The sequence below is a fragment of the Momordica charantia genome (assembly GCF_013281855.1).
Source record: "Momordica charantia cultivar OHB3-1 chromosome 9 unlocalized genomic scaffold, Mcharantia_2.0 BLBB01000009.1, whole genome shotgun sequence".
Lineage (NCBI taxonomy): Eukaryota > Viridiplantae > Streptophyta > Magnoliopsida > Cucurbitales > Cucurbitaceae > Momordica > Momordica charantia.
The window spans coordinates 4,765,825-5,029,394 of record NW_028275167.1 but is presented as its reverse complement, the minus strand read 5'-3'; the positions used below and the strand labels follow the sequence as shown (position 1 = coordinate 5,029,394).

The 263,570-nt window shown below is 33.6% G+C and overlaps 29 protein-coding genes, 2 long non-coding RNA genes, 2 other non-coding genes and 1 pseudogene across 42 annotated transcripts; 14 read left to right on the top strand and 20 right to left on the bottom strand.

Moving 5' to 3' along the window:
* Nucleotides 1-4,123: 4,123 nt before the first annotated feature.
* Nucleotides 4,124-9,190, bottom strand: LOC111020205 (Late embryogenesis abundant protein (LEA) family protein). The gene is made up of 3 exons (XM_022296799.2): nucleotides 8,848-9,190; nucleotides 8,158-8,377; nucleotides 4,124-4,532 (listed from the first exon to the last, which is right to left on the bottom strand). The coding sequence occupies exons 1-3, from the start codon at nucleotides 9,051-9,053 to the stop codon at nucleotides 4,317-4,319; spliced, it is 642 nt and encodes a 213-aa protein (XP_022152491.1). The 5' UTR covers nucleotides 9,054-9,190; the 3' UTR covers nucleotides 4,124-4,316.
* Nucleotides 9,191-13,515: 4,325 nt separating this feature from the next.
* Nucleotides 13,516-20,266, top strand: LOC111018374 (transcription coactivator). 2 transcript variants are annotated; one of them, XM_022294430.2, is made up of 10 exons: nucleotides 13,516-13,874; nucleotides 13,958-14,053; nucleotides 14,197-14,301; nucleotides 14,690-14,791; nucleotides 14,886-14,970; nucleotides 15,823-15,892; nucleotides 16,021-16,065; nucleotides 16,742-19,009; nucleotides 19,197-19,413; nucleotides 19,545-20,266. In XM_022294430.2, exons 1-10 carry the CDS (start codon nucleotides 13,794-13,796, stop codon nucleotides 20,109-20,111), a joined length of 3,636 nt encoding a protein of 1,211 aa, XP_022150122.1. In that variant the 5' UTR covers nucleotides 13,516-13,793; the 3' UTR covers nucleotides 20,112-20,266. The 2 variants fall into 2 exon arrangements, with proteins under 2 accessions (XP_022150122.1, XP_022150128.1); XM_022294436.2 differs by lacking the exons at nucleotides 13,516-13,874; nucleotides 13,958-14,053 and having other exon boundaries at nucleotides 14,679-14,791.
* Nucleotides 20,267-30,314: 10,048 nt separating this feature from the next.
* LOC111021372 (uncharacterized) lies at nucleotides 30,315-33,307 on the bottom strand. Its single transcript, XM_088128362.1, has 3 exons — nucleotides 32,914-33,307; nucleotides 32,393-32,790; nucleotides 30,315-31,872 (listed from the first exon to the last, which is right to left on the bottom strand). Exons 1-3 carry the CDS (start codon nucleotides 32,977-32,979, stop codon nucleotides 30,603-30,605), a joined length of 1,734 nt encoding a protein of 577 aa, XP_087984488.1. The 5' UTR covers nucleotides 32,980-33,307; the 3' UTR covers nucleotides 30,315-30,602.
* An 8,135-nt stretch (nucleotides 33,308-41,442) lies between these two features.
* On the top strand, nucleotides 41,443-42,379 carry LOC148208864 (uncharacterized). Its single transcript, XR_015787360.1, has 2 exons — nucleotides 41,443-41,940; nucleotides 42,072-42,379. It is a non-coding gene; the product is annotated as an uncharacterized LOC148208864 (long non-coding RNA).
* A 7,130-nt stretch (nucleotides 42,380-49,509) lies between these two features.
* On the top strand, nucleotides 49,510-50,842 carry LOC111019977 (multidrug resistance protein ABC transporter family protein). Its single transcript, XM_022296513.2, has 2 exons — nucleotides 49,510-49,895; nucleotides 50,353-50,842. The coding sequence occupies exons 1-2, from the start codon at nucleotides 49,698-49,700 to the stop codon at nucleotides 50,728-50,730; spliced, it is 576 nt and encodes a 191-aa protein (XP_022152205.1). The 5' UTR covers nucleotides 49,510-49,697; the 3' UTR covers nucleotides 50,731-50,842.
* A 5,009-nt stretch (nucleotides 50,843-55,851) lies between these two features.
* BXL2 (beta-xylosidase 2) lies at nucleotides 55,852-63,704 on the top strand. The gene is made up of 6 exons (XM_088117021.1): nucleotides 55,852-56,307; nucleotides 57,975-58,253; nucleotides 58,326-58,495; nucleotides 59,035-59,486; nucleotides 61,743-62,156; nucleotides 62,754-63,704. Exons 1-6 carry the CDS (start codon nucleotides 55,885-55,887, stop codon nucleotides 63,359-63,361), a joined length of 2,346 nt encoding a protein of 781 aa, XP_087973147.1. The 5' UTR covers nucleotides 55,852-55,884; the 3' UTR covers nucleotides 63,362-63,704.
* Nucleotides 63,705-63,869: 165 nt separating this feature from the next.
* On the bottom strand, nucleotides 63,870-65,738 carry LOC111014866 (uncharacterized). The gene is made up of 2 exons (XM_022289729.2): nucleotides 64,620-65,738; nucleotides 63,870-64,533 (listed from the first exon to the last, which is right to left on the bottom strand). The coding sequence occupies exon 1, from the start codon at nucleotides 65,544-65,546 to the stop codon at nucleotides 65,052-65,054; it is 495 nt and encodes a 164-aa protein (XP_022145421.1). The 5' UTR covers nucleotides 65,547-65,738; the 3' UTR covers nucleotides 63,870-64,533; nucleotides 64,620-65,051.
* Nucleotides 65,739-67,075: 1,337 nt separating this feature from the next.
* LOC111017479 (small COPII coat GTPase SAR1A) lies at nucleotides 67,076-71,350 on the bottom strand. Its single transcript, XM_022293243.2, has 3 exons — nucleotides 71,084-71,350; nucleotides 70,623-70,754; nucleotides 67,076-67,733 (listed from the first exon to the last, which is right to left on the bottom strand). The coding sequence occupies exons 1-3, from the start codon at nucleotides 71,210-71,212 to the stop codon at nucleotides 67,413-67,415; spliced, it is 582 nt and encodes a 193-aa protein (XP_022148935.1). The 5' UTR covers nucleotides 71,213-71,350; the 3' UTR covers nucleotides 67,076-67,412.
* A 719-nt stretch (nucleotides 71,351-72,069) lies between these two features.
* Nucleotides 72,070-81,810, bottom strand: MSH6 (MUTS homolog 6). 2 transcript variants are annotated; one of them, XM_088117795.1, is made up of 21 exons: nucleotides 80,769-81,810; nucleotides 80,126-80,219; nucleotides 79,800-79,905; nucleotides 79,646-79,699; nucleotides 79,487-79,561; nucleotides 79,200-79,268; nucleotides 78,989-79,076; nucleotides 78,614-78,801; nucleotides 77,655-78,199; nucleotides 77,436-77,565; nucleotides 77,194-77,285; nucleotides 76,932-77,110; nucleotides 76,646-76,848; nucleotides 76,441-76,542; nucleotides 75,657-75,819; nucleotides 74,970-75,256; nucleotides 74,724-74,861; nucleotides 74,351-74,430; nucleotides 74,142-74,241; nucleotides 73,477-73,606; nucleotides 72,070-72,797 (listed from the first exon to the last, which is right to left on the bottom strand). In XM_088117795.1, the coding sequence occupies exons 1-21, from the start codon at nucleotides 81,592-81,594 to the stop codon at nucleotides 72,556-72,558; spliced, it is 3,891 nt and encodes a 1,296-aa protein (XP_087973921.1). In that variant the 5' UTR covers nucleotides 81,595-81,810; the 3' UTR covers nucleotides 72,070-72,555. The 2 variants fall into 2 exon arrangements, with proteins under 2 accessions (XP_087973921.1, XP_087973922.1); XM_088117796.1 differs by having other exon boundaries at nucleotides 79,800-79,902.
* Nucleotides 81,811-86,256: 4,446 nt separating this feature from the next.
* Nucleotides 86,257-92,474, bottom strand: PRL (Minichromosome maintenance (MCM2/3/5) family protein). The gene is made up of 15 exons (XM_022296038.2): nucleotides 92,305-92,474; nucleotides 92,161-92,228; nucleotides 91,915-91,974; nucleotides 91,598-91,821; nucleotides 90,916-91,093; nucleotides 90,503-90,625; nucleotides 90,322-90,411; nucleotides 89,729-89,871; nucleotides 89,348-89,525; nucleotides 88,920-89,111; nucleotides 88,606-88,778; nucleotides 88,265-88,468; nucleotides 87,642-87,807; nucleotides 87,110-87,331; nucleotides 86,257-86,565 (listed from the first exon to the last, which is right to left on the bottom strand). The coding sequence occupies exons 1-15, from the start codon at nucleotides 92,342-92,344 to the stop codon at nucleotides 86,461-86,463; spliced, it is 2,166 nt and encodes a 721-aa protein (XP_022151730.1). The 5' UTR covers nucleotides 92,345-92,474; the 3' UTR covers nucleotides 86,257-86,460.
* A 77-nt stretch (nucleotides 92,475-92,551) lies between these two features.
* On the bottom strand, nucleotides 92,552-92,623 carry TRNAH-GUG (transfer RNA histidin (anticodon GUG)). The gene has a single exon. It is a non-coding gene; the product is annotated as a tRNA-His (tRNA).
* A 1,187-nt stretch (nucleotides 92,624-93,810) lies between these two features.
* On the bottom strand, nucleotides 93,811-93,882 carry TRNAH-GUG (transfer RNA histidin (anticodon GUG)). The gene has a single exon. It is a non-coding gene; the product is annotated as a tRNA-His (tRNA).
* Nucleotides 93,883-95,357: 1,475 nt separating this feature from the next.
* Nucleotides 95,358-96,085, bottom strand: LOC148208863 (calvin cycle protein CP12-1, chloroplastic pseudogene; annotated as a pseudogene).
* A 1,647-nt stretch (nucleotides 96,086-97,732) lies between these two features.
* Nucleotides 97,733-101,509, bottom strand: LOC111015866 (putative cyclic nucleotide-gated ion channel 16). 2 transcript variants are annotated; one of them, XM_022291042.2, is made up of 6 exons: nucleotides 101,066-101,509; nucleotides 100,395-100,607; nucleotides 99,991-100,304; nucleotides 99,203-99,314; nucleotides 98,852-99,088; nucleotides 97,733-98,707 (listed from the first exon to the last, which is right to left on the bottom strand). In XM_022291042.2, the coding sequence occupies exons 1-6, from the start codon at nucleotides 101,492-101,494 to the stop codon at nucleotides 97,937-97,939; spliced, it is 2,076 nt and encodes a 691-aa protein (XP_022146734.1). In that variant the 5' UTR covers nucleotides 101,495-101,509; the 3' UTR covers nucleotides 97,733-97,936. The 2 variants fall into 2 exon arrangements, with proteins under 2 accessions (XP_022146734.1, XP_022146740.1); XM_022291048.2 differs by lacking the exon at nucleotides 100,395-100,607.
* Nucleotides 101,510-104,902: 3,393 nt separating this feature from the next.
* Nucleotides 104,903-111,753, top strand: LOC111015856 (Prolyl oligopeptidase family protein). 2 transcript variants are annotated; one of them, XM_022291033.2, is made up of 11 exons: nucleotides 104,904-105,277; nucleotides 105,942-106,929; nucleotides 107,123-107,251; nucleotides 107,771-108,070; nucleotides 108,154-108,612; nucleotides 108,702-108,767; nucleotides 109,596-109,656; nucleotides 109,735-109,884; nucleotides 110,050-110,187; nucleotides 110,383-110,693; nucleotides 111,371-111,753. In XM_022291033.2, coding segments are annotated over exons 1-11 (2,907 nt in total). In that variant the 5' UTR covers nucleotides 104,904-104,973; the 3' UTR covers nucleotides 111,372-111,753. The 2 variants fall into 2 exon arrangements, with proteins under 2 accessions (XP_087973447.1, XP_022146725.1); XM_088117321.1 differs by lacking the exon at nucleotides 111,371-111,753 and having other exon boundaries at nucleotides 104,903-105,277; nucleotides 110,383-110,842.
* A 1,026-nt stretch (nucleotides 111,754-112,779) lies between these two features.
* LOC111015881 (cytochrome C oxidase subunit) lies at nucleotides 112,780-114,249 on the bottom strand. Its single transcript, XM_022291060.2, has 2 exons — nucleotides 114,090-114,249; nucleotides 112,780-113,188 (listed from the first exon to the last, which is right to left on the bottom strand). The coding sequence occupies exon 2, from the start codon at nucleotides 113,155-113,157 to the stop codon at nucleotides 112,963-112,965; it is 195 nt and encodes a 64-aa protein (XP_022146752.1). The 5' UTR covers nucleotides 113,158-113,188; nucleotides 114,090-114,249; the 3' UTR covers nucleotides 112,780-112,962.
* A 1,776-nt stretch (nucleotides 114,250-116,025) lies between these two features.
* On the bottom strand, nucleotides 116,026-118,675 carry LOC111014683 (DELLA protein RGL2-like). Of its 2 annotated transcripts, XM_088116849.1 has the most exons (2): nucleotides 118,544-118,675; nucleotides 116,026-117,915 (listed from the first exon to the last, which is right to left on the bottom strand). In XM_088116849.1, exons 1-2 carry the CDS (start codon nucleotides 118,562-118,564, stop codon nucleotides 116,236-116,238), a joined length of 1,701 nt encoding a protein of 566 aa, XP_087972975.1. In that variant the 5' UTR covers nucleotides 118,565-118,675; the 3' UTR covers nucleotides 116,026-116,235. The 2 variants fall into 2 exon arrangements, with proteins under 2 accessions (XP_087972975.1, XP_022145180.1); XM_022289488.2 differs by having other exon boundaries at nucleotides 116,026-118,601.
* LOC111014692 (uncharacterized) lies at nucleotides 118,599-119,574 on the bottom strand. Its single transcript, XM_022289498.2, has one exon. The coding sequence runs from the start codon at nucleotides 119,388-119,390 to the stop codon at nucleotides 118,599-118,601; it is 792 nt and encodes a 263-aa protein (XP_022145190.1). The 5' UTR covers nucleotides 119,391-119,574.
* A 2,245-nt stretch (nucleotides 119,575-121,819) lies between these two features.
* Nucleotides 121,820-122,710, bottom strand: LOC111021423 (mitogen-activated protein kinase kinase kinase 20-like). Its single transcript, XM_022298388.1, has one exon. The coding sequence runs from the start codon at nucleotides 122,708-122,710 to the stop codon at nucleotides 121,820-121,822; it is 891 nt and encodes a 296-aa protein (XP_022154080.1).
* Nucleotides 122,711-124,154: 1,444 nt separating this feature from the next.
* On the top strand, nucleotides 124,155-125,057 carry LOC111021457 (mitogen-activated protein kinase kinase kinase 20-like). The gene has a single exon (XM_022298440.1). The coding sequence runs from the start codon at nucleotides 124,155-124,157 to the stop codon at nucleotides 125,055-125,057; it is 903 nt and encodes a 300-aa protein (XP_022154132.1).
* A 1,181-nt stretch (nucleotides 125,058-126,238) lies between these two features.
* LOC111018998 (HIT zinc finger and PAPA-1-like domain-containing protein) lies at nucleotides 126,239-130,068 on the bottom strand. The gene is made up of 7 exons (XM_022295286.2): nucleotides 129,632-130,068; nucleotides 128,267-129,030; nucleotides 127,330-127,918; nucleotides 127,090-127,190; nucleotides 126,901-126,990; nucleotides 126,677-126,804; nucleotides 126,239-126,572 (listed from the first exon to the last, which is right to left on the bottom strand). Exons 2-7 carry the CDS (start codon nucleotides 128,936-128,938, stop codon nucleotides 126,431-126,433), a joined length of 1,722 nt encoding a protein of 573 aa, XP_022150978.1. The 5' UTR covers nucleotides 128,939-129,030; nucleotides 129,632-130,068; the 3' UTR covers nucleotides 126,239-126,430.
* Nucleotides 130,069-131,257: 1,189 nt separating this feature from the next.
* On the bottom strand, nucleotides 131,258-134,001 carry LOC111022359 (beta-carotene isomerase D27). Its single transcript, XM_022299526.2, has 8 exons — nucleotides 133,809-134,001; nucleotides 133,617-133,709; nucleotides 133,364-133,468; nucleotides 133,118-133,217; nucleotides 132,890-132,981; nucleotides 132,672-132,752; nucleotides 132,234-132,302; nucleotides 131,258-131,783 (listed from the first exon to the last, which is right to left on the bottom strand). Exons 1-8 carry the CDS (start codon nucleotides 133,995-133,997, stop codon nucleotides 131,646-131,648), a joined length of 867 nt encoding a protein of 288 aa, XP_022155218.2. The 5' UTR covers nucleotides 133,998-134,001; the 3' UTR covers nucleotides 131,258-131,645.
* A 1,427-nt stretch (nucleotides 134,002-135,428) lies between these two features.
* Nucleotides 135,429-138,595, bottom strand: LOC111020696 (peptidyl-prolyl cis-trans isomerase CYP21-4). Of its 3 annotated transcripts, none has more exons than XM_088128372.1 (9): nucleotides 138,454-138,590; nucleotides 137,933-138,053; nucleotides 137,623-137,810; nucleotides 137,370-137,409; nucleotides 137,072-137,122; nucleotides 136,848-136,933; nucleotides 136,375-136,512; nucleotides 136,129-136,279; nucleotides 135,429-135,827 (listed from the first exon to the last, which is right to left on the bottom strand). In XM_088128372.1, the coding sequence occupies exons 3-9, from the start codon at nucleotides 137,772-137,774 to the stop codon at nucleotides 135,741-135,743; spliced, it is 705 nt and encodes a 234-aa protein (XP_087984498.1). In that variant the 5' UTR covers nucleotides 137,775-137,810; nucleotides 137,933-138,053; nucleotides 138,454-138,590; the 3' UTR covers nucleotides 135,429-135,740. The 3 variants fall into 3 exon arrangements, with proteins under 3 accessions (XP_087984498.1, XP_022153130.1, XP_022153122.1); XM_022297438.1 differs by having other exon boundaries at nucleotides 137,947-138,053; XM_022297430.2 differs by lacking the exon at nucleotides 137,933-138,053 and having other exon boundaries at nucleotides 138,454-138,595.
* Nucleotides 138,596-140,187: 1,592 nt separating this feature from the next.
* On the bottom strand, nucleotides 140,188-144,929 carry LOC111020848 (heme binding protein). The gene is made up of 8 exons (XM_022297637.2): nucleotides 144,546-144,929; nucleotides 144,372-144,439; nucleotides 143,979-144,045; nucleotides 143,726-143,874; nucleotides 143,530-143,600; nucleotides 142,430-142,498; nucleotides 141,522-141,622; nucleotides 140,188-140,712 (listed from the first exon to the last, which is right to left on the bottom strand). Exons 1-8 carry the CDS (start codon nucleotides 144,804-144,806, stop codon nucleotides 140,371-140,373), a joined length of 1,128 nt encoding a protein of 375 aa, XP_022153329.1. The 5' UTR covers nucleotides 144,807-144,929; the 3' UTR covers nucleotides 140,188-140,370.
* A 3,520-nt stretch (nucleotides 144,930-148,449) lies between these two features.
* LOC111021673 (Carbohydrate-binding-like fold) lies at nucleotides 148,450-174,683 on the top strand. Its single transcript, XM_022298706.2, has 27 exons — nucleotides 148,450-148,728; nucleotides 149,038-149,103; nucleotides 149,325-149,411; nucleotides 150,214-150,270; nucleotides 150,406-150,470; nucleotides 150,577-150,746; nucleotides 152,237-152,298; nucleotides 152,488-152,571; nucleotides 152,765-152,924; nucleotides 153,200-153,315; nucleotides 154,564-154,692; nucleotides 156,324-156,395; nucleotides 156,632-156,727; nucleotides 156,814-156,891; nucleotides 160,382-160,510; nucleotides 160,799-160,975; nucleotides 161,428-161,631; nucleotides 161,715-161,828; nucleotides 161,915-162,162; nucleotides 163,509-163,551; nucleotides 163,640-163,888; nucleotides 171,293-171,523; nucleotides 172,568-172,659; nucleotides 173,196-173,424; nucleotides 173,538-173,894; nucleotides 174,031-174,104; nucleotides 174,198-174,683. Exons 1-27 carry the CDS (start codon nucleotides 148,630-148,632, stop codon nucleotides 174,301-174,303), a joined length of 3,594 nt encoding a protein of 1,197 aa, XP_022154398.1. The 5' UTR covers nucleotides 148,450-148,629; the 3' UTR covers nucleotides 174,304-174,683.
* A 2,701-nt stretch (nucleotides 174,684-177,384) lies between these two features.
* GUN1 (s uncoupled 1) lies at nucleotides 177,385-183,177 on the top strand. 2 transcript variants are annotated; one of them, XM_022292296.2, is made up of 4 exons: nucleotides 177,393-179,555; nucleotides 180,128-180,344; nucleotides 180,505-180,689; nucleotides 182,840-183,177. In XM_022292296.2, the coding sequence occupies exons 1-4, from the start codon at nucleotides 177,604-177,606 to the stop codon at nucleotides 183,102-183,104; spliced, it is 2,619 nt and encodes an 872-aa protein (XP_022147988.1). In that variant the 5' UTR covers nucleotides 177,393-177,603; the 3' UTR covers nucleotides 183,105-183,177. The 2 variants fall into 2 exon arrangements, with proteins under 2 accessions (XP_087973726.1, XP_022147988.1); XM_088117600.1 differs by lacking the exon at nucleotides 182,840-183,177 and having other exon boundaries at nucleotides 177,385-179,555; nucleotides 180,128-180,405; nucleotides 180,505-180,682.
* Nucleotides 183,178-185,292: 2,115 nt separating this feature from the next.
* Nucleotides 185,293-188,886, top strand: LOC111016788 (stachyose synthase). The gene is made up of 4 exons (XM_022292309.2): nucleotides 185,293-187,183; nucleotides 187,283-187,460; nucleotides 187,599-187,966; nucleotides 188,209-188,886. Exons 1-4 carry the CDS (start codon nucleotides 185,702-185,704, stop codon nucleotides 188,770-188,772), a joined length of 2,592 nt encoding a protein of 863 aa, XP_022148001.1. The 5' UTR covers nucleotides 185,293-185,701; the 3' UTR covers nucleotides 188,773-188,886.
* A 6,230-nt stretch (nucleotides 188,887-195,116) lies between these two features.
* On the top strand, nucleotides 195,117-198,082 carry LOC111021488 (stachyose synthase-like). 2 transcript variants are annotated; one of them, XM_088117598.1, is made up of 4 exons: nucleotides 195,117-196,370; nucleotides 196,447-196,675; nucleotides 196,820-197,187; nucleotides 197,355-198,082. In XM_088117598.1, the coding sequence occupies exons 1-4, from the start codon at nucleotides 195,228-195,230 to the stop codon at nucleotides 197,916-197,918; spliced, it is 2,304 nt and encodes a 767-aa protein (XP_087973724.1). In that variant the 5' UTR covers nucleotides 195,117-195,227; the 3' UTR covers nucleotides 197,919-198,082. The 2 variants fall into 2 exon arrangements, with proteins under 2 accessions (XP_087973724.1, XP_087973725.1); XM_088117599.1 differs by having other exon boundaries at nucleotides 195,118-196,370; nucleotides 196,447-196,624.
* A 4,069-nt stretch (nucleotides 198,083-202,151) lies between these two features.
* LOC111016796 (stachyose synthase-like) lies at nucleotides 202,152-205,650 on the top strand. Its single transcript, XM_022292321.2, has 4 exons — nucleotides 202,152-203,898; nucleotides 203,998-204,175; nucleotides 204,313-204,680; nucleotides 204,876-205,650. The coding sequence occupies exons 1-4, from the start codon at nucleotides 202,417-202,419 to the stop codon at nucleotides 205,437-205,439; spliced, it is 2,592 nt and encodes an 863-aa protein (XP_022148013.1). The 5' UTR covers nucleotides 202,152-202,416; the 3' UTR covers nucleotides 205,440-205,650.
* Nucleotides 204,622-205,198, bottom strand: LOC111016807 (uncharacterized). The gene is made up of 2 exons (XR_002602223.2): nucleotides 205,059-205,198; nucleotides 204,622-204,958 (listed from the first exon to the last, which is right to left on the bottom strand). It is a non-coding gene; the product is annotated as an uncharacterized LOC111016807 (long non-coding RNA).
* Nucleotides 205,651-212,205: 6,555 nt separating the features above from the next.
* LOC111020515 (stachyose synthase) lies at nucleotides 212,206-216,206 on the bottom strand. Its single transcript, XM_022297204.2, has 4 exons — nucleotides 214,719-216,206; nucleotides 214,000-214,177; nucleotides 213,455-213,822; nucleotides 212,206-213,007 (listed from the first exon to the last, which is right to left on the bottom strand). The coding sequence occupies exons 1-4, from the start codon at nucleotides 216,204-216,206 to the stop codon at nucleotides 212,444-212,446; spliced, it is 2,598 nt and encodes an 865-aa protein (XP_022152896.1). The 3' UTR covers nucleotides 212,206-212,443.
* Nucleotides 216,207-239,582: 23,376 nt separating this feature from the next.
* LOC111019108 (WRKY transcription factor 71) lies at nucleotides 239,583-241,508 on the top strand. Its single transcript, XM_022295396.2, has 3 exons — nucleotides 239,583-239,980; nucleotides 240,536-240,682; nucleotides 240,827-241,508. The coding sequence occupies exons 1-3, from the start codon at nucleotides 239,664-239,666 to the stop codon at nucleotides 241,224-241,226; spliced, it is 864 nt and encodes a 287-aa protein (XP_022151088.1). The 5' UTR covers nucleotides 239,583-239,663; the 3' UTR covers nucleotides 241,227-241,508.
* A 5,143-nt stretch (nucleotides 241,509-246,651) lies between these two features.
* On the top strand, nucleotides 246,652-248,993 carry LOC111020642 (uncharacterized). The gene is made up of 5 exons (XM_022297357.2): nucleotides 246,652-246,898; nucleotides 246,984-247,053; nucleotides 247,588-248,274; nucleotides 248,495-248,639; nucleotides 248,726-248,993. Exons 3-5 carry the CDS (start codon nucleotides 247,740-247,742, stop codon nucleotides 248,736-248,738), a joined length of 693 nt encoding a protein of 230 aa, XP_022153049.1. The 5' UTR covers nucleotides 246,652-246,898; nucleotides 246,984-247,053; nucleotides 247,588-247,739; the 3' UTR covers nucleotides 248,739-248,993.
* A 9,939-nt stretch (nucleotides 248,994-258,932) lies between these two features.
* Nucleotides 258,933-263,174, top strand: GPAT3 (glycerol-3-phosphate acyltransferase 3). The gene is made up of 2 exons (XM_022289954.2): nucleotides 258,933-259,737; nucleotides 262,022-263,174. The coding sequence occupies exons 1-2, from the start codon at nucleotides 258,970-258,972 to the stop codon at nucleotides 262,880-262,882; spliced, it is 1,629 nt and encodes a 542-aa protein (XP_022145646.1). The 5' UTR covers nucleotides 258,933-258,969; the 3' UTR covers nucleotides 262,883-263,174.
* The last annotated feature ends 396 nt before the right edge of the window (nucleotides 263,175-263,570 follow it).

Sequence of the window (263,570 nt, the reverse complement as noted above, 5' to 3'; positions counted from 1 at the left end):
GGCACCCTCAATTTCCAATCTAATTTTAACATTTAAAATTTTATTTCTTGGCTTAATTTATTTTTATTTTAATATAATAGTTCATATCAAAATTTGATGCGTTCAAAATTTTGTTATGGTTTTATTCTTAAAATTAGGTTTGTTAATTAGTAGGGCGTAATCTAATTGGAAAGTATTAATTACTTCTTTTAAAAAAATAAGATAATTAAGATAATAGGATTTTTTTAGGGGAAAAAATATGGATTTTTTAATAATTATTTTTTAAAAACAAATTACAAAATTAGAGTAGATTTCAAAATAATTACAAAACTAGTGTAGATAAATCGCAGGGATAGACTGCGATTTCAACGAAATCGCAGCCATCACCCGCGAATCAGAACGAAATCGCAGTTGATGACCTCGATTTATTTCAGTGCGACTTCTCCTTGATGTGGCTCCTCTCCTGTCGAAAGTCGCAGTCATTTCTAACGCGTACAATGTTGAAGTCTCATACATTGTAAAAACTAAAATAAAAAAATAAAAAGGTGGAAGTCGTGTACATTGTACGTGACTTCCAATGTAAAAAGATAAAAATGTGGAAGTCGCGTACGTTCGACTTCCGTTTAGTCACCTGTCACATCAAATATACACGTTTACACGAAAATCACAGGACTATACGCGAGTTTTGAGTTTTACTTTGAGCAAACCTATTTTTATCGATAGTTTTGAAAAGTTACATTACTTTTGAGTTTATTTATTTAAATTACATTTATTTTGTTATTATTTTTAAACTACCATTATTTTTTAATTTATTTTTAAAACTTTTCCTAAAAAAATATAGGTTTGAAAATAGCAAATTTTAAATTCGTTGAATAAAAATTGCTTTTTTTTTTTGGAAACAAAATAAAAATTGCTTTTGAATGAAAGGCATCACTGATTCGTGGGAGCCTCCCGACAATAACTGCAAGTGCGGCCAAGCTCCGCCGTACGCGCAGTTCAAGGCGCGTCGAGAGCGTGTGGATTGTTGTCAAAAAGCTGTCTTTTCTTTTTCGAGACAGATAATAATAATAAATAAATTCAATTTTTAGTAAAGTTGTAAACTCGAATTTTAAAATTTTGTTTCCAAAAGTAAAAGGGAAAACGGAGAAAATAACTTTATCGTTATTATTATTTATTTATTTTGACTTTTGATATAAAATTCTTAACAATTAAGTTATACTCAACTCCGCTAGTAAATTCTTTTGATTACTTCTTATAAAAAAAATATAATCTTTTTGATTACTTGAATACTTTTACGTCAATTTAATTTTGTGATGGATATTTATGTAACTTAATTTTGAGTATTTTCGAATTAAGTACACTATAAAAATAAATTATCCTAAAAAATAAAACTACAAATCATAACCTTAAACATTTGGGTATTGTTATAACACCATCTTTAAAAAAAAATTAATTATCTCTGTTGGATTTGTAAGGAAATGCAAATAAAGTCTTACGAAGGGAAGAGAATGATCTATGGTATATAAGAGATGACAGTTATCTCAATTGATTTGAGCCTTTTTTGGTGAAACCAAAAACAAATCCGTGAAGACTATGTCCAAAATGGATAATATCATACAATTATGGAGATACTTAAGTATCGTTGTCCTTAGCAATGCCCCTATACATTGCATTATGTTTACTTTTAGTCTTTGGTTATTAACACGAATCAACACTTAGACATGAGCATAGCTCAATTTATCAAATAATTATTTATCTTCCCAAAGGTCGTAGAATTAAATTGCCTTTAACTGTAATTGAACTTTTAAAAAAATGATTGACGGGATGTTAACATGACACTTTGTTAGATAAAATTTAGATGAAGTGATTGACATATTACAAATGAATGAATGCACAGGTGACAACTACGATCTCAGTTAATAAATTTTTGTTTTATATTTTTAAAAATTAAGTTCAGAAACATTACTTTCATCGTTCATTTATTTTGTTATAGGTTTTTATAAATATTTTTAAAGTTTAGGATAAAATTTAAAAATATATACATAAAAATAGTTTTAAAATTAAATTTTTTGTTTTTTTTTTTTTTTTTTTGTTTTTCAATCAAAATTTGACCTAAAATTTACAACTTTATTAAGAAATCTCAAAGAATTGAAATTTACCGAACAGCAGTCCCATCACTCGGGGAAATTGGGGAATGCTGAATTTGGTTGTCGCCCAATTTGACGGCGGAGCCATGAAAGTCGTCAATAATAGCACCACTAATTCCGTTGGAAATTTTGAAGAAGAAAAGTCCGTCAAGCAACTGTAAAACTGCCAGCCGACACTGTAGGCTGTAATACTGTCCGTTTCCTAACACTTTCGTTTGCTGTTTATTTTTTTTATTATTTTAATAAAGAAAAATAGAAGTAACATATTTGATAAGAGGAGTAATATTGTCTTCGCCATCGTTATTAAATGTTTGACTAGGAGAGAAAAATGAAAAAATATATTCTTTTATAAGAATAATGAGTTGTTAATTTTTTAATGGTTGTAAGAATAAGATTTGGTCATCACGATTAATCGGTCAAGTATTTTGCATGGTTTCAACACTTATGGATTTAAGAATGATAAAATAATATTATTTATATCTTGGAACAAATTGAAAACATGAATAAGTATTTAGCAACTATTTATGTTTCTTATTTTTCATTTTTTTAGAAACATTATCAAGAGTATATAAAAATTTTGGAAATAACAAAAATAAGTTTTTTTCTTTTTTTCTTTCAATTTCCAGTTTGTTTCAAAACATAAATAGAAGCCTTGCTTTTCTTGAATATGTAGGTAGGTGAGTCATGCAATTATATATTTTTTTTATTAAAAAGAAATAAATAGAAACGAGAAACGAGAAGTTACCAAACAAGTTTATATTTTTGTTGTTTCCAAAATTTCTATACAATTTGAGAATGTTTCTAAAAAAATGAGAAACAATAACATAAATAGTTGTCAAATTCTTAGGTTTTTTAATAAAATTGAAAACAATAAATTGGAACGTTACCAAACAAACTCGTAACATTTTTGTTTCCTTTTGTTGAATAAAAAAAACATAATTGCATTTTAAAAATAAAAATATAATTACATTTGGTAACCGTTTCTTAATCTTCATTTTTTTATGGAAAAAAAAAACTTGATTTTGTTGAAAACGAGAACAATAAAGAAGAAAATTGTTATTTTTGTTTCCAAAATTAAATATACGTGGGGTGAGAAACTTACAATCTCTTAATCTTTTAATTAGAGATATGTACTAATTACCGCTAAGCTATGTTTGGACTACTTTGACATGAATTTCGTTTAAAAAAATAGAAACAACAAATAATTACAAATGAGAAATTTATTACCCACCAGATCCTTAGCCACTGTCAAAATTTATTTATTGTGAAAAGTGGTTTTAATTCTTCTCGAATTAAAGAAAATGCATTCAACAATTAAGATGTTAAATTTTTTTGTGTGTGTCGTTGCGTCCTTAATTTTTAAAATTAAAATATAAAAAAGTTGGAAGGTTAAAAGTTTACTTCTTGGAAAAAAAAATTGACTCTGCCCTCAGTTAAATCCCATCGTTACTATTTATGACGTGTCAAAATAAAATAACCTTTCATATCAATGAACTGACACGAGAGGGTCAAATTTTATATTTAAGACTTTTTTGTAAATGAGTGAATTTTGTTAGAAATATAAACATATATAAATATATATAGAGAGAGAGTAAGACTTTTTTTATAAGTATAATAAATTGGAAGTACAAGAATGAGTAAGATTATAATCGATCATAAAAATATATATATATATATATATGTGGATAAAGTTGTCGACAAATTCAAATTCAATTACAGCTCTAGAATGAAAATCTTGTGAAAATGGAATTAAGATTCAAGCAACTGGTGCAGAATATGTGAAAATCTGGGAGATGACTTTTAGGATAAACAAAGAAGATCAAAATTCCTTTTGCAGCACGCAATAATAAGTGTCTATTTGTTTCATCTTTTTCGATCAATAAAAAAATAACTATTTTTAGTAATTATTATTTCTTTTTATCTTTTTATTGAAAAAAGACACTTTCCTTAAGCTTGATAGTTCCATCTCTAACCTTCCACAACTTCGGACCTATTCATTAGATGATCAGACAGATCAATACAGCACTTTTATTTCCCACATTTTTTTTTATCAAGCCATCCAAACAGGCAATTGTACTACAATAATTATATGCCAGTCTAACATAGAAAGCACTAGGGAAATTGCTTCATGGATGGAAACTACAGTCATACACTCCCCCCTCCCATAAAAGAGGAAGGACAATTTTTGAGTTACAGATTGATTTTACCTGCCAAATACCAGGAGTGCATAGCAAGACTACCAAATGCTAGGATATTTGCAAGGGATGACAAGCCATGGATCATTCCAAATTTCTTGTTCATTGCTGCAAGTTTTGGGTTCACCTTTGCAACTTCGACGTTTTTTGACCACCCGACTTCCTCGCCAATGTTACTTTCCCTCTCCACCTTGTGCCTTTGTTTCATCAACTGAACAGCAATGAGGAGGAAACAAAAGAGATGGAGTTGAATTGTCTAGTAAATATATTGAGTTACAAGAAAACACTATCGAGCTGAAGCACTGTGATGGCACATTTTTAATGTTTATGATAACTCTTTCGAAAGCAATACATACTATAGTTATTTCCACATCAGTCATCAGCTGTCTAATAGGAATATTATTATGATAAAATTACAAATATTATTAGGGTATTAAAGGTATATTAGTAATTGTAATAGGAGGTTTTGTTATAAATATAGTGAGGGGGAAAGGATGGATGAAGGTAGGCAATTGTTAGTATGGTCTAGGCTGGTCTAGGCTTGACTAAAAATATTCAAGAGAGGGAAACGTCCAAGTACCTCGAATTACCTAAGAGTTATTGTGTTGTTCTTGTTTGGATTCTATCCCTAAAATATCAAAGTCTACTCTTATCAGAATACACTATTTAATCATATTAGCGCTAAACAAGATTTTTATTTTTTGATATACTACGTGATTTTTCATCTGGGATTTACTTCAAAGCATTTTTAAAAATGATGTTGAACAGTTAAAGCTAAATATACGTGATGTTTTACATCATCTGATGAATCACTTTCCCCATCTCTTAATTAACAATGACTGTCTCATATAAAGTTTCAGTATTTTCAAGTTTTCTTCTTATTTTGTTGTCGAGGTTAATTTTTCACATTCTCTTATATACACAGTATCCCCACTCACTTGCCAATGCCACCATGATGGTACTCAATTAGGATACCCTTTAATTTTCTTTACTATTTTACTTTTCTCCAATTTTCTCCTTTCTTACTTTTCCTCTTAGAGTGCAAGCAACCAATTTTCTCTGATTTCATTAAACTATAAATATCTTAGGTGGGGCTATAATGAATTTTCTAATTGTTCACCATCGACCTCAAAACTATGTTATCATGTTGAGTCTAAAAATCAAAAGTATGCAATATGAATGTACAATCACCAGTAAATAACAAGATTAAAAATAAAGCAAAGGAGGGGGCTTGTTGGGAATTCCTTATGCTGAGGCTTTGAGGTAGATGGAGGAGAAGTTGGGGAACGAGTTATCTTCAGTCCTCTGACCTCTTCATTGACAAGCCAAGGATCAGAGTTGGGGTCGAGGGATTAGATGAGACGACCTCTTTCTCCTTCCCAACCATGAAAGAAACCTTACTGAGGGCTTTAGAATGTTAGGGACTCGTTTCCTGACTCCACAATATGCTGCTGCCACAACCTTTTTTCTCTCTGAGGAGGAATGACTTGATCCCATCAAGACTCTTTCCACATTTTATAAGCTTCAAGTACTAAGATTAATAAGGACTAAAATGTCATCTTGCATATTCATTACCATGATATAAAGCCCTGTAGGTGGGTTGTTCAATTCCCTCGCTCCCTACAAATGTTCATGTTATCTTTAAGGCAAAGATTTCTCCTGTTGGGACCGTGTGGTCGAGAAAGTTTCTAACAGATTATCAGGTTAAAAGAGGGCAGGCCCTTCTACTTGTTGTCCATATCCAAGGTTTCAAAGCCTACTGCGAAGAGGATTCCAGACATCATGAAAGGCTTACTGTGGGAGCATGTAGAATCTAGTCATGGAGTCTCGTATCTTTGTGCATCAGATGGGTGGGTCAGGGATTAGTAATTTGGTGATCTACAATCTCGCCCTTATGGATAAGTACCTTTGTTTACTCTAGAAGTGTTAGACTTCATAGCAGAAGATTATTATCAAGAAGTTTGGGGAATTGTCCTAAAGGATGATGTTTCAACCAGGCTTTCTTAGTGTATCGTTTGTAACTGTACAACTGATTTCTAAAACGGCCTTTATAAACCGGACATGTGGGACCCACCGCCTAGCTCATTTCCGAACGCAAGTATGCAATTCTGATTCCTCGTCTTGAGAGCTATTGGTCAAAAAGCATCTTCTATGGCTCAAGTAGTGACTACTCTACAGGAAGATCCATAGATTTAGAAATTCATTTCAGATAATTGAACATTTTTTACCGGTCTGTTAAGAGGTCTCAGCTGCATACATCACTGCACTTTCACCTGACATAAACAGCTCATCTTGTCATGTCCTTCTCTTAAATTCTCAAAACTTTTGTCGCTCCATAGGTCGGATTCTTATTGATTTTGACTTGAATGTTGAGCTGTTTGTTCTCTTGCAGATCTTTCCTTGCATACCTCGCACCAAATAGCTTGGTCTTGTCCACTTCGCACGTGCTCTCAATGTGATTTCGGCATAAACAAGGCCCATTACATGTGGTTTATACAAGCTCTTACATTTTTGTTCCTTTTCTCAGAAACAAAGAACATATCCAAACTCGGAGAGTATACATGTTGGCTTTACCCCTTATGTTGTTGCCCACGCTTCATAATCTTTCTAGGTCCAAGTCTACTTCTAGTATATTTACGTTATTTCCACCTATCTCATCTTTAAAGATCTAACTTTATTTGTTATTGTGGATAATTGGGGTATACTTCTAATGGGATTGTCCTCTATAGGCCTCAGTAATCAGTATGGCTATGTATATCCTATATCTGGAGTTTGATGTCTAAGCATCTTATTGTTGGAAATCTTAGATTTTGTTTGACATGATAATGTTGTGAGAGTATATGAATTCCTATATTTGTTTGGGAGGAATTGTATAAGAAAATACGGTATTATTATGTCATTTTCCCAGTATTGCTTCTTTTTATGATAAACTTACATTAAAGTTAAAAGACGTGTCCTATCTACTTGTCCTATCTACTATTTGACTACTTGTTTCGCAAAATTTCAGCAAGCTTGCAAAAATAATATAATTGTGGAAACTTCATGAAGTAAATAAAATAGTCATTATATCATACAGAATTAATACCAATTTTAGGTCAAATAAACCAACTATATTTGACCTTGACTCCTTACTAAACTAATATGAATATATCAACCATGTTTTATTTTTTTCCGAGTACTTAATATAACAAAAATATCAACAAATGGTAATAAAACATATATATGAGATATATTTAAAGAATGCTATTTAAGGCATAAAAATAAAAAATCATTAATCTATGAATGTATTACATGATAATCCTTAATTATCACCGGTTTTGGAGGTAGTTTTCCTCAAACTCAAATTTGGATACCCAAAGATTTTGGCCATCTCAAATTCACAGACTACCATTAAAAGATCATGGGAATCCATGATAATTTAGGATTATCATGTCAAATGCATCAAAATAACACCAAACAAATAGAAGCCAAGTATTTAAGTAAGGATCCTTCCTATACAATTGCCAGATTTTGCCCTCTTATATTTTTTGTTATCCTAAAAAAAACGTGTCTTTCTTATTTATTCAAGAAAAAGTTAAAATGCGGCAATAGAAATTACAAAAACTAGACAAAGACTACTAAAAGTTCATGAGATCATTTTCAAAGGAATGAATTTTCCATTAAAAATTAAAACTCAGTACACTTTCAACTGCAAGCATATGATACATCTTGTATCTAGCAGGGGAAGAAACATACACGCACGCACAAGACCACAACAAACATTTTCGCAACGTATAGCATTTATGTATAAATCTTAAACAGAGTAATAATAACATTCCAAATAGTTGAGAAATTACCTCAATAGTCATGGGTGTGAAGACAAACAGGTTGGCCAAATTAAAAGCAAACGCCGATATCAAAAACCCAAGCTGGTACCTCTCAGCAGTTGCTGCGGACTTCCATGGATGAAGATAACCAAAAGCTGCAACGGATGTGGCACAACAAATCCCAACCATCGAGAAATAGGCAGGGAACATCTTGCTTTGAAGATTACCAAATTGGTGCCTCGGCAGATTCCTAAGATTTATATGAGATTAAAGCAATCACTAAGCAGTCTGAAACATCACTTCTCGCACGAATATAAGATGTTAGTATTAATATTTCAGTCAGAGGTAAAAATTTATAGAAACTTCCAATTCCATCTTGAGATATCCATTTCGAATGTTGTCTATCCTATTAAAGCAAAGTTTCACAATAGATCTATAATTACAATAACATCTTAAAATCACAACAATTATTAAAGATAAGTATCTTCGCCACAGATAATATCCAAGACATATTAAGTATATCGTCCAAAAAAATTAAAATACACAAATTAGAGATGTTCAAACAAACAGTCATTCTCCACTCGGTTAAATTGAGTGACGACACAACAAGCAGTCAAACAGCAGTATAGTTGCACAATCAGCTTGAAAGATGAATTCATCGAAAAACACAAATGGAAATGGTGTTAAATTTGTATGAATTAAGTGGAAGAGAGGCGTTACTTGAACATGATGATGCCGCCGATGAAGGTGACCCAGAGAGAGGCGCCCCAAGCGGTGGAGTAGCTGAGGAGATGAGCCAGTTTGAGCAACGCCGAAAGCTTCGGCGCATTGGAGCCGTCTGAATTGGATCCGAAGGTCCCCGGCGAAAATACAACTCCGATGGCCAGAAAAGCCACCGCCGTGAGGAATCGCGTGAGCCAGACCATCTCTCTGCGTGCTGTGGACTGTGGTCAGCTTCAGGAAGGAAAATGGATATAAGGAACTGATAGAATGGGCGAAACAAGGAGGTACGCGGTAGGTAAGCCAAGGCTTTGACGAACGGATTTTTTTTTTTTTTCCGCCCTTTCTAGATTTCTATAAAGAATGAATGATTAAAATGGAAATATATAATTAGTTTCTTACCTTACCTGTACACAAAAACAACCAAAACCTAAAATTATAAAATATAAAAAACAAACAAACAAAAATTAGTTCCTTACCACTAAATGTTGGTCACATGTTTAGCTCCCCGAATCCAAATAGGAATGAATCAAAATAAACTCCATTTGAATGGTAATATGATTTTTTCCATGTTGTTTATTATAAATTTGTTGAAATCGAAACCATAATTTGTTCGATATTGTTTACTAAAATCGGAATCATATATATAAAAATTACTAGTATACATATTTCTTTTTTGTGGCTAATTATTGAATATTAATTAAAATAATAATAAATTTTAATTTGTTTTATAATTATATTATCAATGGTAAATAAATAATTTATTTAATATTAATAAATAACGAATAATTAAAATAAAATTACATCAATTAAATTATTTGTTATTAGAACAACCATCGTTTAATATAAAATATTATTACATTTTTTAATTATAATATTTAATACAATTAATTATATTTTCAAATTTTTATTGATATTAATTAATAATAAAAAATAAAATTTAAATTTAAATATTATATAATAAAATCATACCCACCAACAAAAGTTGTATACTTTTTTATTAAAGACAAATGATTAGTAATATAAACCAAAAATAAATAATCAAAATATAAAATAATTAGTTACAACATTTATTGTCAAAGTGAGTATACTTCAGTGGTAGTTATTATATGCTTCTAATCAAGATATTGTGAATTTGAATTCCCTCCCCAACATGTTTTACTTAAAAAAATAAAATTACAAAAATTATTGAGATTAGTGGTATTATTAAGTAATTCTAATAAATGTGCCAGACACACAAAATAGAGAACGCGAATAGAATTGATAGGGATGTGTAGTAGATGAATGAGATTATGAATTAGATTACCAAGTTTTGTTAAGCAATCAATTTTTATTATTATTGTTATATTTTTTATTTTTCTTTCTTCATTATCAAACATTAAATGATGATATCCACGGTATGGGTCTTCATGACTTTAATTATTTTCCATTCATATATCAACGCTAACTTGAAAAGTGCTTATTACGTTATAGTTTGATCATCTCGAATCTATAATTATTCAACGGCCAAAAATTAGATAGTATATAATTCGACTTCAAGTGTTAAATTAAAAGTCGTGAAAGTCCCAACATTCAATTATGTTCAATTATTTAGAAAACAATAATAGTGGAATTATGTTAAATTATTCAACAAACAAAAATTAGTTAATATATAATTTTAGATAATTTAGGCATAGTTCAACTGATTAATACAATATATTATTGTTTGAAATATTGTAGGTTCGAATATTCATCCACACATATCATACATGTGGTACTAACAAAAAAAATATAAATATAATTCAATATCGATACTAAATTTAAAGTCGTGAAATCCTACCATTCAATTATGTTCAATTCAAGTTCTTTTTTTTTAAAGTACAACATGTAGAAGAGGAGAACCGAACTCCCAACCTCTTAATTGGAGATTTATGTCGATTATCGCTCTCTTCCCTTATTTGATAACTTAGAATCATATCTTGGTAATTTTTTGTATGAAGCTCGTCTAAATATTTGAACACAATACTCCGTATGTTTTCTCCCTTCGTTACTGTTCTTTAACTATTGATTTCGTGATTATAACAAATGTCTTATCTATTAAATTACGTTCGTATTGATTTGATCTATAAAAGTGACATATTGATTTTACTATCAAACCAAACATAATTAAAAGTATAATTTATTAACACAACGCTTAAATGAAATTCATAATATTTTTAAATGGTAAAAACTAAATAAACATGGTCATGAAAAACATTTGCCTTTTGTTAATTTTTTTTCAAACAACGCGAACAGAAATTACCTGACCCCACCCAGTAAATTCATGTCCAAACTTATAACTTGACATTTATTTATTAAAATGTTGACCGTGGTACAAATTTGTAAGTTTAATCATAATAACCATCCAAAAAATATTTGACTTTGATTTATTCCAACCCCTTCGTTCAATTTCTTTTAGTTAAATCAAAATATTAAGTTGACTGTTAATTGCTTCGATTATTTGTATGTATTATAAAAACTAGTTGATCCCGTCATTTTAAAATTTACAATATCATTTGCATTTTTTTATTTAATAATCACGTTGATTGGAAACTATTTTATTAATTATATTGGTTCAAACGATCTATTATCGTGAGTTTATATATTTTTATTTGAACAAATTTCCAAATTAATACCAATTTCTAATGTTTTGACTAGTCAGAGTTCAATTCAAATTATAGACAGATGAAAATTTAAGTTTTAATTAAACGACTTTATGTATTGTAAAAATACTAACTTATTATATACAGACTGTTAAACAAATACTGATATGCTTGAATTGAAATGTTCTAAGTTTTCATATAATTTAATTGCTAGAACGAGATTGACTTGCTATATATAATTACATATACACATATTGTATCTTTTTTTAGTACGAATATGGGGTAACCTTTTAGTTGAAAATAGATGTCTTAATCAATTTAGCTATGCTTGATTTGGCTGATTATATTGTATCTAATTGTCAATAAAATTTGAAAAATATAAATAATCAAATTATAGGTAAGTGCTCAAAATATGTTGATGCATAATTTGGGCTGCTCAAGACTCCGACAAATTCGCACCAATTATTAATAACGAAATTGAGAACAGACGTTAACCTGCAAAACAAACAGCACTGAACACTAGTGTGGTGCTGTCACACAGACTTTGATGCCTAAGTTAGAACCGAAGGTTTGTCGAGTATTGAGAATAGGATTTTCAACGTACTTTTAGGTTAAACTTATTGTTGTATTTACAGAGGTTGAATCCTGATGTCCTTAGGAAACATACATTATTGAGCTGTGGACATCTTGTGGGCCAAATATTGAACCAAATGACTTGTAGCAGTAGACTTTCTAATAGTTGAATCTGGTCGGCCAGGACCTTGCGAGGCCCTCAACCTTGATTTCTCATATATAACATATACACACGTATACGTAACTGACTATATTGTATCTTTTTTTAGTACAACATGTGGGATGAAGATTCAGACTTACAACCTTTTAGTTGAAAATAGGTGTCTTAACCAATTTAGCTATGCTCGATTTGGTTGATCATATTATATCTAGTCGTCAATAAAATTCAAAAAATATAAATAATCAAATTATAGGTAAGTGCTCATCATTATTTGAATACGTTGATGCATAATTTAGGCTCCTCAATATTCCGTCAAATTCGCATCAATAATTAATAATGAAATCAGGAATAGGAAAAAACAAACAACACTGAACACCGGCATGGTCCTAGCCATACAAACTTCGATGCCTAATTTAGAACCGAAGGTTTGTCGAGTATTGAGAATAGGGTTTTCAGCATACCATTAGGGTTCAACTTATTGTTGTATTTATAGAGGTTGAATCCTAATGTCTTTAGGAAACATGGCTGTGGACATCTTGTGGGCAAATTTGGCCTACAATAGACTTTCTAGTAGTCGAATATGGTCGGCCGAGATCTGGTCGGTCGGGACCTTGCGGGGCTATGGACTTGATCATGCCTTAGACCTGGTCATGCTTTGGGTTATGTACCTGTGAAGCTCGTCTGTCGGGTCTAGTTTTTGTCTTCCCATAACAAAATCTATTCAAAGTTTTTTTTAGTACAATGTGGAAGTTTAAACTTAAGATCTTTTAATCGTATATTTGGTGTCTGAACTAGTTGATGCTCGGGTTGACTCACTCAAAATTCTTTAATATATATATATATATATATATTTTCACGGACCTACCTCTATACTAGCAATTAATACATATAATTTAGTTGAATCCAAAATAATATGTTAATCTTAAAGCCAATAGAAACAATTTGATTTAAATATAATTCACAAATGCGAACATAACTCGACGATAATTAACATATATATTTAATTAAGAGGTTATGAGTTGGATCCCTTACCCCCACCAAAGTTGAATAAGGAATCTCATGGGTTTGATTGGTAACGTTACAAAAGAAAAACAAATGGAAAAAGGCAAAACGCTCATCATATCTTACTCAATTATTAAATACGAGAGCCGGTCGGTAGATCACGGTTCAAACAGGCCGGTTCAATGAGTTAGTTTTAGTTACAGGTTCAAGTAGAAACACGTGTCGATATCAGGCATGACCACGTGTTGCAACCTCACAAAATCAGAAATTCCAATCCTCCCGCCACTGACACAGAAATCAAAAAAGAAAAAAATTTGCCCCAATTTCCAATTTCCCAATTCCCTCGCTCCAACTTCTCTCCCTCGTTTTCTATTTCCCTCTCGTGTCGCCAATTTTCAGGCTTCCTCTGCAAGATTCAGCGCTCAATCAACGAAGCCACTCACTTCTCCATTTTTTACGCTTCTAAAGATCTTGCTAGATTCTCGCTCACTATCTAGTTCCACGTACTTTTTTCACAGTAGGAATTGCACTTCCACATTCTACTCTCTCTCCTTCTCTTTAGCTTCATTCACTTCTGTTCCGTCGATCTTATGGAAATTGGTCATCCTTGCGAAGCGTTTTTAGGCGTTCAGTTTGTTCTATTTGGATTCAGTCATGTCGATGAGAAACGGGTATCGCATCTTTTTGCTCACTGTTGATTGTAGTAAAAGAATCGATTTGGAGCATGATTTTGTTGTTTTTGTCTTTCTTTCAGGTTCGGTCTAAGCTAATCAGTGGCGGCGGGGTTGACGCTGGTCAGTATGGCCCGAGTTGCACTCATGTGATCGTGGATAAGGATAAGATTGTTTATGTACGTCCTACTTTGTTTCCAAGTCAATTCGAAAATTAGCTTTCTAATTTCACGATTATTGTGTACCTATTTGGGATCTTACACTGGGATAGTGCCTTGTGAGTTGTGAATTTAGTTTCACCGTTACTATGTATGTATTACAGGATGATCCTGTTTGTGTTGCTGCTCGAAATGATGGCAAGTTGCTTGTCACGGACTTATGGGTTGATCATAGATTCGATTCTGGGTTGCTCGCGGATGCTACGTCGGTGGGTTTTCTACTAATTATCTATGTCATCTTGTTTTTGTTTAAATTGGAAACGATTTTTATTCGTCTCAATGGTTCTTGAACATGGGTCACACTATGGCAGATAACATAAGTAAAGGTCTCCTAGCTTTCTCATGCCAATGCTATTGGGTGTAAGCTTTTAAGTTTGGAATATTGTGACTTCGAAGTCCAAAATGCATGGCTATTAATTGAATGCGATATGAATGCAATTGCCGTAGACGATTATAGTTATGAGCAATACAATTGGGTTTATGGGGGAACAAGAAGTTGCTTGCATAAAATGTCTCTTGATAGTTAAGAGCGTGTCTTTTAGTCTCAACTTTTGTTATCAGCATACTTATAGGTCTTTATTGTTAGCCTTTTAACAGGTATTGTACAGACCCTTAAGAGATCTGAATGGTATCCCGGGTGCTAAAAATTTGACCATGTGCTTGACTGGATATCAGCGACAAGACAGAGATGATGTTATGGTACTAACTATGCACAGTTCTCTTTTCTCTTTTCTTGACCACCGGTTAATTTTTTCATGTTACAATTTTACAATTTGTGTCATGTACTTCGTAGACAATGGTTGGATTGATGGGTGCACAATTCTCCAAGCCATTGGTGGCGCACAAGGTCACCCATCTCATATGTTACAAATTTGAGGGTATGTCTATCTTGATTCTATGTGCTTTGATACCCATCCTTGTTAAGTGTTTATGTGGTACTTATTAATTATTTTTCAAGTGGAGCAAAGATTTGATGTTAGTGGAATTTTGCTGAATATTAGTATGATTTATAATGTTTAGTTCGTTCATATTCCATTCAATAAATGATATCCTTTCTTTTTTACCATTGATTCTTCTGATGCATACTATTAATATAACTGAATTTAATTAAAATCTGAAGTTGATGGTTGTGAATTATTTGATACTTTGGGGAATGTGGGAATGCAGTGCTAGGCTTCCTATCTATGCATGACTTTTATTCAACCATATAAATGACTATGGCTTGTTTTATGTCGAGTTCATGCTAGTTTGTTCAAATAGTTTGCTAGATTATCTAGTTAGCCATAGGCCCATAGCTTATGTGCATTTGTCCATATTTGTTTGTTCCAAAATCTTAGGGGAAAAATTATGGCTGGGAAGGCTAGTTATACGTAATCAATATTTGGATTATGCAAGTAAATGAGTTATAAAAATATGGTTTTGTGTAACGTGTTTGATTGGTAGGTTCATGATTTCAAGAAGTTATCACATAGTATAGATTATAGAAAGTGGATTTTATAAGCCTTGATTTAACATAGGTTTATAGAGCCCATGAGATTAGTAAGCTTGTAACGTGCAGTAAGAAAACTTCAATACTAAATATGGGTTCAACTTCTTAACATTGAATTACACAAATTTTTTAGCGAGACAAACACCTCTTAGAAGATTGTTGCTGCATCCTTGTGTTTTTTTGGCTATTTCATTATTCAATTTCTCAAAGAGAGAAGAATAATGGTAAATACCATGTACAGGGGACAAATATGATCTTGCTAAAAGGCTGAGGACCATGAAGCTTGTCAACCATCGTTGGCTGGAAGACAGGTACTTTTTATTTATATTATTGTGTTGTTGGATCCTATAATATCAACTGATTTTCATCTGCTCTATGAACATTAAGGTCTCTCTCTCTCTCTTTTTTTTTCTTTGACTCGTATCTTATTTCTCCTCAGCTTGAGGGAATGGACGCTACTTCCGGAATCTAATTACAACATGAGGTATGTGGGTTCACTGTCTTGCCATAACGCATGAGAATCTTGTGAACACTGCATTGAACTTGTTGTGCCTTTCACAATTGTGCTACAACCTACAGTCTATACTCTATTATGGTAGACTGTAATGATCAAAATTAGTTGTCTCCATGTCTGCCAACCAGGGAGTGTTCTCTTATAAAACCTTGGGGCATAGTTGGTGCGGCCCGTTGCCGTTTGTTCTGTAGTCAACGGTACCCGTTGTGTGGAATTTTCTACCTCTGTTTAAACAGTCAGGGATCTGAATTCTATGATGTCATTTCATATTCATGTTTTTGGGGAATACCAATTGGGTTTCTGTAATCTTTTATGAAATTACCTTCACCTAGTAGGAGAGAGGATACCACCTTTTTTTTTTTGAAAATTGCAGACTTTATTGTTAGGTTTAGCTTATTGGGATGCTAACTGAAGTATGCTTCCGTTTGTTTATGGTTTGTCTATTGAGGCATCGCTTTTTTGATAAGTTAGTGAGATATAACAGCATATGGAAATGCAATCTCTGTTCTGACATTTTTGAATTATGAATTCCGGGCGTCTCTCCAAATATTTGTACTATGTTCTTCTGCATGTTAGCCTGCTGATTAAATGATGTTCACTGAATCTAATCCATCTATGTTCTCAATTCTCTCTCATTTCTCCACAGTGGATATGACATGGAGACGTTTGAAGCTGAAGCTAAGGATTCTGAAGACGAATCTGACAGTGGCATCACAAAACATTTTGCAAGGAGAAACACAAAGAGTCCTAACACCATGAAATTTGGTTTGCATTCAACCAGTGAACTATCTAATACATCGCCAGCTGCAAAAACATTGGATGATCGTGCAAACATTGTTGATCCCAAGAGCATGTCGACGGTTCCTACTACTTATAGTAAATTTATTCCTTCCGGAAAATTTGATAAGCATGATGCCATTGGGGTGCCTACTTGTCAGGAAGCTGACGTCTTTAGTAATTCTTGGTGTTCTGTGCCGTCTGATATGAATATTAAAACTTCTGAATCTGAGAAGCAGAAAGTGAAAAATGAGGCAGTGTCACCTCAATTAAATGCAGCTAAGTCCCCAAAGCTATGTGCAACAAGTTACTCTAGGAAAACCCCATTGAAGTCGCCACTTCCACTGTTTTCAGGAGAAAAATTGGACAAAGCAGTTGTCTCCTCTAAAATGGCTGTAGGTGAAATAAAAGACAATATTGGTGTTGATGCAGCTTTTACAAAGATAGAGCAAGTGAAGGATGCAACATTTTCTGGCTACGAGCAAAATTCGTTGAGGGGAACTGATTTATTTGGTACAGGAGATTCAAATGCTAGATTGCCTCTGAACATGATTTCAGATGTGTCTTATGATGTCTCTCCATCTCATAAAATGAGTGTGGATACAAAATCATGCACCGTGAATAATCTCTTCATAGATGAAAATATTTTAGGATTGGAAATGAAAAGTGTTTCCTTAGACAACGACAAGTCAAGTGAGTGTCATGCTACAAACTTGCAGAATAGTAGGGTTATTACCGACACCTTTAATACTATGAAGAAACCATTGACATGCGACTCCCCTTACAGCAAGAGCATTCTCTCTCCAACTGAGGATGTGGCTGAAGACGGCAAGAAGACCCCTCGAACATCATTCCAGGTATCAGAAAAAGACATTTCACCTGACAAGCCTGACAAGCTAAATCATTATTATGAGATTGCTGGAGATGTGGTTGGAAAACCTGAAGAAACAGATAAGCAGCAGAATGGTGTTTTGGCTACATCTGAAAGTGATAGAGGTACAAAGGCGAATAAATCAGCTTCTCCAACTCATTTAAAAATTTCTACTGTTCAAAAGAATGACTCACAATCCAAACAACATAGAATCAAGATGTTTGCCAAAAAGAGTTTAGGTTCTAGACCTAAGTTGGGCAGTGCCAATCGCAAGGGTTCTATTCTCTCGAATAAAACCAGTTCCTTAAATGATTCTGTTTCTTCATCATGTGGGAATGATGAAAAATTCTTCAGCTCATCTCCTAAAACTGTCAATACCGGAGTAAAAAAGGTTGCGGAGGCAACAGATATGGGGGATATTTTTCATAAGTATGAAGCCATGGACGAGGATGATAAAACTGTAGATCAAGAAAATAAAGAAGCAGATTTTGAGCAAATGATTGACGATGAGAACTATAAGGAGGTTCGGTTAACAAGTGATGTGGACAAGCTAGCTAAAGAGACTGCATCTGGTGTGAAATCTAACAGTAAGAGTAGTGTGCTTGATGATACGATTCCCTCAGGTATAATAAAAGAAGTGATTGAACCAGGGGAACCAGTTTCCATCAGGAATATACAACTGGATGAATTAAGAGTAGAAGATGATGAAAAATCAAAATTGGATGCAGGGGATAGAGGTCCCATGGAAGAAACAACGTTGATAGACCCTTCTAAAATGAAATCGAAACATGGTAAGGTTGGTAAAGCACCCCGTAAGAAAGTTGAGACGAAAGGGAAAAAGAAATCTCAGTTGGTTGCTGCAGGGCCTAATACTGAAGTCCATACTACACCTGATTATAAGTCAGAGAAGGAAAATGAACCATGTGATGAAGGTGATAAAACTGGTGATCTTGTCAATCACTGTTTGGATAAACCTACTGTCAAGTCTAATACAAAGCAAAGAAAGACCACTAAAAAATCTCGAGAGATCAGTGCTAATTCTTCCATGGCAGTTGAAGAAGTTTTGAGAGAAGTAAAACCTGAACCTGTATGTTTTATCTTGAGTGGACATCGTCTAGAAAGGAAGGAGCTTCAGAAAGTAATCAAGCATTTGAAAGGAAGGGTTTGCAGAGATTCTCATCAGTGGTCATATCAGGCAACACATTTCATAACCCCTGATCCAGTCCGTAGAACTGAAAAGTTTTTTGCAGCTGCAGCATCTGGAAGGTAACATGTTACTTCCGTCAATTGTCCTCTTTTAGATGCATGAATTTCAAAGATTAGGGAAAGCAGTGATGGAAGTACTATCTATTTTGTGTTTTCATGCAAGAAATTTAAAAGTCACTTGCTGTATATTACTTTCTAACGACTTAGTATACGTAAAAGATCTGAAGCACAGGGTGTTACGGTGCAGGTGGATTCTCAAATCTGATTACCTAACAGATAGTAGTCAGGCTGGAAAACTCTTGAAGGAGGAGCCTTACGAATGGTACAAGAACGGCCTCACCGAAGATGGTGCAATCAATTTGGAAGCTCCAAGGAAGTGGCGGCTGTTGAGGGAGAAGACAGGTCATGGTGCCTTTTATGGAATGCATATCATCATATACGGGGAATGCATTGCTCCACGTCTGGTACGTCAGTTTGGAAGTTTCAAAATTTGCTACATTACAACCACTTAATCTGTAATGCTCCTTTCAGATATTTCTAGTGAAAATAAGTGGTTTTTTTGGACATATAACATCATCTGCTAACCATGGAACAGGATACTCTCAAGCGTGCTGTTAAGGCTGGAGACGGGACAATACTAGCCACATCTCCACCTTATACCAGATTCCTAAAGTCTAGAGTTGATTTCGCTGTTGTCAGCCCTGGCATGCCACGTGCTGATATGTGGGTCCAAGAGTTCTTAAATGATGAGATACCCTGTGTAGCGGCTGATTACTTAGTGGAGTATGTCTGCAAACCTGGTTACCCTCTTGATAAACATGTACTTTACAATACTCATGCGTGGGCGGAACAATCTTTTAGCAACCTCCAGAGGAGAGCAGAAGAAGTTTCCGTAGACTTGAGCCCACGGGATGATTGTAGTAGTGATAACGATATAGCCTGCCAAGAGTGTGGATCCCGAGATAGAGGAGAGGTGATGCTCATTTGTGGCAACGAAGATGGTTCAAATGGTTGTGGAATTGGCATGCATATAGATTGCTGCAATCCTCCATTGCTGGATATTCCAGAGGGTGATTGGTTTTGTTCAGACTGTATTAGTAGTAGAAACAGCAACAACTCTCCAAATAAAAGGAAAAAGGGAGTCTCGGCAAAGAGGAAGTGACTTTAGATTTTGCATAATAATTTTAATTATCAGGAAAGTTTTTGATCTAAATCTTGTATATTTCCATCTTGCTTGAACGAATGAAGCTGATTGTGTTCTTCCAGGTCTTTTAGTCTGGAGAATTTCCTCAATTGATGATCGTGCTGCCGTTTGAATCTCTTTCTCCAATCACTCAGGTTTGGAACTTATTTACTCTGCACGCAGTAAATTTTCATATTCCATTTGACAATGAGTTTAGTATAGAAAACAATATGGCGTGGCTTAACCAATTTGAGTATAGTCAACTGGTCAAGACACTTATCTTTGATTTAAAAGTTTTTAGTTTGAATCTCTACTCTCACCTTATACTAAAAAAGAATAAAGAATGACGTGACTTAAGATTTATGTTAAATATATCGTGAAAAGAATCAAAATGAAATAGATAAACTTACCATTAGAACTTTTGAGGATTGACATAAGATTTAGTTTTATGTTTGCAGTGAAATAATAATTTGATATCTACATGGGGAAGTTACTTAGATTTTGCAAAATAATTTTAATAATGTTTTGTTCTCAATGAAGTTGTTGTTCTATTGTTATGTGGAAATTGTTTCTTGGATTAACTAGGGTTTATTTGAAAGAATGTGTGAATAGTGAATGGTGCTTTTTTGCACATTTTCCTGTACTTTTGTATCATCTGCTTGCAATTTCTTGAAATGGCCATGGCTAGACTAGCACAGAAAAGACAATAGGCTTTTCCAGGATTGCTATATGGAAACTTCTTGGGCCCCATTACCCTTTAACTCTTTCATCATATCTTGCAGACCCTCTCTCAATTAAAGCAAATTAAAATAGGTTTGTTGTCACAACTTGATGTTAAATGTATGTGAAGTGACCTCATTTTTTTCTAAAGTTAAAATATGAAAGTCTTGCAGTGCAATATTTAAAATGAAAATTAGATGGTTATGGTGAAGGGATCAACTTTTTTTTTTTTTTTTTCCTTTCAATAATTATATTAAAGTATGGGTAGCTGTCAATTTGAGACATTTGCACTGATTTTCATTGTACTGAGTTGCTTCTCCTCTAAATGAGGGTTTTTACCATGATTATTTTTATGTAAAATGTGGGTTTTAAAACTGTTTTAATTTTTTTTTTGTCATCATTTATCTCACATTTGCTTGTTACATTTGAAATCCATTATCAATTAAATGAAAAAAAATTAACGCTTCCAATGAGATTATTATTTGAATGCTAACTTTATCGATGTTCATTTTTATTGAGATATTTTTTGAGTTCAATATGTAAGTGGGAATTGGATGATGTTTTAACTAGTTTAGTTATATTCAAGTATTGAATTATTTATGTTATATATTTTTTAGTACGAATTCAAGCTTTTGAACATTTGATCAAGGATGTTTACTTTAACCAATTGAGTACATGCAATTTGTGTTTATTTATGTTATACATGAATAAGTAAATGTGATTATTATTTTCGACCTAGAGCTTCTGCTTATTCATACGTAACTGAATATTTCTATTAAAAAATTAATTTTAGTTGCATTTGGCTTTTGAGTTATGAAATATGAAAATAAGATACAAATATATCGATGATTCGAATTTTTGTCTTTTAATTTAACCAATCTTTTTAATGTAACATAAAAATCAAATATAACTAAAGAATAGTATTACCATTGCAACATGTTAAAAAATACATATTTTCTGCCAACAACTACGGTTTTCCAACATTCTGAGCCAAAAAGGATGCTCATTTTTTTAAAACCTTTCCCCCTGTTTAAAGCTGCGAGGAAAGGAGGGGTAAAAAGTAAAAGTGAAAAAACAAATCCATCACTAGTGATGGGAAAAGAGGGGTAAAAACTTTTACCCGCCTCATTCATTCATCTACTCGGAGTTCCAAGTACAATTCAGACATGCTCAGTTTTCTTTTCGACAGTCATGGAAGACCATCCTTGTTCTTGTGTTCCTTTGAGCAACATTAAAATTACAAACATTTTGAAACATTTCTTTATTATTTTTTACAATGTTTTGCAAATAATAATGTTGTTTCAGGGCATTCGATACTCCTATTCCATATCAAGATCAGGATCTAACTTTGAATATAACAAATTTAAAAAAGTAATTATAAGTATTACACTGAGAAACGATTATTATGATTTATCCTAATCAACAACTTAGGGTTCCTTTGATAACTATTTTAGTTTTTTATTTTTGGTTTTTCTTGTTTTTAGTTTTTGGTTTTTTGTTTTTTAAAAACAAAAATCATATATGTTTGATAATCATTTTTAGTTTTGTGTTTTTAAAAAGTTAGAAAATTGAAAATACATATTAGAGGGAGAAAATTTTATGTAGAGTAGAGATGATATGAGTGCAAGTGAGGATGTTCTCTCTCATTCTCGGGCTCGTGAAAATTTTTAGTCTGTCTCCATCTCGTTCTTGGTTTCAAGAGATGTACTCAAGAAAAATTATTGGTTTTATAAATGTTTTTATTTATTTTTAGAATTTAAATATAAAAAAGTGTAATATATATATTAATTATTTAAAAAATGGAATCGGGGACGAGGTCGAGACATGCATTTTATATGTTTGGGACCCCGACCCTATAGAAATTTTTGTCTTCCCCTAACGTAGAGACATGAAAATAGAGATGCAAATAAACTTTTGGAAGATAAATTTTAGAGAGATAAATAAAAATATTTAGAAAAAAATTAGTGAAAGAAAATTTAAATACAAAAAGAGAAAAATTATAGAGAAAAAAATAAAGTCAGAGGAAAAGATATGTTAAAGAAAAAAAAATTATAAAGAAAGAAAAAAAATTATAGTGGAAACAAATTTAGAGATAAAAACAAGATTCAAAATATAATTTTTATATAAAATAAATAAATACAAAGATAAATAAAAGTTACTTAAACAAGAAAATAAAATATAATTTTTAGAACAAAAAATAGATTATGGAGAGACATAAAAATTATAAAATATTAAATTTTAGGAAAAATATTAAATTTTTAGAGAGATAAATGAAACTGACCTGTTAGAAAAAAAACAAAAATACAGAAAAGTAGAGACAAATAATAATAAATATTGAAGATATGAAAATTTTAGAGAGATAAAAATAAAGTTTGGAGAGAGATTTAGAAATAAAAAAATTTTAGAATGAAAAATACATTTTTTTTAAGATAAATACGAGAAAGAAAAAAAAGTTAGAGTATTAGGAGAAGAAATGAGATTTTGAAAAACAAAAACTTGTTTTTGAAAACTAGTTTGAAAAATAAAAAAACAGAAAATTGAATTAATTATCAAACAGCCCAGGTTTTTAAAAATTAAAAACAAAAAAAGAAATGGTTATCAAACGGACCTTAATTATAATTCAGACATTGGTGCAAATAATCACAATAATCCGTGATTATTTTGATGAATGTTAAATTACAAATGACTATTTTGATTTATGCTAAATTATAAGTTTTATTCATGAAGTTTGATGGTTATATGTATTTAGTCTCTTAATTTTGATGATATTGTCTGTGACTAATCATAAATTTTCATTATAATTTAAAATCGTATACGTTGTTCTTATTAAAATTGTTATTTAAATATCAATGTGACACGTAACGAGTGATAATTTAAAGAGTCAACTAAGTAGATGAAATATGAATGAAGATGAGAATGAGTAATTCCATTTATACCAAAACTTTACCGAGGTAATCATTTACTCAAAGACTATGCTCATATCATCTTTTAAAGAAATCATATACCTAAAAACCACTTTAATGTTTACAATTACTTCAAAACCAACTTCTCTTCAATATTTCTTTTTTTTTTTTTTAAATTTATTTCCAAAACCCATTTATATATTTATATATGTTTAAAAAGCCCCTTCAGATCTCATACAATTCAAACAACCTTAAAAAAATACACAAAGAAATGAATTTAAAAACCCACACACATTCTTTATATAGTTTGAATGAAAGTCTCTCTCTTTTTTTTTTTGGAATGATTTGAATTTCTGCAATGTGAAAGGAATTTGTCGGATCTTCCCATTAAACCAACCAGCTCTGTTTTTGACCAAAACCCACAATAAACCCCTCAAAAACCCATTATTATTATTTTTTTTCAGAGGGAAAAACGTCTGAAGAGAGAAATAGAATATATATATTTTGTTAAAATACAAACTTAGTTCCGTATTTTCTAAATTTCTCAAAACTTTAAAAATTTATAAATTTGCATAGTACTCAATAAATCTCCAAATTATCAGTTTATTAACATAAAATTAAAAGTTCAAAGACATAATAAACATTTATTATATATATATATATATATTTTGAAAGTAGATATTAATTAAATATGAATACAATTTAAAGAGAGAACGAATAATTAATTAAAGTAATATTTTGTTTAAGAGAGAGAAAGAGAGGAGAGAGAAGCACATGAGATGATAGCATCCACATGGTGCGACTGACATCATCATATCTGGCCACGACCTCCAATATTCGTAACATTCAAACATCACGTGTTTGTTTTCCCCAATTCCATAAAAACTTAATTTATTAAAATTAGAAAAAAGAAAAAAAAAACCCTCACTCTTTTGTCTCAATGTTAAATTTCTCTCGACATTTTCACCTTCGGTTTGATATCGACGTGATGGATGAAACAACGTTTTCATAGTTAAAAAAAAAAATAGACAAGATATAAAAGATATCATCAAAATATCTCTAATACAAATATCATATTAATACTAATAATTTCTAACTTATTTAATTATTTAAAAATTGTGAAAGGTTTGAAAATCGATTTTATGGTATAGACGCTTATGACTTCTCATTCTAGGCCCTTTCGCATCAACGACCTTTAGCACAAGATGCTGTCTATAAATCAAATTATATTGTGGATTGAATTTTACTTGAATGTCTATGGCTCCATTGCGTGGACTCGAGTTATTTGTTAATTTAAATATTTGTTTTAAATTTTTTTATTTTATAATTTTTTAGAAGTGCTTATCAATATCAACATTTTATGAGATAATCGACATTTAAAACTTTATCATCCCCTCGTGAGAAACAATGCTTCGCCGCAAGAAAAATACAATATGCTTTCTAGGGAGGAAATTTTGTAGGTTTAATGTTTAATAAGTTGTTAATTAGCAAAATTAACTATTTTTCTTTGAGATAAGTATATTTGAATTTGAATGGACATTTATCCCAAAAGCTGATAAATTTGTGAGATTAGCAGATTTAAATAAGGCAAAATAAGCAAATTTGTATACCAAAGGAAAATTTATATTTAAAATTTGTGGGAATTAACAAAAAGAAAACAAATGAAAAATGTCAGAGAAGTGGTTGTTTTAATAATTACAAAAAATTAATTCTAGTGGCTCTCTTATTTGGAAGATTTCAAAACTTTGAAGTTTGTGATTGCAATGTGCAACCCATATTTTTCCCCTCTCTCTCTCTCTCTCTAGACTCAAGATTTTGACATTTTAAGACCAACATTTTGGCAGCATTTAGCAGCATAGCTGTGCCCAATTCCTTCAACCATTTCCACAAAAAATGAAGAAAAAAAAAAAAAAAAAATGAAAACTTTATTCTGCCAATCCAAACAGCACCACAATTTAATGTCTTTTTTTATTTATTTTCCATAAAATTTAATGGAAGTGGGTAATGGCAGAACCAGAAACAGTCCAAATGCAGCAAAGCAATAAGCACATCTACATATAAAATACAAAGTTTTTGGCTATGGATAATCATTACAACATGTTATATTTTTTTTGTGTAAAAAAATGAAAAAAAGGGAGAAAAAGAAAAAGAAAAAGAAGGAAAGAAAAAAGAAAAAGAAAAGAAAACCCATTATATATATATATATACAAGTTATTCTAAAGGGAATTTGGTTGAGAAAAAAACTTTGCTTAAAGTTGATGTGTAGAGAGATGAGATGAGATGGATAAGAAGAAGACATGTGCAATAGAGTCAATTTAAAGGATAAAAATTCAAATCCAACTCTTAAAGACTATTAGATCTCTCTTGCAAGTAAAGATAAGACTTGACTTAAAGAAGATCAAAAGATGCTATAATTTATTTCTTTGTATCAATTTTTTTTTTGGGTTAGAGAGGGTATTTGCAAAAGCGAGTAATTAGATTTTCGTCCTTGAACTTTTGTGTATGTATTTGTTTTGATCGTTAAGTTAAACTTAAAATTATCTTAGTTTGGTTCTTACATGATGTGAGAGCGTTCGTTTTTAAGTTATGTATCAGCTTATTCGATGTATATGACTTAATACATTGTCCAGTTTAACATATTATAAGATGTTATGATAGAGGACATGTAATTTATATAAATAGGGGTGTTATAATTGACAAGATCACTGTATTAATTTAGGAGTTTCCCTCGACGTCATTGAATGAGGTTGAAGATGTTGTGACTTGGCTAAAATTTATTCATCTTCCTAGTTATTTGAACAAGACAAGCTGTTTTATTGGCCAAGCGTGTAATTTCTGATTGTTTCTCTGTCCTTTGGGATAATTGTTTTCCTTTGTGGATTCCGAATGTGATGGGTGGTTGACTGGGCGTTTATGCTGAACGCACGCACTAAGCGTGGTAACAATTATATAGATGCAAGCGCACACCTGTCAGAGTAATATAAAATGGATGGAGTATCCAAGTATCGATCCTCAAGGACTTCTAAATAATTTCCAAACTCTAAAGTTTTAAAGAATAGTGAATGTTGAAATGAGTGATTCTTGTAAAATGGGAAGTGGTCACAAATAATGGTTTTGGATTTGAGATTTGGACTTATAATGATAAAACCTAGCCCGAATTACTTCCAAGTTAGCCAACAAAGAATCAAGGATATGCTAAGGACGATATGCATTTTACTTTAGGAACCAACGACTACGCTTTTCACTTGACTTATGTCTAAGCAAGTTCAAAGTCCAAAGACATTCCCTAATATGTCTATTATGAGAGATATCTTAGTTTTAGGATGGAAATAGTCGCAACCTCGGGTTAAGGTCCTATGTCTAGGCTACTTAAGCGGAACCCTTATGTCTAAGACGCTCCTCTCCTTGGTTTAACCACTCAACAATGCAAATAAGCAACCTTTTCAGTATTGACTTGTTAAGACTTACAGTGACCTTCTCTAAATCCTAACTTTTTGGGAAAACATGTTGAGCAATGAATGGAAAGCAAAAACACTACTTCTTAGCAACCCTTTTTAGAAATAAAAGGCTAACTATCCATAACCGGGCTAGAGACGGGAATTTAGAAAGACATTTTGAAGAAAATACAGCAAGTAAAATGGTTGAAATTGGAATGCATGTGTGAAAAACAAAAGTTAACTAACGGAGAGTTTTTATCGGGATTGAGAGCTTCGCCCTTCTCTTTCAAGCAAGGGGGAGTGTCACGTGCTCTTTCCTCCAAAAACACAACTCTCTTAACTAAAAATAAAGTAAAGGCAAAGGGAAGATAAGCAAAGTGCTGGATTTTTATATATTTGAATAAGTAGAAAATAACTAAGTACAAATGGAAACAAAACAAAGCTCAATAAAGGAATGTAAAGTGCTCGGGATTTAAAAACCAAAAGCAACTAATGAAAGCAACTCAAAAGTACTTAGAAAGCAACAAAGAAACACTAAAAATGATCAAAAGAAGGAAGCAAGGCTTGATGCATTTGGTGGAGAAGCTGCTGGAATTTATAGCTGTGCAGAATTGGTTAGGTAGGTCCTAAAACGATGGTGAATCACCCATTTCCAACTCTTTTGACTGACCAAATCGTGCTCAAACTGATAGTGGAACACTTCTTCTACACGTATGCATCGGTTGGAACCACCAAAACGCATTGGAAGACGCGTTTCATTAAGGGCAAAGTTGGAAAAAAAAACTGTTTTTCTGCAGGCTTCCCAGGCGCCTGGCGCCTCCCATGTAGGTATTTCCGACTTTTTGCTTCTTTTGATTAATTTGCACTCCCAAATGGTCCTAAAATGTCATAAATACAATATAAGCCAACCACAAACCATAATATATGAATTTTGCATGAAATGGAACTCAAACGACCGAGGAAAATCCGAAACAAAGCTGAAACATAGTAAAAACAGCATCTAAAACCTTCTTTTTACGCATGTAAACAAGCGTAATCAGTGGTCACCACTTTTGTAATGCCTATTTCTTTTTAAATACAATATTTCTTTGATAAAAAGAAAAATTTCTCCCATTGGATATTAATAATTTACAGACCTGAGTTTGGTAAACCAAATTAATATTCGAGTCCAAAACGTGAGAGGGGTAGTTTTACATTAAAAAGAAGATGCTAAAACTCATTATATCAGTAGGATCTTTTTTGGTTGGGTCAGAGAGCTTTTAGAAAAGGGGGAGAGGAAGAACATTAGCAATAAATGTTGCATTAAAAACAACTTCTGGGTTTGAGAAAGAATCTCAAGAAGAACAAAATATTAAAATTAAAAAGAAAAAAAAAAGTGAAGAAAAAGAAAAGATGTCCTTGGGGGAAGGCAATCAATTGATCCAATGCTTGTGTTAAAGTGACAAAAACAAGAATCAATTCCATATAATGATGCTCTTACACAATTACCCTTTTTCATAGGCCACTCCCTAAATCATTGAAATTACTCAACACTTTGAGGTTAAAAAGGTGAAAAGTAATTGATTGCCCAACAACAACCCTCTCTAAATGTAATTGGATTTTTTTAACCAAAGCCCTCCCCTTTTACCTTTAATGGGTTAAAAAATATGTGCAAACCCTTTCTACCCTCTTTCTCTAACTCTATTTTAGGGTATTTTTGGTGCATGGTTACTCGAACTAGAAGCTCCAACGTAAAGTCATTGAGTATGAAGTGTTTGTGCTCACCGCACGTACATTAGAGTAAAGGAAATTTTAATTAAAATAGCTAGAATTACTGATGGACCAATTTGGTCAGACATTAGTGTGCCTCTTATAAATTAAAAACTTTTCTCTCAGATCTGTTATATTTAGTTCAACAATTATAGGAGTGGGGATAAAACCCTTAATTTTAAGATGATAATATGTACTTTATCCACTAAACTGTGTTTGAATTGACCATATAATCTAAATTTGATTTTTAAAGTTTATGATACGTAAAATATCTAGCTTGAGAGTCGAGTATAAGTAACCATGAAAAAACCCATAATTCAATATAAGTAAATTCGCATATCAAATATAATCCCGACTTTACAACTCCACCTCATGGTTATAAAAAGAAATAAATCACATGTTATTGTGAGAAATTAAAGAGGGTGAATAATTAGAGAGAGAATAAAATTGCATGTAGAAGGTGAAGGAGAGCGCATGAAGTAGAAAAAAATAAACTGCACAACAACCACCTACCTAAGAACTAAGTGTCTATGTATTTTTTCGGTAACCAAATATAATAGAGTCTAGCGATTATCCGATAAAATTAGTCGAAATATGCACAAATTATCCTGAAAAATCAAAAGAAAAAGAAGAAGAAAACAGTGAATGATTCAGAGACAGACAAAGGGCCAAAGTGAAAGGCTGATGAAATGACAATTCCTTTCCAAACAATAATAATTAATTTTATTATTTATAATTTATAAAAAAAAGAGAAAAAAATCCATTGGTTTTCTCGTATTGAGTGTTTGGATTAGACCCTACCAAACTCATAAACTCAGCAGCTTTCTTCTGCCACTCCCTTTTACTCTACGGATGACTTCATTTTTCTTTTTCAATTTATTCCATTTTTCTCCACAAAATTTATTGATTTCCCATTTCCCACCCACCCACTATGGTGGATTCTGCAAATATTTGAAATTTGGTGGACCTCTCTCACTTCTCAGCATGATACAACTACAAGCCAATCAAACAACAGAAAAATAATTTTTGTTCATTTTAGTATTTATATTTTTAAAAAGTTGAATTTTTAAACCTATTAGTAAAAAGTTGTACTTAATGAGTTGAGTGTTTAGAAATCTGTTTAACATTAATCTAAAACTTGTAAATGAAAAAGAAAAAGAAAAAGAAAACGATAATAAGACAAATTAGAGAATCCAAACATGGGCTCTCTCTGTTTCTCTGAAGCAGCCACTGCCATGGCCAGTTCGAAGATTAGCATTGCCAATTTTCAATGCAAGAAATTTAATGCCACCAAACTTCATTTACCAGAGAAGAGATTGAAAGAGACTTCACTCAGAAATTCAAAGCAAAAGGAGAGAGAGAGAAGAGAGAGATAATGAAATATTGAAGCTGATGAGCTGATGCTTCTCTGTACATCGAATTCTAGAGAGAAATGGAAATGAAGAACAAGGGAAGAACAACAGTGACAAAATTTTTTCCGGCAGTAATTTCGAGTTTTTTTCTTTTTAGACATTCTTTTGTTTTGTACAAAAATAAGAGAGATTTCCCTGCCGTATCAACCAAAAACTTCAAGACTTTTTTCCCCAAATCCCATGGTTTTACAGATTTTGATTTGATTCCAACTGTGTTTTGTTGTAGAACTAGTAGTAGTAGTAGTTTGATCAGCAGCTCAATGCCTCGTACTTCACTGGGATGGGTCGGTTCAACCCGACCTGCGATAGCAAATTACCGACGACGGCGAGGTCACGGCAGAATACTCCTTGGAATGTGGATTTGTCGCTCGATGACTTGTTGTCTGATGCTGGGATTTGTTCGGTTTTCGCGGTTTTGGATGATGCTGTGTTTGCAGCTTTGATGAGTTCCATTTCCAGTAGGCATTCCTGGGCAGCTTGATGTTGTTGTTGTTGGACTTGAATTGCAGCAGCTTGTGCTGCTTGTAATGCAGCTGCAGCTTTCTTCCTCTGTTTCTCGGCCGCTTCCTCGTCCAAGATCGTCGACATTATGCTCGAATACCCCTTCTGCAGCATTCTATACAGCAATAATGCTGACATTTTCGCCTTGTCTCGAACGGAATCGAGATCACGGTCGTCTGCAAGCTCGCACCGCTCAATGAAGTTTGTAGCTTTATCGGGTTTGTGTCGTAGACATAGCAGCAGATGCGCTCTCTCCAATTCGGACCTTGAACACCCACGTCGCAGCCCAATTAACGAATAGTAATCCACATTCCCAGTCTCTCCTGAAGCAACTCTCTGCTTCAGTTCTTGAATTTTGACAGTCAATGCACAGAGCTTCCCGGGAATCTCTCGGTATCGCATGTTCTGTCGCTTCCAAGCCGGACCAGGTAGCTTTCTGTCCCTTAATATGGTGTTATACAGAAGCTTCAAATGCTCAAGGTCGTGCAAACAATCCGGTAAGCATCGAATTGATTCAAACAGTGCAGCTCGGGTCTCCAAAGCTTGAATGCAGCTGGGATCGAGTGACAGAGTTCGGTTGCAATCAGCAATTGACTCTGCAATTCGACCAGCTGATCGGTAAGCAGAGGCTCGGTACATATAACATTCAGCAAGGAAGCCTTGAGGGGCGCCTCGGCGCCCATCAACAATCTTGGTGAAATGGCGGATAGCCTCAGCGTAGAGGCCAGCATCAAGGGCAGCAAGAGCAGCAGTCCTCCGACGAATTAGAAGCTTAATGTGGCTGAGGAGATTGGTGATCGTTTCGGAATCGGAGAGAGCACGAGGGGGTGTGTTCGGAGGATTCGTGGGCGATATCTCGCTGGAGAAAGGGAAATCAGAGAGCGAGAAGCTATCTTCAGACCGGCATATACTTTCCCGGCGAAATGCCGCCGTAGCGAGGCGCTTGCCGGTTTGAAGAAGAACCATGGCATCTTCCATCAGCCCCAAATGACAACAAGCTTGACCCAAGATCAAATATCTAACAAACAAAACAAAAAAAAAACAAAGCTTTAACAAAAAAGATCACAGTAAAAAGATAAATCTAAGATTCAAAACAAACTGTACTGTACACCATTAGAATCCAATCCAAACAGGGTAAAATTTTCATTGATTATTCCCTAATCTTTTCTATCCAGTCCTTATCAAGCTGTCAAAAAATAAAAAGGTAAAAAAAAAAATTCACAGTTCTTTTTCCAACCCATCAACCCAAGTTTCAGATTTTCACCATTAGCACAATAAAGTTGAAGAAAAATCCATCAAAATGAGAAAGTTGCAGACTGGTAAAATCCACAGAGAAACCTTGCATAAAAAGGAGGTCCAAGAAAAAAAATAAAAAATAAAAAATAAAAATTGAATAATGGGGTTTTCAGTTTGCTGAGCATTTACTCAAAAACCAACAGAAACATGTCGACTGAATCATAACAATAAATAACAATAATAAACACCACATAAAAAGCCGAACCCGGAAAAATTAATGAAACAGAGCATTGCAAAATTACCTCCATTGCCCTTCTTTGTCGCAGTTTTTACACAGCCCTGCCATCACCTTCTTCTTCAACTCAGAAACAGAGAAGCATTTAAACGACGAGTCACAACCCGGCGACTCGGACGATCCGAGGAGCTTGACCCGGTCCTTGGACAGCTGCTGCGAGGACCCGTCGGAGCCGGAGGAGTCGTCGCCGGCGATTTTGAGGCTGGGAATGTAATCCTGCAGCATATCGGCGACATCCTTGAAGCGGCGGAGGCAGAGCAGAGCCCGAGCCTTGAGCTCGAGGGCTTGCTCGAGCCGAGGGGACAGAGCCAGAGCCGCGTCGATCAGATTCAGAGCCGCCGAAACCTCTCTGTGCTCTTGGGTCGCGATTAGGGTTCGTGCATCCTTAATGTACTTCTCCACAATCTGAAATTGGGGGAGAAATCGAAAACCCCATTAGAAAATAAACGAAACCCATCAAAATTTATGGAAGAAATTTGAGGAAAAAAGTTTTCTTTCTTTCTTTTTTTTTTTTTTTTTTTATATTACCTTTCTGTTGGTGAGCCACCAGTTCTTCTTCTCAGTTCCACTGCTACATTGGGAAGAAACAGCCATTTTTTTGAATCAAAGAATCAGCCCCCACACCATAAACCAAATGAATGGGAAATGGGGAATGGGGAATGCCCCTCTCTCTCCCTCTCTCAATGGGCTCTGTTTTTTGTTTGCTCAGAGCAACATTTCGAGGTTGAATCAGTGGGGGAAGAACATGAGAGAGAGAGAGAGAGAGAGAGAGAGAGAGAGAGAGAGAGAGATTTAAAATGTGAGGGAGATTTGAGGAGTAAATAAGGGGAAGAAGGTGATGAAGTAGAAGGAGAGGAGAGAGAGAGGAGAGAGAGAGGGAGGATAAAAGAAAGGAAAAAATGCCAGCTTTGACCTCAAGGAAAGCTTTGATCCTTCAGCTTCATAGCTGGCAACACACCATAGATTCTCTCTCTCACAGTGGGAGGGCTAGGTGTCCTATAAGTCTAGTAGGGCAGTGGGGACCAGATGGCCACGCCATCCATGTCATACAATACAAGTAAGTAAACTTAAAAAATAAAAAATTGATAAAATATATTTTTGATCTCTAAGAGTTGAGGTAGATCTCTATTTGACAGAGGTAGATATCTACTTGGCACGTGAAGTTTGAGAAGATGTGCTAAATGATCCCTAAGGTTTTAGAAGATACTTCTGCACGTAGAATTTAAACATTTTAAATTATTAAGAATACTTTCTCAAACTTCAGAGACTAAAAAAACCTTAGAAGACAAAAAATGTAATTTGCCTAATAAAAAACTAAACAATATTACATTTTACTATGTTTATTCTAAACTGTGTATATTTAAGAATAATGTGGGGTTGCTAATACGAGCATAGCTTAGTGATAATTGACATCTATTAATTCTTTTGAGATTGGAAGTTCAAACTCCGTATCCCTAATCTGTTGTATTAAAAAGAAAAATTTGATGTGTGGTTTGAGAAATTAAGAGATATTTATAAAAAAATATATATCTAGTGTGAATTGAGATGGTAGGTAATATAAGCTAACGTGAATGTACTTTTTTTTTATAGTACAAAAAGTAGGGTGGGGGATTCGAACTTATGACTTTTTGGTAAGGGATATGTGTCAATTATCGCTGAGCTAAACTCATATTTAATATGACATACTTTAGAAATTAAGTCGTTGAAGTTGAAAGTTAAAATAATAATTCTCACATTCTTTTTAAGTTTTATGATAGTAATAAGTGCTTTTACCGTTTATCCATTCAACTAGGCTCGAATTGGTTCATTATCCTCACAGGTATTACAACGCTCAAGAGCGTTAAGAAATTTCTCATCTAATACATGACTATATAAGTAGTTTAATATAAATATTCGAAATCAAAGTCAATTAATATGCATATTCGAAGTTGTTAAACAATTAAGAGTGGGAAGATTGAAGTAAATATTTAAAAAATGTAGGAATTGAAATATAATGATTTAAAATTGTAAAGGGACAAAAGCTAGAAAAATAGAGGCTTGATCTGTGACCGGGTACAGCCGGTGAGGTGATGGGAAAGTGACCGGATATTGCGGGTGGTTTTTCATCTTCACGGGTCGTCGGATTCAACCACCGGTTTGAAAAAGATTTAAAAACGCCATCAAATTGCCTGAAAAGTAAGCAAAGGGCGTGTGGAAAAGATCTCGGGTTATTTATTTCCGATCGGGTCAATAATTTACCGTTTTAACCATCATTATCATTAATAATAATAATTATTAAATTCATCATTTTTCATTCTTTAAATAAATAAATAAATAAATAAAAACTCTCAATGATTTTTCTTTTTTTAACCAATAATCCTCCCCTACATCATTAATCTGAACAACTCTTTTATTGCAATAGGGACTGTTGCCAAAAGGGTTGATGCCCATGTTACAATTATTACAAATTAGATTCACACCAGAAAAAAAAAGAAAAAGAAAAATCCAAACTCACCTGATTAATTTTTTTAAACAAAAATTTATATATATATTCTACTCCAAAGTCAAGATTTAACCTTAAATTTTAGTTTCATCCTTATTTTATTTTATTCGAGACACATTTGTACATTTGAACTTTTATGTATCTACGTCGAGACTTCATTTTGATTAAATTCTAGAATTTTGTTGCAAAATTGAGAGTTTTTATAGTTGGATTAGATATTTGGATGTATTTTAGATAATTTTTAACATATTTTTTTTTAAATTAAATTTATACTACAAGTCTACGAGTGAGGATGTACAACCTATAAAAAAAGATACTAACACCGTACCAAACAACTTAAAGTTATGCTCACATTTATTGATACTCTTCTAACTTAATTTTAAAAAATGTATCAATTTCATCCATTAGTCTTAGATTCAATTCGATACAAGCTAAAATTAAAAAATCCCATTAAGTAATTAAACAAAAAAACTAGATAGTTTTCCTAATTAGAAGGATATGAACATACTTTTTATAGTAAAACAATTGAATCTCGTTATACTCATGCTGATAAAGACAGGAACATAACTCAACGATCAAAATACATTTACGAAAGTAGCGATTTAGGGAGATTGGGGATATAAAAAAAAAAAAAAAGAGAGGGAGGAGTGTTGTAAGGCACAAGAATCATGGCTTTTTCTTTTGGGAGTTTGCTTTTGATTTCATTTTCATGCCCTCCCTCTCTCTCTCTCTCTATCTCTATCTCTTTCTCTCTTTGATTTAATGAATGCACATGTATATGGCTATCCCCATATGGCCTTTGTCTTCCCACCATCATCTTCTCATCTCTCTCTTATTATGCCTTTTTTTTCTCTTTGGTTTTCCTTTTTCCCTATCATTTCCCATTTTGCCCTCGTTCCCCCCCAACCCTGCATTGCCATTTCTTATATATATATTTTTAATTTTTTTGCCTTTTTTGTGTGTTTTCTGTTATGCCCTTCCCCACTTCTGCCACCTCACCTTATATACATCCCCTACTTTGCCATGTCATTGGCCTTATTTGGCTATGGAGAATATTCTTTTTAATTGCATACTTGGATACCTATTTTGTATGTGAAAATAGTTTTTTTTCCCTCTTGAGTACGTATGGGAAATATGTACATATATATATGAAGTTTGTACTTTGCATGGAAAAGGAATAAGGATTGGTTTGTATTTGACTAAGTTGAAATTAAATGTTGTCCATGTTTAATCTTATAGTTTTGATTTAATTGGGTGGAAGTCTGAACTCAAATAAGTGTGAAAATAATTAAACAATTTGATCAATCGACTTGTTATTTTTAGAAATTTTATGCTAGATTGGGTTATTATTTTTTGGCAGATATTTGTATACAAACCTTCACATGCTACTTTTAGTTTGTTTGTTTGTTTTTTTTTTACATTTTCTTTTTGTTGTTTGGCTTTAAGAGTAATCTTAATATCTTTGAAGGGTTTTTTTTTTTTTATTGAATTTTGATTGATTCATAGTCTGATTTTCAGACCATTATTTAACTTAATTTTAAAAATTAGGGGTTTTTTTCCCTGAAAGAGAATTATGATATTTATTTTGAACCACTAATTTGATATTCAATAATATTAAAATTTTAAAAGTTGCCCTAAAAAGAAACAAGTTCAACGGGTCAAGGCATTGTTTATCTAAGTTGGAGGTTCAAATCCCCATTATTTATCGAGCTTAGAAAAATAAATAAAGGAAAAAAACTTGAAGGTTCAAAATTGACACATTCAATTAATTACAAAGGTAAAAAGTTAATTATTCCCAAAATGAAATAGTTACTAACGTGTTCCAAAATTAATTAATAAAATCTATCATGGCTCAAGTAATTTTTTTTGACAAAAAAAAAAATCAAATCTAGAGCCTTTTTTTATAACTAACAATAATGTTGAATTATTTAATTATAATTTATATTAATAATTGTCAATAATAACCCTTCAACATTTCATATTAAAATAAAACTTTCAGATAATTAAACACTAAAAAATTAAAATAAAATATTACAAAACTTCAGGCATAAATAATTGCAATACCTAAAATCAGTTTCAACCATAACTTAAATATAATTCCTCCACGTGTCATCTCATGATTTGGAATCATTACAAGGATGACTGTGCCAAATTGCCAGCTCAGCATGAATTTTGTTTTCTTTTTTTCTTGGTTTTCATTATTGCATTGTTGGCTATTATAGGAACAATGATTTGAAATACAGAACTAAGGTACCAAAACGACAGCGTTTTAGCTTGTTTTATATTCTACTAATTCATTCTTTGTGATGGAAGTTGGGAAAAATACCAGTAGGAGGGGGAAAAAAACTAACTAACTAATATTCTTTTATAATTAATAAATGGCTTTTTGAAAATATAAATTTATGCAATTAGTTGAATGTTAAGTACTCTCAATCAATGATCTAAAATTAAAAAAAAAAAATTTAATGGGTGTTAGTCAACTTAATATTGAAATATTTTCCCTTTACATATATTTATGAAAAAAACTAGAAAGATACATTAAAAATTCCATTATTTTTATATTTCTTATTTAATTTCATTATTATTTTTAATTGGAATTTATTTTTTAAGTTCTAAATTCAAACTCAAACCCTTTTTAGAAGGTAATTAATAAAGATGTTAAAATTATTATGTAATTGAAAAGTATGAAATTGATAATGTTAATATATATTTGATATTTTCAATATATTATCAACATTTTGATGCTCGTGGGGTTAGAAATTAACAAGAGGATGACGTGAAATCTTAGGTTCAGACTCTGACCTGATTATAGTGTTGCTTAGTCCAGACAATGAACTTTGATTACAGAGATGAATATACAACAACTTATTATAACTACGAGCCAAACACCAACCCGCTAAAGGAACAAACACAATTACAAAAGGCATTACTAGAATTCTATTTTTATGAGCACAATATATACAACCCGAGATTTTATCTATTTTTCTAAAAAAGGTAATTATTTTGGTACAATTATTAGAATTACTTTATGAATCCCAACTCATACACAATGCACATCACTCTACAATCAAATTCGAAAAGGAATAATACATAAAAAAAGAGAAATATAAAAAATAAAAAACCATAGAATGATTAATTTAGCGTGGGCGAAGTTATCCAAAATGTAAATGATTGTTGCACTTGTAAGTGAGAATTATGATAGGATAGGACAGGGGACCCTACGGAAGGGCGCTATGTCCCTGAGATAGGGTAAGGTTTTAGGGACCAGTGGGGGCTTTCAGCTTTGGACCAAATGCCCATATACGATCACGGTCACGGTCACGGTCACCCCTCCAATAAGCTGCATGCTTGGTTTTTCTCATAGACATGGCTGCTCTGTCACAGCTCACCACATCCTGGCTGTCATCCACGTATACATCGCACTCTCCATGTACACCCACATCATTATTGCTATTATTCTATATATATATTTATATTTATATTTATATTTATACCTTCCTTCCCATTAAAATATTAACCATATATTATATTTTTGTTCCTACAATAAATTTAGTCACGTCAGCAGTTTTGTTCATGCTCTAAAAAGTATTTAATAAATCCGCCCTCGAATTTCTAATTTTGTATGGAATAGATATCTCTTATTTATAAGACAATTTTTAAAGTTATTAAGACTTTTGACAAAAAAAAAAAAAAGAAGTTGAGTATGTACTTGATATTTTTTTAAAAAAATTCGACTAATTTATTGGACACCATTCTAGAAATTTACGAACAAACTAAAATTTTTAATTTAACTTTTATTATCTAGAAAAAAAATGTAATCATCAATATATATCTCTAGATGAATTAAGCTTTTAGGCTTCACGTGTTATTTTCTGATCTCTTAATTAAACACGTCATGCCAATGAAGATGTTGATCATTTTTATTAAGCCTAAAAAATCTTCCCCATTAGTAATCGACGTGAGACTATATTCATATTCGTAGCCCTATTTTTGAGCTCGATTTTATATGAAAACCTACTTTTAGGATGGGTCGAAGCTAAGAAATTGGAGGAAGGAAAACAACAATAATGGAATGCACAAGACATCTAATTAGGACATGAGCCTTGTCCATTGCCACAAATAATTTTCCACTTATGTTGGCATTAGGGGGCCACTCTCACTTGGCTCAATTTGAAACTAAGGGGTCCTCCATTTTCCTTGGTATCTTCTTCAAATATATGTGAAATGAATCTTCTCCTCCAATTGTATACAATAGATAGGCGAAAGAAAAAACAAACCACAACCCCATTTGAAAATTATAAGTCTAAAGATCATTTTTTTCTTCAAAATACATACACATTTTTGTACTATATGGAAGAAGTTGTGTCCCTCCTCCTAGAAAGTAAGTGTTTGTTTTGCATATGAAATGAGCCAATAACCTTATACTTTAAGGACAAGAAGCCTAAATATAAAGGAAAGAAGAAGGGAAAAAACTCTAATTATTTTTTTTTATATAGGTGAGTGTTTAAAACAGTTTGGGTGTGCATCAGCTCCTAGGTATAGCTGACTTTCATGGGATTTGAACAAATTTCCTATAAATCATTTTGATTTACTTTGGACCAAGATTATAAACCAACCCATGATTGTTTTTCTAGTCGTGATTATAAAACCTTCAATCGTTTTTCTATTTGTATATACGAAGAAAAACGTTAGCTAACCTAATCATAAACCTTCTTAATATATGCATATTAAAAGGAAAAAGAAAAACACATGTGATGTCTCAATGAGAAGAAAAATAACCATATGAATATATTTTCATAAATGGGGACATTTGCATTTGCTTTCAATTAAATTGTTTTCTCAATTCCATCTCTTTCTTTTTTTTCTCTTGTCATTTCATTGGGAGTTTTTGTGATGGGAGTTTCTTGATCCTTCTCTCTCTCTTTTACTCATATTCATGCATGAGGGGTAGATGGTGTAATAATAATGAAAGGGGAAGCCATTTGAGACAACTATTTTTGCTTGAAATTATTGGTGGCCAACATGTGTCATGTTGAATTGTTTTGGTTTTCTTCAAGTTTTATTTTCTTGTTTTTTTATGGTTTGACTTTTGAAGTGGAGCTCTAAATTAAAGTTGGGAGGGCAAAACAACCCCATATGAGTCAAGCTTATGCTTGAAGATTGTATGGGAATTATACTTATTCACAAATTATTGGCTCAATGATTTGGACTCAAAATTAACAATTTTTTAAAAACAAAAAGAAAGAGATCAATAATGTTATGTAAAAAAAGTTTAAATATTTTTACAAGTGATATGTTTTTGTTTATGAAATTTGTATAGTGATTTTTTTTAATCTTCAACGTATTTTTTTTAATAACAGGGGGGTGGGGATAGAATTCACAACCTCTTGGTTGGAGATATAAGTCAATTACTGTCAAGCCACGCTCGCTTTGGTTAAAAAGTTGTTAATTGTTATCAAAACCACAACGATAATTGTATATTTACATTTAGCACTAACTATTTTGATAAATAAGGACTATATTGAATTTAATAAAATTTAGGTTAAAAAATACTTTGTCCTCGTACATTTATTGAAGTAACAATTTAGTCTTGGTAATAATTTAGTCCATGAATTTTAGTACGTAACAATTTAATCTCCGAAGCTTAAAGTTTGTAACAATTAAGTCCATATCGTGAAATTTTTTGTTAAGTTTTTATATATGTAGATCGATAAACCAATGAAGGACCAAATGTGTGTTTATAAATTAAAAAGATTAAATCGTTATTATATATGATAAAAATCGACACTTCATTTTCATCTTAATCCTTATTTCAAAAATCATCCATTCAATGGTCACCACATTGCCTAGGAATGCATTTAATTTCAAAAGAAAAAAAAATCATCCATTCAAAATTTCTACTTTAGAAGATTTAGAAACTTTATGCTTTGTCTTTTCTAATAAGCCACCATATATCAAGTCTACTTAATATCTCAAATTCTATTTTTTCCAAGTACAGCACGAGTGGAGTTGGGATCGAATTCACAGCCTCTTGACTGAAGATGTATATTCATTACCGGTAAACTATGTTCACTTTGGCTAATATCTCAAATTCTATAATATATAGGCATTGTGACGACCTAAAACTTTGATATTAAAACCAATAAGAATATGATACAAATTACTTAGCTTATAAAACTTTTAGGGACTAAACCGAGTAGGTACATATTAACATCATAGATCAAAATCTCATAAAAATTTAGAGACTATTCGGATTTCAGTGGTCACCCAATTTAGTATTACTTTCGTCGAAACACGCTTAACTACGGAGCTTTGATGAGATCCAGTACATCATCTCTCTCTCGAAAACTTACCGAATAACTATCTTTTCCTCTAATTAGCATCATCAAAAACTAAACCAATAGTAATTAACAATCTCTCTCTCTCAAGTAGAAGTAGACATGTTTGTAAGGGAGGGGGCAGGGATGAAGTCCTAAAGATTCTCTCATGAAACCACACCCCATTTTGGATAAGGTTCTCTCTCGCATTCATCACATAATGTGGCCTCCTTCACTCTGCACGATGCCCTAAATTAAGCCCTCTCTCTCTCTCTCTCTATATATTATTTCATTTTCACGTCATCTCTCTCTATGCCTCTATAAACCAATCATAGAGCTCTCATAAAATTCCCTCCCTCAGCTCCTCGAAATGCTTCATCAATGGCAGCTCCCTCTGATGCCTTTCTGATCCATGCCACGTGCTCCCCGATCATCCCTCACGTGGCCAATGGATATTCCACAACTTCCCACTTCCATCTCCTTCGCCATGTGCCCACCCTTTTTTCTGCAAACTTCATCAAAAATAATTAACCCCATTTGCCTTCCAATATAATCTCACCCCTCCCTAATTACCCTTCTTCTCTCTCTCTCTCTCTCTCTCTCTCTCTCTCTCTCTCTCTCTCTCTCTCTCTCTCTCTCTCTCTCTCTCTCTCTCTCTCTCATAATTAAAATTTCTTTCTTTTTTTATTCATCTTTATCAAAAACCTCCGATTTGCTTTTAAAACGCTAAACGACCGTTGGGTTTCTAAAAAGATTGTAAATTTCCCTCTTTATTTTGATGTTTTTTTTCCTTGGATAATATGATGATGTCAGCCACAAATCTCTCTCTAATCTTTTTAATTTGTATATACATATTAATTTATATTTATGACTTGAAATGGATGCAGGTGACTTTTGCAGTTGAATTCTTATAATCCGAGTATCGACAGCTACCCATCATTGTAATTGATGCTGCGAGATTTGTCTTCGAATGGGAGGAGGAGGAAAAAGTCCCAGCTAAGAGCTTCGTGAGGCTCGAACTAACCTCATATGGGAGGAAGGTATCCCATTCAATCACAAATCTACTGTATGCTACAACTTGCTCGTAATAATTAAATTAGGCTAGCTCTTAATACGTTACCTTTTCAGTTTTTTTTTCAAACATTATTCTTGCTTTTTTTTTAATTGTAATTTTTTGGGTATGTTATTTACTTAATTTTTTTTAACCAACTTTAAAATCAATTTTTTTTTTAGTTTTAAAAATTTAACGTAGATTTCAACTTTTTTCTTTAAATGGATGACCAAGTAAATAAATACGTAAGTACCATAGTACCAACGTTTATGAACTTAATTTTAAAAAACGTAAAAATTAAAATAACATAATTATTAAACAGAGTCTTAGTAATTACTAACAGAGGAAAGAGAATTTCTATGATCCATTTAATTGAATAAATATAAGATGTAAAGAATAAAAACCTAGGGGGAAATAAGAGTTTGATAAATGAAAAGGACCTGAGAGAGACAAAAAAAAATAATAATAAATAAATAAATAAATAGTAGAAATGCAACCCACAACTAATTGAGGTAGTTGTATTTATAATTAAATAAGTATAGCGATGAAGGGACCAAAATTTAATTGTCACCTTGAAACTGACGAAGATTGTACTCTACCAAAATTAATGTAGTTATTTCCAAAGATAAAGAATATTTAAGATAATGTTTTTTTTTTAATGATATACTTTATAATAGCAACTATAAAAATGGTAATTAGAAAATAAAGAAGATTTAAACGAGATATATAGGACCTAATTTTCTTCCTTTGAAGCTTTCTTAAGTTATTTTATCAAATAATCAAGTTGTTGGATTTGCATCCTTGTCCTTTATATAATAATATTTTGATTGTCAAAATGTACTAAATTTTATTTTTCAATGTATTGGCACTTTAATTTTAATAGTTTGAAAAGGTCATTGTCATAACATTGATTTCTTGTTAAAAAAAAAAGAAGAAAGAAAGAAAGACCGAAATGTTAAATTCTAAAATAAGTGTCTTGGGACAATATATATTAAAAAATTTAAATACAGCTTGAATCATGCATTATGATTCATCTATTTTCAAAAAATCTATTTTGACCCTCAAAGATCATTTTCATTGTTATCTTATTTTGTTCGACATTTCATCTACTAAAATTTTGAAATGTAGCAATAAATTTGTATTAAAGAGTTTCCCTCGTGAACTTGATGTTAAATTTTTTTAAATAAATACCAAAATATTCCATTTTCAAAAATACAAGTATCAAAACAAACGTTTTAAAGGTACACGAATTAAAATGAAAGAAGTAAACGGATCAAAATGAATCAATGTCAAATATATCGAGACCAGAATAGTTTTTGCTAAAAAATAATACTTAAACTATATTAAAAACTACCTATAACAAAATGACACGTAGGATGATTAGGTGGATCATACATTAGAAAGACCAATGTTATTTATATAATAAAAACTCCACGAGATGAGGATTATTATTTTATAAAATTAAAAAAAAAGGAGTGATTCATGAATCATAATAGTGAAAATGTCCAATTTGTACTCCAACTAAAAAGAAAGTTAAAATGTCCAATTCTCTCTCCCCTCTGCCTATGAGAGAGAAACCACACACCTTATTAATAACTTAATCCAATGCCTTGGTTTAATTTATTAAGATTAATTTAATATTTGATTATTTTGTCTTTATTGATTAGGAAAAGATAACTACTTTTCTTGAACCTAATCTCTTTGGAAATTTTACATTTTTAAATTATGATTTTGTAACCTGCAATCCTCTTGAAAACGATGCTACATCAGCAGTAAGATTAAAATTGAAGCATTTCAAAAGAATTAATTGAAAAAGAAAATAGCATTTAATTAAAATTAAGAAAAATGGGAAGGATTCATGTACTGTCTCTGTCTCGTATCTGCACACAAGGGAATCATTAATTTTAATTAATATATTTTGATCAAATAAATTTATATTTATTAGTGAGTTTTATTTTTTTTTCTCTGACGTGGATTGATTCCACGTGTCTAGTCTATCAATGGATGACGGATCCACTCCTTCCAATGAGATGGGACGGATCCAACTAAGCTAAAAAAATGTTTTGAGCAAAATATATATAATCATTTGTACAACCGACATCGGTCAAAATCAAATTCGGTGAAAGTAAATTCATTAGAAATAGCTTCCGTGTCGCTTGACGAGAAAGGATCTATACAAGAGAAACAAACACTCCTGACACTTATGTCAATTTAAGTTCGACTTCAATCTCGAGACTAAACTAAAATGTGATATCTGATGTGGGAGTGCAGTGCTCCATTTATAGGTTGGAATATTCACAAGGGATATGACTGTTGGTTTGGAATATTTTACCGAAGGTCAGACTATCGGACATGCATGTTTTGGATAGAAAGATCTTCATCCTACTTAGAGGTCTTCCCATCTATAATTTAGCCAAATATGGAATGTCGTTCTTTACTTTTTAATATTTTTCAGAGAAGACCTTATCAATTGAGCGTTTTCTTGGGTGAAAAAGTTGATCCAACTATTTGTTACAAGTTGAATTTGAAAAAATAATAACATTAGCCCCACTAAAATCAATTAAATCGATTTAAACAACAAATTTATCAACAAGTTAAGTTTCATAAACTATAAAATTTAAAAGATAATTATATATTAACTGATCCTGCCTGGATGCAAGTTTTATCAGTCAAAATAACTTTTTTTTAAAATTTCAAATTAATTTGTCCATTTTTCTTATATAGATAGGTTAAAATTATCATTGGTTTGGCCAAAAACGAAAGTCCAACCGACCACCTTACACCTATGACAAAACCATTCCATAAAAATTAATTCTATTTGCAACATAATAATATTAATTACAAAAATACCCATTTCCTTTTTCTGAAATAATATTTATTTCCAATTAAATCAATGGATTTTGTATACTATAATAAATAATTTAAATTTTGATTTATGTACTCTCGATTTTGATTCATTTTAATTGCTGTAATTTTGAAACATCCACTTTAGTTTTTATATTTTTAATTTCGATTTGTCTGAGTATTTATACTTCAAAAAAATGACATTTTGGTCAATTCAATTTCATTTTTATCTTATTTTTAATTATAATTCTAACCCCACATTTAACTGGCTGAACTTTTTAAAATATAGTCTTAAATTTGTATTAAAAGATTTTTTGTAGTGTATAAAATTTGTCCTAAAATTTAACAAATAATGATCGAAATAGTCAAATTTTAAAATCAAAACAGACATCTTGAAAATATAGAGACTAAAATAAATAAAATTAAAAGTAGGGAACCAAAATAAATAATTTGAAAACATGAACGCTGAAATAAACAAAAATTAAAAATACATTTGCTTTAATTTTATACCCGCGTTTTTAATAGGCCAGCAGGCAAACCGGCAGTGGTAGGCTAATCGAACGACCTAAATCTTTGAAGTTTGACCACAAACAATCATTTTCCAAAAAGTCAACTCGAAATTTCACGATCCAATGGTTGTCCGACCACCGCTATTTTGGACCTTCGGATCCGTGTTCACATTTATAGTACAATGGACCCGAGTGCAGGCGATTCCGCCCCGAGACCCGGGGCGGAAGCGTAATTAGCAAAAAAGTGAGGGGAGAAAAAAAAAAGGATAAAAAAACGTGTGAATATAAGCAGGCTTTTTGCAAAGCCTATGGCTGCTCTGATCCGATCATTTTTATTATTTATTTAATTATTTAATTTTAATTTTGTTGAGAATATTTTTCGAGCCCACCCCTCTAAGTCAGCCTTATTGCGAAAGGCATGCATTTTCATTTTCCAAATAAATTAATAATTAGTTAATTATTTGGGGCATTATTATAATTATTTTATATTTATGCCCATTTAGGACGGGAAAGTTTTAGGTAAATGTTACTACTTCCGTCAACGCTGTTGCTTGTAAGGAAAGTTTCGTGTTCCAATAGTATGATGACACGTAGCATTACATGGGATTAAAATATATTTGCACAGCTCTTATCAATGATTATGTTTAATTTAATCAAATTCAATCTTAAAATTGTATAACTGGTAAAATGAAGAGAGAGAGAGAGAGAGAGAGAGAGAGAGAGAGAGAAAAAAAAGAATAATTTTTGCTCTTATATTTGACTTAGTGGGGTAATTTTACCCTATTCAATTTCATCACATTTTAAATATTAAATTTGAATAAATCTATTAGTTAAATTCTCAGTCTTTTTGAAGATTCGTGACTTCGCTATATAAGCATTTTTGTAGCGGGACAAAATTATTTGTATGAATTTTGATGTTTTTTAACTTGTTAGTGAGTCTAAACATTTTATTTTTGAATTTGAATATTGTTTTTGTTGTAAACAAAATTGAAAAATGAACCACCTATTTATAGACTGTTTTTGACAATTCAAATAATCATATCTTTAGCATCGTTTCCTTCAAGAGATGACATATATTTTTATTTAAGTTTATGTCATTTAGGAAAAACATAGCCTCTCATGAAAATAGGCTGTGGTTAAAAAAAATTTTTATTCAATAAATTCCAAAGCCCATCTAGGTCTAGACATTTTCATAGTTGAATTATATTTCATTTATCAGTTGGTTCGTGGGTAGTTTTCTAAACTAGTTTTGAGGGAGACATTTAGTTTCCTTTAATTTCAACATTTGTCTATGTTTACTGTTGAATTTGATGACCATTCGAATTAGTGTGAGAGTAAAAATGAAAACTTTTTTAAAAATTAAAATATCAATATCATACTGTAGAGAGATCCTTGCTGATAAGACACACAAACCCATCTAAATTCTTTCTCTCTTCAAGTTCCATGGCCACTTACCTAAGATAAAGTAGGAGCATTTCTCCCTACACTCATATGTTGTAGAATATTGCAGCCCATTCTATGAGATTAGTTAATGTACACATAAGCCAACTCAAATACACACGGTAAACATACACCATCGATCTCTCACGTGATCCTCAAATCGAATGGTAAAGAATTGGGGCAACCCGACCTGACCCATAACGAACAAATGATGGGTTTAGAGATGGTGATGGGATGCACATGGCAGCTCCCAGGTGATGAGTGAAGGGCACATGGGGAGGCTAGACAGCCAGGGGGTTTGCCAATTATTGATGCCCTTCCTATTTTTGGATATAGTTTCCACTTTAGGAACTGTTTTTATTATTATTATTGATTGTACTTTTGGAATCCCCATGGCTATTTTGCTTCTTTCTTTCACTTCTTTTGCTGTTCATCAAACACACCATCTTCTTCCACCTATCAATGGCCTAATTTTTAGGTTCTTTTTTTTCCTAAGTTTGGGCCTTCAACCTCTCACCTTATAAGTATGGAATCAAAAAGTATTTTTGTCTATGTTTTTCTGATACAACAGTTGTTTGTAACTGATTGAGGATTACCCTATTTGCCCAAAATCATATCTTTTAATGGTGATGTGAAACCTATAATCTATTATAGGTTAGAAGTGGAGAATCTTCTGATTATATTATCTTGATTAATATGAAAGAAAAGTAGGTGGGATTAAGTTAAAAGTTGATAATATTGTGTATTGCTTGGAAAATATAGAGATATTTAGTTTTCATTTTGTCTACTTGAAAGTTCTTCTCAAATTAAGAGGAATGATGATCGAAGCACCGAAAGATTAAAGATGACGTGCTTGATTGATGTCGTGGCCAGTTAGGCCCCTGCCTTAGTTTGGTACGGACTCTCTCGAACAAAGGAGAATGAAATGGCCCTTCTCTAACAAAGTAAGGGATTGAGTTGCACAACGATTAACGACACTTCTTTATGATTTGAGTTGTTGGGTTGGGAATGAATTGAGTTGGGAAGTAGGTCTCCTTCTTAGATTTTTTCAATCAAAATAGAACCTTAATCGAATGGCCAAAATTGTTGGAATTGATCTGCTACAGGACTTACATTATATGCAATAATTCTGAAACTGAAACACTATTAGAAAACAAAGAACTTTTGTTTTATTGAAAGCACACAGAAGATATTATTAATTGATGTAATCAAGTACTGCAGAGGAAGTTTGTTGTAATCTCAAACTTTCCATTAGGTAGTGTGCATTTGAATGGAAGATCACTATTTTATCTTTTATCTTTTATTCTTTTAGAAGTAAGGATTCGAACTCCCGATCTTCTTGGTTGGAGATAGGTATCTTAATCGGTTGAACTATACTATATTTTATCCGTTTAATTGTATGAAATATGCAAAAGAAAAAAAAAATGATTTATTTATATATTTTTTAAAAATTTTCCTTTTGAAGTTTTATTATGTTTTTTTGGGAAATTTAGAAATTTCCCAATCGCAGCTGGATTTGGCCTTCTATAAGGAAGGTACAAGTGAATGCTTACCTTCTTAATGGGTTTCTACCCTGTAGCCTGCTTTATGTGGGCCGGATTTTGTTGAGATATGGGCTCCCATGAAATTTCCTTATACTTTCCAATATCAAGTTTAGAAAATTTTAACATAAATTTTTTATTTTTTATTTTAAATTATTAATTGTAAAAATATTTGGCACTTTTATAATAAAATAATTCAGAGGTTACGGTAGGACCATGGATTTATTCTCTAACCCTATCCAAAATGGGAATTTTCTAAATTCTACCCGAATTTGAATCACCAACCACTAAATCTATTAATCTTTTTCAATATTTACCTAGACTCAACATCCTGGAGACTTTTACCGTTCCTAATTCTATGGCACTATAGTTCAAGAGATACTTCAAATGCTAGTTGATTTTGACACACAACATAACACGACAAGTGACCGAAAAAAAAACCAGCTCATACACTATAAGAAATCAAGTTTTTTCCCAAAGAAAAAAACGTAGGGCAAAGTTTTCCAATGCTTTTTTGTTCATCAAGAAATTTGTTGAGAAAGGGCGGAGAACTCGTGCTAACCAAAAATACTTTCCTACACACTCATCATTAAAAACTACTTTTCAATAAAAAAAAAACTACTTTAATTTGTCTACCACACTAAAAAAATACTTACCTACACACTCGTCACTAAAAACTCTTACATACGGTTGAATGTAGTAGTAAGTTAAGAACGATCGTGATAATATCAGCCAATCATAACTTACCTAAACATTTTTCAATATACCGTTTTGAGAAGATCATTTTTGTTGGTTAGATGGAAGATAGATAATGATTTGGTTAATATCAGTTATTGTACTAGTTGAACCATCTCTTGACTTTGATCCTCCACCAAATCCTTCTTGTTGATCAGATTTCAAAGGAAGCCGACATGAATGATGATGATCATCATCATATTTTTCCCTCTCTGCAGCCAAAAACTTGGTTTAAACTCAAACCCCAACCACTCGATCATCGCCAAAAAAAAAGCTCCCTCAATTATAATTAATGGAGCCGTTCAACAAACTCTCCCTTCCCCTCTTCATAATTCACTCTTCCTTCTCCTTCTCCTTTCCCAATTCCCTACTTTCACTTCCCATCCTTCTCCCATGGGCAACGCCACCTCCTTCTCCGGTGCCGGAAAAGTCGTTCTCTCAGACGGTTCCGTTCAGGAGCTCAACGAGCAGTTGACCGCGGCCGAGCTGATGCTCGAACACCCACGACAGGTTGTCGTTGAGATATGCTCGACTATCGCTGGAAAACGACCGACTTCGTTGCCGGCCGATGAGAAGCTTGATTTGAAGAAGGTGTGTTAAATCACCGCTAAACTTTAAAGATTCGTATTTAGATTAAGAATTGTCAATTTATAATATTGTTGGAACTTAGGTGGGTTGGTCAATTTTAATCCTATAATTTTTTAAGTAGTATTGGAATTTGTATATATACTCAATTAACTGAAGTACTCTTTTTGTTTTCTTTTCTAATTTTAATTAGTGACTAACTTAGATATTATTGACAACATGATCAAATTGTCATCTACTTTTATTGAAGCAGATTTGAGAGGTTTGACCTCATGCCCCAATAAATGGTATTAAAAGAAAAACTATGAGCCTCTCCATCATAGTTGATGATACTATTATTTTTGCCGATATTAATTTTTATAATTGGACTCTATCCGTCAAATTAATTAATACATTAATTAATACATGAGAGGAGGATGATAGAGTATGACATATTTAATCATTTATTCATATTCTTAACTAGGTTTATGTAATGCTTCCGATAAGAGGAGGCAAGCCAGCGTCATTGTCGTCAGAGGAAATCCGCCGCATTCTTCTGTGCACCAACTCGACTTTACGGTTGCATTCTCTCTTTCGATCTTCTTCCAAAGTTCTTCCATGGTTTGCGAGAGTATGCACGACAACAACGGCGACGACGATCGGGACGGCCGGAGTGAAGATGAAAAAGGGAGATAATATGGAGACGGGAGAGGAAAATAGGTGGGAAACGGAGATGGCGGCGGAGGGGAGGCCGGAGTATTTGAGCAGGCAATTTTCCGGCAGAGGGTGGAAGCCGAGCTTGGACACGATTAAGGAGAAGAAATTTGAGAAGAAAATTTCACATTGGTTGTTCAAATTTTGAAGGCATTATGAAGCCATTGCATATATTTGTGTATTATTATTAAGAATATGTCCAATATCATGAAAATATTTGGAAAAAATATTAGAGTTAATATTTAAAGTTTTTTACTTTTTAGTATTCTAATTATGTTTATTGTTTCTGGAAAAATCAATCCAACGTGACATAAACTTGGGAACATATAATTATAAAAATACATTGGGGTAAAATCATGTTTTAAATTAAGTTTAAAACATCTCTTAAAATTACAATTTTAAGTACACTTTTAGATTTATGTCTAATAGGTATTTTAAAAAGTGTCTAATAAATTTCTAAACGTTTCATTTTGTATCTAATAGGTCGTTAAACTATCTATCAAGTTTTTGAACTTTCAATTTTATGTATAATATATAGGTTGTTGACTTATTTGACATTTTTTTTAATTAAAGAATCTATTTGATATATAATTAAATTTTGTGTCTAAAATAAATCATAAATTTTTACCTTTATTTCTAATAGCTAGGTCTATAGACATTTAAAAGAAATATTGAATAATTAAATAATTATTAAACTCAAAATTGAGATCAGTTAAATATAAAATTTGATACAAAATTCTAAGTTAATAAATTTATTAGATACTTTTAAAGTTTCAAGAAATTACCTATTCAGACGATATAATTTTCGTATTTTTTTTTTTTTTTTGGTATTCATCCTTTTGCTTGCTTTTATGGGTTGGATTAATATTGATTTTTTCATCTCTAGTTAACATGAATTTATATACATATACTTCTGAGAGATATTAATTTGAAAATTTGAAAATTAATTAAATTTCCCTTTCTCTCTCTAACTAATCAAATAGTTACTATTGTGACACCAAGATGTCACCAACTTCACCAACATGATCATAATAACAATATCAACAACCATTTCACTTTCTCTCTCAAGAATGCTACTCACCAACTAATGAAATCATGAGGCTGTTGGGACAAAATTTATTATTAAATTCTCTCTCTACATTTCTTGGGTTTGAAAACTTCTTTTCCAAAGATTTTTAAATATATATATCTATATATCTATATATATCTATATATATATATATCTATATATGTATCTATATATATCTAAATATATATATATATATATATATATTTTTTTTTGACTTCTAACTTTCATTTTAGATATTAGATTTTCTATAATTTAATCAGAATTATCTATTAATTTACTTTTATTATTTATTTGATACTTATTATTATTCAAAAAAAAAATTTCTTACCTCATGACTTATATTGTTTATTGTTTTTATTATTTATTGGTACTTATTAGATGTTTTAAGCCATGTATGTCAAGATTGATATTAAATTTAAAATTTGGTAAAATGTGAAAATGGTTTAAATACTATTTTAATTCCTATACTTTTAACTTTATTCACTTTAATCTTGTACTTTTAAAATATTTTAAAAATTTTAATCTCTATTTGCAAATTTTTAACACATATACACATAACAGAAAGCTTTTCGTACAAAGTTTAGTTACATTTTAAGAAATTGATTTGAGGTTATCATCAAGGTATTAAATTTTCGTCGACATGTCGACATTTTTATATATGTTTCTATGAGTTCAACATCAACATTAAAGATAAATCAACATTTTCATAATATTGAAAAAAAATCTACAAAATTTAACTAATATAAACATAATATTAGTATTAATCAATTATAGCTTATTTAGTAATGGTGAAATGTCTATTTGTTAATTTAAATATTTTTTACTATTTTTTATTTGTGTAACATTTTATTGATGTTTTCATCGACATATTCATGTAATTGAGACTTCGACATTTCCATCGATATCGACAATTAAAACCTTGATTATAATATAAAAATGAAATTAAAAAAATAAAGTCAATGGACTAAAATGATCACATTTTGAAAATACAATGACTAAAATTCACGTTTTGAAAGTATAAGGAATTAGCAATCAAATTTACACACTCAATATAATTATTTTGTATTAGAAAATGACTTCTTAACAAAAATTCATATTATTCCATCTTCATTCTCACTTCACATTATTATTCTTTTAGCATCTAAGATTACTCCTCCCTCTATAATAGGTGATTGATCTGATTTAATTTGGTAAATAATGCCTGAAAATGACATGCAAATGGGAATCCAAAACCATTATTATTTCACCCAAATTTTATTGTCCCTTGACTTATAGACAAAAAATTATCTCTTGGTAGAAAATTTTGGTATTAATGAGACCTCCTTTCCAATTTCGTGCCTGATTGTTAAAAAGAAATTAAATAGACTTAAGAATTTATTAGACATAATTTAATTAATATAAACTTTTTAAAATTTAAAATTAATTAGACACAAACTTAAAAGTTGGAACATTATTAAATTGTAATATAAAAAGAAAGGTTTATAAAAGGTAATCACGGTATTAAATTTCCATAGACATTTTATATGTCTATAGATTCAACATCCATATAACGAGTGTAAGTTGACATTTCTATGTATTACAATAAAATAAATTGATAAGATATAGAAAATATCAACAAAATTTTGAAGGTAATTTTTAGTGGTGGAACCCACTAATTAAGCACGCAACCCAAGACAGATAATGGAAATGGAACGAGACAAAATCATGTCATATGAAATGGCTAGGCCAATCCCTTATGGGCACATCCCTTAAATAAAGATGTACACTTTCTAAGAAGAATATTCCACACCTTCGTTATATAAAATAATTATTTCCAAAACTAAAAAAAATTTAAATAATAAAAGACTACTTTATAAATTGATGGGACGTCTTTTTATTTTCTAGATTTTACAAGTTTAAACTGCGTACGTAGTCGTACTTTCCATTATTATTCTACGTAATTCTTGTAGTTAATATCGTTAACTAAATATAAGTGTTATAGCTCATTTAACATAAACCTACAATTAGATAAATGATAGAAAAAGTTGACGGCTAGATTGGATTGTGGCACGGGTGCGTTGAAATAATTTCATATGTTTGTTTCGAAAAAATCAAGATATGCCGTACGTGTCACTTTGTTTTATTTTTCTAATGTTAAACCTTTAACTACATTAGATATGTCAACATGATCTTTGGTTATGCCATGAATGACATTAATTTCGTTTTTTAAGATTGAAGGTTCAAATTCTCGTACTCTCATTAGACATGTAGTCTATAATCTTAAATTACCTAGAGGGTATTTGACTCACAAGTTATTGTGTAACTCAAGGTCTAAAAACTAAGCCTATGATTGGTATATAATATTTAACTAGGCTCAATTTTATTTATTTATGTTAGTTCAACGAATGTAGGATCAAATACAAAACCTTCAACTTTAAATTTTTGAGCTATAAACTTATAAAACTTACCTTTTATAATATATATCTATTAAACATAAAACAAAAGTTTATAATATATATAGACGGTTCTTTTTATTGGTACATGAAATATTTTATGAGAAAAAAAAAATTAGAACCTTCCAATCTCAGGCTTCATATATAAACCTAATTCTTCGTTAGTTTTGTCGCGAATTAATGGGGAAAACTTTTGATTTTTGGTAAGTATTTAAAAATTTTGTTTATTTTTTGGGTGGTGAATGATGGGAAATGGAGCAATATGGCATGGGCATCTCAATATTGATGTTGAAATGTGCATTATTATTGACAGCATGGGCCTTCCTTACATCACTTATCAGCAGAGAAAAGAAAAAAAAAGTTAGAAAATTTTAAAAATTTTAAAAAATATTTAAATTAACAGATAAACATTTTTCTATTTCTAAATAAGTTAAAAATAATTAATATTAATATTATGTATATATGAGTGACATTTTGTTTGATATTTTTTATATTTTGTCGATTTTTTTGTGCTATCATGGAAATGTCAATTTACTCTTCATGTCGATGTCGTCAAACCCATAGAAACATGAATATGTCGATGAAAATGTCGACGTGTCAATGAATATTTAGAACCATGGTTATAATTAATGTCTATCTCATACTAAAAAGTTGTGAGTTTGAATTCTCATTTCCACTCTTAAAATTTCCCTATATCATATTTTCTTTAAATTTGATTATTTATGGTTTAGAGATTTTAATTCCATCCCTACAAATTGAGTAACACTGCGCTATCCAATCCGTGTACACATTTTCAATTTATCTACATTACAATATTATTTATTTTTTTGAATTATGTTAAAAGTGTTTTGCCAAAACTGGATAATTTTAAACTCCAAATTTATCAAAACGGTTAGTCAAACATCAATTCAGTCAAGAATAATTATTTCGTGATAAACAAGGGTGGAACAGTTTAGGGCAAAGGCTCATGTGTACGGAAAAAAAAACCCAGGATGCCAAAAGTCCATCAGATCAGATGATCAAATCTAACCACAAAGGTGGGACCACTCAGCTCTATTGCTACGCGTCATGTTAAAAATGACGTGGAATTTAGCCGTGCTAAAAGTTATTATAAAGATAAAATCATAGAATGAACAAACGGTATTAGATACTCCCATAGTATTGAAAATTTTCCCGACTCTTCCCATCCTTCTTTTACTTACCACTTCAAACTCCATCTGTTGTAGATCCTACATTGAAAAGATAAGCGACCTAATAAAAAATATAAGTGGACTGCTATCTCTCCTGATTAATTGATTTTGAGATGAAACCTCATGAATATTGATATGACTGGTGTATTCGACGATTCCTTATTCAGGTATCTGATTCACCGCTTTGATTTGCACAGTAACGAGTCAATTCTTTTCATTTGGTTGATTGCCTTAGTTGATTTAGTTATAATTTAAGATTAAGTAAAAAAAAAATAAAGGAAAATATATGTGGGTAAAAATGATTTAGGAGACGAGTAGTCACATTAAATTAAAATTAATTAACCGACCAAGTTATAATTTTAACCTAATAAAATAAATGATTTTTTTCTTTTAATCTCTGTTTGGTAATGTTGGTTTCCAGTACTCAACCAAATTTTTTCTCCCATTCACCAAATCAACTTGATCGAAAGAAAATCTCACCCTCCAAAAAGGAAAATAAAATTTTAAAAAAAAAACCTTTCTTTTTCTTGTTTTTTTCCTTCCAATTTGTGCATTATATAAACACTTGGTTTGGCTTTGGCCTTAGCCACTTTCCATAACCATCCAACATTATGGCTTCCGCCGCCGCTCCCTCCGCCTCCGGCCACCTGAAAATTCTGGCACTCATCGTTATTCTCGGAGCATTAATCCGGCACGGCGGCGGGGCTCGCGAGCCGTTTGCTTGCGACCCGAATGACACGGCGGCGCGTGGGTTGCCGTTCTGCAAGGCGAGGCTGCCGATACCGGAGAGGGTAAGGGATTTGATCGGACGCTTGAGATTGGACGAGAAGGTACGGCTGCTGGTGAACAATGCGGCGGCGGTGCCGAGGCTGGGGATCAAAGGTTACGAGTGGTGGTCGGAGGCGCTTCACGGCGTCTCCAATGTGGGCCCCGGAACTAAGTTCGGCGGCGAGTTACCCGGCGCCACCAGTTTTCCTCAGGTCATCACCACCGCCGCTTCTTTCAATTCATCCCTCTGGGAAGCTATTGGACGGGTATTTCTCTCTCTCTCTTGGATTTTTACATGTTGGACTTGAAATTTCACTTTTGGTCGACGATATATTACCTAACCAACTAAACTATGTTTGTTCGGTCGCTATATTAATTTTGAACTTTGAATTTTTGTTTGCTAATATGAATTTTAGACGCTATTTTAAATCTTAAAATATGGAGGGAGAGATGAAGTTTAGAAATTAAATTTATAATTGGCTAAACTTTAGTCTCTAAATTTTTAATGTTATACCTATATATATAATTTTTTTATAAAGATTCTTAAATTTTTAAAGTATTGGATTTCCTTTGTACTTTGCTTTTTAAGAAGTTTCTATAAATTCGAGACACTTTCAATTTTGTATATATTATGTTAAAGAGCAACAATATTGCTTTGAAAATTTTTTTATTTTAAAAGCGGGGGCATATTAGAGAATAATTTTTAAAACTTAATATTTTTATATAATTTTCTTAATTCAAGACCAAAGGGGAGTTTTTATGCTTCATTCCTTCCTTCTTCACTTTACCCCTTATTACTAAGGCCTAAACCTGCCTAAAATCAGCCTGTATATTTAACATTTACCAGGTTATAAAAATATTAAATTAATGAAGTTAGCGATAAAGGTTTATTGGATTTAAAATTGAAGGTTGAAGAATTTATTAAGAAAAAAATTCTTTTAAATACGACGCCATGTTAAATTTTTTTTTTTTTTAAGAAAAAAACCTGAGAGATATGTTAAAAGTTTGCAAGTAAAAGAACTAAATAAATATAAATAAATTACTAGATTTATAATTAAGTCTTTATAATATAACAAAGTGCTTTTTGTAAAGTAAGAAATAAAAAAGATTATAATGAACAAGTGCTTTTACTCAAAAGGGTAAGGATTTATTTCATTGATTATGTGGTGTTAGTATGGTGTTGGGATTAAAATAAACTTTTTGCCCATAGGAAATGACACTTTCAAAGCTACTTTTGGAATGCAAATATGCCTTGTCCAATGATGGAAGAATCAACCTTAATAATTAATTATTGCATAATATAATCCATCTCTCTCTCAACAGCTTTTCTTTCAAGTACTCCAACTTTATACCTTCCTTTAAAGCTAATTCAATCCAATTAATTATTTTCAAATTTGTTTTCTGTATTTATTTAAGTGTATTTATCCATTAAATTTATAATTTAAAATTTAAATTATAGCTTTCTTTACCCTAATTTAAAATTTTCAATTTTATCTCATAGTTTGAGTTTAATTTTAATTTAGTTTATAACTTTTTAGTTAGAGACAAGTGTTCATTTTAGTTTTAAATATTTCAGTTTAGACTTTTTTATTAGTCATGCTTAACAATAATTTGTCCTTCTCATTACCTATCCCTACCAAATTTGGATATGTAGTATATTTTCTATTTGCTTGACAATAAACTAGTGCATTATATTTGACTAATAGTAATTAGAGTTCAAGGTCAAATACTAAAAATAAGAGAATAAAAACCAAATTAGAACTAAGCAAAAAATATAAAGATAAAATTGAAATTAAATTCAAACTATAAACTTTAATTATTTTTAAAATTTCAGCTTAAATTATAAGTTCTTAACTGTCAAAGGTGTGTAAATAGATACTTAAACATCAAAAAGTGTCTAATAGACTCATAAATTTTGGGAGTTGCATTACAGGTCGTGTCGGACGAAGCAAGAGCGATGTACAACGGCGGCGCCGCGGGGCTGACGTACTGGAGCCCAAACGTGAACATATTCCGAGATCCGCGGTGGGGGCGGGGCCAGGAGACGCCCGGCGAGGATCCGGTGGTGGCCGGCGAGTACGCGGCCAGCTACGTGAGAGGGCTGCAGGGGAACGACGGCGAGCGGCTGAAGGTGGCGGCATGCTGCAAGCACTTCACGGCCTACGATCTCGACAACTGGAACGGCACCGACCGGTTTCACTTCAACGCCAAGGTAAAAGGGAAAAAGGATAGGGTACGTGCGGGTGTACTGTAGCGTTTGATCTGTGACCGTTGATTGTTACAGGTCAGCAGACAAGACATGGTGGATACTTTTGATGTGCCGTTTAGGAAGTGTGTGAAGGAAGGGAGAGTGGCGAGCGTGATGTGTTCGTACAATCAGGTCAACGGTGTCCCCACCTGCGCTGACCCCAATCTCCTGCGGGGGACTCTACGCAATCAATGGGGTCTCAATGGGTGAGTTTTTTTTTTCTCTTTCGCTCACGGTTCCTAATCTATTAGGTGATAGGTTCTTAAGTTTAGAAAACCCTACATTTTTCAAAAAATAATATTAATATTTTCTTTTCTTATTTTGAAGATATAAGAGATTGAACCTTGGACCTTAAAAGAATGAATAAATATCAATTACTATTAAATTATGTTCATGGTATTAAATATTTTATTCATTGAATTATACTAAATTTACATGTATAAGACATGTATTAAAATGAATATTAGACGATTACCAGATTGGATGGGTATGTTGGATTTTTAAGTACAATCTCGTTGTTACTCTAAAAATAAGGGATTCTACTATATCATTAATTAAGATGAGGATTGATTTTATATAAACAACACAAGAAAAGAAAAGAATGTAAGAAAAAATTGTAAATTCAATTAAATAAATTTTTAATAACATGATGATACAATGATCCCAACCGTCCAATTCAAAATTAATTTCCTTTAATAAACTTACGCCGTTGGATATTGACCTTTCTTTTTGGGTCCTTCCGAAGGTACATCGTGTCGGACTGCGACTCGGTGGGAGTATTCTACGACAACCAACACTACACATCGACGGCGGAGGAGGCGGCGGCGGACGCCATTAAAGCCGGCTTAGATTTAGACTGTGGCCCATTTCTCGCCGTCCACACAGAAGATGCCGTCAAAAAGGGATTACTGACCGAGTCCCACATTAACAACGCTCTGATCAACACAATTACCGTTCAGATGAGGCTCGGAATGTTCGACGGAGCGCCGTCGCCGTCGCAGCCGTACGGCAGATTGGGCCCAAAGGACGTGTGCTCGCCGGCCCACCAACAACTCGCCCTCGACGCCGCCCGACAGGGCATTGTGTTGCTCGAGAACCGCCGCTCTGCTCTGCCGCTGTCGGCAACTCGCCACCGCACCGTCGCCGTCATCGGCCCCAACTCCGATGCCAACGTCACCATGATCGGGAATTACGCTGGTAAGCTTGTTTTTGACCGTTGGATCTTATTTGAATATCTTGATCGCCCCTCTTATTTGATTTTAGCGTTGAACTACCACCAAGGAAAACGTGTTTTTTTACCCATTAAAATATTTTTTTTCTGTTGGTCCATGAACTTATTATAACATAATTGATTTTTTAACTTTAATAACTGTCTCATTATTTTGATAACTTTTCCATTTTTTTCTTCTTTTCTGTTTATTAAGAAATTTAAGCTCTTTATTTTATAAATATTCTCAAAATTGTATAAAATTTGAGAAATGAAAACATAAATGCTTGTTTGATGATTATTTTTATTTAAAAACTACTCTTTTTGTTTTTATATTTATGTAGAATTTCAAAATGTTTTTTAAACGATAAAAATTTGAAAATTGAATTAGTTAATCAAACAATTCTACTCCTTTAAAACTAAAAATAAAAAATAAAAAACAAAAAACAAAATAGATATCAAAACACATTCTAAATTTCTTGTTTTTTTTCAACAAAATCAAGTTTACTTCTTCCTTCAATAAAAAATACAAAAAACAAGCAACAGTTACCCAAATATTTTTCTTTATTAAAAAATATGAAAAATGAAAACATTACCAAACAAATCAAGAATAATTAAGTCTAAATCGTCTATTAGATATATTTTAAAAATTTAACAATTGATTATACCTTTTTTAAAATTTAAGCAACTATTAGATATTCAAATTTTAATTTACGTGATGTTTTAATTTAATGTCTAATAAATCTAGGTCTAATATTCAAAATTTTAATTTTTAAAATTTAAAATTTAACAACCTATGAGTCTTTTTCCTCTACTAGTGTATTACCACGTACAATGCACGTATAAATTTTTTTTAATTATAAGGTAACTTAAATTTTATATAATTTCACGTAAAATATTTGAAGTATAATTATTTTAAAAAATAATTAAGATTAATTTTTATATATATTTATTATTATTGAAAGCTAATTACTAATAATAAAATGTACTATTTATAATTATTTTTAAAATAGACTATTATAGTTAATTGTTAATGATATATTTTGTAAATAAATAAATTAAAAGTAAAGGAAAAAATTATATATTAATAAAACAGTAAATAGGTATTTTAATATTTTTATTTTTAAATTATTTCAACCTAATATGGGTCCCTTATTTTATTTTTTTAATATTTTGTTTGTTTATTAAATATTTGTTTAGGATTGACGTTTCGTTGTATATGTTGAATTTTTTAACTAAAACTAAATTATTTTATTGATTTAATTTTATATTATAATTAAAATTATTAAAGAAAAATTCTTCAAATTATATTATTAGAAAATAAAATGACCAAAAGTTTTATATTCCACCTTTTACGATTCTATACAAATTATTGTTTATAATTAATTTATTAATTAAACATTTTTTTATATGCTGACTTCTGTGATTGTTTTTTTCAACAATAAGAACATGAACTTGTAATTATCTATATTTTAAATAAATATTCTAAATAAAATTGCTAAAAAAAATACACTAAACAATAAAAAACATTAGTAACAAAAAAAAAGTTCAAATCCTAAACTAAATAAAATTGCTAAAAAAAGAAACATTCCAAATAAAAAACACACTAATTAGAAAAATAACAATAGTAACAAAAAAAATCCAAGTACTCACTATACACTTATCTTTTAGAGTAAATATGTTCATTCTTGAAGATTGCTTCACAGATACTATTATTCAACTTTGTAAAATTGTGGAATGGTAATGTTACAAACCTAGTATTCGAGATATGTAGATTCAACATATGCCTCTCTTGCAACTTGATGAATATGTCACAAATATCTCGAGATGTTTTCAAGATTGAATCATCTTTGAGAGATGTTTCAAGGAACTAAGAATAAAAAAATATTGAAACTTCTGAAAAACATGTAGAAGAAAACCTATTTTTATAGTAGTAGAGGATAAAACGTTACAAAAGCTTTTCAAATTCTAAAACTCTTTGAAATTCTAGTATGAATTTTAATTAAAGAAAAAATTAATTTTATGTTGTTAGAAAACTTATTGTATTCTAACCTTTTATATTCCATGCATTTATAGTATTGATCATTAATAATTAATAATTAATTTAATATTTGTAATAATATATTAATGACATAATTTGTAAATTTGTAAATTTAGTAGAGGGTTAAAAATGTTTTTCTACCTCCTGCCTTCTTAATATAGTATAGATATATTGAATGATGAATTTGTTTTGTTTCACCTTGTAGGCGTGGCATGTGGGTACGTGACGCCGGTGGAAGGAATAGCGAGGTACGCGGCGGTGGTCCACCGGAAAGGGTGCGACGACGTGGCGTGCGCGACGGAGGATTCGTTCGGCGAGGCGATGGCCGCCGCGGGCGCCGCCGATGCGACGGTCGTAGTGGTTGGGCTGGACCAGTCGATTGAGGCGGAGACGAGAGACAGAGAGGGGCTTCTGCTACCTGGACGGCAGCAGGAACTGATTTCGAAGGCGGCGGCGGCTTCACGTGGGCCGACGGTGGTGGTTTTGATGTCGGGAGGGCCGATCGACATGTCGTTTGCCAAAAATGACCCACGAATTTCAGCGATTGTGTGGGTGGGGTACCCTGGCCAGGCCGGTGGAGCCGCCATTGCTGATGTTCTCTTCGGAACAACTAACCCAGGTCTTCAAAACTTCTTCTTCTTCCCTCTTTTTTTTCTCTTAAATTTGGATAAATGTTACTAACCCTACTATGAAATGTTTGAATATTAGGAGGGAGGAATATAAGAATAGAGATTTTTTTTTTTAGTAGGTAATTTTTCAATAATCGTCGGGTGATAGAACCAGATATTTTCTAATTGAAAATGTGTGAAATCTTATTTTAGCCTATGAAGTTTAAGAAACAATCTTTTAGTTTTGGTCTTTAGTTTTATCTTTTAATCGTTTAACAAATAGATAACTTAACTTCAAATTGACATGAACATGTATTTTAGTCGCACATGTTGATTGACATGTATCTTCAATCGATAAATATTAGGTATACTGACAAGAATCAAAATGATTATTTTTTAAAAGTAAAATAAAATTAAAATAGACATACCTTAAAAGTTTTAAGATAAACCAAACAACAAAAATGGTATTATGGTATTATGTATGATGAAAAATTTAAGAGGTCAATTGTTTGCATATTACCCTGCCGAAAAAGTACACTTTAACTGGTTAATTGGCATACATTTTCAATTTAAAAAATAGAAGATTCAAATTTTTTGTGATTTTACAGGTGGGAAGCTGCCAATGACATGGTATCCACAATCCTACCTCTCAAACTTAGCAATGACAAACATGGCGATGAGATCAAGTTCATCATATCCCGGAAGAACCTACCGCTTCTACTCTGGTCCAGTTGTCTATCCATTTGGCTATGGATTAAGCTACTCAAACTTCATCCACACAATCGTCAAAGCACACACCACCGTCGCGGTCCCTCTCGCCGGCCACCGTCGCACCCCAACCTCTACTGCCGCCCTCTCCGGCAAGGCCATTCGGGTGACGCATGCCAAGTGTCGAAAGCTCTCTCTAGTAATTCACGTCGACGTCGCAAACAAAGGCGACAGAGACGGATCCCACACGTTGCTTGTGTTCTCAACCCCACCCATCGGAGGTGGCTCCTGGGCGCCGCGCAAGCAACTGGTGGCCTTCGAGAAAGTGCATCTTGCCGCTGGGGCTCAGCAGCGCGTGCCAGTCCACATTCACGTTTGCAAATATTTGAGTGTGGTGGATAAATCAGGAGTAAGGAGAATTCCGATGGGGGAACACCTTATTCATATTGGTGATGTTAAGCATACGGTATCGCTTCAAGCTATCACATTAGGTGTGATCAAGACATAAGAAAGGAGAAATTGTACGAGGGACTAGAACAATGTGGTTGGTAATTCTATATGTTGTTATTATTTCAAACCGTTCGTTATTAGGAGACAACCATATTGTAACGGTCAGTTAAATAACTTTTCTCGTACCATTTATTGTATTGAGTATAGGATGTGTATTGTTCTTATAGCCAAAAATTAGAGGAGATGATGCCTAATGGTTTGGCCCTCTAAAGAGAGGGGTTAAACTTAGGCATGAAAAAGGTAACTTTACCGAATGCCATTAAGATTGGGCATTTGGGTGGGAGAAATTTGAATGAACCTTTTCTTATTCTAATATACATGCCCTTGACCAAGATTTGTAACATGTGGATTAACTGCAAAATCATACCATCAAAGATTAACCATGTCAAAATGAGTATATCTCGAGATTGTGAGTTCGATCCTCTACCCCTATATATTGTAATAAAGAAAAAAAAAAGATAATTTGGTACGTTTTAAAATTACAAGATCAGAAATTGGATCGGGGATATGAAATTCACTTATTTATAAATTTCGACGTGTATAAATATATTTTACAACACACCAATACACCAGAAAATAAAATAGCCCTTCAGTCCCAACGTGATCGTCCGCCTTACAGCACACATCAGTACCATTGCTAATCTCATCCTCGTTGGGAAAATGTTTGTATATATGGAAGTCTCACGAGGCAGCAAAATGACTTCTACTCAAGATTACAAGGATCAAGACCTTCAACTCATCCATTATGGATGAAAAATCGAGTGGGGACGTTGGCGAATCATGCGACCCCATGTGGCAACAGGGACCAACCTCATTGTAGTAGATCAGTCAATAAAGAAGGCAATGCGCTTTCCTGACAAGGAATGTACTGGTGAGCCCATAGCGCTCCTAACAATAGTAGAGAAATCGAGCGTAGACGTTGGCGAATCATGCGACCCTATGTGGCAGCAGGGACCAACCTCATTGTAGTAGTTCAGTCAACGAAGAAGACAATGCACTTACCTGACAAGGAATGTACCGATGAGCCCAAGCTCCTAACAGTAGTAGAGTCCGAGGGACACATTGTAGGCGGCAGCCTGCTCTCGGAATATCCCCTAATGACCTGTCAGAAGACACAGAGGAAGCCCACCACGTCCTATGCCAAACGGCCTCTTCGGATGGCACTGCTGCCTATATAAAGGAAAGAATACCCCATCAATGTGGTAAATGCAGATCACTATGCAAAATACATTAAAGCCCTCCATATTTTCCTCTACCTCTAAGTCTCTAACTCAAGCGTGGGAAGATATTTCAAGGCACCTCGATGTCCATTCTTATAGGAGAATCTTGTTCGACGAACATTACGTTGGACACATCAGCAGATCAAATTTCAACATAACTGACTTCTCCTCGAATATCTTAAACTAAATCAAAAAGATGGGTGTGAGAAATTATTTGGAGTTTATTTTCACCACCACTTAAAGAATTGGTGGGAATAATCAGAGTTGCTCCTTTTGCTGTATTTCCTTTCCTTATAAGTATTCCAATTTAGTCTTTAATTTGCTCAAACAAAACGGTAAAGCAACTAAAAACGCAAGCTTTCTGAGAATCAAAAGGTATAATTTGCCATAAATTCTATGATACAATTCGTCTAAACTGCCAATAATCCTCTACATAATTAAACCAACACCTAAAAATCTTCTAAATCTCTAATGTCTATCTCTAAAGGAGTGTGAAAAATCCTCACAAATCGACTCCAAATTGGGATTCCACCGCTTGTTAATCACACGACAGTAACCCCCCAATTGATCAGAACCACATACAATCCCTCCTCCGATCTCCTCCTTCTCCTCCGCCGTCCCCGCCGCCTCCGGCAGCACCTTTGAACCATTTTTCTTCCCCCTGTTCTTGCAGGCCAACTCTATGTTCTCCAATTCCGCCATAGAAAATTTCGACCCAACTCTGCCCACAGCCACCACCATGTATACTTTACCACCCACAAGCTCGTCGTCGGCTCTCAGGGCCGAAATCCGGCTAGTCCGCCGGAGCTCCTCCACCGGAGAAATGACGTGGCCGGGCTTCTCCAGCATCAGCTCCGCCGCTTTCACCGGAAGCTTCACCTTTCCGATAAGACTTCCATCAGAGTCCAAAAGCTTTGCTGTCTCAGTAGATTTGAAGCAGAAACAAGCAGAAAAACACCCCATTTCAATGGTTTCTAGAGAGAGATTAAGATGTTTGTGGATTTGGGTTTGCTGAGAATATACCAGAAATGAAGTTTAGATCTGAATATATAGTTTTAGAGAGAGAAAGAGTAGTGTGGGAAACGCGGCTGACTACTGTAAGATGGGTGTAAAGAAGAGGTCTTTAGTTTAAGAGTGTGGAAAGTTTTTGGCTTTTGTATGTGCTAAGTAAAGGCGTCATCTTGGTTGGATCTTTGTGGCCACAGAATGAGAAAGTGGAGCCGACCTAACTTCCTTCTGCTACACAACTTGAAAGTGGGAAGTTTGATGATGACATTGACTTCCATTTGGAGTCTCCACTCCAACAATTATACACCTATTTGACCTTCCAATCAACACGTCTTGGTTTCGAAAAAATAGAAAAATACTCTGGTACAAAAGTATTATACTCCCTCCATTCTTTATTTACCACGTCAGCATTGTATTTAGAATGACGTGGAACTCATTTCTTTCCTTTTATTGTGTGAGCAAAGGGAGTGACTATTTATTTTCTTTTTTTATAATCCAGAATCAATGTGATATGCTTACACTAGAGGTTCTTTAGATGGTGTCGATGGCCATCCATTACTGTAATTGACGTTGCAGGACTAGTTCTCGAAAGAGGGAAGGGAAATCCTAGCTATGCGTTTTACGAGCTCAAACTGAGGAGGGGTATCCTCATTTGATCACAAATTCACTATGCCACCACCCGCTGATGGTAAAGGGAGTATGACTATAGTCTCATAAATTTTTCCACCTCATTTTCATCTGCACAATATTAAAAATGATGTATAGTCAACAATATTAAAAAATTATTTATAAAAACAAAATCACAGTGAGAACAAATAGAGGTCAAGATTTTCTGTCGGTGGAACCTGGTTTTTTGGTGAGAAAAAACGTTTTTGGTGTTGAAGTTATTGGAAAATGGGATAATTTTGAGCGAATGGGTTGAAATTTTGTATACTTGGCTGACTTCAATGAACCAATGGAGGGAGAGTTTTTAATGCCCTTCTCAACTTCAAAATGTATTATATAGAATTTTCAGTATTCTCTGAACTTCCATCTTCTCTCCCTCATTTCGCAGAAGTAGAACTAACAGTTGGACCAGAAATAGTGCAAGGGATATACATGTAAACTTGGAAAGTGCTTCATCATTCCGCCGCTTCACTAATACAACGGATCAAAATAGTGATTGGTTAAGATGAAACTAGTGTGAGATGGGATGCCAAAGAGATGGTAGGATTTCGAATTATGCACTCATATAAGTTATCACAACATCGATCAATTGGTTCCGTTTCACTCCACTAATAGAAGGTATCACAATAGTGATTCAGTTATAAGATGAAACCAGGACGAGACAGGATAACAAAGAGATGGTAGATTCCACACATTGCACTAATATAAGGTATCAAAATATCGATCAATCCATTAAAGATGAAACCGAGATGTGACAAGACCAGACGAAAAAGAGATGATAGGATAGCATTACAAACATTTCTTCAGATCCTCCTGGCTTCACATTAACAAACCAAACATTTTTTACTCAAAACAAACCACAATAGGCTGCATCGCTTCAAGTCTTACACTCAAGAAAAGGAAAGAAAATCCTGCTGGCTGAATCTAGAAAAAGAAATCCATACATACCAAGGGATGGCAATGGCATAGCCAATAAACCAAACTATTGCTACACAAATCTATGGCGGCTAGACAAATTTTACAGACCAGTCACAGAAGTATCTACGTCCATCCACATGGAAAACCAACAGTATATGTACCTAATGCCATCTTTTTGCCTAGTGTGAGAGTGTGTCTTGGCATTCATGAGCCGTAATGCATTAGCTGCCTATTCACCTACTTGATATATTGAGAAAGCCATTTGAAGCCATCACCATACCCCATTTTACGGACGATGCTGCACATGAACACCTCCAATGGGCGAACGTTCGTGTCTGCTAGGTTTACCTTTCCTTTTCCAGTGGTAAAGTTGGTCAGGCCGAGGTGGTATCGCAATTCATCTTCTGAGGCAGCGTAGGGTATGTCGATCTTGTTCCCCAACACAAGAAATGGGACATTTGCAAGTGACTCGTCAGAAAGGAGGGCGTCGAGTTCCTTTTTCGATTCTGCAAATCTCTCCTTATCGAAGGCATCCACCAAGTATACCACGGCATCGACCTGCAATGCAACGTTCAAATGACATGGTATTCTAGCAGCTAGGTTACAAAAAAGAATTCTGTAGGTCCCAAATAAGATGGATGCTAATACATATCAAGGCAAAAAAGGTAATCCAGCCTAAATAATGAGCTTTGAGTGCATATGGTGGGGCATGCTCCTTTTCTTTTCCTTTTTTTTTTACCTTTATCCATGATTTATGGTGGTATATGCTGAGAGCACCTTCAAAGTCGGCTGATAAGAAAAGAAAAAGTAACTATTTCTAATTTTTAAAAATTAGTGGATTAGCACCAGAACCCTTGATGTGTTATCCACTCAAATTCTCCAATTCTCTCTGGAGCTCCATTCTACAACTATTATTCAGCGGACCATAAATGTTCGAGATCCATGTTCTCTCCATCCCCTAGCTCATATTTTATTAGAAAAAAGTTCCTATTTCTAATTCTAAAAAATTAGTGGACTGAAACCACCACTTTCTTTTGAACCCACAAGGTTAAGATCCCTCCTAATCGTCCGCACGCCTGTACCTTTGACCACCCAACATTCATTGAGGTCAAAGTGATTTCATAATTCCTCTGTCAATTTTCCCGCTTCTTTTTAGCGTTTCCTAGAGAAACGCAACCTGTGGATGAATCTTTTTTACCTTCTCCTTAACCATAGTCTTTTTACTATGATCCCTTACACCCTTTATAATCCAACTTCATAAAGACACAACCACCCTTTTCCGTTAGTCTGACGTCTCTCCTTTCTCGTGCTTGACCAAAGAAATCCAAGTATGGCTATTTATAGCCAAACAAAATTTTAAAAAAAATGTATAAACTATCAATGAAATAAACCAAATTAATTAAAAGTACTCTAAGCTATTTTTGAAACAGTAGCTTTATTGTACCATGGTTTGCTCCTTTCTATTATCAATTCTTTTTAAATGTTCCATTTTGCCTAGATCTTTTGCCCATCCCAATCTTGCAGCATCAATCGGACAAGGGCACTCATTGGAATCATGCAACCTGACCGCAGCTTCCCTCAGAAAACCATTGTGAACTTCCAGCAGCCTCCTTGCCAGCAGCAACCTAGATGAAAGAGGCACCACTGGGGAACATTAAGAACACAACTACTATCAGTCTATCACCTATTACCTAGCACCTTAATTTCTGCAAGAACGAATTCAAAATGGTTCCCCCAAGCTTCATTGCAAGCCTCCCAAGTATTGAACCCAAACGTTTATTTCCCATCATTTCCACGTTCCAGGAAAGAACAAACAACTTTTCCCTACTATGTTTACCATCATTCCGCCACTTTCAATTGACAAAAACAACTTGCTCACCCTTGACCACCCTTTGATGCTGCACAAAGCTCTTGCTTCATCTACACTAGCACACCAAAGTGAGGCCTAGCCTGCCAGTATGGATTTAGCAAACAATTCAACTCCCATCGATAATTTTCTTCAACACTTCCCAAATGTCCCACCAATTATCGTGGAAACATAACTTGGTAAGAATAATTGCTCTCTCCCAGGTCACCACATTATCAAACATCCTACTCCAGACAATCTCTTTACTCTATCCCTTCTCTTCCATCACATCAGCATATGATTTGATCTCTTTGTTTTTAATCCCCTTTCTTTCACCTTCAAACAAAGATAGGAACTCATCCATTAATTTCAAAAAGACTTTCACCTTCCATGTTTTTTCCAGCCAGAATGATCAAACTTCTCCTCTCATGTTCATTTGACAAAGTCAAAATTTCTAACCTCCAACCTCTTTTATTAGAAAGCTTCTGAAACCAGATTGATCTCCATCCCCATCTTGTCTTCTTGAAACTTTTTAGATTTCAAGGGGTCCCAATCACTTCTGCAGTTGCTATCCTAAGCCATTTCAGCCGTGTGACCATTCCCAAAAATTATAGAAGTTCGTCTCCATCTTCTCTCCTCTATTCTAACCGATCTGCCACCTTGAAAACGGAAACTGTATAACACTAAAAGAAATTCAGTCTGCTTGGTCCTACAGGAATGATTCGTCATTCTTGGTTTAGCTGTTATGGTTTGCCATCATTATTGTTTTGTTTAAATTTTTCTGTATAGACTTAGATTGTTTTGAACTTACCAATTATTACTTTATAAAAGTTCATACAACTGAAATTTAACATAACACTATATTGTTTACTTAACAATCTTGCATTCTTCATTGAAGGGCAAATGGCAGATACAAAATATAGTAGAGGCATCTTAGTATGAAGTACAAAACAGTTGGAAAGAGTTCAAATTGGTATGGCTGTGGTCCAAAGACAGGAGACTCCTAGGTGAAAAAACTTCTGCGAGAACCTCATGTTTAAATCTTGGACATAGGAAAATATACTTCCATGCTTCCTGTTTCGAGGTTCACATAAATTCTAAAACTTAAGAATTAAAAGTAAATTATAAATACATTTTTACCAAAAATAATATCAATTAAGTTTTTATCTTTCTTGATACTCATGTTGTTTAAGAAACAACAAATGAGAAACAAAAATAATTATCAAACAATGTTCTTATCTTCATCTTTGAACTTAAAGAAAAAAAAATGAAACAATAACTCATTACCATGAATGATTTTTTCTTACTTGATCAACACAGAAAAGGATTCTCAAATTGTGCCTATAATGCCAAAACATAACTAGATACTGCATATCTTCCAAAAATATCCACTACTGACTCATACTAGAGGACCCCATGGTCTTTACCAGCCGGGTCAGCAAATTTTCGTCTCACTTTATATCTAATTCATGGGAAAATCGTATAAAGAAGTCTTAGAGACAAGAAAACGGAAATGGATACTGAAATGAATATGATTTTATTTTCCTTCAAAACATAAACCATTAACAAAGAGAAAGATAAAATATACGGAATTAACTTGCCTTAGCGTAGTAGTCTTTCCAAACTCTACGAGCAATCTGATGGCCTCCTAAATCAAACGCCTTGAACTTTATCTTCCCGATGCTCAACTCCTCCGACGTAGGATACTGCGTTGGCTGATGCTGTACTAACCTCTGAAGCAAATAAGAAACGGCGCCATTACCAACAGACCAAATCAACAATAAATAATTAAACAGATAATCGCCAACGATAAACAAGATCCAAATTAGTAATCGGGCAATCGAATTGTTCTGCCTCCACCTACCAGCAGAAACATACAACTTCTAAGAAATTCCACAACCAAACAAAATTCTTAAATCTCTCGGAACAACAGGGCGCACCTCCGCCGAGCAACAAATTTCAGAAAAAAGGGAAACAAAGCAATTCAAGGCAATTGGAAGCTCCATGCGTCAAATTACAATCGAAAATGATGATGGTAGAGTGAAGGAGAGAGAGAAGAGACCTCATCTTTCAACATGTGAAGCAGGGTGGTCTTTCCGGCATTATCGAGGCCAAGAAAGAGGATCTTGGCCTCTTTCTGCCAGAGACCAAGGGAGGCCAAGACGCCATAGAACCAGTCGACAAGGAACATAATCGAAGCAGATCGGATCTCGAGCAGAGGAAGAAGGTGAAGGAAACCGTCAGCACCAATGGCGAGCCCACCGATTGTGTGCTGTTGTCACTCCATAGAAGAGGTAGAGAAACTGGTTGGAAATTGGAATCGAATTTTCCTATTTGATTTTTTTAATATATATTTTTCAAAAAGGAATTAAAAACAAAAACCATGGTAATGAAACAACATCGTTTTATTCTTCTTTTTTTTAATTACGTCAACACAAAATTTGAACCCTGACCCTGCAAGAAGCTTAATCAGTTTAGGTTCGTGACATATATTTATTGTTAGTAATGTTATATTCAAAAACTTTTGATTAAGTGGTTATAATAAATTTAATATTTCTTATATTTTTAATCTCTCGTAGTGAAATTATGAGTTCAAATCTCACGCTCTCACAATAAAAGCTGGGAAGTCGGAATATGATAGTTAAAATTTCGACAAGTGTGTATTTATTTCCAATCCTCTCTCTTTTAGGTGCAGGAATGTAGAAATTTGAACATCTACCCTCAAAATGAGTCACAGTGATAGTTCATTTTAACTACAAATATATTATTTTGGTCCATAACAAACTAATTTTCAATGATATAATATTGGTGAATGTTGTGAATCTTGATCAATTTACTAATAAAATTTAATTAGCTTCACATAGAAACCAATTTTTGTTGAGAAATTATTGAAGCAAATTTTTATTTTTTAAGTTGAAAAAACAAATCCATGAAGATGCCCACAGTTTCAAATTTAAGTCAATTTCCAAATTGCCATGCAACCTCACCAGCAATATCACTTTATGGCAAATTTCACCTAATAAACTTTCTCAGCACTGCTCAAGAAAATGAGTTGAAAATAAAATGACACAAATAACCCTCCAAGTTACCAATATTAATTCTCTACATAGAATTACTGATTGCCATTCATTTTAAGGGGAAAAAAAGCTATACCAACTTTGATATGGCAACCAAACCCCTCAGGCCTAATTCAATAATAGTTTACAGAACTTGTAATGACCGTCAGCTATTAACTATTTACACCAAAAAAGCGATTTCTTCACTAATCGGAAAAATTGGGATGACCGATGAGTAACTGTCCTCCGAAATCGCTCGTCAAGAAAAGTCGGTCGCAGGCTTGAGTTCATTCGTTTAGAATTCTTGTCGAGCTTGTTGTGGGATGCAGGATCTTGTATGTTACACGTTTGTTATGATAGAATCTTGCTCCCAGTTACAGATGCTTCTGGTGAAAGCAATGGCAAAATGGAATGAACTGCAGTGATCCGAGGTATACTTCAAAATGTCAGCCTCCAATGACTGTTCCCGAGTATCGACTCAACCTTGCTGCACAAGTATTCTTGCTTGTTGCTGAAGCTGTTTCAAGGAACTGATACCATTCTTCCCAGTTTCATCATTGCATCCCATCAGGCTGATCAACTTTTGGATCAAAGTTACTGTATGCTCCACCCAAGCATGATTGGGCAAGTTATCTTCAGATTCTTCTCCAGCCATGCCATATGTAGCCTCAAATTCCCTCGATTTAGATGCAGCCTCAGTCAATACGCGATCCGGGAGTCCTAAAAATAACGGTTAATTTATATCCCAGAACTCTATATGCAAGTAAAAAAGAAAACTACAATCCATGGTGAGAAAGTCATCCATGCCAATTACATAAATACACATGATGCTTAAAAATAATACCGTACTATGAAATTTAGGATGCAAGAATTCACATCAGTTTTCATTTTTCTCGAATCTTGATTTATTGTTCCTGGTTAAATCCAAATAGCATTCTTGATAAACAAGAGGGCCGGCTAGAACTGAGGTTACATAAATTTACGTTTCTTGTAACTCATTCTTGTGTACCATCCAAACAGAGGCCAATAAACACAGAGTTCCAATCCCATTCCGAACTTATTTAACCAATGAATCAAACATCTCCTACCAACTTGAAATCAAAATGAAGGATTTTTTTTTATTTTTTTTTTTTGACAATTGGAAGTCGGAACTTTGCTCCCCTATACCTAGGGGCACCTGCACCCGCCCTAGGGGCTGGACCCAGGAGACATCAAGGGACTTTTGGTATTAAGCTCACTGAAAGATTCGAACTTGAGACCTCTAAGTCAATATGACCAACATACTCCCTTTCCAACCACACTGCCTCCTTCGAAGCTAAAATAAAGGCATATTCTAGCACCCAAATAAGGGGTAAACTATATGCATTTCAAGTGGAAACAAAAAATCAATGAGGCTTACCAGCTAACCGTGCAACGTTCACTCCATAACTTTTGGGGCATGTGCCAGGAGTCAAGCGATAGAGAAATGTAACTTCTTCTAAGCCCCCAGCCCCCTCTCCAACTCGGCATGCCATATGGTACAACGAAACCTGTAGAAAAGTCTCTAGTTAACAAACAGAACCAACTATTCTGAGAAAATCATTGAGATATGATGTAGTATGATTTGATTAGGTGTCCAAATGTTAGGGCTCTCTTTGTAATCTAGCTTAGGTATTATATTTCGTTTTGTTAGTTAGATTATTAGTTAGTTACAATGGTTTAACTTTAGTTAACCATTCTTGTAACTAAAGTCCATTGGCCCATAAACTAAGCCTATATAAAGAAGGCTAGGCTCCCCTTTTTGTACACTTTTTTATCATTAATAAAACAACCAGTCCAAGGATTTTGGGCTTCACCAAGATGCCTCAGTCTAAGTGTGGGAAATTCTATACTTGTAGTAATTATAACTTGAGCTTAGCAATTATTACATCCCTATAATGCATCTATTAACAATTAAGTATACAATAACAAGGGAACATGTTTTAATGCGAAAAGATGTTAAAGAACTAAAAGGCCTGGCATGCTCCATGAATCTTACATGCAATAAAAGTTACGCAAATGATGTGCCGAAGAAGAAAAGTGTACCCTAGGATCTTTATGATAAGCCAAGGCCAATCGGTGATAATGAGTTGAGAATACTCCCCTGCACTGCACCTTGCTAACAAAATGTTCAAGAACTGATTCGCTGTTGAGGGCAGAAAGTACAGAACTTTAAGATGCCAATGCATCAATGTTTTAAGTGAATGAAAAACCAAATATTATAATGAACATGAAATAAATTATATGACACTTACGCAATTGCCTGTCCATCTGAAGTTGCCGTCCCACGTCCAAGTTCATCCAATATCACCAATGAATTACGGGTTGCTGATGACTGCATCAACCAATTCAATGTATGCTTTTAGTTAGACAATAATGAAAGAAATACCTTGAAAGATTGGATCATGTAGAGTTCCAGGACCAAATGGATAATGAGTATTGGTTACATGAGGTAAAAGACCTGTTACGAGACATCCCAAGAAAACAGAAGGCAAGGATACAACTTATATGCAGATTTTTCAGGAGACGTTTAATGACTAGAACATTAAATCATCAGGGCTAATAATCATCCAAGTTGGTCCCTCATCCTGATAACTCTCAGATATTCAAAAACTTTGGCCAACTTACCAGCATCAGCGCAGTTTCTGATAGTTCTGTCAAAAATGTACTTTGACCAGACATTATCTGATCCCTAGCACCCATCCGAACAAAAATACGATCAACTGGAGCTAACTCAAAACTTTCTGCAGGAACATCTGCACCTATCTGGAGAACCATTTAAAAAAAAAAATGAAGACAACAAGACTTTCAAGATTTAAATTATAATATTTTCAAAAAACATAAATTAATTTAAGAAATAAAGAAAAAAAGTACCTGAGCCAGGATCACAGACAAGCAAACTTGCCGAAGAAGAGTTGACTTTCCACCCATGTTAGGGCCAGTCAGAAGAATGAAGCTGGCTCCTGAGCCACCAATAGTGATGTCATTGGGGACAAATGTACCCTCACCCAGAGAATCGCTTCTAAGAATAGGATGTCCTAAGTCTTTTGTAGAAAGACAAGGCACTTCATTTTGACATTGTGACTTTGAGAAAAGGGGTTGGCATGCATGTCCTTCATAATAATCGCTTGCAATTGCTAGGCTGATCAGAACATCGAGTTCTGCAAGAAGTTTCCCCAATATCAGGCATGAAATATTTTGAAATTGTTATGATTAATAAATATAGATCACTCTAGATGAAATTTTATAAAGCATAATCATTCGGATATATATATATATATATATATATATATAGAGAGAGAGAGAGAGAGGGAGGGAGGGAGGGAGGGAGGGAGGGAGAGAAGAGGGAGAGGGGGGAGAGGGGGGGGGAGAGAGAGAGAGAGAGAGTAAACTGAGACAGGCTTAAACCCTCTGTGTGATAGAAAGGATAATTTGCATGAGAAAAGGATAATTTGCATGGGAGGTCATCATCATAACAATTCTCTTATATATGTAATGGATAACTAGCAACTACAAAAATAATATTTCAAATCTATTGGTAAAAGAAAATTCATTGCCTACCAGCAATTGCAGAGACCAATTGTCTCCACTGGGGGTGATGTTCACAGAATCTTCCAATTAACCTCTGCAAAATGCTTTTCAGCGAGGACTCCTTCTCAGATTCTGCTAGAGCAAGTTCAGCTAACAACTTCTTAATATTAGGAGTCCAATACCGGAAGAAGCCCTGAGTGCATCATAAAAGATGGAAATACATTTAGATTTACAGCATAAATTAGGGAATAGAATTTGAAGTAGTTTTAGCTTGCTATCAATTGCTCAGACTAATCCATTTTAATAAAGAGATCAAATTCTGAGCATTTGATTAAGAAAAACAATTTTATCTTGCAGTTGGCATATGAATATGATAATTTAAAAAACAAAATTAAAAACAATAATAATTTGAAATTGGTTGGTCTTCCTTGGTGCTTCTCCTTGCTCGTCAACTCAAGAATAAAAAGGTGACTTATGGCTGTTGTCGTTACACTCCATTACAAAGGTTGATGGGGGTCCAGGTTAAACCAAATCCAATTATTTCTAAATTTTTGTTGCAGAAAAAAGAATATAAAACATGGCTAAATTTACAGGTAAAACATATCTACGCTTGGAAATGTATGTTAGGTTTCATCAAACGAATAAACACATAATGACAACATGGTTAAGACTGCAGACTACATTACACTACTTCTACTAGAAACTTAAAATGTTACTAATATTGTTGGAGAACTACTTGTGTATCAGTTCCTATGGTTTTTCACTCAAATAAGCGCACACAAAAGAAGAAAAAACTTCAAAAAGCTTCACTAACCTTTTTAGACGATCTCAACTCATAATTCTGTGGAATATTACCCTGCAAACTTTCTGGCACTTCCAACAAATGTGTCTCTTTTCCAACTGTCACATAAGTGATCTTAAAAAGAAAAGCAGAATTTTAGAAGTTTGGAACCAATACTAACTTTCATATATTATATATGCTACCATAAGGATAAAAGTGATTGAAGAAGGTTTCTCACAGATGTGTCCCCAAGTAATTTCCGCTGTTCCTTTAAATACTTTGTCAAGCTATATTGTATCTCCTTAATTTTTTCACAGGCAGAGTCATACTCCACATCTACACCTTCACGAGGTATTATACGTCCCGAATTATTTGCTTCAACCCAATCAAAGGCATCTTTGAAATGACTTAGAACTGAATGGAGATCCGGCAGACCTTCACCTGTAAATAAATAAAGCAACAAGTTCCAATTAGTTGGTTTAAGTAGCCCTTTTAGGTACATAATAGATCACAAATCACAATACCAGGTGTTAACAGGCAATCAAGTCGTCTTGATTCAACATTTTCCAAAATGACACGAAGTGAAGAACAAGCTTGGAGCATCAGCTCACAACCACGCAAAGCAGATATAAACTCTTGAAGTTGTTTTTTTGCTGCATCCTCGTATAGGACCACATTTTTCGCATTCCTCCCATTTGCTTCACTATTATCAAGTCAATCATTGAATATGAATTATTTCAGAAACCATTGCATCTCTAAAATATACTTACAGTTTTTTGACCTCACCTACTAGAAAAAACACGAGCAAGTAACCGCTCCATATCCGGGAGTTTGGATAGTGCTTTTCGAAACTCAAGAGAAAAAGATAAATTATCTCCCTAGAAAGAAATTATATACAAAATTAGGAAAGGAAACTGCCTCAAAAGTTAATTATATGTGCAGATATGCTCCTGCACTGCTTCAGAAAAATCAAAGTGAAGCAACTGAACAAAAATGCTAAATTAATTACTGTAATTATTAAACCATACCCGTAGGCTTGCTACAGCACCTTGTCTTTCTTTAATTGATTCTACATGATATAAAGGTCTTGCAAGCCATGTCTTAAGTAACCTTTTCCCAAATGCAGTCACACAGTGGTTCAATTGTGAAAAGAGCGTCCTAAAACAAGATTGAAATTTGTAACCCTCAGAAATAAGCTCATAGCAGTAATAAATAATACTTGGGAACAGGGTCAAAAATAAGGTTACCCAGTAGAGTCCCCATTTCTGCTATTCTCAAAGATCTCCAGATTCTCCAAGGCAGCTGCATCAAGAACCATGTAGGGTTTTGAAATAACATCACTGAACCCAGGACAAGGAAGTAATTCAAACTTTGCAAATCTAAGCAATGTCTCATCCAGGAAGGCCTGCTTTAGATAGAAAAGGATTCCTCCAAGAGCTGAAAGTGCCCAAGAACCATTTTCACGTGCATTAACTAGTTCAGATAAAACATCAGGCAAGTAGCTCAACTCATCCTTTTCTCCTGGAGCTTTGTCATTGAGTAAACTTGTTTCACTTGAAGATCCTAATTGATTAGCAATGCCCTTAAATAATCTCTTGACTTCTTGAACACTTTTCTCGGCATCCCAGAATTCCAGTAATGGAACTAACTCATTCACTAAAGGATTTCTTGTATGAGTGAGTAGAGCCCTCTCCGTTTCCAGACTTAGCAGTTTGGCAGGTTTTACAATTTCAACTGGCCTAAGCTCGGACAAAAGACAGCACAAAGCACTGCACTCTGAATCATCTCCAAACTATTGAAGATGAGCAGAAAATTAGTAGAAATATCATTTGATAAATGTACTGCACATTGTTTATCGTATATCATCACCTGACGAAAATGCAATTCATATCATGTAACAACCATAAAGTGAGTTCAGGTATAGAACTATAGATTATTATAACTCACGTCTAAGCATGAAATTAATAAATAAAATAGTAACGCATACATGCATATGCAATCACAAATAGAAAATAGACAATTCGTCCAACTACCCAAGTCCCACAATAATCCCTGAGGTCAAGACATGGTTTCCTTCCTCAAAAAAGAATTGCCTAAAAATATGTTGGATAAGTAGGCAGATAAGATAAATCTTCTCTTTCAATAAATGTAAGTAAGGGGAAAAGACCCAAACAACAGTAAACTTAAATTCTACTCAATATTTTACCTGCCCGAGGATAATCCTACTGGTGGCCACATCAACCACACAAACCCCAAAAATCCGTTCTTGCTGATTTTCCAAGCCATGGAATTTTTCAGTAACTGCCATGAGGTATGAAGCATCAGGATTCAAAGATAGCATCTCACCCTCAGTTAGTGTTCCTTTAGTGACTACAGCACATATTTCACGTTTCACTACCTGTAGACATGCAATAAATAATATTACTACAACCTTACAAGTTACAATCCCACCACAATTCATTTCTAGCATCAAACTTCTAAGGGGCGGGAGATAGCACAATTATTAATCTTCATGGGTATAAAATAGTTACTCAGATTGCATAGATGAGGCAATAGATGAGGCAACTAATGATATGTATACATGCCTTATCCTTAGAACCTTTCTCCTTACGTCGTCTCTCTAACTGTTCAGGAGTTTCTGTCTGCTCTATAACAAGAACTCGATAACCCTGCTCTGCCAAGGCAGGCATAGTTAAATGTCACCTTGAGAACATAAAAGCTTATAAAGGATTTATCAACCAATGAGCTGGAAAAATAAATCCACAATAAAAGGAAAAAGGATGACAGCTAACCTTCCTAGCCAACTTCTCCACATTCAGTGAAAAGTTCCTCTCAGGGAAGCCACAGTGAGGTTGTTCTCCCTTCAATTATTTATTTAGACAAAAATATTAATCAGTAACTTCAGAATTGAAAGCAAATGCCTTATCATGCCGCACATAAGATGCCAAGATAATTGGTTAGTTCGTGCAAGAAATGCCCTCAACAAAATACAACCTATGCATAAAGCACGTATGCTCATACATTCACATTTATTGGTTACTGAAATGTAACTTCCTCAATAAACATTTAGCAGTCTTACCCTCATATATTGCAAATCAAGTTCCTTAGCTCCTACATGTGCATCCATTTCAAAAAGTTCATAAAATTTCCCCATCTGCTTCAAAAGAATATGAGAAGAGTATTACTAACCAACAGTTAGTATGCACCACCAATTAACCAGTGAAGTATAGAGCCACACCTTGAAAAACAGAACTTTATCCATGTTCTTTGACTTAAACTCCCACCATTGTCTCTGTACACACAAGATCAATTAGGCTATGACTCACAGAACATCATTCCTACCAAACAAATCCAGAGAACTTCTAGAAGCAGAAAGTTCAAAGATAAAGTACCTGACCGTCTGATAAATTCTTCAAGAAGTAAGGAGGCAAATACAAAGTTCTTGGATCATAGTTGGCATCTCCTGGATGTCTTTTGTTTGCATCCCTCCTGTCTCTGCTTAAAGACCCAAGTAATTCATAACATAGTGAGTATCACACACCAGAATGGAATATCGCTGTTGTGTATACTATAAGCAAAGGCTCTGATGTGATGTGTAAACTTTAAGTTGTCTAATGACTAGCAAGATTCATTCTTTACTTTCTTCATATTTTGGATCACGTATAAGATATTCAAATAGAATGGGTAAAAGCAGAAACAAATTATATAGACAACTTACTCCTTTAGAAATTGGAACTTTTCAGCTTCTCGTGAGTTGAACCTTTCTAAGGCATCGCTTGCAATTTCATTAGTTCCATTTAATACATTAACCCCTAGGGAGGAGAGGAGAGGGAGAAAGAAAAAAAAAAAAGGTCAACATCGAGCAACAAAAGAGATAACTTTAACTACTTAAATAGCAAAATGAAGATATATATTTTCAGTATTCACAGGACAGCCAAAATTTTAGAAGGTTCATATTTTCAACAGGCATAAAGAGCTATTGCAATTTAAGTGTCTTATCTGAACCAATCCAAATTCTTGTCGGGATTACTTGCCTGACAGTGAAAACAATAACAATAATTTGTTTGAGTTAACCGCTTTCAAATGAAACACAATCACAAAGCTAAATTCAAGAAACAAGTGCCGGCGAATATCCTCTCGGAAAAACAGAAAAGAAAGAGAAATGCAGATAAACTGACACACATCGGTTAGTTTAAAGTAATTCTTTACAGTATTCAGCATTACATGATGCAGCGAAGAGAAACTACTTGAAGTATTTCCTGTTGATTGATAAAATCGTTTCTAATATACACTTAGGCCTACATATCTAAACTGTAAATCTGACTAAATTCCAAAAATAAGTAGGTAGACCCATCACTCACTCTCAGGTTTGGTCTTAGGCTCCATTGAAGAAAGCTGTAACCCTCCAGAAACCACATTTCCACCGCTGCTCTTGCCCATTTTTGAAGTTCCTCCCACCTTCTCGCTGCTGCTCATCTTACGCTTCTTGGATTCCACCTTCCCACTCGGCTTCCTTCTTGACTTTCCCACTGCATCCTCCTCACTCCCATCTTCTTCTTCCTCCACCAGGTCCACATCCTCCCCTTCACTCGCCTTGTTCTCCACATTCTTTCCCCAATCTTCATCTCTTGAATCATCGCTGCTGTCCCCATCATTTAAATCCTCCATATCATCCACCACTGCACTCTTCGGCATTGAAGAACCCCGACGCAATCGCTTGAACTTCTTGGCACCCTCCTCAACCCACTCAATCTCCTCATTCCCCAATACCAGCAACTCCTCCTCCGCATCGTCATACTGAACCAGATGCTTTCCAGCCTTCTCATCGAACAGTTTCACGCGACCCTCGTACCAGCTCTTATCCAACGGCCAATAAACCTTTATCCTCTTCCCAACGACCCCATCCCCGTACGACTCCTCTTTAACAGTAGCTAGAGGAGAAGGACCGGGAGACGAAGACGCGCCGCCGCCGATGACCAATAGGGGCTTCTTGCGCTTAGACTGTAGAGGAGCGGTATTAGGGCTAGGGCTGGGGCTTGGACTCGAACTAGAATCAAGATCGAGATTAGGATTAGGTTTAGCGGCGGAACTATCTCCGGTGGGTTTCTTGGTAAAAAATGAAGTGATTTGACGTTGCTGGTTCACCAATGGCGATCGGCCATTGCTGGGCCGACGAGACGATGACATCTGCTCCGCCGATGACTCTCCTCGCGATGAAAGGGAGAGAGAGAGAGAGAGAAATGGCGAAAGGGAAATTGCAGAAGACGGAGCGGCGGCTTGGATTATAGAGTGAGAAAGTGGGTGGCGGGAAAATGGCCGAGAAAATTACCGGGAAAATGTGGAGAAACGGGCACGGAGCCGTTGTTTGGCGGGAAATCCGGGAACCCGAGATTACCTCTACGGAGTTTCTCTTGATTGATTTATATTATATTATATATTCTTTTTATTTTTTATTTTTCCCTTAATCTCCATTATTCTCGTTGTGGGCTTTGCTTTAATTCTAAATGGGCTTTTGTCGTGTCCGGTATATCTAATCCAATGGACTAGGCCTTTTCTCCCTTTAAATGGGCCATATTTGTTTTTTTGCTTTCAAATTTTTGGTCCATAATATGCTGGTTTTCCCAAGGTGCAGAGTATTTAATGTTTTTAATTGTTTTTTTATATAATATTTAACACATTCGGTCGATTTCGTCCGACCAAACCGACCGAGGAGTCAGTTTTTATTTTTGAAAAATCAATTCCGATCAATCTATTTATCAAATAGATCGGCCGACATCGGTTCAGTTTGTTTTGACCGGTCTGATCAATTTTTTGGAACCTTTTATTCACCCGTATCTTAATATTATCATTTTGTATTTTAATTTTATCTTTTTGCTACATTGGTGAGCATCGAGATATATGATGGAATAAGTGATGGAGAATTTATATTAACTAGCTTTTTAACCTAAAATATGGAGATTTCATATAACATAGTTATTTAGCATGTGGATGACTACGTTAGTCCACTAACGGTGGATTAACAACTGGGACTTGAATGAACTCTTTTTTAAGTATAAGAATTAAAAGAAACGTTATCAAAGTACAAATACTAAAATAAACCAAATTTAAAAGTACGAGGACTAAAATAGTATTTTGACCTATTTTTGATATATATGAATTTGTTGTCGTTATATTATTTTTTATTAAATTATAAGTTTAATTGGTTTAAAATCAATTATAAGTTTAGTTGTTAAACTAGCTACTTTTAGCACTTAAAAGAAATAAAAATAAAAAGTGTTTTTTTTTTCATGATATAATATTTAACTCTTATACTCTAATTTTTGAAGAGGCTTATTGACGATGGCAAAAATTGTCGTTGAAGAGGAGCAGGACGAAGGGCGACCACAATTTGATAGAGAGGAGGCAGGGGAAATGAGATAAGGAGATGAAAAGTCTAGTCACAATTAAAAAGAAAAAAATTATATTTTGTCAAATCAACAATATAGCAACTTAAATGTCATATCATCCTAATATAGTCAACTAATATGACCCGTCCCAAAACACCTACCGGAACAAGTAGAGCCCCAAGTTTAAGATTTAGCACCTAATTGCCCCAGATTCCCCTGCGACATAACTACGCCACTATGCACCGCCTCTACATGAGCTACTTAGAAGATTGAGGACTATCCCTACAAACCAACACGAGCCATTTTAGGTCACCCGACCCAATATTGCTCAAAGTCAAGTACGCTTAACTCTTTTGAGTTCTTATGATCGAATCACTTAAAAAAAAAAGGTGCATCTTGTTAGTATAAGTAGTGATAATCAAAGATGTGGTACTCATTCATCTACGTATCCTCCTCACCACTCATACGTCACATCAACTAAGAAAAAGTAAAGGGTAAGAAAAAAAAACAAAAGGTCTGTTTTGTTTTTGTTTGTTTGTTTTTTTGTTTTTTTTGTTTTTTTGTTTTTGCATAAGATTTATTTCGTTTATAAATTTCACAATCTGTCCTCAATGGTCATCCAAGTCTCTCTCCGCTATCTCGTTAAGTGTCCACATCTCACCCCTTCAACCACCGCCACTGCTTCCAATTTCCACCTCCGACCGCCGCTCAATGGAATTCCGATGCCTCTCTCTCCAATGTTTTTTATGATTTCCGAATTTCTTGATCTTGCTTTCCGATCCACAGAAAACCAGAGTGGAGCTACTCAATAAAGATCTCCAATGGCGGCTGCTCCACCGCCCAACTCCGGCCTATCACTGTCAGTTGGAGGCGAAAACCGATGGGACGACAAGAACGAAGTCGAGGACGAAAAATGTGGCTTCTTAGTCGTAGCTCTCTGCCCCTGTCTCGTATGCTTCTCCCTAATCCTAATCGTAGTTTTCATCGTTCTCATCGTCAAATTCCACTTCCTTTGCCACACACCTCTCCATTCTCTGGTGTTCAAGAACAAATGCTGATCGAATTCGCCTCGATAGTTTTAATTTTTTGAATTTCATCATCTTTGAGTCTTGATTTACTTGCATGAATTAAGGGTTGGAGTTGAGAAGGGGGTCTTCTGATCTCGGTAGTAGTGATTTAGATCTAGATTTCGAGACATAACTGGTGATTACTTGCATGAATTGTTTCATAATTGGGTTTTGATGCGCTTTTAAACGGTTGATGCATTTTGGGAAACCAACATTTTTTAGCGTTTTTTTTTTAGTTCAGCACTTAGAACAAGGCGTAGAACAGTAAACTCTCTATAGGATGATATTGTCCACTTACTAGACTACCATACTGTGGGGGAAGATTGGTTGTGTCAATGAAAATCTGAGTATTGATGTTGTAATTCAGACCTGCAGAACAGATGAAGTAAGCCATTGGGGGTTTTGAGTTGAAGTTTTGTATAATGTGGTTGGGGTACAGGGTACCCTACTATCAAATGCTTGTTTTGACAGTCCCGGAAGGGCAGAGAAAATACTCTTTGAAGACTGAGTGTTAATTGGTAGGGTTATGCTCACACCCGATTTTTTAGAGTTTTAAGGGTTTGTTTAGTTGTGGCTGTGGATAAGAGTTCTAATTGAGGCTGGAAATTGTTTAATCTGATAAGGTTTACAATATACTATGCTTGAAGTTGTAGGCTTCTTGAGCTTTTTGAGGTTGTAAAAGCGAAGGATCTTGAAAGTTATACAATTTGCTTCAGAAATTCCTGCAAACAAACAGCTTTTCAATGCGTGGCTGAGCTTTGGTTGTCTGCTTGGTGCTGGATCACAGCGTTCGGTTTTCTGTGTTTGTTTGGATGAATCTTGTTCATGAACTGCTGTAGGAGATGGAAACAAATGGCTACCCTCCTGATGGGAAGACCTTTCAGGTGCCTTGAAGGATGAAACGAGTAGCAAAAGAAATGCAGGCTCGCTCATTGAGTTGATTACAAGAAGTTGACAGGTGATGTGCAGTTAAGACATATATCTTCAAATAAAAGTTCGGATGTTCGAATTCTCACCTCCACATATTGTTGATCTAAAAAAAGTTGATCGGCGATCCTTTGACAACATGTGAAATAGACATGGTTGAAGAGTAGCCTCAAAGGGAGCGGCCATTGCAAGGTGGAATGACCTTATTTTTCAGCCCATCAAACTGGTGTGTTTGTGTAATTGTATTGTATCATTCATTGCAGGCTGTATATAGTCAGAATCATATCTGTCATTTTCATTTATCAATTTAATTAATTATCCCAATTTTGTTTGTTCCCCACATTTTCCTAAATTTGCGTTAATTATACCATTTGTGCATAGACTCTAAAAGGAGAGGCAACAACCAAGTAAAATTTACGTCAAATCATGTTTTATCAATTATCAGATGGGAGTGAAACTTTCGTTGACATATGAATGTTTTGATACCAATACAATATCTGTTTTCCCATTTTCCCCCCTCTTCAAATGGTGATCACATAAATCAAAGTACTAACGACTATGATTTTTAATTTAGTGGTGTCACTTCGTCGTACTGATTAGAAGTCTCTTAGAGTGCCTTTAATACTAAATTCTTTTTTTCATGTCTCCTAAATTCGGGCCTCGGGGCGAATGTGAGAACCCTGAGTATAGGAGAACAAAGCTCTAATTCATAGTTATAAAAAAAAATTTTAAAAATATGATTTTTAATTTAAGAAGGGTCGAATTTTATTCATTACCTCTGTGGTTTTAATTCGAAGATTAAAAATATTTTGTTCTTAATACTTCTATTAAAGTAACAATTTAATTCTTAAATTTTAATATATAACAATTTGGGATATGTATTTTTAATTTTTTAATAGTTTAGTAATAGACTTTAGAGGATAACAATTAATTTAGTTCATGTAATTTAAATTTAAAATTTATAAAAAATTTTAGTTCTTAGTATAAAAATTTTCACTATGGTGAAATATTGATTTTTTATATGAAGATATAGCTTCGTAGTTTATAAATACATTTGGCCTAGTGCATTCACATGTAGATGTAAAAAATCTCATAAAACATTAACAAGATTTTAACATCAAATTCTTAAACAAAACAAACTAATTAGATGCTTAACACAAACTTTCCAATCTCCAAAGATAAAGTATAGAGTATAGAGGTCACTTTAACTTGGAATTAGTAACATTTCTTATATTGACAAGGGGTGAGCTTTTTCACTTCTAAAGACAAGGGTTGAGCTTTTTCCATGTATAATGACCACTACAAATCAAGTACCAACAATGCTAAATTGTTGCATAAAGTTAAACTAAATCATAACAAATTTGAAAGTTTAGGATTAGATTACATACCAAAAGGTGGACTAAATAGGGACAAGTATTTTTTTAACTAAAAATAAAAGAATTAAAATCACAAGCACATTTAGAAACATATGAAAAAAGTGGTGGTGAAAATAAATAAACCCTTAAAAGAAGGATACAATTTTACAAATTGTCCACAGCTACACTATAGGATACAACATAAAGTAAACCCTCCCTGATTTTTGAGCATCTACTCATCTGTATTTTAAAAGGTTATCGGTCAAACCTATCCTAAATTTAAACAGTCACCAACTCAACAATCCTAATAATAATACATCAAGCATCTATAAACCGAATGTCAAAGGTGTGTGGATGTATTTGCCACACATTCAAGGCTGCATACTCCTCCAAACACTCTTTCAGTTGAGCTTCGCTGTATCCCTGACAACACGAACCATTTCAGTTTTCCATAGTCAGATGCAGCTTTCACAAAAGAAAGTTATCGTGAATTAATCTCATTATGGCTTTTAGTGAACTTGGTATGACTTCGATTTGGACCATAGTGAATATCATTATTACGAGAATACAGATAAATACATTATTTAACAAATCCAAGCCTAGTTTAATGGATAAGACACTTATTACCTTTCCTAAAGTTAGGGGTCCATCTCCAATTTTGCACTCGTTTAAAGAAGAAAGAAAACAAGAGAGAAGTACAATATCGTACATAGAGCCCTCTAGACTAAACGATACCTTCCCCTGGTCCTAACAGTCATCATACTTTAAATGATTTGGAACTTGGAAGAAAAAAACAATGTCTTGGAAATTTCAGGGCTGTTTTCTAATTTATAACTTTACACTTGAATGTAACAGAGTCAGATGTATCTCCTCTTATAGTTCGGTCTATCAAATGTGTTCAATTGTGTTGAGCGTGATATAGGATTGCCAAATGCCAACTACTAAAAGAATAAGAATTGCAACTGACCTTCCTAGAAATCCAGTTAAGTGCGTGTGCATAGCTCACATCCATTTTCTTACTTCTGGCAGCTTCGTCACGCAAGATTGAATAGATATCTGAGATAGCATCTAGACCAGATTTTTGACGGTCATCTGAGTATAAAGAAAATTTTGACATCTGCATTAACCTCAGAGCCTCATCAACGTCACTCTGAGCCACGGTTTCAGAGAATCTAAGCCTTGCTAGAGCCTGTGAAGGATGAATTCAGTTCAAATTTTCATGAGTTCATCAATAATAATTACATGTGTGGATACCTACAATGACCTACATGGTTGGAATTTTTTTGGTACCAACTCAACTAAGCAGTACAAAAGGGTTCAGCTTCTGCTTAGGCAAAAACATTTCAACATAATTGGAACATAAAAAAAGTGGGGAAGCAATGATATTCCAATCCTAGCTATTTGAGTCCTATGGAACTCAATGACAAGACCAAGACCATAATAACATACGGAAGAATTTACAGGTTATTTCATATGAAAAAATGCAAAATAAGACTTACAGCTGATATCCGGAGAATGCTCAGTAGAGTTCTCACTGTGGTATAAGAATGGGGAGTATTAGATTTAGCTTCTTCCTGTCGAATGCTGGAATAGGCACTGGCAATGTACTCCTCCAGATCCCTGGGAACGTGAGGAGCCAATCTTCTTGCAGCTGAAATATAAGCTCTGACACAGCCACCAAAAGGAGAAAGTACAAATGGAAAAAAGTGAGAATTGAAGATGTTTTCAGGTCATAATGCATGAATTTCATATTCAGGTTTACTATAAACTGATACTTGATGATTGAGAAGAACAGCTATGGAGGCAATAGCTGCCTATTACAAAGACTCTATTTCTAGCGGAAACTTGAGAATCATGGCAGTCTTACATAATCATTGATATCAACAATAGAACTATAACACATTTGACAGACCTTTGGGAATCCTCAAAAAGGAAATATATTGCTTACAAATTGATTTTACAGAATTTTATAAGAAATCAAAAGATGAAACATCGATAATGACATTTTAAGCATGAGTCTTCTAATTGTGTGATTTCGTAAATAATCTAAAGCAACCATCATTTTATTTGAAATCATCACACTTCCTATTCTGTGATGTATGAAAGCAATGGTAACATTTACCGTAGAACGGATGATTCAAGTGGAGTGAAGCCAAGTGCAGGAGATTCTTTATTCTGATGGACATAAACAACATGCCTAGCCATTTCAAGATCATTATCCAAATCAGCTCGATCTAGGATCAACCAAAGAAGATCAAATCTTGATAATAGGGCTGGAGGAAGATTAATGTTCTCAGCTGGAGTTCTGCGGAGGTCGTATCTTCCCCTTAAGAGATAAATTTCAGCATAGTTAGTATGTCCATGAAACTCAAAAGAGAAGTTGTTGAGAGTAGAGAAATGCCAACCCAATAGAACAAGAGAATCAGAAAAATGGCCTACAAAAATCAAGAGGTAAGCAAGTACCATGCTGGGTTGGCTGCAGCAAGAATGGCAGTCCTGGCATTCAGAGACGTCGTGATCCCAGCCTTGGCAATACTTACAGTCTGTTGCTCCATGACTTCATGTATTGCTGTACGGTCAGATTCTTCCATCTTGTCAAATTCATCAATTGCACATATACCCATATCAGCTAACACCTGAGTAAAAGCCAATTTCACACTCATTGAAACTAGATGTTGTAAATGGTTGCGTTAAAAAACTCAGTTGTCATATTAGGATAAAATCTAGGGAAAACAAAGTACAAAGGTTGTATTTGAGACATGGAGTATGTGCCTCACCAAAGCCCCTCCTTCAAGAACCATCTCATTCGTTACAGGATCCTTCTGAACAGCAGCAGTTAGACCAACACCACTGCTTCCCTTGCCAGTTGTGTAGACTCCCCTGGGAGCAACATTAATGATGTGTTTAAGAAGTTGACTCTTTGCAACTCCAGGATCACCCATCAAACATATATGCAAGTCTCCTCTAATCTGCAATGAGTATGGAATTGTGCATTTAGTTCCATCCAAGAAGCGTTCGAGGAAATTTTTTCTGTCATATCAACGGAAAAGACTAGTAATAGAAAAAAGGAAGGAAAATACACTAAACTTTTCAAGAAAATCAGTAGAGGACCAATATTTTGACATATTGGTTGATTTCAGCATCAGAAATTAGCAAACATTTTTGTATGCATCAAACATTCTCGGATGTACTATTTTGTTCTTACCTTCATCCCATCTTTCAACTTTCTATGAGGAGCACCAACAAGGAGAAGCAGTAGAGCTTTTTTAATATCTTCATGCCCAAAAATTTCAGGTGCCAATGATCGGGCCAGTTTATCGTAAATATCACCATCTTCAGCCAAACGTGCAATTTGCTCCTCCTCATCTCCTCTAAGTTCATACCTGCAGTACAAAACAACTAAACAAATAAGGTTTATCCTCAACCAAGTTAATACAATAGATCACTTAAAAAAGAATGCTCGTTAGTTTGTTTTCACAGAAACACAAAAAGAAGAAAGCTGAGAGTAAAGCACACAAATTGTCATTAAAAGCAGATCATTGATGAAATCCATTTAAGTAAAAGGTGTGATTGAAGAATGGCATACTCCTCATATTTTTTCTTGAAATGAGTGATAGACATGGCCTCTAAGAATGTATCAGCAACCAAACCAGCACGCATTGCCCTGAAACCTGTATAAGGCATAGGAAGAAAAATCCCTGATAGTTCAACAACATCACCTGGAGCTACCTGATAACACTCGGGAAAAAAAAAAAAAAAAAAAAAAAAAAAAAAAAAAAAAAAAACTGGTGTGAACAAAAATTTCCCATATAACCATTATACAGCAAAAATATTGCATCAACACACATTAATGAATAGGTGTCAAATTAAATTTTTTGCCTACTGGATAAGAAACATAAATTAAAATCCTCCTCTCTAAGAAGAGAATGCAAACTTAAAAATTTTGTTTGGGTTTCAACAATTCAATTTTCTATAAAAACTCGTACTCAATTCATTGAAGTTTCACTATGACATAACCACTGAAACAAGATTATACCAGCATGATGGCCAGATCCAGTCAGCGTTTCAAGGTCACAAGCATTAGTTGCTAAGGCTAGATATAGATCAATAAGCAACACTAAACAAAAATCATAACCAGGCTAAGAAATGCCAGAGAGAATTTACTAGAAGAAAACCAACCTTCCTCGTTAATTCACCCCTGAGATGAACAGTCATTGATCGGGGAATATGACCTTTTGGAACATGCTCGGCTAACTCTTGAATTTTAGCCTATAAACCAGACACAACGTCATGCCTTAGGACCAATATGTATCAAGATATGAAATTGTAGAAGTAATATTTTAAGAAGTTAATTTAAAACCTCCTGAAACTTCAGAAATTTGGATGCTCTAAGTTGTAGAATTAAGTTGCCTTTCGTTTGGTTTGTTCTACAACGCTGAGAAGGACACTCAAATAGAGGCATGAAGACTCGAGCTGTGACCTCCTGTGAAGCAAAAAAGTGACTACATGAATCAAGAAATCAGTGAAAGTGAAGAAATGAAGTATCCAAGAGGGAGGACATAGAAGTTGAAGTTAAGGTGGCCATAGTAAAATTTAAACCTTTCTAAAAATCATACCGAGAGAAGGGCCAGACAATTTAAAAACTTAATGACATAAGTGATAATAGTACAGTAGCAAAATCACGATTCATCAATGAGGAAAGATATCATTTCATCGATTTTAATCCTTCTTAAAAAGAAATGGTAAGCACAACTTTTTAACAGTTTAGATGACCTGATATATCTCAAAACCACAGTCTTCACACGTATAAACTGCCACTTGCATCAATGGCTTAACATCTGAACAGCGTGTCACAATACCAGATATCCTCACAAGTTGGCCAATATTTGACGCTCTGACCTCTCTTATGGTAAATGGATGACCCTTTGTAGATGCTCTAATGTAAACTTCACTGCAAGAGGAATGATTGAGCATAAGGTAATTAAGAATGACAGAGCCGTTAAAGCAAATAGTAGGTCATAAAATTCAATAAAAAGATATTTGGGATGGGAAACCCAACAGATTAAACAGTAGCACCGGTACAGATACCAATCTATCAGCTGAGGTATGTACACTGTGAATCAAATATATACACTTGATGAAAATGCACCACCAAATACTTCTCTATAAGTAGAGTCATGTAAGCCAAAGAAGAAAAACGACAAATGGATATCACCCTTGGCCCACCAAGCATAAAAACTGAAACATCACCAAATAGTAGTACTAAGTCCAGAGCCAACTGGTCAAATTTTCAACAAACTTTCTTTAAAAGAGCATCAACATAATTCACATTACAGAAAACAAGTAATCCGTAAGATAAAATTAAAAGCATTTTTGTAGGCAACTGAAAAGTGACTAGTCATGCTTAACTAATTTTCAGTATACTCTGAGGGAAGAGACGTTGCAAGGAGCTCACAAGTATCGTTTGATTTCTGGAGGCATTCTTTGGCGTGGATCTGGGTTATCAACAGTATCCGGTCCATCATCAGACCTTTGTGTCATTAATATGTCATGATCATCGTCTACAAACGCCTCTGTTGGCTCTGGCATGAGCTCATCAATAGCATCGGCAAAAATTCCAATATACCGCCGGGTGTTTTCAGTAATACGTCTGAGGAAATCCTCATCCAAGTCCTTGTACTGAAATCCGATTGCATAAAAAAAATAAAAATCATGCTATTTAACTAAACAGATAGATACAATCGAAACGAGTAGGGAGTGAGAAAATCATACATTAAAGAGATCCTCGAGGTCGATTTGAATTGCACGGACTCTGCGATTTGCAACCTCTTGCTGAAAAATAAATCAAATCAAACAACACAACAAAAAATGTCTAAAGAAACAAACGTAGACCATCAGACAACAAGAAAACGTACATATCACAGGAAGTAATCACGATTTTAGGGTTTTGAAACTAAATAACTAAATGAATTTATGGTTGAAATAGAGAAACGCGAATGAACAACGTTGAATTATTACCAGAATGCTTAAGTACTTCGCTTCACCATTTGAATCGGCGAAGTTTGAGAGGAAATCCTTCGCGAGAACTGAAAAAAATAATTACGACTGGTGTTAAAATGCAATTTTCAGGCAAAATGGGCGGAAACCATAGATTTTGCTTACCTCTGTCGGCGGTGAAGTCCAGACTTCCGGTATCTTTCATGGCTCACCCCTCGCAGAATCAGAAGCAGAAGCAGAGAGAGGGAAATGGAGATTGCAGGGATGCGAATGAGAGTGCGAAGGATTTGGCGGCAAAAGATAAAGGAAGTGTTGTTTTGGCGGGAAAATAAGGATCGGAGAAAAATATTTAATTAAATAAATAAATTGCCCTAATAAAATTGAAGGAAACAAGTTTAGAAAAAAGAATTAGTGTGGCTGCTGGGATTCGAGCCCAGGTCTCCACGGCCACAACGTGGAATTCTCACCACTAAACTACAGCCACTTTGGTGACAAATTTTGTTTTGATACATAATAATAAATTTAGCCATCTTCTTTATCTGTTATCTAATTGTATGCGCAAGTCTTTATTTTTCTCTTTTTCTTTTTCATAACAATGTTTGTGTAATGGATAAGTAGTTCATTGTCACATGAGCATCTGTATACTCCTCCCTTTCACGTTAGGTTTAAATTCTCGTACCCCAACGTGTTGTACCAAAAAAGATAAACATAATCATTAAATTTTCTTATTCACGAATTTGATTCATAATTAGGACATGTTAGGAGTATAAGTCATTTTTTAGTTTGGTCAATGGAAATCCTGAAATGACGGTTCGATCCCGTCTTTGACTTTTATTAGGTACCCTTTCTCTTTGAGGTATTCCCCGTACATTTTAAAAATGATAAAATTGATAAACTTATATTTATTATTTGGTGAAAATTAGCAAAAATTTTGAGAATGACAAATGTTATTTAAGAGAGGAAGTTTTATATTTTATTATTCAAATCTATACCTGAGGAGTAGAACTCTCAAGTTGGATTTACATTAGTCACCTATATATTTATACAAATTCACTAGATGAGCATGCTAGGTAAGCTTATTATAAGATGATCTTATCATTTACCAACAATAAGGGGCTAAATTGAAAATATCGTCGAGGTTGCAAAATTAAAAGTATTACGGAATATTATTTAGATTCTAATAATACTTAATCATAGACACGACCCCTTATATTTTAGTCAATTATAAATTTGATTTTAAATATTTTAAAATCTTCAATTGTAGTCTCAATATATTACAGGTTGTCAATAAAGTAATTATGTAAAAGTCTCGTTAAAAATTGTTAACAAAAACAATTGAGGTATCATTCAACTATTATTGTATTAATATATTTAAAAAATGCGAACATACCATATTCAAATATGATTATCAAACAATAATTCAACAACACATCAATTTTAGATGTCGACAAGTTTTAGTAAATTTTTGTATAACTTGATTTAATTGAGAATTTCTAAGTGAATTTGAGAATTTAAGATTAAGGACCATTTATATAATTATCCTTAATTACTTTTGTATGGTTAATTAAATAAATGAAGGAAGTGTCGTCTTGGCGGGAAAATAATGATGGGAGACAAATATTACTTAAATAAATAAATTGCCCTAATAAAATTGAAGGAAAAAGAAATTAATGTGGCTGCTGGGAGTCGAGCCCAGGTCTCCACGGCCACAACGTGGAATTCTCACCACTAAACTACAGCCACTTTGATGTCAATTTGCGTTTTGATAAATAATAATTGTAAATTTATCCATCTTATTTATCATTTTTTAATTGTGATCTAATTGTATGCGCAATAATCTTTATTCTTTTTTTTTCCCTCTCGTAACAATTATTTTGCGGTAAATGATATATACTCCTCTGATTCAATTTTCTTATTCATGAATTTGATTCATAATTAGGCACGTCAAGAGTATATGTCATTTTTTTATTTAATCAAGTAAATGTTAAAATTGATAAATTTATATGGCTTAATCTTTGGTGAAAATTAGCATAAATTTTGAGGACAAATGTTATTTAAAATAGGAAATTTTATCATTTATTGTTCAAATCTATACACAGCGATGACAACTCTCAAGTTACATATTGTCAATTAAGTAGTTAGGTACGTTAAAAATTGTTAAAAAAAATTGATGTATAATTCAATTATTATTCTATTAACATATTTGAACTCGCGAACATGTGCTACTGGACCTATCTATCCAAATATGATGATCAACCAATAATTCAAGGACACGTTAGTTTTATGCTGACATTTTTTAGTAAATTTTGAAAATTTCTAATACATTGAAAGTAAATTTGAAAAAATTTGACAGATTAAGTACCATTTTGTATAATTACACTTAATTACTTATGTGGTTGCTAAATTTATTTTAAATTTATATTTACATGTATGTGAAAAATATTGAGATTAAAAAAATTTGATAGGAGAGATTAAGATATTAATGTTAGATGATATCTCAAATATATAGAAATATGATTTTTTTTTTCCTCATGAGATAGGAAATATAGGTGTTTTTAGAGTAAGGATTCGAGCCTCTCGATAATATACTATTTTTAAAAATCGATATACGGAAAAAAAAAGTTAACTATTCATGTAATCATATTTTTCATAACTATATATGTTTATATAAAAGATAAATGAAAAATTATAAAGTCAAAAATGAATTTACATTAAAAATGGATGGCTTAATTTCTCACCTCACAATTGTTGGACTAAAAAAACTGGTTCGAATGGAACGATCACAATCTTCGTGCTAGTATGTACAACTATAAATGATTTTGGGTTGAATTTTGCATAACTATTTATTAGATTATAAATACTAAAGTTTTTAAGATTCAACGAAACCATATGCAAGTATTCAAACTTCTACAATTAGAGAGGCAAGTTAGGTCCGACAAAATTTTTTTTTCCTTCCAAAACAAATTGTGCCCAACCTTTTTTTCCATCTCTCTAAAAGAATTATGTCCGACCAATTGAATTATGCACAAATCAACATAATTTTTAGTGCATAAAAAGTGAGTCGGATAAGGTAGGAAAGATTTGTAACACATCCATTAAATCATTAATTCGACAAATATCAATGTATTAAAAAAGTTAAGAAAAACCTCATGATTATTTTCCTTACTTTTATACACTCAACTTAATACCAGTAACAAAACTCAACCCCAAACCTAAAATTAGGTGAAAAGAATTAGAACTTGATGGATTTATATCTCAATCGTAAGTTCAAAATTTCGTTAATAATAAGTATCTAGGCGAAGAAACAACATTTTTAAGTGTTTTTTTTTTTTCCATTTCACAAAACCAAACCTAACCTTTCTAACTTAAAAACACACACTCACAACCTTTCTAGGGTTTCAACAGAAACAGAAAAAGAAAAAAAGGATAAAAATTATTAAAAAGGTCCGATTTGGAAGGAAATTACTCTTACTCAGTCCTCGTACGTGCGACACTCTTCCGTCTCCGGGTTGTCCTTACAGAAACTCTCCAGCGGGTCCCACTCCTTCTGCCGGTCACGTGCGTGGCTAGCGGCGGCGCTCAGCTCCTCCACCTCATCCCACGCCGCCGCGCACTCGCCGCTCGCCGGATCCTCCGAGCAAGTCTCCTCCGCGTTCTTTATGCTCTCCGCCACCTTCTCCGATATCCGGTCCGGGGCGGCGCGCACCGGTCCGACGCTAAGTCGACCGGCGGTCCAGCTCCTCCACGGGTAGCTCAGCCGGACCGACGGATCTAACTTCGGCGAGTCGGTGAGTTTTGCCAGAGATTTTGCGGCCGCCGTGGTCGCGCCGGAGATGGCTGCCATTTTGAAGTTTTCCGGTGGGAAAATCTGATCTGAAACTGGAGCGGTGGGATTGGATAACTGATAAGTGAGATTTTTTCTTTTTCTTTTTCTTTCTTCCTCTCGAGATATATAATTGGGGAAATTGGATCACGCAATGCGTTTGGGGAACACATATTTCTTATCGGATGAGGGCCAATGAAAAAGCCCCACGTCACTGGTTTTGTCATATTATGTGGATTTTCTGAGATGCTGGAGATTATTCTAGAAATACTAATTAAGATATTAGTTTTTTTTAGGGATAATTAAGATATTAGTTAACTATAAAATTACAAATTTATTTCGCCAGCATTGAATATTATGGTTTTCTTTTTCTTTTTGATATCGGTTGGCCAGGTAGTCATCGAAATTTGAATTTATTTTCTCTAATTGTTGAATATTGTGGGTGTATTTAATTTATGTAGATTAAAAATTTTAGGTTAAAGTAATCTCAATTAAATTTAGATTATTTAATTTTTGATATTGTACTCTCAATTTTGTTTAATTGGTCCTATATTTCTAAAAGGACAATTTTGGTCCACCTATTTTTAAAAAATGATCCTTTTAATTTCTATTTGTACAATTATAATGTAAATATTATTTGCAAAAATAAGAAAGCGGGCTTTTTAAATCAAAAAATCGACTTGAAATTTAGTTAAGAAAAAAAAACTAAAAATTAATTTTTTATTTAAAATAAATTTTATTTTTTTCGAATTTCAATTGTATTTTTATTTTTTAAATCAAATTTTGTAATCTTTAACTAAAAAGTTGGGTTTTAAATAAAAAATCAAATTGAGATTTGGTTTTAGAAAAATATTAAAATTTATCTTTCATTTAAAATAAATGTTTATTTTTTTAAGAAAAAATTAAAGGTGGCGTCAAGTAATACACCAAGAGGAACCTTCAAAATGGTCACCCACTCAATAGCAAAATACTAGTTTGAGTATTATTCTTAGAATAAGTTTGTGACTTATTTTCAAAATAAGTTTTAGAAAATGCAATATTAAAAAGAAATGTTAAAAATACTCATTTGATCATTTTATTTTCATTTTGATCTCAACTATTTCTATTATAATTTTTGCATTATACCACCCACTAAATTTCTTAGAGTGGAGCTATAAATTTAGATTTTCAATTTTTCAATGTATATAAAATTTATGTTAAAATTTTACAAATAGAAATTAAATTGGTCATTTTTAAAAGAACAAATATCAAAATTAAGAATACAAAGATTAAAATGAACAAAAATAAAATCACATGATTTTGAAAGTGCAGGACTAAAATAAATGTCTTGAACAAATTTGACCAAAATAGTATTTAAATATAAAAATAAAAGGAAGTATCATGTCAAAAGAATCTCTTAAGTGGGAGTAGAGGAATCTTACCAATTTGAAGAATCCATCGAGATAAAATAGTAAAATATAGGTCTTTTTTTGAAGAATCTATCGAGATAAAATAGTATAGTATAGGTCTTTTTTAGTACAAGTGAGAGTAGAGGAATTCGAACTAACGATCTCTTGATCAAAGATAAATGTTAATTACCACCTAACTAGGCTATGTTGACACATTTAATACTTGTATTTAAATTTACTTTTAAAATTTGATATTTGAATCAAACGTAGCTGCCAAATAGGATCAAGTATATAAATTGGCCCAGATCACTCCCATGCACAGGAATTCTAACTCAAATATCAAACCCAAAAAAAGAAGAGAGAAAAACTTGCCAATTGGGACTAAGTCTCAACTTTTGTAACTTTTCATACAAGGAAAATATGGTAAATCACAGATTTACAATTTGAACAGACTTTTCTAAGTATCTATCAATATATTCTCATTGTTGTGTAATTACACCTATAACATTATGTTTATTGGTGGAGATTATGTTAAAAAAACAAACAATTATTTTTGTCTACTCTCTTGATTATGGCTTACTTGTAATTATCCTTCGTGGAAAGCAGAGAAATCTGGTTCATCTGGCTTGAACAACTTGGGCATTTTCAAGCTGGTGGCATCAGAATCAAGGCCAGACAACTTCTGGGCAATCCCTTTTCTGGTAGTTGCTGCAAACTTTGAAGCCAACATTGTGACTCCAAGATTTTGGGGCTTGCTCACACTTCCATTTTTGGAGCCACTGGTTTCACCATCTCCTTCGCCTTCCATTTCACTTCCATGGCTCTGGTCTTGGTCCATGATGGTTGTGTAATAAAGTTCCTCTTGTCTTGCCAACTCCATGGCCAGCTTTCTTTTCACATATCTTCTCCAAGCAGCCTGCATGAAGCAAGCTCCCCATGTCCTCCATTGGTGGGAGTAGTATCTGAAAGCGTGTTGGAGTTTCTTGCTGTGGAGGCGCTTGAACTGGCTGGCTACAAACTTGAGATCCTCAGCTTGGAGCGCGAACGCCTCGACTTCGGTGAGGGACTTCACAGTTCGAGTCGAGGACGGGAAGCTTAGGCTTGGGGATGGGACTAAGGCCCATGTTAGGAGCTCCTCACCGCAGAAGTCGCCCGGTCTCAGGGTGATGGAGTTGAAGAATCCTGACCTGCCCCCATTGGTGGTGGAGCTCTCAAGCTGCCCTCTGATGATGAAATGCATCTCATTTACAGGATCTCCTTCCCTCACTATATACGTGTCTTTAGTATTCAAGGATGAAACGAGACGTTCGCATATGGCGTCCAATAGCTGTGCATCCATTTGTGCAAAAAAGGGAACCTGAGAAGCAAAAGAAACAGAACATTCTTCTGAATATGAGTGTTACTGGAATTTTAAACTGAAACTGAATATGGAGGAATCTGTTACTGTTAGTGTCCTAACAGAAACCGAATAATAAGACAGATACTTTGCAAGAGGACTTACACGGCGAACAAGCGCAAGAGAGAGATGTCTCTGAATTTGACGTCGAAGGTCCAAAGGTAGATTGCGCAAGATCGATTCTTCATCGACACCTCGAGTCGCAATCCATTTATATTGAACGAATCGACGAACGCGCTCTTGCAAATGAACGGGTAACTGTCGACGCCTCATCCATTCCTCTGTGTCTCTTCGTTTTATTCTCCACTCCTCAAGTCTAGCAGATGTAGATTGCAGATAACTCTTCAAGAGAACACAAACAAATAAGATAGTTACATTTTCATACCTCATCTGCCCCCACTCTTTCCTTTGTACTAAAAAAAACCTCTCTGCAATTTTCATTTTCAGATGTCACACCTGCACTTGGCCTATGAGGTGTGAGAACAGAACCAACCCCGTTGTGCAAATCAAAATGCTAAATAAAACTTCACCCATGTAAGTGCTTGTCGTTAAATTTTGTCCATATGCACTACAGAAAAAGAAAATTAAAAAAAGGAATAAAAAGTTCATAAGTATGACAAATTTATGCCTTCTCTTCTAAGTTAATGATGTAATAATAAACTAGTGTTTGGACAGAGACAAAGACCTAAGCAGTATCAATTTAAGCATACATCAGTCTCAATAATATTGCAGCTGTTGGGAGGGTTTGTCTATTCGAAATGGTCAACAACACTTGATTTCTTAATTCAAACATAGTTTATGAAGAAAACACTCTTTTAGCAGATATTCTATTGTCTGCATATTAGGATCTGCACGAAGATTATCATGCATATAATCTCAATTTGTCCAAGTTAAACTATTGGCTCCTCGATATATATTTTTATATTTGTGAGTGTCTAGGCCAATTTTCACCACAACTCAATTAATCTCTCACCGGACAACTATATGACCCTACAACATTTAGGTGACAAGGAAAGTTGAAGAATTTTAAATGGTAAGTAGGTGAGGACCAAAGTATGATGAAATCTTTTTCTCTGAACTCTTTTAACTTTTTCACTAGTCCTAATAACCAAACCACCGGGCCATGGTGGTTCTTCAGTAAACATCATTGAATATCGATATAACTGAATGAATACTCAAACGTTAGTTTCAGAATACAGATCAAGAAGTAAGAAAGAAAAATTTGCATAATGGAACAAACGTACCTCAAACTCTTCAAGCCCCACCAAAGGCAGTAGAAGTACTTTTCGAAAAATTTGGAAGAAGCAACTTCATCAGTAAATGCATCAGCAAACATCCCAAACTCGAAATTCTTGTCATTATTAAAGGCATCGCAGTTTATAAGAACATGAGTAACTTTTAGCCAAGCACGTCGTTCGGGCTGCTCCAAACTATCACAGTCCAGAAAAAGAGGACTGCAAGAAGGAGAACGAGTGGCATTCATCTCCTTTCTACACTCGAGTTTCCAGCACTCATCCTGGCGCTGAATTGACGCCACATACCATGCAGCTCCTATAACCTGCACTGACAAAATGAAACAATAGTAAGAAGTGAACTACAGAGGCGTGAACAGATTAAGAGAGTTTAGATTAGGTGAAAGGGGAAGTACATGGCTAGCAAGCAAATAAAGGAGGAGATTATAAGCAGCACCAGCCCAAGCAGTTTTGGCAATTGCTCCAGTGGTTTTATTGATCTGTCGGTTCAGAGGAAATATAACAAACAGGCGGGGGGCATACTGAATTAACACAATCAGAGCAAGAGTGTGGTTCGCATGAGTCGCTGTTGGGTTCTTTAGTGCTGGAATTACGAACCATATCACAAACTGCCATATTAAACACCATATTATATTTATTTACAACTTTATTGAGGAAAAAAACAAGCATGTGAATGAATAAATTCTACACTAAGTTCAACAGTGTGAGTTTCAGTATATGATCTGTACATGCGAATAACCAAAAACATCTGCAAATTTTGTTTCAAGTTTCTAAACTTAAGGTACATTCATTCCCTCTAATGTAAAAATCTCTTTTCCACACTCTTGCACAAAATCAGATGGGTCAATGCTCATGAATTTCAAAAGATCAAGCTCTATGTTGTATTTCTCTAAAATCCCATCAATTTCGTATCAGGAATTTTTTTCAACTATACTTCAAACAAATGCATATATATGATCGATTCTGTTCCCGCCTACCTAATTAGTCCTAAATTCTGGGGGTAAGAAAGCGGAAACATTAGCGAAACCCTAAAACCGTAATTGGATTAATTAATTAGGAATTTCACCTGCGGCATGGGAAGCGTAGCGGCAAGATCGATAACAAAATCCTTCTTGAGGTATCGCACAGCAATGGCCTTAGGGTCCATGACGAGCTCACCGCAGCCGAAAACCCTGGAATTGGGGGCGACGAAAGCGGTGCGGAACTTCATGAGAATGTGAAAGAGGGAGAACAAATCGACGATGGTGCGGAAGAAAGTGACGATGATTGCGAGTTCGATGTGGAAGCGCATACAGCCGGGGCCGCCGATGATGGTGAGGTAGAAGTAGAGAGGATCGACGAAGAGCGAGATCAAACAGGTGACGAGGAAGATTCCGTTCCATCGGATCACGAAATCGGAGTCTGGTTTCAGGATGTGATCCCACCATGGCACCTTCTGGTACAAGGCCAACGATTTCTGAAGACCGCCCAAGCGAGAGTACGCGATGTTATGCATTTTTCATTGGAGAAGAAACCACAACCCACGGCCCAAGATAATTTAGGGCCCAAGCCCAATTTTTTTAAGGGCCTAGATACAAATATTAATGCATTAAATTTTAATAATCTAATTTCATTCAAATATATATTTTATTGATTTCAAACTACAATTTAATTACTTTTAGTTTCGAAGATCTTTTTTTTTCAAATATCATTAATTTTAATAATATTTTATAGTCATTATACAACCTATTATTGTTAAAAATAATTCATAAGCCGAAAAAGATAAAAAAAAAGTTTTGTTTACTAGTCCTAGTGAATAAGATAAATGAATGAATGTTTGGTAATATATCGAAGATTGAGTCGGTCGAAGACAATGGACATGAACTCAATTTACTATTTTAGTTTTTCTTTTTATTTTTTTATGAATTTATGTATTGTACACGTCTAAGACAATTTATGATGTGAATAGAAAAGAGAACGACTTCTAGAATCGTGAGACCTTACGATCAGCTCATTCGTCTATACTTTGAACTAATGCTTAAAAGCAAACCTATTAGAATTGGTTAGAATTGGAAAGAAAATGGGCAAAAAGAGATATCAATGGTGAAAGTTTATTTTAAACCAGACAGAAGAAGAAAAGAGAAGATTGACCGATAGAAAACAAGAGGTGAGAGCTTCATTTTGCCCTCTTATTTTCCCTTCGAAGAGGGTGTATCATAGCTAGACAAACATTTATTATCATTTTAAAAACATGGTTCCAACGTAGCAATATTCTACATCTTTATAGAAATAGGAGTTAATAGTTTGGAAATGATCTAACCTGATATTTTCAAATGGGATTGGAATTGCTTGTTTGTTTGCTCCAATTTTCCCTCTTCGTAGCAAAAATTCATCTCGAAATTGTCAGAGTTGGGATTCAAAGAAAATGGGTGAATGGAGAGGAAAATTCTCCAAGTGTTGTAATGTTTGAGAAAGATGTCCATATATTCTTCCTGAGTTGCGTGTTTTCAGCTTTATTTGTTTGAAATTGATGGCCTAGATTTTTCATCTTCATCCGATTTAAACGGGTAATAAAGAAAAATACAATAATTCTTTAATATTTTTTTTTCTTTATTCAGAAAAATAGAAATCTTAAAGACAAACATATGTATTTCGGATCTGGAATGGATCAGACCATCTGATTTGAACGAAGATCCGGGTGAGCTACGGCGAGGAGGTGGACGGTGGGCCCAATCGGTGCCGAGGAGGTAGTCGGTGCTCTTCCCGTCCCGGATCATATTCCGGTGCGTCCACAGAAGAGGAAATCGCAATGCATCTTGTTCAGCAGGCGTAGCTTGGAGTGAGAGTGTAGCGTGGGTAAGGTAAGGAGGCCGCCAGAGAGGAAGCCAAACCGGCCTATTAAGCGCAGCTAAGCTAATATGCGCCGGAGAAAGCCAGGTGTCGGAGGTAATCCCATTGTATTCGAGGAGTCAAGGATTTGCTGGGAATTCCAGATCGAAGAAGAGGCAGATCTTTTTCTCTTTCAGGTATATTTCTTGGTTTCAATAGGACTCCTTACTATTAGATAAAAATAATAAAGTTATTAATGACTGGACGAAACCAAGAAAGAACCCCTCACGTGCGAAATGAGAGAAGATCCCCTTACAACAATAAGGATCAAACAATTCCATCGAATTGAGTATGATTGTAAGTTCGCCAGAGGAGAAGAAGATTCATAAGATCAACGTTTACATTTGGTTACAAATACAAATCGATGTTCATTCATTTATAATTATGTGGTAAATCATTATCACTAGGTCTAAAGCGAGCGTAGTTTAGCGTTAATTGATATAAATCTCCAACTAAAAGATTGTGAATTCGATCTCTACCTCCACATGTTTAGTAGAAAAAAAAATCATCACTGGACATAAATATGGTAACGATAGGCACTAATTGATATTCATATCTAAACTTCATTTTATAACAAAATACAAGTATTTTCCATCCTTTTCAAGACTTTTTTATTCTTTAAACCTAATTTGTACATTATCATTCTTAGATTTAATAGCCAAAGTCAGCATACCCAGCAGTAATTGACATATATCTTAAACTAAGAGATTGTGAATTCGATCCCTACTCCACATGTTGTACTCCACATGTTGTACTGAAAAAAAAATCATAGTTTTAATAAGTTCACGTCCATAAATATACATGTATGTATGTATATGAGAAAATATCCAAATCATGCAAAATTTTAATCTAGAAAAATAATAATAAATAAACAAAATAATAAACTCATCTATAATACTAATTTAAATATTTATTATATTCCATTATTTCAAGAAAAAAAGTTATTCCGAAGTTTAACGTAATGCAACCAAAAATTTTAAATTATATTTGGGATACAACAAAGATCGATGAGTCAAAAGAGCCACGATTTTGAAGAGGATTCCATATTGAAAAGAAAATAAAATTTACAATGGTTTATAATAGACATGAGCTGCTACTCCCACTCCGAATTGGTTTTGAAACCAAGTTTACTGTACATAAATAAAAAATAGATTTTTTAAAATTTTTTTAATTATATATTTATTTGTTTTTAATTATATGTTTTTAACAAAATTATTTCTTCTTTCTATCACATGGAATGGGAGATGAGAAGATCACAGCTTTACCTAATTTTTTGTATTCATTTTACTGCCACTGCATTTCTATTGTGGTCATCCACGAAATAATGCATTTTATAAGGAAGACAGACAATAAATTAAAACTAATCATAATAATTTATTTTTTATTTTTAATATCTACCACCTAATATTTGCCCAGACAGTACTTGCAATACAGTTCTATGTCAATATGTTCATATGTTAAAAAATTAATAGCAAAATAGTGGCGATTACCAACATTGGGAAAAATTTATAATACTCTCGTTTTTTAAGCACTCCGTTTATTTCAACTATAATATTCATTCATAAATCACTCTTTAATATTATCTTTAATATCTTTCTTTTCTTTTGATAACCACTCTTTAATTTTTTTTCCAATTTAGCATAAATTTAACCTCTTTTTTCTTTTAAAAAATTCATAACGTGGACTTATTTGTCCACATTGTTCATGGTATTAAAAATTTAAACACACATACTTATAAAATCATTACCATGTAGTAACAAATTACCTGCATCAAATTACTACACTATTATAGGAAAACAAATTCAGTAGATTAATAGCATCATTTAATAATAACATTAAGTAGTTGACGCTGTAAACAATATATACACATAAAATCCAAAATATTTTGTTAAAATACCTTATTTTGGGAAAATTTTGTCCGACTTTCGTTTTCATTACATTTGTTTTTTTCTCCTTCCCTCTTTTAAACAAGAGTTGGAATCGAATATATAAAGGAAAAAAAAAAGAGATTAAAAAAAAAAAGAAAAAAAGGAAAAATTCTTGTGGAGTGTTTGATTGGACACGCGCGAGTACTGGCAGTGCTGCCCATTCGCCACTGTACCGTCGATGAAGATGAAGATGAAGATGATGCGCTTCCACAGACTTTCTCGCCCTCTCTCTCTCCTCCCTCTCCCTCTCTCTCTCTCCTCCGCCATTTCTCTCCCTCGTCCTCGTTCTTCTCTCACGCCCCGCCGTAGATTTCACGCTGCAGCGCCACTATCCACTCCCTCCCATTCCCTCATGGCCTCATCTAGGTTCCGCAACCTCGTTCCTCTGAACGCGATCGTCTCTGAGGATGGCGGTGGCGGAGGCGGAGGTTCTAATGGCTCCGTTTCCTCTTCATCAGCTTCAGTTCCCACTGAAGACGACGGTACTGGAAATTGGAAAAGAGTTATATATTGAGTAATGTTTTTGATGGTTTTGCATGTTCTTATTCGTCTTCTGGCGGTCCAGCTGCGATTGTTTGTTTAATAATTTACTTGGTTTGAAAATGTTTGGTTGGATTGGTCAAGGAATAAAGAATGATTTGGAGTTGGGTTGGGTTTAATTTTTCTATTATCATATTTGCTTGTCAACTTGATGTCCGGAATGCGTATATATATCCAAGAGTTTGTGAATTGAATTGGGTTATGTTACTATTCTATGACGTACCTGCGTGATGCGTTGACTACTCTTGTGATTTATTTTATTTATGTTATTTGTTGGTATGGTATCAATGAAGTAAATTACATGTGTTTCGTTACGTTTTTTTTCTTCTAGAAGCAATTTCCTCTTTCACTGTCTTTGCCACTATAGAATATATATTTATATTCCGCGAGTTACTTGTATTAGGAAGTGCTTAGTTCAAATTCAGTATCTGTGGTATTGCTTTTTATTTCTTTCTTCATTTTTTTTGACCCGGGATTTTTGAGCTCTGTAATGTAACTAAGTTTGTTTGTGGCTTGCCTACGGAAATCAAATCCCTAAACAACATTGCTCAAACTGTTATTTGATGTTTGTCGATGGTGTTTCTGACTCATGATATTTTTATACAGAAAGTTTAGTATTGGGGGTTGGGTACCGTCTTCCTCCCTCTGAAATCAGGGACATCGTTGATGCTCCACCGCTTCCCATATTGTCATTCTCGCCATATAGGGACAAAATATTGTTCCTCAAGCGAAGGTCATTGCCTCCACTATCAGAACTAGCAAAGCCAGAAGAAAAGCTGGCTGGCATTCGTATCGATGGACAGTGCAATTGCAGAAGTCGGATGTCATTCTACACCGGAATAGGGATTCATCAGTTGATGCCTGATGATTCCCTAGGTCCAGAGAAGGAGGTATATGGCTTACCGGATGGTGCTAAGATCAATTTCATTACCTGGTCACCTGATGGCCGTCATTTATCTTTCAGTGTGCGAGTTGATGAGGAAGATGGCAGTAGCGGTAAGCTTAGAGTTTGGGTTGCTGATGTGGAAACTGGGAAAGCTAGACCTCTGTTTCAGAATACAGACATCTATGTAAATGCAGTTTTTGAGAATTTTGTTTGGGTAGATGATTCTACTTTGTTAGTTTGCACCATTCCCTCCTCTCGTGGAGATCCGCCAAGAAAACCTTTGGTTCCTTATGGTCCAAAAATTCAATCTAATGAGCAGAAGACCATTATTCAAGCTAGAACCTTTCAGGATCTGCTAAAGGACAAATATGATGAAGATTTGTTCGACTACTACGCCACTACCCAGCTTGTTTTGGGTTCATTGGATGGAACGGTTAAGGAGTTTGGCACACCAGCTATATACACATCGCTGGACCCTTCCCCTGATCACAGACATCTCTTAGTTACTTCCATTCATAGGCCTTATTCTTTTATTGTTCCATGTGGAAGATTCCCTAAAAGGGTAGCTGTGTGGACAACTAATGGAAAATTTGTTAGGGAGCTCTGTGATTTGCCGCTTGCTGAGGATATACCCATTGCATTCAACAGTGTAAGAAAGGGGATCCGTTCCGTCAGTTGGAGAGCAGATAAGCCATCGACACTCTACTGGTGTGCATTTCAGTTCCTAAAAACAAACTTTACTGCTCTTTCCATATTCATGGACATCCCCTTTCTTTTTCTTTTATTATTATTATTTTAAAATTTTTAAAAATGTATGTTATATGTCATCATGTAAGGAAGATAATTCGTTTGTGCTTACTATTTTCATTTGTCTTAATGTGCACTTTGTCAAAATTTTTAGGGTGGAAACTCAAGATGATGGAGACGCCAGAATAGAGGTTTCTCCTCGTGATATTGTTTATACACAATCTGCTGAACCTCCAGAAGGTGAACAGCCAGAGATATTACACAAACTTGATCTTCGTTATGGGTATGTTTTTCCTTCCTCCCTCTGTTATTTATTTTGGTCATTACTTTAGATAGCCGCTTAGAAAGTTGAGTGTGGCCTTTTACTATTACACTGTTCAACTTTAGCAGTCCTTAGTTTATTTGTATTTCAATCATGTATTCGGTTAAACATGTTTCCTGAATCCTGAAGATACAGTAACCTGAAGATGTCTGCAAAGACTGATAGTATATTCAAGGTGGAAAGTGGTCCACCTTCGGGAATTCATATCATTCATGGTCTTGCCTATGCTTATCCGTATTAACTGTCTTATCACATAATTTTTATTGTCTCTAAAATATTTCTTTTCAACTTCTGCTCCAATTACTCCTATATCTTGCCATATCATGCTCCATGAATTTCTTTAGTTAGAGGTTGCCTGCTGTATCTACCAGAAAATTATATAGATTAATTTCAGTTTTGAGTTGCTTTTACAGATCTGCTCAATCAATTGGTCAACCTCGAAACTTCGTTTTAATATGTTTGTCCTGTTTATTGCTGCAGGGGCGTATCTTGGTGTGATGATTCACTGGCTCTTGTTTATGAATCTTGGTACAAGACGCGCAAAATACGAACTTGGGTAATCTCGCCTGGATCTAAAGATGACACTCCTCGCGTTCTATTTGATAGGTCATCAGAAGATGTGTATTCAGACCCTGGCTCACCAATGCAGCGGAGGACTCCTCTTGGGACTTATATAATTGCAAAGTTAAGGAAGGAAAATGATGAAGGCACATATGTTCTACTAAATGGTAGTGGTGCTACCCCAGAAGGGAATATCCCTTTCATTGATTTATTTGACATGTAAGTGTGTTAATTTAATCATCTCTTGTTTAGTCCTTGTTAGCGCTATTAATGCAACACTGGTTCTGAAAATATTCCTTCAGAAAAACAGGCAGCAAAGAAAGAATATGGAAGAGCGATAAAGAGACGTATTATGAAAGTGTTGTAGCTTTAATGTCCGACGAGAAAGAAGGAGATTTAAATATTGATCAGCTGAAATTTTTGGTTTCCAAAGAATCCAAAACTGAAAATACCCAGTACTACATACTGAGGTGGCCTGATAAGAAAGCTACTCAAATTACCAAATTTCCTCATCCATATCCACAGCTGGCATCACTGCAGAAAGAGATGATCAGATACGAGAGAAAAGATGGAGTTCAATTGACAGCAACACTATATCTGCCACCAAACTATGACCCAGCAAAAGAAGGCCCTCTTCCCTGCTTGATCTGGTCTTACCCTGGGGAGTTCAAAAGCAAAGATGCAGCTGGACAAGTTCGTGGTTCCCCTAATGAGTTTGCAAGTATAGGTCCAACTTCTGCTCTTCTATGGTTGGCTTGCAGGTAGAATTGCCTCTTCAAGGTTATCGCTTTTACATTTTTTCAGGGTCATAGTCTATTTTGTTCTGAATATAGTTCTTCAAGTCTTTCAGGTTTGCTATTTTAGCTGGACCAACAATACCTATCATTGGTGAAGGTGACGAGGAGGCAAATGATAGGTAATTGGTAGCATATTTACTATAAACTTGGTTCCTTTTCCCTGTTCCTTCCCAATTATGTAGTTTGTTCCAGGAAGTTTACATTGTCTTTGTCATATATTTTATGACGTTTTATGCAAAAACAAAAGAATGCACCTGAATTTAAATCTGGAAAGCAGGCTGCAATGTGTAGGTTCTATTCTAGGATGTTTTGATGTGTACATAGGTTCATTAAGTTGTGTCTAACCATAGTAAGAAGGTAATACTAGAAATGAGTTTTACATAGTTAAGAAATATATAATAAATTAAATCGGATTATCAAGCTCCTTCTTTAAGGGGGTTTAGTATATGTTGAGATCATTAACCACAAATTAGATCTGTTGTATAAGCTGTTTTACATATGCTCAGAATCATGTCTACATACATGCAGTATGAGTGTCTCACAATAAAAATAGGCACACGCACTTATTGCAATATTGGGATATGAAAAGAATGATATAGATTCGTTCTCAAAATAGGTTATAGACTAATGGACTTTGAGCAACACTTTTTATTACTATTCTTTTGATAACCGGGAGTTGGAGCTTTGCTCCCCTATAACCAGGAGCACCCACGCCTGCCCCAAGGCTTGGACCTAACACTTATTATTACTATTATTTTCCTTCTCACGCTCCTTCTAGAGTATCTTGCAATGTATGTAGCAATTTAGGCCTTTCTCTTTACCCTAGTCCGTTGAAGCTGAAGCTTTAAATAATAGCTTTATAAGGTTTTACTTATATATTTTTGTCTATGTCTTACTCATTTAAATATTTTTATTCGATGCTTTCTAAATCATACATATTTTACTAGATATGTAGAGCAATTGGTTGCAAGTGCACAGGCTGCTGTAGAGGAGGTCATTAGACGGGGGGTGAGTGTCGTGTTTTCGTTATTAATATTTTCTTGGTGTATAAAGTAGTTAACCATGTTGATGTGCCACCATGACTAGGTCGCTCATCCAAATAAGATTGCCATTGGTGGACATTCATATGGTGCATTTATGACTGCAAACCTTCTGGCTCATGCTCCTCATCTTTTTTGCTGTGGAATTGCTCGCTCCGGTGCCTATAACAGAACACTGACCCCTTTTGGATTTCAGGTACTTCCATTTCTGAACGCTCAAATTCCCTCTACACATTGATGATACGAAAGTTAATTGGCTAAATTTCCCATGCTTAAAAGTTTTCCAGCCTTTCCACACGTTTCTCCTACTCTACCTATTATTTGTTCTGCTCACCTGACGAGTTATACTTTATATTCATAGAATGAGGATAGAACTCTTTGGGAGGCAACCAAGACATACGTAGAGATGAGTCCATTTATATCAGCAAATAAAATCAAGAAGCCAATTTTACTCATCCATGGTGAAGAAGACAACAACCCAGGAACTTTACCCATGCAGGTATGGTTTGAATTTTTAACTGTTTGGTTTTGTTTCCATGTAGGCTCTTTTCACCCATAAATGATCAAATAACCGTCTGTAAAAAATTTCCTTCTCTTGTTCGTTTCCCTCTGCTGAGGTTCAAGCACTATAATGCTACAGTTTCATTCTTAATTTGCTTGGTTTCTACTCATCATGCTTGTGCATGCATTGCAGTCCGATCGGTTTTTCAATGCCTTGAAAGGTCATGGAGCATTATGTCGCCTTGTGGTTCTTCCGTTTGAGAGCCATGGCTATACTTCACGAGAGAGTATCATGCACGTCCTCTGGGAAACTGATAGATGGCTGCAGAAATATTGTTCCTCTAACTCTTCTGATGTAGGTCAAGATGTGGATAAAAGCAAAGAGGAAGGTAATGGAGCAGCAGATTCTAAAGGGAAAGTTGTTTCAGGTTCCGGAGGTGGTGGCACAGAGAGTTCAAATCGTGATAATGATGGATTTTACTCTATTCAAAGATCATTATTGTGGTAATTCCTTCACTTCGAATTGCTGAAGTACATTAAAAAACTATTTAAACCTAGAGCTGTAAAACAGACAGAAAAGACAGCAAAAATAATTTCTCTACCATGTGTGCTTGGCTTCACTTTCTCTAAAAGGGCTGCAGTTCTTAATGCTTGCTTCTGAGTGTCTTTCTCTAGTTCTTCTGTTATCTTGATTAGGGTGTGAACTGTGAGGTTCAATATAACCATGACTATGAACTCATTATACAAACCATAAATTCTTTCTGGTAAAAATTTTCATTAGAGCAAGGTCTTGCAAAGAGATTTTATCAGAGCGTGAATTAAAGAACATGCATGCTGGACGTACATACACGTCGGGTCATTTGTGGCAGAAGAGTAAGCTACAAATTAGTTGTTTCTAATGCCTTTGATTTAACACAGCTCTACGTTTTCAAGGCAGGAGTTGGAGGTTAAGATGATGAACTGGTCACTATCTATACTTTTACTAGACTATGAATAAGTGATAATATAGACTTTTTGCTGCAAAAGTTAGCTCTCTTCTACCATTTTATTGCAAATGGAGAGCTCCTGCATCTAGATATACAACACATCAATGTTTCCCTGTGCAAGGTTCTACGTCTAATTCTCTTATGATATCATTACCTATTACTATAACCTCTTCGAACGTTTCATTTGTCGTGTAGATTTCTTGTGGATATTTTGCAGCCAAGAGGTGAAGTGGAGATTCGAATTGTAAGATAAGAAGCACGGATGACGATCCTCCGAAGAAACAGATCCATGCCTCTGAAGTGCATCATTCAGGATTGAAATAAAGAGTGGCATTTGATAAGCAAATTTCACCATTTTTTCTATATTGCAAGGACGCATAATTCTGAAATCATGGTCTGCTTGCTGTTTATGTAATTCATTGTGGCTATTGAGCAAATTTGTACGCCAAGAAAACTTGAATCTTCATTTTTCCCATAAAGGAATAAGGTCAAATTAGATGCTAATGTACTTCAAAAATGGTATATACAAAAAGATTGTGCATAGTAAATGAAATGAAAAATGTTGTCCCTGTCTTTAATTTTCACTAGTGAAAGTTATTTATGAAATGATTGATTATAAAAGCCATCACTGACATCGTAAAACTCATATATGAAAAAAAGTATGTAAAACATTAGTATATAATCCACTCGCAGTCTCCTATGTATATTTTTATTTTATTATAATTATTACAAATAAACTGAACTGTAATTTAGAAAGTATAAATGATTAAAAAAATTGTATAATTGAATAGAATTTAATAAAAACGAAGAATATGATTTCACACACCAAGTGAATATTGGGAAAACGATCACCATATTCTCCACCTCTATAAAAACTAGATGAAGAGAATTTTTTTTATCGGAAATATATACTTTAACCACTTAGCTATGTTCAAGTTGACAATAATACAAATGAATATCATTTCAAATTTCACACCTATGAAAAGATACAAAGTGTTACTTATTTGCTGGAAGAATCACCCAAGTGTTGGATTGTTTATTCCTCACCATTTCAATGCATGTCAAGTACTTTAGTTAAACTTTAATTTGTAAATTTATAGTGATTTAATCTATGTACTTTAATCCTTGAACTTTGGTACATACCTACTATTAACAACAACTAGTCCATTTCCTAATCTATATATATATATAAGAAATCTAAATTTTTATCAAATATATATATATAAGAAATCTAAATTTTTATCAAAAATTATAGGAGCTAAATCATTACAGACTAAAGTTCAGAGACTAACACCAAACCTAGGCACTCGTAAAATAAACTTAAACTTATTCAGACTAACTCGAAAGTTCAATTTAACCTTTAAAGGATTAAAAAAAAAATATGTACCTAATTCAATCACTCCACAGGTGGTAATGCCGGAAGAGATCCACAATAGTCTTCCAAAACCATAACATACATTCAATGCTGTTCATAAAATTCACCAATTACGTTTCATTTGCAAAAGCCTGCGTTTGCACATAACGAGCAAAAGAGGATTGCTTTTGGATATGGGGATAGATAGATGGCAGAAAAATAGTCACATTTGATGCACGAAAAACCCTAATAAATCATGAAACAAGGTTTATTAAGTTCAGCAAACTGTGTCTCTCATGTCTTATTTGCAGAAATTGTTGCAAAACATAAACATGTCATGTCAAATCCAAGAGCAAAATGAAGAGGTTTTCAAAAAATGATAAACAAGCTGGTGAAATGTGTTCTACATGATCATCATAGAGTGTAATCGAATCTATGCTTCGTCAACAACGACACCGATCTCACCCTTCTCGAGTAGATCGTAGAAAGCTCTCACTTTCCTCTGCTCATTCCATTGATGCATTTTCCAAAAGCTACCAGCAAAAAGAGCAAGACCCATTCCTGTCAATATCTCCTTGACGACACTCGGTCCTTTTAGCGTGACGTGAGCCACCCTACCAGCAGTCATTTGCTTCTCTAGTTTGAAAACAGAGAAAAATCTGCCGGAGAGATAGAAACCAAGCAATTATAAGAACAAGTAGACCTAACCACACAACATTTTGTACTTTCTTCCATAATATTTACTACCAATACACCATCAAAACACAACATTGTTCTCAACTATTTGCAAGTAAAAGGACAAGTTCAAGATGAAGACTTTCATCCTTAGAAACGAAGCTAAGGAAATTGAGATTCAATGATTTTGGTCCCTATGGGACATGACGAACGAGCGACAATCGAGAACTTTGACAATGGCTGGCCATCTTGTTTACAAACTTCTGTTACCATCTTTATTGCTATTATTATTCTTGTTGTGATAATACTAGTCTTGCCTCTCCTCGCTGTTATGGATTGAATTTCTTGTCCTCCCCTTTCTCTGCTGTATGCCCTCTTTTCCAGTAATATATGCGTTTTTATGCTATTAAGAATAAAAACCTAGAGTAGGGGTCGGCTCACCAATAGAGCGATTATTATCTATAACAAATCAAATCATCCGGAGAAAACGTCTCTTTGGGGAAGTGAGCATATCAGAACCCAAGAAATTCATTCAAACTAAACAACACACCTTCGAAATTTCTCAAATCTGGGCCCCTACAGAATTTGGGAAGAGGAAGACGAAGAAAATGGAAATTAGGTTTTGGCAAGAAACGGGAAACTAAAACAGAAAACCAGTCCCCCTGCGGTCCTCCACAAATCAATTGCAGATCCAAAAAATCCAAGTCGGGAAGAACATAAATCTTCATTCCAACAAATAAGAGATTTCCTTAACGCATTCATTCATTCATTCATTCATCAGCATCCGCAAAATCAGATGGAAATTAAACCATGGAATCACACGCCAAACATCAAAAACAAGAATCAATCAGACGAATAGATCCAGAAGAGAATTAGGGTTTTTACCAGACGAGATCCAAGCGATTGGGTGGCGCCGGATTATAGAAACTGTTCGAGGTCTTCGGCTCGCTGCCTAGGCTTTTTAGGAGCGGAAAAAAAGGCTGTCTTTGATTTGCGTTTTGCAAATAGGGAGAGTGGGGTCCACCGAGAACTCGTCGAGCTTTTTTTGCCGCTGTTTATTTAAAAATATGATTATGAAAAATTAGACTAAATTAATATAAATTTTATTTCTAAAAACTTGGGAAGTAATAAATAAAAAAACAACCAAAGCAAGCATAATTCAACGATAATTAATATATATCTCCAATCAACATGTTGCGAATTAGCTCACGATTTTTAAAAAATATCTAATTGATCGATAAATTTTTACAAGTTTCAAATATATCATTAAATTTTCGAACAATATCATATAGAAATTTGAGATCTGTTATCCTTAAGGAGTGGTATCAAAGCCATGTCGATAAAATCATTGGATGCACTACAAATAAGTAGTGAGTATCGAAATATGTAGTTGCCCTATAGGAGAGACAGACAGTGTGTAGAGTTTTTTGACAAAATATTAGAAGAGAAATTCTTACATCGGAAAGGAGGGGCCTATAGCTAGGGATGTTTAGTTTTCCCGCGAGGATAGGACCTGCAGAGACTTGTCCTAAATGGGGTGAGGAATCCCGTTTAGGTTCCCCACATGGGGGACATTTTTTTCCCATTACCTAACAGGGATGGGAAATGTGTTCCCGTTCCCCGCCCCATCACACTTTTTCTAATATATATACATACTTAAAAAATCATATTATTCTTTCCATATATAGATATACTAATAAAAACATTATTCTATGCACTTAAAAAATCATATTATTCGATATACTAATAAAAATTCTATTCTTCTCCATTCACTCATATATATATATATATATATATATATACACACACACACATGTGAAATGATTAAACTAGGTAAATAAAGTTTTATCACGAGAAACTAAGTAATTAATAAGAAATTTTTTTTTCTTTTTAATTATTTAACTGAGAAATAGTTTTAAAAATTAAAAAAATAGATGGAGAAAAACTCTCCATGGAGAACTCGATGCCCACAAATTCCCCATGGGGAATTCCCACTCCCATCCCCATGAGATTTCGTAGGGATGTGGAATTAAATGGTAGACGGGGACGGGAAAGCTTTCCCCGTCCCCTGATCTCGTGCCCCTTGAGCATTCCTATCTATAGCTTTGAATTTTATTCATCCCAAATTGTTTGAGTGGTATAAAACTTTGAAGAGTGTTTTGTGTGATTGTAGTAATTTTTTATATTGTGGATTTTCTTTTCTCGTGGGTGTTTAGAGTTTTCCACTCGTGTTTCTTTAATTTCATCGTCTTTTTTAATTTATCATTTATTTTCTGTTTATTCTTGTAGTATAAATAAGAAATCTTTTCCTATCATGATGTACTCTGAGAACCGGACTTTGACTTGGATTCTTGAACTTTCGATTTTATTTTGATAGATCTTAACCTATGAGATTTTTTTTAGAAACTAAATATATATTACCCTCTAAATTGTGATCTATAAATATCTTATTTTGTAGGTCTCTAAATTTTAAACACTAAGAACCTACGAGGTAAAACATTAAAAAAAAAAAATTCAAACATTTAAAAAAAAGATTGTTAGACACAACTTTAAAAGATTAAATGTGTAAGTAATAAGAAATATAATGACACATTCCTTACAAATTTAAACAAAAAAGATGAAACAGTTTCTAATGATTTACTGAATAACTATTCAATAAATCAATAACATGTAACAAAACATTACCCCAAACCACTAAGTGTCACATTTTATTGAATAGAAGCATTATTTCTTTCCTTCTTTTTTTCTTTCCCCCTTCCCATGGACACCTATTTATGTAAATATAAAAAGTTAATACAAGAAATAGCTGACACAAACACAATTACAAAGTTCATAATATCCCTAAATACAAAATGTAAACTTGAGGAAGCCATTACACCAAACCTTTTTTTTCTTTTCTTTTTGATAGAACAAATTAGGACACGACAGATTGAACCAAATTGGACCAATTACCGCCATTAAATTAAGCTCATGTTTTCCCAAACTCTTATTTGATTGTATTCTTCCTTAAAACTTTGTGTTGATAATAACCCTAAAGAAACTGCCAAGCTGAAACAGAGAGAATTGGAGTTTCCTTCCAACCAACTATTAGACATTTCCCATTCTTCTCCAAACTGCAAGAATTTCCATAAGCAAATCCCTCAGCCACCAACTTAGCTTGGCTCAAACATGACTCACTGAACTCCATTTCTTCCATTCTAAACCTTGCAAAGAATGCCCTCCACACCTCGATCTTCACGCCCCTCTCAACCCGATCGCTGCCTTCCAACGCAACGACGTTTTCAATCCCTTCACCACAAAACACTTCGATCTTTCTTCTGCTGTCTTCATCTTCTACAATGCAAGTTTCCAAGCAGTCGAAGTATGAGCCAGTGAAGAACAACGATTCGATGAATCGATTCACAAACGAGGATAAGTTATAATTGGCTTCAACCTCGGAGACTACCATTATTGATGGCTTGAGGTTTCGGATTACTCTCATCAGATTTTCCAAACGAGTAGGCCTTGAGATCATGGTTCTTAATGCTAAAGGGGAGTAAATTGCCACCATTTCATCTTCTTCTACTTCAAAGAGTTCTTCTTTTATCTCCATCATATCTGATACCAAAATTGGTTTGAATGAGAAGGGTATGTTTAGAGACTCGGCAACATTTTCCAACCATTTGCCTACCTTCTCTATTAAGTGAAATTTTTCTGATACAACAGCTGTGATCTTAAGAAGCTTAATGGGCAGCTCCTTCAAATCCACAAGTGATTGCATGAAAGCTGCCCAATGAACTCCACTTCTGATTTCGAGATCTATCAAATGGACTTTGCTGATCGGTTTTACATGTTCAAATATAGCTTGCACAGCAGTCAGCTGCATCACTTGCTGAAAAGGAAGCTTCATGCATCCTCTAAGTGCTTCAAGGGTCATCTCCCAATCTTCTTTGGGCTCTTTCATTGCTGCCCTTCCAGTTTCTCTTTCGATTCTTCTCCTAAGCGCTTTGGCAAAGTAGAAAACGAGCCGCTGGACTGCGTTCCCAACAGGGGATGCAGTCCATTCGCAGCGCTGCAGCAGCCTGCTCGCTCGGTCGTATTGCTGGTAGCCTACTTTCTCAGCTGCAGCAAAGAGGACGTGGGCTAGTTCAACGTCTTTAATCTCGTCCTCCGACAGACCGGAGAGAGCAAAATCACAGGGATGCATCGGCATGTAAAAGTCATCATGCCCCTCAGGAAAGAAATGAACGTATCTTGCTCCAGCTACCCTCAATATCTCTTCAGTTGACAACTTTTTGTTTTCCTCACTTGCTTCAATGCCTCTATTGCCAAGTTTTGTCCCCTTCATCCTCCTCTTGAATTTGGCACCATAACTATTTAGCAGCTGCAAAGATTCTAAACATGGATTTGAGACTTGTTTACTGGGGTTGAAACTGATAGAATCTGCAGCCAAGTTTTCCGAGATCTTCGACTTCTCTGGGATTGACTCTGAGATGGTAATATTGTTATTGAACAGTAATTCGTCGAAAATCAGATCATCTGAGTAGGGCTGTTGATAATTTGTCTGATCTCCAATCTTGGGAACGTTCTGTTGGTAAAAGCCAGATTGATCCGCTGATAGAAAGTTGAAATCTCCAAACTCCTCCATTCTAAATGGACAGTCATCTGCTTTGCCTCTGAGCTCAGATTCCGGCTTCTCGTAGCAGCCATTAAAAGGGAAGAAAGCTTCTCCCTGTGAGCCATTGAAATCAAATGGTGTGAAGGAAAAGAAACCATCAGCCATTAAAGAGCAAAAGAAGGAAGCTGAATAGCTGATGAATAAACCTATGCTCAGTGTCACAGCAGAGATTTCTCTAAACAAGACAACTAAAAATCTGCTATAAATCTGTCTTTTGTTCTGGGTTAATTAACAAGATTCCGATATTTCCAAACAAGTCTTAAGGAAAAGGCCAAAATGGTGAGTTTATAAATCAGAGTTTATAAAGAAGTTGGTGAGTTTGAATTGGGCACAACCAATGAACTCAACTCTAGAACCTTTCTTCTTGTCATTTTCCAACAAGACGACCAAATAAATGTTGAAATTTAAGCCATCAAAGAAGACAAAGAACAGACATGTCTTTTTGTTGGCTCTTTTCTTTTTCAGGACGAATACAAAAATTCATAGAAATACATTAATATTATAATCTCTCTGTATTGGAAACCACGATCACCATCTTCTATAGTTGCAGAGAAATTTCATACGAAAGCAAAAATTGGAATACGGTTGACCGCAATAATCATACCAGAATAAACATCAATGAAATATTTGAAAATTTCGGTAAAATTTATCTTTCTGTAATTGCAAATGGAGAGAAATTTACCCAGAAAAGTAAAGGACTCATAGACGGAAGTAAATAATTACATAAATGCTTAATTTCAGACGACTTCGATCCGCATGGATTGGCAAAATTGGGAAGAATTTTCCTCCTTCCTCTTGCGAAGCAAAAACTCGCGAAACCAAACAACGCTTCTCAAAATCTTAACAAATCCGGTTGCGACGATGAGGTAGTAGAGGGCCCAACCGGCGAAATCCGCCATGGTTGGATGCGTAAGAAGCTCCATCATGCTCTCTGCAACAATCGCCGGAGATTCAGCTTCATCTCTCAACCTCCACCACCACAAAGCCCCAAAGCTCACCGCCATGGCCACTCTTCCCCACCAATTCTCCTCCACCGGCGCGCCGAAAATGGTGTCGTCCACCACCGGCTTCACCGCCGATTTCGACCAATGAATCATGGCCGTATGCAGCCCTAGGAAGAACATCCCCCGGCACCACAAACTCCTCCGTAACCCTAAGCTCTCAGCGTCGATTGCAACCGCCACTCCCTCGCCGATTCCCAAGGCCACACCGACCTGTAACGCACACAGAACGAGCCACGCCGCGCTCAGACCGCACGACTTCGCTAGAACAACCGATCTACCAAGCAAGCTGTCGAGAAGAGCGGCAATGGCGATAACGGAAATGAGAGCTAGAAGAATAACTCGGCCTGCGGAAGCGAGAGAAGAGAGAGGAGTAGAAAGAGGAAGAAAAGCGTGGAGATACAGAGAACGATCGAGCCTGCAAAAGAGAAGGAACGAAAGTGGAAGCGAGAGGGAGAGGAGAGTGAGCGTGAGGAGATGAAAGAGGTTCTTGAAATTCTGCAGCCATTTTTGGAACGCCATGGCCATGGAGCTAGAATTTGCAGAAGGAAAATGGGGGAATTGAGAATGTAAATAGGAGAGAAAGAAACGAAGAAGAAGAAGATGAACGTTGAGTGGCGGCCACGTCCGGAGTTTCGAATTGGCTGGCAAATGCCAATTCCGTATAAGATAATTTAATTATATATTACTATATAACATAACAGACGCTCATATTCCTATTTAATTAATTAATCGATGAATTATTTGAGTTTTTTTCCCCTTGAAGATAATTACATATATAATTCAAATCGAAGTGAAATTCAAATGTAAGATAAACATGTCGATAAAAGTAAAAATTTGTTTTGTGGCATTTTTGGAAAAATATAAGTGAAATTTCTTTTTTTTAGTTCAATGGTTGTTGGTTATTAGGTGGGATCATACCCTCGAATTTAATTAGGGATGACGATAAGTGTTTATCAACTAAATTATACCTGGATTGGCTTAATTATCGAGAATTTAAATCTAATTTTAATCTATATCTATTCAGCAAGAAAAGAGAAGGATTTGTGGTATATAACTAACAACAGCATCTACCAAAACATAGTTCAATATATAGGTAATAGGTAAATGCGTTACATAAAAAAGGAAACAAAAAACGTTGATATGCGATTTTTGTTTTAGGTGAAATTAAACAAAAAAAATCGTGTGGGTTTAGGCTTAAAGGTAGACAATGTCATATTATCGTACAATTATAGAGAGCGGTAAAGAAATTTTTAGTATTTTTCCTAAAATCACTTAATTATGGAATACTAAGGAAATTTAAAAAATTGTTTTTAACTCATTATAAATATTTGGAAGATTGAACCACTGACATTTGGGATGATACACTACAAGAAATAAGGTTTTTCCCGACGCTTCAAAACGTCGGGAAATTTTTTTCCCTACGAAATTTTTGCGTCGACAAAAAAGTCGGGAAAAACTACTTTTCCTAACGGAACACAAAAATTCAGGAAAAGTCAACTTTTTCCAACGGAATACAAAACGTTGGGAAATGTTAGTTTTCTCGACTGTATGAAAAATGTTGGGAAAAGTTGACTTTTCCTGACTATGTAGTAGGTGTGTTATTCTTTATCCACTAAGTTACGCTAAGATTGACTCGTCTGTTCGAACTTACCTTCATTTAAAAGTTTAAGAGACCAAAATAGTGTAAATAACCTTGGATTTAAATCTATAATAAATGTCAACTCGAGTATTACATTTTCAACTGGTTAAGATACCAATTTTTGATTAAAAAGTCGTAAGTTCGAATCCTCATATCCACTAGTTCCGCTAAAAAATAAAAGATGGTCACATTCCATGCCTTGACAAATTATATAGATCACTAATTTTAATATTGCATGCATGTGTGTTTTAAAATGCAATATGCAAATGTTTGGTAACATATATAATGATATTAAGGAGAAGGTCAAAGATGTCCCTCTCATCTAATTAATCGAAATTAGCCTGTCATGTGTCAGCCAATAGTCTAATTAATGATTATTTCTTAATCTTAATTCGTTTTATATAAAATTTTGGTTAGAAGTCCACTAATGATTCTCCTCCTATGTAAAATTCCCAACAAATCATGAAATCTTACGCTTCTAAAATTTAATAACAAATATTAATATTTATAGGGTTCCATCTCAAAACTAATTGAGAGGAGTAACCCATGATTATTATAAATCATTGTAAGATCTCTTTCCTTCTCAATGTGGGATCCTTAATAACAAAGACAGTGCAAATGTTGGATTGCTAATGAAAGGAATAACCTCGAGATTATGCATATATCGAATTATTAGAATAAAAAACATAAATAAAGAATGATCAACCATGAATCCAATCTTGATTTTAGCATTATACTTCAATATTGGATTAGATATCCCTCGTCTAAACACACCAGAACTCAAAACTCTATCTGTCACATAGAAAAAGTTAAAATATGTTTAGCGTATTATTAATCCAGTAAGAGTAAATAGATATCCACCTAAATAAAAATCCATACTCGATATTTTAGTTCGCCCGTCAAATTGGCCAATAATAATTATATTAATATATGGTACATAATTTATTATTAGAATATACCAGCAATAGCCTAAAACAAAATGAAATTTTGAAGAAAATCAATGTTTTTAAAAAGTAAGAACACAAGTAATTAATCTATTAGAACGTTGGACTCAACAAGCATGAGAAAGAAATCAAAATATGTACAAAAATTTGAACTTTGCGATTACAGTATGAGTTTAGGCAATAATGCTATTTGAAGGAAGTGTAATCTTGCGACATTAATTGATTTAAACTTGAGAAGATTCAACCTTACAAACTTAATTAACTTTAATGATTACTTCGGCCACAGGAGATTAAACAGGTTACAAAAAAAAAAAAAGGCAAAAAAGCTTGATAAACATTATCAATGATGCATTATTATAAACGTAATAGAATTAATATCCATAATTACATGTATAAATGTATGAAAGTGATCTGGACAATGAAGCTAATTCACGTTCAAATTCAGGTCGACAAGAGTTTTCTTCTGATAGATAGGGATGTTTGAGTAACATATCAGCAGTCCATCTTCGTTTCGAGTCACGATCAAGGCAGCTTGCAAGAAAATCTCTTCCCTCTTTGGATAGTTTTTTTAATACATCAGTCGGTAGTTCCGTCTCATTCACAAGCTTTTTTAGGAGTTGATCATAAGTTCTGCAGCTATTCCATACTGGACTTCCTGTAATCATTTCAATAAAAATGCAACCGAGAGACCAAATATCAAGCGGAGGGCTAATTTTGCCAAAAATAATAGATTCTGGCGACATGTATCTGGCAGTTCCTCTAAACCTCGGCTCGGAGTGCTCCGCCGCTTCATCCTGACCAACGACCCATCTCTTGGAAAGCCCAAAGTCAGCTATCTTCAACTTCATCTTCCCATTAGGTCGAGGGAACGCAAGAATGTTAGCTGGTTTGAGATCAGCATGGACGAAGCCTCGACGATGAATACAAGACAACCCTCTTAGTATCATTCTCAGATACTCCTTCACCTTACTCTCCGTCAACTTCTTTTGTTTTCTTATCAACTCGGCTAAGGTACCTCCACCAGCGTACTCCAATATCAAATAGTAACATACCGAAGTCATCTCGCTTCCAATACACTGAACTATTTCTGAGCATCCCCTTAAGTGTTGTAGAATATCTTTTTCCAACTCCAACGAAGAAGATCTTTCCACAGGAGCTACTTTCACAGCAACATAATCAATAGGTCCAATAGTTGATTTGGCTAAAAATACTTTGCCATAAGAACCTCGACCCAATTCCTTCACTTTAGTCCATCTCTCCATTGAAACACAAACAATGTGCTCTAGCATGCACTGCAAGAAAATGAGTCTATTGCAACGATTTTTAACCGCGACAGCACTTTTCGCAGCAATTCATAAACCGCTAGCAGAATCAATGTTACAATAGGTTCTATATATGTTTTGTCTTTGCCTTTTATCTCTTATCTGTAAATTCAAACTTAAAAAATCAGATGATGTCTTTGTATATAATACCTTCGACTGAGAAAATGGCGGCGCAGCGGCGGTTGTCTTGTGGCGGCCGGCGGCGGAGCTAGAATCCAGGGAGAGTAAAAAATAGCTCTTTTAGTTATTGGAAGCTGGAGGAGTAATTAATGAATGTATCAGAAGGAATATATATATATATGTGTGTGTGTGTCTGTGTGGATTCTGATTTCTTAATTCTAATAGGAAAATAAAACTCTTTTTTCTTTATTTGAAATTTGAACCCATCCATGATTTATCCTTTCTATTTTCAGATAATATTTTTCATTATCTTCTAGTTCAAATTCATATTTTTTCAATTTAAATATCAAATTTTGGTACTATGATTTTATTATTTATTTATAAATTTCAATCGACGTCAGGTATAAACCATCATTAAGGCCTCCAATTTCAAAAGCTTTATTTTTTTTCTCTATCTAATATGTATTAATAATATCATGTATTTATTTGTGTATAATTAATTGTGAATGTAAATTTAGAATTTAAGGTAATTAATTAAACTTAAACTTAAATTATAAATGTTCAGTCAATTTTCAGGGGTTAAATTATAAATTTAATCCTTAAACTTAATTAAATGTTATCTATTTAACTTATTTGTTATTAGAAGTTTATAATAAATCACTGAATTTTCAAAGTTGTATTTTATTTGTGTATTTTAAAATTATTTTAATAAATATCTAAATTTTCAATTTTGTATTAAGTCTGTGTCAATTATTCTAACTAAAAAGTTTGAACCTACTTATCATGTTAAATAAGTTAGATAAAAACATATATTAAATACAAAATTGAAAGTTCGATAATCTACTAAAATTGTTTTAAATCAAATGGACCAGATAAATATAATTTCAAACTATAAAGACTTATTTAAAGCTGATTTTAAAAATGATTTGGAAGAGTTTGATTTGGAATTATGCTACATTAAAAAGGATAAAATAGTGCATAAAAAAGGATAAAATAGAAATCATATTTTCAAAAATTATTAGTATAAATTTTTTTAAAAAAAGCATAATCCAAATAAATCGGAGATAGTGACAAATGAATTAAAATCGACGAGTACCAATTTCAAATAAACAAAAACAAAAAATATAAAATGCATAATAATTTAATAAAATCTTAGTTAATTATTGATTCCTATTAGAAAAATTACAAACTTCATATTCCTCATGAGAAACTGATTTCGTATTCTTCCCATAAAATTTTCACTCAGCGCCACAGAATCCGTACAATGGCGAATTGGATTCGAGTGAAGCCTTTGGGTCAGGGTTCCTATGGCGAAGTGTTCTTAGCCAAACCAACCGCTGATTCTCTCGACTATTTCGCCATCAAAGCAACTCAACTCCCACTCCACCATTGTTCTTCTTTTTCTTCCCCGTTGCGGGAGAAGTGCATTCTCGAATGTTTCATCGGATGCCCAGAAATAGTTCAGTGCTACGGAGGTGAGATCATAATCATGGAAGGAGATTCCTTCGATCTCGCTTCCTTCTTTCTGATAATGGAGTACGCTGCGGGAGGTTCTTTAGCTGACTTGATTAAAAAACGAAAGAAGTTAGCAGAGAATGAGGTGAAGGATTATCTGCGGATGATATTGAGAGGAGTAGCTTGTATTCATGATAAAGGCTTCGTGCATGCTGACCTCAAACCGGGAAACATTCTCGCATTCCCTCAACCTGATGGGAAGATGAAGTTGAAGATAACTGATTTTGGGCTGACGAGAAGATCATGCGAGGAGGAGGAAGCCTATGACGATTATTGTGTCGAGAGAAGGTTTCGAGGAACACCGATATACATGTCGCCTGAATCCGTCTACGGTCAGGTCAAAGCTCCGCTTGATATTTGGTCTGTGGGTTGCATTGCGGTTGAAATAGTTTCGGGAAAGCCGGTCTGGGATGGCTGCCCGGACCAGAAGTTGATGTTGAAGTTGGTGGATAAGATGGAAATACCGAAAATACCCGAAGAGTTTTCGGAGGAAGGGAAGGACTTTGTTGGAAGATGCTTTGATCTAGAACCCGAGAGACGATGGACGGCCGAGATGTTACTCCAACATTCATATCTTAAAGAAGAAAATAAAGATGAAATACAGATGCGATTTTTGCATGGCCATGTTAACAAGTTTAGGTCAGCAATTTAATTTAATTTGTCTTCCACCATTAATTTTACGAACAACAAACGAAATGTAAATTCGATAATTAATAAAATTTTACTAGAGTGCTCAACCAAATATTTTGTGTTCCTCAGTTGGATTGGTTTAGAAAAAAGTTCCATCTTTTCGCTAAATTATAAGTTTATTTGTCATGAAGCGTTGCTTTAAAAAGTTTTAAAGTTGAAGTTAATTAGTTTAACGATTCCATGTGATACCTAAATAGAGGATGCATCAATGAACGGAAGGTGCATTCAAACGAAAGAGTCCTAAGTCCTCTTTAACATATTTGTAAGAACTCTAGCATGATTGGTCCGGAATGTTTTCACACTATTTATTATCTCTATATTTTTTGGGTAACTCAAATCTAACTTTAGACTTTTGAATTTGAACCTAAAAACGGTAATATAATCTTAGACTTTTGAATTTTAACCTATTATATTTTTTCGGTAACTCAAATCTAATCTTAGACTTTTAAATTTGAACCTAGAAACGGTAATCTAACTTTAGACTTTTGAATTTTAATTTGAACCTAGAAACGGTTATCTAACTTTAGACTTTTGAATTTGAACCTATGACCTTATAGAAATAGTATAAATATTTCAACAAATATACATATGTGTATTATTAAACAAAATAAACCGAAATTGATAAAATTAAAGGCTCATTTTGATAACGTTCTAGTTTCTTATTTCTATTTCCTCACTTTCAAGAAAAAAGCTTATTTCTATTTCCTCTTTTTCAATGAAAAAGCTCAATACTCATGGATACAATAACGATAAAATAAAATTTTTATCTATGTTTGATCAATCGAAACAGGAACAAAAAAAACATAACAAAAAATTTGTTTATGTTGATTCCAAAATTTCTATACAATTTTGAGAATGTTAAAAAAAAAAGAAATAAGAAACATAAATAGTTGTGATTAGATTTTAAATAAAATTGAAAACGATAACATTAATAGCTGTGATTAGACTTATAAATAAAATTGAAAACGATAAGATTACCAAACGACTCCTAAATTATCCCATTTGATTTACTTTTCACTGCTTAAGACTTTTAGTTAACAACATAAGAATTTATCCAACCAAAAAAGAAACAAAAAAAAAGTTAGCAGAAACAGAGTCTATTCTTCATTGGTTAAGATGATATGTACCAAGAAAAAGGAGAGATGAGAAAATTTCTGTATGTACTTAAAAATGGCTCAGCATCATAACAAATGGCTATGGGAACTTCCAACACATTCAAAAACATTTCTTCCATCAACGTCTCTGCAAGTTCTCTAGGTTCGAGTTTAAATGTGCAGAGAATTAATGATCAAAATGCAAACAGACCTAACAAGCTAAGAGATTAATGGTAAGAATCTAGCAGGTAGCTTCTGTTAACTGCTCCTGAATCGCTTTGTAACACACGAGACTGCAAAGAGGGAGCTTCGATTTTGAATCTCGATACTTGTATGGATTAGAACACGAGGGACCTGCGCAGTTTTCACGCCGAGGTGGATAGCTGGAGCACACACATTGAAGAAGGGGTTTCAGACAACTGAGAAACAAATTATGTGGTGTTTTATAGTGTTGGAATGAGTCGAAATGGCAGGAAGAAGATAATACCTGCAGGGTTGGGAGTCGAAAAGGCTTGGAAGGCCCATATCGTTTGAAAAGGTCACCACGGTACCGGAAGGACCCATAACCCATCTGATGGTGTTTGATAAGAGCTTCTGAGCATTTGCAGCCTTCTCCTATAAGCATTAAGAAAACAGAATCAAACTGATTATCTTATTATACACTACATGTAACATAAAATTAAAAGTTACATGATTGACCCTTTATGGTACCTGAGCTAGTTCTTCCTGGCGCTTCTTCATTTTATCTTCACGCTTCTTCCGGCTTGAATCTTGACCGAGTATCTTTCTGATCGCGTCAGCCTACAAGATTCATTTGAAAGGAGCTTAATCTAATCAGTAATAATGTACAAGAATATAAATGATTCATATTGCAAATATTATGGTGAAGAGAAAACAAACCTCAGATTCCCTAGCAGCCTTCTCAACTTGCATTCTTCGTCTCTGCGCAGCTTCGGCCTTCTTAAGTTGCTGTTCGACATCGGTAAGCTTCTCTTTTTGCTCTATGAACACAAAAAATACATAAACAATTAAAAAGAGAGGCAGTGAAAATAGAGGAAAGTGAATTTTACAATAAGGTGCAACTCAGCCACCACAAAAGTTTGAGTTAATGAAAATGACAATATGGATATAGTTGCTTACTTCTGGGTGGAGCAGGCGGTAAACCGTTTGGAAATTCAATTAAACTAGCACCTCGAGCAGACGATGCATCTTTGCTAGACTGAAGAGCTCTTTGACGTGTGGTGAGAGTCATTTCTCGCTTACCATCCATCAACACGTCAATAGATTCCTTCCTTTGCTTTTTATGATTAACTTCGACATCACCCTCAGATGCTGAATCTTCTTCTTCCTCATAATCTTTGTCATGCTTTGATGCACCATAATTCTCCATGCTAGAAATGCTAGAAAGTTTCCGCTGCTTCTTGGTTGGTCCTTCACCATCTTCACGGTACCCTACAGAAGCCCTCGACGTTTTGAGCTTCTCCAAATACCGTATTTCCTCATCTTCATCATCGTCATCAAATTCCCCATCAAGAACACGTTTCTTTGAGGCTCTTTTGCTCTTCCGAAGTGACTCTCCATGCTTCCCAGAAGAATTCCTACCAGACACCTTCCCTGTCAAAGGCTCCTCCTTCTCGACACCAAAACCGCCTTTTGAGAAGTCTCTCCATGGAATTCCATGCAATCCACTCCTTTTGTCTGAAGGGGAATGATTTCCATTATAGTTTTCCTGCATTCGGAACACATTAGAGAGGATACTATAATCAGTCTCAACTGTTTCTGTGCAACGCGAGAATTTATATCATTACAACTTAACGTGATAGCACTAACATAAATTTCCATATGAGTAATGGTTATAAGTCGATTGAGTCCTATCAAACAAAAACAAAATGGCAAATTCTCATACCACAGGATTATTGCTTTGGCAAAAGAACGTTGTCATCAAATTTACTATCAATATTATTTATAACTTCATTATTCAGAAACCAACCACATAAACCAAATGGAACATATGCAGAGAGAAAACAAGGAATAAGGGTACTATCGGTTCACCGACTAGCAAAACAGAGGCTAGTACCTGAAAGTTCTGCTTGTGTTGCTGCCTATGAACATCTGAAGGATGAGAGTTCTTCGTTGAACCACTGCCTTTCGATGCACCATTGGGAGGGGACGGGGCTTGAATAGTGCGAGTGACCCCACCAACCTTAAGCTTAACCTTCTTAACCTTGTTATCATTTCCCAATCCTTCAACGAAAAGTCCTTTCTGTCCAGAACTTGAACTTTCGCCACCATACCTTCCACCGTATGGATCAATGCTGCTCGACTCCGATTCGATGCCATCTGACACCTTGCTGGTGCTTCTCCAATTAGCAGGAGCAAGGACACCTTCGCTGCTGCGTTTGTTATCATTAGCACTCCGTCCGGGTTCACTACGGTAATATGAATTAAAACTTCCATCCTTTTTGCTTCTTTTAAGAAATTGTTCACTTTCAGCCCCACTAGCAGACGAGCCTCTAGATACACATTGATTGAGGCTTAATTCTTTTCTTCTAGAATTACCATCACCACCACCATTCTCATCACTGGAGAACTTGACTGCATCATCAGAAGGCGGTGTTGATGATGAAGGTGAAGGATCAAGACCTTCGGCAAATTGCTGTGACTCAAGTCGAGGTCGACGGGAAGTTCGACTCCTTTTCCTCCTCATAGTTGAGGTTCCATAAACCCCCGAAGGGCCAAACTCTTCCATAACAAAATTTTCTCAATCGGTAATAAGACTATAGAACAATAAGCCTTCAAATAACCAAATTACTATAACGGTAGAAGGTTATCTCAGCACCCCTGAAAATAGCCACAAACAGTGAACCTTCAGAAGAAAATCTTGTAAACAACAATAACGACCAAAAGAACTTAAATTGATTACTGTGATGGGAAAAAGGTGATAAATTCACAGAATTCATAAAACACGAATGAGGAAAAAATAATAGTAATAAAAGAAAACATCACATTAACAAACAAGCAACAGAAAACTTTAGAAGGAGAAGAAGAAGAAGAAGAAGAAGGGATAGAGTCCATACAAAAGCAACATTCAGAAGATCAAAACATGAACAAACAAAAAAAAACGATACCGGTACAAAAACAGGACTCAATCCACGATCAATTCCAGCCTCCATAATGATAACACAAAAACAGCCTCAGATTAATGTGATAGGAAAACAATCAATTCCCAACACATCCAAATCAAAAACAATTCCCAGAATTCCCAAACGATTCGCCCATAAAAATCCCCCAAAACATGCATCGTTAGTCCCAAAGAAACAAAACCAAGAGACACCCACCAGACCAAAAACCTCAAAGAACTGGAAAAATCACAAAACCCAGACGCAAAAACCAAAAATAAACAAAAACCCAATACACAAAACAGAGATTACGATTCCATTACCCGGTGAAGAAAGAGCAACAACGCGAAGAAATCGGCCTGCACAGAAACCCATCAGAGATAAGAGAATCGAGGAAGAGGGGGAAGAGATTAGGGGAAAGACAAATCGATAGCTACGAAGCGCCGAAGAAGAAGAAGAGGGGTTGTTAGAGAAGCGGGCTAGGGTTAGAGAAGATTGGGGAAGAAAGAGAGAGAAGAAAGAGAGAGAAAGGGAGAGGGAGTGGTGGAGGTAAAGGAGAGAAGGAGTACTAATAATCTCCTTGTTCACCATTTTTTTGGCTAATTCCACTCCACCCTCAAAACCCAAACCCAAACCCACGCTGTGAAATTTTTCGGGTTTCCCCAATCCCCCACCTTGTCAAATGCGGTCACACGACTCACTGAGCCAACTCGGGGAGACCCATATCTCTCTCTCTCTCTTTCTTTCTTTCTCTTCGTCTTGCCCCGTTCTCTTCTACTTCGACTCGCTCGCTCGCGCTGCAAGTATGTGCGCATGTTAGTATCCTGCGCCGGTTTTTGGCGTATTTTAGCTCCAACGTTCTCATTGGCTACACGTGTGGGATGTCATTGGTCTATTTTTTTGGTTGTGTGACGTAAATGCCCCTTCGCTTTTTGGATAATACGGAAGTGCCACCCTAATTGGTACATATCTTTTTTTTTTTTTTTGAAATGTGCCTCTTTTGGCAGGTTCCAAGAATCAGGGTCGCCCTTTATTGGAGGATTTTTTTTTTTTTTTTGGCCTCACTTTCTAACTCTATTTTTAGGCTAAATATATTTGTGTTGAAACATTATTTTAGTCGTGTATTTTTATTTATACTATCACGTGATTGTTCCATTTTAAAAAATTAAATTTAATGGAGATTTCTATTGCAATTCGTAGATATTTTAGGTGTTGAGTTTTTCTATATTTGTATTAATTTAATAGATTAATTTTCCGAATAAAAATATTATCATTATTTCGATAATCTTCTTTTGAAAAAAAAAAATCGGATGAGTAATGAAAAAAATCACAATGAAGAGAGTTTTTGCCGGTTTTTTCTTCTTCCCAAAAGTACTCTTGTGCTAATTGGATTATTTAATCAACGAAGATATAATGTTCCTAATTTAATCATTTTCTTGATGTATTATATTTTGATCTTGTTAATTTGTGTGATATTAAATCCTTGAATTTGTTATTCTATAGTGAAAAAAAAAGGTAACAGTGAGATGAGGAGGAAATTCTAAAAAAAAAAATTTCTTATTTCATCCATGCGCCTTAACCAATTGAACTAAGTTTGATGATATTAAATTATTATTTTATAACATAAATGGACATGTCACTTGATACCAACAAAATCTATTTCTTTTTAAGTGACACGTACACGTGTTCAAATATGTGACACATCATTTTTTTTTAATATTATTTTACAAAATGACTTAGAATTTTTAATACATTTCATAGTGAAACAAGTCTTGAACTCTTAATCCCATTTTTTACTTTCAATAAAATTGAATACTTTATCTAACTCGAATAATCAGCATGACTTGTTATATCACATTATAAACTTAACCTACCTCATATGCATATATAACTCGTTTGATCACATTCTAAAGACTGTAATGTTAAGCTTCCAAATGTAACCTAAAAAGTAGGTTAAAAAACTTGGATTTATATAATCTAAGTTCATGCAACTTGTTTGGAATTAATAAACTCATACATTATCTCAACTTTATAATCCAAACTCATGAGATCGTTTGGATTCTCTAAGTATTTTTTCAGTATAACTTGAGCATTGATGTGGATGACTCCCCTAGGAAGAAATATGAAGAGAAATTGATCATATATGCATTTTTTGAGTAACTATTTCCACCCTGACCGTGGATGCATCAGAAGCTTCTTGCAATTAAGAGACTTCTGTGAGAATTCAGCTGTAGCGGAAGGCAAACTAGTTTCAAATTCAGAGATGTCAAAGGCAATTCGGTTTGCAGTCCTGGCTTACTCAGCTCGATCCCGAACAAGTCTCAAAGGCCGGTCGGTCTATGCTTTTGGACACTGCATTGCACTCATCTTCCCTGAAACTTCTCTTCTTCTTGTGGCGTTTGGGCATATCTCTAAGCAAGGCTCTTTGAGTATGCTGTCTTCTTCAGGCGGAGAAGGAAGAACGCCAAATTTGAACTGTCAATCAAGTTGCCCCACAAGGAAAAAAAAGAAAATTAAAGTTGATTAGACTCATGAAAGACGCTGATATAGGTATCATTAAACAGGTGGAGCCTTATAGCTGGTGCCTGGTATGTAGATTTCAGTGCCAACTCTGTTAAGTTCGACCACCATTTGTTCGAAATTACAGACAGCGACAGCGTTGACAAGTTCTATACACTAGTCCCAAAAGCATTTCCAAACGAAGTATGGATTGATTTGATAATCTTGCTAATGAAATCTTCACAGAACAAGAGTCTATATGTAAATAAGAACAGAATTAACACTACCCATTGCTCACACCCGAACAAAGTCATGTAACAGGAGTTATATGTTCTACTACGCAGAATGCTGAGATTGGAAGCTTCTACTATCCACACAATGTTATCTAATAGTAAAACAGAAATGTTCAGAAAGTGATGGAATTACCTGACAGCTATAGTCAGTGAAGTTCGGCTCCATTAATAGAGGAACTCCCATTTGATCCTTGAAGAAATTCTACATCAGGATAAGATAATCACGATCGGTTATAATCCAAGTCAAATGAATGTCAAATGCAGATACGAGATAACCCTCATTACTCACACCCAAACAAGATAGATCCCAAATAACCAATAATTTTAGAAAGAGCTTGATATATATATATATATATTTTCATTCATGAGTGTCTAAATTAGCTTGTGCACTACTCGACTAATTTCACTGAACCTACTATATTTTGATTTCCAAAGAATATCATATATTAAATCCTAAGTAAGTGGTCGCCATGATTTGTTCCCTCTAAGCCTTTTTCATTGGCCTCAATGCCTACTAAACAAACCTATGGTGGTTAGAAAGAGCTTGGTATATAGGTCGGCAAGAACAAACCTGAGTTGGAAGCTTGCAGGTGTTGATACAAATTCCTATGCATTTGCTTTCTTCCAAGTACTTACATTTTTCAACAAAGATCTGCATCATAACCACCCAAATGGAAAAAAAACAAGCTTTGACTATTGAGTCATTGACTTGATGTTTGAAAGTCTTAAATATCAGCAACTCACACGTTATCGAATTGAATCATTAATATGGTAATTAATAATTCATACCCCACTTTGGCAAGAGGATCCATCAGGTAATTCAATTGAATTTACCGTACTAGTTCCCATAAGCCATTGACAAGTTAGCGCAGTCACCCTTGCTTTCAACACAGAAAAAAAAGAGAAGCAGTTCGACTATAGATAAAATTCAAACAAAATGAAAAGTAATTGATTCCCAAATAAAAAGAACAAGATTCAAACTATAGATACAGATGAAGATTGAAGACTCAAACTCACCGACCATAATGGCAGCAACTTTGCCACCAGCTATAGGTGATACCAGCATTCGATAAAGTTCCAATAAAAGAGGAGGAAATAATGATGTTAAAATTCGAACCTGCAGCAGTAAGCAGATGTTTAAAACGACATCTACGAAGCCCGCAAGTCTATTATAATTTCCAATCACACTCAGATGTTCGAAAAGTACATAAGAACAAGATGTTCAATCTCTCTACACATCTATTTATCTTAAAAATGAAATACCGACGCTTCCACGGTATCGGAATTGGTTTTGCCCTTCATCGTGAGCCTATTCGCGACTTCCATTAGTCCACCATATCCTGGTTTATCAGAATCCCAGCCCACTTCCTGCAGCGCAACAAAAGAAGTAAATAAAGACGCGCTTCTACAAATCAACACCATCTCTCTGTTTTCTCAGCAACCAAACAAGAAAGTAAAGGAACTACACGGAACAAATTGACAATGCCATAAAAAGTAAACTCTCGAATATAACAACCTGAACCATTTTGCTTCGAAATAGGTTGAGGAAGAAATCATCGAGAATTCCCGGCTTATACTCGGTCTTCGGAGATACTCCATCCTTTATTATCTACGGATTAAAGTACAATAAAGAAGAATATGAACCAGCATTAAGATGAAGCATTATTCATGAATTCAAAAAATGGCGATGCGAAGATCAAAATCTTACTGATTCAGATTGAAGAGCAGAACAGGAGGTGTTAATGGAATGGTTTCGAAGGTGGGATTTAGAGGAGGAGAAGCGCAGAGGAGGCGAAGAGATAGCTGGAGGACGAAGAACAGCCAGAGGCTTCATTTCTCGAACTTGGGAGCAAATATCCAATTTCTGTAATTCTGAAGCATTTTCATAATTTGTCATTGTGACCCCATTTCCTAGAATTTTTACAGGTTAAAATACCTTAATTTTGTTAATTCTGGTTAGTCTGCATTTTTAAGTGATCACACTTTGTTCTCTCTATTTGTAAAATTTTAACAAAATTTATATCCATAATGAAAACAATTTAATATAATATTATAATTACATTTCAAACAAACATATTAAACAAACATATTAAGTGTAATGTCACGTTAAAATTGTGATAGAAAAATTAAATTAAAAATAAAATCAAATGATCAAAATAGTCCATTTTTTAAATATGGGAATTAAAATAAATGAAAGTTTAAAATACATTAATCAAAATAAATTTAAATTGAAAATAGTATTTTAACTATTTTTATATTTATTCATGATAATACATATTTTACATAAATCTTACATGAACCATGTGAACTTCTATATGTTGCATCCCGTATCAAATCTATAGTTGAATGGTGTAATGATTTTTCATCGAATGCAACATAAATTTTGTTGGTTTTATTTGAATTTTAGCGATATTCAATAGTTTTTAAATTAAAGATAAAAAAGTTTTCAAAATCTCAACTTTTACCTATCAAAAGCAATACTTAAATTGGATGAATCTTGAGAACAACTTTTTTAAGATTAAGTGTATTTTTATTAGTCAACTATTATAACTATTATCGTCTCTTTAGAGTGAAATATAACTATTATCGTCTCTTTAGAGTGGAATATCAAATCATAGACCTTTAAAATGACAATAAATGTATTATACACTCAGACTATTCATTACTCATAATGTTTCGTTCAGTTTAATCATAGCTCTTCAAAGCTAAAGAATAAATTTTCACGAGTCATAACACATTTTAGATTCTTCAAAAGTTTAATTCGGTACACAGACTATTCATTATTCATAATGTTCCATGACTATTCATTATTCATAATGTTCCATACAGACTATTCATTATTCATAATGTTCCATGACTATTCATTATTCATAATGTTCCATTCAGTTAAATCACAGCTCTTCGAAACTAAAGAATCAATTTTCACAAGTCATGACACATTTTAAATTCTTCAAAAGTTTAATTATAGCTCGCTAAAACGAAAAGAGCCAATTTGGATCGGTTTGGAGGAAATGGAAAAACTGAATCGGTGCAGAGAAGAAAACCGAACCGAGTTAGTTCAGTTTTCGGTCGGGCCAGTTCTATTAATGGTTTCTGGTCTGGTTTTCGAACTTTAGTCCTGAATAAGTGTTTTGGGTTGAAAAATCTGGCTGATTCAGTTCAAGTCTACTATAATCTCCGATTACATTTAAAAAATGGCATTATTTGTGACAAATTCCAAATAATCAAGGTATGAAAGAAAGTTCTAATAAATCAACTGATATCCATTCTTTCATCCCAAAAAATAAAAAATAAATAAATAAAAGAACCATTCGCCCTGAAAGAGAAGTGAAAAAGAATCTCCCTGCTTGGATTCCAATGGCCACTCAAAAATCCAATAACCAGCAGTATTAACATTCCAAAGTTTAAGAAACAAGTAATATTACCACAAAATCAAGTCCCCAAAAAAAAGCATGCTACACAAAATAAAAAAGAGGGAAAAAAAGGAATTTAATAAGCTCTTATCTCTCCCAGCCCACCCACCAAAGGCTTGAATGAAAATTCCAAGCCACATCTCATCTGAAAAATTATCCCTGCTACAACTGATATTCAGGAGAAATGAGAAGAGGAAAACAATTACTCCAATGTACAATTCAGCCTTTCATATTTTCACTCTAAGAGTTATGTCATTTATCTTAATCGTTGATTTGGGTCGGTAATGCTCATCGGTGTCCACCTCTTCGATCTCCTGAGAAATACAGTGCGGATACATCAATATAAAATGTGATGATGGTCAACATATGATCTTGCAGTAGCAAGTTACCATATCAAGTATAACCAAATAAAATGAAACTGAAAACAGTTTAATTAGGCGCATCAATTCCTAAACGACTTAGAAGCTTTTAGGCGATGTCGAGAAAGTTCTAACAGAAGAGGCTCAGTTATGTTTGACATTTGAATTTGAAAATCTCGCTACACTAAATTCCATTAGAGTGGAAACATATCAGAAGTGCTTCATAACGTATAACAGAAGCCAAAGTTATAATCACCTGTACAACATGTTCTCCCTTGATTACTCGCCCAAAGATGATAAGCTTCTCGCTAAGATCTGGAATTGGAGCAGTTGTAATGAAAATCTCAAATCCTTTGTTCTTAGGTTTTCCCCTCGGAGTCCCGACTAGAAAGGCGTCATGTTTTAAACTGATTGACCATACCATGTGCAATTATCAGATAATATTGAAAATGGAAAAAATGTACGATATCAACCATCAACAATGAATTAAAAAGGCAACAACCTTGCATCAGGTTGACTGTGATGTTTTCCTCCCAGAATCCAATCTTCTGCAACCCCAAGATCTTGGCTATTGCCCACTTGAATTGAGTAGTGTTTTATCACATGGTGAAACAGCATTCCACTAAAACGATTCTTTTGACTGAAAATCCAATATTTCAAAGGATAATGTTTAATTCCACGGGAAACTGTAAAAAAAAAAAATCTAAAAAGTTGCCATGGAAAATTATTAAAATTATAGTTTCGAACAAACCCTATGCAAGGAAAGGGTAATGTTCAAAACGTAAACCCTTTTTCGGGGGGAAGCAAATTGGCAACATTCAATTTGACATGCTTTCCTCCAACCAAACATGGCCAACAAGATCAACATGTAAACCCAAAGCATTCCACTAATCACACTATTAAATCAGAATGAAATGCAGACCCTCCACAGTCCACTGTATAGACAATGGTATATTTCCTACTTATAATGCTCACCATAAATCAATAAATTCATCAACAACTTCGGGGGCACTTTCTTTGTAAAGTTCCACAACTATCGTGCCCTTTGAAGTACTGAAAACCTATTAACAGCGAGAAAACATGACAATGATTATCAATTCACAGGTTCATATGGCAACAGAAAGGAAAGGGGAAAAAAAACTTTTCTTTTTAAAGATAACGCCTAAAGATTTAAGCGGGGGGATAATGGAAAAACTTACAGCATATCCAGGTAGATCTGTTTTTTTTGCATCCAACAGAGAAGCTTCAGTCTGTAAGACAAGTAATAAGCAGATTCATAATGTATAAAACGTAATCATGAAATCATACCAAGCTCTTGAAATATGATGAAAGCCTTATGCTATGCAGATAAATTTGCATTGAGATGTGAAAAATTATATGGAGGGTTATCAGTTATTAGAACGTTGAAAATGAAGAAGAGAATTGTATCTGCTAACAAAGTAACTTAAGAACCATCGAATTAATTTTAAAATGAGAATCAAAATTGACCATACGCACCTCAGAACCTGAAAAACCATTCTCTGATTGTAATTTGGACCTGAATTGAGCACGGAAGAAAAGTTAAGCCAGTAGATTATATTAATACGTAAATTCCATATAGATAGACCAAAAAGTAATCATACAAAAAATTCTGAATTATATTCAAGTCTCTGCCAATGTTAGACATTTAAATCAATAAGGTACAAGTACTGAATTTCTTATAAATTTTATGATAATATGAAGTCGGGAACATAACAGCACAATTACAAACCTATGAGACCAATGTCTGTATGATGCATGCAGGAAAAACACAAACAAAGCGATAATCAAGCTGCATATGACAATTGTTGTAATACTAATCCGTGAAGGCCCTTTCTTCTTTTTGCTTTGCTGAAGCAAAGTTTGCGGCTTGATCCTTGCCATCGAATGGAAGCTTCAGTTTCAAGCTTGAAAGAGTTCCTGCAGTGTACAGAATGCCTAAATCAGCAATCCATAGACATGAGAACATTACTTGACTGAGAGAAGAATATGAGTCCACGGTGCTTCCTAATTGATACAAGTCATTCAAATTCCAAATTTACAGATTCGGTAATACTGTTTCACTTCACAAAATTCTTCCGATCCTGAAGTCGGACATCCATGCAGCACCATCAACGAATCGCAAACTTCACCATATGAAGGTAGGTGGCAGTTGTATTTGAACTTGCAGGTCCATCCGGAACCAAGAAACACTCAATTAACAAGTATTTTGAAAAGGAAAGCAAATCAATAAACTAAAGAAGAAAATGCAATAATTTCTACAAACGAAACACCTCCAATCTAAACACCAGCAATTCTGAACTATCTGACAATAATCAGCTCTAATCAACAAACGAGTTCTGAACTAGGATCGAACAAACAAACCATAAGAGCGGAAGCGAAATCCATCGCAGGATACTAATCCAAGCAAACAGATCAAAGTTAGATTATCCAGATATCTATGCTAAGCCCCAGACAAGAAGATTTTCCCGGCAAAATCAGATGCTGAATTATGCGAGAAACTGTGGGGGATGACTTCCATGAAGCGATACGGATTTCGAGAGTGAAGAATTACCGAAAGTACCTGAAATTTCTTAAAGCGCCGCGAATTTCTCCGCCGAGATAAAAATCTGGCAGTTGGAAAGCTTTCTGAATTGGGTGGCCCTCTTGTTCGAAACAGAGAGAATCTCGAGTTCAAGGTTTTCGTTTGAATTTTTTTTTTTCCCCTTTTTTCCGCTAGAAGAATTGGTGTTAGTACGGCAAATTAAATGGGCCGGGTTCAGTTATCACTTACCACGGGCCCAGCCCAATTTTGATGACTAATTTTCATGGAAATTTGTACTATTTAGAAAAACATTTTCATGACGTTTAAAAAACATCTTGATTATATGTGTCATATAAATTATAATATCTCGTGTTTTTTAAGTGCAGCAATATAGTTGGTAAGGATTCAAACCTACGATCTTTTTTTTGATTGGGATATATGTCTTAATCAATTGAGTTATACTCAAATTAACTGTAATATTGCTCATTTTTAATGACATATTTTACTTATAAATGTTTGAAGAATAGTGATTTTGTCGAGCATCCTTCCATTACCAATTTATGTTTAGGTTTGTCCCATATTCATTTAAATTGCGTAGATTTTCTAGAGGTATGACAAGAAGGGCACGGTTCGAGGATTAATTTCTAATTTTACTTCAACTATTTGTCTGCATCGCATTATTCCATCATTTTCAGGCATCTACAATATATATGTTGAACTTGAATGCCAAGATCTATTTTGATAGTGTATAAGTTATAATGCATAGTGATTGTTCACCAGTCAGGTTCACAACACACTGGTTTTCTATTAAAACGTATCTAATTCCAAATAAAAATATTTAACTAATGTTTCTTGAGGTTGAAATATAAACAACTTTATTCTATTTGATTAAAAAATAATCATTGTTGGTGTAGATATCCACACAATTCATTTTAAACATAGTTGAATTGATTGTAGTTGAAAATTTAAAGTTATTATACATTAATCTCTATTTTCTTGAATGGTATATTTAAACATTTGTCCTTGTAGAAATCTAAAATTCATTTTAAGTATGAAATATCAATGTATTTATGCAATTGTTCTTCCACCAACATCTCAACAATTTTGCAAAGAGAAATTACCCACTCCTTATGATATAGATTAGGGTCATGTATAACATTCAAATTAAGTTAGCTTTCACAATTACCATTATTTAAAAGATAACTAATTTTGTACATACACGTCATTTTTTTGGCAGAATTATTGAGTTATTGAAAATATTTGTTTTTGTCAAAACATTGAAGAGATGTAATTTTTCTTAAAGGAAATACCCTAGTTAATTAATTTACAATGAATTAAAATATGTTGATTTGTTGATAAATGCACGTTAGCTAAAATTCGAGATTAGTTAATAAACTATCTCACTTTATGAATCTCACGAATGAAATTTAAAAAGTTTCAATCTCATCTCCAAATTTTGAATTATGATTTTATACCATCCTTATTTTTATCATTGTTAACCAATCTGAGTGGCTCATTGATCCAAAGAGGTTAGGATAAATTGAAAGAGAACGGGTTCAGACCTCATGATGGCCACCTACCTTAAGGAATTACTTCCGTGTTTCCCCATATCAAATGTTGTGGAGTCAAGTGGCTATATAATATTAGTTAAGGTACACTGACTCGGACACTCACATATATTTAGAAAAAAAAAATCATCATTGGCTATATAATACATGATACATGTTTTTTAACTCAAAAAATTTTCTTCTAAAAAGTCGCTTCTAACATGGCTGCCCCATAAAATTCATGTAATTCCATTTCTTTTTCTTGTAAACGCTATAGTTTCCATCAACAGAGCAGGAAAACTAGGCCCATAAATAACTGCAGAAAGTGGGAAAGTTCTGCAAGTACATCAACAGTGAAGTACAATATTGATCAATGGTACAGCAAACCAAAAGAAAAAAGCACTTCCCACTAAAGGTTGTTGTTGTCCATGGATGTAAGAGCCACATTCTGAGGTCTGAGAACTCTATATTCAACAGCCACATTCTGAGGAGGTCTGAAGAGTCTGTACACAACAAGAATAGATAGGCACAAAGAGATTACTGAGATCAGAAGGGCAAACATACTGGCAGAGCTTCCTGAGGCACCCCCATGTGATGATGATGCCAGTTTTGAGCTACTGGAATAGAAATCCAAGGATGTCCAATCACAGTTAATGGAGTAGTGTCCAGACCCATGCCATGGCTTCCCATCAACAGGATACCAAAATGCGGCTGACATCTTACTTGATCCACCAATGGAAAATTGGGCATCCTGCAGTTTTCAGGTGAAAACAATTTTAAATGTTTGCAAAATCATGTGTTTTGCTTTGGGTGTGTGTAGATGATGCAGGTGTCATTCAGAAACGAAAGAGATCTCACTTGACAGGTGATCGTGGCGGGAATACCCAAGGTGCCGTTGGATAACCATTCTCTGTTTTAGATTTTATGTTATTAAATTTTAAGCTTATAAAAACTTCTGTTTTTAGTTTTATGTTTTTTAAAATAACGAGGCTCCCTAACAATTTCTCTAACATGTTTTTTGACTACCTAAAAGTATATTTTATAAAGCAATATCATCATTATTTTAAAATCTTGGATCTGAAAAACAAAAACAAGTTTTTAAAATACATCGATAGAAGTAGTTTCTATAAGTTTGATTTTCAAAAACAAAAAACAAAAAATAAAATGGTAATCCAACGCGCCTTCAGTACTTGTTTTTAGTTTTCAAATTCTATAAGTTTGATTTTCAAAAACAAAAAACAAAAAATAAAATGGTAATCCAACGCGCTTTCAGTACTTGTTTTTAGTTTTCAAATTTTGGTGGATTTAAAAAATGTTCTTGAAATTTGATTGGAAAACCAAAAAAAACATTAGTAAACAAGTATGATTGTTTAAAACTGAAAACTTGTTCCTCCTTTTTCGATAAATGCTAACCAATAACAACAGAATAAAACTTGGTCCTTGGTAAAATTGGTTCTTTGCAAAGTCTTGAGAAACCAAACAAGTGGGCAACTTTGAGCCATTTCTTTTAGAGTCTAACATTAATAGTCTAAATATCTAAGCATCAGAAAGCATTCTAACCTGTTGAAGGCGATCTGAGGTTCTTAAAGGCCTAGAAAATTCGAAATAATAAGTACCCTTTTGGTTATCTGATGAATATGGACTATCTTCCACCACGAAACCTGCAAAGATTTCTCTCAGTTTGATGCTGAAGATAACGTAGAATTATCTCTAGAGTTGAAATAAAACTTTAGTAGCCATACTAAGATAAAACTCATATATAACAATAAAGATTATTGATGACTACAGTGCTGCATCGGGTTAGTCATGAAAGAGATTATTAAAAAGAAAGGGCGGGTATCACAGCATATTGGTCATTAAAATAGCAACTTTATTGGCTCGTAGTTGAAGTTTATGAACGTAAGGGAGTGAGGGGGAGAATAACTTAGCTTTTAGCGTGAGTACTTGACGTTTGGGACCAACAGTAAATAGTTAATTAGAGTGGCGGGAAGGTTCTTGGGACAAGGAAGTATTTAGTAGTTGGATAATGTGTCAGACAATACTTTTACGGTAGTCTATTCTTGGGTGGATGGGAGAGATAAGGAGCTAGAGGGAGCTCTCTAATTTGCCACCCTAAATTTTCAGAATTGAAAAATTATATAGGTAGGAATCAATTCCTATGTGTTTTTCCGGAAATCTAGCACGGACACTCACGGATATTGGGGGAGGTAGAATGTAGAATTTTAATCCTCCTTGTGAAAATTTTTTGGTCCACCTCTGCCTGGTCATACCTTCCATGTGCGAACTACACAGCTGGTAGTTCATTTGGCACATTCTTGTATGAACTTTATAGTCAAATCAATTGCCTCTCTAACAGACACTATAACATCCTTTCCTTCCAGTCGCACTTTACATTTCAGAGAGCAATAATTAACGTTTCAAAATAAGCATCCAACTTCTTTCGTTTTACAGAGAAGTTATTTAATTACCTGAGTGATGGGAAAAGCTGCTGTGCCACCATGCGCCTTTCCAGTTATTCTGTGCACTAGAATCATTTCCTGAAATTGGAAGATGGTCATCTCTTGCGAGTTCTATGATCATCGGAAACAGTAAACAGATGGCTTCCAGAAATGAGGGATAAAAGAATAGTTTACCAATTCAAATTGAAAATAAGTAACAAAATAATATGAGGATAAAGCATCCTTTTAGATACAAAATTGTCCTTCTTTAACACAAAAGGGCAAGAGAGATTTCCATTGGACTAGCTATAAGTAGAATATTCAACTTTATCCCTAACAATTTTTTAAGAAATATCAGTTCAATTACGCTGAAAAACAGTGAGTTTAATCTTTCTGAGGCAATAAAGCAATATAATAAAGAGACTTGGATGTCTTATTCAAAAGGCTACAAAATACAAATTGGAGATATAGCCAACTAAGGATGTCACAATCAACTGATCAAGTTACTCAAAGTGGAGTTGACAGAAAATCTACTTTAAAAGCAAATAAGTTTAAGGCGCATGGGATCCTACAGACTGTTACTGTTAAATAAAATTAAGTGATAGACAGTAACAACTGCAAATAAATAACATTTGCTTGGCGTAGGATAAATAAAAGTTGGACTCTGTTTTTTTTTTTTTTAACCCAGTCCTCACCTACAATTATGCGAGTAAAGCCATATTTAACCCATCATATCATTAAGTGAATTTAACACCACCCATCATATTTTTCCCTCTATCTGGGTTGTCTTGCGAGGCCTCATTTCTTGACTCTAAGTGACCCAAACACCCTTGAAGGCTCCACGTCTAAGTGGCAATATTAGGACTCGACAAATAAAATGGAATACTACTCCATCAGAACAATATCGCTAGTATGCTCATTGGTAACCTTGTTTATTATCTTTACCAACAGTCCGAATCCAATACTTGCTTGGAGAGAATGAGCTAGCTATGGGTTCGAGATTTATCAGTGTCATTTTCAAAAAGCTCTAATCATATATTCATAATACAATCATACATTCATGGCCCAACTTCTATTTTTTGATAAGAGAGGAAAAAAGAATAATTCCGTAGTTGGGGTTGCATAATCACCTGATGGACCAATTCCATCTAAGTATCTACAATGAGGATTCCAGGCATACAGATCCACCAGATGTCCAAATCTGTTTGCATAAAGGGGTAATTTGATACATCAGCATAGAAGAACTTTGTTTTATTCTTTTTAAAAGTTGTGCAGTAGTGCTGCTTTTTAATAGGTGTGAAGGTAACGAGAAGATGATTTATGCACCTGTCACCTCCATTTCCAACGTCTACTGTGTTGCCACCATACAACCGTCCTGGAATAGCATTTCCAATGGAAAAATGCATAAGATCAACTTCATATCCCTTGCAACTCTTGTTCGTGCAAGTATCTTTTCCTTCCTTACAGCCACCCATCTTAAGAAAAAAAAGGAACCGTTCTCTTAGTTTAAATCTCAAAAGGCGGCAATGGAAAGTGGAAACTGCCAAGTGAAGTCATGAAAAATGGCCTAGTAACTTACATTGTGATAAGTGGCACTCTCACCAATCTGAAACATGAGAGCAACTGATGGGCATTTGGAACTATCACTGCACCAAATAAGCCATAGCCAAACATTTACAATAATGTTTGATTTAACCAAACCATGCTATTCAGTTGCATATCTATAAGAACGAAGATATGCTAAAATTTTATTAATTTGTATGCTGTAATCATGGAAACAATGTTTCGAAAATAGAACCAGACGCAAAATGAGTTTCAAAGAAGTTCTCCATATATTAGGAATTAAAAATAAAAAATGTGGGTACGATAAGTTGTTTCAGATTTAATCTCCATCCAACATGAACATGCGAAAATGATAAATCAAGATCAATCATGATCTCGAGAAAGACTCATTACTCCAATTCAAACTAACCCTTTAGAGTATCGATATTCCCCATCAACCTGCAGCAAGAAGAACACGTCCTTGCCATCGTGTAAAGCCTGAAAACAAATCAAACCCACCATAAGAACGAGAACAAAAATGAAAACCCATCAAACGAAATGCGAAAAAGAGACGAAAAAAAAAGAGAGAAGAAGAAACAAACACCTTAACGGTCATCTTCCCGCCGCTGTATTCTTTATCGTCATCTGGGTCGAGAGCCGGAAGGAGAGAGAACTCGAATCCATCAATGTCCTTCCAGTCATCGGCGTGGCCATCGAGAGTAACGATACCGGGGCGAAATTCGGCGACAACTCCGATCTCGGAGTCGGACTCGCATCTCCACTCACCGGACTCCTGGTGAGATTTGACCGGCCTGATGGGCGCGAAAGCAGAGAGTAACAGCAGTGCGAGAAGGAGAGGAAGCATTTCTTGGCGATGATTATGGGTCTTCTTCTGGGTTGGTTCTGTTGTTTGGGTCTGAGATCTTCGGGTGACCCGGAGATAAAGCAGCGGCAGCCGCTGTTGACTATAAATACCGTCATTTTCTCTTGTGTGTGAGAATTTCACCGCTTTTGGGCAAGGCGTGCTATGCTTTGGTAAGCATTCCCAGGAGCGATCCTCGCGAGAGGGAACCGTCGTTATTCAACCCCCACTTTTTCCTAATTTGCCCTTCCATTTAACTCAATTCCCGGGGCTTTTTCTTTTCCTTCGGTAATACTTAACGACCACCGTTATGTTTCTTTTTGTTTGTTTAATTTTTTTTTTCTTTTACTAAACGAAGCTCGTGTCAGTTATTTTTACTTTTCAATTTTGGTATCTGTAACATTTTTAATGTTAGTTTTGGTCTAAAAGTGATACTTATGTTTTCTTTTATTTTTATCTCATTTATTTCAATCACAATATTATCGTGACATTTTAATCATTTTAAATTTGTATCTAAAATAATATTAAAATGTGTCATATTTTTTAAAAGTCCAGTGAACAAAATGAACATTTTAAAAGTATAATGTCAGTAATATACATTTTGTTAGGTGCAAATATTGAAATAACTCAAAATCTATTAACACCAAAATAGTATATAAAACAAAATTTTTATTAAAGTAAATAAATAGCTGTCGAATTTTAAGTGGTGATTGTCACATATATTTATGTAAACTTATTATAAAAGTCGTAAGAGAGCAACAGCACCAACCTAAATATATTTCAATTAAACATCTATATTTGATAAAAGAAATTTACGTATAAAACTAATATGCTATGGGTGTGATTATAATTAATTAATATTCATATGAGTCACGATGACGTAAATGAATGGTTTTTAGATATAATAATTATGATTGTCAAATTTAATAATGGATTAGTGAATTTAAAACAATTACATTTGTAATTTATATAAGTACATATTTTAACTACCAAAACGAGCTTGATACATATCTCAAGCCAAGAGATTGTAGGTTCGATCTCCACCCCACGTGTTATATTAAACGGAAAAAAAAAAGCATATTTTAACTTTTATCCACAACTGATACTAGCTCCGTGGGCCTGTCTCACCTTAAGCCCATAACTATTATTCTACAACTTTATCTTTATTATTGTTTTTTTTTAACATCTGAATAAGTTGGGTTATTTATGATATGGTTAAGAGTACACACATATTATATCTGAATAAGTTGGGTTATTTATGATAGGGTTAAGAGTGTACACACATATATATATATATTTACCCTATTATTGTTGACGATGCTGTCAAAATAAGGATAATTCAGTAGTAATTGACATATGTATCCTCATATTAAAAAAAAATAAAAAAATATTCCTTTCCTAATTTTGATGTTTTATAGAATATTAAAAACCATTAAAATGTGTAAATATTTATGAAAATAAATATTATCACCGTGAGGGATTTTTTTTAATAATGCTCCATTTGAAACTTATTACAAATATATATCAACTCTCAAACTATTTCAAAAGATAATGGCTTATAAATTGTACGATCTATGCCACCTCACGCTTCCCTAGTTGCATGGCGCAATGTGTTGAGTGTTGATATTATGTTGTAGTGGTTATTTCCTTTTTTTTTTTTAATTCTAGATGACCTGAGTTCAAGTCCCAATTATATTAATGATAAATGTTACCTAATAAAATTTATTTTCTATTCCATTAAAATTTGTCTTCTCTTCTAAAATAAAATAACAATGGATTCTAAAAATAGACAACAATAATTATTATTATAAAAAATATATAATTAATTATTTTTACTTTTAGACTATAATTGTTACATTAATATAATTCATTTCATTTACTTAATTCCTAAAGTAAAATCTATCTTTTTATAAAATAATATTGTTTTATTCATAATTTTTTTTAGAATAATCAATTGTTTCGATAATATAATTTTAATATAAAATTCTATTGAATAAAAATGAAAAAAAGTGATATAATTGAGAGTTGAACTAGGACATCAAGATTAAAAGATACTACTGCGCATAATATTAACATTGTTATTATCTTGCATATATTGTTTCTTGAAGATACGACATGCCATAATTAATAAAAAAGAACATGACATTTGGCACCATGCAACTAGGAAAGCGTGAGGTGGTATAGGTCAAGACGACCTACGATTTCCAAAACATTATTTTTTAAAATAGTTCCGGAATTGATATATATTTGTAATAAGTTTTCAATGAAGCATTATTAAAGAAAAACAAATCCTCCTCGTGAGAGCAAAACAAATATAAGAAATCTTCTGTTTTTTCGTAATACAAATAAATCTTCGGTTTACACCAAAAAAAAAAAAATCTTCTGTTTTGTGTCCCATACTCAAATTTCGAACTTTTAGTTTGGCAATTTAAATAAACAAACCAAAATAATTAAATCTATCAAACAAAAACAATTCGATTCATAAAAGTTCTCACAAAATTGGAAGTCGATAATATATTATACATAAAGTTAAATGTTAAATTATTTACCACACAAAATTTAAAATTCAACAATACATTATATACATTGTGCTAACATGGGTACACATCATGATTAAATACATATCAACATTAAAAATACGTAGTATTTGTCGAGGTCGTTAACTTTCACACCTTGCATTTGTCTTCCAAAAAATACTTTATTAACATAATAGATAAGATGTTTAAATACTACTATAGTCCTATTTTTTAATTTGGTTCATTTTAGTATATGAATTTATGTATAATTTTAAAATAATTTGAAAAAAACAATAAAGAGAAAGTTAAACTGATTATCAACATGTTTTTAGAAAACTCAAAGCTAAAAAAAACTTCATGTATATAAATTTATGACTACATTTCTAAATGTTTAACGAGTAAAGTGGCGTACTAAAATTTGAGACAATAATGAAAAATTAAATAGACTAAAATGATCACTTTCTTTTTTAATAGTACAATGATAATGATAAAAAAATGAACGTTTTAAAATTATAAAAATGTAAAAATTATATACACATATTTTTGAATACCTCCCTGTATATATGTTTTTTTTAGTGGGAACCAAAATGAAACTTTTTTCTTTTATAGTAAAAAAAGCACTTCATTAATTGAAAACTGCCGAAGGTGAACAATGCTGAGAGAGTATGAGAGGATCCGAAAATGATGCTTAAACCTATATAATATATAAAATTCAAGGAATAAGATATAATTTTACCAATATCGTAATTTAACCTAAATATAAAGAGTATTAAAGTGAGTCTAGTGGAACGACGACATATATCTCAAATTAAGGGGTCATGAGTTTAATCTTCCACCTCTACACCTGTTGTACAGAAAAAAAAACATAAATCTCAAACAAATTAAGGGGTCGTGAGTTTGATATTCCACCTCTACACCTGTTGTATAGAAAAAAAAACCTAAATCTCAAATTAAGGGGTCGTGAGTTTGATCTTTCACCTCTACACATGCGTAAAGAAAAAAAAAACCTAAATATAAAATATGAAATTGAAGTTTTATAACGGCAGAAAATAAATTATATGCTTAGCCGAAATTAAGGAAGAAAAAGAAAAAACAAAAATAATTGGATCAAAGTGAAGGAAACCACATGGTGACATTTTCGACTGAGCATATTCTTAATTCCGAAAACCATAAACCCTGTCACCACTCACCGCAAGGCCTCGAGTCTCTCTCTCGAAGGTCACTTCTTCTTTCCTTTTCGTTTTTCATGCGAGTCACCAGATCTGTTCTTCTCGGCCTGACAGTAGCGTTGAGTTTCAATCTTTCGTAAAATGGCGATCAAAGCAGCTGCAATATGCTTTGCGATTTTAATCTATTCAATTTCAGTGGCTTCCGCCGATTCAATCCACGGTTGTGGCGGATTCGTCGAGGTAAAGATCTCTGCTTGTCTGACTTGTTAGCTACGGTCAATCAGAGAATTCGCGGGAGATTTACTGGGAGCTTATAGTGTTGACTGATGTAGGCTTCGAGTGAGAATAATTGAGTATGAACTTTGAAGTATCTTAGTAATATTGAGCTTGTTGATGGAGCTCCTGATCTGGGTTTGTGATGAATTTTGATGGGTATGCTCAGGAGTTGAAGTATTGATTGGGCCTCGTGGGTTTCTAGTATTGGATTTATGGAAGCGTTTATTTTCGTTCTTCTCTGTTGTATCTTACTTAAGATCTTCTATGCTGCAGACAAGTTCGTCTCTGATCAAGTCCAGGAAGTCGAATGACAAAAAGTTGGATTATTCTCATATCACGGCATGTACCACCTTTTCGTGTCTCTTTAAATATAATTTCAGCTCGACAATCATTTCTGGCTAGAAATTTATGCTATTTGATACCCTGAAATTAGAATCTCCAATAAGGTCCAGGAAGCCGAATGACAGAAAGTTGGATATACTTAATTTTATGTTTATATCCAAATATCTGCTCACGCAACATTGTGAACTCGAGATTTATTATTGTTCCTGATAATGTAGGTCGAGCTTCGAACAGTGGATGGATTAGTGAAGGACAGAACTCAATGTTCTCCTAACGGCTACTACTTCATTCCGGTGTATGACAAGGTAATTTTTCGTTCAAATGATAATGTAGATATAAACATAATTCTTATGAAAGGCTGGAATGGAACACTACTTTTCCTTTGGCCTATAGTGCTAGCTATAGTACTATTGGATGGATTCATCTTCATTCCTCAGGCATCTTCAGACACACGGAGGATATCAAAAGTATATATATATTTCAAATTTTATCAAGGTTACCAAACAAAGTAATCCAGTACTGTCGACCAATCTTAGGTGTGTAATATGAATCTTATCCACAGCAAGGGATTTGTTTCTGGGGGGATGCTTGGGATGAAATGAGTCCTTCATCTCAAAATTTTCTAATAAAATGGACAATTGTTTTGATAGAAAACACACATATCATTGGTGTAATGAAATATTAGAAAACAGGAAGCCAATATTTTTGTTAAAGTATTAATGGGAATATATTGGGAATGCTATAAGGATATTAGGATTGGAATAATGGTAATAGGTTTGTTGGATTAGATATTAATAGTGACATGATAGGAATTAGTTTGTTGGATTATAAATAGAGGAAGTTTGGGAGAGGCATAATTTATCTCCATATTTTAAGAATTGGTCGAGATAGCCCTCTTGAAATGCTATTGTTATTGTATTTCTCTTTGATATTGCAATATAGTTATGGTTTATTTTCTTATAATGGGGATCCTAACACTTACACATCTGCGTCGACCAATATCCTCATGTCCACTATTTTTTTACTCCTCGTCTCTTTCCTTTCTTGTTCTTTTTTGTTGCTGTTGCTTTTTTATTTTTTTTTGGTATTGATCACTTCTGTTTACAGGGTTCCTTTGTAATTACGATAAATGGACCAGAAGGGTGGTCTTGGGACCCAGATAAGGTTAATTACTTGCCACTTTGCTATATGGTTCATATATTACTATTAAGCACTTCAAATTTTCTTCACTTTGATATATGGTTCATCTGTTTTAAATATTGACTTTCATCGAGTTCCATCATGGACAAAAATTTTTAGGTTCCTGTTCTTGTCGATGACACAGGCTGCAATGGGAATGAAGACATAAATTTTCGTTTCACAGGGTTTGTTTGTTTTTTTTTTTTTTTGAGTTTTTCCACACAACTTTATATAACTTGGTGCATCTAATTGTATTTAATAAATTCTACTTTTGAAAATCTTTTACTGCAGGTTTACATTATCGGGTAGAGTTACAGGGGCTGTTGGTGGAGAGAGCTGTTCAAATTTGAATGGTGGTCCTGCAAATGTTAATGTTGAGCTTTTGTCTCCTAGTGATGATGTTGTATCCTCGGCATTAACTTCGTATGAAGGGAATTACGTCTTCTCAAATATTATTCCAGGTTTGAAGTATTTATTTAATTGGCTTAGAAAGTTGTTACAATTCGATCTTAGAAAGTTGAATGGAGTTTCCTCGTATTTTGTAATTTCATACCATCAATGAAATTGTTTCTTATCAATAAACTATAGAAACATGTATACAATTTACACCATGAAGTAGAAAAAAAAAGCATAAAGAAGGGATGAAAAGTTTGCTCTTTATATTTGAAATGCTACGATTTCTTTCAAGCCAAGTCATCCAGTAAAAAGCTTGAACAATGTGTTGCTAAATATGCTTATTTTCCTTTCTAAACGGATGACCCAAGAGAGAGACAGATAGTAAGAGAGTTGGGTTGTTGGGAAGTGCCACGGACCAATTGAACAAGGATAAGAGGACTCTCCAGAAATCATATGCACAGTGACATGTGAGGAATAAGTGGCTTTGAGATTCCACATTCTTTTGCAAATGACACACCATTGGGGGGATGTTTTAATGTTTCCATCTTCTAGTTGGTCTAGCCTTTCCAAAATGTTTTGTAACAACTCCATTTATTCCCTTATGTTCAATTAGAAATCCTTTTTGTAATCCTTCTGCTTGGCTTTGCCTTCCTTCCATATATTTCTTTTTATCAATGAAATCTTCATAATTCTTAAAGCAAAATTTCTAATTCTGCCAAGATGGAAACATTGATTATGAAGATGATTTTGAAAGAGAGATTCCTTAAAAAGTCAAGCTATTTCCATGGTCTCTAGCCTATATGAATCAGCACTCAAGAGGGAATCAGCATCAACCTCTTCTCTCCTCAAATTTTCATAAACCCCTAAATGGGAAGCAAACTATAGACCACAACCACATGTTTATTCATTGCGGCCTCGCTAAAAGCTGCTATGATCTTTTATGTTCAGAGTTTGGGATGGTCTGGTGCAGTCTGAAAGACACTTATACCTTGCTTCTGGAAGTTCTAGGGGGATGGTGGTTGAAAGGTTAACCTAAAGTGCTAAGAAGATTTTTTTTCCCAAAGCCACTTTATGTCTCCTTTAGGTGGAGAGGATCAATAATATCTATTAGGATACACATGGCGTTTTGTATTTTTTGGTTTTGGACTGGCTATATGTAGTCTCAAGTTGGAGCACTTCTTTACATAGGGTTTTTGTAACTATTCCATCTTTCTTATTAATGTAGATTGGGGCTGTTTCTCCTAAATTCCCTTTAGGAGGCTGGAAGATGTCTTATCCCCCTGCCCTCTCTTTTTTGTATCAATTGATTTGATTTCAATTGCATCGTTCTGTTTCATATCATCCACAAAAGAGAAAAACAACTTCTAATAGATTTTTTGTTTAAAAGGCTGAATGCCTTATCCTGCTTAATAATCTAAATGTAGTATCTCTATCTGCATTATATTGGACCCCCAGATTGTGATATTTTCCCCATTAGATCATATTCCTTTAAAAATGATCGCCAGACTTTTTGGTGCATTAGATTTCTGTTTAGCATGTGCATTTGCTGGTGCAGGGAGATATAACTTACGTGCTTCACACCCCGACTTAAAAGTGGAAGCTAGAGGTTCCACAGAGGTTTGGTGCTTTTCACCCCTTGCCTCCTAAATCAATTTTGCTTTAAGTTTACCTTGCCTCCTCTATTAGTGATTTTCATTTTCACTGTGAGTCACTTGCCCCTATTTTCCTATTCCACAACACATTTTAATATGATATTAACAGGATTTTGATTTGTGGGTCATTTATTATGAGGGATATTTTATGCAGGTGGAATTGGGCTTTGGAAACAGTATTGTCAATGATATCTTTTATGTCCCGGGTTATGATGTTCGTGGTTTTGTTGTTGCTCAGGTAAACAATCCTTTGGGAAACAACACCCACAGTGGTTCCTCCATTCTTCTCTAAAAATTTTACTCTCTTCCATGAAAGTTCTTAATTTGATTGAGATCATTGTGACCAGAACACAATTGAATCATAACCTTAACATGTCGTCTTTTGGGAAAAATTTTCAGAAGCCAGTAAGTCTGTGTTTTTGTTTTGGTAGGGAAACCCAATATTGGGAGTTCATTTTTATTTATTCTCAGACGATGTCATAGAGGTTGATTGTCCACAAGGTCCTGGTAATGCTCCTGGACAAAGAAAAGCTCTATGTCATGCTGTATCTGATGCTGATGGGATGTTTATATTCCAAGCAATACCTTGCGGTAATTATCTATTTGATAGTTATTAACGTTCTTCTGTGGAGTTGATAGTGGTGCTTGTTCCTCTGTACTATTATTGCAGTGGCTAATTGTAAGAAGTTTAGTGTATGTTTATTGTTTTTAACCTTTTCTTTTGATGAAATTTAAATTTATTTTTCTGAGTTTTGGTTTAAACTTTTGCCAATCTTAAAAGTATTATTCTTTTGGTTGAATTTACAACAAATATCAGCAGCTGCATCTTTCACTTTACTAATCTTAATTGGTTAATATTCCCACAGGTCGTTATGAGGTTTTGCCATACTACAAGGGTGAAAATACTATTTTTGATGTTTCACCTAGCATCATCGCCGTGAATGTTGAGCATCAACATATCACAATTTCTCAAAAATTTCAGGTACTGTTTGTTATTTCCTCTGTGTACTGTCGTCTGTTTATTGAATTTGGATTAAAGCTAGTTTTTTGATCTGACATGATCCCTATGTTATGCTATCATAGTTTCTTGTCTTAGCTTGTTCACTGTATTTATTTCTACTTAATAATTCGAACAGGGAAAAAATGTCTTTATGAAAATTATTTTTATAAAAGTTAAAGTATTCAGCTTAACCACTTGTCTTGGAGAAAAGTTTAAAGCTTTGTCGTATAACCTTAAAGTATTCATACAAGTCGATTTCTATGTTCTAGTCTACATGGACTTGAAAGTAGGTGAAACTAAGGCCAAAGCCATTAATTTAGTCTTTTGCATTTCCTTATGCCTATTATTTTTATTTTTTTTTGTTAAGGTTTAAATTCTATTTATGTGTTTGGACTTTTGCACTTATTCTAGTTTTGACCCTTAAACTTCCGGAAACATCCATTTTGGTAGAAATTTTAGCTCCTGTTTCCAAACATGATACTAGACCCAATGCATGTGGTTTTATATTTCAGGGCCTCGTGGTTCTATGGAAAACTTTTTCTAAATGAAATATGAAAATTTCTAAGCAAGATTTAGGACAAAATGAAATATTTGGTAATATGAGGACCAAATTAAACAAATATAAAAGTTGAAGGAAGAAAATAGGATTTAAAGTTGAACTTTATGATATTATCATAAACTTAATTACCCTAGGAATATCCTTGTCATTCAGGGTGAATTTTGTACTTCACTCCTTTTTCCCCTCCAAAATGTTCCAGTGATTGATTTCTAAAGCTATATGCAGAAAAGGTGTATTTTTTTGTGCAGGTTTGAGATTTTATTTTATTCTACGTCCTTGATTGTTATCGTTCTCATGTATGTCACACAAGTGTGAACTTAAATTTTATTCATCTTCCTTTTTGTCATTTTTTGTTATTATCCTCCTCCCTTCTTATCCTCACATTGTTGGTAGCATCTTTGCATACCCTTTTCTCATCTTTAATCATTTTTGTTACAATTTTCTCATCTTTAATCATGTTCCTTCTTGAAGCAGTTGCTTTTGAGTGAAATAATTTGAACTTACACGTATAGTTTTTATTTTTTATTTTTTCTCTCTCGATGGATGGGCTTGGGCTTTCTTGCTTTTGATGGATGAAGTTATCACGTACAATTGTAACTTAATTAGTATTTAGTTGGTTTGATTTAAAAAAAAAGCAAATGTTTATTCCTGATTCTTGCTGGTTTGCTTAGGTTACTGGATTTTCTGTTGGGGGACGTGTTGTTGATGCAAATGATGCAGGAGTTGAAGGTGTTAAAATTATAGTAGATGGTCATGAAAGAGCTGTCACTGACAAGCAAGGGTTTTACAAGCTTGACCAGGTATAATATCTTGTTACACGTCTTGCTATTTCTTTGACTAATAAAGAAAAATACAAGTTGTACTTCACGAGAATTGAGTTATTATTTTGTGCATGCTAGAATTCCTATGAGAACCATTGAAAGAAATGGTTAGTGGCAAAGCAATTCTTTCTGGTCATGAAGTTTTTACTTTTATTGCTGCTTTTATTGCTGTTATTTTAACTTAATAGCTGGTTAGGTTTTATTACTTACCTGCCAAGCTCGTTGTAGCCATAACTTATAAATCTATTTGAAAGGTTCCAAGTTTTAAACATTAGGATAAATACATAATCTCATCTTCAATTTATATATCTAAGATTAGGGTTCACTTATTGAGTAAGCATGACTATGAACCACGTGGAAAATGACAATATATCTAAGATTAGGTGGAGAACTTAGTAGCGCTGACCCTTCGCCCTTCCTTGGACTAATACACCTATCTGAGCTCATATATGAAGTTGACTCTTGGGTTTGAAATGGGGGGTTGGGTTGCTCCAAGAAGTGGGGTGTGGACACACGTATAGATTACAAGTGATATTTACAAGAATGGCGAGGAGGCAAACGATACCCAACGATATTTAGAGATAGATGCACCCATCGGGCATGGACAATCATTCTGGTCCCAAGGAGGTGGCAGCTATTCTCAAGAATAAAAGAAAATCTGAACACTAGATGGCTAGTAGCTTTTCTGTAGAATTTTTCCTTCATTATTAAAATATCTGAAGGTCTTCTAACTCTTCCACAGATTAATCTATTGGCTACTCTGAAAAAGGGTGCTGACTTTTTTTGACAATATTAAAGAACTTTATGAGGAAGAGGAGGACTTTGCTTTAATATGGTCAGGTTACCTTCAACGTGAATATCCTGCCAGCTATTTGATTATCAATGGTCTTATATAGTTATATCCATTATTCCATCAAATTAGAGGCAAAACATCTATTCGCTCCATGGCATAAGTTGGAGGTCAAATGCCTGAAAGATAATTGTAAAGTCTTGTTAGAGTTGAATAGTAGATATATTTTTTTAATTATTTTTTAAAATAATTTGATGAGAAACAGTTTCGTTAATGGTATGAAATTACAAAAATCTCAAAACCATGGGAGTTACAAAAGACTTCTCCAATTGGCATTAAGTGATAAAAAACTATAGTGATGGAAAAGTGGGAAGGATTTACACCAAGTAATAGCCAAACAAACTATAGCATAAAAAAACCTAGCATAAGTGATTTCCTTCTCAAGGAAGATTCTGCGATTCCTTTCCATCTAAATGTTCCCAAAAAAAAAAGCTCCGGCAAAGTTCATCCATAGAACTGATGAGCGTGAGAGCGATACATTTTGTCTTTTGGTTTTAAACTTCTAAGAGCTTTTAAGACAAGAAGTTCATTTTAGGTTTTTTCTTTTTTTCTTTTTGAACAAAAAACGAACTTTTCATTGATGAAATGAAAAAGAACAAAAATTTTAGGTTTTTTCTTAATTGTGGATTTTCTTAAAATTATTATTAAAAATTAAAAATTAGTTTTTCCATTATTGTACTTTATATATTCTTGATGGTTATGACCATTATTTTATGTGTCGTTCTTCTGATCAATTCCTTTCTTCCTTTTAATGTTTTAGGTAACTTCTAATCATTATACAATTGAAGCTAGAAAGGAGCACTTCAAATTCAACAAATTGGAGAACTATTTGGTATGGTATCAATTAAAAAATTCTTTTATTTTTGGACAAGAAACTAGAGAATTTTAGTATCATTTAAAAAATATCTTCATGCTTTTGCTTCGAAGCCTAAGTGATATTATTCTTGCTGAGACACTGGAAGTATATTTTATATTAATTTCTATGTAGGAATTAGTAGTCTTCAATTCAATACAAAGGAAGTGTTATTTTCTTGTCCTTTCTTATTCTAACTTTCTTTCCACATTCAGGTACTGCCAAACATGATTTCTGTCGCTGATATTAAAGCAACTTTTTATGAGGTCTGTGGCTTTGTTCAGACTATTGGTGATGGTTACAAGACCAAGGTAGAAGTTTACATCCTTTAATCTCTCTTTGTAAATATACTTTGCATGTCAAATGATTTGTTTCCGTAATATGTTCTAAACTTTAGGTAGCGTTGACTCATGGACCAGAAAATGTTAAGCCTCAAGTCAAACGAACAGATGAAAATGGCAATTTCTGTTTCGAGGTATGTTATGCTGAAGTAATGGGAATAATTTATTCGTTGCTCCAATTACCTAAAGTTGGAAGGAGATTAACAGATGTGGCGAAGAGGCATTGGAATATTTGCAGTGTTTGATTTCTTATTAGGTGAATGGAAGATTAACAAATGTCTGTATGCTCACTATTTGCTGTGTTTTGAATTGAATTTAAAATTTCAGGTTACTATCCGAGTTAATAGTTCTTTTGGATTGGAGCCCGTTTCTTTAAGGGTTCCCTTTTGCAGGGCTGTTTTTGTTCGGCCTCCGTTTTTTGTATCTGTTTTTTGTATCTATTTTTCATTTCTCTCGATGAAAGTGATGTTTCTTTTAAAAAAAAAAAATCCGAGTTAATAGTTCTGGCCTGTGTTTTCATATGGCCTCCTTTTGGTTGAAACTTTCATCTACTAAGATATAACAGGGACAGGGTGATTGATCACAAACTGAGAGGGGGCATTGGTGTTGATAATCTAAAAGAGGGAAATATAGCTTGAGTGTCTAAATGGGTGCGCAGATTTTTACATTTGAAAAAGAGTCATCGTGGTACGAGGGGTGATTCTCTAGTAAATATGAATGCGGGTTGGACATTTGCAGATGGTTTTTGGAAACTTATAATAGGAAAGGAAAGAGTGTCAATGGAAGTTCATAGTAAAGTGAGACAGAACTTCTGAAGATTACTTGACTATAAATGTTGGCAATGGAAGAAATTTGAGCTTCTGGAATCTGTGTATTGACTCCTTCCAAGACTCTTTCAAATTTCTACCAACAAATAGGGAAAAGTAGCCGATTTTTGGTATGTGAACGCCCTTCATTGGAACCTCAACAATTGAAAACGATGAGTTCGCCAAACTCCTTATTCCGGAAAATAAAAAAATAAGCAACTCTGCAAGTCATATAGCTTGGATTTTCTGGTTCATATTTTTGTAAGTCATCTTTCTAGCAAGTCCAGTAGAATAAGTCTATGTTTAAATTAAGAAAATTAACACTTAAGTAATATAATACCAGTTATTCATCAGAAACTCTATAGGCATGTTTGCTCTATGGGACTCCGAGACCTTTTGCTGGCACTTGATGCAAGAAAGAACTAACACAGCTGATACCATTCAGAGAAAACACCCTAATAATTGCCGCTTTCTAAACTTCTCTGTGTCTGGAAAAGATGGAGAAACCCAAAGCCATTGAGAATATACAGTGCTCCATTTTACTTATCGTCTTCCCTTCTAGAAAACTTCAACTTAGGCTAGAATTTCCCATAGTCGGGCTATGGCTTTGCAGTAATTTCTGGAGGCCATTCCTTTTCAAGGAAACAAAGGTGCTTGGAAGAAGGAATCATGTGGGAGGTTTGGATAGAAAGAAGCAATAGAAATTTTCAGGATACTTACAAAGATAGCTAGAGAGTCGATGATTTGATTGTGGAAAATTTTGGAGGTGCCTTGCTTAGAGGAAAGGCAAATATCTTATGGAGTTGTGCAGCCCATGCTCATTTGTGGATGATTTGGAAAGAAAGGAATAGTAGACTATTTTAAGAAAAACATAAGCAGGTGGATTCTTTTTGTGAAAATGTACAGTACAATTCTTTGTGGTGGTGAACAAATAACAAGAAATTCTTTGGTAACTATATCTTTACTATGATTATAAGTTATTATAAGTGATTGGAAAGCTTTTATTACTTAGTGCTAGAGAAAGGGTGATCTCCCCCATTTACCCCTAGGCTGTTTCCTCTTTTTGGTGATTAATAGATCTCTATTTACGAGTTTCTTATCCAAAAAAATAAATCTCAGTTTATTATAAAAAAAAAAGATAGCTAAAGAATGTTGGGAGGGTCAATTTTTCTTTTTCTTTCTATTTTTTTAAAAATAAAAAGAAACAGAATTTATTCAAAACTTTTGCATTCCCCTTAACTTTGACAGGTTGACTTCATGATACCCAATGAGCTATTGGGTTATTTTGTTGACACTAGGTCATTTTAAAGAAACCACATCAAGTTTCAATCCAAGCATGTTATAAAAAGGAAAAAAAAAAGAAAGAGGTTTTCTTGGTTTGAGAAGGTAAAGAAGAAAATAAAGAGTTGCCAGAAAAAGGAATTGATAACTTACACATACTGCTACTGTTTTTTGTTTTGTTTTGTTTTTTTTTCCTTTTAATGAGAAACCGAAGAAATTAAACTTCACAACAAAAGAAAAAACTCCACAATAATATATAATGGGGATAAGATACCATTATACCAGTGTTTTCGAGGCGCAAGGCGCACCTCAAGGCGACAAGCCCTTTGATCGCCTTGAGGTGAGAGGCGATACAAAGGCGACGCCAGAGTGAAGCGAGGCGCACCTTAATAAATAAATAAAAATTATATATATAGTGCATAAATTTATATAGTAAACATAGTTTAAAAAATAAATACCAAAATAGTGTCATAGTAAATGTCAACAAGATACATAAAACAACCAAATGCAATAAGTTTAGTCAGAGACGGGAGCGGCGACGGTGATGATCGGAGACGGGAGTGGGCGATGGCCAAAGATTGAGGGTGGTGAAGGTGAATGTCGAGAGGCAGAGAGAATGGTTAGGGTTTGTGGACTGAGGTATTTCGTGAGGGAGAAAGGTTCTTTTAAAAAAAAACACATTAAAAATTAAAATAAAATAAAATAAATAAGGCAGATCGCCTCGCTTCAACGAGGCGATCGCCTGGCCTCAGGCGAGAGGCGCACAAAGGCGCACCGAGGCACACCGAGGCGAGCGCCCGATTGAAGGCGCTCGCCTGGGCACCTTGCAAGGCGTACCTGGGCGAAATCGCCTCGCCTCTCGCCTGAGGCGAGCGCCCGGGTGCGCCTCAACAACACTGCATTATACCAGTGAAGGGCACACCAATTGGGGACCATGACTGTACACTGTACAGTACCCCAATATCTAAAAGAACCTTCATTCTTATCTTCAAAGTTCAAATAACATTTTTGTTTCTTTGAATTCAAATCAGCTACAGCAAAGCTTTTAACTCCATTCTTTTATAAAATTTTTGCTTCACTGTTCCACCGCCTGCCTCAGAGGAACTCTAGCAGGAAGCTGGAATTATCTTTTGGGAGACAGCATGAGAAGTTAAAGATTTTTAGGAGACATGTCCAAAAGGCCCAAAAACTAATGCATACTGCTATTACGTCATATTCATATTTGTATTTAAGTTGATAAGATCACCTCTGACATTTAATGCAAATTTACTAGAAACACACAATCAGCTGTAGTGTCTTCCGTAGATTGGTTTAGATGGCCTGCTGTTTTCTTACAATCCTTCAAGGCTAAGGATGTGTTTGTAGGATCTAGGACTCTGGTGTCTTAAGGTTGGGAAAAACAGTATGTGTCCCTGCAGTTCTGATTTCTTTTGGATGCATGCTATTATTTTAGATTTACCTTTAAGACGTAAATATATTCATGAAGAAGTTGTTTTTGTCTATCTAGCTATGTCTTATTATGTTATACATCTTTCAGGTCCCACCTGGTGAATATCGCCTATCTGCGATGGCACTTTCTCCCGAAAGTGCTCCTGGACTACTGTTCTCGCCATCTCATGTTGATGTTACAGTCAAAAGCCCCTTACTAAATGTTGCTTTTTCACAGGTAATATCTTAAATTTCTGTGGACCTCTTTAGTCTTATGGAGCCCTTACTGCTTTTAGACTATTTGTGAAGCCATTAATAGTTATGCAACAGATACTCTCATATCATCTTTCTGTTTTTGGACTAGTTGTTAGATTTTGCATAAAGAATAAAATATGAAAGTTCATACATCTTAAAGTTGTTTCTAAAGGACGAAAGATACTTTTTCTCGTTCACATGATAAGGTTCTCTTTCTGTTTCCATTGATTTTTTATTTTTATCTTTTATATCTTACCAATTGATTATCAAGGCACTAGTCAATATACTCGGTTCTGTAACATGCAAAGAGAGATGTGGTGCATCAGTATCTATTACCCTTCAGAGATTGGCCAGTAATCTCGTTAGTGAGAAGAAGACTATCAGTTTGACAGAGGAGAGTACTGAGTTTCTATTTCATGATGTCATCCCTGGAAAATACAGGATTGAGGTATAGCTGTTTTACGTCGTCGTTTATTTTTTATCACTGGTTACTTTTGAGTTAGTGCCGTGCCTTCTCATGATATTGTTTATTGAAAATTACAGAACTTGGTGTAAATGGAATTGGTACATTGTTTTCCCCTGCCCTTTATATTTTTGCATCAGTTACATCTGAGTTACAGTGTTGTTGTTGATATGGGGGTCTTTAAATTATATACATTGGTTGCGTCATCCCTACATTTTATTTGTTAATATAACGTTTCTTTCCGACAGAAAAAAAGAAAGGTTTTGATGTAATTATTTTTTTCATGAGAAAACAAGCTTTTGTTGAGAGAAATGAAAAAGTATACAAGGGCATACATAAAAAAAGAGCACCACAAAAGTTGTAATTATTAGCACCATATCCTTTGGCATTTGTATGTTGAACATAGATATACTTGCTGAGTAGTTATCTGTTAATAGGCTTCGCACTCATCCCTTCAAGGCATGGTTGGTAAAGATGATTGGTGCTGGGAGAGCAACTCAATTGAAGTGGATGTTGGCATTGAGGATATACATGGAATTGAATTTATTCAAAAAGGTTACTGGGTTAATGTTATATCTACTCATGATGTGGATGCTTATATTTCTCAAATGGATGGGCCGCCTGTGAACTTGAAAATCAAGGTTAGTTCAAGTCCCAAAGTTTTGTTTTACTCCCTATGGATGCACTAGGCACCAGACTGTAATTGGCTACCTGTGCAATACAGAAAGGTTCTCAGTACATATGCGCGGAGTCTCCTGGAGTGCATGAAGTTCAGTTTTCCAACTCTTGTATCTCTTTTGGGAGTTCATCAACTAAAATAGATACATCAAACCTAGAGGTATTGTACTTTTCCAGATTTTAGTTTGATGATTATACTTCTGTGAGATTAATCTCTCTTTCTTTTTTTTGTCAAATATATGTCAGCCCATCTATTTGAGAGGAGAAAAATATCTACTAAAGGGGAAAATTAATGTTGACCCAGTCTCACTTGGTGTATATGAATTACCTGAGAGTATTCTGTTAAACATTGTGGGTGCTGGAGGCAGTGTGATTGATAATACTGAAGCCAAACTTACCTCCAATGCCAAGGATCAATTAAGTTCTGCCTTGTACGAGTACTCTGTCTGGGCTAGCTCTGGAGAGGAACTCACCTTTGTTCCTGTGGATACCAGGTCTGCATACTTAGAATTATTACATTGGGGGCACTGAAATTGTAGCATTAATGGTTCCTTTCGAAGAATTTAACTTCAATTTTAGATAAATAAGGAGAGATAATCTCCTATGATTTATACTTACCTGTCTTTTTTCACATGCATCTTGAACACACATTCTTACGTTTAGTGGCACAAATACAATAATGGATGATCACTTTCTTTTTATTAGGTTTTTGGGAGTGATGTGAGATGTTCTTATATTGGTCTTTATTTCAATTATTTCGGAAGCTGTTTTTTACTCCCGAATAGATTTCATATTTAATCATTGTAACTTCGTGAGCTGTTTGTAGCTATCATGAATTCAACGAAAAATCTTGAAAAGAATATACTTACCTGTATTTTTTCACACACATTCTTACATTTAGTGGCACAAATACAATAATGGATGACCGCTTTCTTTTTATTAGGTTTTTGGGAGTGATGTGAGATGTTCTTATATTGGTCTTTATTTCAATTATTTCAGAAGCCGTTTTTACTCCCGAATAGATTTTATATTTAATCTTTGTAACTTCGTAAGCTGATTGTAGCTTTTCATGAATTCCAACGAAAAATCTTGAAAAGAAGATTGTCATATTTACTGTGCCTCGACTGCCATTTTCGGTTGTTTTTCCCTAGCAAGAAATTATTATAAAAAAGTTTGGAGAATTTGTTGTGAACCTTTTTTGAAAAAGAGTGGCAACCATCATGGGTGGCTCATTGGTTCAAAGGGGCTACGGTTAATTGAGAGGGAATGGGTTCAAATCTAATGATGGCTTCCTATCTTAGAAATTAATTCCTGTGTTTCCTGACATCAAATGTTGTAGCGTCAGGCGATTAACTCGTGAGATTAGTCGAGGTGTGTGTAAGCTGGCCTGGATACTCATGGATATAAAAAAAAAGGTGGCTTATATGATATGGCATTATTAAACATCCAATTAATGTATAACATGATAACAATATTAAATACAATTTTCTTCTATCATGGCTGTAATCCTTTAGCTTGGGCTTTGTCCTCTCTTGTATATTTGGTTGATGGGCTTTGTCTTGTGTGCATATCATTTCAGCAGATGTTGAATGAAGACTTCTAAAGTTGAAAGGTCGAAGTCAGTTTCCTATGTGTTTCTGTTGAACTAAGTTTTGCATGAATCATCTTATCTTCACCTCCCCAACCCCCTCCATTAAATAAAGAAAATCATTTAAGTGAAAATGTTTGGGTTTAATTAAAGAAGAATTTGAACCTTCACCTATCTGATTGCTTTTAAGTTACATACTTTAAGCTCTTACTGCAACGTGATGTTTCTAACTTAAAACTGTGGTGGTTTTAGGAATCAGGAGAGGAAGATCTTGTTTTATCCCAGAGAGCATCATGTGAGTATTATTTTTTCTTTTCTTTTAAGTTTAAGAAGTATTGTATGGTCTATTATAATGAGCTCCATGTCTAATATGTCTTCATCAGGCCTTGGTGAAAAATGATGGGTGTCAAGATTCTATCCCTACATTTTCTGGTCGGCTGGGTTTATACATTGAAGGATCAGTTTCTCCCCCTCTTTCTGGCGTTCATATCAGGATTATTGCTGCTGGAGATAGTTCCATTGCTTCCCTCAAGAATGGGGAGTTGGTACTTGAAACTACCACTGAAAGTGATGGCTCATTTGTCGGGGGACCTCTATGTGACGACATAACTTACAGAGCTGAGGCTATGAAGGTTTGGAATGTTTATTTTGACAGTCATTTTTCATTCTCTCCGTCGCATACCTGATATTGTCTAGAATCCACAACTTCTCCTTTCATTTGTTGTAGTTTACTCTTGTAAAACAAAATTTGTTGTACTTTACCATTTATTCCAGTTACTGTAATTTTTGTCCTCTCAAGTTATTTAGCTGTTGGCTTCCATTGGTTGACTATCAGCCATTTTTTATTTCCGATAATCAACAAATTTAATCGAATTTGAAAAATTACAAAAATGGAGAGGAGTACTCTCAAGTCTCACCCAACCCAAGTGAAGGAGTTACTAAGGACCTCCCCAGTTAGAAGCTATATTAGAGATGGAATAATTACAAGATTCTGAAAGAAAACTGCAAGAAGCCAAAAAAAAGGGTCCCAATGTTTTTGTATCCTAGAAAAGTATATTATTTCTTTCCAACTACACCTCTTGAAATAAATCCCTAATAGCTTTCATCCAAAGAGCTTTGGCTTGCTTTTTGAACTGACAACCACCTAAACCATGGCAAAAGTTGTTTCCGCACAGATAGAGAATGTGAAATATGAGTATTCTATACATGAGTTGCAGTTTTCTGTACTTGAACAAATAGTAGCAACATTATGCAGGGTACACTTAGGCTGTTACTCAAATTTCATGTGCTGTTTAGTTAATAGCCCGTCTTTGTGTTAGCTACCCTGCTGATGGGTTCCATTTTTTAATTTTGTTTACTGGATTCTTGCTGCTTTTGTTAGTTAGTTTGGTTATTACGTATTAGATAATTAGTTGGTTTAGTTACTGATGGAGACTCTCTTAAAGAAATGTAAGAAGAATCTCAATCTATCTTTATTAATTGAAGGAGTATCCTATATATATAGGGATTACAACTAACGGTAACTAAAGTAATTAACAATAGCTAACAAACAATAGTAACTTGTAGTTACTATACAGTAAAAGTGTTTGTAACCTATAAACTAAGCTTATATCATTAAACCTTTTTAAAACTACCCAAAGCCATAAACGGCTACATCAATTTCCCCCTCCTAAAAAAAAGAACTCGTCCTCGAGTTAATCTGCTAATGCAAACTCATCAGGGGATGGAAAGGGTGAATATCCGCAATATTGAAGACCAGGCTGATATGATAATTGGTTGGGAGGTCAATTTTGTAGGCATTGTCCCCTATCCATTCAAGTATAGCAAAATGACCCAGCTTCCTTTTCTTGAGTTTGTTATATGTCCCAACTGGAAAGCGGCTCTTCCGTAGATGGATCATGACAAGATCACCAACTTGGAATTCTTTAAATCTCCGTTTCTTATCTGCAATAGCCTTGTACTTAGCGTTTGATGTTTCTAGGTGTTGGCGAACTTCTTTATGTAATTGAGTAATTCTAGCTGCCATCTCCTCTGCTTCCACACTAAGATCAACAGACATAGGGATATTAGTGAGATCTATAGTTAATCTAGGAAGTTTAGTGTATACAACCTCATATGGAGACTTCCCTGTGGTTCGGTTGCTCATATGGTTGAAGGCAAATTCGGCTTGTGCAAGCGCCATATCCCATTGCTTTGGAGGATCGCCACTAATACATCGAAGTAGATTGTCCAATGAACGATTTTTAACTTCCGTTTGGCCATCCGTTTGTGGATGGCTCGTAGTGCTGAATTTTAATGTTGTATCGAACTTTTTCCATAAGGTTCTCCAAAAGTGACTAAGGAACTTGACATCACGATCGGACACAATGGATTTTGGTATACCATGTAGACGAACAATTTCTCTAAAGAACAAGGTAGCAATAGAAACGACATCCGAAGTTTTTCGACAAGCTACAAAATGGGCCATTTTACTAAACCTATCAACAACCATTATGGAATCAAAACCCCTTTGAGTTTTAGGAAGACTGAGTACAAAATCGATTGATAGGTCTTCCCAAATACTCGCTGGGATAGGTAATGGTGTGTACAACCCCGTATTTTGTGATGTACCTTTGTAGGATTGGAAAATATAGCATTTGTGAACAAAGTTAGTGACATCCTTTCGGAGTTGTGGCCAAAAGAAACGAGACATAACGATTGTGATTGTTTTATCTCGGCCTAAATGGCCTGCTAACCTGCCTGCATGGACATCCTTTATTATAGCTCCTCGTACAGAAGTACGAGGGATGCACAAGGTATTTCCTTTAAATAGGTAACCATCAGTGTTTTCGAGGCGCGCCCAGGCGCTCGCCTAAGGCGCGGGGCAAGGCGTTTTGGCCTGGACGCGCCTTGAACGGCGTCGAGGCGAGCGCCTTCAATCGGGTGCTCGCCTTTGTGCGCCTTGGCGCCATCGCCATAAGGTGAGGCGAGCGCCTCTTTGAAGCAAGGCGATTCTTTTTTTTTTGTTATAATTTTAAAAAACCCACAAACGAAGACCCAAAAAGATGCAAACTCACACCCAAAAAAATCGAACTACCCACACGAAAGTCTTCCTCTTTCACCGCCGCTTCATCCTTTGCTGCTGCCATTGCTACCGCCTTTGCCCCCACTCATTGCACGATATGAAGCCATCATGCCTTCCTTCTCCTTCTTCGTAGACAATCAAAATATTTAGTTTCACCTATGAAGATGTATTTAGGGCGACGTAGGTGCTCGGAAAGGAAGAATTAGAGATGAAGAAGAAGAATCAGGAAAAAAGAATTAGAGATGAAGAAGAAGAGGAATTGGAAAAGTAGAAGTAGAAGAAGAATTGAAAAATATAATAAAAGATATGGGGATTTGATGCTTGGTTGAGACTTTTCCTATTCCATTTACGTTTTCAAGGCATGCACATTAATTGCATGCAATTTTATCTTGCCATCTGGAAGCAAAAGGGAAAGATGACAATAATTTTTTTTTATTTAAGTTAATTTATGATTTAATTTTAGTATTCCACTTAACCACTAATTTTATTAATTTCTTTTTAAATTTATATTTTTAATTTTTCTTAATTATTTAAGTTAAAATTTATTTGCACCAAATATTTTCACCTAAAGTATTTTTGGTATTGATTTTTTGTATTGTTGACATTTACTATTTTGGTATTGATTTTTTAAGGTAATTTAAGCACTATATATATAATTTTTACTTATTTATTAAGGTGCGCCTCGCTTCAATCGGGCGTCGCCTTCGTATCGCCTCTCGCCTCAAGGCAATTAAAGGGTTTGTCGCCTTGCGGTGCGCCTTGCGCCTCGAAAACACTGGTAACCATTGAAAATATGATAGTCACTTGAAGCTATCTGATTTGTACAATTTTGCCATACGTCCCGAAAATCTAGGTCCGTAGCATAAGTATCAGGGAGGTGGTCAAAAGCTATTATTTCACCTTTTAGTAAAGTAAGCAGACTGTGTTTTCTACTCAAAGCATCGGCTGCTTTATTGCTAATTCCCGATGTATGTTTAATGACAAAATCAAATTGTTGCAAAAATGATAGGCAACGTGCATGCATACGACTTATGGATTTCTGTGTATGTAAAAACTTTAAGGAAAAGTGATCAGTGAGAAGGACAAATTCTTTACCTAGGAGGTAGTGTTCCCATTGTTTTAAGGCCCGAACCAAAGCATAAAGTTCTTGTTCGTATGTACTCCATTTTTGTCTTGAGGGACTTAGTTTCTCACTAAAATACTCAACCGGATGGTTACTTTGGGAAAGTACAGCTCCTACCCCAATACCCGAGGCATCCACCGAAACTTCAAAAGGTTGGTCGAAGTTAGGTAATGTAAGGACAGGACTACTACTTAACATGGATTTGATTATAGTGAAGCTTTCGGTTTGAGCTTGTCCCCAAAGGAATGGCCCCTTTTTTTAGTCAGTTTGTTAATGGAGCAGCTAAGGAACTAAAGTTTCTAATTTCCGGTAGAAAGAGGCAAGGCCGAGGAAACTTTGAACATCTTTTAATGTTTTTGGTTCTGGCCATTCAACTATAGCCTTTATTTTTTGAGGGTCCATTTTTACTTTATTGTATCCTATAAGAAAACCAAGGAAGTATATCTCACTAGTTACAAAAAGACACTTCTTCAGATTTATTACTAGCTTATTAGTGGCTAGGACCGAAAAAACCCTACGTAGGTGGATGATATGGTCTGACATGCATGGACTATATATAAGTATGTCATCAAAGTAGACTACGACAAATTTATTAATAAAAGGGAGTAATACCTAGTTCATAAGGCGCATGAAAGTACATGGGGCATTGGATAGGCCAAACGGCATGACAAGCCATTCAAACAAACCTTCATTTGTTTTGAACGCGGTCTTCCATTCATCCCCCGATCGTATTCGGATTTGGTGGTATCCACTCCTAAGGTCGATCTTTGAAAATGTTGTAGCACCACTAAGTTGATCCAAGAGGTCATTGATGCAGGGAATAGGAAAGCGGTATTTTATGGTTATTTTGTTTATGGCTTTCCTATCCACACACATTCGCCATGTGCCATCCTTCTTAGGAGTGAGCAAAGCGGGCACAACACAAGGACTTAAACTAAGTTGGATGTGTCCTTTACAAGGAGCTCTTGGACTTGATCGTGTAGAATTTTGTATTCATTTGGATTCATTCAGTAGTGAGCTAGGTTAGGCAAAGTAGCCTCGGGAAAGAATTCAATAGTGTGCTGAATATCCCTTAAGGGGGGCCAAACCCGTAGGGGTGTCTGTAATAGTCTTGAATTCAAGAAGCAATTGTTCCACCTCGGTTGGAATGGAATATGGTTGTTCTAAAATCCCGAAACTTTTGACTATAAGTCCAAGAACAGGCATATCCTTATGTACTAATAGTTGTTTTGCCGAGGATAAAGTGAATAAAGTACCGGTTTTTGATGTACCTTCTTTTGAAGGTGTAGTTTTAGATGGAGGGATAGGTAGTAAAACCACCTGTTTTTCCATCCAACAAAATTCGTACGTATTATCGCGTCCCTTATGGACTGCTTGCGTATCATATTGCCACGGCTTACCAAGGAGAATATGGCAAACGTCCATATCCAAAACATCACACACGATTTGGTCCTTGTAACTAGCTCCCATGGACAAAGGTACTGTACATGTGTGTGTGACTTGTGCTCCCCACCTTTTTTTTATCCAAGAAACTTTGTAGGGATGTAACGTCCAATGTAAAGCTGAAACTAGCTTACTAGCAACAATGTTTTCATTGCTACCACTATCAATGATTAAGTTACAAACTTTACCTTTGATAGTGCAGCGAGATTTGAATAAAGCATGTTGTTGGTAGGCTGGTTCAACTTTTGGGGTGAGAAGGAGGCGTTGGACAACACAATTGATGGGCTCACCTTCATCAGGAACTATGTATTCAATGTCATCTTCTGGATTCTCTTCCTCACTATAGTCCGGTTGGTTCTCTTCTTCAATGAAGGTAACAACTTTTCTTTGTGGACACTCATTCGAAAGATGCCCCACCTGTCCACATCGAAAGCATTTGCCCAAAGTTGGGTGGTTATATGTATTACCTACCTTCTTGCCGGTAGCTATGTCTGCGGGTTTGTCGTCTGCAGAAACGTCATTGGCTATGTTCTTTCCTTTGGAGGAACCCCCTACTGTTGGTACAGAAGTCTTGTCTGAAGTTACAACATTTTTCTTCGAGGAACCCCCTTGGTCCCAAGTGTTTCTCTGAATGTACGTCTTCTTATACCGGTTATTGATTTGTTCTTCAATAGTGGTTGCCATGGATATGGCTTCATTAAGGTACCCAATTGGTTGCAATGCAATTTGTTCTTACTTCTTTGATGTCCGCCCTTAGTCCACCAACAAATCTTGCAACCAAATACTGTTGGCTTTCTAAAAGATTAGTTCTTGCACCTAACCAGTGGAATTCTTAGGTATAGTTAGCGATGGAACGAGTTCCTTGTCGGCAATTTTGATATTGATTATATTAAATCTGTTCAAAATTGACGGGAAGGAAGCGTTCTCTCATTAATCTTTTCATACGTTCCCAACTTCGGATAGGCCCCTTACCATACCGTTGCCGATTGCCCTCTAATTGATCCCACCATGCAGATGCACCACCCTTTAAGTTTGAAAGCAACGAGGCGTACCTTCTTATCTTCTGGAGTGTTCATGTAAGAGAAAAAATTTTCCACGTTCCGGACCCACTCCAAAAATCCCTCAATTTCCATCTTGCCGCTGAATGTAGGGAGCCCAATCTTCATCTTGAAATCAGGTGCATCGTGGTGTCTAACCGGTCTCCTTTGAAATCCTCGTTGATTGTCATCTATCTCCAAATAATCATCCTCCTCGTCACTCGAAAAATCCATATAAAGATCATGTGGCCTTTGAAACAGAGGGTTATGATTAATTTCTTGATGGTGATGTCGGTAATCTTGATGTAATCTTGGAGCTCCATTCAAGTCTTGCCCCCTTTCTTGATGGAATCTTGGAGGTGCTGCAGGTCTTTCTTGAATACGAATGCCCTGGCGATCATCCTCCCGAACAGCTTGGCTAACTCTTGGGGGTTTAGAGGTTGGGTATTCCGTGCTACACCTTGATTGACATTCAATATCTCCAATTGCTGATGTATCATTCCTAGTATTTGCTTAATCTCACCCACATCACTTTGCAAATTCTTAATCTCCTCGTCAACCAACTGCAAGCGTTTGGTGACTGCCTGTGGTGAGAGAATGGCTGGTTGATCCGTTTCCTTGCTGGTTATGGAAGAATTTTCTCCCATCGCCGGTTTCTTTCCTGCCATCAAGTGCCCATAGATTTTTTTTGGGAGCTCTGATACCAATTTGATGGATACAGGCATTACAACTAACAGTAACTAAAGTAACTAACAATAGCTAACAAACAATAGTAACTTGTAGTTACTATACAGTAAAAGGGTTTGTAACCTATAAACTAAGCTTATATCATTAAACCTTTTTAAAACTATCCAAAACGGCTACTTCAGTTACTCTGGTAGTTAGCTCGTTGGCTAAATGGCAGCACCTGTGAATGGGTTGCTAGTTCATGTAGTCACGACTTTTAGTATTGGATAAAGAATTGTAATATTCTTGGAGAATTCCAGTTCTAGGTTGCACCATTCTTTCTATTGATTACCATGACTGGAAATTACTCATCGTTATTCTGATTTCACTCTTACCACGCATATAAAACAAATTTACTCAGGTTGCACACGCATGCTAAATTGATTAGTGAGCCACCATTTAGTTCATTACTTCCAGGACTTGAACTGTAATATGTTAATTGCATGTGCACACTGTGCTTTGCTTTCTTATCTCTCAACTCCATTTTTTTACTGATAAAGAAAGATTGTAAAGTGATCTTCTTTTCTCTTCGAAATGAGCAAAATGGTAAATTAGTTTTACATCTTTAATTTTTCTGTTCAGACATAACATCTGTTTCCCATCTTTGCCATTTGTTCTCATTTTTGCTAAATTTCATTTTCAGCCCGGTTTTCACCTGGAACACGTTGGACCTTATTCATTTTCATCTCAGAAGCTTGGTCAAATTTCTGTGAAAATATATTCTAAAGATCATAGTGAAGAACCTATTCCTTCAGTACTATTATCTCTGAGTGGTGACAATGGTTATAGAAATAATTCAGTGTCTGGTGCGGGTGGAGTATTCCTTTTCAATGACCTTTTCCCTGGAACTTTCTATTTACGTCCGCTACTGAAGGTACTTGAAGAATTTATTTAAAATGATCGGTTCGTTTTTTCCCTAGTCATATTTTCTGATTATGCATGCTTGGTTAGTCTATATCTTACACAAAGCTTAGTGACGTTGCAGCACTCTGGATCATAAAAGATTCATTTGTGAACTATTCAGATTAGTATCTATGGTAGTTTAACACAGTAGTTGGGGCATCCTGGTGGTACAAGGCTTTAGCATCAACTGAATATTCATTTTTTAATTCTTGGGTCCTTTATTTGGATATTAAATGTTCTGTTGTAGATGATTTGTCCTCATTCAAAAGTATCCACCACATTTGCTTAAGACAATTTGATTGTTTGGGAATTTTTGGGGAAAGAACCTACTTTTCACATTTGGTCATTTTTCTTAGTATTTTATATGGTCTAATTTGTTGTAACTTTCCTTTTCTTTAATGGATGGCATCTCATCCTCTCTCTTGTTATATTTCTCAAACATAATTGTCACTTAAAAAGTAGAAAAGATTTCTTTTTCACAATGATTGAGTTTGATCTTCTTAGTCCCAGCTAATAGTTATTTACTTTCATTTTGATGAAAATATTTCTTATAAAAAAAACTTCTAAAATTTTTTTTGATGAAAAGATTATTACAGTAGATGGAGGGGAAAAAGATATTTTCTAGACTATGAAAAGACTGCTAAAGTAATCCTTAAATTTTATAGGAAAAAGAAAAACATAATATCACAAAACTCCTTTGTAACTTTGGTTAGCCACGAATGATTGGGGTTCAGAATGCCTTTCGTGGAAGCCACCTTCTTGTGAAACATAATATAAGTCTGTGAAGTTGTAAGAATACTAATATATTGGAGTACTAGTATTCAGTTGTAAGAATATCATACATTTGGAGGTTTTTGGTGTTCAGATGGCTTGATAATATTACTTGAATTTGTCACTTAATGCTGAAAACAAAATACAGGCTAATCTGACAGTTTTGAAACTAATGGTTCTTTTAGAAGTGTTATGAACTTATGTTGTAGTTTCTACTCTGCTAAATTGATAATTTGCTTCGCAGGAGTATGCTTTCTCACCTTCAGCTCAGACAATTGAACTTGATTCTGGGGAATCCAGAGAAGTTAGTTTCCAGGCTACCCGTGTGGCTTACAGGTTTCTTATTGCCTCGATCGTGAACCTTTTCTTCATATTTATTGAGTGTTTTTGGAAGTAGGGTTGAGTACTTTGAGAGAGGTCACTCCTTAAATTTTTTACAATATTAATGCTAACATTTACTGTGAATTATATGATTAACGGATTAAAGATATAAACTTGCACCCTGAAAAATAGTTAGTCACTTTTAAATATTTTTGCCCCTTTTCTCTGAAGATGTGCCCTCCACATGTCTTGCCTGAGTCCTAACATGTCCCTCATCTGCACGTAGCGTGTTCTTTGTGTGTCTCTGTTGTGTCCGAGATTTCAAAAACTAAAAAAAAAAAAAGGAAAAATCAAACTCCGAGTCACGAGTTGGATACCAGCACTTTTATTAAATAGTGTACATGCTTATTAGATTAAAACCTTAGGTGACACCTTTCAACTATTCCATCCTCTAGAAAGGAAGAAATTTCATTTTGTGGTGAAATACATTGAATGTAGATAAATTTTGTGGTATGTCAAGATGCTAAAGTCGTTCCCTTAAACTTATACAGTGCTACAGGCGTGGTAACTCTATTATCTGGCCAACCAAAAGAAGGTGTTTCAGTTGAAGCCAGATCAGAATCAAAGGGGTATTATGAGGAAACGAAGACAGATGCATCTGGAAGTTATCGTTTGAGGGGACTGCTCCCTGAGACAACTTACACAATAAGAGTAGCACAAAGAGAGGATCAGGGTACTGCCAGAATTGAGCGTGCATCTCCTGGAGCAATTACTGTCCAGGTTTGATGTAGCCAATTTATACGGGAAATTCGTAAAGCACATGCAAATAAAACCGTTTCTAGAGCTTACTGTTTTCTCTATCTAAAATCTATGTATCGTTTTGATTTTGGTAGGTTGGATCAGGGGATATTAAGGGATTGGATTTTCTGGTCTTTGAACGCCCTGAATTGACCATTTTGAGTGGCCATGTTGAAGGAAAGAAAATCGAGGGACTAAAGTCGGGTTTGCAAGTGGAAATCAAGTCAACGAGTGAGATATCTAAAGTCGAGTCTGTATTTCCCCTGCCACTTTCGAACTTTTTCCAGGTAAAGGGCTTACCCAAGGGTAAGTACCTTGTGCAGCTACGATCAAGTGAGCCGTTAAGCAACATCAAATTTGAGTCTAGCATAATTGAGGCTGATTTGGAGGAGAATAATCAAATTAACGTGGGCCCACTAAAATACAAATTTGAAGAATATTTCTTGAAACAGGTTAGTGTTACTCTCTGGCTTCTACCAGATACTTCTGTTCTAGTCTTGAAACAGCTGAAGTTCGTCTTAATTTTGTACTTGTTTAAAGAGTTCCAATTGGCTAGTTTAAGAACTGAAGTGATCTCTTGTTCTGCAGGACCTTACTGCAGCACCGGTACTCCCTCTCGTTATCGGAATATTCGTGATTATTCTTTTTGTCAGCCTTCCAAGGTAACATGAATAAATTTGCTTCAAATCAATTTTCCTGGACATCTTGTGCAAACTTTCAGATTGTAATTGCTTTAACCCATCCTTTGTTTAAAGATTTAAAGATTTCTACCAAGCCACGGTGGGCACGTCGACATCTGGGTTCACTGCAACTACGAAGAAAGAAGCACGGAGACCAGTTTTGAGGAAAAAGACGTACTGAGAACCGTTTTTCAGTGTCTAGAATGCAAGAAACTTCCATTTGGTCAAATTTGTGATCAGCTCAATTTGCAACCTCACGCAGCTGAGGAAAATTTCACGGTAGGCATAGAATCTTTATTATTTAAACTTAGAGGTCAATGTTTGTTATAAAATTTTGACGTGTAGATCAATGACTGGTCAAGATGGGAGTCCAAGGGTACACAATTTTGATCTCTAGGCTTCAAGCAACGTTTATTTGCTTCCATGCTTATGTTAATATCATTCTTCTAGGAATTCCTCAGGTTCTAGTTAACTGATTTCCTTATTTGGAACAGAATTAGAGATGGAAAGGACTCGGTTCATTTTCATTATGGAACAATCAATGTGCTGCAATTTTAGTCATTTTTGCCTCAAAATTTACAAAGATCTCGAAAAAGAGTCTTATAAATTGTGAAAGTATGACACCAGGACGTTCTGCTGTTATTTTTCTTACAAGTTTTAGTGATATACTAAGTCCGTCCCATACAATTCTTGTGAGAACCGTAGAAATGTAAAGTACTATGTTCCTATAACCATTTGCTACCTACGCTCTTCTTGGTGCCATCCATTCAAACTTTAGAAACCTAGGTAGTCTGGTACTTCTCCACATCTTGATTCACATATTTTAGAACACTTTATTTCTAGTCCTTGTATGAATTAGTTTTTGCAGTTTGTAGTTGAAAGATCGATGTTTTTTTTTTTTTTAATATTTTCGTTGTTTTTGTTTAATAACGGGGAGTCAGAACTTTGTTCCCCTATACCTAGAGACACCCACGCCCACTCTAAGGCCCGGACGAGTTTTTGGAGTTTTTGATAGATGATGCGTGCAGTGTTGGTTGGTACTATATTTGGTAGTAAGCAAAATTGGCCTACCCTTTCTTCTTTCAACCTCTTTTCTCTTCCCATCACCGAAAACAATTCTTATCATGTTCTCCATCTAACCTTATTAGTGTCATTCACTCTCAATAGTATAAAGCCCTTCAAGCTCATGTTCCTCGACTCGAGTCCTCGAAGGCTTTCCTTCAAGCAATTGAAATTATATATATATTTTCAAAGGCCCAAAGGCTTTCCTTTAGGCAATTGAAATTTTATATATTTTTCAATATATCAGAAAAGATGTGAATTTGTTTCCTTGTTAATCTCTCGAAACAATGTTGCTCGTGTATTTGGTTTTGGATGTTGAATTTGTTTTTCGATGACTTCACAATTGAAGGAAGTGTTGGATAATTTTGAATGTGCAAAATTTTTCGATCTCAACCTCACTTTTAAGACTTGTATTGGTTTATTTAATTATGTGATAGATTTTCATACACTCACTTGAGGTCACAATTTTACGAATTTGAATTACTTGGGTTTGACTTACCATTATAAATCAAGTAAGCAAATTATATTATATATGTAAATTATACCGCCATGCTGGTTTTGACATGAATTCATTCTCTCTAAAGATTCATATATCCGACTGGCCTTATAAGAGTTGCTAAAAGAAGCAAACTTAGAGAAAATGGATTTATTAGATTTATTTTTATTTTTAATAATTAATTTCAGGCTAAATTATTCAAAATACCCTTTTTTTAGTTTAGTTTCAATTGTAGTTTGTTTAAATGGTTTCAAACTCCCATAAAATTCTTTAAAGAGATTTTTAATCTAAGAAGATTTCGCGGCCATGTCCTCTAATTCTGTGTCCACGAAATTCTTTAGGGTTTCTCAATTAAATAAATTTATTTTAAAGAAATTCTAATTAAATGCTTAATTCTTATGATAAATTCTTATTTACATAGTTAAATCGTCCTCAGACAATTTTTTTAAAAACTACCTAATAAAAACAATATAATATTTCATATTAGTCTAATCATCCGTACACTAAACATAAGTATCAAAATGTAAGCATATCAAAATATGTCGAACACAATCAATATCAGAGTAGGTAAAATATAAAAATATTAATAGCCCTAGAATAGTAAGATTTTTTAATTTATTTAAAAATAGTAAAATATTTATTTATTTAATTAAAATATTTTTTCTAAACATTTTCATTAACATCCTTCCCCATATTTTATCAATATTTCCATTTAGGTGTAAAATCTTGGATTTTTTTTTTAATAATATTTCTTTTGAAACTTTTTCTAAAAATATATTCTCCCCCAAACTATTTCCAAGAATAATGCTTGGATGTACCAGTGTAGGAAGAGATGTATAGTTGGTTTTTTTTAAACTAATTTTTTAAATTTGATTTATTTTAAGATTTTGCTAAATTTTTTTTAGTTTAATTTAATTTAAAGTTCGTTTAAAAAATAGATTTTTGAGTTAAATTTAAATAATAAAATCTTGGGTGCCACAGAAGATTTTGAAAAAAAAAAGTTACAAGTCATCTCTTGAAGAGACGACCTACAATAGGTGGTTAACATGCAACGATAATCGTCTCTTCAATAGATGACATACTGAGACACCTGCATTGTACGCATCAGTTTCTCATTACCCGCAGGAGTCCACTGCCATTAGCACCTTTTTTAGTACTCCTTGAGCTAATCCCTCATTGTTTTCACGCATTAAGCTCAGGAATACGTTTATTTGCTAATATGATGGCCGGTCATAGTTCAGTAAAGATTTTAAGTGGGTCCGCTTGGACTATGCTATGTATGAATAATCTTTTCTATTTCATAGGAGATCCTGGTCCTTTATTTATAGTTCTTGCATTAACCGGTTTGGAATTAGGTGTAGCTATATCACAAGCTCATGTTTCTACGATCTCAATCTGTATTTACTTGAATGATGCTACAAATCTCCATCAAAATGGTTATTTATTTATAATTGAACAAAAGCGAGGAGCGAAACCGCTTCGTTTTTTCAAGAGACACCTGCATTGTTACAAGAGACAGAAATTATTTTCAAACATTATTCTTGAAAATAGTTGGGTGGAGGATATATTTTTGGCAAAAACCTTTGACTCTCGTGGCCAATTGTGGTAATAATGGGATGAGCTGCTCAACTTGCTTACCACGCATACAATTACATGTAAGAAAATGGGGCCAGAGAATCCAATGAGCCCCTAAAATGGCCAACACATCGCAGCAAAGTGGATATTTTGAACTCCAAAAATCATCGAGTTCCTCAATCTCAGCTCACCCTCTTCTACTGTAGCCCTCTCTGTCTCTCTTATCTTCTACTCTTTCACCCATATCCAGAATTCCAGCTGGGTTCTCTGCCTTCATGGCTGCCCTTTGACTACTGTAAGTTGTTTCCCTCTCTTTTGCTGCTTTTCCCTCTCTCTTTAGGCGTTGAAATGGCTTCTACTCCACCGCACTGTTCAATCACCACGGCCAAGGCTTACCAAACCCACCAATACCCACAAAATAACCTCAAAAACCACCGTCAAAATCCCCGCCAGAATGGCTCTTGGACGACTCAGAAGGTCTCTCTTGTCAAACCATTGCCGGCGAGTCCCGCCCAGAATGCGACTAAATCATCCACTTCTTCTACTCCTACTCCGATTTCACAAAACCCTAATTTCCCCTCTCTCTGCTCTCTCCCTGCTTCCAAATCCGAGCTCGCTTCCAATTTCTCAGGCCGCCGATCGACTCGATTCGTCTCTAAGTTTCACTTTGGACGCCCCAAATCGTCCATGGCCACTCGTCACACTGTGATTGCTGAGGAGGTTCTGCACCAGGCGCTTCAGTTTGGTAAGGATGATGGAAGTCTGGATAATGTTCTGCTTAATTTCGAGTCTAAGCTTTGTGGGTCGGAGGATTACACGTTTTTGCTTCGGGAACTTGGGAATAGAGGGGAATGTTGGAAGGCAATCCGATGCTTTGAGTTTGCGCTTGGTAGAGAGGGAAGGAAGAATGAGCGGGGTAAGTTGGCTAGTGCGATGATTAGCACGCTTGGTAGGCTTGGGAAAGTGGAACTGGCCAAGGGGGTTTTTGAAACAGCATTAAGTGAGGGGTATGGGAACACTGTCTTCGCGTTCTCAGCTCTGATAAGTGCTTATGGGAAAAGTGGTTACTTCGACCGGGCTATTAAGGTGTTTGAATCAATGAAAGATTCAGGGTTGAAGCCAAATCTGGTTACTTATAATGCAGTAATTGATGCATGTGGAAAAGGAGGAGTAGAGTTCAAGAGAGTGGTGGAGATTTTTGATGAAATGTTGAGGAATGGGGTTCAACCTGATAGAATTACCTATAACTCACTTCTTGCTGTGTGTAGTCGAGGCGGGTTGTGGGAGGCAGCTCGGAACTTGTTTCACGAGATGGTAGATAGAGGGATTGATCAGGACATATTTACGTATAATACGCTTTTGGATGCAGTTTGCAAAGGCGGACAGATGGATTTGGCTTTTGAGATTATGTTAGAGATGCCTGCAAAGAAAATACTGCCTAATGTGGTTACTTACAGTACAATGGCTGATGGATACGCCAAGGCTGGTAGATTAGAAGATGCACTGAACTTATACAATGAAATGAAGTTTCTGGGCATTGGTTTGGACAGGGTTTCATATAATACATTGCTTTCAATCTATGCCAAGCTTGGCAGGTTTGAAGACGCTCTGAATGTTTGCAGGGAGATGGGGAGTTCCGGTGTTAAAAAGGATGCTGTTACTTACAATGCACTTCTAGATGGGTATGGAAAGCAGGGGAAATTTAATGAAGTTACTAGAGTATTTAAGGAGATGAAAAGAGATCGTGTAACTCCTAATTTGTTGACGTATTCTACATTAATTGATGTATACTCTAAAGGCAGTCTATTCGAGGAAGCAATGGAGGTCTTTCATGAATTCAAGCAGGCTGGATTGAAGGCTGATGTAGTTCTCTACAGTGAACTCATCAATGCTTTGTGTAAAAATGGTTTGGTGGATTCTGCCGTATCGTTGCTTGATGAGATGATTAAAGAAGGGATTAGGCCTAACGTCGTCACTTACAATTCTATAATTGATGCCTTTGGTCGATCTACAACAGTAGAATCTCTAGTTGATGCTGTTGGTGCAGCTAGTGAAAGACAAAGGGAAACCCCATCCTTCATGTTGATTGAGGGTGTGGATGAGAGTGAGATGGAGAATTGGGATGATGATCACGTGGTCAAATTCTATCAGCAGCTTGTTTCTGAGAAAGAAGGACCTGCAAAGAAAGAAAGACTAGGCAAGCAAGAGATTAGGTCCATTTTGAGTGTCTTCAAGAAGATGCATGAGCTGGAAATAAAGCCAAATGTCGTCACGTTTTCAGCAATTCTAAATGCATGCAGGTAAAAAAGTCTCTGGCCACTATTTGCTCTCAAGATTTAGCTATTTAGAACTCTTATTTTATTTTATTTGAATGAAGACTTGTGTATTCTATATCAGGTTTCTTATTAAAAAAAAAAAGACTACTTGTGTACACTCTCACTTTACTACTTTAAAAGATTTTATATTTTTTAAAATTAATTTATAATATATCCAATCAAAAAGGAAATTTTTTTTGAACTGCATGGGTTTACCTAGTGGCATTGGAGCATGTGAAATGGTAGGATATTAAATCTCATATTGGCCGCCTTAAGATAGGATATTGATTCTTATGAGTTTCTTGATAACGGAATGATGTAAGTTTAGACAGTTGTCTCGTGAGATTAGTTGAGGTGTAAGTTGATTTAGACACTCACGTACATAAAAAAAAAAAAATGGTGGTTAGTAACTTCTTTTTCACTTTCCAGTATATTTTATAAGATAGGTTATACTTGTTCCGTGGTTGCTTAGTTTGATCTTCTGCCCTATTTTTCATTATAACCTCAAGAAGAATATATACGCAATCCTGATTGTCGATTTTGGGTCTCGGATGCAGCCGCTGCAAATCAATTGAAGATGCTTCAATGTTGTTGGAAGAGCTTCGGTTATTTGATAATCAAGTATATGGTGTAGCTCATGGACTCCTTATGGGCTATAGCGAGAATGTGTGGATTCAAGCACAGTTTCTGTTTGATGAAGTGAAGCAGATGGACTCTTCAACTGCATCTGCTTTCTATAATGCTCTGACAGATATGCTATGGCATTTCGGTCAGGTAAATTCGGAAATTCCAAGCCTGTTTAGTGACGATCTCATATCTTATTTCTCATTTTTCGGTTAGTTGTTCTGTGTTTCTTATTTATAAGAAAGAGAAATAAAACATTTTTGGTTAGAATTTCTGGTTTTGATATCTGAAATCTTTATCTTCTTTATAGAAACGAGGGGCCCAATTGGTCGTACTTGAAGGAAAACGACGCAAGGTATGGGAGACTTTATGGTCTGATTCTTGCTTAGATTTGCACCTCATGTCTTCTGGAGCTGCTCGTGCCATGGTTCATGCTTGGCTGCTTGGTATTCATTCTGTTGTATTTAATGGCCACCAGTTGCCAAAGTTATTAAGGTACAAGTTCATTCCCCCATGCGCTCTTTTATCGTAATTTTGTTATGCATATTATTAGATATCATTACCTTTTCAGTTTACACTAATTGTTCAATCTTTGGTAATTTAATTGGGTTAACTCATGTCTTCATGGTGTGTCGATTTCCTCTCCATTAAAATCGTGTCGGCTGCTTTCTTTTGCATGCCATTGTCCCTAATTCTTCCACCCCCAACCTATCTCATTTGAACTCCCTACGGATTTTGCCAGCCACTCTCCCTATTTAAATTCAATGACTTCAGAAGCCTCTCCTCAATCCCCTTCGTCCTGAGAACCAGAGCTAATCCTAATGATCTTCACCATTGACTAATTTTTTATTTATAGTACGAAATTACAAAAGACGAGGGAGGAGAGCCAAGCTGAAGTAATGAAAAACTCTTCCAACTTGCATGAAGAAAAGTAAGGCTATGTTTATTGCAAGGAGCATAAAATTTATACCAAAAAAGCTAAAAAGTAACATGGTCCAAGAAGCTTCTGAAGGGTTTTTTCCTTTTGCCTGTTGAAGACCTATTCTTCCTTTCTAGCCATAAAAGCTAATGAGAAGCCCTCACAAGTTGAAATCACAAAGAACCCTCTCTTTTTGAAAGGAAGACTTCAAGAATAAGGAGAGTAGATTGGTGGCACTGAGAGGGGAAGGACCATTTGCCATCCAAAGTAGTGCAGCAGATGAGACCACAGAAAACCAGCAAAGGAGCAAGTGAGCATCAGTTCGGCGACATGTAGCTATGTGAGGACTTTTTGCAACAACTAATTTCTTGTTTTCTTGAGGAAGGCCTTTGTACTGGTATATGATGTTAAGGATATGCTAAAGACTTAAAGATGGATCTTTTACTCTTCGGAAGGCTAGTGATGATTGAACTCCCGAAAGAATAGCGTGTAAATTGAATAGCTCCGTGGTAACACTAATCACTGGCTTCATACCACACCATGTCAAAAGGTCCTGAAGTTCTTGCCATTGACAACTATGCCTCATGCACAATTCAACTTCTCCCTTGTTGAATAATAAACTAGTTTTTGTTGATGGTTCAGTCATGCAACTATCAGCTAGCGAGTATCGATTTGTGGATCTGCAATAATAATATGGTCATTACATGGATCCCAAACTTAGTGTCAGAGTAGATCCCTCTGAGTGTAATTTACTCAATCTACCAGAGAATTTTAGTTAGATCCGAAGAGTAACATTTGCATAAGAACCTACCTCAAACTGAAATGAGGTATGAACTGAAGAATCTCCTCATGGCCAACTTTTTGTTAGCTCACACTACAATTGGTATCCAGTTGCATCTACGGTTTATGTGATGGAACGAAGGAACGAAGGAACGAAGGAAAATTACTGTCATATGGTAGTTTGACATGTCTGGTATGAGAAAGTTTGTTGTTTAGCTTTTACTTGCTATTGTTGTTTAGCCCTCAACTCAGACGTTAACGATACAGTTGGACTTAATTAGAGGAAGTTTATATTGACTTGCTTACTTTGGGTTATAATATACCCAACATTGCTGCAAATCAAGAGAGAGATTGGTATATGAACTCCTGTAGCAATCTATGGCCTTAAGTAGACTTCAAAGCAGTGGAGCCCTTTTCTTTCTCGCTAGGTTAGGTTCTGTTGATTCTTTTGAGCTGTCGTTTTGTAACTTGTAAGCCTGCTTTTGTAGGCCCTTCTATATTCTTTCAAATTTTATTCTCAAAAAGCTCGGTTTTTCGACCCAAAAAAAAAAAAAAAGGTTGTCTTAGGTGTTAACTCTTCATGGTTTTACCTTGTCAAAATCGGGTTACAAGGGATCATGCCGATTCTCTTGTTGCATTACTTGTATATATTGATAACGTTGTTCTACAACATGAAGTTTTAACACTTACGAGTCTATCTTAAACCCTTTCCTCACCAAAACTTGATTTCCTTTTGCCATTGTTATCCTTTTCCATCTGCCTGTTGGAGACTTGCACGGTCCATCTCGAGAGGGACTACTAGATTATATTACTAAAGCTATTTTGGTTGTGTCCATAGTCAATACTCGAGTCGTTACATACGTGAAGGCTGTAAATAGCTGTTAAATTAATGAAGCCTTGTTTTACATGTATTCTTTCAAGTTCTTACATGTTATTTATTGTGCAGCATTCTGACTGGCTGGGGAAAACACAGCAAAGTTGTCGGCGACGGAGCTCTAAGACGGGTGATCGAGGCGCTTCTGACTGGAATGGGGGCGCCATTTCGGATAGCGAAATGTAATATAGGTAGGTTTGTATCAACAGGCTCTGTGGTAGCTGCCTGGTTGAAAGAGTCTGGAACCTTAAAATTGCTTGTTCTTCATGATGACAGAATTCATCCAGATAGTGAAAATGTGGATCTAATTTCCAAACTGCAAATGATTTCCTTGTAGCTGAAATTTGTATAATATTATTATTACACATCAGAGATATGAGAAAATATGGCTCAGAGAAGAATTTACTAAATACTGAAACAGTAAACTGGCAAGGCCTCCTAAAATCACTCTTTTAGGGTTAAGACTCTGATGAATATTTGTTTGCCAGATTTGTTTTTGAATTTTTTATTGGATTTTATGTTCCAACGGGTAAAAATTTTGGAAACAACATTTTATGTTGTCATTCTTTTGATTTTGAATTTGAAAATTAAAATGTAGAATTATAATAAAAAGGATAAAATTTTTAATAAATATAGCATTTTATGTTAGAAACTAATTTTATTTTTGTTAAAATTAAAATATGTAAAATATAAAATGTTATAAATTTTGTCTCCTGAGATTAGTCGAAGAGTAAAAATATATTATAAATTACGAATACTTTTGTTAAAATTTAAAAATGTAAAATATAATATATTATAAATTTATAACATTTATATTAATAAATTAATTAATAACATTTTAACTTGCCAATATGAACATAGCTGAACGTAAATTGACACATACTCTTTATCGCAAGTTCAAACTCCCATACGTCCGATATATCTTACTAAAAATATAATAATAAAATAAAATAAACAAAATAACTTTTTCGATTCAGAATCTTCATGTTGATAAGAAAGGTAAAACTTGTATGTAAAGGTATTTCAAATTCTCCAATAAACCCAAAAAGTGAAAAGGAATGAATATAAGAAAAAGAGAGTGAATCTAAAAAGGTGATGCTAATTAAACTTTAAAGGAAGATTCTTGCAACATTTTGAGGAAGAAAACAAACAATCTCGAAAGGAATTGCTTTGGAATATTGAAGCAAATGCCAATTTAGCCCTCTTGATAGAATCTCATCCCCACCTAATATACTGACTTTTTTGAGAGCTGCATAATCCAATTGGTAGAATTTTTTATATTCTATTTCACAAACTTCAAAAAAAAAAAAAATTTAAATACTATTTTGGTCTTTCAACTTTGTTCTATTTTAGAACCTATACTTTTAAAACGTCTATTTTAATCTTTTTACTATCAAAATATTTGTTTTGGTATTGAAATGTAGCCATAATAAATGTGTATTATCTCATTTATTTCAATAACACTTTTAGCATAACACTTCATTCTCTAAACATTTTTGAAATATAGCCATAAATTTAAAAGCTTCCTTCACAATCATACCTTCAAATTTTTACTTGGGATGTGAATTATAATACTTTCAAAAAACAATAGTAAAAGTGTGAGCTTTGCATGAGGCTTCTTGATTAAGACATGTAAAAGCCACTTATAGATTATCCATTAAATACGTAATTTTAGGGATTTGTGGGCCCAATAATAACTTAAAAGAAATTTTGAAAAAGAAAAATTAAAGTAAGACCACCGACCGACACAACTAACTTAACCAACCCCTCATCTAATTTAATTAAGCCTCTTTTATCTCTTTTTGGTCAACAATACAATATTTTTTAATTTAAAAAAAAATTCAATTTCTAACTTTTTAAAAATATTTTTTTTTATTGACATTCACGTTTATGCAGGTGGCATCCATCAGTCCATCCCCTTTATGAACAACCAAAAAATTCTTCCAAACAGGAGGATATTGGTTTATCAACTTTCAGATTTATCTTTTATTTTGGCCCCCTATACTGTACTTTAAAATGTTCGTTTGGTTTCCACGCTTTTAATTTTTTGTTCATTTTAGTCATTTAAAAAGATTTTAGTGACTATTTTAGTCCGCATTTGAAAAACTTTAATACAAATTTTAGGCTACACATTTAAAAAATTTAGTGAGTGAGATGTCATGCTAAAATTTTGATAGAAACAAACGAGATAAAAATAAAAATGAAACAAAAAAATGTCACTTTTAAAAAATATGACATTTCAAAGGTATAAAGACTAAAATAAACACGATAAAAAGACGTGGACGAAAATTAATAAAGCTAAAAAGTTCATGGAAGAAGCTCTCACATTTAAACCATCGGCCTTATTCCAGGTAGCTTTTTGGATTTGAATAAATTCGTGTGTCCACCAAACCAATTTGTTGATTGTTTTCTCATCTTCTGTCGCCATTGACAGGTAGTAAATTTTGGGTTTTGATTGATCAAAGATGATAACATTTTTTTTTCTTTTTACAGTTTCGTGAAGTATAAAAATTTCAACTTAAAAATCCATGGAGCGAAATTTCCTCTTTTTTTCTCTTCCCACTAGAACTTTTCCTCCTTTAATTTGGATAGCTTCTTTGATTCTGCTTTTTGCAACTGTTTGCCGACCACTTTCTTCATTCTCCCCCCTATAAATTTTTTGATGGGCTGCATGGTTTTCCTATAGAACCCACCAAGTTCTAGAGCTTTCTCTGCAAATCTATCTTCTCTAACTTTCTTTGTAAGTTTCTTCTAGCTACTTGAGTGAATATTTTGTTTGAGCTTACCACTTGGCTTGAAATTGTCCATGTATGCTTGTTTAGGTTACCTGATCTTCTATTGAAAGTTTTTGGAAGGTTCAAAAGTTTTGAGTGATTAGAGTTGTAACTTTTTCTTTGTTTATCTTCCTTCCAAGCTCTCCTTTAACCATCTGCCATGGCACCTCCTAATGATTCAGCAAACTTAACCTCTTCAGTTCTGAAATCTGAGAGTTTGGAAAATTTGATTGATTTTTCCAATGGGAAGATCAGTGTCAAAGGTGTTCCTCTACTCTCGGAGGTCCCGAGCAATGTCTTTTTCAGTCCCTTCTCTTCCATATGCCAACCCTCCGATGCTCCACTTCCATTGCTCCAAAGAGTGAATGGACTATCCCATAAGGGAGGATTTCTTGGTTTCGACCAAACGCGGCCTGCTGATAGGCTCACAAATTCTTTGGGAAAATTCAAGGGTAGGGAGTTTGTGAGTGTCTTCAGGTTCAAAACATGGTGGTCCACCATGTGGATTGGGAATTCTGGGTCAGATTTACAAATGGAAACTCAATGGGTCATCTTAAATGTCCCTGAAATAAAGTCATATGTCGTTTTCATACCCATCATAGAAGGCAGTTTCAGGTCTGCCCTTCATCCTGGGACTGACGGGCAGGTTCTGATTTGTGCTGAAAGTGGCTCAACTCATGTGAAAGTATCGAGTTTTGATGCCATCGCCTACGTTCATGTGTCTGATAACCCATACAAGTTAATGAAAGAGGCCTATGCTGCCATTAGAGTCCATTTGAATACTTTTAGACTCTTGGAAGAGAAGCCTGTCACACATTTGGTGGACAAATTCGGTTGGTGCACTTGGGATGCTTTCTACTTAACAGTAGACCCTATTGGAATTTGGAATGGTGTTAATGATTTTGCTGAAGGCGGCATCTCACCGAGGTTTCTCATCATTGACGATGGGTGGCAAAGCATCAATATGGATGATGAAGACCCAAATCGAGATGGTAAAAATCTTATTCTGGGTGGGACTCAAATGACTTCTAGGCTCTACAGATTTGAAGAGTGTGAAAAGTTCAGAAAGTACAAAGGAGGGTCTTTGTTGGGTCCAAATGCTCCATCTTTTGATCCAAAGAAGCCGAAGTTGCTTATCGCGAAGGCGATCGAACTGGAGCATGCTGAGAGAGATAGAGACGAGGCTATTGCATCTGGAGTCAATGATACGTCTAAGTTTGAAATAAAAATTCAGAAGCTAAAGGAAGAAGTGGATGAGATTTTTGGGAAAGAAGATGAAGAAAGTGGTGCGGTAACCAAAGGTTGTTCAAGTTGTTCTTGCAAGGCTGATAACTCCGGAATGAAGGCTTTCACAAGGGACTTGAAGACTAAATTCAAAGGTTTGGATGATATATTTGTTTGGCATGCTCTTGCTGGTGCTTGGGGTGGTGTAAGGCCAGGCGCTACCCATCTGAGTTCCAAGATAGTTCCCTGCAAGCTTTCCCCCGGGCTCGACGGCACGATGACCGATCTTGCTGTCGTGAAGATCGTTGAAGGTAGCATTGGACTTGTTCATCCTAATCAAGCCGATGATTTCTTTGATTCCATGCATTCCTATCTTTCTAAAGTAGGGATTACAGGAGTGAAAGTTGATGTGATGCACGTAAGTTTCTCTAAAACAAAACCTTCAGTTTGCTTTCAGAATTAGTGAAATGAAGAACTAATTTATCAAACCTCTTGTCATATTGTTTGTTCAATTCAGACTCTAGAGTACGTCTCAGAGGAATATGGAGGAAGAGTTGATCTTGCAAAAGCCTATTACAAGGGTCTGACCAACTCTCTTCTCAAGAACTTCAAAGGGACTGGTCTTTTCTCTAGTATGCAACAATGCAATGATTTCTTCTTCCTTGGCACAAAGCAAAACTCCATAGGAAGAGTTGGTAAGAATTTCAACTTTTTCCTCTGTCTCTCTCTTTGTTGTCTTTGGTTCACAAAAGGGTTGGCCAAAATGAAACAAAAGAACAAAAAGGGTAAACATTTGGATTAAAACTTAACTAACTTACGTTTTTGTGGGACAGGTGATGATTTTTGGTTCCAAGATCCAAATGGTGACCCCATGGGTGTTTACTGGTTACAAGGTGTTCATATGATCCACTGTGCATACAACAGCATGTGGATGGGACAGATCATCCAGCCTGATTGGGACATGTTCCAATCAGACCATTTATGTGCCAAGTTCCATGCAGGATCAAGAGCCATTTGTGGGGGTCCTGTGTATGTGAGTGACTCAGTGGGTGGCCATAATTTTGATCTCATAAAGCAGCTTGTGTATCCAGATGGAACTATTCCTAGGTGCCAACATTTTGCCCTCCCCACTAGAGACTGCCTCTTCAAAAATTCTCTATTTGACGGCAAGACTGTTCTCAAGATTTGGAACCTTAACAAGGTACATTACATATATATATATATTTTTATCAGAAATATACCATTGATGAGATGAATAATACAAAAGTGAGGGATACTTCCCTATCAAAGCAAAAAACTCTTCCACTAGATTAAATAGATATTACACTAAAAGTTCTACTTCTAATTCAGCCTTTTTCATCTTTCAATGACTGAAACAAACCAAGTCTTTATATTCTACCAAAACATGACAGTAGTTTCATATTCTTTGGAATCTAATTACAGTATGGAGGAGTAATTGGAGCTTTCAACTGCCAAGGAGCTGGCTGGGACCCTAAAGAGCAAAGGATCAAAGGGCATCCAGAATGCTACAAGCCAACGTCTACCACAGTACATGTCAGTGATGTGGAATGGGACCAGAAACAAGAAGCAGCCCCAATGGGGAATTTCGTCGAATACATTGTGTACCTGAACCAAGCCGAGCAGATTCTCCACACGACCCCAAAATCCGAGCCGCTAAAAGTGACCCTTCAACCATCCACGTTCGAGCTCTTCAGCTTCATACCCCTCCGAAAGCTTGGCTCCAGCATCAAATTCGCCCCCATCGGCCTCACGAACATGTTCAACAGCTCAGGCACAATCCAGCACTTGAAGTACAACGAAAAAGGAGTGGAGCTGAAGGTGAAAGGAGGAGGAAGCTTCTTGGCTTACTCGAATGCATCGCCGAAGAAATGCGTTTCGAACGGAATGGAGGTGGAATTCGAATGGGACTCCGATGGAAAGCTAGGGTTTGATCTTCCATGGAATGGAGAAGCCGGCGGAGTTTCTAATTTGGATATTTTCTTCTGAAAATTTTATTTAAATGTTATTTTAATTTATCATGCTTTTTGTCGTCTTGTGTAAGTGACATGTGCTAGAGCATAGCCATGTCAATTAAAATAAAAGGCTTTTATTATTATTGTATTTTGAACTTTTTTTCTTATTATTATTATTATTATTATTATTATTGAGGATTTGTCCTTTAAAAGAGGGCACTATGTTTTGAATTACGTTTCTACTAAATAAATGTGAGAGTGACTTTTTATTTATGGCTATTTTCATGTGGGTTTAAATTGTATTTCTATCTCATGTTTTAGCTTTTGTCTATTTATTTTTTTTAATCCTTTTGGTCACTGTATTTTTAGTATTTATTCCTTCTAATTTCTACATATTAAAAAACGATTGTTAACATCTATGTTTACGAAACACAAATGTTATAGACAATCCAAATCCTTTAATAGTACAAAACTATACCAATATTTCAAGATATTTGTAACGACGGATGGAAAAATGAGATAAGAAAAATAAACCTAAAATTGTCTTTTAAAAAAATACATGGACAAATATAGATATTTTGAAATTATAAAATTAAAATGAGTTTAAATCAAAAGTGCACATATTAAAATGGAAATTTAACAATATATAGATGAAAATCAATAAAATATGAAATTACAACACCAAAGTAAACGTTTAGTTTTAAAAGTTTAAATTCATGTTTTTAATCATAATTTTAGCCTGACACGTCACTCACTAAATTTATTGAAATACAACGATAAATTTATTATGAAATGATTTATATAAACTTAGGTTAAAAATTTGCACATAGAAATAAAAAATCTCACTCTTTAAAAGTACATGGGATCAAACCTAAGGTTTTGGAAGTATATAAAATAAAATAGGAGGAAATACTTTTCAATAGAGGAATCGGTATTCTAATGAATTAAGTGGTTCCAGCGTAATAAAAATGAAAGAAGAAAGGAAAGGACATCATGATGAAATACTAATCTTAAAAGAGGGGGATACGGCAAAATTTGTAAATGTTACGGACTTAATTGGATTGAATTTTGATATAGAAACCCACTCAGTGATAACTTTCAAATTCAGATGGGAGAAATTTTATCTCCCTATTTTATCTTTTACTTTTCATGTTTTTCTCTGCTACTTTGATCGTAATTTTGTCATTTAACTTCTCTCTCCAATTTCATCGAATTCCATTCATCCTCTCCCTTTCTATTCCCACTGCACCATGATTTTTTTATTTTTTATTTTTTGAATCAAACAGAGTACAACGATAAATCACCATGTTAGAATAGGTAAAGTTCTTTCTTTTTATTTTTATAAATCATTAAAAAAAAGCTATAGTTATTTTTAATTATAATTGATAAGGAAATTTCAAAAGTTTTAATTATTTTTATTTTTTAACAATGTCAGTTAGAATACAGACAGTTAGAATATGTATAATTTTGCCTATTTGGTTTTCTAAAATTATTTCAAAAGAAGTTATAACTTATTTTTAATTATAATTAATAAGGAAATTCAAAAGTTTTGTAACACTGTTTTGCAACTATACAAATAGTTCTTTCTCGCTCTTTTCTCCCAACTTTTTCTTACCAAAACTTAGTCTTTTTTACTCCTTCGGTATGTTTTTTTCCTTCAGTTAATGTTTGACGTCTTCTTATACTTTAGTTAGATTTCAACTTTTAATTTTTATTTCAATGTCATGTTAATAATTGTAATTTCCGAGAAGTATTGATTATGTACCATATATAAATAATTTATTCAAAAAGCCAAACATTACATACTTTTTTCTATGTCATTCTCTTTTTCTATGACTCAAATAAGAAATTAAAATAAAGTTTTATTTCCTTTTATGCATTGTTATTTTTATGAGCAAAAATGGTGAAATGTAAGAATATGCATTAAGTTGTTATTTTTGGAAAAATTTCAAGTAATTGATGCATCTCAATTTTTTTCAGTCACACCATCCAGATCGGTGGGTGATAATAATTTTTGAAACATCGATTTTATGAGATAAACATGTACAATAATAAAAAAAAAATTTGGTGAGGTAACAATGAGAGAGAAAATAGCTAAATTATTAAAATTTTTAACTATTTAATTAACTTTTATGTTTTTAAACTTTAAAATAAACTATGAAATTTTCATGTGTATTACACGTGTTTCTTACTAATATGAATAAAAGTTGAAAGTCCACAATTAAAATGAACGATTTGAAAGTTCAAGGAACAAAATGATCTAAAGCCAAAAAGAACATGAATCCAATAGTTTATATATATATATATATGAGTGTCGAGCTAGTTTACGCGCACTTCAACTAATCTTGCGAGACAACCGTCTTACCCTACTACATTTAGTTGTCGGAAAACACTACAAGAAAAAGGAGTTTCAGAGACGTGCAAAAAATGTCGCTGAAACCCCCAATTTGTCGCTAAAGTTTTCAGCGACTAGAGCCGATTCGTCGTTGAAAACGTCGCAGATAACGCGTCGTATAAAGTTTCGACGACATCTCCAACCCGTCGCTAAAAATTATTTTCAGTGACAATGACTGGTGTCGCTGAAAGAATTTTCAGCAACAGAAGAGAGTCATTGGATGTCCCTAAAAATTGGTCCTTGAACACTTTTCTAGGTGGGTGATCACTATGGAATTTGAATTCTTTTTCTCTAAATTTCTTTTTGGATTTCTTTTGTTCATTTGGAACAATGAACCAATCCAGACTCACCCGAATCAAATAGTATTTAGGTCTAATTTTTAATTCTCTCTCTAGTATGTTTTATAAATTAAGATTTTATTACTTTTATAGAACCTGACATATTTGACTCTGAATTACATTATCTTTGAAATTGAATATTAGAAAAGAGATCTCTCAAAGTTTCAAACCAAATCAAGAATTCCAAGAAAGAGGGAACTGTGGGGAGTAAGACAAATTGAAACCACTCATCTTTCTTTATTTGGCTGTTATCATCAGGAAAAAAAAAGAACGTAAAAAATAAATTTTAATTTGACTAAAATTAAGATCAAGTGGGCCCATCAATTGAAAGAGAAAAAGAAAAAGTCGAAATTTTTGTATAAAATAGACGAAAATCAATGAAATTAATCAGCATCCAACCCAACAAACTAAATCAAGTGGTCTTCAAACATTGACTATTACATTTATAATTTTTTAAAAATAAACCTGACTGACACTAATTAATTAATATTTTGATGATAACAAATTCAATTGATGTTAGAATTATTATTGTAAAATATAAATTTATTATGAACTTCAATCATATTATATGATTTATTGATAAATGACGATTTATTTTTTAAGTATCCATGGCGTAGAGTTTGAGAAGATGTTTAACGACTTTTGAATCACCAAAATTAGAGTTCAAATGAAAAATTATGGTGAAAACAAATTGAAAGAAATAATATACATGACAAATGATCTAGCCAACTATACACCTGATGCTTTATTATTTAAAAGAATTGCTGATATTTAATTTCGTCGGATCATTTTGTTAAAAAGTTTCACTAATTCTGTTCACCCCTGTAGAGTTACTATATTGATTTGGGATTGAACCTCTGACCTTTAGAAAAGGGAAAAGATGCTTAACCGCTCAACTAAATTCATGTTGGCACGGACACCTATTGTTCTAATCAATTAAGCCAACTAGTTTTTAATATAGCTGATCTCAACATTTTATAAAAGCATAGGTAATTAGTCGAATTATGTCGAACCAAAAATATTTGGTAGGGATAAGTTTTGCCAACTACTCATTTGACCATTGTTGGTCAAACAAACATCTCACTCAAAATACCATACTCGTCATGTGTCATATGAGACAGTAGCGGATCTAGAATTTTATGTGATGGAGCATAAATACATATAATTTTGGAGATTTGTATCAATTTGCACCTTATAAATGTTGCAATCTTTAATTTAACTTTAAAAAGTATCGCAAATTTCACTTATTGATAAATTTTTGTTTGAAAATTTTTTTAAAAAATATTTTATGAGTTAAAAAACACATATTTAGCATGAAATTGATATGATTTAAAAAAAAAACAGAGTTAGAATTGAATTTTTTTTTAACTATAGATTTGTAAGGTTTGACATAATTACTTTATAGTGATTTAACATATTAATCAAAATAAATTAAGAAACTTGATTTTTATTAAATTAGCGGTTTTTTTGTGTGTATTTTTTTTTAGTACAACAAATATCGAAATAGATTGAACCTCCCACCTCTAATCTAATAAGGAGCAAGATGTCTTCACTTTTGAACTATATTTATGTTAGCATTTTTTTTATTAAATTAATGAGAATTTAATTTGAATAGAAAATAAAAACTTATGGTCCACATTATAAATGTAATTGGACGTAAAATTTAGTGAGGTTCGAACACTAACAGTTGCGAAGTTCAGGGCGTGAAGAAACAAACGGAGCAAAGAATATTTATTGGGAATTACATACCATTCATAAAATTTAATTCAAATTCCGAGCAAATTACGTACAATTCATAAACTTTATTCAAATTCCAGGAGAACATGCCCTCTCCCCAACACGTAGGGATGATAATTCAAATTTTGGTTCAGTGCCATGAGACCCACTAATAATTCTTCGCGAGGATTTCTTTATAAAATTAGGTTTTGTCACCGTCAACAGGAGTCTTTGGATGCACCTTGAGAGGGAAATACGAAAGACTGAAAAAGAAAGGGAAATGAGCATCAAAAGGCCTTCTCTTCAAAGCTCGGAATCGTGAAGATTGGCTCGGGGACGATCAATCGATACGACCAATTTAGTTTATCTATTTTCTATTGATTTTTCTAGTTTTGTTATGGAACTGTCTTCGGAATTTTTTTTTATTATTATTTTTCTACATTGAATATGAGTAACTAAGTTTCTTTTATCATGTAACCTTTATGAATTGATTGCTTAATTCTCTTGGTTGAATGGTTATAAATGTTCTATTTATGTTTCTCTATGTTTAATACTTTTAATCTACTAGCCATAGATTGATTGATATAATCTTAAAATCTTCCACTCGAGAGAGGTGATTAATAGTTAGAACTAAGACGCATAATTAAAAGAGTTAAGATCGGGAGACTTATATGTCTTCTAGACATCGTTAAAAGACTTAAAACCCTTGTTATTGAAACTAGATAGAAATATTGATTTCTTAATTAAGAATGAAGAAATAACTTACACCGGAGGAGTTGATATTTGAAAGTTCTTTGCCTCTAGATTAATAATTCATTCAAGCAATTGGTTCATTCCATAATCTTTCTTCTCATTTATTTTCTCTTATTTTTATGTTTATTGGCTTTAATTCTATTCTCTCATCCAATTTTGATTCTCTTTAAGTAAAAATCCAATCTATCAAACAATATCAATAATTACTTTCCATCTATATTAAAACTCGACATAACACTTGCTGTTAGCAATTTCTAGTACAATACTAAACTCAGGTCGAGCCCAAAAGATAACTTGGCTCAAATTATAGGTATCAAATTTTCTCGAATTCGCCCAAAATATCGGTAGACAACTAGAGATTCCTTGTAGTAGACAAGGAGGGAGAATTTTTTTTTCCCGTTTTAGTTTGATGGATATATGCAAAATACATTTCTCGTAATCCATTGTTCCTCTTGGTAGAATTATTTATATTCTATTGACAAACTTCTTAAACACTCGTGTTGTATACATGACAGAATCTCACCCCCACTAAACATACTCTACTTTTTTGAGAGCAACATAACCCAATTGGTAGAATTTTTTGTAATCAATTCACAAACTTCTTACACTACACGTGTGAATATATAAGAAGCTTTCGGCTTTAAACCATCAGTCTTATTCCTCAAACATTTCAGCTTTTGGATTTGAATAAATTCGAGTGTCCACTAAACCAATTTGCTGATTGATTTCACAAGCCCTGTATTCAATGCGAGATCTTTAAGATGCCCCTCAAGATCTCACGATCTTAGAGATCTTGGTTGGATCCCATTTTTTGACCGATAGGTTCATTTGAGCGTTTTGGACTCTGATACCATATTAATATGCATGGAGTTCAATCTCAAAACAAATTGACAATGAAAATAATAGTCAATGTCTATTATACACCTTTGTTAAGTCCTTTCTCTTTTCAACGTAAGATCCCTAACTGGTCTTTTGAATATAAAATTTTCAACTTATTTATCAAAAGAAAAAAAAAATTCAACTTAAAAGCATCGATGAAGTTAAGTTTCCTCCTTTTGTTCTCTGTCCAATAAAACTTTTCCTCCTTCGATTTGGAAAGCTCTTTGATTCCATTTTGTGCCAACTGTTTGCCAACCACATTCTTCATTCTTCCCCCTATAAATTTTTTGATGGATTGCATGGTTTCCAAATAGAACCCACCAAGTTTTAGAGCTTTCTCTCAAAATATTTCTTCTCTAACTCTCACCATACAGTGAGTGTCTCAGGTTCAAAACATGGTGGACGACCATGTGGATTGGAAATTCTGGATCAGATTTACAAATGGAAACTCAATGGGTCATCTTAAATGTGCCTGAAGTAAAGTCATATGTCATTTTCATACCCATCATAGAAGGCAGTTTCAGATCTGCCCTTCATCCTGGGGATGATGGGCAGGTGTTTATTTGTGTTGAAAGTGGCTCAACTCATGTGAAAGCATCAAGTTTTGATGCAATTGCTTACGTTCATGTGTCTGATAACCCCTACAATTTAATGAAAGAGGCCTATGCTGCCATTCGAGTCCATTTGAATACTTTTAGACTCTTGGAAGGGAAGCCTGTCACACATCTGGTGGATAAATTCGGTTGGTGCACTTGGGATGCTTTCTACTTAACAGTAGACCCTATTGGAATTTGGAATGGTCTTAATGATTTTGCTAAAGAAGGCATCTCGCCGAGGTTCCTCATCATCGACGATGGGTGGCAAAGCATCAATATGGATGGCGACGACCCGAATCGAGATGCTAAAAATCTTGTTCTATGTGGGACTCAGATGACTGCCAGGCTCTACAGATTTGAAGAGGCCGAAAAATTCAGAAAGTACAAAGGAGGGTCTTTGTTGGGTCCAAATGCTCCATCTTTCAATCCAAAGAGGCCGAAGTTGCTTATCGCGAAGGCGATCGAGATCGAGCATGCTGAGAAAGACAGAGACAAGGCTATTGCATCTGGAGTCAATGAAATATCTAAGTTTGAAATAAAAATTCAGAAGCTGAAGGAAGAGTTGGATGATATTTTTGGGAAAGAAGATGAAGAAAGTGGTGCTGTAATCAAAGGTTGTTCAAGCTGTTCTTGCAAGGCTGATGACTCCGGAATGAAGGCTTTCGTGAGGGACTTGAAGACTAAATTCAAAGGTTTGGATGATGTATTTGTTTGGCATGCTCTTGCTGGTGCTTGGGGCGGTGTAAGGCCAGGGGCTACGCATCTAAGTTCCAATTTAACTCCCTGCAAGCTCTCTCCCGGGCTCGGAGACACGATGGACGATCTCGCTGTTGTGAAGATCTTCGATGGTAGCATCGGACTTGTTCATCCCAATCAAGCTGACGATTTCTTTGATTCCATGCATTCCTATCTTTCTAAAGTTGGGATTGCAGGAGTGAAAGTTGATGTGATAAACGTAAGTTTCTCTAAAACAAAACCTTCAGTTTGCTTTTGACATAGTGCAATGAAGAACTAATCTATCAACCATTTAGACTCTAGAGTATGTCTCAGAGGAACATGGAGGACGAGTTGATCTTGCAAAGGCCTATTATAAGGGTCTGACCAACTCTATTCTCAAGAACTTCAAAGGGACTGGCCTTTTCTCTAGCATGCAACAATGTAATGATTTCTTCTTCCTTGGCACAAAGCAAAACTCCATAGGAAGAGTTGGTAAGAACCTCAACTTTTTCCTCTCTCTCTCAAACTCCATGGGAAGAGTTGGTAAGAATTTCAGCTTTTTCCTCTCGCTGATCTCTGGTCACTTGCTTGAAGTTTACAAAAGGGATGACCAAAATGAAACAAAAGAACAGAAAAAGGTAAACATTTGGATTAAAACTTAACTATAACTTATGTTTTGGGGGACAGGTGAAGATTTTTGGTTCCAAGATCCAAATGGTGACCCCATGGGTATTTACTGGTTACAAGGAGTTCATATGATCCACTGTGCATACAACAGCATGTGGATCGGACAGATCATCCAGCCTGATTGGGACATGTTCCAATCAGACCATCTATGTGCCAAGTTCCATGCAGGATCAAGAGCCATTTGTGGGGGTCCTGTGTATGTGAGTGACTCCGTGGGTGGCCATAATTTTGATCTTAAAAAGCAGCTTGTGTATCCAGATGGAACTATTCCTAGGTGCCAGCATTTTGCCCTACCCACTAGAGATTGCCTCTTCAAAAATACCCTATTTGACGGCAGAACTGTTCTCAAGATTTGGAACCTTAACAAGGTATATAAATATACATATATATATTATACTAAAAGTTCTAAGAAGAAAGTAAATGCAGTTCTAAAAGTTCATGAACCAAATTCATAATTTAACCTTCTTTATCTGTGAGTCTTTGTATTCTACCAAAATATGACATTATTTTCATCTTCTTCGGAATATAATTACAGTATGGAGGAGTAATTGGAGCTTTCAACTGCCAAGGGGCTGGTTGGGACCCAGAAGAGCGAAGGATTAAGGGGCATCCAGAGTGTTACAAGCCAATGTCCATGACAATACATGTTAGTGATGTGGAATGGGACCAAAAACCAGAAGCAGCCCCAATGGGGAATTTCGTCGAATACATTGTGTACCTGAACCAAGCCGAGCAAATTCTCCACACGACCCCAAAATCCGAGCCGCTAGAAGTAACCGTTCAACCATCCACATTCGAGCTCTTCAGCTTCATACCCCTCCGAAAGCTCGGCTCCAGCATCAAATTCGCCCCCATCGGCCTCACGAACATGTTCAACAGCTCCGGCACAATCCAACACTTGAAGTATAATGAAAATGGAGTGGAGCTGAAGGTGAAAGGAGGAGGAAGCTTCTTGGCCTACTCGAGCGGATCGCCGAAGCAGTGCCTTTCGAACGGAATGGAGGTGGAATTCGAATGGGATTCCGACGGAAAGCTAGGGCTTGATCTTCCATGGAATGGAGAAGCCGACGGAGTTTCTAATTTAGATATTTTCTTCTGAAAATTTTATTTAAAAGTTATTTTTATTTATTTTGCTTTTTGTCGTCTTGTGTAATTGACGTGTCAAGCCATATTAATTAAAATAAAATGTAGGATAAATTACACAAACCATCCCTAATAGACTTAAACAAATAAAATCTTTTTCGATATTCTTTCATTGACGAAGATATTTATCATTATTTAAAAAGTTAAAGGTTAGATTTTTCATCTCTACGTATTTATGAACTTAACAGAAAAAATCTATTTCGATCTCCATATTTTTCGACTTTTATCCGTTTATTTTTACTTTTTAGAGGTTCATCTTAGTTATTATACTTTTAATATTTGTTTATTTTAAATCTTATGCTTTAAAAAGTGATTTATATAATCCATATTTACAAAATCCTAATACAAATGTTAAACCAAATTTCTTTAATATTACAATACTCTAACAATATTTCAAAAAATCTTTTGAGTGAAATGTTCTTTATAATCATAATTGAAAAATTAGATAAAAAGAAAATAAATAGATTAAAACTATTAGTTTTATAGGATACATTAACAAAAATGGATAATTTAAAAGCATAAGAACCAAAATGAATAAAAGTTAAAAATGCACCTTTTAAAAAATACGAATGAAAATCAATCGAAGCTAAGCTAGCGTTTTAAATTTTAATTATCTTTTTATATAGGTTAAAAAACACTTTTGGTCTTTGTACTTTGGTTAAACTAACAATTTACTCCATGAACTTTAGTTTGTAACAATTTAGTCCATGTACTTTCAAATTTGTAACAATTTAGTCCTTAAACTTTAATATGTAACAATTTAGTCATTGTAATTTAAAGTTGGTAATGATTTAGTCTTTATCGTCATTTTTTTTTTTGGTTAAGTTTCTTATATATAGATAGGTAAATCCAAATATGTTTATAACTAGAAAGATTAAATTGTTATATGATAAAATTTGACACTTAATTTTAATAAAATTTTTTACGATCGGAACTAAATTATTACAAATTTTAAACTACACGAACTAAACCGTTACAAGTTAAAGTTTTAGGACTAAATTGTTACTTTAGAGACTAAATCTCTACAAACTAAAATTCATGAACTAAATTCGACACAACCTTTTATATATTGCACAAATTAGGAGTTTGATACCTTTTATCAAAACCGACATATTTGACACTGTATTACATTATCTAGAATTTAGTATTGAAAGAGAGATCTTTCAAAGTTTCCAACCAAATCAAGAATTCCAACAAGGTGGGAAGTAAAACAAGTGGAAACCACTCATCTTTCTTTATTTGTATGTTTTCAATATAAAAAATAAAAAGGAAGAAAATCTTGACTCAAACTTTGACTGAAATCAAGATAAAGTGGACTCATCAATTAAAAAAAATAAAAAATAATAGTCGAAATTATTGGATAAAATCAACGAAATTGACCCTCCCACTAAACCAACTCATTTGCAATTTTGTAGATCCCAGCATTCTATTTTGCCAATTTTAAATTATATCTCTATACATTATTTATTTTATAAAATATATGTAATCAATCAAAAATATCTTGTATAGATAAGTTTCGTCTAACTATTCAATTAGACCATTCTTTATCGGACAAACATCTCACACAAATATCATATCATTATTCGTCGTGTGATATATTGATGCATTATTTCGACTTTAAAAAGTACACAATTCAACAAATATCTATACTCAACTCATGTCGAGTTCAAGATAACTTGGGTCGAACTATAAGTGTCAAATTTTCTCATAAGAATTCGTAAAAAATGCGAAGATATTTCTTGTTTTGAGGATAGATATGAAAAATACATTACTCATCCATATTCCACATCGTTGGAAATGTCAATTTAGCAATTTGGCCCTCTTGCAAGAATCTCACCCCTACCAAATGTACTAAATTTTTTGAGAGCTACATAATCCAATTGGTAGAATTTTTTATATTCTATCAGACAAACTTCTTAAACAACATGTGTTTATATATATATATATATATATATATTTTGATATCCGTGTATCCGGGTCAGTTTATACGCACCTCGACTATATTCACGGGCCAATTGCCTAACCCTACTACATTTGGTTGACAAGGAAACTCATAAAATATTAAATCATAGGTGTTTATATATATGTATGTGTATATGTATTAACATAGTCAATGTGAACGCAACTCAATTGATTAAGATATATATTCTTGACCAAAAGGTTGGATATTTTAATTTTCATCCCATATATTTTTGTTGAACAAAAAAAAGAAAAAAAATTATTGGTATTAATATAGATTCTTTCTTTTAAGAAGTCTACCTTTCAAATACCTCAAATTGTCACGAACACGTATTGAGTGTGTTTATTTTGACCTAACATAGATTTTTTCTTTTACCGAATTAAAAAAGCAATGGGAAAATCCAATCAATAACAATCTTATTTCTAAAATATTTTTACATATATCTATTTATTTCCAATAACAAAATTTCAAACCCACACTCGATTTTGAATATACGAGTATACCTTATATGAGAAAAAAAATGTTTAAATACGATTTTAATCTCTAAACTTAGGACTTTTATTCATTTTAACCCCTATACTTTCAAATTGTCTATTTTAGTCAATGTATTTTTAACTTTTGTTCATTTTAATCTATAAACTCTTAAAATGTTCGTTTTGTTCCTACTAATTTAAAACTTGAATGACCATTTTGATTCTTTCATTTTCATTCTTATCTCATTTCTTTCCATCATAATTTTAGCACAACATTTCTTGAGATGTGTTTTAAAGAGTTTCCATTGCGTATACAATTTGTGTTTTACAAATAGGAACAAAAATGATCACTTAGTACCAAGGCCAAAAGAGACGGTTTCCAAAGTATACAAAAAATGTTAAAATTACAAGAACCCAAATGAATTTTTTGAAAAACAAAGACCAAAATGAATCAAACCTGAAATTACAAAAACCAAAATGCAAAGTACTCCAAGGATTTCTTTTCCATTGAAATAATGAAAAGTCCATACTGTTCAACTAGTTAAACCACTAATAACCTTCCTTCAACGTCGTAAGTTCAAATCTTTACTATTTATTTGAATTATATAAACTTAAAAAATGAAAAAAAGACAATAGTAAAAGTGTGAGATTAGTATGAAGCTTCTCGATTAAGACATGTAAAAGCCACTTAGATTATCCCTTGAATACGTAAGTTTGGGGATTTGTGGGTCCAATGCCAAGTTAAATTAAAATTTGAAAAAATTAAGGTAAGACCACCGACCAACCAACCGACATAACTAACTTAACCAACCCTTCATCTAATTTAACTAAGGCTCTTCATATCTTTTTGGTCTAACACTACAATTGGATTTCGTACTTTGCATTTTGTCTTTCCACATTTTACATAACATTTATGTAGTAAGCAGGTGGTATCCATGATCCATCTCCTTTATGAACCTCAGCCAAAACTTCTTCCAAATAGAAAGAATATTGGTTTAAGACCCCGTTTACTTGAATATTGGTTTAAGACCTCGTTTACTTACCCGCAATCGTAATCAATGAATCAAAATGATAACACTTTGATCGTGTTTACCAAATTGTAGGAATAAAATCAAATGGTTGGACAGATCTCAAACTTTGTAATCTCATTCCATAATCCTAAAATGGTATAATCCCCTACAACCCTGTCAATCTTATTTCATTCCTTATCACATATATATTATAATTAATTTACAATTTTTACCCTATATAGGTTGGGGAAAATGGAAGTGCATTCCCAATCCATCATTGTACTTTTTAAAAGTGACCATTTTAGTCCTTGTTTACAAAATTTTAACACAAATTTTATATATAATAAAAATATTTTAATACAAATTTTAACACATTTTATATATAATAGAAATATTTTAATACAAATTTATAACTACATTTCAAAAATATATATATATACTTAGACAAAAAAATACCAGGACAAAAATAGTATTTAAACCGAGCTTTCACTTTAAACCATCAACTTTATTCCTCGTAGGTTTCATCTTTTTGCATTTGAATAAATTCGAGGGTCCACTAAACCAATTTGTAGATTGTTTTCTCATGCCCTGTCGCCATTATCACTTGGTAAATTTTGGGTTTTGATCCATGAACATAAGTTCCAATCTCTCTTAACCTATCTATATCCTTCATAAACTAACAACTAATTAATCATACCTTTTTTTTTTTAAACTTTTTTCTCTATCCACTAGAACTTTTCCTCCTTTAATTTGGATAGCTTATTTGATTCGACTTTGTGCAACTGTTTTCCAACCACGTTCTTCATTCTTCCTTCTCCCTATAAATTTTTTGATGGGTTGCATAGTTTCCTTATAGAACCCACCAAATTTTAGAGCTCTCTCTCCAAATCTTTCTTCTCTAACTCTCATTGTATGTTTTGTTGACTGAATATTTTTGGCTTCGAAATTATCCCAAAGTTGCAACCTTTTCTTTGTTTACCTTCTTTCCAAGGTCTCTGTTAACCGTTTGACATGGCACCTCCAAATGACCTAGCTAACTTGACCTCTTCTGGTCTGAAATCTGAGAGTTTGGAAAACTTGATTGATTTTTCCAATGGGAAGATCAGTGTCAAAGGTGTTCCTCTGCTGTCGGAGGTCCCGAGTAATGTCTTTTTCAGCCCATTTTCTTCCATATGCCAACCCTCGGATGCTCCACTTCAATTGCTCCAACGAGTGGATGGCCTGTCCCATAAGGGCGGATTCCTTGGTTTCGATCAAACACGACCTTCTGATAGGCTGATGAATTCTTTGGGAAAATTCAAGGGAAGGGAGTTTGTGAGTATCTTCAGGTTCAAAACATGGTGGTCGACCATGTGGGTTGGGAATTCTGGATCTGATATACAAATGGAAACTCAATGGGTCATGTTAAATGTCCCTGAAATAAAGTCATATGTCGTTTTCATACCCATAATAGAAGGCAGTTTCAGGTCTGCCCTTTATCCTGGGGCTGATGGGCAGGTCTTGATTTGTGCTGAAAGTGGATCAACTCATGTGAAAGAATCAAGTTTTGATGCCATCGCCTACGTTCATGTGTCTAATAACCCCTACAACTTAATGAAGGAGGCCTATGCTGCCATTAGAGTCCATTTGAACACTTTTAGACTCTTGGAAGAGAAGCCTGTCACACATTTGGTGGACAAATTCGGTTGGTGCACTTGGGATGCTTTCTACTTAACAGTAGACCCTACTGGAATTTGGAATGGTCTTAATGATTTTGCTGAAGGCGGCATCTCCCCGAGGTTCCTCATCATCGATGATGGATGGCAAAGCATCAATATGGATGATGAAGACCCGAATCAAGATGGTAAACATCTTGTTCTTTGTGGGACTCAAATGACTTCCAGGCTCTACAAATTTGAAGAATGTGAAAAGTTCAAAAAGTACAAAGGAGGGTCTTTTTTGGGTCCAAATGTTCCATCTTTCAATCCAAAGAGGCCGAAGTTGCTGATCCAGAAGGCGGACGAAATCGAGGATGCTAAGAGAGATAGAGACGAGGCTATTGCATATGGAGTCAATGATGTCTCTAAGTTTGAAATAAAAATTCAGAAGCTGAAGGAAGAGTTGGATGATATTTTTGGGAAAGAAGATGAAGAAAGTGGTGCTGTAACCAAAGGTTGTTCAACTGGTTCTTGCAAGGCTGCTGACTCCGGAATGAAGGCTTTCACAAGGGACTTGAAGACTAAATTCAAAGGTCTGGACGATGTATTTGTTTGGCATGCTCTTGCTGGTGCTTGGGGTGGTGTAAGGCCAGGCGCTACCCATCTAAATTCAAATTTAATTCCCTGCAAGCTCTCTCCCGGGCTCGACGGCACGATGGATGATCTCGCTGTCGTGAAGATCATTGAAGGTAGCATCGGACTCGTTCATCCCAATCAAGCCGACGATTTCTTTGATTCCATGCATTCATATCTTTCTAAAGTCGGGATTACAGGAGTGAAAGTTGATGTGATGCATGTAAGTTTCTCTAAAACAAAACCTTCAGTTCGCTTTCAGACATAGTGTTAATGAAGAATTAACTATCAACCCATTTGTCATATTGTTTGTTCAATTCAGACTCTAGAGTATGTCTCAGAGGAATATGGAGGAAGAGTTGATCTTGCAAAAGCCTATTATAAGGGTCTGACCAACTCTCTTATCAAGAACTTCAAAGGGACTGGCCTTTTCTCTAGTATGCAACAATGCAATGATTTCTTCTTCCTTGGCACAAAGCAAAACTCCATAGGAAGAGTTGGTAAGAATTTCGACTTTTTCCTGTCTCTCTCTTTGTTGTCTTTGGTTCACAAAAGAGTTGGCCAAAGTGAAACAAAAGAACAAAAAATGTAAATATTTGGATTAAAACTTAACTATAACTTATGTTTTGTGGGACAGGTGATGATTTTTGGTTCCAAGATCCAAATGGTGACCCCATGGGCATTTACTGGTTACAAGGTGTTCATATGATCCATTGTGCATACAACAGCATGTGGATGGGACAAATCATCCAGCCTGATTGGGACATGTTCCAATCAGACCATCTATGTGCCAAGTTCCATGCAGGATCAAGAGCCATTTGTGGGGGTCCTGTGTATGTGAGTGACTCAGTGGGTGGCCATAATTTTGATCTCATAAAGCAGCTTGTGTATCCCGATGGAACTATTCCTAGGTGCCAGCATTTTGCCCTCCCCACTAGAGATTGCATCTTCAAAAATTCTCTATTTGACGGCAAAACTGTTCTCAAGATTTGGAACCTTAACAAGGTACATATAACTATTTTTTTACAAGAAACATTTCATTTGATGAGATGAAACAGACAAAAAGATGAGGAGGCTTCCCATCCAAAGAAATTACAAAAACTCTTCCAATTACTAAAATTTCTAGAAAGGAACTAAACGCAATTCTAAAAGTTCATGAATCGAATCTTGTAATTTAACCTCCTTTGAATTTAATTACAGTATGGAGGAGTAATTGGAGCGTTTAACTGCCAAGGAGCTGGTTGGGACCCTAAAGAGCGAAGGATCAAAGGGCATCCAAAATGCTACAAACCAATGTCCACCACAATACATGTCAGTGATGTGGAATGGGACCAAAAACCAGAAGCAGCCCCAATGGGGAATTTCGTCGAATATATTGTGTACCTGAGTCAAGCCGAGCAGATTCTCCACACGACCACAAAATCCGAGCCGCTAAAAGCGAGCCTTCAACCATCCACATTCGAGCTCTTCAGCTTCATACCCCTCCGGAAGCTTGGCTCCAGCATCAAATTCGCCCCCATCGGCCTCACGAACATGTTCAACAGCTCCGGCACAATCCAGCACTTGAAGTACAACGAAAAGGGAGTGGAGCTGAAGGTGAAAGGAGGAGGAAGCTTCCTGGCTTACTCGAATGTATCGCCGAAGAAATGCGTTTCGAACGGAATGGAGGTGGAATTCGAATGGAACTCCGATGGAAAGCTAGGGCTTGATCTTCCATGGAACGGAGAAGCCGGTGGAGTTTCTCATTTGGATATTATCTTCTGAAAATTTTATTTAAAGTTTTTTCCTTTTTTTTTTATTTATTTATCATGCTTTTTGTCGTCTTGTGTAAGTGACGTGTGCTAGGGCATGGCCATGTCAACTAAAATAAAATGGGAAATTTTCCAATCCTCTCGTGGGGATGAAAGTTTTCCACAAGCGTGTCGTGTGTAATGTGTGTCTATTATCGTATCAATGAAATATATATATATTCTCTACAAAATCGTACGTTGTCTTTTTTTAGACCGCTAATATGAGCTGAGCGATAATAATTTAATAATATGAGACGGGGTAACAAGTAAATGTAATAATAATAATATTGATTAAATGAGTCAAAATAATAATTTAATTATTTTAAAATAAAATTATAAATATAAATAAAATATCAAAATAAAAGAAACAGACATTATTTGTTTAAATATATACTTTATTGATTGGAAGAAAGAAAAGAATATGAAATAATAGTGAGAATAATTAAGAAGAGAAGAAAGCCAACATGTTAAAAATAATAATAATAATAATAATAAATGAAGAAACAAATTTGTTTGACTGTTACGATCCGTGTTTTGTTCCTTTTTTTTTTATTTCGTTGACCTTAACATTATTTTGTTTGACCATATTTTAAAAATATAGGTAACTAGTGAAATTAGGTTGAACCAACAATATTTTATATGGACAAGTTTCGTCCAACTACTCACCCGACCATTCTTGATCAAACAAATATCTCACACAAAATACCATACTCATCATGTGACGTACGAGATGGATTATTTCGATTCGAAAAAAACATTTCAATATTATATTTTTTTTTACTCACTTTAAAATGTTATTCAAAAACAATTCTATAGTTGACCTGTGCTTTAGAATTCTCATAATTGGAACGATATTGCAAGGAAAAAATATATTAAAAAAACTTGTATGTAAATGGTTAGTAATATATTATTATTCTTTCGGAAAAACCTAAAAATTAAAATTAAAAGAATCAAATTTTCAACATGACAAAAAGAGAGTGAATAGAAAAAGAAGATGCTAATTAAAGAGAAATTCTTGGTGGAAGAAAACAACGTTACAACAAGATTTGGAAAGCCGGATAAGGGCAAAGGAAAGGCCAGGGATAAATTGGTAAATTTCTTAATATACATGTGAAGATTTTTGAGGTCCAAAGTCATCCTTATATTCCAAAAATCCTTCGAAGAACTTGAGTCTTCGAGGTCTTTTGAAGGTCATGAAAATGATAGTTATGTTCCCGCTTCATGCTAGGCGTCCGGACCTACTACGTCCGAGTCCCATAGTTATGTTCGCCTAGAAATAACGCAGCAAACTAATGATTATTTCAACCACAAATGGAAATAATATTTGTTAGCGGGTTCTGTTCCAATTAAAGCGAAATTCAAATTTCAGAAATAGATAAAACCAATCTAAAACTTACAACAACAACGAAAAATAAAGATCGGGAAGAAGAAAATTAAACGTTTAATTTATATTAGTTCAGTCAATGTGGGTTACGTTCAATTCTCTCTATTGCCATGGTAGGTTCTACTAAAATAACAAGAAGAATCTTTCGAGAGTTTAAAAGTTATTTACAATAATTTCTCTCGGTTTCCCCTCATACAAAAAACACTCACAAATCACCCTACAAGTATTTCAAACTCTATCAGAAATAACAAGTATTGAGCTTTTAAGCTCTCGATCTCTTTTTGAAGAATTTCTCACGACTCTCTGTTTGTGCACATCTATCAAACAACCCATCTATTTCTAATAGATGGAAAAACCAAAAAATTCAAAAGGGATATAGAATCTAAAAGGAAATTAGGGTTTTTGACGGATGCAAGAATCCATTTGGATTTTTTACCCAATCTAGAAAAATCTAATTTGTGACCCCTCCATTCTAAATTATTACTCTTTTCCACTTTTTACCTTTGTAAAATTATCAAAATATCTTTGTTTCTTTCTAAGTAAAATTCTCTTTCCTCCACCCATCTCTTACCTCTTTTTAATTTAAAATTTAAAAATCAATTATGAATTGAAAACCAACTGTCCAAAAAAAAACCAATAAGTAAATTGAATCCACACAAATCCTCAAATAACTAAATTCTGGTGGATTATTGGCGTCCATATAAAAAAATTTTGCATGATAAATGTCTAAATATTAAAAAAAAAACCGGGACGGCATGTATCCTAGCCCGGGATAGCATTATCCCGAACCAGGTTAGGACAATGCCGGATCGGGATTGTAGTAAGCATATAAATACTGCAATCTTGGTCCGATTGTTCGATCCCAATCTTGTTGTTCTATCCCGGTCTGGGATTGTGCTATCCTGGGCCAGGATACACGTAGCTCCAATAATATATATATATTTTTTAACATTTATTCTCGGCCCCTTACAATTTAATGCAATATTTAGCATTTAATGCCAAGATTTTATGTAATCTAAATTAAATGTGGAGATTTATAATCTTATGCCCTAATTATTCGATTTTCCATATTAAACCATTAAAAATTTAATATTTCAAAAATTGTGAAGAAATTTATTATTATTATTATTATTATTATTATTATTATTTGGTAATTTTAGGAGTTAAAAATTAAAAATAAAATAAAAATTGGGAGAGGGTGGTCATGAATAAGAGATTTTAGAAATGGGTCAAAAGTCCAAATTGAATTAAGGGGAGGGACAAAAATCTCAATTTCCCCAACTAAAACAAAGGAAAAATAAATTCGAAAAAGTTTGTTCCCGTTGAAAAGGAATAAAAAAATATTTCATTCTTAGTTTGGCTCCATATTCTCGGATTTTCTTAGTAATGGTCTGTTTAAAACTCATTACAAGAATATATCATTAGCCAAACTATTTCCAAGAGTAATACTTGGAAAATAGATGTTCATCTCTTGAAAAGACGACCAAAACATATTAGTATTAGAGACGACTTAATGACGTGAGCGCCACGTTTAATTTTTTTTTTAATTTTAAATTGTGGAAGAGACAACCACCTGGACGCACACACAAAGAAATGGCCAACTTGCATGGGCACCATGTAGGTTTTTAAAATGAAAATAAAGTAGAGATAATGTTTTTGACCATTGTTTTGAAAACTTATTTTCACATATGTCTAATGTTTACAAATTTTACCGTTTTAGATTTATGTCTTTAAACTTTTCCCAAATACCAAATTTAGCATTTATATTTATTATAATTAGTTTTTTTTATTTAAATTTAAAAGATTTAATGTTCCAAATTTGATTAGGTAAACGTTAAACTATTGTGGGACCCAAATCAGTTATTCTCATCACATCCTAATTTACTCCATAATATATTCTAGAATGAAATTTATTACAAAATAGGTTTTTATTTTGTTCCAATTTTTATTCAATTTCACTGCATTTCAAATGCAGTATTTGGCTCAATCTCACTAATATTCGTTGGAGAGCACTACATTTTACGAGAGTAACTTGTCGGCATGATGAGGTAAGACGACAATGGAATACTGCAGCTTCGTCCTTTTCGTTTCTATCTTGCATATATATATATATATATATATATATATATATATTTGTTTATCGCCTACATTTTCATTTATATGGAGATATAAACTATATCCGAGTATAAACTACGACCATTATAACATACACTTATATGGAAATATATATTATAACTTATATATGAACCAGTTACATCCCTTTACAATTAACAAACAAAGCAAATAACCTACATAATCAAATTTATACGACATGACCATCAAATACTTTTTAAATAATTAAAATCGAACACCCAAAATCAGAAATAAAAAACAAACCTAGAATATTTAAAATGTAAAGGACAGAAAACAGGCCACTGAAAACAATGGTGAAAAACGAAAACACAAAAATGAAAAATGGGCTACCGGAGACGGTAACAACATAAAACAGAGAACACTAAGAAAACGAGGAGACGGTGTGCCAGAAACAATGGTGAAAAACGAAAGAAGAAAAAATAAGATGGATGAAGAAGAGGAAGAGATAACTAAAATTTTGGGAAATTTTTTTTAGGAAAATAAAAATGTGCATAAATTTAGGGATTTTAAATCCTCAAATCAACTATTTTTCTACTTTTTTAAGATTAAAGCGTAAATTTTATAAAATGAATCTCTTCATGTAATTATCATCTCCAATCTATCAATTTATTAATCTCCACTAATATTCAAAGAAGCAGTTGATTACTAATAAAATTTGTTAGTGTGGTTGACTTAGAGTCTAGACCTCGATTTTGAGCATGCGACATGGTTCGGCGAGTCTTACACGAGCCAATGTCAGAGTGTTGTCAGACGGTACACTCAATGACGGAGCAAGGTAGTGTAGCAACCAGTACGAGCAAGCAGGACGTGGAGCACGTACAGATGCGCTATTGGGCGGCTAGTGTCACCATACATGCAGGCGGTAGCTTAGCATGAGGCTAAGTCGTGAGAGCCAAGCATAGGTGCGCGTAGGTGGGCGCGCACGAGTGCACGACATGTATGCATGCAGGCGGGTACGCAGGCGAGCGGCACAAGAGACGACAAGCAAACGTAGGTGGGTGTGCACCATCAAACATGTGCAACGGGTGTGGCGTACGGGCACACGCAGAAGGCGTGCGGCCATACGAGCACGTGCGCGGGCGACAAGTGCACAGGCATGCACGCGACGGTGTGCAAGGGCAGCGCACACAAGAACATTCAAAGGCATTCGAGCATGCTGGTGTACGACATCCACTGCTAAGGCATTGGTGGACTTCTTATACGCATTACACAAGAGGAGAGTTGGTGTCCCACATTCCTAAAAGGGTGGATGATGGACTTAGTGGGAGAGTGGCCCGACCGAGTGGCTAAATTTAGACTAAATTCCACCATTCTCTCCACCCTCCATGCAGTGGGGAACTGGGTTAAAGCTTGGAGTGGACTCCACTAAAATTAGAGCAAAATTAAGTAGCTCTAATTTTAGCATCATGTTTGCCTATAAAATGGAGAGTTTGAGGAATGTTCAAGCATCCAATCCAATCCGATTAGATCGTATTTGGTCTTAGAATGTCCAATTGTAGCCCAGGTGGCACGAGAGAGTATAGGTTCCCTAGGGGAGGTATTGTTCCTCTAGGAGCGCCGAGTTCCTTATGAGAGGGAGCGTTGTCCATCAATATCCATTCTTGATGGAAGACTTCAACTAGGGAGTTGGAGTCGAGTCTCTTGTATCCTGTATATGCAATTTGTATATAAAGGTTGAGATGAGGTTCCCGTACGATTGGCTTTGCGTGTGTACGTGTTGTGTTGTGTCGACACTCGGCCAACCAGAGTTGGAAGGGTTGGGATGATGTATTTTTGTACTAACTTTATGAAAGAACCATAGGTGTGTAGTGGAGAGGTTGTACTAAGGCGATGTCCTTAGAAATTCTACTCTAGGAAGTGCCCCATGAAAAGTATTAAGGCAGTATTAAGACGGTGTCCTTAGGTCACACGAAGCACAAAAAATTCTACTCTAGGAATTATCCCATGAAAAGCACTGTGTTCATTGACTGTCGTGTTTGAATTAGCCTTTCAGGCTTTTTTTTTTTTGGTTAATTAACTTTTTACTCATTATTATTAGCTATAATTGTTTTATTCATTTGCAAAACATAATAACACGAAAAAAATTATATTATATAGCTAATAACACGAAAAAAGCAACCCCACGTGCCCACATAAAAAAATAGTAATAGCTTATTAAAACTTTTATATATAGACACATATATATATCATACCTAGTTCCATAATAAAGATATATTTTTTTATATATCATAAGAAGAATGTATTAATTTAGATTGAAAAAATATATATATAACGTCCCAAATAGGTGCTAAAATAATAATCTATTAAAATCTATAATAAATTGAAATCACCGTCCATTTATTTAACTAGTCAACACGATGCACGGGTAATTTGTCATTTTATTACTATTTATTTAGAACAATTTTATCATTCAGATACAAAACTCTTTTTATTCCACCCCTCTAAATTTCTTTAATTTTCTCACCCTCTTTCTATCTCCAACCACTAACATATAAAATGTAATACTTAAATTTTGTATAATTTGTAAATTAATTTTTGAAATGCATCTCATGCATATTATTTTCGTTTGATCTGATGTATAAATAGATTTCCTTATTTAATATAGCTCCTTTAGAAACATGTTTATCGATGTCGTTCACTACCACCTTTTGGATGACCACCACTAGATTTTTAACAAAAAAAATGATATTTAAAAAAAATATCTTAAAGATGAGTGCTAAGGAATCCATATTTAAATGTTTCTAAAACCGATCTTAATAGAGTGAAACAGTAATCTTTAAAATACACATGATCTAAAAAGATAAATATTGATACTAAAGCCGATAGTTTTGATGGAAAATGTTTCATTAATATTCAATATCTATCTTTTCCCACTTACCTCATCACAACTTATAAAACTTTATAAATCACTTAAAAAAATTTCTCTCGAGTTAAATAATTGTCTCATCTGATGACATGCAAAATAAAAATGAAGAACGAACAAAATTAGAAAGATTAATGACACGTTTTTTTTCGTGGATTTTTCTTTGGTTCTTCTTCTCCCATTTTCTCTCAACTTTCTTTTCGTTTGATATATATATATATATATATATATATATTAATTTCTTCTTTTTTGAAATGGGACATTTTAAAAAATAATTATATCACGATGAAGATGATTATATTTATTAGAATATAAATGATTTACGGTTGCTTTTCAGTTACTTTTCTTAGTGGGTCGATAAGCTGTGTAGCGTTCATCGCCACATTGAATGACTTCGTTTATTAATACATAAATTATATATAAGAAAAATGAGTAAGGAGTGACAGACAGAATTGCCATCAACATAATAAGAAAAGTATTTAAAATTAAAGGATAAGATAGGGAGATAAAATTTCTTCCGTTGGAGATATAGATTGACATGGCTGTGCCCAGCAAACATGTCACTTGCAGGAGAAAATAATAACTTCAGATAAAATTTTCAGAAGAAAATATCCAAATTAGAAACTCCACCGGCTTCTTCATTCCCTGGAAGATCAAACCCTAGTTTTCCCTGGGAATCCCATTCGAATTCCACCTCCGTTCCGTTCGAAACGCATTTCTTCGGTGATCCGCTCGAGTAGGCCAAGAAGCTTCCTCCTCCTTTCACCTTCAGCTCCACTCCATTTTCGTTATACTTCAAGTGCTGGATTGTGCCGGAGCTGTTGAACATGTTCGTGAGGCCGATTGGGGCGAATTTGATGCTGGAGCCAATCTTTCGGAGGGGTATGAAGCTGAAGAGCTCGAATGTGGATGGTTGAAGGGTCACTTTTAGCGGCTCGGATTTTGGGGTCGTGTGGAGAATCTGCTCGGCTTGGTTCAGGTACACAATGTATTCGACGAAATTCCCCATTGGGGCTGCTTCTGGTTTTTGGTTCCATTCCACATCATTGACATGTACTGTGGTGGACATTGGGTTGTAGCATTCTGGATGCCCTTTGATTCTCTGCTCTTTAGGGTCCCAACCAGCTCCTTGGCAGTTGAAAGCACCAATAATTCCTCCATACTGTAATTGAATTCCCACCAAGTAGTTAAAAGGTTAAAAAGGACATGTGATCTCGTTCCATTTGAAGTAATATTTAAATCTTTTATAGTTTAAAATTTGTATTCGATTTAGTCCCTATCATTAAAATATTTTTAAGGCTTAACCTGGGTTGACGTGGCAACCACCTAGATAGTGTCATTTTTTTAGCACACATAACCTTTGTTTTTGTACACCTGTTATCTAAGTGGTTGTCATGTCAAACCTCTGTTGTACCTTAACTCAATATTTAACAGCAGCCATTGTTATAAATTCTCAACTATCTGGATTTATAATGGTTACCTACTAAACTTTTGTGGACTAAGTCGTTATGAAAAAAATAAACTAAGTCATTACAGATTATAAACTAAAGGTCTTCAATTATTAATTAAATGAAAGCATGAACACCAAAAAGATAAAACCAGGGAGTACCTTGTTAAGGTTCCAAATCTTGAGAACAGTTTTGTTGTCAAAAATAGGATTCTTGAAGAGGCAATCTCTAGTGGGGAGCGCGAAATGCTGGCACCTGGGAATTGTTCCATCAGGATATGCAAGCTTCTTTATGAGATCAAAATCATGGCCTCCCACTGAATCACTCACATATACAGGACCCCCACAAATGGCTCTTGATCCTGCATGGAATTTGGCACACTGATGGTCTGATTGGAACATGTCCCAATCAGGCTGTATGAACTGCCCCATCCACATACTGTTGTATGCACAATGAACCATATGAACACCTTGTAACCAGTAAACACCCATGGGATCTCCTTGTGGATCGTGGAACCAAAAATCATCACCTGCTCCACAAAACATATTAGCAGTGGTCAAACTTTGTGTTTAGAATTTTTCTTTGTTATTAACAAGTTTTGATGCAAATGCTTCTCTCTCTTGTTCTTTCTTTCTCGTTTTGGCTAACTCTCCTGTGAACTTCAAATGACCAGAGAACAGAGAGAGGAAAAAGTTGAGATTCTTACTGACTCTTCCTATGGCGTTTTGCTTTGTTCCAAGGAAGAAGAAATCGTTGCATTGTTGCATGCTGGAGATAAGGTTAGTCCCTTTGAAGTTCTTTATAATAGAGTTGGTGAGACCGTTATAATAGGCCTTTGCAAGATCAACTCTTCCTCCATATTCCTCTGAGACATATTCTAGAGTCTATATTGAACAAACAATATGACAAAAATGTTGATAGATTAGTTATTTATAAAGCTAAGTTAGACGGGAAAAAAGTTAATTACAATTTCAGTCCCTAAACTTGTAGGGTTATACCTAATAGGTTCTTAAACTTTTTAGGGTTATACCTAATAGGTTCTTAAACCTTTTAGGGTTATACCTAATAGGTTCTTGAACTTAAAGTATCTAATAGATCTTTGAACTTTTAATATTAGGTCTAATTCGTCTTTTAACTTTAAATACTATTTAGTAAGTTCCTAAACGTTCAATGTTGCGTGTAATAGGCCTATGAATTTTAAAGAATGTCTAATAGGTCAGAGACCTATCAGACTCAACATTGAAGGTTCGGACACCTACTTGATACTTTTCAAAGTTCAGAACCTGTCAGACATAATATTGAAAGTTTGAAAACCTAGAAAACAATTTTTAAATTTTAGGAACTTATCAGACATAAACTATATTGTAATTTTACCAAAAAAAAGGAAAAAAAAAAAACTGAAATTTTTGTTTTAGAGCAACTTACATGTATTACATCAACTTTAACTCCTGTGATCCCAACTTTGGAAAGGTAGGAATGCATGGAATCGAACAAATCGTAGGCTTGATCGGGATGAACGAGTCCAATTTTTCCTTCCATGATCTTCACAACAGCAAGATCCGTCATCGTCCCATCAAGTCCAGGAGAGGGCTTGCAGGGAATTATCTTTGAACTCAGATGGGTAGAGCCAGGCCTTACACCACCCCAGGCACCAGCAAGAGCATGCCAAACATATATATCATCCAAACCTTTGAATTTTGTCCTCAAGTCCCTTGTGAAAGCCTTCATTCCAAAGTTATCAGCCGTGTAAGAACGGCTTTCACAATCATTGCTCACAGCACTGCTTTCTTCTCCTCCTTCTTCTTTTCCAAACATATCAATCATCTCTTGCTTCAGTTTCTGAACTTTGGCTTCAAACTTAGACACATCAGTGACTCCAGATTGAATGGCATTGTCTCTATCTTTTTCAGCACGATCAAGCTCGATCGACTTTGAGATCAACAGCTTCGGCTTCTTTGGATCGAATGGTGGGGGGTTTGGACCCAACAAAGTCCCACCTTTGTACTTCTTGAACTTGTCGCACTCTTCGAACTTGTAGAGCCTAGCAGTCATCTGACTCGCACCCAAAACAATATTTTTCATATCCCGATTCGGGTCTTCACCATCTATGTTGATGCTTTGCCAGCCATCATCAATGATGAGAAACCTCAATGAGATCCCACCCTCAGCAAAATCATTCACACCATTCCAAACTCCAACAGGTTCTACATTTAAGAAAAAAGCATTCCAAGTACACCAGCCAAATTTGTCCGCCAGATTTGGGACAGACTTCTCTTCCAAGAGTCTAAAAGTATTTAAATGGACTCTAATGGCAGCATAGGCTTCTTTCATTAAGTTGTAGGGGTTATCAGACACATGAATGTAGGCTATGGCATTAAAACTCGATGCTTTTACCTGAGTTGAGCCACTTTCTGCCCAAATTAAGACATGTCCATCAGTCCCAGGATGAAGGGCAGACCTGAAACTGCCTTCTATAATGGGTATGATAACGACATATGACCTTATTTCAGGGACATTCAAGATGACCAATTGGGTTTCCATTTGTAAATCTGACCCAGAGTTCCCAATCCACATGGTCGACCACCATGTTTTGAACCTGAAGACACTCACAAACTCCCTACCTTCAAACTTTCCCAAAGAATTCATTAACCTATCAGAAGGCTGCATTTGTTCGAAACCGAGAAACCCCCCCTTACGGGACAGACCATGCACTCTTTGGAGCAAAGGAAGTGGTGCATCAGAGGTTCGAAATATCGAAGAGAAGGGGCTGAAAAAGACATTGCTCGGGACTTCCGACAGCAACGGAACTCCTTCAACACTGATCTTTCCCTTTGAACAATCAATATAGTTTTCCAAAGTCTCAGATTTGTGAAATGAAGAGATCAAGGTGACTGGGTCATTTGGAGGTGCCATTGCAGATGGTAAACAGAGATCTTAGACAAACGAAAAGATAGACACTTGTAAAATGAAGTAGGCAGAATGATAAGACTCAACAAAGAAAGTTAGAGAAGAATGGTTTATGGAGCAAGTTTAAAAACTTGATGAGTGCTGTAGAGAAACCAAGCAAATCATCACAAAAATTTATAGGGAGAAGATTGAAGGAGGAAGAAGGTAGTTGACAAATAGCTGCAAAAAGTAGGATCAAGGAAGTTATTAGAAGTTTAAAGGTGAAAACTTTTGTAATGCATAAATCTTAATGAGAAATAAGATGAGGGAATTATTAGTTTATGAAGAATATAGAGTGGTAAACAGAGAGGATCTTATATTGATTGATTATAGGCCAAAATTTGCCACCTGATAATGGAGACATCAGACTTCGAATTTATTCGAACCCAAAAGATGAAACATTCAAAGGATAAGGTGGATGGAATAAAAAGTGAAAAAAAATTGATTAAATATTTTAGAATTTATTCCACGTAAAGAGGGTCTTTTGGTAACGATGTCATTTCTCATTTTTTTTTTGTTTAATAAAGAAAAATATAATGTAATTACTTCTTGTTTCTTGTAATTTATTTTTTCAATCATTTTGATAATCCTTTCTTGTTTCTTGTTTTCCACCCATTTGAGGTGAAATAAAGTAAAATTTTATATGGAAATTAATTTTTTAATAAAATATTCAACATTTTGACGTTTTATTTATTTTTTTTGAAATGTTTATCATTTTATAAGCAAAAAAAATAATAAAATAATGTCTTTATGTTTTAAAAAAATTCGAAACAAGAAAAAGAAAAATAGGAAACATCGGACCCATTTGATGATGTTCTCGTTTCTTCTATTTTTAATAAAGAAAAACATAATTGCATGTGCTAACTATTTATTGTTTTTCATTTTTTTTATTTAAAAGAAAGATGGAAACTTGATTTTGTTGTAAACAGGAAGAATAAATAAGAAATTTGTATTTTTTTCAAAATTTCTATACAATTTTAGAGAATGTCTTTAAAAAATGAGAAATAAGAAACATGAATAGTTGCAAATGCTTAAGTTTCTCAATAAAATTAGAAACAATAAACGAGAATGTTACCAACGGTTCTTTGATTTATTTATTTTTTGTTTCCAACTTCCGTACAATTTTAGAAACAATCCCAAAAGATGAGAAACAAAAAAAACATGAATAGTTACTAAATACTTATATTTCTAATTTGAAAAAAAAAAACAGAAACATTACCAAATGGATCTTGAATGTAGCTATCATTTTATATATCAATATACCTACATGTTAGTCTCTAGAGGTAGGTCGATTGGAAAGGACTTGGAGTCTCTTAGTCATACTAACTTAAAAATTTTAAGTTCGAACCTTTCAATGAGCTTTATATCAAAGACCCTTGACGTTTTCCAACTTGGCCTTAGAATGGGCACAGGTGCCCCTAAGCGTAAAGAAGCAAAGCTCCGACTCTCGATTATAAAAAACATATATGGTTATATGTTCGAGATCTCTGAACTACATCTACATGCCCCCATAATCTCCATTGGAATTTGTTCTTGGGTAACTTTAAAAAAGTAACCTTTTTATCTCCTCAACTTTGCCATTTTGAGCTAAGAATATGTGAAAGTATCTCTTCTTCCTTGATAAAAATGTTACATTTTTAGTGTGATTCTCATTGGTTTGTCATTTGTGATTATTCATTTAGATCATTCATCAATTATTATTGAAAAAGACAGAAAACCTAACGTCATAAACGATTACCATTATTTTGGATGTAATATTTATGATTATATATATGTGTAAATATTAAAAAAATATATATTACAAGTTTAGTCCTTTGAACTTTCAAATTTGTGTTGAATAGATTCATGAACTTTACAAAATGTTTAATAGGTTCCTAAACTTTAATTTTTGCGTGCAGTAAGTTCTTAAATTTTAAAAATACTCAATAAGTCTCTGAACTTTTAATTGTATACCTAATAAGTTCTAGACCTATTTAACATTTTTTGAAACTAACAACTCTATTAGACATAAAATTGAATTTTGAGTACAATAGAATCCTAAACTTTTAATTTTAAGTTTGATAGATTCATAGAATTTACAAAATGTCGAATAAGTGAAATACTACTAAACACAAAATTGAAAATTCATAAATATATCTATTTGACGTTTAGGAATATATTACACTTTTAAAAGTTTAGAAACGTATCATATATAAAATTGAAAGTTCAAATGACTTATTAATCACAAACTTTAAAGTTAAGGGACTGAATTTATAATTTAACAAAATATATATATATATTTGTTGACACATTAAATATAATGGATGCATCAATAATTGTACATTTAATTTAGTAGAATTATGCTGAAACAAGCATAGTTTTGTTACGATGTCATGTATTTGAATCCTCACCCACTTATTTACTGAAGAACCATTGTCTGTAGTTTAAATTAATTAATATATTATTTTATTTTGCAACATACTATTCTTATGCATGTAACGAGAATTCCCATCATTTTCAAATTACTTGGGAAAATGTATACTGTCTTCTTCCACAAGATTTCATCTTTCGAAAAGAAAAATCATATATATTCTTTAGGAATCTTAAATACATATTATATTGTATATAGTTGGGAATAACTTTTGAATTTTTATTAAATATTTCATTCTATTTCGAATATACTTTGGATTAAAATACACCATGATATTTTGATTCGGATTAAATTACAAGTTCGGCCCTTCAACTTTTAAGACTGTGTCTATATAGTTTCTATATATTTTAAAATGTTTATATTTAAATACTGTTTTGGTCACTGTACATTAAATCTTTGGTTGATTTTAGTTTTGATTCTCATACTTTTCAAAAGTGACCATTTTGGTCATTTCATTTTCATTTTATCTTATCTTTTTTATCATAATTTTAGCTTGACACTTCATTCAATAAATTTCTCGAAATGTAGCCATAAATTTGTTTTAAAAGATTTCCATTTTATGTAATTTATTTTTATCATAGTTTTAGCGTGACACTTCACTCAGTACAATTCTTGAAATGTAGTCATAAATTTGTATTAGAAGATTTTTACTGTGTATTATAATTCAACTTAAAAAAAAAAATCCTACAAATACGAACCAAGTTGGTTCCTTTTTAAAAGTACACGGGTCAAAACAAACATTTGAAAACTTTCGAACTTATACCATTTTGTCCATATGGTTGTAATCTTCGAAGCGTGGACTTATTAGAAACGTTTTAAAATACAGAGAGTAAATAGGTACAAGTCTAAAATTGTAGGTACAAACCTATAAATTTAACTTATTTTTACTTTTATAAGTTAAAACTATTTGTTGTTTATATTTCTAGGAAGGTAATGGTTAAGTTTTTCTAAAATCAAAGGTAATTCAAAATTTTGTTTTTCTATTCACATGTTTCGGTTACAACAAGATTTTTAATGATAAATATTGAATTGTTACTTTTCTTAAAGTGCTAAATTATTATTAAAACTAATATATAGATCTAAATGTTGAAAAAGAAATTAGAAGAGATATGAAACTTACAATTGTTGAGTATTCCAATGTATTTTCTTTTAACAAAATGACAATTAAAAAATAAAAGTGAAAAGATTTATGTCGTGATTTGAAAATGCATTGTAAGAAAAAGTTGAACTGAATCAATACCCAAAAAAGCAAACAACAATATATTCTTACACAAGTCACCACCTTTTTTTCTTCTTTTATTTTCCCAAAGTTGAACCAAAGAAAGAAAAAACATATCATTCAAAATGGTAAAATGTTATATGTTTTTTTAAGGTTTAAATACTAGTATTTTAGGTCTTGTGCTTTCAGCATTCATTTTGTCAGAGTTCTGTTTGTTTTAGTGTCTCTACTTTCGAGAGTCTATTTTGATTTTTGAATTTTTAAAAACAGATCATTTTAGTTTGGAATATTCATTTTTCCCGCCTAAAGGGGTAGGGATTGGGGAAGTTTCTTTCCCCGTCACCTAAACGGGGATGGAAACGAGTCTCTATTCCCTATTCTCCGCCCCAACTCACTTTTTTTTTAATATATATAAAGAGGAGGATTAGATTAGGTAAAATGCAATTAATTAAAAAAAATTCAGAAAAAATATTAAACTCGATATGAAAATGTCCGAATATTGTTAAAAACAAACGTTCAACGCAACTATAAAAATTAGCGCCCACAAAATTGCCTTTGTCGAGCTCATACACATCCATAAGTAATTCAGTTAATTGAAGGTATTAGTTTCACTATTTATTTAAATTTATGATTCAATACGATAAAATTAAAATTTGAATGGTAAATTTGTTTCACTCAACTAAATAAAGAGGTGAAAGATTGAAAAGTTTCCTAAATTTTAGTAAAAAATTTTAAGGGATGAAAGAAAGCTGTATCCAGAATTGAGATGTAAAGAGGAGGTATTTATATTTTTTTTGTTCATAAATATTAGTTATAATTTTGAGATCTACAGTCAAAAGTGTAGATTATAGAAATATGGAAAAAAGGTAAAAAAAAAATAAAAAAAAATCAAATTTGGGCTCTTTTTGGATGTTGGGCCAATGGGCCTGAGAGATCCAGCCCAAGTTCATACTATTTCATTTTAAATTATGGAGAAATGGGTCATATTATTTCAGAAATGACTTTGGTTTTTCAAATTTTTACATACTTGGATTCCTGCATTTTAAATTTTTATTAATTTCAAAGATTACCCTCAATTATTACTTTTTTATTCAATTTGATTTGTTTTTTATTTAAATTGTTAGATTTGATTTCTTACTCCACTTTTTTTTTTTTCATATTTAGATTTCAAATCTCTACCCAACTTTAAAAATCTCATATTTTTCTCATGTCACAATTAATGTTAAATCATTCCTTTGAAAAATCTCTCTCCCTATTATTTTTTTTCCACGCCTCTTTTTTTTTCCAATGGTATGATATGGTTATATAATACAAACTTTTTATTAGTATATACTATTATGTTATATAATATATTCTCACCACTATTGTATAATAATATGAAAAACATATACTTCTTCAAAAGGTTATATAATATATACTTTTTATTCGTATATATTAAATTATTAGGTTATATAATACATGTTCTTTTTATCGGTGTGATAGTAATATATCCCAATATATTATATAATCTTCTAATTTAGAGTAGGGTAAACATACATATTAACTATACCCAACTAATATATGTACCCAACATATACTCTATAAAATTTGGAGTTTTTCGTACTAAAATATTAGTGTATAACTTTGGTGACATGACTTTTTTCTTAACAAAAAAAGAGAGAAGGAAAAAAAAAAAGTAAAAACTTTAAACTTTTGCGGTCGAGTCGACGCTTGGGTGCTTTGCCTGTGTGAAAATTGGAGATTCTGTCGATGGTGGTCGTTTTTTATTTTTTTATATTTTTATTAAATTTATATTATAGAGGATAAATTTGTAATTTTGTAATGGATTCCGTCTATAAAAGGCAACCTTTTGACAATAATGTAAATTCTTTAATAGTTAAGTTATTTTTGTAATTTGAAACCCGAGCTACTTATCCCTAAATTATGGGTCCTGCTTCAAAATGTTTTAGCTTAGAGATATGTTTAGTAATAGTTTTAATTTTTAAACTAAAAAATATTTGGTAAAATAATTTTTGAAGGTAATTATCAGGGGAAAAACTGAAATTGAATTTAAAAGTAATTTTTTAAATTTACTATATTTAGAAATTAGAAGTAAATGGAAACACAAACAAAAAAATTTTGGAGAAATTTTACTTAACTAAATTCGGAAAATAAGATGTGCCACATTTTTTTTTCAATTTCAATTATATCTGTCTAAAATATTTATCTCAATTGATGTCAAATAACTTTTATTTTTAGTTTTTTTACAAGATTATATCTAGATATATCAAAAATAAATATATGAACGATGAACATCTCACTTGAACCGTCATGTGACAGCCACATGATACAACATGATTTAGGTCGATCTTTAAGAGTCGTGCTAACTACTAAGCATGTGGGATGAAAATCATCTACACAAAATTATCAAACAGATTCATATTTATTTTTAAATAAATGAAAAAATAGAACGAAGCATGAATCATTCAATTACATGATTAAAATTCACATGTCCATAAAGTACAAATAAATAAATTTCCCTAAATTTATTTTCATTTTCATTTACATTTCATATGTATTGGTGTTCTTCCCATGTGATCAACCACATTATCCATCAAATAAAGTCAAGAGCCCACGTGGACTTTAATTAAGGTTATATCTATAATTAATTAGTACTAAATTAAGTGCAAAAATTATTTTTTAGTACAACCAAATGAGTTGGGGATTCGAACTCGCGACCTTTTGGTCAATGATAAGAACCAAAACTAGTTTAGCTATGTTCAAGTTGGCGCAAACATTATAATGAACTTGTTTCCGTTAGATCCATATTTACCAAAAGATTAAAAAAAAGGAAAATGTGTGCACGCTTTAGGTCATAACTATACCAAATGGTTCCTAATCTCTTAGCCAATTATGGTATTTAATTTTTTAACATTTTCAATTCTACCCTTAATATATGGAAAATTTTCAAATGCCTAAGTTATTATAATCTTATTGCTATGTTTGAATACATGAACATGCCGCTTGAGAAAAAAAAATGGATTTTGTTGATGGATGCGTCAAATTTTGAAGATAAATGAGTTAAAATTTATGTGTCAATAACCACGCGTGCATGTGTTCAAATATGTAAATTTAAAACCATAATTTAATAATATTCAACTTTTCCTTAATTTTTTTTATAACAAAGCACCTAACAAAAAAGAATTAAAACATTTAAAGATCAAAATTAAGAATCAAATTAAAATCTACCTACAAGATCAAGTGCCAAGACTGAGGACTAATACATTGTGCATACATTCTTAAAAAATTACATGAAAGATAAATTTTGGCCGTACATAATTTACAACTTTTTTTTTAGAATAATATAATTTTAAAACTTTATGTGATGGAACATAAAATAAAACGTGGAATAACCCTTTGCAAAAAAAAAAAAAAAGTAGAATAATACTTGGTCACAGTAAAAAGGCAATAGAATAGGCAATTATTTTGATTTTCTTATTTTATTATTGATAATAGAAACGTTTAATTGATGAAATGATGGACAAATATAAAACGACAGCTGAACAAGCCTGTGCGTGCATGTTCTTTGACCTTTTAGGTGTCATTTGGACCAAAATTATACCTATTTTTTTTATTTCTAAACTTTTAATTTTATATTTAATAAATATCTAAATTTTTAACTAATAGATTCAGACTTATAAGACTTTAATCTTTCAATTTTGCAACTAATTAATAGATTAGAGACATTAAATACATAATTGAAATGTGGCTGACAGTTTTATATCGTTCCATTATGAGAGAAAAATTACAAAAACTGCCTCAAATATGTCGAGTTGTTATTAGGTGATTTGAAGATTCTCGAATCTACATCTAACGGTTATTAGAGGCCACCACTTAGGGGTCGTTTGTTTCGTGGGAAATTGATATTCCCATGGGATGAACATCTAGATTCCCGCGTTTGTTTGATATGAATATTGGATACCGAGGCATTTTTAGATGCCTTTAAGGGAAGCATATGAACAATTTTAGATACTCTCATGTAACATGGGTTTTTAAGGTTCCTGTGTTGAAGACATATTCTTTTGACAATTTTACCTCTCGTCATTTTTGTTCTATAATATTTTTTCATCAATAATATTTATTTCTCATTTATTTTATTTTATTTTAAAAATAAATGTATGCACAAATTTATTGATAAATGTCTAAATACAAATTTATTTACCGATTACATTTAGATATAAAATAAATATTAGTCAAATGGTATAATATCTTAATTTATTTCAATTCAAATCTAGTCTGCAATGTTTTATTTATTTTACTCTTTCAATAGTCACCAAACATAAACTAAAATTGACATAAAAATATAATATTAAATTAATAAAAGTTAAATTTTTATATGAATTCAAATAATATTAAATTTAATATATAAATTATATGAGGAGGCATTTTTGGAACATTACATACATTTACAATCTTTCCACCAATAAATGTGGCAAAACAAACGTGGTTATCCAAATATTCTTGGATATCCTAATAAATTTTTCCACAAATGTGGCTATCTTAAATTTCGAACATCTAAAATTTCAGACATCTACATTTTCAGAAAACAAATGGCCCGTTAACGACCGCCTCGTTCAATGATGTTTCCTTTTTTTACACTCCATCCTCAAAAGCTAAAAAATTAAAAACAACTCATACTATAATTAACCCATAATATTATAAAAGTCTCACTCATACTCTCTCTAAGTTTATTGATGAGTAACATGTGACCCCTTTTTAGAAGGTCTCTCTAGCCCATTTAGGCCAACACCACCTAATGAAAACCCTTTGCCCTAGTATTAATATTATACAAAACCATGCTAAAATCCCAAATTTTTTAATCACTCAGGAGTCGATGGTCCTTTAGCCTTTATGCCCCTATACCTGTGGGGTATGCACATTGTCCCCATACCGTACGAATTATCTTTTGGTGGAAGTTACGTCTCATGTAACTTGAATCCAAGACCTCAACGTTACTCCTGGAGACCCCAGGTCACCCAAAACTATCACTTGCGGAAAAATCTCAATCTTTAAATTCTTGCTTAAGAGAGGGAATTCATTATCTTCCAATTATTTCCCCCTAAAATTTAAAAGAGATCATTTGTAGAATCTCTACCATAGAGAGATTTGTACATAGAATTTAGCCACCTTGAGATACCACTTATCTTAAAATCTCAAGTTCAAATCCTACAATGGTCAAAATGTTGCTCAATCGAAACAACAGATCTGGATTATAAAAATCTACTAGCATAAGTCACACGATATACATTTTAAGAAATAACAAATATATATGAGAGAAAAAATGGATAATGCATATTTGTCTGATAAAGAAATTCAAAGTTCAAAAATGATTGATCATAAAACTGCATTCATCCGTACAATTAATGAACCAGACATGTCCAAGCATGCACACAAAATATGAAAATCTCTTCCCCAAAAGAGGAAGGAAAAAAAAAAGGCTCTAATAATTTTGACTGAAAACTTGGAGATTCATGAATGTCAGAAAATCAAAATCCCCAACCCACCAATATCCACATTATATTGTCCACTTTTTGTTGCCACAAATATTGACAACTCCCACGTTATTCTTCAACTCAAAAAAATAAAAAATACTCTTTTTTTTATATGGTGAATTTTGTTTTTGATATGTGTGAGTGTTTGGACCAACGTACATCGACTAACTTTACAAGACAATTGTCTAACCCTACCTATCTGTGTTCGAATATTATGTGGACAACCATCAATGAAGCGATCAAAAGAGAATTCATGAGCTATATATACTGACATTCGTTGATATTTTAATATTTACTATAAATTATTATAGAAGTTTTTAGCTTCTAAATGATTTAACAAATTTGAGAATTTTGTTAATTGAGGAGGTGTTCAAACTTATATATTAACTTTCTAAACTAAGAAAAAAAAATCTGGTGTAAATGATAGGTCTCTTACATACTTTCTAAAACACAACCTATAAGTATATTTTATATCTTCTCTATTTTGCTCTTTTAAAAACAACAAGTCAAAAGATGTGACAGGCCACAGAAAACCCGCCACACCCTTGGTATATGTGGTTGGTAAAGAAATACACATCTTACCACAAAAGACTTAAATCTCTTTAAATAAAATCAGATATATACTTGTGCCTCGATCTAATTATTTATACGCGTTCATTTTTCTCTATCTATTTACATCCATGCACCCACTATCATTCCTAATTCCTCCAAAAATAATAAGTAATTAATAATGTTGGTAGGAGTAGTAGCTGGCTATAAAGTTTTGTGGACATTGGGATGATGATATAATTCAAAAATGAAATCTCTCTCTAGATGTGATATAATATCCATTGAACTTGGAAAGTGGGGAGGAATAATCCAGGGTGTGATTAGTGGTTTATATGAGGAGAAGGGAGGGGGGCTGCTGGGGAGACTGTGTGTGGTGAGAAAATCATGTGAGTGCATGTGCATTGAGTTGGACAACATGCCCCAAACTAAACCCCTGCCATAATTCTTTTTTTCTTTTTATATCCGAGTGAGTTTTTCAACCCACTTATGCACATTCCGATTTATCTTACGAAGCAACTACCTGACCCTATAAAACATTGACACCGAGAAACACATGAGAATTAATTTCTAAGATAGGTGGTCATCATGGTGTTTCAACCTATTTCCTGTCACTTCACGCTACTCCATTTGTATCAATGAGCCACCTATGATGGTTGATAATCTTTAAAAAGTTTTTAATATCTGTCGTACGTCTAATGGTATAAAATTATTCAAGATGGTCGCTACTGTGTTAGGTTCAAAATTAAGTTTTTATTTCCTCTATCATAGTACATATCCAATTGTGTATAGAACCGTTTGAAATAACGTATTAGCGCGCCTCCTCTTAGCGCTATTGGATATGCGGTTCAAATGTGTAGTTTTTTTAGGTTTACTTGGTTGTTACTACTACCACTCCCATCCATTAGATACGTGGTCAAATTTTAAGTTTTTTACTTTTCTCCTCATCCTCAATCGGATCGAACATGGCTTAGATAAGACACCCGTTATCTCTTTCAAAACTAAGATCTCATTTGTTAACATTTTCATTACTTATTTCTATTTCCTATTTCTTACCAAAGAAAAATAAATCAATTGTCTGGATTCCAGCGCCCATGGATTCAAGAATGATAAAACAAAATCTTTTTTAAAACGAGAACGTTACCGACCTGGAACGAGGACTGCATTTTTCTAACATTCTCAAATAATTTTACTCATGTTTCTTGCCTCCTCTCTCACTCTTTCTTTCAATCCTTTTTCCTCATTTATTCTCTCTTTCTTCACCAACCCATCTCCATATAAAGCCTCTAGAACCTCATTTCCTTCATCATCCAAATCCAAATCCCAAATCCCATCTCTCTCTTATTTCTCTAGTTTTCTCACGACACACAGAGAAAATCAAGAAAACAAAAGAGCAAAATGGGAGTTTTCCCAGAGACCCTTTTTCTGGTTCAACAAACATTAATGGAAGAAGCAGAAGATCAACAAGAAGAAGCCATTAACAAAGCCAAAGCCAAAGCCACCATTAGAAGAAGATCAAGAAGAAGAAGAAGATCAAGATCCTCAGGAATTGAGAAACGGGTCAGCACATTGAGAAGCCTCGTACCAAACATGAACAACAACAACAGCATTAATTGTCATCAAACCTCCACTGTCGGATTACAACACCTCTTCACTACCACAGCCGATTACATATTGTTGCTGCAAACAAGAGTCAGATTGATGCAGACTTTGCTTCATGTCTTGTCTGCTTCTCCTTCTAATGAGTGAGAATTCAGAAAGTTTTTCCTTTTTTTTGGGTTAAATTATAAGTTTCATTCCAAAACTTTCAAAAGAAAAAATTGTTCTTAGATTTTTAAACTTTAAAAAATGCCTAATAAATATTCCTAAACTTTCAATTTTATGTTTGATAAGTACACTTGAGCTTTAAAGTGTTTACGAGATCCCTAAACAATAACATATTCGACATTTTATAAAAGTTCATGGATCTATTATTTACTTTTTAAAGTTCAGAGATTTATTAAACACAATAAATATTAAAAGTTTAAAAATTTGTTGTGAGATGTTTTTTAAAAATTTAGAAACTTATCGGACAAGCTTTTAATTTCACCTTAATATATATATGAAAAACTCTTTATCATGATCTTTGTAAAGATTGATATAAATGTGTTTTCTATATCGTTCTTTCTTTTTCCTTTTGGTTCTTCTCGAGATCTCAGCTTGCAGTTTGATATGGAAGCTTTTGTTGTGAAGAAAGCTCCTTTTTTTTTCCTTTTTTGGTGTGAACAAAAAATTTAACCTTTGACAAGAACTTATTTAGGATGGGGAGGTGTAATTTAAAAGTTTAAGTTGTTTTTTTTTATTCAATCATTTGTAATATTATTGTGTATTATTATTATTACTATTATTATTTTCAATTAATGTTTGAATTCTTTTAGTTGTGTTTGGAATATCTTTTTTTACTCCAAATGAATGCTTTTTCTTGGGTTAGATAATGATTGAGAAGAGGAATATGTAAATGGGCAATGATTAAGAGTAAGGTTTTCGAGGTAACTCATTCAAGGATCTTTACTACCTCAATCTTTGAATTGATATTGGAATGATTTTTTTTAATTTAAAAAATTTATAGACTAAATTTATAATTTAACTTAAAATCACTCGTTAAAATGATAGTTGGAAACTAATTTGAGTGTTAGATCGCTGTTAAAAGTATTAGTGACTTTGGTAGATATTAAAAGTTCAGATCTCGCTTATCTATTAAAATAAAACCAAAACCAAAGAGTGTGTACTTGATCATCGATATAGTTAGTGAAAAATAAAGGATAAATATAGAGTTGAATTACAAGATTAATTTTTGTGTTTTCTGTTTATTTAGTTCTTATTACTTGAAAACTAAGTTTTCCTAGGTTCTTATACTTTCAATTTTTGTGTTTAGTATGTTTATGTCAATAAACACGTACTAATTATATTATTTAATAATATTACGTGTGTGAACTAATTTCAAGTAAGTTTCGACATTTAAAGATATAATCATTAAACTAATAGAGTTAATACAATCTAATCCATTAAGAAAAATGGACAGTTTGTGAATTTATTAGTAACTTTTTAAAATATAGTAGCCAAAACAAATTGTAACAGCCACCCATCAAAATTATTCTAATATAATTCTTCAAAAGACTCCTAAATTTTGGAGCATGATGAAATTGGGCTTTCAGGTCCAATATCAATCCCCAAGTAATTGGGCCCATTTACGGTGGAACTCTTGCCACAATCAACAATTATAAAATATAATTTTTTTTAAGAGATTATAAAATATAATTATTAAACAATGACCCATATCACAAAGATTATATATATCGAGATTATTCTTCACCTACTAATACTTTTCTTGGTTTTATGATATACTCTCAAAAATATTAATGCAAACGAAAATTTTAGAACTATCAAATTGGCCCATCATTTTTAGTTCTCCTTAAAAAAAATTTAAAAAAGAAAAAAACATCCAAACTTTGATTTACTTACTAAAATTTTGAAAGAATTCTGAACAAAAAAATTTATTTTAGATAATATAAAACTAAAAATAAGTACCATAATTTTTAAATTTTAGTTTAGATTTTAAAAATATAGGTAAATATTGTGGTGAAATTTACAATAAAAAAGGAAGAGAAAAGAAACAAGAAACTGATGGCTTATGAGATTCACTGGAATAAGAAATGATTTTTTGTTACTTAAAATAAAACTTAAATTATAATTTGATTGTACTGAAAAAAATTAATTTGAATTACTCGTTAAAGTTTCGTATTTAATTTCCATATCTAAATTCAAAAAATTTTTTTGTTCCTTGCCACGTGTCCAGTATCCACATGATATCAATCACAATCATATACTTTCTAGATTGAGAAAAAGAAAAGGAAGCATCAAAATGAAAATATTTTATAAAAGAAAATGAAATAAAATATAGTTTAAAAAAATTATATATAGATTGAGCAAGAAAAATGGACAATTTGTTTTACCATATGATTTTTTTGTCGTGCAATGTGGCATATATTTGGGGACGGCGAGAAATGGGCCGACATAGCGGTTCAAATGTGTCTAGTTGTCGTCTCCACAATAAGGTGTCGGCACCTACCATTTTCAAATAATTCTCCACATTCATTATTAAATGCTCAAATTTCTTTTCTTCTTTTTCTTTTTTCTTTTCAATGAGTTCCATACCTTCCAAAATTTTGGAGTTTTTTTTTTTTAATATTGTTTCAATAAATGAAAACAAAATTTTGATGTGTAGTTATTGTTTTTTACTTAAAAACAAATAGAGCGCATGGATATTTTTTGAAAAAACAAATTACTTCAAAATAGATTCTTTAAATAATATATTCAATTTTTTTAGTATTTATTAAAAGAAAAAAAAAGAAACGCAAGGAAGCATGGAATAAGAAATATATTTATGAAGTTTGTATAGAATTTTAGATTGAAATAATTACTAAACACATATATTATAAACAAAATACATCGAAGCAAACATAGTTCAGCGATAATTTGCATATACCTCCAGCCAAATAAATTACTAATATGAATAAGATAAGACGTCTATATCGGATTAGAAGATCGTGAGTTCAAATTCTCACATCCCATATGTTATACTAAAGAAAAATTACTTGTGATCCATGTGTCATTATAATAATTTAATTAATTTTAAATCTTTCATTCATTTATTTATTGATTGAGTACATTGCCTATGTCATATAGTTATTATGACGATACCCATAGTTGATAGTACAGAGAAATTAAGTTTTTATTTGTGAAAGTTCGGGTTTTTTTAAATTAAAATTTTAATATTTATGATTTAAGCATAATTTTAATTTGGTATTTATAGTTTTAGATTTGATTTTATTCTCTACCATTATTATTTTTGCACATTTTTTTTGTTTGACTAACCGTGTTAGTTGATTACCTTAGAATTTAAAGAACCTATTGGGTTAAATATAAAAAGAAATAAACGAATGTTCCAATTAAATAAAATAGTTTAAAAGAGAATCTGTGAGATTTTACTAAATCATAGAGACTAAATTGAAATGTTTAAGATCACTGTAAAAATTATATTAAAAGTTTGAAAAGAACGTAGACCAAATTGAAATTATGACCAGATCAGACAACCAAATTTTTTTTAATTTAACTTTTACTTTTTAGATCAAGTTGTGACTATAGCTATTCTAAGGTTACAGTAGCCATAATTATTTGATTTAGGTTAGTGTGGCAATAATCTAGCTAATATCATTTTAAATTGATTACTCTAATTTCATACAAATTAAATTATAAACTATGGTTATTCTAGACTCATGGCAGCTAAAGTTAATTGTAATTTAGGTTAGAGAAAAGGCTAAATTAGAGAATTAAAATTATAGCTAAAGTCAATCCTAGATAAAATTTATTATATCCGCTGCTCAAAATTAAATTTAGTTCCCTCAAAAGGGTGGTTATATTTTAATTTATTTTCTAGGAAAAAGATTTTTAATATTAATATTAGACGTCAATCGTCGATATTTTTTATATACCATAAAAGTATGATGAAATATAAAAATGTCAATACACAGAAAACTGAATATAAATTCTAATAATAAGGTTGATAACTTATTTTAAAATAGTATAATATTTATTTATTTGGAGTGTTTCTTATAAGCTTATCACTTTCTAAAATACCCACTAACATTAATATCTGTCGTAAAATTGAGACTTTGAGATTTGTACTGTAAAAAAAAAAATTAATGACATGTTTATCATAAGAAGGAAATATCTATTAGATTGATCAAAATAGTCCCTTGAGATCATCTTTGTCATGGAATAAATATTTTATTAGTGCATATAGTACTTCTTAGGTAAAAAAATAAAATGTAATTACTTTGGTAGGTAAAAGAAGATACTTTCACACATGAGATAAGGTTTAAGAGGTGGGATGGTTGGCCAAAGCGAGTCTAGCTCAATGGCAATTGACATGTACCTCCAATCAAGAGGTTGCGAGTGTACTAAAAAAAACCTTATGTCTCTATTTTATAGAAAATATTGATGAAAATATCGATGTTGATATTTGTTTTGTGGAAGCATAATAAAAAAAACATAAATATATTTAAATTAATAAATAAGGTTTTCACCATTTTTTAATAAATTAAAATTTCTTATTATCAGTATTATGTCCATGTTAGAAATATTTTGTTGAATTTTTTTAAAATTTTTTTACGATATAATAGAAATATTGATTCATCCTTGTGAATCTATGAACATATAAAAATATAGATATAAATGTGGATATGTTGATAAAAATTTAATAGGCATATTCTTCGGTCATCGAGTTCTTCGTATATTTGGATAATTAGATTTTTCACACCCAACTCAATTATTTAAATGGTAAGTTAGCCCAATAATCAGACAAAATCCAACCATGAAAATCTTTAAATAGTTATTGTTTATCATATTATGCCAAATAAATTAAATTGTTTATATTTTTAATTATAATAAATATTAAAATTGATTAATAATAAAATAACATGACAACATAATTATTAAGTCAATATAAATTCAAAAATAAATTCAAAAAATAAATGAGGTGATTTAAGATAGATAAATTTCTAATTCCTCCTCCAAATTTCTTAATTTATAATAAGTTGACATAAATATCAACTTTTATTTTCTAAATAGCATAGCTCATAAGATTTTGCCAACTTCACAAGCATCACATCATATAAGTATACTAGTAAGAAACACGTGCAGTGCACGTGAAATTTCATAGTTTTTATTTCAATGTTTAAAAATATAAAATTTAATTAAATAGTTAAAATTTATAATATAATTTGGTTTTTTTTTATCTCTAAATGTTTACCTCACCAAGTTTTTTGGTATTTTCAATACAATTCTCATCAACCATTGATGTGGTTGGTATGGCTAAAAGTATTATTCTTCAATTACTTATATTTTTTTTTTCTAAAATAACACATGTTCATGGATTTTTCATCTTTTTTTTCCCTAAACATAACAATAAATAAAAGTAAATACAACTTTGTTTCAATTTCTTATTTGAGTCATTGAAAAATAAAATGACAAAAAAGAAATTAGTGAGAGATAGAGATTCGTTCAGTCGTTCTTTGCCATGTTTGAGTTTCGGTCCAATTACTTGCCCTAGCTCGCTGAGAATGCCAACCGCAGCCATGTTCCGATGGATTGCTCCAGCTATTTTCATCACACGATGATCACTTTACCAAAGAGGAGGTCATTGAGAGAGTCCTCGTCGTTATCAAGTATCATCCCAAACTAGATCCGTCCAAGGTGATTCGACCTTATCACTCATTCTCACTTTTCTTTTTCCAATTGATTAAGTCGTTTGAAAAAAGAATTAAAAAAGTTTAATATTCAATCAAACAATCTAACTAAATATAAGAAAACACAAGACATTGACTAAAGGAGAAAATTTACCTACCGAAAGAGAAAAGAAACTCAAGTTTTGATGAAGAAAAAGTTGGGAGAAAGAGTAAGAAAAAACTCTTTATATAGGTGTAAAAAATAAAAAGTTACGAAACTTTTGAAATTCCTTATTAATTATAATTCAAAATAAGTTATAACTTTTTAACATAGAAATAAAGAGAAAACCCTCCATATTCTAACTCTTTATATTCTAACTCTTTATATTCTAACCTTTAAGATGGAGAGTTTATTAGAAAGAAAAAATTAATTTGAGAAATATAAAATTTGTAAGGATGGAGATTAAATATTTTAAAAGAAATGAAAGAAAAGGGAAAGTGGTGTGGGAGGAGAGAGAGAGGAGTGAAAGAGAAAATTTTATATTTGAAGGACAAAATTGCCCTCAAAATATCTATGGAATGTTGAAATTAAAAGGACAAAATAGGGAGAAAAAGTTTCTCTCTATAGCCGCCTTTATATATACTATAGATTATCAACCAATTATAATAGTCACATACGATATGAATCTATAACTGAAAAATATTAATTCGTAAGAGATTATACTAAAACAATTTTTTATTTAGTACACTAACCTACGAGAATGGAGATTCGAACCTACAATATTTTAGTGTTTGAAATATGTTTAGGTTTGTTATATTAAAATTTTTTTTTAGTATAATATTTGAGATGGGGGATTGAACTCACAACATTTTAATTGAAGATATATGGCTATAGCCGCCCAATTATGCTCGCTTGGGCCTATATTAAAATTCTTTAAATCAAGATGGGCTAAATGAAAAAAAAATCTTAATTTTTAATAATGATGTCACGTCCTCATATAAATAATAGTATTGAAAAATTGGAAATTACAATTTACAAGAGGCTTTCAGACATCACACGTGTATTTTATTTGACCGGTGAGAATCGTGAAATTCTCGGGAATAGGCACGTGTGAAATGAACGACACGTCGTAATCGAAGTTCGACGGATGCGTGCGGGACAACGCCGTGCAGCGTGGTGCGGCGGCCGGCCAACCATTGGGATCCGATCCAGATCCGGATGGTGACGTGGATCCGTACTCTGTTTTTTTAATAACCAAAAAAAACACCAATTTTGAATTTTCTAATTTTTCCCGTTCCGTTTGGTCTGCTCGGCGAGTCGGTCCCACACGGCTACCTTTCGGTCTGATTCCTTTTTGTCGGTTCCATGCAAATTTATCTTTATCTTTTTCTTTTAATCATACTTTTTATATACCTGGAGGAAAATTTGAAAATATTATATACTTATATTAGTTAAATTACAAGCTTAATTTAACTTGAAAATGGTACTAATAAATTTATTAACTTTAAAAAGTAATTAATAAGTTCTTAAATGATGTGTTATGTTTAATAAATTTTTTATTTTTAAAAAGTATATCATAAGTTCATAAATTTTAAATTTTGTGTTGTGATCTATTAAATACTTTTTAAAATTTATAATTATGTTCTTTTTAGTACAACATGTAGAGGTGAGAGATATATTTCAATTATCGTGCATTTCGACAAAATTTATACATCTATTAAACATTAATTTTGTATTTGATTTTAATAGATCTATAAAATTTAAAAAATATCTAATATGTCAAAGTTTAAAGATATACTAAACCTAACTCATAAAAATTTATGAACCAAACCTACCATTCAAATTTTATATTATAAAGTTTTAGACTTGTAGTTAAATATAATGCAGTTTAAAACATATAGACCATCTAAAAGTTGGTTTTAAAAACTATAAAAAGTTATTTTTTGTTTATTTATTTTTTTTAAAATTAACTCGAGTCTTTCTTCATTTAAAAATAATCATACAATTAAAAAATACTCGAAACAATAATTCTTACAAATATTTAGGTCATCAAACAACCTTTACATCTCATTTTTACTTTCTAAGACATATATCTGATCCCTTACCTATTATCACATACTTTATTAAAAACTAACCTTACGAGTACACAATTCGATCCCCCAAATTATTTAATAATAAAAAATTAATTTTGATATTTACCATAAGAAAAGTTTCTCTCTATAATCTCATCTATCATTGCAATCGAAAAAGAAAAACTATGCAGATGTAAACATTAAAGAAACTGAACAAGAATCTGATAGATAAGGTTTGGTTGAGACAACAACTTTAAATACTTTTTTCTCTTGTGATGCATCATTATTGTTTGAACGAGGAAATAACATGAAAAAACTGTAACCATGTGAAAAATTTGAATAAAAAGAAATTAATTTGAACAGAGATTAGTAGTGGGGAAAAGGGCATTAATAATTGGAATTTGGAAATAGGAAGGCAGCACGAAACTTCAGAGCCACACGTGCGAATTTTTCTAGGGATTATATCCAACAAAAAAGCCGAAGAAAAAGGAAATTGAGATTTTGTTTCTCTTTTTTTTTTTGGTGGGATTTTCGGATCATGTCTGTCCAAAAAGAAAGCTGCTCCACCAATAATCCCATCACCGAATATACCAATCTTCCTCTCAAAGTTTTTTTTTTTTATTTTAAATAATATATCTTTTTGAATAAGAAATTATTGAGCGATAAAATTTGACTATATATGTTACATGCATGAAAATAAAAGAATTTATTATGTGTTGATTTTAATCAATTTTGAGGCTTCGTTCGCGGATTCTAACGATTCGTTGGTAGTGGTTAGAACAACAAACTCGAAATCGGCAAGAGGTATAATTGTGAGAGTTGTAAGTTGAGTTTGTGGTTTGGTTCTTAAAATATATTGTCTTTCTTAGAAAATTTTTAATTTTTTGTTATCAAATATTTCCTTAAATCTCACTTCATCGTTTCATCATTCAATTTAAAGATTGAAAATTTTAAACATTGCGATAAAAGTTAAAACTTTTAAATTATTGAAGATGAAAATTTAAAAATATATATAGTATACTTTGGACACCAAATAGCATATTTACTTCCATCTCAATTGTATATTATTTTTGATGCACTATTCATGGATCACTTGTTATGGCCCACTTAATTAAGGATCTTTCTCTCTATTTATGGTTCAATTAATGATCAAGTAAATTTATAATTTATGAGTAAATTTTGGCCAACAAATTTAGTTGAACGGTAATTAACATCTAACTCTCATAAAGAGATCATAAGTTCGATTCTCCCGTCTTCACTTATTGTACTAAAAAAAGAGTGAATTGAGATTTTTTTTTCTTTTTCATGGGATGAATTTGAATTAGAAATAAATAAAAGTTAACGAGATTAAGAATTGTCATTTACTATATTAGTTAGTTGGGACCAAAATGCATTATTTAGCTTTAATTGCCTTAATTAATTAAGCACTTGATTAAATACGTGCTTTCTTCTAAAAAAAATTACTTTCGAAAGAAAAGGAAATTATACTGCTGGGCATAGTTTTTAAAACATGATATTTTAGAATTATTAATTGTATTCAGCCCCCAAAGTTTCGAAATTAAATGACATGACAAGTTTTCCATAGGTTCAAACATAAAATACAAACGTCATTCCAATAAAAGAAAAGGACTTTTTTATTTCCACAAAGAAACAAAAAAAAAACCACTATTAAACCACAAAAATTGCTAAGAGAGATTCTAAAATTTTCAAACTTCAAACTCATTCACGTTTAGAATATTAATCTTTTCCAATAAAGTAAAAGGAACCCAATACAATGATCCAAACCCTATAAAATAAACTTTTCCCTAACATATAAAAACAAAATGGTAAGTGTTAATTTCAAGCTTAAAATGATAGATCATGTTACAAAAGAGAAAAGATAAATTGATAAAAAAAAAAAAAAAAGTAAGAAGAGAGCAAAATATTTAAAAAAATATTTGAAAGTATTTTCAAAAGTAGGGTAGTGAAATCGCAGTCATTGGATGCGATTTTAGGTAAATTGTATTTAATGGCTGCGATTTTAGGCGAAATAGGAGTTTGCAAGTCGAAATCGAAGCTAATGACCGCAGCTTCGGTGTCACGTGTTGGGATGGAAATGGTAGGGAAATCACATGCATTTGCTGCGAGTTATATGGTATATATATTATTTTGTCAATTTATTTCATTATAAGAATTGTCCAGCAATGGTCATAATGTTTTAATCCTCCATTCACGGATCTGTCAATAGTTTGAATGTATAACTTAATTTTATAATTTTTTTTATTTATACTACATTTATTTTGTTATTACTTTTAAATCTACATTATTTTTTAATTTATTTTTTAAATTATATTATTCTTGAACTTTCTCAGTTTTGTTCAGTCTTGTTTATAATCAATGGAAGAAGAGAGTATATGTTATTGGCCTCAATTTAATGATTTCCTTGCATTTAATTATTTAATAATTATTTTTTTTTGAAAGAAACATTTAATTAATTGCCTGTTTGACAAAATGACAAAGACTTCCCATAGCCCCCACCCATATTAAGCTAATCTTTCCCATCATATACTATACTATGTCACCCTCCTTCAAATTAAAAATCAATATAATCCATTCAACTTATACATTATTTTTTGTCAATTACCACTCACTAACGTATGCTCGTTTTAGCAACTTATACATAATTTATCTTTAGAAAAAAAAGATTTCCGATGATAAAGGGTAGGTTTGATTTTTTTTTTTAGTAATAGATATTATATAATAAAAAACAAAAATAAAACATTTGTTATTTGAAAGATATTAGGTATATAACTTTGTGTTACTAGCGCTCACATGAGCATGATTTAATAGATAAGACACTTGTTACTATTTTAAAGGTCGATGGTTTGATCTCCAACTTTATTGGACTAAAAAAGAGATTATCAATGGTTCAAGAGTTGAGTATATGAATAAAATAATCTAATATATTAGAGCTTTATTTTTTTTATTTTTGCTTTTATGGTGATTTAACAAAATTTAACATAATATTAAGATGAGAGTTCTTGTTCTTGACCTCTCTATAATCTCATTTCCTCTCCAATTAACATCAATTATCAACTAAACTATTGGCGAAATTTTTGCCTTTGTTAAAAAGGATTTTCAAAATTTTAATTTTTATAATTTTAATTAAGCATTGAAATGGATTAGTTTTTTTTTTCAGAAAAATTGAAACATATGAAAAGTTGGTAAATAAGATTAATTTCTAAACACAAGAAAAATGAAAATTTTAATTATCATAAAAATTTATTTTTAAATCTAGTGTCTATTTTATGTACGATTCTTTGAGGAGATAAATTGAATTCATCAAAATCTAGCTATCTCGAATACAGTGATTTTGATACATATATTATAATAATTAAAATATAACATTTATTTTCATAAAATGGTCCAAAGGCTAGAATGACGGAACAAAAGTCATCTCGAACACTGTTTCAAAATCTGTGGAGACTATCAATCTTAACTGTTTGAGATCAATAACCAGCATGATTTGTGAAATTTAACTAATCATTCTTTACCTGTTATGGTGGAGAATAAAGCAATTTTGGAGGCAATTATTTCATTACCAATTCTAAATACGGGTGACATGATTGACAAGATCTCTCCATTAATCGAGGAGTCTCTCCGACGTTATTTAATGAGATTGAAGATATTGTGACTTTAAGTAAAGTGTTTAGTGAGCTTAAATTTGTTCATGTTCTTAGTTATTTGACGCAAGTTGTTTTACTGGCCAAATGTATCATTTTTTATTATTTATCTATCTTTTGGGATAATTGTGTTTATGACTTGATCAGTGGTCCTATTTTTTTTCTAATGCATTGTTTTTTAATTAAAAAAAGAAGTTTGAATATCTTTTATTAGTTTCTTAAAAGAGGAAAAGATTGAAAAGAGAATCGAGATTGTGAAAGACAAGGAGACAATGAAGCAATTTCGGGATTGAGGAAAGCAAAAAGGAAAAAAGAAAGAATATAATAATATAATTACTATTACTATTATTATTATTATTTTGAGTATGAATATAATTATTATTTAATGTTAATGCTGGAATTGCCACGCACGCATGCTCTACAAAACGACGCGTATTCATAATTTAGCCGCATATACTTCACGTGCGTCAAAATCCCGTTCAGACCGACCGGTTACCGTCTCAGTACGACGTTCACACCTTCTGTTCTGTCGGTCCACGTACTTGGTTTCCACTCCCTCTGTCTCGTCCGTACCAAACTCTGACCTACAATTGCCGGTCACCCCCTCCTAGAAAAACAGCTTCTTAACTCCCCATTTTCCCATTTCTCCCAATTCCCAACCCCCATTTTCTCTCTCTACAAAATCCCCCATCTCTCTCTAGGTTTTGGGACGGCGGCGATGGAGGACGTGGCGGCAGCCGATTCGTTGAGATGCCCATTTTCCGATGCCTTCGAATTCGTCGACGGAAATGGTCGGCTAGAATTTATGGATCTTCTTGGAGTTCAAGACTTTTCGTCTCAATTATCGTCTTCTCTTATCGTTCCAAATCTTGAGGCAAACTCCATCATAGAGAATCTCGAGATTTGGAACCGTTGGCCCGCAACGTCGAATTCATCATCGACATCTAATGAAACTGTCAACGACGAACTGACAGAGCAGAATCAAGATGGAGGCGAAAAACGTCGCCTACCAGAATCCGTGAAATCTGACCAACGGTGAGGGTCTTTTGATTTTAATTCTGTTATTTAATTTTTTCTCCTTATCTTCTGCTAAGAAACTTATGAAGATTAGGTGAAATTTTGATAAATTAGACAATAATTTATTGTAAGAAGAAAAAAAAAACATAAAACGACGGAGCATTGTGTCTAGAAATAACCAGAATCTGATATTTTTCTTAAAAGAAAACTGTTTTTCCCCTCTTTCTTAAATAAATTTAAAAGTCTCAGAACTCAATCTTTTAGAAATTTTTTAGATTCTTATGATTTTGTTGTTCTTTTCATTAATTATTGCCAAATTTAAAAGTAGAAGAATTTACCTACACGAGTTTTCAATTTGATTATTTAGTGTGTGCACTATAGTTAACAGAAGAGATAAAGAATATTTAACTAATCATAATTTTATTCATAATGATTTGATAATTTGTTAAATAGATGGAACTATTTTAGGCTAAATCACCCCGAATTCAAAAGCTTAAGAGTATAGGTTATAGGAAATTAATCAATACTTTAATCCTTTATGATTTATAATATTAAATTTTGTGAAAAATATAGGTCGAAAGTAATGAAGACGAACCAGAAGAAGAAAGAGCAAGAACCACGATTTGCGTTTATGACAAAGAGCGAGGTCGATCACTTGGAAGATGGATATAGATGGAGAAAGTATGGCCAAAAAGCTGTGAAAAACAGCCCTTATCCTAGGTAAAAAACTTCAACATAAATTTTCATGTCTATATCTTGTTCAATCTTTTAGATTTTCTGAAGATTATTTTGGTCTTGTTTTTAGAAATTACGTTGTTTAGGACAAATTTTTGTAACATGGCGTGTTTGGTTTTTCTTCTGTAGGAGCTATTATCGTTGCACTAGTGTGGCATGCAATGTAAAGAAACGAGTGGAGAGATGTCTTAAGGATCCGAGCATTGTGGTGACAACCTACGAAGGCCAACACACTCACCCCAGCCCTCTCATGCCCCGATCAACCTTCATTCATCACCCCATTTCTGCCGCCACCGCCCTCCATGGTAGCTCCACAACGTTCGCCACCACGCCCCCGTCTCTCTTCCACTACCGAAATGCACACAATTGGGATTTTGTTGGCCACCCGAACGCTTCCTATGTGTCACCTTCGTTTCATCAGGAGCGACAACTGCATGACATTGTCTCCTCTGAACAAGATGCTCATTTGCTTGCTATCAATTATGGGTCGCTTCAGGATGTCATCTCTTCCAATACGTTAGGCTGGTAGAGGGAGATGGTTTGACCTCACCCGACCCAATTAGTTGTCACTTATTTAGAATATAATGTTAGTTACATGATTGTATACAATACGTATATTGGATTGATAATCCAATATTTTTTAGATGGATATAGTGACAACTAATTTTAAGCCTAGTTCAATTAGTTAAGACATATATCTTTGAGTGTATATATATTATGGACCAAAAGGTCGGAGGTTAAAATCTCCCTGTCACATATTTACCTAAAAAAAATTTGATGGATTCAATGGCACCATATTATGATTTTTGTAGATTTCGTTCATTCTGTTTGGTTTTATTTTTGTCACTTTATTTTGGAAGTTACTAAAACATAAAAAATTAAAATCAGTTAAAATTAAGTTAAAAAAAACTTGTCTTTTATTTTTGCTATTTAGCCAAATCTTTAAATGTGTTTTTAGAAAATGGAAAATTCATACAGAAGGGTGAACAATAAATACTTTGTTTTCAAATTTAAGTTTAAAAAACAAGCATCATGAAATAGAATATTAATTAAGATAACAAATTAAAGAAAAAACAATGACAACACACACAGAACAAAATCAAATTACTTTCTAAAAATACTTTTAAAAATCAAAATGTTAAAAAAATAGTAGTATTGATATATAATGACGATTTTTTTTTCTAATACAATACGTGGAGTGGGGTGGAGAATTGAATCATCGACCTTTTGATTGGAGATATATAATAATGAGTTTGATTGTTAAAGAAATAAAGTGGTGAGTGGGTGGTGCAGTGTGGTAAATATCCACACGATAAAAATTCAATAAAGATTAATATCTCTAGAAAATTATTAAAAAATTATAATAAATATGTGAAATAACAAAAGAAAAAAAAACATATATATAATCTTTTGGGTGGGAGACAAATGTTTTGACTATGTTCATATTAATTATTAATACTAATATTATATCATATTAGTGATCTTTTTGAATTCGAACACTATGTTTATCAATTTTAGGAAATCAAAAACAAAATACATATATTGTTGTCAATTTTTTTTAGTCAATTCACCTTTTACATCGACAGGAATCATAAATATATAAAAATATTGATAAAAATATGGACATATCTCACGGTAGAGGTAGAAGTGCAGTCGAGAGGACAGTTGCTGACAAACTTTAATTAGGGCTGTCCGACATGACGTTTTTCTCAATTCTCTGTCTCATATCTGTGAATAGAGAGAGAGATTTGATACATCGAATTTGGAAGAAGGGCCTTTAATTTAGCCATTGAAAGTGACTCCCGATATATCTTTAACATCTCTTTTCCACCACTACCCCTCACATTCACACAAATCAATATCATTCTCATCCCATCTTGCTTACTCAATTACAAAATAATAATACTCTTTGTATTTTTCCTTTTGTATGATACTAGACAAATATTATCCACTTCTTTTCCTTTTATAAATAAATACATTATCCATCTCGTAGTTCAGCGTGGAGGTAGGTTTGGATAATTATCTTTAATGGTATGAGATTCTTTGGGTGAAACTAAAAGTAAAGCCGTGAATGTTATATCCAAAACGGACAATATCATACAATTGTGGAGATATTTGGGTAACATGGAGTGTCGTTGTCATTAACAGTTTACATATTAGATTTGCACTAGGATTGAGTTAATGAGCGATAATTTTATTTAACACGACAGACATGAGAGAGTGGGTCAAGTAGATAAAATAAGAGTGGGTGACCCAATTATTGATCCTTATTTTTTCTAGTGTGCCTATTCAAATCATTATTTGTTAGTTCGATCAAACGTGTCACGTTGAACGTTTAAGTAATGATGCTAATGATATAGACTCATTAGAATTAAAATTGAACGTCAAGTGATGTAGTTGATAATTTTGTTTGAGTTTAGAGATGAAATAGATACAACTATTCAAACTAAAGGACTAGATTTGTAGTTTAATATGTACGGAGGTGCCACTTTGACCCTTTTTTTAATCTATAAGACCTTCTAAAACTATTTAGATATCTTCATTCACTACTAGAAATTACATTTTTGACGACGTAGAAATACGTCGACAAAAGTCGAAAAAATGTTGGCCAAAAATTTTCTGATGAAAAGCTTTTGTCGACAAAGGGTCGTTGGAAAAACCCCTTGCCAACGGAAAAGAGTAAAACGTCGTGATAGACCATAAATTTTCGTCGAAAAATCTTGTAGTGATTTTAATAGCATTATTTCTACCTTTCAAAAATTCCTCCAAAAGAATAAGGTACAATTGTTTAACCTCCAAAGTACTTCAACCCACCAAATATCTACCTTTAGTGGCCTTTGCCACTTTTTAGTACTCCCCTTTCAATTGGTTAGAGCCAATCTATTAATTATTTGTCTATGTTATTTATGTCGGTATACATATTGTTCAGTGGATAAGGTTTAACAACTTAAAGTTAATGGTTCAATCTTCATTCTTACAATTGTTGAACTCGAGAAAAGGTAAATCATATTCCAAATATCTCATTATATTTTTCAACCTAATACTTCTTCAAATATAAGATGAATCCATGTTCAATTCTTGAAGTATACATGTCCAAGAACTCTTCTTAAGATGTCAGCTAATTTTTTTTTTTATAATCTTTAGTGTAGAGTAAGTGTAACGCTCGATTAGAATGAATCGATACCACATCTGAATGAGAAGGATCCTGAAACCATAGAAAGTATGGTTAAAAAAGCTTAAAAGAAAGTTACTACCTATACTAACAAAGTGCACCTTCCTTTTCGATAATTCAATCGTAACATGAAATAATCTTCGACTGGTGACCTCCTAACAAGGATAGCTAGCTTAGTTAAAAATCAATAGTTTTTTTTCAGCGAAAATGAACTTAATTTGATAAGAACAATAACACTACAATGAGTTACACATTTGAAACTGAACCTCCACTCGCGACATTGAGAAGCCAAATGGGGAAACAACACTATCCCAAAGACTAGAAAGACCAAAGTGCAAAACGCAGCTCATCAAAATGTTAAGGACAACGTTACCCAAAATTATCTCCACAATGGTATGATATTGTCTGTTTTGGCCATCACCCTCACAGGTTTGTTTTTTGTTTCACCAAAAATGTCTCATACCAATGGAGATAATTGTCTTTCTCTTATATACCATGAATCACTCCGCCCCAACCCGAACATATCATAAACCCACAAATATTCCTCCTTCACCAACCCATGATACAAATTTCAATCCACTGAGAAGATATATGACAAGCATATCAATATCAGGAGTAGTTCACTTTTATTATAAACCTTCGTAACACTTTTTGGCTCATCGATCTTGGTCGATGCTTATTTGAGCGTTTTTAGACTCTGATATCATGTCAATATTCATGAGGTTCTATTTCAAAATCAATTAGTATGAGAAGTAATCCACTTGTATTATAAACATTTGTTAGATCCCTTATTAACAAATGACATCCACACTTATTTGGATCCATTTCTGAATCGGGTCTTCACATTTTCTAGTGTATTTCTACCAAAACTTTGACATAGTGATGTGATTTTTGCACTTCCATTCCATCATTTCCAAAAGCAACGTACTCAAATTTGGCCGCAAACTCTAGCATGGATCTTTCTTATTTCCCGATTTAAGAGGATTAGAGGAACCAAATCATTTACAAATCTAGCACAATAATGTTAAAAATGCTTTTTCTAATAGAAAATAATGTTAAAAATAATAAATTAATTACAATTCATTCTTATTTATAAAGATAATAATTAATTAAATAAATTAGGAAAACAAGTCACAATATTTCATTTTAAGAATATGGCATAATATTTCATTTTGGTATTTGAGTTCCTTCCAATTGGGACTCAAGAAGTAAAAGAAAAAAAAAAATTTACTTTCAATATCGGTCTATCAATTTTTAAATGTCTATTTTAACTCCCTGAACTTTTAAATATTATTTTTAGTACGTGAAGTTTAAAAAATATAATCGTTAGTTGACCTATATGGTTTCGCTCACATCAATATGTTAATACATATATTTGAAGTCATGTCTCATCTATTTGTTAAAAGAAAAACAATTGGTAATGAAAAAATAAATTATTCTTAAAAAAAGAAGTTTAAGAGACTTGGACATTTTCAAGGTGGACAATATACTAGATCTAACCGTTTACGGATTAAAGTATATATTTTGAAAATTCAGGGATGAAAATGAAATCTTGAAAGTTTAGGACTTGTTTGGTATGCAATCTAGATTGTGTTTATTGTTTTTAGATTAACCATTAGTGAATATTTGTTTAGTTTGTTTAGTAAATTTGTTATTTAAATTAATCAAAGTATTGAAAAATTTGAAAACATATTTTTATGTTGTTGTACTAAAAAAACATATTTTTATGTTTTCAGTATTTTCAAATCTTAAATTTAAAACTTTAAAATTGAAACTTTTGCTAAATATATTATTTAACGTTAAAAACTCATTTTTATTTTTTTAAAATTAAAACTGAGAATATATTAATTGTAAAAGAATAAGTGTACAAAATTTATAACATATAAGTTAATAAATTAATTAATAAAATTTTATATTGAACTAAATATTTAATTGATAACTGCCACTATTTACAAATATGTTAATATAAACTTGAGATTTAACTTCTAAATGTGCTAAAAAATATATTCAAAAAATATTGAAAAATTTCATTGAATATGAGCTCTCATATTTAAATTTCTATTTTCAGATTTAACTAAACAAACTAAATTAGATTTAAAACAAAAATAAGACTAAACTTAAATTTTTGGATCTCCTGACAATCTATTAAAGCAAGCAGTTGTGAATTTTAATCCCTACCATGTAACTCTTGACTAATATCGATAAGTTCACGTGTTGGATTCCATAAATAAATTTAATATTCAAGCACACTGTGATTTAACATTTTATTGGTCATGCCAAAAAAAAAAAGTATTGACATGTTAAAAAAATAATACATTATTCTATCATGGCGTCTTTGGGAATTTCAGAGTGAAACTTTTATTAGGGATTTTTTTCTATTATATATTTATAGTTTTATAAAATTTTAAAAAACGACTTACAATATTTTAAAAAAGAATTTCATTTATTAAGTTAAACATAATTCAATTGATTAAGACATTTTATCTTTGAATCTTCACCTGTGAGTATCCTCCAAAATTCTAACATAAGCATAGTTTAGCAGTTAGAACGTCCACCTTCAAACTTAATTTTTCATTTTAGTATTTGGTATAGTTAAAAAAAATAACAAAATTTGTTAAAATTGAAGTATCGAACTATGAAAATTAGATTTTAATTATAAACAAAAATGAGAGAGAACTAAAACTAAATCCATTTCTCTTGCTACGAAAGCCTATCTTTTCGCAAAAAGGAGGGATCTTTCTTCCAACTTATGAAACTAATTTTCAATAAACCAAAACAATTAACATAAAAAGAACTAATTTCCCATCAAATTTTGTGAAATTGAAATCCCCTCGAAACAAATTTACCAGTGGCCGACGATTCGTGAACAAATTTCCCTGGGGGACGTGGGATACTGTCCCGTCATTGGTTTTTGACCCGTTGGAGCGGAATATGAATATCGTCTGAGGAACAAGGATATAGACTCAGTCGTCTCGTCGGTCGCCGTCTCCGATCAGGACAAATTCTCACCCCGATTTAAAAAAATAGAGGTTTACTTTTATTATTTTACGATGACCCATTTCATTAAACTATTGTTTTTTCCCCCAATAATGCTGCTTCTTCATTTGCCCGCAGATGATCAGAAGAACAGTGGCGAAATCGATGTGGATCATGTCGGTTTGAGCAGAAAAACGCTTGAATTTGGGTATGTTTGTACTGAATCCTTGCTATTGGGTTCTGGGTTCCTCGGTTCGAGGGATTCTAGGTTATTTTTGCGACTTATTCTCCATTTTCCGTTTGTGTTCGATGGTTTTCTTTTTAATTTCTGTTGGTCTGGATCCTATGTTTAGTTTTCATTTTCTGGGCTGATGGGTTTTCTGGGTTTTTTGTGTGTTCGGCAAAATTTGTTTTGGAATTACCGAAGTTGATATTGTTTGGTTATTGGTATTGAAATATGGGTGTCGGTTTATTTCCTTTGTTGTTGTTTCATTTTCTTTAACTATGTGCTTTAATGGAGTAGATTCTTACATGGTTGGGGGTTGTTCTGATTGTTGTTTTCTTGCTTATTTTGTGTTAATTGATGGCTTTGATTCTCTTTGGAGGTCCTTTTAATGTCTATGAGATTGAGTTTCTGAGTATGGTTCAGTTATTTCATGGCTTTTGAAGTTTGTTATTGCAATTTGTAAATTTCTGAAGTGGGAGTGTTTTTGTCTGTTTTGTTTTTGCCGTTGCTTTTAAGGCCATTGTTTCAGCGATTTGGTGGACAGACATTTGCCCCGGGAACAGACCTTTATCTTTGATTGTGAAGTTGGACTTCCTTTTTCTCTATTTTTTTGGTGGCGGGGAGTGTGTTTTCGCTTTTAGAGTCAGAAAGGCTATGAGATTGAGTATATGGCTTTAAGAGAAGAGGACCTCAAATTCGATCCTGAAAGCGGGGGGAGGATTGGCCAAGAGGTTGGGAGCAAAGAACCAAATTCAATAAAGATAGAGGAGAAGAATGTTTGGAGTAGGTTTACAGAGGCTGGACTGCCAAAGGATGAACGAGGTGTCACCTTAAACGGTAATTTTGCGAATTCTGTTGGCGAGGTCATTGCTGATGAGAACATAGAATTGTTAATAGATAAGGGTTTGGAAGGAGAAGATGGTCGTGAAGTTGTTGCGCTTGTGGAGAAGAATAATGTGAGAGGGAAGCATAAGAATAAGAAAAAGGCTCTAAAGCCACCGCGACCACCTAAAGGTCCTTCACTTGACGCTGCTGATAGAATGCTGGTGAAGGAAATTGCAGTGCTTGCTATGAAAAAGCGTGCAAGAGTCGAGCGAATGAAAGCATTAAAGAAGGTGAAAGCAGAGAAAACGTCATCTCTGAGCAGTTGCATACCTGCCATGATTATTACATTCCTCTTCTTCCTTGTCATAATCATTCAAGGTTAGTAAATTATAGGTCCTATTACTTTTGCTCTTAGAATCTGATCGGTCTCAAAAATTTGAACACCTTCAATTGATGGGAGTCTCCGCTGTCTCCGAGCTGCTGTTTGGGGGGGAAGGTTGTTCATCTTGTTGGGTTCTGTGATGTTTTTATCAGTCTATGTCTGCCTTTACCGATATGTTTTTATGGACATGTCTGTCTTGTTCAACTCTTTTTACAGGAATAAGCTCCAGAAGTAGTTCGATGTTGCAGGGGTCTCCCGGACCCGGACCTTCTGTCGGTGGTAGTAGCGGTTTCATTTCCATTCAGTACATAAATAGCCTTCCCCCAAATCAAAGCGATATACCTGATCACTCCTCTGTTAAGTGCGTGTTGCTGAACAATCATGATTGATGAAATACAAGTTTGTACATAATTCTAGTCTAATTTTTATATTATCTTGTTGATGCAGTTCTGCAGCATAGCTCGGTTTCTGGTTTTGTTCCTCTAGGAGGAAATAAAAGCTGGCTGATTTGAAGAGTTTTTGAAGTTGAGATCCTATGTGGCAGCTCGGTGGCCCATACGGCCTTCATTTTTTGTTTTTCTTTTTTCTTTTTATAGTTATTGTGATATGTGATCACGTTGACCATGGTTTTTGTAAATAAAACGAAGAATTTTCGGTTTTTTGTAATCAAATGCTTTTATATTTTAATTCTATGTTAAATAATTTATATTGGCAAGTTCATAGATGTAGCTGACCTTGCTTGTTTCCAGGCTTTCTTTTGATCAATTGAATTATGAACCTCTTCCTGTTCAATTTAGATCAAATCTGCAGAACTATGATGATACAATTGGCAGATGCTTAACCCACTAGACTTTTGATTGGCTGACTGGTGCAGGATGTTCGATCTGTTCTCCGAGGATCAAACAGGTACGACAACTGTACAAATGATTCTTTAATTTGTTAGATTTATGGGCGAATGTATCATGTTAGGTACTTGATAGCATTATGATTTGCTTGTTCTGATAAACTATGCTTGGAGGTAGAGCTGTAGGCCTCTTCTCCAATGAACCAACTTGATCTTTTATCCAAGATGTCAAGTTCTCCGGTCTTGTCACCGGCTCGGCAAGCTAAAAACACACATTGGACGTGAGAGATACCGAGTTTCATGACGATTATCATTATATTGAGATCATTAGAAGATTTATAGTATCTGTTTTTATTCTTTACTTTGAGATGTTTCGATTTGAATTAGAAGAATCTTATTGGCCAGCGTGAGTTTAGCTTGTCAATAATTGATACCTATCTCCGATCAAGAGGTCATGAGTTCGAATCCCCCTTGTTGTACCAAAAAAAATAGGACATAAAAGTAGCAAATGTGCAGATTTTGAAGGTTTATTTCTTTAGCTTGTGCTGTTTCAGAGATTGGAGAATATCATTTATTTTGTGATATTTTTTCTTTCAAATATAGAATTCTCTTCTATGGTACTCCAAGTTTCCTTTTAAGTTTGAACTCTATAAATAGGCCTCATCTTTCTCTCTGTTTTCTTTTCCTCTCATTCTCTCTCTACCCTTCTCATGTTTCTCTCTCTACTCTCCATTTCTTTCTCTCTCTGGCTTAAAGATGTTCCCTCTCATCAAGTGGGCTGCCATTGTTGTTTCTCTGCTACTTGTTAACCACTCTTCATCTTTGGTTGCAGCCAATCTCATTACAGAAACATGTTCGAAGACATCCCATGTTGACCTTTGCATATCGAGCCTTGGGGTCTACCCTCGAAGCCCGACGGCCGATGTTAGGCGTCTTGCCGAGATCATCCTCAAAGAGACATTAGCGAACGCCCAAGAAATTCTGGCACAGAGTTGAGAGCTTCATCAACCAGACGACAGATCCTGCAGTGAAGGAATGTCTCGCTGCCTGCAAAGTGCTGTATCGACTTGTAACCGACTCGACGATCCCAAGCGCAATGTGGCAACTCTCGTTGAAGGAGTACAAGATCGCTGTTGGCAATGCCATGGATGTGGCTTGGGAGATCGGGGCTTGTGGAGAGGCATTCAAAAATAGGTCTTTAGAGTCACCATTGACATCATGTAACTCTGCTGTGATAAGCTTTGCTGAAATCTCTACTAGTATTGTTTGCCAATTTTTTTCCCTTTTTTTTTATATTATTTGGAAGTTGCATTCAATATGGTTTTATTTAAAAGATTTAAGTCCATGAAACATTTATAGAGCCTCTTTTAGCAGTGGAAGATCTTTGGAGTTGAATAGATTCAAACTTCGGAAGTAGTAGATCCAGAATAGCATTGAGTTAGTTGCTTTTGCAGTAGATCAGCTGATCCGACACAACTTATTCATAATACATGTATATATTTTGATAATAGATGATAGTGGCATACCTTCAATCTTGAAGGTCCCTTGATAAACACCTTTCTATCTCTAAATAAAAGAAAATTTCATTTTAAAATAGGCATTCTAACAGAGAATTAACATTTAATTGAGAATATCATAAAAATATAGTAACAAATGGGGACATAATTTCCTAGGGATAATCTGATCTCAGTGAGTTTTTCGTGGAAAAATCGGTCTTCCACAAATCAAATGGGTGGGCAGCGTAGACTCTTTCATCTTGTATTTGACTTTTTTTTTTGTTAAATTAACTAAATCTTATCTTATTTGAATTTTTTTTTAGTACATCTTATTTGAAAGGTTGAAAACTCATAATAAAATTTACTTGAAATATCAGGGCTATTTGGTCCTTGATTTTGATCTTAAAAAATTTTAAGAATTTATGCTATTATATTCTTTTCTTTACTATTAAAATGTTGATGATGTAATGTAGCACTCATTTAATAAAAATTTTAAAAGAGGAAAATAAAATAAACAACTCAAACTAAGGATATAAAAGTATGCGAAGATAAAAGGTAAAAAAAAAAAAAACAAGTTGCACGCATGAAATCTCACACGGACTTGACTGGGCCACAGGTGATGCACCTCAGTTAGGCCCAAGTCCAAACGGTTTCTTACACTCGCCATACTTAATGTAATTGTTTAGGTTGGGCCGGCCCAATGATGAGGGAGCACACTTTGGAGTAAGTATCGGTTGGTCAGGATCAGTTTTTGACCAATCATGGAAACTGACTTCTATACCATGCTATCTTGCGCCGACCAATCGAAGATTTTGTTGGTTTTAGAATTTTCTTCAGTTTTAGAACAGTCTTCTTTTTGGTGGAAGATGCTGGTATCAGAACTACGGTAGGCTTTTGAAGCGAAAAAGAAAAAAAAAGGATATGAAATCGACGATCCAAGAAAGGAAGAAGAAGAATGAAGAAGAAGATGAGGGAGAATGGGTGTGACGAAGTGAGAGATGAGAGGAGGAAAAAAAAGAGAGGAGATGAGAAAGTAGAAAATAAATGGGAGGGGAGGAATGGAGAAGATAACGAAGGTAAAAAGAAAAATAATAGAAAGAAATTACCTTGAAAATCAAATGGCTGTTGGTTTCAAAGCTGCTGCAGCACAAAGCACAATTCTAGCAGCATGCGACCTATGCAGTCTGTCCCTTTTTTTTTTATTTTTATATATTAAACATAAATGGTCGGTTAATTTAGTTGGAAATAAACTGACCAACGAAAAATAAGTTTTGGAATCTCAATCGATTTTTTCATCAAATCAACCAACTAACATTGTTTCGTCGTTTTTTCAGAGGCCTTCAAAATTTATTTTGTTAAGCTCTTCGTTTCTTTACTAAATTAGTCAATTTTTTTCCAATGTTAAATTATGACTAATGATGTAGAGACTACATAAAATTAGTTCTTCTAAATTTATATGATTGATTTTAGTACGCAAAAATAAGAGATTGAACCTCCCACCTTTAAGAAAGAAACAAAAATTACGGGTAAGTTAGGCTCGTATTTTATTAATTTATATGATTTAAGTAGACAAAGACAAAATTACCATAATTAATTTATCAACTAAATGCATAATAACTTAGTCGGCCTTCTTATTTAATGGCATGAGCGATAATTGTACCCTAAAAAAGTTGGCGGTCAACGTTGAAACCATCCAAATTTACTTGTCAAATATGTTATTTTCATATCATTATTATATATCGACCTACCCAAAAAAAAAAAAGTGTTAAAACTCTTGAAAGATCATCAATAATTTATGCTAGAAACAACTCTGACGACTCGTTGAAATTCAATCAATTCTACAAATTAAGATATTATTAAAACAAAGCATAAATCAATCGTAATTGACATAAATCTCATATCAAAAGATTTTGAGTTCGATTTCCCACACTCATATGTTCCACTTTAAAAAAAAATAAAAAAGATCGCTAAAATGTTAAAAAAAAAAACAGAAAAAATGCGAAAATTTTGTTGTTTTTTTTTAATCATTATAATATTTAAGATCGTTATTGTTTCTTGTTTCTCGTTTTTCATATTTCTCAATTTTTATTTTGTTTTTATCGATCCTTAATTAGGGTTCTTCCTCCTTAAACTTAAATCATCTAAATCTTAAACCCGAACCTTTTGATGAAAAGAAATGAAAACATTAAAAGCCATATGGGAGATGCAGTTTGTAACTTTCTAATGTCATAATCATTCACACATAGTTCTTTCTATTTTTCTCCAAAAGAAACATATAAAGTCTTTGGTCTCATAAGTCATGCATATGAACGTGTCCCACGAATTGGTCGAACAAATAGTGACACATCCCCCCGTGTTTTGAGATCTCTCTTGTTTGTGTGTTCAATCTCGGCTCTCGAAAAAGAACAATATTTTCCGAACGTTTTTCTCACTTACTGGTTGAAAATTTGATGATATATCGGTCAGCAAAGAGATTCCTATTCACCAAGTCACTAGGTAAGTATTTTCCCTTAAAAAATGTCGTCTTTGTTAGATGAGTAGTGAGTCATGCATCGTAGTGTAAAAAAGTTTTGAGTTTAAAGGTGTTAGGTGTGTGACCAAAATTTCATATTAATTAGGATAAAGTGGAAGATCGTGAGTATACCAGTGAGGGTTGAGACAAACATCTCCAATATAATGTATATATGGAACCTTTTGAGTGATAACAAAAGCAGAATTATAATATTGTGTCTAAAGAAGACATCATATTATTTTGGAGATGCAGGAAAGTCCGTTGTATATGGATATGTGAGCTCAATTATCAATTATGATTTAAATAGTGATTTAACAATAGTATTCTAATAAATATTCGTGTATTCGAGCTCTAAAATGTCATTTCTTAATTATTTAAAATTTTTTAAAGAGTATAGCATTACATATTAAGAGATTCAAATTGTATCCTAACTTATCAACTTAAACGTGTGATGGTCAGAGATAGGTGCCTTAATCATATGAGCTATAACTTGTTTTGATGGCTCTTTTGATTTGTATTATTCAATATTTATTATTTATTATGATATGAAATATATTTGCTTAAGTTTGAAATATGTATTTTGATTTCAGATGATTTTTCAATGGGGGGGGTGGATATAGCATTTATAATTTGTTGGAAAATTTAACTTTGAAAAAATTGCATCGAGATTTTTATTAACATTTTGACTACACACAAGTAAGGAAATTGATACATACCTTCATCGATATTGAAAATTTTCATTTTTTTAGTATATATATATTTTTTGTCAAATTTAATATTTTGATAATGACTTAAAAAATGTTGAAAATTTTAATTTTGAAGTGATAATGGACTATTTAATGTGGAAGGAAGAAGTCTAAATTATATCTCTGCTTGATTTAAACTCAGGAGACATTTTTTGATAATAAAATAAAACAAAAAGATATTTACCAAAAAAAAAAATCTTTTTTTTAAATTAAAAGATAAAAATAATTTGTCTCTTATTTCTTTTGTTCTTTTATTCCTTTGTTTCATGATCCTAGGAGGTCTAGTAAAGAAGAGAGGACATTTTCGTCTTAAAAAAACTTAAGAGATTTTTCTTTTTCATTTTTAAGTTTAAATATTTTAAAGATAAGAGTTTTTTAATTGTATTTTTAACTTTTGTCGATTTTAGTTCATATATTTTGTAAATGTCTGCTTTGGTCCTTATACTTTTAAAAAGTAATCATTTTAGTCTTAATTTATTGAGTATGGAGTGTCGCATTGAAAATGTGATCGGAAAAAAATGAGTTAAAAAATAAAATTAACGACCAAAATGATTACTTTTTAAGAATGAAGGTACTATCAAAACAACCAATTAAAAAAATATATGGACTAAAATGAAAAAAATAATAAAAAAATGAATGATTTAATAGTGCGAATAAAAATGAATGACCAAGATATTGTTTTATTTTTTTTCAAAATGTTTTTCTTTGTCAGAGAGTTGTCATTGTTACCTCATGGACAAATTCATTCACTTGAGAGAGGAGAGAGAGAAGAGAATAAATTTTATTTTACATTTTAAATGAAATTTGTAAAATATGACTTCAATTTTTACTTATTGATCATCTAAGACTTAACTATAAATTAATTTATAGAATAAGGTTAAATTGAATTTGTTGATAATATTTTGTTTTTTAGTTTAATATTTATTGTGCCTTTATCAGATAATATTTTATTTTATTTCATATTAAATATAAGGTTGGTTATTTTAATTAAAATGATAATTAAAATTAAATTTTTTTTTTATTTTTTTTTTAGTTAAAAAACATGTGATTGTAGATTTACACCTCTCCTATTTTAGACCGAATGTATAGTTATGCTTAGTTTGGTAAAATTAAAATAATTAGACTGAGTAATTATTTATAATAATTAATATTAGAATGTCAATGTCCATTAATAACCTATGGTTTAGGATGGTTCCCACTCGTCCATTAACAACAAACCAAATGCTCTTTTTTTTTTTTTTTTTTTTTTACTTTTTTCTCTCTCTTTTGAAGTGAAAATGTAGTATTGGTTGGCAAATTTCCTTTTGAATTTTAATTTTGGTCTTCCAACTTTTAAATTTTAAATAAAAATATTTTGTTAGTACAACATATTAGGGACGAGATAACCTCTTGGTTGGAGGTACATGCTAATTACCGCTGAGCTAGACCCACTTGACATTTTTATGTAAAAATATTATGTCCAACTTATTTTAAAAAATTATATAATATAACTCCATTTTATTATCCATACTTCCTACCATTCAGTTTAGAAATTTATTAAAAACTTTTAAATTTGAAAGACTAGTTAGACACCAAATAGTTTATAAATTCTTTAGAAACTTTTTAAAATACATAATTGAACAGTGGAAAATAATTATCTTGAAACTAATAGAGCAATTCAAATAGGTTTTAATTCTAATTTCTCTGAGAAGGTCGATCATAGATAAGTAATACAAAAGAAAATACAAGATTGGGATAGAAAACTTAACACCATAATTTATATTGATTTGCCCTCACTGAACTCACAAGAACGATATGCCCAACAAAAACTCTACAATAATTCCTTCTCTCTCTTTCAATGTTGCACTACACTACACTCTTCTTTTATGCTTATGCACTGGTGTCTCAACACTACGAACTTGTAGCGTCCTCTTTTCCGTCTTTGTAACAGTGTCGCACCGTTACTCTCTCTTTGTATGCTATCTTGTTTTCATTATAACGTCTCAATACTGTATTCTCACGTCCACTAGGCTCTAAACTCGTATTTTGGTTCCATCATCCTAACATAACCAGCAAAATAATGGAGGATAAACTTCATCGTCGAGAGAAGCAACCTAAACCACTCGAAAGAGGGATGAAAATATAGCAAAATCTATTTTAGAAAAGTCATGTTTTGGGATAAGGAGAAGAATTGAGAGGGTTCCTTTTGGAAGAAAGTTTCTTTGGTCTAAAAAATGGGCTTAAAGGTTCATTAATGAGAGAGAGAATGGTGGAGCCTCCTCATCCCAACTTGCTGATCAACCCCACACGTAAGCCACCCTGTTAACACTTTTTCATCTCCTTTAACAAATAAATAAACAAAAAGAAAAAGAAAAAGAAATCCTTTTTTTTAGTTTTCTTTTTAAATTATGAGTTATGAGTCTAAAATGTTTTAAAAAATTATGATTATACAGAATAAAAGTATTAAATTTTTAACGCTTCCCCATCTTTCATGGAACTAAACCAAATGTTTCTTTGGATCAATTTGAGAGAGGCATGTAGTTACATATAATCTGAGGTCTTATGCCAACTTGAATTTAACTCAGCGGTAATTAGTAGTTGTTTTTGATCGACATAGAATATTGAATTGAATGTTTCGATTTTTGTTATTTTTTGAAAATTAAGCTTATTAAAGATTCTACTTTCACCCATATGTATTTTTTTCTTTTTTTTTTTTTAATGTTATCTACTTTTTACCACGTTTTCAAAATCTAAACCATATTTCAAGAACTTTTTAATTGAACCTTTCAAAAAAATTTGTGAAAGAGTATGCATAATTTTTTTAACACATAAATTTAAAAACAACATCCTCAGTCAAACAGGTCCTAAATTTAAAGTAATGATTAATCAATAATATTACTTACGAAAGTAAATATTTAATAACGTTTGTCTCAGGATATTAAAACTCAATACTGTACACTTATATATTCAAGGGAACATCAACCCCCATTAGAAGGTATAGTACATATCTACCCTTCACTGTGAGACACACCCATTCCATCATTTTCATAATCTCAAAGAAATATACTAAAATTATTCATCCCAATTTAGGCACAAAGTTCATAACTAAAATACAATATTTATAAATGTTGTGAGGATTATTGAAAGTGAAATAAATATAATAAAGCTCATGATCAAATGAATTTAAAGATTTGGGTATCTAAAATTTTGATAGATTCACTTCATCAAACTCAAGATCTTAACACATGGCTACAACAATGAAACAATAATCTCATTATATCTTAAACCTTTATTATAAATAGTGTAAAATATTTCAAGATTTAAATAGAGAGTATATGGAGTGTCACATATATATATGTTAATTGTTATATATGATCTTGATGTATGATAGGTTAAATTATAAGTTTAGTTCATTAACTTTTAGAATTGTGTTTAATAAATTCCTAAATTTTTAAACGTGTCTAATAAAGTTATTAAATTTTCAATGTTGTATAAAATATTTGATATTTAGCTCAGAATATATTTATATTTATAAATATGGTGTTTATAAATATTTGACAACATTGAAAATTAAAAACTTTATCAGACACTTTTAAAAATTTAGCTAAGAATATTATGTAGCATGGTATTAGAAATAAAATTTATAGAGTATATCTGTTATTCGAAATAATATTCCTTCATCTCTACTTTTAGGAAAAAATGAGTCATGAGGTTTGTATTTTATCCTAATATTAGGATATAATTTTGAATTAAATTTTCTATTTGAATTAGGATTAGAAATTATATTAGGAAAAAATAGCCTTAGGCTTGTATTTTAAGCCATTCAATTCAATAAAATACTATTTATTATCTTCTCTATTTATTTTCCTCCTTGAAATTAACCGACCCAACATATTGACTTCGGAAAAACAAAATCCCGAGTAAAGTAATTACCCTACCTACAAAAAGCATTCAAAATAGACTAAAGTCCAATTGATGTGGCATTTTCAACTTTGAAATCGTATCAAACCGAACCGATTGATATTAATTAGTCGAACAAAAAAGATTGGTTTTGTTGGGGTTTTTTGGGATAGCCAAATAAGCACCATATATCGTACAGCCTCAAAAGTGTACTTTCCTAGCACCATGGTTGATTGAAGAAATGGTCAGCCGCCATCTCTTAAACTCTAATTTGCATCCCTGTCCCTTTTTTAAATTCTTAGTCAACATTTTAAAAATGGATTGCTATATATGTATTACTTGATCTCCTTACTATTAATTTACCGGTGGTTGACGTTCTAGAAATAGGATACTAATTCGGTTGGTGAATTCATATAGATTATTTGTCTCATTCGAATGATCCTTATCTCCTTTTAAAGTCTACTTGAAAGAGAATTTAATATTTTCTAGTTGTAGATACTTGAATAGGATAAATCATCGAATCAAACCCTTACCCATGTGCACCAACTTGTTCTAGCAATCATTACCTCTCCCTTCAAGGTTTGGTCGAAAGAGTGGTCAACACATCTGAACGAGACGAATCATCCAACATAGCCTGTACCCATGTGCACCAACTTGCTTATAGATAGGGATGGCAGATTAACTCAATTCACTCAATTCAGTAACTTTAGACACTAGAGAGATTCCAAAAATTGGAGCAACACTAGAGATGAATGTTGGCATACTTTTAGCTAAGCCTTCATCCTCCGTTTAAGGTCGGATCTCGAAAGACAGCCAAAATAAACAAATCTCCATTGTTTTTTCGGAGACGGATTAGTATGCAATCAGAACTCTGAGAATTTAAATATCCCCAAAATACCCCTCTACCATACAAATGGCACTGGGAGTATGACTTTTACATTTACTTCAAATTATTACTTGGGTTTTCCTTGGAGGGAAATTTATTGACTCAAATGGTCAACTACGTGTGACATTAAATGGCATAGACGAGTCATAGGCGAGGGAATTGGACCAATTGGTATAGCTGGTTCTAGTCTTAACTCTTAAACAAGCAATCATAATGGCAAATTTTGTAATTAAAACCTCGACCAATGGCAATCTTCAATCCAAAACCCTATAAATAAACCAATCTCGTCTTTTGTTTTTTCAGACAGTTCCAAAAATAAACAAAAAAGATGACAAAAGCCGTCGAAATGTCCACTTCTTTTTTCTTCCTCCTCAAAGCCCTCTTCCTCAAGAAATTCCACCGCACCGCCGCCGTTCACCGGAAGTACCAGAAACACCCATCTCCGGTGGCGAAACTTCCGAACGGTGAGCGGAACGACGGTGAAAAAACCCTAATCTTCAACGTGGAAGAAGCTCTCCTCAAATCCTCTCATCCCTTCTTCTCCTACTTCATGCTGGTGGCCTTCGAGGGTGGCGGGCTCCTCCGGGCGATGGTGTTCTTCATGTCATACCCGCTGGTTCGACTCGTCGGCCCGGAGATGGGGCTGAAGATTATGGTGATGATATCATTCTGTGGGTTGAAAAAAGAGAGCTTTAGAGTTGGTTCTTCAGTTCTCCCCAAGTTCTTCCTAAACGACGTCGGATTGGAGGCGTTTGAGGCTGTGAAAAGAGGAGGGAAGAGGAAAAGAGTTGTTGGGTTTACTAATTTCTTCCCAAAAGTTATGATTGAGAGCTTTTTGAGAGATTATTTGGAGGTTGAGGAAATTGTTGGGAGGGAATTGAAGGTTTTTGGAGGCTATTTTGTGGGTTTAATGGAGGAAAAAGTGAAGCTTTCTTCATTGTCCAATTTGGTTCATAATTATGAACATGAACAAGAAGAAGAAGAAGAAGAAGATCAAGAGGCCAAAAAGTTTGAGAGAAATAATGGGAATTTGATCATTGGGATTTGTGGTTCTCCAAAGGGATATGATTTTCAGCTCCTCTCATCTATTTGCAATGTGAGTTTATACTTATACTTTACCCTAAACTTTAATTTATTGTCCTCTATCTCATACCCTAGCTAGTTTTTCTTTAGCCTAATCTAGTTAATTAATTAAACCATACATTTACTTGCAATTTCAAAAGAAATTAGGGTCAATCTGAACATAGCTCAACTGTAGGTTTGAATAATTGATATCTCTATTCTCAATAACATTGAACTCAAAAAGACCAATAACTCAACAGTAATTGACATATATATTTAGTTGTAAGCTTGATCTGGCCTACCCACATGTTGTACTAAAAAAAGTAACATTGAACTAAAAAAAATGTTTAAGGTGAATTATAGGATGGAAGAAAAGTATCATTAATAAAAAAAAAGTATGATTTTTTAGAAAATGAAAATACAAAGATGTTATTGAAATGGTTTTTAATAATTTTGATTTTTTGATGTGTTGTGTGAGAAAATATTGATCAATTTGAATGGTTTTATTGATTTATAAAAAAATGAGAAGAATCAACTAGATATTTTGAAATGGTTATATTGAGACTAAGTGACTTTTTAAATTGGTATTTGAGGGGTGAAACAATTTTGAGTTATTTCATTATTGGTTTTTTTTTAAAGGAAAGCTATATATTTTGATTTCATTCATCTAATTTATTATAAGGTTACACATGTATGGATTATATTTGAGTTGGAGCTGATAAAGTCAAATAGGGGTATCCTTCATTAAATGAAGTTTGATTAAATAACATTTTAAATAAGTTTGTTCAGAAAAAGAAAAAACATTTTAAATAAGTAAATGGAAAGAAAGAACAAATTTTCCATTCGGATTTTAGGAAAAAAAAGGGGGCTTGAGTGTTACGTGTTAAATAATAAATTAAATCATGTATTTCTTATAAGTTTTTGATAGATTTAAGATTCATTATTCTAGATTCATCGGCTCATTAAATTAAAGTTAACAAGAAAAATCCTTACAAATTAATTTTAATTTATCAACTTCAAAATTCGAAGATTCAATTTTTTGGTAAAAAATATATGCTTGAACTATGTTTAGATTAACATGTTTAATATATAGTATTATATCATATTAACAAATTTGATAAAACGAAATATTAAAATATATTTATAACATTCTTTTGTATATGGTCTAAGCAGGAGATCTTTGATCATCAAATTAAAGTATTATTCCATAAGAATAATACAAAAGATATCAGCAATTCTATCTTTTCATTAATAGTTTAGATATACATTAACATCAATAAGTCTTGTCATAATTAAATAATCAACATGCATAATAGATTTATATTAATAGCTTTTCATGTCATATATTGTTTCAAATTGACATTATGCATTTAAAAGATAGAAGGAAAAAACTAATAAATAAATAAAATTTAAAATTTATTGATTTATTTATAGTATAATCTACTTTTATTTTAAACTAAAAAAATAACTGTCTTTAGAAATGGTTGTGCTTATTGTTTAATTTTATTTTCTTTATTTTAAATGATTATAAAGTAGTTTCGAGAGGGAAAGAATCAATTGAATCATATCTTACCTATCTTGACATTAATAATTTAGATACACATTTACATCTACAAGTCATAATCATTTATTATTTAAAAAAAAAACATTAATGAACATCCATAAAGTATTCCAATAAAAACTATAAGTTTTTATGCTGTAAATTACTCAAGAATTAATTAGCATGCCCCGATAAATCTCAAATTTAAAAAAGGATGGAGGTCCCATATAATTTAATAATGATTTTGGTTTTGATTTTGATTTTGATTTTTCTAAAAACAAAAAAGGAAAAAACTTATCTTGTTTGCTGATAATGTTTCTTTGTTTGGTTTTTATCTTTTAAAAATCATTATTTTATGATCTTGTCCAAATTCTAAAAATCACTGTTTGAAAAAGAAAAATATTTTAAAAAGTAGAGATTACAAAACCAAAAACAAAAATTGTTAATAAATAATAGCATAATTTTAACCGGAAAAATATCTATTTAGAATAATGTCTTAAAAATTATTGTAATTTTTTTTAATCTATAAATCTTTCTTTTTTTAACTTAGAATGTTTTATTTTCATTTTGCTATCAAAACTATTATATACTTAACCTCTACTCATGGATGAACTTCTTATACATAAATAGCTAAATCCAGACTTATTTTTAATTCTCGACCTTTCTATAAATATTTGTCAAGACAAAACTAGTTGTCCTGAAATTTAATGTCTTTTAAAAATAAAATTATTATCAAACAGATCATAGTACTGATGATATCAAAACTGTTTTTGAACAGGAAATTTACATGGTGAACGAGGCCGAAAAGAAGAGGTGGAAGAGGCTCCCAAGCGACAAATTTCCAAAGCCTTTGATCTTCCATGATGGAAGGTTGGCTCTCAACCCAACTCCTTTCGACACTCTTGCCCTCCTCATGTGGCTCCCTTTTGCCCTAATTCTTGCTGTCTTTAGGGCCTTTGTTTCGCTCTTTATCCCTTATAGACTATGCATCCCTCTCAATGCCTTCAGTGGAATGCGCCTCACTTTATCAATCCCATCCTCCCACGCAACTAAGTCTAACGATCATGGCCTTCTCTATGTTTGCAACCACAGAACACTCCTCGACCCTCTCTACATCTCAGCTGCCTTAAGAATCAACAATCCTTTTGCAGTCACTTACAGCCTAAGCCGCATCTCCGAGTTCTTTTCACCGATCCAAACCGTACGGTTGACTCGAAACCGTGACCGTGACGCGGAGGTGATGACCGAGTTGTTATCGAAGGGTAACTTGATCGTCTGTCCCGAAGGAACCACTTGTAGAGAACCATACTTGCTTAGGTTTAGCCCTTTGTTCTCAGAGGTCGGGGCAAAGATAGTTCCTGTGGCAAACGACACACATGTTTCTATGTTTCATGGTACGACTGCAAGTGGGTTCAAATGCTTCGACTCGCTGTTCTTCATAATGAACCCGTCCCCGGCTTACACCATCAAGATGTTGGATTTGGTTGCTCCATTGTCCAAAACATCTACACGATTTGATGTGGCAAACCATGTCCAAAGTGAGATTGCAAAGGCTTTGGAATTTGAGTGCACCAAATTTACTAGGAGAGATAAGTACTTGATTTTGGCTGGCAATGAAGGAATTGTACATTCCAAATAGTGATCAATTTCGATTTTCATGTATTATAGGAGACAAGTACGAGAAAAGTATAGAAGGATAGAACATTAAATTAAAGATAATTAATTAATTATTTGATGTATTTATGTTTATTCTATACACATGTATATGTATAGATCATCTTCCCTTTGGGTAGTTTTGGATTTCAAATGTGATCTAATTTGAGTTTGGGGTTTGAAACTTTGAGACCAGGCCGATTATTTTACATTTATAAAAGAAATTTAGAGTGTTTATATAGTGCTATAATATTTGGCTTTGAATTCTTTCTTTTCTACCTATCTTTTAGTAAAGTGTTGCTAATTTTTGTACTCTCCCCTGATGTAGTCTTTCAAAATCTAGCTTAACTTCCCGTTTGTGTTAGAGTTAGCCGGAATAGAAAGACTACATCGAAAGCACAGCCGAAGTGAAGCTGCTTTACCAAGTCTACGAGGGGAAGGAGCGATAACTTTCCGAATAAGCACGACGCATGCCTCCATCTATCTATGTATCGATTGTCTGGTCCATATAACAATACTCGAAATAAAAAAAGAAGCTTGTGCCATTCATCGCGAACTTTTTGATCAATTAGGTGCGGGAAGATATTTCACCAAGTTGGATTGACTTCAACCATGTTCAAACCTTATTCCATGGTGTTGGGAGGGGGGGGGGGTCAAACTCCAGACTCCCAACA

What these genes read in the sequence shown, in the direction of transcription:
- LOC111016796 (XM_022292321.2), top strand. Translation starts at nt 202,417, where the DNA reads ATGGCACCTCCAAATGACCTAGCTAACTTGACCTCTTCTGGTCTGAAA. An exon ending in AAACTCCATAGGAAGAGTTG is followed by an intron (nt 204,176 to 204,312) that starts GTAAGAATTTCG and finishes TTTGTGGGACAG; the next exon opens with GTGATGATTTTTGGTTCCAA. An exon ending in AGATTTGGAACCTTAACAAG is followed by an intron (nt 204,681 to 204,875) that starts GTACATATAACT and finishes ATTTAATTACAG; the next exon opens with TATGGAGGAGTAATTGGAGC.
- BXL2 (XM_088117021.1), top strand. Translation starts at nt 55,885, where the DNA reads ATGGCTTCCGCCGCCGCTCCCTCCGCCTCCGGCCACCTGAAAATTCTG. An exon ending in TCTGGGAAGCTATTGGACGG is followed by an intron (nt 56,308 to 57,974) that starts GTATTTCTCTCT and finishes GTTGCATTACAG; the next exon opens with GTCGTGTCGGACGAAGCAAG. An exon ending in CATGATCGGGAATTACGCTG is followed by an intron (nt 59,487 to 61,742) that starts GTAAGCTTGTTT and finishes TTCACCTTGTAG; the next exon opens with GCGTGGCATGTGGGTACGTG.
- LOC111014692 (XM_022289498.2), bottom strand. Translation starts at nt 119,390, where the DNA reads ATGGCCATGGCGTTCCAAAAATGGCTGCAGAATTTCAAGAACCTCTTT.
- LOC111016788 (XM_022292309.2), top strand. Translation starts at nt 185,702, where the DNA reads ATGGCACCTCCTAATGATTCAGCAAACTTAACCTCTTCAGTTCTGAAA. An exon ending in AAACTCCATAGGAAGAGTTG is followed by an intron (nt 187,461 to 187,598) that starts GTAAGAATTTCA and finishes TTTGTGGGACAG; the next exon opens with GTGATGATTTTTGGTTCCAA. An exon ending in AGATTTGGAACCTTAACAAG is followed by an intron (nt 187,967 to 188,208) that starts GTACATTACATA and finishes ATCTAATTACAG; the next exon opens with TATGGAGGAGTAATTGGAGC.
- GPAT3 (XM_022289954.2), top strand. Translation starts at nt 258,970, where the DNA reads ATGACAAAAGCCGTCGAAATGTCCACTTCTTTTTTCTTCCTCCTCAAA. An exon ending in TCCTCTCATCTATTTGCAAT is followed by an intron (nt 259,738 to 262,021) that starts GTGAGTTTATAC and finishes GTTTTTGAACAG; the next exon opens with GAAATTTACATGGTGAACGA.
- LOC111017479 (XM_022293243.2), bottom strand. Translation starts at nt 71,212, where the DNA reads ATGTTCCTTGTCGACTGGTTCTATGGCGTCTTGGCCTCCCTTGGTCTC. An exon ending in TTCACATGTTGAAAGATGAG is followed by an intron (nt 70,755 to 71,083) that starts GTCTCTTCTCTC and finishes TATTTGCTTCAG; the next exon opens with AGGTTAGTACAGCATCAGCC. An exon ending in GGAAAGACTACTACGCTAAG is followed by an intron (nt 67,734 to 70,622) that starts GCAAGTTAATTC and finishes GTTGCATTGCAG; the next exon opens with GTCGATGCCGTGGTATACTT.
- LOC111015866 (XM_022291042.2), bottom strand. Translation starts at nt 101,494, where the DNA reads ATGCATAACATCGCGTACTCTCGCTTGGGCGGTCTTCAGAAATCGTTG. An exon ending in ACCTCATAGGCCAAGTGCAG is followed by an intron (nt 99,089 to 99,202) that starts GTGTGACATCTG and finishes GTTCTCTTGAAG; the next exon opens with AGTTATCTGCAATCTACATC. An exon ending in CTCTTGCGCTTGTTCGCCGT is followed by an intron (nt 98,708 to 98,851) that starts GTAAGTCCTCTT and finishes TTTGCTTCTCAG; the next exon opens with GTTCCCTTTTTTGCACAAAT.
- LOC111014866 (XM_022289729.2), bottom strand. Translation starts at nt 65,546, where the DNA reads ATGGGGTGTTTTTCTGCTTGTTTCTGCTTCAAATCTACTGAGACAGCA.
- GUN1 (XM_022292296.2), top strand. Translation starts at nt 177,604, where the DNA reads ATGGCTTCTACTCCACCGCACTGTTCAATCACCACGGCCAAGGCTTAC. An exon ending in GCAATTCTAAATGCATGCAG is followed by an intron (nt 179,556 to 180,127) that starts GTAAAAAAGTCT and finishes TCTCGGATGCAG; the next exon opens with CCGCTGCAAATCAATTGAAG. An exon ending in TGCTATGGCATTTCGGTCAG is followed by an intron (nt 180,345 to 180,504) that starts GTAAATTCGGAA and finishes TCTTCTTTATAG; the next exon opens with AAACGAGGGGCCCAATTGGT.
- LOC111019977 (XM_022296513.2), top strand. Translation starts at nt 49,698, where the DNA reads ATGGGCAACGCCACCTCCTTCTCCGGTGCCGGAAAAGTCGTTCTCTCA. An exon ending in AGAAGCTTGATTTGAAGAAG is followed by an intron (nt 49,896 to 50,352) that starts GTGTGTTAAATC and finishes ATTCTTAACTAG; the next exon opens with GTTTATGTAATGCTTCCGAT.
- LOC111021488 (XM_088117598.1), top strand. Translation starts at nt 195,228, where the DNA reads ATGTGGATTGGAAATTCTGGATCAGATTTACAAATGGAAACTCAATGG. An exon ending in AAACTCCATGGGAAGAGTTG is followed by an intron (nt 196,676 to 196,819) that starts GTAAGAATTTCA and finishes TTTGGGGGACAG; the next exon opens with GTGAAGATTTTTGGTTCCAA. An exon ending in AGATTTGGAACCTTAACAAG is followed by an intron (nt 197,188 to 197,354) that starts GTATATAAATAT and finishes ATATAATTACAG; the next exon opens with TATGGAGGAGTAATTGGAGC.
- LOC111022359 (XM_022299526.2), bottom strand. Translation starts at nt 133,997, where the DNA reads ATGACAAATTATGAAAATGCTTCAGAATTACAGAAATTGGATATTTGC. An exon ending in TTCGAAGCAAAATGGTTCAG is followed by an intron (nt 133,469 to 133,616) that starts GTTGTTATATTC and finishes GTTGCGCTGCAG; the next exon opens with GAAGTGGGCTGGGATTCTGA. An exon ending in AGTTGCTGCCATTATGGTCG is followed by an intron (nt 132,982 to 133,117) that starts GTGAGTTTGAGT and finishes CTGTGTTGAAAG; the next exon opens with CAAGGGTGACTGCGCTAACT.
- PRL (XM_022296038.2), bottom strand. Translation starts at nt 92,344, where the DNA reads ATGAAAGATACCGGAAGTCTGGACTTCACCGCCGACAGAG. An exon ending in AATTTCTGAAGTTTCAGGAG is followed by an intron (nt 90,412 to 90,502) that starts GTTTTAAATTAA and finishes TCTGGTTTATAG; the next exon opens with GCTAAAATTCAAGAGTTAGC. An exon ending in AGTTGAAAGATGGGATGAAG is followed by an intron (nt 89,112 to 89,347) that starts GTAAGAACAAAA and finishes TACTCATTGCAG; the next exon opens with ATTAGAGGAGACTTGCATAT.
- LOC111021372 (XM_088128362.1), bottom strand. Translation starts at nt 32,979, where the DNA reads ATGGCTGTTTCTTCCCAATGTAGCAGTGGAACTGAGAAGAAGAACTGG. An exon ending in GGTGGCTCACCAACAGAAAG is followed by an intron (nt 32,791 to 32,913) that starts GTAATATAAAAA and finishes CCCCAATTTCAG; the next exon opens with ATTGTGGAGAAGTACATTAA. An exon ending in GACAAAGAAGGGCAATGGAG is followed by an intron (nt 31,873 to 32,392) that starts GTAATTTTGCAA and finishes TTTGTTTGTTAG; the next exon opens with ATATTTGATCTTGGGTCAAG.
- LOC111015881 (XM_022291060.2), bottom strand. Translation starts at nt 113,157, where the DNA reads ATGACTGCTGGTAGGGTGGCTCACGTCACGCTAAAAGGACCGAGTGTC.
- LOC111020848 (XM_022297637.2), bottom strand. Translation starts at nt 144,806, where the DNA reads ATGCTTCCTCTCCTTCTCGCACTGCTGTTACTCTCTGCTTTCGCGCCC. An exon ending in GCGGGAAGATGACCGTTAAG is followed by an intron (nt 144,440 to 144,545) that starts GTGTTTGTTTCT and finishes ATTTGTTTTCAG; the next exon opens with GCTTTACACGATGGCAAGGA. An exon ending in AGAGTGCCACTTATCACAAT is followed by an intron (nt 143,875 to 143,978) that starts GTAAGTTACTAG and finishes TTTTTTCTTAAG; the next exon opens with ATGGGTGGCTGTAAGGAAGG.
- LOC111015856 (XM_088117321.1), top strand. Translation starts at nt 104,974, where the DNA reads ATGAAGATGAAGATGAAGATGATGCGCTTCCACAGACTTTCTCGCCCT. An exon ending in AAGCCATCGACACTCTACTG is followed by an intron (nt 106,930 to 107,122) that starts GTGTGCATTTCA and finishes CAAAATTTTTAG; the next exon opens with GGTGGAAACTCAAGATGATG. An exon ending in CTTCTATGGTTGGCTTGCAG is followed by an intron (nt 108,613 to 108,701) that starts GTAGAATTGCCT and finishes CAAGTCTTTCAG; the next exon opens with GTTTGCTATTTTAGCTGGAC.
- LOC111018998 (XM_022295286.2), bottom strand. Translation starts at nt 128,938, where the DNA reads ATGGAAGAGTTTGGCCCTTCGGGGGTTTATGGAACCTCAACTATGAGG. An exon ending in AACACAAGCAGAACTTTCAG is followed by an intron (nt 127,919 to 128,266) that starts GTACTAGCCTCT and finishes TTCCGAATGCAG; the next exon opens with GAAAACTATAATGGAAATCA. An exon ending in GCCAGGAAGAACTAGCTCAG is followed by an intron (nt 126,805 to 126,900) that starts GTACCATAAAGG and finishes TAATGCTTATAG; the next exon opens with GAGAAGGCTGCAAATGCTCA.
- LOC111014683 (XM_022289488.2), bottom strand. Translation starts at nt 117,966, where the DNA reads ATGGCTGATGGTTTCTTTTCCTTCACACCATTTGATTTCAATGGCTCA.
- LOC111020696 (XM_022297430.2), bottom strand. Translation starts at nt 137,774, where the DNA reads ATGGCAAGGATCAAGCCGCAAACTTTGCTTCAGCAAAGCAAAAAGAAG. An exon ending in ATGGTTTTTCAGGTTCTGAG is followed by an intron (nt 137,123 to 137,369) that starts GTGCGTATGGTC and finishes CTTGTCTTACAG; the next exon opens with ACTGAAGCTTCTCTGTTGGA. An exon ending in CAGATCTACCTGGATATGCT is followed by an intron (nt 136,934 to 137,071) that starts GTAAGTTTTTCC and finishes CGCTGTTAATAG; the next exon opens with GTTTTCAGTACTTCAAAGGG.
- LOC111020205 (XM_022296799.2), bottom strand. Translation starts at nt 9,053, where the DNA reads ATGGTCTGGCTCACGCGATTCCTCACGGCGGTGGCTTTTCTGGCCATC. An exon ending in GGCGGCATCATCATGTTCAA is followed by an intron (nt 8,378 to 8,847) that starts GTAACGCCTCTC and finishes TATAAATCTTAG; the next exon opens with GAATCTGCCGAGGCACCAAT. An exon ending in TCACACCCATGACTATTGAG is followed by an intron (nt 4,533 to 8,157) that starts GTAATTTCTCAA and finishes ATTGCTGTTCAG; the next exon opens with TTGATGAAACAAAGGCACAA.
- LOC111021423 (XM_022298388.1), bottom strand. Translation starts at nt 122,710, where the DNA reads ATGGAGAGATGGACTAAAGTGAAGGAATTGGGTCGAGGTTCTTATGGC.
- LOC111019108 (XM_022295396.2), top strand. Translation starts at nt 239,664, where the DNA reads ATGGAGGACGTGGCGGCAGCCGATTCGTTGAGATGCCCATTTTCCGAT. An exon ending in TCCGTGAAATCTGACCAACG is followed by an intron (nt 239,981 to 240,535) that starts GTGAGGGTCTTT and finishes TGAAAAATATAG; the next exon opens with GTCGAAAGTAATGAAGACGA. An exon ending in AAAAACAGCCCTTATCCTAG is followed by an intron (nt 240,683 to 240,826) that starts GTAAAAAACTTC and finishes TTTCTTCTGTAG; the next exon opens with GAGCTATTATCGTTGCACTA.
- LOC111021673 (XM_022298706.2), top strand. Translation starts at nt 148,630, where the DNA reads ATGGCGATCAAAGCAGCTGCAATATGCTTTGCGATTTTAATCTATTCA. An exon ending in ACAAATTGGAGAACTATTTG is followed by an intron (nt 156,396 to 156,631) that starts GTATGGTATCAA and finishes TTCCACATTCAG; the next exon opens with GTACTGCCAAACATGATTTC. An exon ending in TTTGTTCCTGTGGATACCAG is followed by an intron (nt 162,163 to 163,508) that starts GTCTGCATACTT and finishes TGGTGGTTTTAG; the next exon opens with GAATCAGGAGAGGAAGATCT.
- LOC111020515 (XM_022297204.2), bottom strand. Translation starts at nt 216,206, where the DNA reads ATGGCACCTCCAAATGACCCAGTCACCTTGATCTCTTCATTTCACAAA. An exon ending in AAACGCCATAGGAAGAGTCA is followed by an intron (nt 213,823 to 213,999) that starts GTAAGAATCTCA and finishes TTTGTGGAGCAG; the next exon opens with GTGATGATTTTTGGTTCCAC. An exon ending in AGATTTGGAACCTTAACAAG is followed by an intron (nt 213,008 to 213,454) that starts GTACTCCCTGGT and finishes ATTCAATTACAG; the next exon opens with TATGGAGGAATTATTGGTGC.
- MSH6 (XM_088117795.1), bottom strand. Translation starts at nt 81,594, where the DNA reads ATGTCATCGTCTCGTCGGCCCAGCAATGGCCGATCGCCATTGGTGAAC. An exon ending in GCCTAAGACCAAACCTGAGA is followed by an intron (nt 80,220 to 80,768) that starts GTGAGTGATGGG and finishes TCTCCTCCCTAG; the next exon opens with GGGTTAATGTATTAAATGGA. An exon ending in AGAATTTATCAGACGGTCAG is followed by an intron (nt 79,700 to 79,799) that starts GTACTTTATCTT and finishes TTGTGTGTACAG; the next exon opens with AGACAATGGTGGGAGTTTAA.
- LOC111021457 (XM_022298440.1), top strand. Translation starts at nt 124,155, where the DNA reads ATGGCGAATTGGATTCGAGTGAAGCCTTTGGGTCAGGGTTCCTATGGC.
- LOC111018374 (XM_022294430.2), top strand. Translation starts at nt 13,794, where the DNA reads ATGGAAATTGGTCATCCTTGCGAAGCGTTTTTAGGCGTTCAGTTTGTT. An exon ending in ATAAGGATAAGATTGTTTAT is followed by an intron (nt 14,054 to 14,196) that starts GTACGTCCTACT and finishes TATGTATTACAG; the next exon opens with GATGATCCTGTTTGTGTTGC. An exon ending in AATGCATTGCTCCACGTCTG is followed by an intron (nt 19,414 to 19,544) that starts GTACGTCAGTTT and finishes ACCATGGAACAG; the next exon opens with GATACTCTCAAGCGTGCTGT.
- LOC111020642 (XM_022297357.2), top strand. Translation starts at nt 247,740, where the DNA reads ATGGCTTTAAGAGAAGAGGACCTCAAATTCGATCCTGAAAGCGGGGGG. An exon ending in CCTTGTCATAATCATTCAAG is followed by an intron (nt 248,275 to 248,494) that starts GTTAGTAAATTA and finishes CTCTTTTTACAG; the next exon opens with GAATAAGCTCCAGAAGTAGT.